The following is a 266,961-nucleotide window of genomic DNA, read 5'->3' as shown; positions in this document are numbered from 1 at the left end:
GATACTGGAGAAAGCACATTCCGGGTGCAAATAGCAAGTACAAAGGCCCTGTGGTAGGAATATTCCTGGTGGGTCCTAGTCAGAGTGGTGAGGTCTTTGAGGCTAAAACAGAATGTACATAGTAGAAAGTAGTGGAACATTAAGTCCTAGAAGTTTGGTGCCTTGGGAGCCACTTGTCAAGATTTTACCATATCTTCTGACTAAGATGAGAAGCCAGTGGAATATTTTCAATAGAAGGGCAGCATAATCTAGTTTAGAAAGATCATTCTGAACTACAGAAGCAGGGAGACTAATTAGAAGGTGTATTAGTCTGTTCTCATGCTGCTAATAAAGACATACCCAAGACTGGGTAATGTATAAAGGAAAAAGGTTTAATTGACTCACAGTTCCACAGGACTGGGGAGGCCTCACAATCATGGCAGAAGGCAAAGGCATGTCTTACATGGTGGCAGAACTGAGAGAAAGAACCAAATGAAAGGGTTTTCCTGTTATAAAACCATCAGACCTTGTGAGACTTATTTACTACCACAAGAACAGTATGGGGTACACTGTCCCCATGATTCAATCATCTCCCACCGGCTCCCTCCCACAACACATAGGAACTATGGGAGCTAAAATTCAAGATGAGATTTGGGTGGGGACACAACCAAACCATATCATTCTGCCCCTGGCAACTCCCAAATCTCATGTCCTCACATTTCGAAAACCAATCATGCCACCCCAATAGTCCCCCCAAGTCTTAACTCATTTCAGCATTAACTCAAAAGTCCACAGTCCTAAGTCTAATGTGAGACAAGGCAAGTCCCTTCTACCTATTAGCCTGTAAAATCAAAAGCAAGTTAGTTGCTTCTTAGATACAATGGGGGTACTGGCATGGGATAAATACACCCATTTCAAATGGGAGAAACTGGCCAAAATGAAGGATCTAAAAACTCCATGCAAGTCCAGATCCATCAAGGCAGTCAATTCTTAAAGCTGCAAAATGATCTCCTTTGACTCTATGTCTCACATCCAGGTCACACTGATGCAAGAGGTAGGTTTCCATGGTCTTGGGCAGCTCTGCCCCTGTGGCTTTGCAGGGACAACCCTTCCTCCTGGCTGCTTTTACAGGCTGGTGTTGAGTGTCTGCAGCTTTCCCAGGTGCACAGAGCAAGCTGTCAGTGGATCTACCATTCTGGGGTCTGGAGGACAGTGGTCCTCTTCTCACAGCTCCACTAGGCAGTGCCCTAGTGGGGACTCTGTGTGGGGCCTCCAATCCCACATTTCCCTTCCACACTGCCCTAGCCCAGGTTCTCATTAAGGGACACACCCCTGCAGCAAACTTCTGCCTGGACATCCAGGCATTTCCATACACTCTCTGAAATACAGGTGGAGGTTCTCAAACCTCAATTCTTGACTTCTGTGCACCCACAGGCTCAACACTACATGGAAACTGCCAAGGCTTAGGGATTGTACCCTCTGAAGTCATGGGCTGAGCTGTACTTTAACCCCTTTTAGCCATGGCTAGAGCGGCTGGGACACAAGTCCCTAGGCTGCACATAGCAGGGAGGACCTGAGCCAACCCAGGAAACTATTTATCCTCCTAGGCCTCCGGGCCTGTGATGAGAGGGGCTACCTCAAAGGTCTCTGACATGCCCTGGAGACATTTTCCCCATTGTCTTGGCAATTAACATCTGGCTCCTCGTTACTTATGCAAATGTCTGCAGCCAGCTTGAATTTCTCCTCAGAAAATGGGTTTTTCTTTTCTATCATGTTGTCAGGCTGCAAATTTTCTGAACTTGTATGTTTTGTTTCCCTTTTAAAACTAAATTCTTTTAACAGCACCCAAGTCACCATCTCAATGTTTTACTGCTTAGAAATTTCTTCCCCCAGATACCCTAAATCATCTCCCTCAAGTTCAAAGTTTCACAAATCTCTAGGGCAGAGACAAAATGCCCCCAGTATCTTTGCTAAAACAGAGCAAGAGTCACCTTTACTAGAGTTCCCAACATGTTCCTCCTCTCCATCTGAGACCATCTCAGCCTGAATTTCATTGTCCATATCATTATCAGCATTTTGGTCAAAGTCATTCAACAGTTCTCTAAGAAGTTCCAAACTTTCCCACGTCTTCCTGTCTTCTTCTGAGCCCTCCAAACAAACTGTTCCAACCTCTGCCTGTTACCCAGTTCCAAAGCCACTTCCACATTTTCAGGTATCTTTACAATAGCACCCCACTCTACTGGAATCAATTTACTGTGTCAGTCAGTTCTTGTTTTTTGTTTTTTGTTTTTTGTTTTGAGATGGAGTCTTGCTCTGTCACCCAGGCTGGTGTGCAGTGGCGTGATCTTGGCTCACTGCAGTCAGTTCTTATGCTACTAATAAAAACATACCCAAGACTAGGCAATTTATAAAGGAAAGAGATTTAATTGACTCACAGTTCCACATGGCTGGGGTAGCCTCACAATCATGGCAGAAGGCAAAAGTCATGTCTTACATGGCAGCAGACATGAGAAGATATGAGAACAAAGTGAAAGGGGTTTCCCCTTATAAACTCATCGGATCTCATGAGACCTCGTCACTACCATGAGAAAGGTATGGGGAAAACTGCCCCCAGGATTTAATTATCTCCCACTGGGTCCCTCCCACAACATGTGGGCATTATGGGAACTACAATTCAAGATAATGATTTGGGTGGAGACACAGCCAAACCATATCAGAAGGCTACCACGATAGTCCAAGTGAGAGTTAATAATGACTTGGACTAGGATGGTGATAGCAGTGAAAGTGGAGAAAAATAGCCAACTCTAGGTATGTTTATAACGTCAAACCAACAGGACTTGCTGGTGGATTGAATACAGGTATGAGAGGGACAGTAGCATCAAGTATGGCACTAATGGAGTTGCCATGAATTTGAATGGACAAAGTACCAGGAAGAGCAACTTGAGAGGGAAATGAGGAGTTTGTTCTAGATTTGTTGGTTTTGAGATGCCTGTTAGAGACCCGTATCAACTCAAGCCACATCAGGAAGAAGAAGCCACTCTAGGCATTGCAAACAGAGGACATGGTTACACAGGTGACGGCATTGCTGAGAAGACAACCAGGGTTCGGGTGGCACCACAGAAATTATTAACAACAGTGGGAAGAGCTGGAGTATCATTGGATGAAGGAAGTATCATACCATAGACCAGAAGTTGAGCAGCAGCCTCCGTCAGAGACACTACCCCTTGCCAAGAAAGAAAGGAGCTAGAAATAGCTGGACCTTCCCTTCCTTCTTCCTTCAGTCTTCCACAAGTCCCTTCTGAGGATCCTAGACAGGCTAAAGCTGGCTGACACAAGAGCCTGCAGAGGTCAGACCACTCCACCCTCCACAAGACAGAGCAGAGCAGGGGTAGGACAGGGAATGGATTTGGAGACAAAAAGGAGAAGATTGGCAAAATATCCACATGGAGATGTTGAATAGGGACTAGGAAATATAGATGCTGTATTCAAGCTCCTGGCTAGAGATATGATTTGTGACTAATCATATTAGAAACAGTATTTAAAGACATGAGGCTGGATGAGATCCCCTGTAAAGTAAGCATAAGTAGCAAAGAACACACATAGAGATTCAGAAGACATAAAAGCTGAGAAGACAATGAGGTTGGAGGAGAACTGAGTGTGTTGTACTTGACATGAAGTGAAGAAAGAAATTTCATGAAAGAGGAAATGATCAGCCCAGGCAAGTGCCAATGATAGCTTAAGTGAAGTGAGTACTGAGAAATGAGCAACAGATTGAGCAGCATTTCTGTGTGTCAGACATTGGGCAATATAGTTAACCTTTCTAAGCCTCAGTTTCTTCACTTGTAAAATGGGGTTATAAAGGTAGTTTTGAGGATTGAATGAAACACTCTATGTAGAGGGCTTAGCACAATTTCGCAAAAGTAAAAAGTGATGCAGCCCAAAATACAACCCAGGCAAACTGAATCCAGGTTTTCATCTGTGAGTGAATGAATGAAAATATAACCACAAAGTTCCTTCACCCAGGTAGGGGAAGATTTCTCCTACTTCCTGCTTTGGGCCATTGTGATCCACAATGACTGGTGGATGACGCATACCTTTTCCATGTTAAACTTAATGAAAGAGAAAAGGAGACTCTACAGAAGAAAATGACATTGATTCAGGTTTGCAATGGGAATAAGTGTACCATATTATACTATGTGCATATTTAAAGAGGTTAAGACAAGGGGAAGTTTTTAAAGGCAAAATGAGAAAGAACAAATAAGTTGTTTTGAATCAATTGTCCTTGGCTACAAGGATCAATAACAAGGGTGGCATTGGTCCAAGGTCTGACAGACAGTTGCTGAATAGACGTCCTTGCGGAAGTATTTTCTGTGCAAGGCTGCATTTTTGGCAGTCTTTTGTGATAGTTCTGATTTTCAGGCATGTGTGTGAGAACACTCGCTTTATGACCTTCCATGGGTCCATTTGCCAGTTCTTTAATATAAAGGACTTCATTTTGATTTTGACAATTTTCACAACTATAAAAAGAAAGTTTTACAGAAAACAGGAGGTAGCAGTGGTGTGTGTGTGTGTCCATATATGCACATGTGTGTTTGGGATGGTCACTTTATATAATAAGCCAGACTGGTGAATTAAAGACAGAAACAATACTAATAGCAGTTCTGCTTCCAGCAAAGATAGAGTAACAATGACCTGATTTACTCTCCTACTTTAAACAGCTAAGGTGGAAAAAATATGAAACAATAGTTTCAGATGTTGGACAACAAATAGTGCAAAAGAAAGAGCAATCCTTGAGAAGAGGAAAACAAGTGAAATGATCCCTGCACTGCCTCAGATAATTGCCTGGAGAGATTTTCCAGGCTGTACTTTAGGGAGGCCAAATCCAAGCAAAATCCAGCCGTTGATCTGAATAGAGGAGAAACATGAGAATTCAGAAGGCATTCTCATCTGGCAGTAGGAATTCTCATAAGGCAGCAGAGTTGCAGAGCAGAGTACTGGAGCAGAGAGAGCTGAAGAGAGGGAGGCTGTGGCAAGCTGCAGATGGGTTCCTTCAGGTCTTTAACTAACAGTTTGCATGTGAAGAGACTATGCTAGATCATAGTTTACCGGAAGGAACCACCTGCAAACAGTAAGATCCCCAAGACTCACACAGAACTTGGAATGGTTTCAGTTACAATCAGCCAGAGTGGGAAAACATTGTAATACACAACGCACTCAATAAAAAATTCTTAACACTATTGTCTCAGTATTGGAGCAAGATAAGCCCTAAATTAAGGCTGCCTTTTAAAAATAAGAATAGGAATGGTTTCAGTTACAATCAGCCAGAGTGGGAAAACATTGTAATACACAACGCACTCAATAAAAAATTCTTAACACTATTGTCTCAGTATTGGAGCAAGATAAGCCCTAAATTAAGGCTGCCTTTTAAAAATAAGAATACTGAATAAGAATAAGAATACTGGGCCGGGCGCGGTGGCTCAAGCCTGTAATCCCAGCACTTTGGGAGGCCGAGACGGGCGGATCACGAGGTCAGGAGATCGAGACCATCCTGGCTAACACGGTGAAACCCCGTCTCTATTAAAAAATACAAAAAAACTAGCCGGGCGAGGTGGCGGCGCCTGTAGTCCCAGCTACTCGGGAGGCTGAGGCAGGAGAATGGCGGGAACCCGGGAGGCGGAGCTTGCAGTGAGCTGAGATCCGGCCACTGCACTCCAGCACGGGCGGCAGAGCGAGACTCCGTCTCAAAAAAAAAAAAAAAAAAAAAAAAAAAAAAGAATACTGAATACTGGGAAGTAGACCCCCAACTGATTTTTATCAAGGTTCCATGACAATTCAATGGGGAAAGAATAATCTTTTTAACAATGGTGCTAGAACACTTAAATAGCTATATGCAAAACAATGAACCTAGACCCTTAAGTCATAGAAAATTTAACTGAAAATGGACTGTACACATACATTTGAAAGTTAAAACTACAGGAGTTCCCGGAAAGAAAATAAGAAAATCTTAAGGAATTTGTGTTTTGTCAAAGATTGTTTAAACACAACACAAAGAGCACAACCTATAAAAGAAAAAATATCAACAAATTGGACCCCTTCAAAGTAAAATAACTTTTTTCTCTAAAAAAAGACACATTATAACCATGATGAGATACCACTTCATACCCACTAGGATGGCTATAAGAAAAAATACAGGTAATAACAAGTGTTGATGAGGATGTGGAGAAATGTGAACCCTTGCACACTGCTACTGGAAATGTGAAATGGTGTGGCCACTTTGGAAAACAGTCTGTCTGGAAGTTCCGCGAAAGGGTAAACATAGAGTTATCATATGACCCATCAACTGCACTTTTAAGTATATACCCAATAGAAATAAGAACTGATGTTTACATAAAAACTTGTACATGAATGTTCGTAGGAGCATCGCTCAGAATAGCCAAAAATTGGAAACAACTGTATGTTCATCAACTGATGAATAAATGAATAAATAAAATTGGATATGTTCATACAATGGAATATTCTTCCATAATTTAAAAATGAAGTACTTATACAAACTACAACATGGATGAATCTTGAAAACATTATGTCAGATTTAAAAAGCCACTCACAAAAGACCATTCCACTTGCATGAAATGTCCAGAATAGTCAAATCTCTGCAGACAGAAAGTAGGTTAGCAGTTGCCTAGGGATGATGGTGGGTTGACGGCTAAAAGATGGGGAGGAGAGGGTGTTAGGGTAATGAAAATGTTTTAAAGTTAATTGTGATGTTAGTTGCACAGCTCTGCAAATATATTGAATGCCATTTTTCCCTTTAAATGGTGAATTGAATGGTATGCTGATTGTATCTCAGTAAGTATTTTTTAACTTTATAAAATGATTTGGTCTGCTTCTTAAAAACTAAAACTCCAATCAAAAATGAGCAAAATATTTGGACAGACATTTCATTAAAGAAGATATATGGATGATGAATAAACATGTGAAAAGATGCTCAACACTGTTAATCATTAGGAAAATGCAAATGAAAGCCACGATGAGATAACACTATTCTACCCACCAGGATGGCTAAAATTAAAAAGTGTTGGCAAGGATGTGAAGCAACCAGGAATCTCTTTCATTGCCGATGGGAATGTAAAATGGGACAATCACTTTAGATAAAAGATTATAAGTAAATCTATCATATGACCCAGCTATTCTACTCTTAAGTATTTACTCAAGAGAAATGAAAGTGTTTGTGCACAAATGATCATAGCAGCTTTATTTGTAATAGCCATAAACTGGAAACAACACAAATGCCCATCAACAGGTAAATGGATAAACAAATTGTTGTGTATCTATACAATGGAATATTACTCTGCAATAAAAGAATTGTGATCTTCTGATGCACACAGCGACATGAATGACTCAAAATAATTATGCTAAGAGAAAGAAGACAGACAAAAGCAGTACATGTCTCATTTCATTTTCATAAAAATATAGAAATTGTAAATTAATCTACAGTGGTAGAAAATTAATGGTTTCCTGGAGAGGGGATATTTTTCTTTGGAGAGGAGAGGAGGCTGGATGACAGAGAGGCATGGGGAAACTTGGAGGAAATAAATATATTTGCTGTCTTCACTGTTGTGATGGTTTCACAGGTATATACACATATGAAAACTCATCAAAATGTACAATTTAAATATGTGCCGTTTAATCTTCATCTGTCATACTTGGATAAGCCTATTTTAAAAAATACTAATAGTCACTATTTATTGAGCCCTCGCTATATGACAGATAGAATCCTAATACTTTACATTCATTATCTTGTTGAATCAGTAACCACCCAACAGAGGTGTTTTCCCTTTCTTCAGGTGATGATATAGAGACTCAAGCCATGAGATGATATTTAAACTCAAGTAGCTTAACCCCAAAGATCCAGCTCTTCTTCACTATCAAGAATTTAACCCATTTTCATTCAGCAGTTCTTTGAGTGACAGGCCACTCTCCTGAGGGTTGGAGATTCAGAGCTGAACAAGGATACCTGGCTCCTACCCTCAGTGCCTAGTGGAGGAAGCAAGAAGATGGGGAACCTGAGGCTCAAAACAGGAAGGCCCAGCTCACCTGGCTTGTGGATGAGAGGTTGGGTAGCTGCGGAGATTGGCTGAGCCAATTAGAACTGAATGTTGTCTCACCCTTCATTGCCAGCAGGGGGCAGAAGTTCCCCAGGAAGACCGAGTCTGGACCTATGCAGGCTTGGGCCTCCTCCTGGGAGGTGCCGACACATTTTGGTACTGGGGCCTCAGAGTCTCACAGGCCTTTGGCTATGTTTTCCCCACCTCCACACACATTTCAGTACTTAGTAATTCAAGGTCCTCCCTCTCCATATGTTCAGTAAAGGGAAAGAGGCTTTACAGAGCACATACAGGGCAGACTGCCCTGCCTCCCAAAGGGAGGCAATTTAAACATGTCCCACTGTGTTTTGTTTCCTTTGGAAGCGCTGATAAAAGGTTTACTAACATGCACTTAAAGATGGAGTTCAGGTATCCAGGACACTCCAGGCTTTGACCCGCGATGGTGAGCAAGGGTTCCTCTTCCTTTTCCTATGCTGGGCTTCTCAGTCAGTTTCATGACAAAAGGTGAAAGGTAGCTAGTAGTGACACATTCCAGCACCAGAAGAATTTCTAGAAATTATTGTCTAAGGGTCTTTAATTTCCAGCCCATCGTTGCCTTTGATTCCTATTAACAACATGTATGGACACCTACTAAAGAACTAGCCTGGAGCTGAGGACACAGAAATGACTAAGTCCAAGCTTTCAGTGTCCTCCCACATAATGTGAGGAATTGGATGTGATGCCTAGTCCAGAAGTCATAGCCAGAGGCCTTCAGATATGCATCCTTTGCCAAAATAGCTGGACCCTCTGGGTGTTCTAGAAATTTGAATTAGTAGTCAACAGTTAAAAATCAGAAGAGCTCAAGACCAGACTGGCCAACATGGCAAAACCCCATCTCTACTAAAAATGCAAAAATTAGCCGGGTGTGATGGCGGACTCCTGTAATCCCAGCTACTCGGGAGGCTGAGGCAGTAGAATTGCTTGAACCCAGGAGGCAGAGGTTGCAGTGAGCTGAGATCGTGCCATTGCACTCCAGCCGGGGTGACAGAGCGAGACTCTTTCTCAATAAATAAATAAATAAATAAATAAAAATTAAAATTTAAAAAATCAGAAGAGCTCACATAAAAATATATAATCCTGGCTTCTCTTGAAAAACAGAGAGAATGCTGGCTCTTGATTACAAGATGAAATAAATGTCTTAGAATTGTGGGAAAATTCATTGGCATAGGTCAAGTCCAGCCGCCTGTCAGTGCAAAGGAAAATAGAACTCGTCTCATTCTGTACCTTCTGTGGTTTATTATTCTTCTTCCTTGTTCCGACCTGTGCATCTAACACTAGTTTATATTGAATGGGCTGAACTTGCTGGGATACATTAAGAAATTCTGTCTCTCTATGATTGCCCTGCAATGTGCTGTTTCTGAGCTCCCCTCCCTATCACTTAACAGCCCGGTTGATTTTTTGCCGTAACCAATCCAATTCCAATCTCATTTTTCAGTTCAAAGTGCTCCCCCTTTTTTACTTCAGACCTGCTTAAGATGAAGTCCAGCCATGGGAAATAGTATGTGATCTGCTCTTTCCCTTTTCCCAGGTCTTTCCTTACCCACCTACCCAATGCTTACTGCTGGCTTCTTCAAGCTAGAATCAGGGAAAGATGAGACAATAGAAAAGGAGATTTTTCTTGTTACCTGACTGGTGCTGAGGACTTGTAAACTCCTGGTATTCCCTATGGGAAAGGATACGATTGCTAGTTCTCTCATTTAGCACACACAAATGGACTGAACTTTCCAAAATGAAAAATCAGAATATAACATCTGACAGTGGCAAGTTACTATGCAGGCAATGAGGCATGAATTAAACAGCATTGAGTGTCTAGTAAGTCTTCCCTCAGTGGCCACAGGTCATCCCTGGAGTCTGTTTACAAGCCATTCTCTTTGCCTCTGCATTCTCCATTCAGCACTTGTTGGCATCTCTCTTTTCCTTTTCTCTCTATACCTACAGCCTAAGGCTCCTAAATGACACCACAATGAGCACAGGGTCATGGAAACTCAGTATCTTTCTTCCTGTCTGAATCACAGCTTTGCAAAGCAAACCTTGACATTTTTATATCTTCACTCTGCAGATGTCCTCAGACTATCCCAGCCTTTTTACAACCTTGCTATACAAAGAATGGTCCCTGGCCCAGCACCTTGAGATCATCTGGGAAGATGTAAGAAATGCCAAAATTCCGGCCTCACCTCCAAACTATTGAATCAGAGTCTGCATATTTATCAGATCCCGGGGTGATTCCCATGAGGAATGTTTGAGAAGCACTCTTTACAAGATTCTAATTCTATATGTTAAACGTATTTTTCATATTTGTAGTAAATTTCATCAAAACAATTCCAAACCCTTTCCTCACGTTTCCTCAGAAATCCTAGTGGGCCCTTATCTAGGATTCCTCGCAGTTGACAATCACTTTTTGTGAAGCGAACAGTAAAAACTGCCAAGCCCAATCACATGTGCAGTTGTTGGAGTTATGAAAACATACTAACATGTTGCTGTTGGCAGCTGATGCAGAATAAAGAGGAGCGGCAACTAGAGATTCCATCAAGTCTTCATGCATTCCTTACTCCTTTCTTCCCGGAACTTCTCTTCACATACAAAATAGATATCAGGGTATCAGGGCCAATTTGGCTTTGACTTTCACTTCTCTTCCTCCTAATTGCCCTTCACCACCTCCAAGACTCCCTCAGTGAACTTTCTTAAATGAAGTGCAAGCCTATTGGTCCATGAATAGATCCTGAATTCCTGCTGGATGACAACAGGTTTGGTTTTGCTCCAGGGTTGGTGACCTTATTCTGACTTTAGAAAGATTATAAAAACAATAGAAGGTCGTGTTAGTGGTATTGGATTTTACTTACTAAGTGCTCCATTTTGTGGGAAATTACCAGATATCTTTTGGTGGATTGCTACCAAAAACTACAAATAACACTTTTGATGTGCTTGCATCTTTGGTTGGTTTTATGTTCAGGAAAACAACTTCATCTCTGTGATCCTTTCTATTTGCCATGGTAAAAACTCTCCTGTCCTCTAACTCTACCAAACGTGTCATGCCAAAGCAATACAAAACCTACACAGAAAGTTATGATTAATCAAAAGTTGCTTGAGAAGCATAGATTTAGTTCAAAGAAGTTCTGATAGCATATGGAACTGTCATAACATACTTAGGGTGTCACTTTTCCAGCCAGAAGTCTTTGTGGCTATTGGCACCTTTGCCTGAGCTTTACTCAGGCCTGCTGGGCTTGTTTTGCCCACTCGGCCTGGCAGGCTGTGCTTGGCTCATGCTAACTGACCAGATCCCATGCCTTCCAAGGGCAAGCCAGGTGTACAGTGGCAAGGGGTGCATGAGCAAGTGAGTGTGGGGTCCAGCCACTGCGGAGAGTCAGGCAAGCCAGTTGCTCTAGTGGGGTGGGCAGCTGCAGGCACCAGTACAGAAGCCAGCTCTGTGCCAGCCTACTGCTGGATAAGATGCACCACAAGCAGCTTCTGCTGTGGGCACCCAAGTCTAGATGAGGGGAATGTGCTGGCCTTCAGAGACTTGGAGATGCCAGAAACCACAAAATCCCAAAGAAGGTGTCACAGCCCTGGCTTGGGGAGCCCCTAGATTTGGGCTCCTGGAAGGGCCTCTGCTCTTCTCTGCTGCCCTTCTCTCCTTCTCATCACCGGCAACATGGCAAGCAGGCAGGGTGGTGGGGGCATATTTCAGCCCTATTTGTGTTACAGCTCTTTCAGTCCCACCATTCAGGGGATCCTGAGTTCTTGTCCCACATCCAGGAAGACTGAGGTATGCAGACGACTGGAGGGTGAGCAAGGTGAAGAGGTCCTTTACTGAGCAACAGTACAGCTCTCGGAGACCCAAAGTGGGTAGCTCCTTTCCACAGGCAGGTCATCCCAACAAGTGATCAGCTCTCAGTGGAGAGGAGATCCCCCATGGGCAGCTCCTATCTTCAGGCAGGTTGTCCCAATGACTGTGCAGCTCTCAGTGGAGAGGAGACCCGGAGTGGGTAGCTCCTATCCACAAGCAGGTAATCCCAAGTGTGTAGCCCTCCGCAGGGAGGAAACCTGGAGTGGGTAGCTCCTATTCACAGGCAGGTTGTCCTGACAAGTGGGCAGAAGCCCTCAGCAGAGAGGACACCCAGAGTGGGTAGCTCCTATCCCTAGGCAGGTCATCCTGACATCTATCTGAGTCTGCTGAGTCCTGAGTTTTTATGGGCTCAGAAGGGAGGAAGTGCATGCTGATTGGTCCATGAGCGGCCATGGGTGGGCCCAGAAAAAGCACCATAAGTTCTAACTCTGGGCTGTGGACACCACCTGGAACTGACAGGTCGGCGCCCAGGCTTCAGGCCCTTCCTGGCTTCAAGGTGGTGCTTCACTGGGACTGCCCCTTTCTGCCCAGGGGCCTATCTGCTTCCTGCTGCCATCTGCATGTCATCCACGGCACCTGGGTTGTTTGTGCTGAGGGAAACCTGCAGGCCTATGCTAAGCAACCCTCAGCACCATCCTCCTCAGCCTCCCTCCCATGCTCATTGGCACCCAAATTCTGGAGGAGGCCCAGGCAGCAGGGAACTGGCATGTTGGTGCCACCCTGAGCACATCCACATCTAACCAGGTCACAACAGCACCCAGGCTTGGCCACAGCTTTGCTCTGGAGTGGGTGCCAGGAGCAGGGAGGGGCCAGGCAGTAGGAGCAGGCACTTCTGAGCCTGCAGGGGCAAGGGGCAAGGGGCAAGGGGTGGGATGCAGGAGGGTTGGGGAAGTGGGGGCCATGGGGTCCTGGGCCCCCAAACTGCAGGAATGACCAGGTCTGCAGCTACAGCTAGGCAGCTGTAGCTGTGCCTGGGAGGGTGGGGCTCCTGACCTGCCAACTCAGAAGGAGACAGGGCTCCCGCCAGCTCCATGGAGTACACAGTCCTGGTCACACCTCTCCTGGTGCAGCTGGCATCTTCACAGAGGCCACTCCAGATGGGCCACTGCTGCCGTCAGAATCAGTAAACATATCCTTTTGTGGAAAATCATTTTTGAACAGTGTATAAGTAGCTTTCAACTACATAAAACAAGTGATACAGAAAAGATGCTTTTGTTCTTTGGGATTTGAATTGGAATTATTTTACTTTTCTTTTACATTTTTAAACGTTGCTCATAGGGTCAATTAATATCTAGTGAGTGTTGATAATGTGCAGTCTAGTGTCTAACACTGGGAAAGATTGGAAACTCATAGAAGATGTTGTCCATGGTGCTTGACTATAGACAAACCTTTTTTTGGCTCCTCCTAACTTGCAAGTTCTCCAATCTTCGCTGTGTTCAGACTTGTAAGATAGCTCACTAGTTAATGAGAGAGACCTCAACATTAGAGGACTAAAAACCAAAGAAAATGCTATGTTATTATTACAGTTGGGGCATTCATTATCTGAAAATCCAAAATCCAAAATGCTCTGGCGTTCAAAGCATTTTTGGGCCAACATGAAAAATTCCTTTCTGACCTCATGTGACAGGTTGCAGTCAAAATGCATGTGTACAACACACAGTTTATTCAGCGTCCCTAAGAAAGAACCTCCCAGCCCACTTCAGCTGTGATATATGTTTTCTACACATCCCCAGATTCTCACATTAAAAAATACCTTGTACAGTAACTTTTTAATCAAAACACAGCATCATAGGTGGAGACTGAAAGCCTGCTGTTGTTCGTTGTTGCTGTCATTTAACAGCTGACACAGATATGCCAGTGATGCTACGGTGCTGTGTAGTTACCCTAGACACATTCTTTCTCACTGTATTAATGATATACCCTTTTTTACTGTAAAATTCTTATGTGTGAATTAATGTAAGAAAATGACTGTGTATTGGTAGCATATAAATTCAGAGTCAAGAGTGATGGTGATGCCAAACAACCACAGATTGTCCACATGTGTGGCTGAGAGAGTGACACTGTACTTTCTGATGATGGCTCACTGTACACAAACTTTGTTTTATGCACAAAGTTATCTAAAATCTTATATAAAATTACTTTCAGGCTATGTGTATAAGCTGTATATGGATCCCATGCCTGAAATATTATGTATATGCAAATAGTCCAAAATCTGAAACACTTCTAGTCCCAAGCATTTTGGATAAGGGATACTCAATCTATACTTTATGTTATCTTGAGTAGAACATAAATGGACTTTATAAAAAAATGTTTTACTCATGTCTGACTATTTTCTATTTCCCAGTTTCTAATTAAAGAGGGTCAATATGTTCCAGAGCAAGAATGGTCTATAAAATGCTCTGTGACTTAATGTCTGTGTTTGCCAGAAGCTCTGTATATTGCCCTGAGAAGTGCAGAGAGAATTGCTTTTGTGTAATTATTCTGAGATAGCAGCATCTGTAAAACTGTAGAGTGCATCCAGATTACCATGCAACATGCTTTACAAACATTCCTAAAGTGTATCTAGCCTATCTAGCACGGAGAAATCAGGAATGGGGAATAAGGTGTGGGTGGCTATGAATGTCAAATAAAATGTCTTTGTTTATAACCATCAAGTTTACTCCCACACATTATCTATTTTTATATTGTCTTCAACCCTCCTGTTCATGTGATGTGTTTCCAAAATACTCAATGTCAGCTTTGTGAACGCAGGGATCACAACTTGTATGTCAGGATCCTAACAAGGCATTCAAAATGGAAGGATTCAAAGACAGCTGATTTGCAAACAGACTATTTAACAGTTGTTGGGCAGGGGAACCATAAGATAGTGCAGTAGCCCCAGGTAAGTAACAGTTCAGCTGTTAACCACCCTTAGGCTCAAAGAGATGAGGTTGTTACTGGAAAATGGAAGGAGAAAGTCTCATAGAAGCTTCCTTGAAAGGAAAAGTATTCCTCAGTAGACTGACACAGCCTGCTCCAGGCAGTCCCAGCAGGGAGAGAACCAAAGAAATAAATACTCTACCATCACTTTTTCCTTCTTTTCAATCTCCTGCAGGTGCCACCTTTCAACAAAACCCAACCAGTAGCTGGAGGACACTGGAACCTGCAAGTATAGTCTGCTGTAAGCCTCCCACTTTACAGGGTAGAGTGGAGAATGATGGAAAGCTGAACTCAGGGGACATAAGAAATGGGGAATAAGCTGTGGGTGGCTATGAATATGAAACTTAAAATATCTTTGTTTATGACCATCAAGTCTACTCCCACAAATTATCTATTTTTAAATTATCTTCAACCCTCCTGTTCATGTAATGTGTGCCCCAAATACTCCATGTCAGCTGCATGTGAGAGATCCTTCACATGATCTTTATTCACTCTCCTTTGGAAGAGGAAAATGGGAGGTCTAGGATTGTAGTTAGGAGTGCAGACTCAGGGGTCAGGCTGCCCACGTTCAAGACAACATCTATAATTTGCTGGCTGTGCAAACTAGTGTAAGAATTTTAACTTCTTCTTGAGTCAGATTTCTCATCTGTAAAATAGAATTAATATTGTCTAGGGACATCTCAAAGTTTGGACAAGATAGTATGTGTTAAGTGCCTAGAATAGCACCTTGCACTCCATCGATGTTAGTTGATTGTGTATTTTAAAATATTTTTTCCTGACAGTAATTTTTTTATGAATCCAAATTATTTGCTGATTATTAATGGATTCTAGTTACTATGTAGGTTCAATATAGTTACCATTTTGGTATGTACTTTCAAACTTGTTTTCCTCTGATACATAATTTCACAAAAATGGGCTCATGCTATATATATTATTTCATTATCCACTTTTATTCCCACTCAATAATAGCAATCTAAATATGTCATTCAGCATTTTTTGAAATCATTTTTAATGGTTGCATATATTATTTTGTCATTTGGAGTTACAATGATTTACTTTATGTAAAAATATTTTAAATGATTTACTTTATTTAAAAATACTTAGGGTCAGGGATGGTGGCTTACACCTCTAATCCCGGCACTTTGGGAGGCCGAGGCAGTTGGATCACCTGAGGTCAAAAGATCAAGACCATCCTGGTCAACACGGTGAAACCCCTTCTCTACTAAAAAATACAAAAAAAGTAGGTGGCACATGCCTGTAGTCCCAGCTACTCGGGAGGCTGAAGCAGGAGAATCGCTTGAACCCAGGAAGCAGAGGTTGCAGTGAACCAAGATCACACCGCTGCACTCCAGCCTGGCAACAGAGCGAGACTCCATCTCAAAAAAAAAAAAAAAAAAAAAAAAAAAGAATTCTTTAAGAAGTTTGGTTTACTTCTATTTTTTTAAGCCAGGATAAGCTCTATAGGCATGGTAATTTCACTGGGATCATGCCCTAGAAACAAAACTTGTAATGTAGGTATATCTTCAAAGATTTTTTTTTTGCTCTAATTAATATTTTATTCTTCTCTTCAACATTGTGTAAAGGCTCCAAAGTATTTGACAAATAAAACTTTGATGACATAATCATTACTTTTCTCTGAAGTCAGCCATATAATCCTTTAAGATGACATGAAAGTTTGTACATGAGAGGCTGGAGTTTCTGAAGCTTACGTGCTCCTCTTTTGGGGAAATGTAAAGTGATGCATTGGCAATACAGCAATGCAGTTGTAGCTTCAAAAATATTAATTTCCTTACCAAAGGTTAATGTCCTATAACTGACCCTCCATACTTTTCTGTATTTAAAATTTGGGGGAGGATGAGGTTTTTTAAAAACTTTATTCTTTACTAAAAATTGAGACTAATTTTTAACCATGAATCTACAGGTACGGATTTGTAGGTGACAACTTGATGAGATTACAGAGCCACTAAGGTCTTAAGTTGTGGGTATGTGGGCTTAGACTTTGGAGACAGAGTGCTTTGAATTCTGGTCAGACATAAGTTGTGTGACCTTTACTCCAATTTCTTCCTCTTTGAAGGATTGTTCAGTTATGTCTGTGCAAAGTGCAGATGGATCTTGGTAAATAGCTGTGGATTATTATTAACTGAATCAGGTGGTCACTCCAATGTAGCTACTATTCTAAATGTCTTTTTCTTGGAGATAATTGACACATTCCCTAGCATGTGGTGTGCCACAATATATTTGACAAATGTTATGTTGTCTATTTGTGTTGGTAAAGATCAGGTGAAGCAGTTTGCTTCCACCAGTCAGGGCCAGAAATCCACCTTCATTGTCCTGTTTTAGGGATATGTAATTCTCTAGAACTGCAAAGATTTTTACCAGCAAAAACTTATACTTCTCCATTTCACAATACATCATGTGGTCCAATGTGATACTGATAGTATTTGCTGATTTAGACCAAGTAAGCAGGAAATAGCACGCATTCTGGACACGTTGGCAAGACACAAGTGGGAGGGAAATAAACCCCTTATAAATTCAGAGGACTGCCACCTTATCGCGATTTCCAGAAGTCCATTGTCTGGAGCATGTTGATATGTCCTTTCCAATGTGAAGGATATGTTTCTGTATCTGTTTTCTTCTACCACTGAAAAGGAGGCACTAATGCTAGTGGACCTCTTTGGAGGTCAACATATACCTCATTTGGGCCTGCTCCTCTAGCCCACTTCCTGAATAACCGCAAAGGCTCCCAGCTTTGAGTAGAGCCCAGAGCAAGAGAATGCAACAGCTGTAAGCTAAAGGCAAGCTGCTCTGCTACTCATATCATATGACCCAACAGATTTGATGGTGCTCAAAGTGTCTGTGACGGATAGGGATGCTCTGTGGCATCTTTAGCAGGTAAATCACAGAAGATACCCTTAGGATCTTGGAGAACAGCTATGTCATCCCCTGCAGATAACTATTCTTTTGATGAACAGTGTTGACTTACTTTGGGGCTCTAGTAGAGACTGAATGTTTAACAATGGCCCAAGACCTGAGCTATGAATTGGATGTTATCAAACTTTAAAGTTGAGTGTGCACAGCAGCATTCCATCATACGGAAGTGGTAAATGAAGTTAGACTTACATAGGTCCTGAAGGCACAAGTCACATGAGCAAGATTCCCATGACCCCTACGCATACTACATTGCCCCTTCTCTCTCATCTGTCTTCTCATGGGGAGTTCCATGTAACCAGTTGACTGAGGAAGAGACTATTTGGTACACTTTATAGATGGTTCTGCACAATACACTGGCATTACCCAAAAATGGCCAATGCAGTATTCCTGTCACATTTAGGGACGATTCTGAAGACAGTGGTTATGGGAGATTCCCCCAGTGGAAAGAGCTTTGAATGGTTCACCTGGATATTCATTGTTCCTAGAAGGAGAGATGACCAGAGTGATGAATTTACATTGATTTGTGGCTCCATTAATCTGGAAGGTAAAACTGTCCCCAGCCACTTTGTACTCCCTATGCTAATTAACCAACAGGTTTAGAAAAGGTGATTATTGTTCTGATGGGTGATTTATCCTGGCTATGAAGGGAAAATGGGGTTGCTACCACACAGTGTGGGTAAGGAGTGTGGTGGCTTGCAGGAGCTCTTCTGGGGTGCCTCTTTGTATTCCCATATCCTGAAATCAATATTAAAATGAAAACAATTCAATGCAGTGAGGACTGCTAATGGCACTGACCCTTTAAGAATGAGGTCTGGGACAGCTTACCAGATAAGGAGTCATGACAAGAACCGGTGTTTGCCAAGGGCAAGTGTAATATGGAATAGGTAGTAAAAGAAGGAAGTTATAGGCTGGGCGCAGTGGCTTACGCTTCTAATCCCAGCAGTTTGGGAGGCCAAAGCAGGCAGATCATTTGAACCTCAGGGGTTCAAGACCAGCCTGGGCAACATATCGAAGCTCCAGCTCTACAAACAAACAAACAAACAAAACCCACAAAAACTAACCAGATATACTGGCATGCACCTGTAGTCTCAGCTACTCAAGAGGTTGGAGTGGGAGGATCACTTGTGCCCGGTAGGTTGAGGCTTCAGTGAGCCAAAATTGCACCACTGCACTCCAGCCTGGGCACACAGAGTGAGACTCTGTCTTAAAAAAGAAAATTAAAAAAAAAAAAAACAACTTGTTTTAAGTTCAGGGGCACATGTGCACGATGTTCAGGTTTGTTACATAAGTAAATGTGTGTCATGGGGGTTAGTTGTACAGATTATTTCATCACCCAGGTATTAAGCCTAGTACCCATTAGTTATTGTTCCTGATCCTCTCCCTCCTCCCACTGCCTGCCCTCCAGTAGCTCCAATGTGCATTGTTCCCCTCTATGCGTCCATGTGTTCTCATCATTTAGCTCCCACTTATAAGTGAGAACATGTGGTATTTGGTTTTCTATTCCTGTGTTAGTTTGCTAAGGATAATGGCCTCCAGCTCCATCCTTGTCCCTGCAAAAGACATAATCACATTCCTTTTTATCGCTGCGTAGTATTCTATAGTGTATGTGTACCACATTTTCTTTATCTAATCTATGATAGATGGGCATTTAGGTTGATTCCATGTCTTTTCTATTGTGAATAGTGCTGCAATGAACATATATGCGCATGTGTCTTTATAATAGAATGATTTATATTCCTCTGGGTACATACCTGGTAATGGGAATGTTGGGTTGAATGGTATTTCTGTGTTTAAGTCTTTGAGGAATCACCACACTGTCTGTCTTCCACAATGGCTAAACTAATTTACTCTCCCACCAACAGTGTAAAAGTGTTCCTTTTTCTCTACAACCTCCCTAGCATCTATTATTTTTTGACTTTTTATTAACAGCCATTCTGACTGGTGTGAGACGATATTTCATTGTGGTTTTAATTTGCATTTCTCTAATGAACAGTAATGTTGAACTTTTTTCATTTGATTGTTGTCTGCATGTATGTCTTCTTTTGAGAAGTGTTTGTTCATGTCCTTTGCCCACTTTTTAATGGAGTTGTTTTCTCTTATAAATTTGTTTAAGTTCCTTACAGATGCTGGATATTAGGCCTTTGTCAGATGCATAGATTGCAAAATGTTTCTCCCATTCTGTAGGTTGTCTGGTCACTCTGAAGACAGGTAAAAGAAAGAAGTTATAAACACTAGCTACAACCTTGTGCCCTATCACAGAAATGAAGACTAAACAGCTAACATCAGAATTCCTCTTTTGGTGGAGGGGAGGGAAGCATAAAGAATTCTTTTTTTATTTTTCTTTTTGTTTATAAAAGAAATTAACTTGATACATTTTCTAGAGTCAGAGTGGAACATTTTGTCCCTCATTGTAGGAGGAAGATGAGAGGAGGAGCTGGGTGTCCTCTGGAAAAATGGAGTTAGAGGTAGGGGGAGCTGGATGAGAAAGAGGAAGCATTTGTGGCACTATGTGTGACTATTTTGGGGGTACTGGGAAGTTAATTTCACATCTGGATCAACACAAGCAGCATAAACACAGTGTCAGGGAAGCAGGAGCTCAGGAGACCATGAGACTGGAACCCAATTTACCTAGGCTTCTGTAAAGCATCAACAAAGGCTCTGAGGAAACAGAGCTGATGGTTAAGAACATTTTTGACACCCTGAAAAGTGTTGTGCTGAAAAAAATATTGTGAAGTGGGGAACTGTGAGGAGCCTGCTAGGGAAAGAAGAAAGCCACAACTGACAGGACATTACTCATAATCTGGTCAAAGGACTTAGCCAATGTAAAGACAGACAGCATATGTGGGTATTCATTGAGATATTCTTGAGCTATTGGTCATTTATAGCAAGAAGGCAGATTAGAAATAAAACCAGGTATTTTACTGGGCCTCATTTCTTCAAGATGCTCTGTGAGCATGAAGAATTCACAGGGCCAGAGAGCAAAGGTAAACACACTACAGCTCATGGGCCTAAACCAGTCTGCCACCTGTTTTTGTAAATAAAGTTTTACAAAAAATAAAGCTATCTTTATTTTTACTTGCATTATATGCAGAACATTAGAGGCATGGAACAGTGTCTGACACATGGTTGAAATTCAATATATACTGAGTGAATTAATGAATGAATAAAGATGGATCCATAAAGATAAATGGATGGCTGGATGGACAAAGTATGTTTTCTGAGTTCAACTTCCCTAAATTTTTCCTCAGTCATTCAGAAAAATACAGAGAACACAGAGAGAACAACCACTGAAAAATTATTGGCAATTATCTCTATATTGGAGGAAACAATTTAGAACAACCTCTGCTGGTCATGATTGGGTTTAGAGATATGACTGGATTGGAGGCAGTAAGGTGCCTTCTTTCAATCATCTTCCAAGAAAACAAAGTACTACTATATTTGAACTTATCTAGTGACTTTTACTCTACGTTGTTGTTGTTGTTTTTAAAAAAAAGAAAAAAAAAAAAGAAAACAAGAAACCCTCTAAACTCTTTCCTTATGTAAATATGCTTCTCTTGTTTTTGTTTGTATTTTTTTTAAGTGTCTCATGCTCACTTACCTATATTACAAAAATAACTTGGAAACACAGAGGGCTACATAAATGCGAGGTGTAAGGGATTATATACTGCCATTTTGAGAACCCCTCATATAATCCTGCCTCTTTTCTTCAGTTTCCCTCTTTTTGATCAGATTATGCTCCTGGTATAAATCAGGCTCAGGACCAAGAACCCTGGTGGGACCAACAAGAGGGTCACAGCAAGAGAAAGAAGAACAATTTCTACCAAAACATGTTACTCAGTTTCTTTCTCTCAGGAAGTAATAACAGGAATGTTTTCATTGTCTCAGTTCTAATGATTTCATACTGAAAGAGAAAAAATAAGTCACAAGACCAGTGATCTCCATGGCTGGATTGACTCCAAGAGATAAAACCTGTGGCAAGAATAGATAGGAGTTGAGTCATTGTGCCCAGAAGGTCTGTAAACATGATTCAGGAGATAATTCTCTCTGCTTTAGTGCGGCAGGGAGGTGTGGAGAAGGGTCCAGTAACACGTATTAACAGCGTGCAGTTTGGGGCTTTTCTTGGTTTAGCTGATTTAATCCTTACAGTAAACATCTGTGATAGGGAGCAGAGGCAAAGAGAGGTTAAGCAATTTCCCCAGGGCCACACAACTAAAACGCTGCTGTATTTTGCTTCAGACCTGGAAGACCTGGCAATGGTATATGAGTTTGGAATATTAACCAAAAATATAAAATTACAAAGACAGGCTCCAAATAGTTCTTTATGCTTTGGAAAAGTAAGAAGTCTCATAAAATATAATCGAATTGTGAAAAATGTAAAATCTTCACTCTAGGTTAAAAAAAGGAATAATGAAGAACACAAAATATATGCTACTTACATATGTGTTATAGTAATTTTATTTACATATATTTATATTTTAAAATATAGAATATAAAATTACTTTTATATATAGTATAATTAAAAGAATGTACATGGTCTAAATATATTTTGATAAAAAGAATATATAGTCTTCTTTCATATGTACACACACACAGAGACATATATATAATGGCAACATACAGAATGATAAGAGGTTTTTACCAACAATTGCTTATAGCTAATGTATAACATACTTGATAAAATGGCTTCTGTGAAAGACCAGTTAGTACCAAATGATCTGCCCCCAGAAAAACAGCCACCATTCTTGACTACATTAATAGAAATAGAATAACCCCTAAAGGGAGATGAGAAGCATTCTAAGCTGCACTGATCATGAGTTCCTATGTGATGCTTTGTGTCCATTTGGAGCTCCAGTGCTTTAAAGCTGAAATGAACCCTGGCCTTTCCACCACCCTCCCTGCCCATAGTATGGTATATCCTCTTATTCCTACTCTCTCACCTTATTGAGAGTTTAATTTCCAACCAGTTCAGCCAAAGAGGACTATTCTCTAGAAAATGAGAGAGAGAATGAATTAGCAGATAAATGAAGAGTGTGAGGGAGGCCTTGGGTGGTCCTAGGGCTGGAAGAGAGTTTTGGAGATGCATTCAGGGATTTGCTTTCTACCAGGTGGCAGAAAATAGGGAAAGATAAGAGTGTAAGGGGTTTGCATCTATGGAAGGATTCCAGATTTCCAAATGTATTGGCAGGAACAAAGTTCTTGTCATGACCCTTGATTGGAGAGCAGGGCTTTGAGCCAAGCCACAAGGGATGATAGAGAACAATTGATAGAAAACTCCATTCATTTCCTGAGAAAGTAATAGGAAAATATAAACCCACAAACAAAAAAAGTGACCTTCCCATGCTCCCAGAGAGGTAACAGAATTGACAGTGCAAAGAGGAATTTTCTAGCCTAAATCTGGGCTATAAGCACCGTACTTCAGTAAGGAAGTGGGAAATGGTAGCCATGTGTGAATTAAATAGCAACTCAACACCATTTTGGACAAAAAATGGGGCCAGGATTTAAGACATGGTGTGAAGCATCTGGTCAATTTCTTTGACCTGGAAATTCTAATTTCTGGAATGCATCATATTGAAAAACCCAGACAATTGTACAAAGATGGACGTACAGTGATATTCATTTCAGCATTGTTTGTAATAGTGATAATCTGAACATAACTTAAATGTCCAGCAAAAATAGGTTAATTAAACACTAAAATATGCCTATTAAATGTTGTCCTTGAAAAAAATAGCAAGATTATAAGTACTGACTGGGAGAGATATCCAAGATTTATCATTGAATTGAAAACCACAGCTACAAAACAACATGGGTGGGGAGTGATGAAAGGATATTATGATCGAAGTTTAACTTCAGACTTTTATTTTGTTTATATTGATGAGTTTATAATATATAGATTTTTATTTTTATAATTAGAAAACATATGCCAAAAATTTAAGGGTATCAATGTGTAGCAAAAAAAAAAAAGCAAAAGGAAGAATCTCTCTCCCCAGTCGTTGCCTGAACATGCTCTCAGGCAAACAGGAAATGAAGCAGGAAAAGGTTCCTTGAGACACTAGAAGGCAGGGAGGGGTCTCCTGGGTACATTCTCCCTTCGCCTCCCACTACCTCGCCTGGTGTTAAACACAGCTGGAAAACTGTTTCATCAAGCATTAGTTAGATTTTCATAAGGAGTGCACAACCTACATCCCTCACATGGGCAGTTCACAATAGGGTTTGCACTCCTGTGAGAACCTGATGCTGCCACTGATCTGACAGGAGGCGGAGCTCAGATGGTAATGCTCAGTTACTGGCCACTCACCACCTTCTGTGCGGCCCAGTTCCTAAGAGGACACAGACAGGTACTGGTCCATGACTAGGGGGTTGGTATATATAATATAGTCAAACAAAGTAAGCAGCAAAACAAAATTGGAAGCAAAGATGGTTAGATCAGAATGTTTGTGAACACCTTAGTGTCCATTCCACAAACTTCCTACTGTGTATAAAGCCACACTAATCAATGTACATCATTGACTAATGTTTATTTCCAGGTGTCTCCCCTGGAAAGTCTCTACCACCAGCCATCCACTCCCCCTCTTCACACACACACAAAATGCCCTCCAACTCTTTTTGCTCATCCATAATTGCATCCATCTCAAAAGAGTATTTCTGAAAAATTAGTCTCCTCCAGAAGATTGCTCTGACCACTGTCCTCTGTCTATCATACTCTGCTCTAGTTCGTTTGTTTTGTTTTGCTATCACTGTTAGGGAATTTACTTTCTGTGCAAAAAACCTTTATTGGACTCCCAGTGTTTGTCAAGTAATGTGATAAACAAGAGTGTAGCAAATGAAAAGGCGCATGCCTAACTATAGCAGTTCACACTACAATACCATGCTATCGTGCTCCAGTTGATAGCAGTTCGCATGACAATATTGAGCTATTGTGCTCCGGTTGAGAACACACACCCCCTTCCATTGTCTCATTTACCAATAAAGCAGGAGTAGCTCCAACCATTCCATATGCTCTTCAGTTTTGAAGGGCTTTCCTCTCTCCATCTCTTTAGATGTATGTAAATTTAATTTTGCAATCAGATTACAAACTCCAGAAAGACAGGGACCAGGGCTTTTATCTCATAATAATACTTATCTTCCCTGTCATTGTGGGGGAATTTTAGCCTGTGGTGCTTGGCCTTGAGTGAGTAAGTGGTGGGGGCAAGGAGAGTCTCTGCCTGCATCCTTTTACTAGGCACAAAAGGAGTCTACAGGAGGGTGCAGCATCTGATGGAAAACTGAAACACCCTAGAAGCTTGGTTTGTAAGGACCTGGTGAAGCAGCTGATGAGAGAAGTGGAGCTGTCCCTCCTGTTGATTTCAAAAATATCAGAAAGTCATATACTTGCAGATAACACTTAAACATTTCCACATATTTTCTCTGACTACCCTTACCATCCTTTATATGACCTTTTTCATCTCCCTTTTACTCACCAATGTTTTCATGATAAACTATTTTTTAATTTTTTATTCTCAGAATCAAACATTGAAAAATATTTGAGGCATTCTTTGCAATGTTTTGAATAAATACTGTCTTTGAAGAAATGTTTTAAATAAAATCTATTTTTGAATAAATGCTCTCTTTTAAGGTATACTATTGACAATGTTTCCATTTGAATACAGCAGGTTCTGGGATAAACAAAGTAAAAACAAAACCCCTATCCCTTAGTGGCAGGGATGAGTATAAAAGACTAAATGTCAAAAAGAACCTCCCCAGAGGATGGAGCCAGGTGAATGAACAGCAATGACTCAGACCAGGTGTGGTGGCTGACACTTGTAATCTCAGCAATTTGGGAGGTCAAGGCAGGCAGATCACTTGAGGTCAGGAGTTCAAGACCAGCCTGGCCAACATGACAAAATCCTGCCTCTACTAAAAACACAAAAATTAGCCGGGCATGATAGTGCGCACCTGTAGTCTCAGCTACTCAGGAGGTAGAGGCAGGAGAGTAGCTTGAACCCAGGAAGCAGAGGTTGCAGTGAGCTGAGATTGTGTCACTGCCCTCCAGCCTGGGTGACAGAGCAAGATTCTGTCTCAAAAAAAATAAAAAAAATAAAAAATAACAATGGCTGGATAGTTCTTATCAGATAGCAAAATCAGGGTCTAATTAAGAAACTTCTGCCATTAGCAGGGAAGGGGATCTTCAAAATGTCTATCCAGCAGAATTTCATCATTGCTATAGATTCCTGACCTCTGAGATTCTTCCATTTCTTTTTTCAATTGAAAGTATTTATTATAGTTAACCTACCACAATACACATGATACCATGATACACATGAGTTATCTAGTCTTAACTAGCCTTTTGATTTTTTTTTTAAGCACCAGACCACAAGGAGTCACATACACACCTTTAGGTAGGACAGTGCTTTACTCAGAAATCCCTGACCATGAGCTGAGTGCAATGATTCCTTGACTGTGGGTTGGCTCCCCTGGGAAAGGTCTGATTATGTTCTATGTTTGGGAAGAAGGGTATACATGGTTATTTAGGGCCAGAGTAGGATACTGTGGTGGAAACAACTCATGATCCTTCCAAATTAGTGTTTCCCCTTTAATATGAAGTTGTCACCAGGAAGCGGGCTTCCTATTTCACAGCTACATGAACTAACCTTCACTTCTCCCCAGGTGGGCTGTGAACTAGTTCTTCCAAATGGAATATGAGTGAATGTGATGTATGTCATTTCCAGGTGAAGATGGTTAAGAATCAGGTGTACCCTCTTTACTCTCAATTTCCAGGCTCTCGGGGATGGTAGAGTCACAGGATGGAAGAACTCTGTGTCCTTGGATCATTGCATGGAAGAGAACTGCCAGGTGCCCAGGAACAGCAGCCTTGGACAGTTATGTGAACAAGAAATAAACTTCTTTTACAGTGTCATTTATGTTTTTGAACTTCTTTGTTATAGCAGCTAGGCATATACTAATTCAGGGATTCCATGATAGCAATATTTCTTCTCTTTTGAGTAGGTTTCCAAACCTTGCTTTTCCACAATTCTGAAATATTTTGGTTCTGGGATAAACTTTTCTACTCTTTTGGCAGCACAAAGATCCCTTTGTACAGAGGCACTAATTCTTCTTCTTCTGGAGTAGCTTCCCAGTTTCTCACTGTGGCCAACAAAGAGAATAAAAGGAAAAAGAGGATCTGAAATAGCAACCCAGCTGCAGTTACCAATACCTGATAATACTATAGTCAAAGCTCCACATTAGAGAACAGACCACTTTCAGTAGCGTGACCTCTGGTCTTAGAAGTAAGTGGTATTCAAATATGGTAAAAGGTAGTGGTGGCAGTAGTACGTAGTAATAACTAACACTTATTTGGCATTTACCATGTGCCAAGCACTGTTCTCAGAGCTTTATACACAGTAGTCCACTTAATCTCCATAAAACCCTATGTGGTAAGTACTAACATAATTCCTTTTTCTTTTTTTAGAGACCTAGTCACATTCTGTCACCCAGGCTGGAGAACAATGGTGCAATCTTGGTTCACTGCAGCCTCGAACTCTGGGCTAAAGCAATCCTCCTGGGTAGCTAGAAGGACAGGCTCATGACACCATGCTTGGCTATTTTTTAAAAAAATTTTGTAGAGATAGGGTCTTGCTATATTGCCCAGGCTGGTTTCAAACTCCTGGCCTCAAGCAATTCTCCTGCCTCTGCCTCTCAAAGTGCTGAGATTACAGACATGAGCCACTGTACCTGGGCACAATTCCCATTTTAAAAATGAAGAAATTGAGGCACAGAAAGGTTTCTAATACGGTTTGGCTTTGTGTCCCCACCCAAATCTCATCTCAAATTATAATTCCCATAATCCCCACATGTCAAGGGCTGGAACTAGTGGGAGAATTGAATCATGGGGGTGGTTTCCCCTATGCTATTCTCATGATAGTGAGTGAGTTATCATGAGATCTGATGGTTTTATAAGCCTCTGACATTTCCCCTTCTTACATTCACTCCCTCCTGCCGCCTTGTAAAGAAGCGGCCTTGCTTCCCCTTTGCCTTCTGCCATGATTGCAAGTTTCCCAATCCCTCTCCAGCTATGGGGTACTGTGAGTCAGTTAAACTTCTTTCCCTCATAAATTACCCAGTCTCGGGTAATATCTTTCTAGCAGTATGAGAACAGACTAACACAGTTTCCACCTCTATTACTTAGCAGCAGCTGTCAGATCCTGACCCCTTTTCTCTAACCATATGTAATTCCTCTTACTGCCCCCACTTACTCTTTTTTTCCCATTCACTTACCCCATATTGTCTAACTTATTTATTATTGTATTAGTCTGCATTGGCTGCCATAATGAAAAATCACAGACGAGGTGGCTTAAGCAACAGAAATCTATTTTCTCACAGTTCTAGATGCTAGAAGTCCAACTTGGTTTCTGGTGAGGCCTCTCTTCCCGGCCTGGAGACGGCAGCCTTTTCTCTGTCTTCACATGGCCTTTCCTCTGTGTGCGCTGAGAGAGAAAGAGAGAGAGATCTGAGGTCTCTTCTTTTTCTTCTTTGTATGAAGACATCAGTGTTATCAGATTAGGGGCCCCACCCTTAAGACCTCATTTAACCTTAATTACCTCCTCACAGGCCCTATTTCCAAAGTTATGTCGAGGGTTAGGGTTTCGATGATGAATTTTGGGAAAGGAGTGGGGAAGTCAATTCAGTCCATAGCAGTTGAGCTTATTGCCATCTCTCTCCTAATAGAATATAAGCTCCATGAGGACAGAGATCTTTGTGTACTGATGTATCTTAAGTGCCTAGAATGGTGTCTAGCACATAGTAGATTCTCAGTAAGTATTGACTTGATGAATGAATGGTGAATGAATGAATGAAACAAGCACTCCTAGTGTTCTAACAGAGATAAGGGTACAAATTGTCCCAGCAGAAGTTTATTTAGGGGAGTCTTATTTCTGAATAGGACTATGGAAAAGTAAAGTCATTTACCCACATCAAGTTTCCACTCAAAGACTGCCCAACTGCAGTCTGAATAATTAATGTTGAAAAATGTCTTAGTCCATTTTGTTCTGCTGTAACAGAATACCACAGATTGGTAGATTGGGAGATTGGGTAATGTATAATGAACAGACATTTATTGACTCATGGTTCTGGAAGCTGGAAAGTTCAAAATCAAGGAGGCACATGTGGCCAGGGCCCTCTCACTGGTCATCCCATGATGGAAGGGTAAAAAGGGGGTGAGGGTGAGCAAGAGAAGGTTGAAGTCATCCTTTTATATGGAACTCAGTCCCTCAATAATGTCATTAATCTATTCAAGAGGACAACGCCCCTATAACCCAAATACCTCCCATTAGGTCCCACCTCCCAAAACTGCCACACTGGGGATCAAGTTTCCAAACACATTAACTTTGGGGAACATATTCAAACCACAGCAAGAAGAAACGGTGTGTAATTAATTTTTGAAAAAGAATAAGAATGGGGAGCTGGCCAAGTGCTGTGGCTTACGCCTGTAATCCTAGCACTTTGGGAGGCTGAAGCAGGAAGATCAGTTGAGCCCAGGAGTTTGAGAGCAGCCTGGGGAACATATTGAGACCCTATCTCGACAAGAAATAAAAAATTACCTGGGTGTAGTGGTACTCACCTGTGATCCCAGCTACTCAGGAGACTGAGATGGGAAGATCACTTGAGCCTGGGAGGGAGGTGAAGGCTACAGCGAGCTCTGATTGTGCCACCGCACTCCAGTCTGGGTGACAGAGCAAGACTCTGTCTGAAAAGAAAGAAAAAGGAAGAAAGGAAAGGAAAGGAAAGGAAAGGAAAGGAAAGGAAAGGAAAGGAAAGGAAAGGAAAGGAAAGGAAAGGGAAAAAGAATGGGGAGCTATTTTATTAACCATATCAATATTTTTGAAGTTCACTTGGAAGATCATTTTAAACATGTATATTTGTGAATGAGTACAGAAGAGAATGTTATATAGGTGGGAACACACTGTTTCCAAATTATAGCCCATTGTGGTGATCAAGAGAACCCACTGTCTACCTAAGTATTCCTCTAATAAGTGTGAATACTATTGAACTAGTCACCACCTCTTCTAGGTGGACAAAACTACAGTTAAACATAGACTCGAAACAACAAGAGGGTCAATTTTTACAAAAAATCTCAAGGAAAAAGCATAGAGTTTCATTTTATAGAAGTAAAAGTATTTTTGCCTACATTCAATATATTATTTGGTTCTCAGACTTTAGCATGCATTATAATTATCTGGAAGGCATATCAACACCTAGATTTCTGGGTCCCACACTGGAATTTCTGATTTTATCAGTCTACAATGGGGCCTAAGAATTTGCACTTCTAACAAGTTTCTAGGTGATGCTGATACGGCTGGTGGCCAGTTGCAATATGAGAATTATTGTGTTATACCATCTGTAGTTGATGTAACCCATTCCAGAAACAGGAAGCAAATCTATATTATATATAAACGAAACCTATTGTCCTAGGAAATATGAACAGGGCCTAGATTCCAGGAAAAAGACACATATATATATTTGTAGCAACCAGGGAAATCAGAACTCTTTCTAGTAAGTTTCATTTTCTCATAATAGAAATAACACCAGGAGAAAGTTGGTTTTCTTTTTCAGTTGCTATTTTGCAATCACATTGCATGCAGTCTCACACTAGCCCAGCTACTAAATCAGCTGATGCATGCTGTGGTAACATTATATACAGGCACTAGCCATACAAATTTCTGAAGTGTGAATCAGTATCTCAACTATTTCAAAGCACAGTGGTAAAAACCTTTCTCTATGCTTCTCCCCAACCAGTACCTTTGTTCATAAGATTTTTAAATTCCTGTCCAAATTCCTGTCTTGAATACTGAGTCCAAAAAATAAATCAAACCAAACCCACAGCATTTCTACTTTCCTATTTCAGCATTTCTTAAAAACCTAACATATATTTCTATAAGTACCTAATAGAACTTGTAAATAGAAGCCAGGTGCTGTGGCTCGTGCCTATAATCCCAGCACTTTGGGAGTACTTCCCAAGGCGAGCAGATCCCTTAAGGCTAGGAGTTCAAGACCAGCCAGGTCAACATGGCAATACTCCATCTCTATTAAAAATACAAAAATTAGCTGGGCCTGGTAGCTGTAGTGCCAGCTACTCAAGAGGGTGAAGCACGAGAACTGCTTGAACCCGGTAGGCAGAGGTTGCAGTGAGCCAAGATCTTACCACTGTAGTCCAGCCTTGGCAACAGAGCAAGACTGTCAAAAGAAGAAGAAGAAGAAGAAGAAGAAGAAGAAGAAGAAGAAGAAGAAGAAGAAGAAGAAGAAGAAGAAGAAGAAGCAGCAGCAGCAGCGAAGGAGGAGGAGCAGCGGAGGAGGAGGAACTTGTAAATAGAAAAGGAACTTGAAGCTCTTGAGTAAGACACAAAAGTAAGGGTTTCCAACTGGGGCAGGCTTAGCTGTGCATCCTAATCAAGGGTAGAGACTTTTTAGGAAGGACAATTTCTTTTTCCTCCCTGCCCTAGGCGGAAAAAAAATATGATAAATAACCTTTCCCAAGACTGAATAACCTACTTAACAACCTCAGTTTTGCTGGAGAAAGTGTTCTATCTGTGCTTTGTGTAATTTTCTGACCTCAATCTTTGAGGTACTATTATTTTCTTTTGGGTCTATATACATGATTACTCCCTTTGTGACTAAGGGTATGAATAAGGAAAAATCAAGGAAAATACATTTCTTCTATCATTCCAAAACACTACAGCTGTACATTGTGATTTGGGGATGCCAAATACCAGGTCAACAAGCAGGGATTTAAAATATGGTGGGGATTCTGGTTCAGGATGACTGACTAGAGACATCAGACACCCACCCTCTTTAGAAAGAAGAACCAAAATTATGAATAGATAATTATACCTCAAATAGAACATCTAGGAGAGAACACTAGAATTCAACAGAGAAGTCATGGGAAACACCTGAGGCATAGAAGCAGCAGGAATCAAGTGACCAGCTTGGCTGAGATTGGCCAGGAGACCAGAGGGCCTTGGCATTTCAGGGAAAGGGCAAATGAGAGAACTTCAGCAGTCCACATCCCTCCTGCCAACTGCGGCAATCTGAAACATGAGAGAGTTTCTCTACCCATACAAACTCTGGCACCAGTATGGGTGGTGATTTGGAGACCCCACAAGGGTATTTCATGAGACAGGAAACTCACGCTGGGTCTCTCAGGTCCCCAAGACCTAAGCGGCACCATTGTGAGACTATAGTCATGGAATTGTGTCCTATCCTGGGAACCACAGCCCCTGTATCTCCATATCCCAGGAGTCCCCAGTGATATTTCCCAGTGTCCACCCAGTGAGCTGCAGTGACATAGCACTGGCTAGACCCAAAGGTAATACAGGGTCCGCAGCACCCCAGCCCACAGGGAGTACTACTCCCCAGGGAAAGAATGGTGCAATGTGCCAAAAAGACAGCCCCTGATACAAAGGAAACCAAAACATGTCCTTTCCAGAGTCCCCTGTTTGGGGCTGTGAGAAGTGACCCTACACTTAGCAGCACCACAAACTCTGTACTCGGCCTCACAAGTGGATAGTAAGATACCCTCCCACTGGTGCTTGGGCTTACATGTAGAGAGCGGAACCCCTTCTTGCCCTCCACACACTGCTGCAGGCACAGCCACTGATGCTACTACCAGAGAGGCTGGGGCAGGGAAACCAGAGGGCTGCCTGTCTGGTGCTGTGAGTGGTGACTGCACCCCCACTGGACGCATGGCCTCTGTGCCTAGGCTCACACATAAAGAACAGGGTCTCTCCTCTCTCTGTACAGTGCTGCGGGGTTGCTGTTATAGAGAATGAAAGAGCCTGAGAGCTGTGTGTCTGGGGCTATAGGTGGCAACCCTGCACCACAGCCACTGCCAACATCAGTGTGCACTTATCAGAACCCAAGGGGTTGTCCCACCGTTGGCTCTGCCATTGTCTAGATCACATCAGTTGCCCAGGGACTTGAGAACCCAGTCACCCACCTAGCCCACTGCTGCAACTACCAGCATCTGAGCAAGCTATCTGGGGGCCCAGGAATTAGCCTACTTGGTCCCACTAACACCAGTGCCAGTGTATGTTGTTCTGGGGCCCAAGTTCAGACATCCTCAACCCACTGCTGCCACCACTGGGGACTGAAGACTGGCCCACATGGCAACCATGTTCCCAGTAAAACATCACGATAGCCTCCACTGATAACCCCACCCTAAACCATCAAGGAAATAACATATATCACTGATCACAGCCAAATAAATTTTACAGAGACTACACTACCATGTACATTCAGAATCAAAGTCAAAGTGCCTTACTCAACCAATATTGTTGATATATCTTCAGGAAAAAGTCCTCCCCTACAAAAGCAAATTCAAAAACTGAAAGAAGTGACTATTATACTAGATGCTCAGACATCAGTGAAAGGACACAGGAAGCATGTAAAAGCAAGGAAATATTATACCTTCAAAGGAATACAATTCCCCAGCAACAGATCCCAATCAAAAAGAAACCTAGGAAACCCAGGAAAAACAATTCAAAATTATGATACTAAGTACGGTGGCTCACACCTGTAATCCCAGCACTTTGGGAGGCTGAGGTGGGCATATCACCTGAGGTCAGGAGTTCGAGACCAGCCTGGCCAACACGGTGAATCCCCGTCTCTACTAAAATTACAAAAATTAGCTAGGCATGGTGGCACATGCCTGTAATCCCAGCTTGGGAGGCTGAGGAAGGAGAATCACTTGAACCTGGGAGTCAGAGGTTGCAGTGAGCAGAGATTGCACCACTGCACTCCAGCCTGGGCGACAGAGTGAGACTTCATCTCAAAAAAAAAAAAAAAAAAAATATATATATATATACACACACACACACACACACACACACACACACATATACACATGTATATGTGTGTGTGTGTGTGTGTATATATATATATAATACTAAAGAAGCTCAGCAAGATACAAGAGAATTCCAAATCCAATACAATTCAAACAATACACAGATATCAGAGAAACAATTCAGGATATGAATGAGAAATGTGCCAAAGAAGTAGATATCACAAAAATAACCAGACTGAAATTCTGAAACTGAAGAATTTGAATGAAATACAAAATATACAAAAAGTTTCAACAATAGACTAGACCAAGCAGAAGAGAGAACATCAGAACTTGAAGAAAGGTCTTTTGAAATAACCCAATAAGACAAAAATAAAGAAAAAATAATAATTAAAAAGTATGAACAAAGTCTTCATGATCTATGGGACACTGTAAGGTGACCAAATATATGAATTATCAGTATCCCAAAAGACAAAGAGAAACTGAAAGGGTTTGAAAACCTATATAATGAAATAATAGATGAGAACTTCCCAAGTCTAGTAAGAGATTTAGACATCCAGATACAGGAGGTCCAGCAATCCCCAATCAGATACAGTGCAAAAAGGTCTTCTCCATGGCACATTATAATCAGACTATCTAAATTCAGTGACAAAAAGAAAATGTTAAAGACGGCAAAGGAAAAGCATCTCGTCACCTACAAAGGAGCTCTGGTATACGTGACCAACAGGCATATAAAAAAATACTCAACATCACTCAACTCCAAGGAAATGCAAAAAATCACAACGAGATATCATCTAATCCCGGTTAGTATGGCTATTATTAAAAAAATAATAATAACAAATGCTGGCAATGATGCGGGGAAAGGGAACTCTTACACACCGTTGGTAGGAATGTAAATTAGTATAGTCATTATGGAAAACAGTATGGAAAGCTGTCAAAAAACTAAAAATAGAATTTTCATGAGACCCAGCAATCACACTAGTGGGTATCTATCCAAAGGAAAAAAAATGAGTAAATCAGTAAATCAAAAGGATACCTGCACTCACATGTTCATCACACCACTATTCATAATAGCAAAATATAAAATCAACATAGGTGCTCATCAGTGAACAAATGGATAAAGAAAATATTATTTATACACACAATGGAATATTATTCAGCCATTAAAGAGGAATGAAATCATGTAATTTGCAATGCAGTTGGAACTGGAGACCATTACATTAAATGCAGTAAGCCAGGCACAAAATGACAAAATACTGCACGTTCTCACTCAAATGTGGGAGCTGAAAAACTTTATCTCATGGACACTGAGAATAGAACAATGTCCCCCCTAGGAAGGGGAGTGGTGGGAAGATGAGAGTGAGGTTATGGGTACAAACATATCGTTAAATAGAAAAAATGAGTTCTACTGTTTGATAGCAGACTAGGGTGACTATACTTAACAACAATATTACGTATATTTTAAAGTAACTAGAAGAGAGGACTTGAAATGATACCAACACATAAAAATGATGAAGACTGAAGGTGATGCATACCCCAATTACCCTGACTTGATCATTAAACATTCTTTGCATGTAACAAACAGTCACATGCAACCCATAAATATGTAAATTATTATACATCAATAAAAAGGGGGAAAATATTGTGCGGCTTGGGGAAGCCAAGAACATAAGGAGATGTTAGGAATTGTTTGGCTTAGGTCAGTGATCATGACGGATTGTTGAATGTCAGGGGAGATAAAGTTCTGGAAAAAGCAAACATTGAAATTTCCTCTGGCTGGGTGTAGTAGCTCACGCCTGTAATCCCAGCACTTTGGCAGGCCAAGACAGGCAGATCAACTGAGGTCAGGCGTTCGAGACCAGCCTGGCCAACATGGTGGAACTCCGTCTCTACTAAAAATACAAAAATCAGCCAGGCATGGTGGTGCGTGCCTGTAATCCCAGCTACTCGAGTGGCTGAGACAGGAGAATCACTTGAACTAGGGAAGTGGAGGTTGTAGTAAGTCAGGATCTTTCCACCGCACTCCAGCCTGAAAAAAAGAAAGTTTCCCCTCTGATCACTTTGGTTAACGATTTTAGATAATAATTATAATAGAAACTAACATTTACTTGTTACTGCCAGGCATTATTCTAAGGACATTTCATGTATTCTCTTATTTCATCCTCCTAACACCACAATGAACCAGTAGTGGTACTATTCCCAATTTACAAAACCAAAGCAGAGACGTTCAATAATTTTCCCCAGAGTTTCATAGCATAAAAGTGGGGGCTGATTTCAAATCCAGATAGACAGACATCACCACCCATGCTTCTAATCATGTATTCATTTATTCAACGACTACTTTTGGAATGCTTGTCACACCATGCAATGTGCAGGTAGTTTTGCAGGGACTGGAGATTCAGCAATGATTCAGACTAAAATCCCCTGACCTGTCGAGGCTAGATAACTGCTCCTTACAGTGGCCTGTGGATCATATTGGTATAAAGCAGAGCAAAGATGTGTTAATATGGTAATCACAAGGCAGAGTACTTTGTAAATATGTCCTTCTCCGAGTTGTGCTCCCGTGATGTCATCAACACATTCCACAAAGAGGAAGTTCTTCTAACTCACTACCCAGCGGGGCTTGGCTCTTACTCAAGAGCATTTTGGGGTGAAAATATCTAAGTTTACCAGACCTTGTGCAAATCTGAGATGAAGGACTACATTAAAAGTGAAATTCACCTTAGCAGGAAATGGGGTTTGCTATTCTGTGTATATCTTTAACAGTATCTGCTGAAAAGAACCCTTTTGTTAAATAATTGTATTACGAGTCCCCAACTTAGTCCTTTCGAATATGAAATAAGAGAGGGACCGTGCACAAGAGCAATGCCCCCAGACCCATCTTTAAGTGAAGCGCCAGGCGGATAAAACATCCCTCTTCTGCTGCCTTCTTTCTCTGATCGCAACTCAGCTCCCGAGGAAAAAGAGTGCTCATTTCCCTGTAAAGAGTCCTGCCAATTTCACTTTCTAGTTTCACTTTCCCTTTTGCAACGTCAGCTGAAGGGAAACAAGCAGAAAGGAACCAGAGGCCAGTTGTATATATAGGTTTCTTCAGCATTTATTGGTGGCAGAAGAGGAAGATTTCTGAAGAGTGCAGCTGCCTGAACCACAGCCCTGCCGAACAGCTGAGAATTGCACGGCAACCATGAGGTAAAGATTTTCCCTTCGTATCCGATAGTGCTGTTGAGTCATCTTGTCCAATGCAAATCCTGAGTAGCTATGCTTCCAGAGGGCCAGCTCCATTTTAATGTTTGTTTATGGCCTTACTATGCCTTTACCTCTGTCGGTTGTAAATCTGTCTTACCAATGCTGGTTTGTTCCCTCCTAAACAATCTTCTGCTTCACGCTGGCAAGCTTCCTAAATTCATCTCTGGAACTGCTCGCCTGGGGAGCTGAGTTGCAATCAGAGAAAGAAGGCAGCAGAGAGGGATGTTTCATCCCCCCGGCGCTTCACTTAAAGATGGGTCTGGGGGCATTGCTCTTGTGCACGGTCCCTCTCTTATTTCATATTGGAAAGGACTAAGTTGGGGGCTCATAATACAATTATTTAACAAAAGGTTTCTTTTCAACAGATACTGTTAAAGATATACACAGAATAGCAAACCCCACTTCCTGCTAAGGTGAATTTTACTTTTAATGTAGTCTTTCATCTCAGATTTGCACAAAGGCTGGTAAGCTTAAATATTTTCACCCCAAAATGCTACTGATTGGTTAGAGTCCTCCTGAGTATGAATTAGAGATGGAGTGCTTAGAGAAAATAGTTTTCACCTCTAACATTCCCTTCTATCCCCAAAACATGAGACTGCCCTGGAGAGGAAGTGTTAGCTCATTGAGTAGGAAGGGAACTATTTTCTCCAGTTTGAGGGTGGGGTGGCCGGACCTGGTTGCCTCACCCTCATTCTGGGAGCTCTGGAATCCCGTGTTACCAACCCCAGTGCTTACTTCCTATGAGACACCTTGCCCTACTTCTGTGAGGTCCCTGATTTCTCTTCTTGAAACAATATTATTTCCTGCTAGTTTAAATGTTCTGCCTGATTTAAAAAAAAGAAAAAAGAAAAAAAAGATTTGTGATATTTACAGATTTTTTTGTTTGTAGTCACCCAGAATCTATAGAACCCTTTTCTTATTTGTTAGAATTTTAGCATGGTCTTAGAATTCTTCCCATTATGATACAGACCCATCCCTCCTTCTTGCTTTCCTTATTCTTTATCTATTGTGACTTTCACTGGGCATTGCTCTTGTGCTCTAAGACAGTGGTTCTCAAAATTGAGCATGCATAAAAATTGCCTGGCCAGCTTATTAAGGACAGAGTTCTAGGGTCAATTCCCCAGAGATTCTCATTAAGTGGGAGGGGGTGGAGTCTGAGGATGTGTGTTTCTAAAAGGTTCCTCCGTGATTCTAAGACGGCCCCAAGAAACTGTGGTGGTAGCGTTAGTTCTGAGCCTGGTTGATAATGTCACTGCTGCTTTTATCCAGATAAGAGGCAATGGAAGAAATTGTTGTTGTTGTGTATACAACTGGAACTTCTATAGGAATCAGGAGAATAGGTCCTCAGAAGCCAGAGCCCAGGAAGCAAGTGTCTGAGACCGACTTCTCTAACTTAACAGTGAAAATAAGAACCCAAAATCAAGCAGTGAAGTTGGATGCCTTTTAAATGGCTGCTCAAAGGGATTTTACATAAGTGTGTATATTAAATGTCTCTATCCTGCAAATGCACAATGGACTTTATGTTTTCTATGGTGGAGATAATCTCAATTCTATTTACTTTCTCTGTTTCTTTTGTAAAATGAGAAAGGAGCTAAGGAGTGTATGTGTTACACTCAATGTCAAACTCAAATGGAAGTTGGAAATGGAATTGAGAGGGAGCAAGGAAGCTAGAGTGAGTCTTCAGGTGTTAGGATGCGTGCTGCACATGCTTGGGATCTGAGAGTGGCCGTATTCTGTAGGACTCACCATATTCTGTAATGAATGCAGTACAGTAGAGAGTATGACACGGATGCACATGGAGAAAACACAGGGTCTGAGCCTTCCGAGCTCCCCAGTGTCCTGTTCTGATCCTCCTGGGGTCACTGCAGTTCTACCAATGGTCCTGCGAGGCACTCTAGGAACTTTAAATCAGTTCCTGCTCATCTCTGTTTCTTGGAACAAGTGGAGACTTAACTATCCCAAGCAGAATAAACAAACAAACAAACAAACAAAAATAGGATGGAAAATACGCAGGAGTTTGTAGGAAGGACCCGCCTTTCATTCAAAGCTCCAAATAGGTCTTAGCAAAGAGTCAGGTTGTCTAAGCCTCTTAATGTAACTAACCCCAGGGGCGGGAGCCCTGGGGAGTGCTTGACTTGGTATCAGGCATCCTAATGGCAGCAGCATTCCGGTTGAAAAGCTCATGTCCAAACAGATCTGTTTTTATTCTTAGTGAGGTTACAGGAAGATTCCCAATCAAAATGGGAGTGGGAAGGACTGGTATAAAAAGTAGGAGAGAGAGGGGCAGTTAGAAAGAGGGGTCACATAGGCTGGGTGCGGTGGCTCAAGCCTGTAATCCCAGCACTTTGGGAGGCCGAGACGGGCGGATCACGAGGTCAGGAGATCGAGACCATCCTGGTTAACACGGTGAAACCCCGTCTCTACTACAAAATACAAAAAACTAGCCGGGCGCGGTGGCAGGCGCCTGTAGTCCCAGCGGCTCCGGAGGCAGGAGAATGGTGTGAACCCGGGAGGCGGAGCTTGCAGTGAGCCGAGATCCGGCCACTGCACTGCAGCCTGCGCGACAGAGCGAGACTCCGTCTCAAAAAAAAAAAAGAAAGAGAGGTCACATAATCTTCTATCTAGACATATATTTCAAAAGTGATCCTGCCACATTGCATGACATTCCAGATATCTATTGGTTGTATAAGAAGCCATACTATTTAGAAATATAGCATACTATTTAGAAATATATACAAGGGTTGCTGTACAGATACCACGAAAAAAAATTTAAGTAAGAAAAAGCAACATTACAGAGACTCCAATACACAGACAGTGTTGAGAAACAATTGGGGCGTGGAATGTTATTCATCTCCAAAGTAATTCGAAGTACAGGCTTTTGTTCATTTTTCTGTTTGCTGGTTTTTTTCGCTTGTTTTTTGTTGTTGTTTTGTTTTGTTTGTTTTGTTTTGTTTTTTGGTTTGGCTGGTTTTGGTTTATTTATTTCTTTTGAGGACCAACACTGAAAGGAATGGAAAATCTTTCCAGGAGAGTCCTAAGGGTACCCTAAAGGAAAAAGAGCCCTTTCTATAAGAAAAGGGGCTAGTGGCCTTATGAGCCTTCCCTGTAGCTGCACTTCTTGCCCTTTGTTATAAAAGCAAAACGCAGAAGAGAAAAATAACATTTCAAAAAAATTAAAACAATCAAGTACAAAATTACTAATAGAGCAACTCAATGAGATGTATTAAGAACAGAAATCACCACTTTAAGAAGTAGAGGTATGGGGGTGGGGGAAAGGGAAAAAAATTACATTTTATTCCAAAATAAATGTTTAAGATATTGCTAACATAAATGATACTTGAAATTAAATGAGAGAATAATACAAAAGCAGATAAAATGAGTAAAAATTCAGAATGGTTGAAAATAAGATTCAAACGGTTAAAATGGAAAAATTCAACAGAAAAAAATGAAAATGTAGCATCGTAAAGTAATAAACCAATACAAAATAAAACCAATCTGATAAAAGCTCAGAAAGTTTGAATAGACAAAATAAATGAAGGATCTATTAAAAGCTGAAATAGAAAATCGAAAGTGGTCAAGATTTCTTTAAAGGCAAATGAAGGAAAACTAAGGAATTAAGAATATCAAAGAAAATGAAGCTGCATTTCAGAGGGATGAGAAATTAAAATCAGTATGGCAAAACATCAAAAGACTAAAAAATTATAAAGCTGAAATTTTCAAAGTACAAAAGTAAAGCTAGGGAAGAATGAAGAACAGAAACAAAAAGCAATGAAAACCACTTACTTCTTTAAAACTACATAAATAAAACCAAGCCTCCACAGAGGCCTTCAAAAGCAGAGGGCAGAGCGATTTAACAAAAACTGTCTTATTCATGAAAATCTAGCCACAGACTCAGAGAATAACCCACTGCCCTTGCCCTAATTCTTCTGCTGCTCACAGTCTCTAAACTCCTGCTACAACATGCAGGAATTAACAATATGGCAAAACATATTATAGAAAGAAAAGAAGGAGACTTTCTTTGATTTGTGTTAACAGTCTTTAGGAGGAGGAGAATGTTATTTGCCTTGCTCCCATTTCTTGACATATAAATCTGTTTCTCAAAGTGTCCATCTTTCTGTTTTCCCCTACAGTGAGAACGCTAAGAATTCCTTGGAGAGCAGCCTACGGCAACTAAAATGCCATTTCACCTGGAACTTGATGGAGGGAGAAAATTCCTTGGATGATTTTGAAGACAAAGTATTTTACCGGACTGAGTTTCAGAATCGTGAATTCAAAGCCACAATGTGCAACCTACTGGCCTATCTAAAGCACCTCAAAGGCCAAAACGAGGAAGCCCTGGAATGCTTATGTAAAGCTGAAGAGTTAATCCAGCAAGAGCATGCTGACCAAGCAGAAATCAGAAGTCTAGTCACCTGGGGAAACTATGCCTGGGTCTACTATCACATGGGCCGACTCTCAGATGCTCAGATTTATGTAGACAAGGTGAAGCACATCTGTGAGAAGTTTTCCAGTCCCTACAGAATTGAGAGTCCGGAGCTTGACTGTGAGGAAGGGTGGACACGGTTAAAGTGTGGAGGAAACCAAAATGAAAGAGCGAAGGTATGCTTTGAGAAGGCTCTGGAAAAGAAACCAAAGAACCCAGAATTCACCTCTGGACTGGCAATAGCAAGCTACCGTCTGGACAACTGGCCACCATCTCAGAACGCCATTGACCCTCTGAGGCAAGCCATTCGGCTGAATCCTGACAACCAGTACCTTAAAGTCCTCCTGGCTCTGAAGCTTCATAAGATGCGTGAAGAAGGCGAAGAGGAAGGTGAAGGAGAGAAATTAGTTCAAGAAGCCTTGGAGAAAGCCCCAGGTGTAACAGATGTACTTCGCAGCGCAGCAAAGTTTTATCGAAGAAAAGATGAGCCAGACAAAGCTATTGAACTGCTTAAAAAGGCTTTAGAATATCTACCGAACAATGCCTACCTGCATTGCCAAATTGGGTGTTGCTATAGGGCAAAAGTCCTCCAAGTAATGAATCTAAGAGAGAATGGAATATATGGGAAAAGAAAGTTACTGGAACTAATAGGACACGCTGTGGCTCATCTGAAGAAAGCTGATGAGGCAAATGATAATCTCTTCCGTGTCTGTTCCATTCTTGCCAGCCTCCATGCTCTAGCAGATCAGTATGAAGAAGCAGAGTATTACTTCCAAAAGGAATTCAGTAAAGAGCTTACTCCTGTAGCGAAACAACTGCTCCATCTGCGGTATGGCAACTTTCAGCTGTATCAAATGAAGTGTGAAGACAAGGCCATCCACCACTTTATAGAGGGAGTAAAAATAAACCAGAAATCAAGGGAGAAAGAAAAGATGAAAGACAAACTGCAAAAAATTGCCAAAATGCGACTTTCTAAAAATGGAGCAGATTCTGAGGCTTTGCATGTCTTGGCATTCCTTCAGGAGCTGAATAAAAAAATGCAACAAGCAGATGAAGACTCTGAGAGGGGTTTGGAGTCTGGAAGCCTCATCCCTTCAGCATCAAGCTGGAATGGGGAATGAAGAATAGAGATGTGGTGCCCACTAGGCTACTGCTGAAAGGGAGCTGAAATTCCTCCACCAAGTTGGTATTCAAAATATGTAATGACTGGTATGGCAAAAGATTGGACTAAGACACTGGCCATACCACTGGACAGGACTATGTTAATTGCTGGGTCTTCAGAAAGCCCAAGGAGTTCTGGGAGAGGGACCAGATTGGGGGGTAGGTCCAAGGGCTTGGTGATAGAATTATTTCTCAATTGACTTCTTGAGTGCAGTTTGAACTGTAACATTTGCTTAGTCACCTTTAGTGGAGTAGTCCACTGGGCTTGTTTCTATGTTTATATAAAGCAGCCAAATCCTTCATGTAATATTGAAGTCCATTTTTGCAATGTTGTTCCGCATTTGGAGCCATTTTGCATCCCATAGAGGTTAGTCCTGCATAGCCAGTAATGTGCTCAGTTCATCCAAAAGCTGGGGGCCAAAGTCTAAATAGGGCTCGGTATCCCCCATCTCTTACCTCTGCCTCCTTCCTCCTCCTTCCCAGCCTATCATCAATCTTGAGTATTCTACACAACGTGAATTCAAGTGCCTGATTAATTGAGGTGGCAACATAGTTGAGAAGAGAGCAGAGAACAGGAAGAGACATAGCTAGAAGCAATGGGTGCAAAAAGCAATGTGTACAAGACTTTCAGCAAGCATAGAGAGAGTTCACCTCTACTCTGCCCTCCTCATAGTCATAATGTAACATGTAAAGAATGAAAATGGATTCTGTACAATACGCTAAAAACCAACATAATGTATTTCTTTAAAACCTGTGTGGAAAAAATAAATGTTCCATCTGTAGGGATAGGGAAAAAGTAACCAAAAGAGAGAAAGAGAAGGGAATGCTGGTTTATCTTTGTAGATTGTAATCAAATGGAGAAATTTTCAATATTTTAGCCATTGTTAGGAATTTTTTTTTGGTAAAAGGAAGACTGACTTTGTTCAAATGCTTTCATGAACCTGGTTTGAGATGATAGGAAAGCAACAAAATGGGGAACCTGGTGACTAAGGGCCTGGTGCAAGGTCTTGGGAAATGTCATTGACAATAGATGGTGGGGTTTTCCCCCCTTTAGAAATGTTGGATATTAAGTGATATAAACACTTCTAACTCTGAAAATCTTCTGAGAAATCCCAAAATTCATGGTATTCTTGGACAACTGGGATTTTCTAGGAAGATACTGAATGGCCTAGACATCAAAGTTGGTGTGAACCAAAATAGAGTCAGCTGACCCAGCATGAGACCATCAGTCATGCTCTGGGTTGGAAAATGTTTGCCTGTTGGAATTAATTTAAGCTTAAGTATATATCAACATTATTTTATTGTGCAATTAAAACAATAAAAATTCAAGGTTTTTTAAAGTTAAAAATTCTAACCACTGTAACAACAATTTTTGTGTTATTTTCTGTATTAAAAATCTTGTTGCATGCATTTGAGGTCATCAGGATGCAAAATTTGTATTCCTGAAAATGCCATATATTTTCATTAATAAATAGCCTAAATATGATAAAACATAAAGCAGTGTTCTGATTCATCTGGAATTTTGCTGTACTTTAAACCTTTCAGACTCAGCTACTGATAAATGAAATGTTACACAAGTATGAACCAAATCCAAATAACCTAGGCTGGTCTACTATCATAATCACCTGAACAGAACAAAACTTTTTCCTCAGCTTTAAGAGTCCAGGGCTTCGGATAACAGCTGCCTTCTGCCACCTACTACCATTGACCTACATGAACACAGACATTCTGTCTCCACCTTGATGGTGGGTGGGCTAATGCCCTTTTCTTTGTTAAATTTTGTGCTTTTATCACATTTTCTCTATTCTGACCTCTATTATGAGAAATAAATGTCACTGATTCCATTTTATACCCCATCCTGGACTCAATCCAAATGCGTGTTAGAGAGTCTTCCCTATTAAGTAAAGAATAGGAAGAGACAAGAAATCTCCGTTATTTTTCAAGAGGCCTCTAATGGAAAATGCAAATCATGCCAACTGCAAAGGTAAACTCATTTCACTGGATCAAAATGGACAAGTGTATGTTTCAGGGGTAGATCTAGCTCACCTTGCCTGAGTAAATTAAGACTACATCTGGTTCCTGGGAAGGAACACCACACATATTCTGAGTGGAAGGTTAAAATGGAAAGGCATGCCGACTTTGAGAGAGGACCATTGGTACCTGTGTGTACTAAAGACAGATGTATGTAATCTTGTCCTTGCACGTCATGCCACCAGTCCCTTGCTGGAACAGGACCCTTAGTGGGAAAACAGAAAGAAAGGTAGGAAAGGGAAACATAACATCTTACACTTAATATTTGTTTGGGGACTTAAAGTTAACAAATGATTGGAAAACAATAAAGAAAATTACGTACATAGCTCCTGTTTCCTGAAATTTCACCATCCAGGAATAACAAATAGAGTCACATTAATTGGGCTTGACTTGTAATTCCCTGCCTTTTAACCACATTTCCCAGGGCAGGACATTTGACTCCCTCCATATATTCACCCAACACAGCAAGCCCCTAGTAGATGTCTCCTACGTGCTGATGAACATGTCTATCAGAGTTATCTGATCACATTTGCTACTTGTGTAGCTTCAACACCCATATCCATCAATGACCATTGCCCCTAAAACTGCCTTCAATACATTTCACATTCTCCGTATTTGATTGCTACCTTAATATCTCTGCCAACAATGTTTTCAAGTGTGTTAGTGTCAGTGAAAGAGTGAGAAGAATTCCTCTTTTCTCTGTGTTGCTTCCAAGTAGTTGTTATTTATTTCTCTGCCTCAGAGTCCTCAGTGAAAAAGATTCATTGACTTCTGCTTGTCTTTCTCCACAGAGCTCAGACACAGTCCCTGGGGACAGCTGACCTTGAGTCATGCTGCAATTTCACCTTCCTTCATCCCCTATGTCAACTGACACATCAAATACAACTGGATCCAGTGCAACTGGAAGACTGCATGTATTAGAATCCTGATTATAACACAAGTAGGCCTTGTGTTAGGATCCCTACCATACATGCAATCAACCTTGGATGCCAATCTGAGGGTTGTAGTTTCCAACCTGAGATCATACATGCCCATTTCCTCGTTTCCTCCATTTCCCCCATTGCTGATTTTGGAAAAGGGACTAACTTAGACTAATATGTAAGAAATTTTCCCCATGATTAATAGTGCAGCTATCTCATTGCTGATTATCTACACCTTCTAGGGAGGCTGCAAAGAGGGAAACCGACTAAAATCCTTAGATGTACCTAGGTGCATGCACTTGTAAGACAGACATTCTCAGCTCTACATGGGGCCTCCCTTCAGCTGCTTTACATACAGGACTTAAGACTAGAGAAGAGACCAGAGGCAGGATTTGTTGGAAGCCTGTGGAAACAAATCCCAAACAGTTCTTCTCCTCTGGTTCTCTGCAGGCTGCTATTGAAAAGGAGGCTACCAAACAGGTAAATGATACATATTGACCCCAGAGCCTTGATTTATGTCTCGTTTGTTTTGGAAACATAATGAGTCAAAGTTTGTGTTATTTCTGAATTGGGTAACATGTAAAAATATGTAGTAAATTCTGCCCTTAACCTGGAAATTTCTGAAACCCTTCTAGAGACCTGGAAATTGGCCCCAGTGTGTTTATATATATATAATCTAATTAAAATATTTGAAAAGTCTTTCTTTACCTTTCCAGCATCCTGGATATCCCAAGTCAATGAGCCTATTTATATTCTGCTTTTGATTTACAGATATTACGCAGCAGAGATACTGTGATATAAAACCACTGAGCACACATTTTCCTTTCTCATTTTTAAATTAAACTTACTAATTTGTCATCAAGCACTACATTTAAAAACTCAAACCTGGCCAGGCACAGTGGCTGAAGCCTAAAATACCAGCACTTTGGGAGGCCGAGGAGGGAGAATCACCTGAGGCCAGGAGTTCCAGACCAGACTGACAAATATGGTGAAACCCCGTCTCTACTAAAAAAAAAATACAAAAAAAAAAAAAAAAAATTAACCGGGCGTGGTGGCGTGTGCCTGTAATTCCAGCTACTCAGGAGGTTGAGGTGGGAGAATCTCATGAACCTGGGAGGTGGTAGTTGCAGTGAGATGGTGCCACTGCACTTGGTGACAGAGGGAGACCCTGTCTCAAAAAAAAAAAAAAAAAAAAAAAAAAAAAAAAACTCAAACCTACTTGTACATTTTTTGCATTTAGTGAAAAAGCCTACATAAGTTGGAGCTTTAAAATATATGTATAAAACTATGTAATATATCTTCTAATTGTTGATTAAGAAAAACTAGAGTTTACTAGAATATTTTAAAATATGGAAACATTTTAAATAATGAGTAAGGCTTTTAGGTCATGGAAAAGAGTTGATTTGTCTAGGTGTTAAAAAGGAAATTATTATTTCCACTAGCAATGTATGAGAAATATTATTTCCAACATCTTCACCAATACTGAATATTACCAGTCTTTAATTTTTGTCAATCTGATGAGTGCATGCATATATTTCCAAAAAAGATGCTGGCATATAGATCACAGATAAATAAAATGTTCAAGTGTGGAATCTGTATGACGGAAATCCTCTTCAAACCCAGAATGCTAGTTTTCTCTCCTCTCTCTCTCTCCCCCCGCCACTTCTCTCTTCCTTTTGCTCTCTTTCTTTCTCACTTTCATCTTCCCTTTATGTCTTCTTCCTTCAAGTTTCTCTTTCTAGAGATGACTTTGAGTCTCTGTGCATGAAGTGGAAAACATCCCTACCAGTTTACTTATCTCTTCTCCTAATAATTCAGCAGAGGCCAGGTGCAGTGGTTCACACCTGTAATTGCCACACTTTGGGAGGCGGAGGTGAGCTGATTGTTTGAGCCCAGGAGTTCAAGATCAGCCTGGACAGCATGGTGAAACCCTATCTCTACAAAAAATACAAAACTTAGCTGGGCTTAGTGGCATGCACCTGTAGTCCCATCTACTTGGGATGTTGAGGTAGGAGGGTCGCTTGAGCCCAGGAGGTGGGGGCTTCAGTGAGCTGAGATCATGTCACTGCACTCCAGCCTAGGCAACACAGTGGGATGAGACCCTGTCTCAAAAAATAAATAACAATAATTCAATAATGACTTTCTAGAATCACTTTCTTCTGATCAAAATTCCAAAGAAAAATCTGTTTGTCTCATTTCAAGTCAATATCCATTACCAATAGAATCCAGTTGACCAAGAGAATGAGACCATAAGCCAGACAAAGCAGGAGCTTTGAGTGCAGGCTTTCTGCAGGAATGAGAGCAAATTATCCAAGAAGGAGACATAAGAGGAGAGAAGAAATGACTGGCAGAGGACATGGCTTGCATACCTAGAATACACTCTAGTTTTCCATCACACGAGCACAAAATTTTGTGTGTAGTCCAGCGCTGTCTTACATGTTATTACCTGTAGAATATCTAGAATTCTAACTCTTCCAGTATTTCTCAAACTTTAATGTGCAGTGCCCACTTTCATGTGCACAATCACCTGAGGATCTTGTTAAAATGTAGACTATGATTTAGTAGATCTGGGTGGAGCCTGAGACTCTATATTTCTCTCAAGCTCTCAGGTCAAATCAATGCCAGTAGTCTGTAAACTACACCTTGAATAGCAGAGATATAGACTGAACTGCAACCAATTCAATCTGGTTCCATTTTTCAGCACATCCTTTAGTCAGAAATGAAGATGAATCATACCAGCACATTGTCCTTCCTACAGCCTTCTCTCTCTTTCAGTAACTCATCTCTTAAGAGCTCAGATAAGAAAATCTGTATTACCTCGAAAATAAGTATGTTTAATGTAAAATGGTGTAGCCACTTTAGAAAATAGTTGGGCAGTTCTTCAAATGGTTAAACATAGTTACCATATGACCCAGCAATTCCATTCCTAGATACGTATGTAAGAAAAAGGAAAACATGAAAACATGTTCACACAAAACTTATGCATGAATGTTCATAGCTGTATTCATAGTTGCATTATTCATGATGGCCAAAAGGTGGACCCATCAACTGATGAAGTGATAAATGAAATATGGTATATACACATAATGGAATATTATTTGGAAACAAAAATAAATGAAGTAATTACTGATACATGATACAACACAGATGAACCTTGAAAACATGCAAAATGACAAAAGGCAATTTAAAAAGGTCACATATTGTATGATTCTGTTTATATGAAATGCTCAACAGAGGCAAATTTGTAGAGACAGAAAGTAAATTAGCAGTTGCCAAGGGTAGGGGAGGGGGTTGGGACGATGGGAGATGACAGCTTGAGAATGTTCTATAATTGATTGTGGTGCTGGTTGCATAACTGTGAATAGAATGAAAGCTATTGAATTGTATACTTTAAATGGGTGAATTGTATGATATGTGAATTATATTTTATTATAGCTGTTAAAAAATGGGACTCTTGTTCCAAATATAATAAGGAAATTTTTTCTTTTGTTATCTACTTTTACTTCAAAGTTTGTTTTCATTGTGTTGTACCCTTATTAGTAGCATTTTGAATACTATTGTTGCTTTCACATTCAGTAGATATGTTAAATAAGTTACGTATTCTATTTTCTGAGTTGGGTATGCTACAAAAATCTAATCCCATCTGATTTTATATTTAAATACTCATATGCAGGAACCTTCCTGATTGGCAAATTGGCGCAAAGAAAGAGTCCAAATACAGAAGAGAATTTGACTCCATAGGTAAGTTCACATCTGCATGTATATAAGTTTAAGAATAATGTGAATTTAGGTCAGGCGCAGTGGCTCTTGCCTCTAATCCCAACACTTTGGGAAGCCAAGGCAGGTGGATCATGAGGTTTAGAGATCGAGACCATCCTGGCCAATGTGGTGAAATCCCGTCTCTACTAAAAATACAAAAATCAGCTGGGTGTGGTGGTGGGTGCCTGTAGTCCCAACTTTTTGGGAGGCTGAGGCAGGAGAATTTCTTGAACCCAGGAGGTGGAGGTTGCAGTGAGCTGAGATTGTGCCACTGCACTCCAGCCGGGCTACAGAGCAAGACTCTGTCAAAAAGAAAAAAAAAAAGAATAATATGAATTTCTTAATGATGCAGATTGTTATTCAGTCACCATGTGCAACTGTTGCAAATACTGTGCTAATTCATGAGTACTTTTTGAGCCAGGAATTAGAACAAAAAGAAAAGCAAAAAAATGGACAATAGGTGCTACTGTACTGGAAATATAATTCTTCATTACATAAGAATCTATTGCATTCTGGTGAAAGAAAGGCTTTGAGTAGTTTGTTGAATTTGTCTTTTCTCTGATCTTTATTGCTACAATCCTCTCTGAACTCCGCAGCAGAATCCGTGTCTAAAAATCAGCTCCCTCACAATGCACAAACATGCATAAGATCTCCATTCATTGTGAGCAAAGAAGAGAAGATAGACAACTTTTCCCTGGGCTGGATGTTTGGGGTTTCAAATCGGATTCTACCAGAATAAAGCACTGGATTCTGAGTAACAGAGGGGCTATTTGTTCTTTTAAATTTTTGTATGTTTTTATCTGTGATATGTGGGACCCTCTAAAGCATGAGGCCAAAGGCACCTCTTAACTGAGTGTAGGGATGGTATTTATACCTTTTATGATATCACAAATATTTGTACCTTTTATAAAGATATGTCACTTTATTATGACTAGGATAACAAATTGTTAAGTTAAACAACCAATCAGAATTAGACTTTTCCAAATTGCAGGTTACTTTCATAGAATATAACAACCTCTGAACTCAAAGTATCTCATGAGACTCTGTTGTTGGAAACACCATATGTCACGTCAATTTTGCTACAAAAGAATCTCTGCAATTACAAGATAGAGGGAATGCTTCTAGTTAATTCCTTCATCATCATATTAGTCATTACAACTATACTTCCTAGGTTTTTATGAATATTTATAGCATGGTTGGGAAGTATTATAAAATGAAAAAAAAAAAAAACCTCTCAGGGTAGTATCAACTCCTTCAGAGCTCAAAGCATAAATATATAATCCATCCATTAAACAATAATATGTGTATTACTTTTGCCCATTTTATAGCTGGGTAAACTAACTTATTATCCAGACCTTGGAGAGCTAAACAGCTCAGAGATCTCTCCAGGGCCTGGCTCCATATGTTTAGTGTGAAGCAAAAAGGAAATTCTGGCTCAATGATTTGGCCCCTGGAAAATTCAAGAGCTAGTAAGGTAAACAGAGATAATTAAATCTAGGTCTTCAGGTCTAAATTTACTTCTGGGAGATAATTTACTGGACAAAACTACTATTTAAAAAAAAAAAAAAAAACATTTTGAAAGTCTTTCATATAACTGGGTCCCAGAAACCCCTACATCAGAATCTCCTTGAGACATTATTAAAAATGCAGTTTTGGAGGAGGTTCCAAGATGGCCAAATAGGAACAGCTCCAGTCTACAGCTCCCAGCGTGAGCTACACAGAAGATGGGTGATTTCTGCATTTCCAACTGAGGTACCAGGTTCATCTCACTGGGGCTTGTCAAACAGTGAGTGCAGCCCACGGAACGTGAACTGAAGCAGGGCAGGGCATTGCCTCACTCGGGAAGTACAAGGGGTCAGGGAATTCCCTTTCCTAGCCAAGGGAAGCTGTGACAGACAGTACCAGGAAAATCGGGACACTCCCACCCTAATACTGCATTTTTACAATGGTCTTAGCAAATGGCACACCACGAGATTATATCCCGCACCTGGCTTAGAGGGCCCCACGCCCACAGAGCCTAGCTCACTGCTAGTATAGCAGTCTGAGATTGAACTGTAAGGTGGCAGCAAGGCTTGGGGAGGGGCACCCGCCATTCCTGAGGCTTAAGTAGGTAAGCAAAGCAGCCAGGAAGCTCGAACTGGGTGGAGCCCACCACAGCTCAAGGAGGCCTGCCTGCCTTTATAGACTCCACCTCTGGGGGCAGGGCATAGCTGAACAAAAGGCAGCAGAAACTTCTGCAGACTTAAGCATCCCTGTCTGACAGCTTTGAAGAGAGTAGTGGCTCTCCTAGCATGGAGTTTGAGATCAGAGAATGGACAGACTCCCTCCTCAAGTGGGTCCCTGACCCCTGAGTAGCCTAACTGGGATGGACCTCCCAGTAGGAGCCAACTGACACCTCATACAGCAGGGTACCCCTCTGAGATGAAGCTTCCAGAGGAAGGATCAGGCAGTAACATTTGCCATTCTGCAGCTTCCACTGGTGATACCCAGGCAAACAGGGTCTGGAGTGGACCTCCAGCAAACTGCAACAGCCCTGCCACAGAGGGTCCTGACTGTTAGAGGGAAAATTAACAAACAGAAAGGACATCCACACCAAAACCCCATCTGTACGTCACCATAATCAAAGCCAAAGGTAGATAAAACCACAAAGATGGGGAGAAACCAGAGCAGAAAAGCTGAACATTCTAAAAATCAGAGCACCTCTTCTCCTCTAAAGGAATGCAGCTCCTCGCCAGCAATGGAACAAAGTTGGACGGAGATTGACTTTGACGAGTTGAGACAGGAAGGCTTCAGACAATTGGTAATAACAAACCTCTCCGAGCTAAGGGAGGATGCTTCAACTCGTCACAAAGAAGCTAAAAACCTTGAAAAACAGATTAGATGAATGGCTAACTAGAAAAAACAGCATAGAGAAGACCTTAAATGACCAGATGGAGCAGAAAACCATGGCATGAGAACTGCGTGATGCATGCACAAGCTTCAGTAGCCAATTGGATCAAGTGGCAGAAAGGGTATCAGCGATTGAAGATCAAATGAATGAAATGAAACAAGAAGAGAAGTTTAGAGAAAAAAAGAGTAAAAAGAAATGAACAAAACCTCCAAGAAATATGGGACTATGTGAAAAGACCAAATCTACGTCTGATTGGTGTACCTGAAAGTGACAGGGAGAATGAAACCAAGTTGGAAAACACTCTGCAGGATATTATCCAGGAGAACTTCCCCAACCTAGCAAGGCAGGCCAACATTCAAATTCAGAAAATACAGAGAATGCCACAAAGATATTCCTCAAGAAGAGCAACTCCAAAACAAATAATTGTCAGATTCACCAAAGTTGAAATGAAGGAAAAAATGTTAAGGGCAGCCAGAGAGAAAGGTTGGGTTACCCACAAAGGGAAGCACATCAGACTAATAGTGGATCTCTCAGCAGAAACTGTTCAAGCCAGAAGAGAGTGGGGGCCAATATTCAACATTCTTAAAGAAAAGAATTTTCAACCCAGAATTTCATATCCAGCCAAACTAAGTTTCATAAGTGAAGGAGAAATAAAATCCTTTACAAACAAGAAAATGCTGAGAGAGTTTGTCACCACCAGGCCTACCTTACGAGAGCTCCTGAAGGAAGCACTAAACTTGGAAAGGAACAACTGGTACCAGCCACTGCAAAAACATGCCAAATCATAAAGACCATTGATGCCAGGAAGAAACTGCATCAACTAACGAGCAAAATAACCAGCTAACATCATAAGGACAGGATCAAATTCACACATAACAATATTAACCTTAAATGTAAATGGGCTAACTGCTCCAATTAAAAGACATAGACTGGCAAATTGGATAAAGAGTCAAGACCCATTGGTGTGCTGTATTCAGGAGACCTATCTCACATACAGTGACACACATAGGCTCAAAATAAAGGGATGGAGGAAGATGTACCAAGCAAACGGAAAACAAAAAAAGCAGGGGTTACAATCCTAGTCTCTGATAAAACAGACTTTAAACCAACAAAGATCAAGAGACAAAGAAGGCCATTACATAATGGTAAAGGGATCAATTCAACAAGAAGAGCTAACTATCCTAAATATATATGCATGCAATAAAGGAGCACCAAGATTCATAAAGAAGTCCTGAGAGACCTACAAAGAGAGTTAGACTCCCACACAATAATAATGGGAGACTTTAACACCCCACTGTCAACATTAGACAGATCAATGAGACAGAAAGTTAACAAGGATATCTAGGAATTGAACTCAGCTCTCCACCAAGCAGCACTAATAGACATCTATAGAACTCTCCACCCCAAATCAACAGAATATACATTCTTCTCAGCACCACACTGCACTTTTCCCAAAATTGACCACATAGTTGGAAGTAAAGCACTCCTTAGCAAATGTAAAAGAACAGAAATTACAACAAACTGTCTCTCAGACCACAGTGCAATCAAACTAGAACTCAGGATTAAGAAACTCACTCAAAACTGCTCAACTACGTGGAAACTGAACAACCTAGTTCTAAATGACTACTGGGTACTTAACAAAATGAAGGCAGAGATAAAGATGTTTTTGGAACCAATGAGAACAAAGATATAACACACCAGAATCTCTAGGACACATTTAAAGCAGTGTGTAGAGGGAAATTTATAGCACTAAATGCCCACAAGAGAAAGCAGGAAAGATCTAAAATTGACACCCTGACATCACAATTAAAAGAACTAGACAAGCAAGAGCAAACACATTCAAAAGCTAGCAGAAGGGAATAAATAACTAAGATCAGAGCAGAACTGAAGGAGGTAGAGACACAAAAAACCCTTCAAAAAATCAATGATTCAAGGAGCTGATTTTTTGAAAAGATCAACAAAATTGATAGACCCCTAGCAAGAATAATAAAGAAGAAAAGAGAGAAGAATAAAATAGATGCAATAAAAATATGATAAAGGGGATATCGCCACCAATCCCACAGAAATACAAACTACCGTCAGAGAATACTATAAACTCCTCTGTGCAAGTAAACTAGAAAATCTAGAAGAAATAGATAAATACATGGGCACATACACTGTCCCAAGACTAAACCAGGAAGAAGCTGAATCTCTGAATAGACCAATAACATGCTGTGAAATTGAGGCAATAATTAATAGCCTACCAACCAAAAAATGTCCAGGACCAGATGAATTCACAGCCAAATTCTACCAGAGCTACAAAGAGGAGTTGGTACCATTCTTTCTGAAACTATTCCAATCAATAGAAAAACAGGGAATCCTCCCTAACTCATTTTATGAGGCCAGCATCATCCTGATACCAAAGCCTGGCAAAGACAAAATTTAAAAAAAGAGAATTTCAGGCCAATATCCCTGATGAACTTTGATGCAAAAATCCTTAATAAAATACTGGCAAACCAAATCCAGCAGCACATCAAAAAGCTTATCTGCCATGATCAAGTGGGCTTCATCCCTGGGATGGAAGACTGGGTCAACATACTCAAATCAATAAATATAATCCATCATATAAACAGAACCAAAGAAAAAAACCACATGATTATCTCAATAGATGCAGAAAAGGCCTTCAACAAAATTCAACAGACCTTCATGCTAAAAACTACCAATAAACTAGGTATTGATGGGACATACCTCAAAATAATAAGAGCTATTTATGACAAACGCACAGCCAAGATCATGCTGAATGGGCAAAAACTGGAAGCATTCCCTTTGAATACTGCCACAAGACAGGGATGCCCTCTCTCACCACTCCTATGCAACACAGTGTTGGAAATTCTGGCCAGGGCAATCAGGCAGGAGAAAGAAATAAAGGGTATTTAATTAGGAAAAGAGGAAGTCAAATTGTCCCTGTTTGCAGATGACATGATTGTATATTTAGAAAACCCCATCATCTCAGCCCAAAAGCTCCTTAAGCTGATAAGCAACTTCAGCAAAGTCTCAGGATACAAAATCAATGTGCAAAAATCACGAGCATTCCTGTACGCTAGTAACAGACAAACAGAGAGCCAAATCATGAGTGAGCTCCCATTCACAATTACTACAAAGAGAATAAAATACCTAGGAATCCAACTTACAAGGGATGTGAAGGACCTCTTCAAGGAGAACTACAAACCACTGCTCAGCAAAATAAAAGAGGACACAAACAAATGGAAGAACATTCCATGCTCATGGATAGGAAGAATCAATATCTTGAAAATGACCATACTGTCCAAGGTAATTTATAGATTCAATGCCATCCCCATCAAGCTACCAATCACTTTCTTCACAGAATTGGAAAAAACTACTTAAAGTTCATATGGAACCAAAAAAGAGCCTGCATTGCCAAGACAATCATAAGCCAAAAGAACAAAGCTGGAGGCATCACGCTACCTGACTTCAAACTATACTACAAGGCTACAGTAACCAAAACAGCATGGTACTGGTACCAAAACAGAGATATAGACCAATGGAACAGAACAGAGGCCTCAGAAATAACACCACACATCTACAACCATCTGATCTTTAAAAAACCTGACAAAAACGAGAAATGGGGAAATTATTCCCTATTTAATAAATGGTGCTGGGAAAACTGGCTAGCCATATGTAGAAAGCTGAAACTGGATCCCTTCCTTAAACCCCATACAAAAATTAATTCAAGATGGATTAAAGACTTAAATGTTAGACCTAAAATCATAAGAACCCTAGAAGAAAACCTAGGCAATACCATTCAGGACATAGGCATGGGCAAGGACTTCATGACTAAAGCACCAAAAGTGATGGCAACAAAAGCCAAAATTGACAAATATAATCTAATTAAAGTAAAGAGCCTCTGAACTGCAAAATAAAGTACTGTTAGAGTGAACAGGAAAGCTACAAAATGGGAGAAAATTTTTACAATCTACCCATCTGACGAAAGGCTAATATCCAGAATCTAGAAAGAACTTAAACAAATTTACAAGAAAAAAAAATCAAACAACCCCATCAAAAAGTGGGCAAAGGATATGAGCAGACACTTCCCAAAAGAAGACATTTATACAGCCAATAGACACATAAAAAGAAGCTCATCATCACTGGTCATCAGAGAAATGCAAATCAAAACTACAATGAGATACAATCTCACACCAGTTAGAATGGTGATCATTGAAAAGTCAGGAAACAACAGGTGCTGGAGAGGATGTGGAGAAAAAAGAACACTTTTACATTGTTGGTGGGACTGTAAACTAGTTCAACCATTGTGGAAGACAGTGTGGCAATTCCTCAAGGATCTAGAACTAGAAATACCATTTGACCCAGCCATCCCATTACTGGGTATATACCCAAAGGATTATAAATCATGCTGCTATAAAGACACATGCACATGTATGTTTATTGTGGCACTATTCACAATAGCAAAGACTTGGAACTAACCCAAATGTCCATCAATGATAGACTGGATTAAGAAAATGTGGCACATATACACCATGGAATACTATGCAGCCACAAAAAAGGATGAGTTCATGTCCTTTGTAAGGACATGGATGCAGCTGGAAACCATAATTCTCAGCAAACTATCACAAGGACAGAAAACCAAATACCACATATTCTCACTCATAGGTGTGAATTGAACAATGAGAACACTTGGACACATGATGGGGAATATCACATACCGGAACCTGTTGTGGGGCAGGGAGAGGGAGGAGGGATAGCATTAGGAGATATACGTAATGTAAATGATGAGTTAATGGATGCAGTACACCAAGATGGCACATGTATACATATGTAACAAACCTGCATGTTGTGCACATGTACCCTAAAACTTAAAGTATAATATAATAAAACAAAATGCAGTTTCGAGCTTGGGGTTAAGATGGTGGACTAGAAGCAACTCCTGTGCCAGGCTATCATGGAAAGGAAACAAAAGTGCTAGTGAGCATTGACCCTTCGGGCCAATCATCTGAGAAATCATGTCGGGGATTTGGGATCCTACAAGGCGTAAGGGGATCGCACAGAGCAGAAAGGGGTGAAGCTAGCTACCAGCCTGTCTGGGCTCAGTATGGAGCCAGGAGAACTTCTCCAAGACTGGAAAGGGTGAGTGAGTGAGAACCCCTTAGGGGATTTACACTCTTGAGAGGGACCTGTCCAAGACTGGAAACGGGAGAATTCCCCTGAAACTCCTGCCCACCGCCCCCACCCCACCACCGTGCTTCTAGACTGAGGCAGAAAGCCACCCAGATATTTTGCAGGGCAACTCTCTAGTCCAAGGAGACTTCTGCAAGCCCTGTGCCCCTAAGAAGACCAGCACCAGCGCCACAGCCCAATAGAGGCTGCAGTCACAGTGCCCAGTAGCAGTAAGATTGCCCCACCTCAACCCCTCTCTGGATGGGACTTGGTGCCAGCTTCCAGCCTAGTGGTCCTACTTCTCTGTCTGAACTCAGCCAGTGGCCATAGCCTCCTGTTTTCCCAGGAAGTACCTGGAGGGCAAGACAGGTGACTGCATCCACCCCTGCCACTGGTAGCCAGGCAGGCAACACTTGCTGCTACATTCTTTGCAGACAATATGATTGCATACCTAGAAAACCCTGATGTCTCTACTGAAAAGCTCCTAGGTCTAATAAACAGCTTCAGCAAAGTTCCAGGATACCAAATCAACATACAAAAATGAGTAGCATTCCTATACACTAACAAAATCCAAGCCAAGAGCCAAATCAGGAAGGCAATGCATTCACAATAGTCACAAAAAGAATGAAATACCTAGAAATACAGCTAACCCAGGAGGTGAAAGATCTCTACAATGAGAATTACAAAACATACTTAAAAGAAATCAGAGATGACACAAACGAACGGAAATGCTCATGGATAGGAAGGATCAATATTGCTAAAATGGCCATACTACCCAAAGCAATTTACAAATTCAATGCTGTTTCTAACAAGCTACCAATTTCAGTCTTCATAGAATTAGAAAAAATCTATTTTAAAATTCTTAAAGAACAAAAGTGCTCAAATACCCAAAGCAATCCTAAGCAAAAAGAACAAAGCTGGAGGCATCATGTTACCTGACTTTGAACTATACTACAAGGCTATAGTAACCAAAATAGCATGGTACTGGTACAAAAACAGACACATAGACCAATGGAACAGAATAGAGAGCCCAGACATAAGGGTACACACCTACAACCATCTGATCTTCAACAAAGGTGACAAAAACAAGCAATGGGAAAATGACTCCCTATTCAATAAAGGGTGCTGGGATAACTGGCTAGCTGTATACAGAAGATTGAAATTGGACCCCTTCCTTACATCATATATGGAAATCAACTCAAGATGGATTAAATGTAAAACCTAAAACTATTAAAACCCTGGAAGATAACCTAGGCAATACCATTCTTGACATAGAACCTGGTGAAGATTTCATGATGAAGACACCAAAAGCAATTGCAACAAAACCAAAAATTAACAAATGGACCTAATTAAACGAAAGAGCTTCTGCATAGCAAAAGAAACTATCAACAGAGTAAACAGGCAACTGACAGAATGGGAGAAAATATCTGCAAACTATACATAACCAAAGGTCTAATATTGAGAATCTATAAGAAACTTAAGCAAATTAACAAGCAAAAAAGCAAAAACTCCATTAAAAAGTGGGCAAAGGACATGAACAGATACTTTTTAAAAGAAGACATGCATGCAGCCAACAAAAAAATGAAAAAATATGTGGTGTTCGGTTTCTGTCCTTGTGATATTTTGCTGAGAATGATGGTTTCCAGCTTCATCCATGTCCCTGCAAAGGACGCAACTCATCCTTTTTTATGGCTGCATTGTATTCCATGGTGTATATGTGCCACGTTTTCTTTATCCAGTCTATTGGGTTGCTTCCAAGTCTTTGCTATTGTGAATAGTGCTGCAATAAACATACAAACCAACACAGCATGCGTATGCCTATGTAACAAACTTGCACATCATGCACATGTACCCAAGAAATTAAAGTGTAGTAATAAAAAAAGAAAAGAAATTTCTTCCTTCAGATACCCTAAAAAAAAAGAATCTGAAAAAATACTCAATATTACTAATCATTAGAAGAATGAAAATCAAAACCACAATGAGATATCATGTCATACCAGTCAGAATGACTATTATTAAAAAGTCAACAAAAATAACAGATACTGGTGAGGTTACAGAGAAAAGGGAACCCTTATAAACTGCTGGTGAGAATGTAAATTAGTTCAGCCATTATGGAAAGCAATGTGGCAATTTCTCAAAGAACTTAAAACAGAAGTACCATTCAACCCAGCAATCCCATTACTGGGTCCACACCCAAAGGAATATAAATCATTCTGCCATAAAGACACATGCACGAATCCCTGATAGGGGGCGGAGCAAGATGGCCGAATAGGAACAGCTCCAGTCTCCAACTCCCAGCACGAGGGACACAGAAGACCGGTGATTTCTGCATTTCCAACTGAGGTACTGGGTTCATCTCACTGGGGAGTGCCGGACGATCAGTGCTGGTCAGCTGCTGCAGCCCGACCAGCGAGAGCTGAAGCAGGGCGAGGCATCGCCTCACCTGGGAAGCGCAAGGGGGAAGGGAATCCCTTTTCCTAGCCAGGGGAACTGAGACACACAACACCTGGAAAATCGGGTAACTCCCACCCCAATACTGCGCTTTAAGCAATCAGGCACACCAGGAGACCATATCCCACACCTGGCCAGGAGGGTCCCACGCCCACGGAGCCTCCCTCATTGCTAGCACAGCAGTCTGCAATATCGCGGCAAGGCAGCAACGAGGCTGGGGGAGGGGCGCGTGCCATTGCTGAGGCTTAAGTAGGTAAACAAAGCTGCTGGGAAGCTCGAACTGGGTGGAGCTCACAGCAGCTCAAGGAAACCTGCCTGTCTCTGTAGACTCCACCTCTGGGGACAGGGCACAGTAAAAATAACAAAAACAGCAGAAACCTCTGCAGACGCAAACGACTCTGTCTGACAGCTTTGAAGAGAACAGTGGATCTCCCAACACGGAGGTTGAGATCTGAGAAGGGACAGACTCCCTGCTCAAGTGGGTCCCTGACCCCTGAGTAGCCTAACTGGGAGACATCCCCCACTAGGGGCAGTCTGACACCCCACACCTCACAGGGTGGAGTACACCCCTGAGAGGAAGCTTCCAAAGCAAGAATCAGACAGGTACACTCGCTGTTCAGAAATATTCTATCTTCTGCAGCCTCTGCTTCTGATACCCAGGCAAACAGGGTCTGGAGTGGACCTCAAGCAATCTCCAACAGACCTACGGCTGAGGGTCCTGACTGTTAGAAGGAAAACTATCAAACAGGAAGGACACCTACACCAAAACCCCATCAGTACATCACCATCATCAAAGACCAGAGGCAGATAAAACCACAAAGATGGGGAAAAAGCAGGGCAGAAAAGCTGGAAATTCAAAAAATAAGAGCGCATCTCCCCTGGCAAAGGAGCGCAGCTCATCGCCAGCAACGGATCAAAGCTGGACGGAGAATGACTTTGACGAGATGAGAGAAGAAGGCTTCAGTCCATCAAACTTCTCAGAGCTAAAGGAGGAATTATGTACCCAGCGCAAAGAAACTAAAAATCTTGAAAAAAAAGTGGAAGAATTGATGGCTAGAGTAATTAATGCAGAGAAGGTCATAAACGAAATGAAAGAGATGAAAACCATGACACGAGAAATACGTGACAAATGCACAAGCTTCAGTAACCAACTTGATCAACTGGAAGAAAGAGTATCAGCGATTGAGGATCAAATGAATGAAATGAAGCGAGAAGAGAAACCAAAAGAAAAAAGAAGAAAAAGAAATGAACAAAGCCTGCAAGAAGTATGGGATTATGTAAAAAGACCAAATCTACGTCTGATTGGGGTGCCTGAAAGTGAGGGGGAAGATGGAACCAAGTTGGAAAACACTCTTCAGGATATCATCCAGGAGAACTTCCCCAACCTAGTAGGGCAGGCCAACATTCAAATCCAGGAAATACAGAGAACGCCACAAAGATACTCCTCGAGAAGAGCAACTCCAAGACACATAATTGCCAGATTCACCAAAGTTGAAATGAAGGAAAAAATGTTAAGGGCAGCCAGAGAGAAAGGTCGGGTTACCCACAAAGGGAAGCCCATCAGACTAACAGCAGATCTCTCAGCAGAAACTCTACAAGCCAGAAGAGAGTGGGGGCCAATATTCAACATTCTTAAAGAAAAGAATTTTAAACCCAGAATTTCATATCCAGCCAAACTAAGTTTCGTAAGTGAAGGAGAAATAAAATCCTTTACAGATAAGCAAATGCTTAGAGATTTTGTCACCACTAGGCCTGCCTTACAAGAGACCCTGAAGGAAGCACTAAACATGGAAAGGAACAACCGGTACCAGCCATTGCAAAAACATGCCAAAATGTAAAGACCATCGAGGCTAGGAAGAAACTGCATCAACTAACAAGCAAAATAACCAGTTAATATCATAATGGCAGGATCAAGTTCACACATAACAATATTAACCTTAAATGTAAATGGACTAAATGCTCCAATTAAAAGACATAGACTGGCAAACTGGATAAAGAGTCAAGACCCATCAGTCTGCTGTATTCAGGAGACCCATCTCACACGCAGAGACATACATAGGCTCAAAATAAAGGGATGGAGGAAGATTTACCAAGCAAATGGAGACCAAAAAAAAGCAGGGGTTGCAATACTAGTCTCTGATAAAACAGACTTTAAACCATCAAAGATCAAAAGAGACAAAGAAGGCCATTACATAATGGTAAAGGGATCAATTCAACAGGAAGAGCTAACTATCCTAAATATATATGCACCCAATACAGGAGCACCCAGATTCATAAAGCAAGTCCTTAGAGACTTACAAAGAGACTTAGACTCCCATACAATAATAATGGGACTCCACTGTCAACATTAGACAGATCAACGAGACAGAAAGTTAACAAGGATATCCAGGAATTGAACTCATCTCTGCAGCAAGCAGACCTAATAGACATCTATAGAACTCTCCACCCCAAATCAACAGAATATACATTCTTCTCAGCACCACATCGTACTTACTCCAAAATCGACCACGTAATTGGAAGTAAAGCACTCCTCAGCAAATGTACAAGAACAGAAATTATAACAAACTGTCTCTCAGACCACAGTGCAATCAAACTAGAACTCAGGACTAAGAAACTCAATCAAAACCGCTCAACTACATGGAAACTGAACAACCTGCTCCTGAATGACTACTGGGTACATAACGAAATGAAGGCAGAAATAAAGATGTTCTTTGAAACCCATGAGAACAAAGATACAACATACCAGAATCTCTGGGACACATTTAAAGCAGTGTGTAGAGGGAAATTTATAGCACTAAATGCCCACAAGAGAAAGCAGGAAAGATCTAAAATTGACACTCTAACATCGCAATTAAAAGAACTAGACAAGCAAGAGCAAACACATTCGAAAGCTAGCAGAAGGCAAGAAATAACTAAGATCAGAGCAGAACTGAAGGAGATAGAGACACAAAAAACCCTCCAAAAAATCAATGAATCCAGGAGTTGGTTTTTTGAAAAGATCAACAAAATTGACAGACCACTAGCAAGACTAATAAAGAAGAAAAGAGAGAAGAATCAAATTGACGCAATTAAAAATGATAAAGGGGATATCACCACCAACCCCACAGAAATACAAACTACCATCAGAGAATACTATAAACACCTCTACGCAAATAAACTGGAAAATCTAGAAGAAATGGATAATTTCCTGGACACTTACACTCTTCCAAGACTAAACCAGGAAGAAGTTGAATCCCTGAATAGACCAATAGCAGGCTCTGAAATTGAGGCAATAATTAATAGCCTACCAACCAAAAAAAGTCCAGGACCAGATGGATTCACAGCTGAATTCTACCAGAGGTACAAGGAGGAGTTGGTACCATTCCTTCTGAAACTATTCCAATCAATAGAAAAAGAGGGAATCCTCCCTAACTCATTTTATGAAGCCAAAATCATCCTGATACCAAAGCCTGGCAGAGACACAACAAAAAAAGAGAATTTTAGACCAATATCCCTGATGAACATCGATGCAAAAATCCTCAATAAAATACTGGCAAACCGGATTCAGCAACACATCAAAAAGCTTATCCACCATGATCAAGTGGGCTTCATCCCTGGGATGCAAGGCTGGTTCAACATTCGCAAATCAATAAACATAATCCAGCATATAAACAGAACCAAAGACAAGAACCACATGATTATCTCAATAGATGCAGAAAAGGCTTTTGACAAAATTCAACAGCCCTTCATGCTAAAAACGCTCAATAAATTCGGTATTGATGGAACGTACCTCAAAATAATAAGAGCTATTTATGACAAACCCACAGCCAATATCATACTGAATGGGCAAAAACTGGAAAAATTCCCTTTGAAAACTGGCACAAGACAGGGATGCCCTCTCTCACCACTCCTATTCAACATAGTGTTGGAAGTTCTGGCTAGGGCAATTAGGCAAGAGAAAGAAATCAAGGGTATTCAGTTAGGAAAAGAAGAAGTCAAATTGTCCCTCTTTGCAGATGACATGATTGTATATTTAGAAAACCCCATTGTCTCAGCCCAAAATCTCCTCAAGCTGATAAGCAACTTCAGCAAAGTCTCAGGATACAAAATTAATGTGCAAAAATCACAAGCATTCTTATACACCAGTAACAGACAAACAGAGAGCCAAATCAGGAATGAACTTCCATTCACAATTGCTTCAAAGAGAATAAAATACCTAGGAATCCAACTTACAAGGGATGTAAAGGACCTCTTCAAGGAGAACTACAAACCACTGCTCAGTGAAATAAAAGAGGACACAAACAAATGGAAGAACATACCATGCTCATGGATAGGAAGAATCAATATCGTGAAAATGGCCATACTGCCCAAGGTAATTTATAGATTCAATGCCATCCCCATCAAGCTACCAATGAGTTTCTTCACAGAATTGGAAAAAACTGCTTTAAAGTTCATATGGAACCAAAAAAGAGCCCGCATCTCCAAGACAATCCTAAGTCAAAAGAACAAAGCTGGAGGCATCACGCTACCTGACTTCAAACTATACTACAAGGCTACAGTAACCAAAACAGCATGGTACTGGTACCAAAACAGAGATATAGACCAATGGAACAGTACAGAGTCCTCAGAAATAATACCACACATCTACAGCCATCTGATCTTTGACAAACCTGAGAGAAACAAGAAATGGGGAAAGGATTCCCTATTTAATAAATGGTGCTGGGAAAATTGGCTAGCCATTAGTAGAAAGCTGAAACTGGATCCTTTCCTTACTCCTTATACGAAAATTAATTCAAGATGGATTAGAGACTTAAATGTTAGACCTAATACCATAAAAATCCTAGAGGAAAACCTAGGTAGTACCATTCAGGACATAGGCATGGGCAAAGACTTCATGTCTAAAACACCAAAAGCAACGGCAGCAAAAGCCAAAATTGACAAATGGGATCTCATTAAACTAAAGAGCTTCTGCACAGCAAAAGAAACTACCATCAGAGTGAACAGGCAACCTACAGAATGGGAGAAAATTTTTGCAATCTACTCATCTGACAAAGGGCTAATATCCAGAACCTACAAAGAACTCAAACAAATTTACAAGAAAAAAACAAACAACCCCATCAAAAAGTGGGCAAAGGATATGAACAGACATTTCTCAAAAGAAGACATTCATACAGCCAACAGACACATGAAAAAATGCTCATCATCACTGGCCATCAGAGAAATGCAAATCAAAACCACAATGAGATACCATCTCACACCAGTTAGAATGGTGATCATTAAAAAGTCAGGAAACAACAGGTGCTGGAGAGGATGTGGAGAAATAGGAACACTTTTACACTGTTGGTGGGATTGTAAACTAGTTCAACCATTATGGAAAACAGTATGGCGATTCCTCAAGGATCTAGAACTAGATGTACCATATGACCCAGCCATCCCATTACTGGGTATATACCCAAAGGATTATAAATTATGCTGCTATAAAGACACATGCACACGTATGTTTATTGCGGCACTATTCACAATAGCAAAGACTTGGAACCAACCCAAATGTCCATCAGTGACAGATTGGATTAAGAAAATGTGGCACATATACACCATGGAATACTATGCAGCCATAAAAAAGGATGAGTTTGTGTCCTTTGTAGGGACATGGATGCAGCTGGAAACCATCATTCTTAGCAAACTATCACAAGAACAGAAAACCAATCACCGCATGTTCTCACTCATAGGTGGGAACTGAACAATGAGATCACTTGGACTCGGGAAGGGGAACATCACACACCGGGGCCTATCATGGGGAGGGGGGAGGGGGGAGGGATTGCATTGGGAGTTATACCTGATGTAAATGACGAGTTGATGGGTGCTGACGAGTTGATGGGTGCAGCACACCAACATGGCACAACTATACATATGTAACAAACCTGCACGTTATGCACATGTACCCTAGAACTTAAAGTATAATAATAATAAATAAATTAAAAAAAAAATAATAATCCCTGATAATTTATTATTAGGTAAGAGAAACCCAGGGAAGCCCACCAGAATGTCAATGAAATAGTTGAATATGGTATTTAAAGGATCTAAATTTTGTTAGAGAATGAAACACAACACTTCTTCATTAGAATATTCCTATTTAAAAATGACTTTTGTTTGTTGTAATGCAATGTTATGTGTATAATTCTAGAAATAATGTTTTCTAAAGCTGCATGTCAGCCTGACACCACAAAAATTGTTGGCATGTTTGAAAAACTAGTATACATAAAATTAATTATGTAAAAACATTGGATTTCATGGAATTGGATCTAGTTTGTAAGTGGGCTCCATGTCTCCTGTGTGGAGAAGAAAGATAAATAAATAAAAAATAAAAATATTAATTTAAGAGACACCAAAAAAAAAAAAAAAAAAAGACACATGCACAACCATCACAGCACTATTCACAATAGCAAAGACATGGACTCAACCTAAATGCCCATCAACAGAAGACCGGATAAGGAAAATGTGGTACATATACACCATAGAATACTACGCAACCACAAAAAAAAAAAAAAAAAAAAAAAGAATGAGCTCATGTCCTTTGCAGTAACATGAATGGAACTGGAGGCCATTATCCTAAGTAAACTAATGCAGGAAGAGAAAACAAAATACCGCATGTTCTCACTTATAAGTGGGAACTGAACATCATGGACACAAAGAGGGGAACAGACACTGGGGCCTACTTGAGGGTGAAGCATGGGAGAAAGGAGAGGACTGAAAAACTACCTATCATATACTATGCCTATTACCTGGGTGACTAAATAATCTGTACACTAAACCCTCATGACATGCAATTTACCTAAATAACAAACCTATACATGTACACCTGAACATAAAATAAAAGTTAAAAAAAAAAACCTGCAATGAGATATGATCTCACCCTTGTTAAAATTGCTTATATCCAAAAGACAGGCAATAACAAATGCTGGCAAGGATGTGGAGAAAAGGGAACCCTTGTACACTGTTGGCGGGAATGTAAACTATTGTAACTACTATGGATAACAGTTTGGAGGTTCCTCAAAAAACTAAAAAAAGAACTACCATATGATCTAGTAATCCCACTGCCAGGAATATATCAAAAAGAAAGGAAATCAGTACATCAAAGAGATACCTGCACTCCCATGTTTATTGCAGCACTATTCACAATAGCCAAGATTTGGAAGCAACCTGAGTGTCCATCAACAGAAGAACGGATAAAGAAAATGTGATACATTTACACAATGGAGTACTCTTCAGCCACAAAAAGAATGAGATCCTGTCATTTGCAACAACATGGATAGAACTGGAAGTCATTATAAGTGAATTATGCCAGGCGCAGAAAGACAAATTTTACATATTCTCACTTGTTTGTGGAAGCTAAAAATATTAAGACAATTGAACACATGGAGATAGAGATTAGAATGATGATTACTACAGGCTGGGAAGACTAGTAGTGGGGGAAGTGGGGATGCTTAATGGGTACAAAAATATACCTAGATAGAATTAATAAGATCTAGTGTTTGTTAGAACAAGAAGATGACTATAGTCAACAATAATTTATTGCATATTTCAAAATAACTAAAAGAGTATAATTGGGGCCGGGCGCGGTGGCTCAAGTCTGTGATCCCAGCACTTTGGGAGGCCGAGACGGGCGGATCACGAGGTCAGGAGATCGAGACCATCCTGGCTAACACGGTGAAACCCCGTCTCTACTAAAAATACAAAAAAAACTAGCCGGGCGAGGTGGCGGGCGCCTGTAGTCCCAGCTACTCAGGAGGCTGAGGCAGGAGAATGGCGCAAACCCGGGAGGCGGAGCTTGCAGTGAGCTGAGATCCGGCCACTGCACTCCAGCCCGGGCTACAGAGCAAGACTCCGCCTCAAAAAAAAAAAAAAAAAAAAAGAGTATAATTGGATTGTTTGTAATACAAAGAATAAATGCTTGAGGTCATTTACCCTGATGTGATTATTACTCATTGTATGCTGTATCAAATATTTCATGTACCCCATAAATATATATACCTTCTATGTGGCCACAAAAATTTTTTTAAATAAGAATTGGCTTAAAAAATGCAGTTTCCTATGGTCAGATACCTAATATCGACAAAAAAAGTCAAACTCTGTAAAACATTTGAAGAGATTTATTCTAAGCCAAATATGAGTGACCTGTGGCCTATGACACAGCCCTCAGGAGATCCTGAGAACAAGTGCTAGGCTACGACTTGGTTTTTATACATTTTAGGGAGACATAAGACATCAATCAATACATGTAAGGTGTACATTGGCTAGGTCCAGAAAGGTGGGACGATTGGAAACAGGGAAGCAGGGCAGCTTCCAAGTCATAGGCAGATTCAAAGATTTTCTGATTGATGATTGGTTGAAAGAGTTATTATCAATAGAAAGGAATGTCTGGAGACATTCAGTAGAAATTCAATAGACAATCAATAGAAAGGAATGTCCGGGTTGTGGAGACCAAGATTTTATTATGCAGATGAAGCCTGCAGGTAGCAGACTTCAGAGAGAATAGGATGTAAATGTTTCTTGTAACACTTGAAAAGAGCATGTTGTGGCTGGGTGCAGTGGCTCATGCCTGTAATCCCAGCACTTTTGGAGGCCGAGGTGGGTGGATCACCTGAGGTCAGGAGTTCAAGACCAGCCTGACCAACATGGTGAAACACCATCTCTACTGAAAATACAAAAATTAGCTGGGCGTGGTGGTGGGCGCCTCTAATCCCAGCTACTCGGGAGGCTGAGGCAAAAGAATCACTTGAACCCAGAAGGCAGAGGTTGCAGTAAGCTGAGATCATGCCACTGCATTCCAGCCTGGGCAACAAAGTAAGACCCTGTCTCAAAAAAAAAAAAAAAAAAAAAAGAGTGTGTTCTATTAGTAATTCTAAAAGGAAAAAGGGTGTAATGAGGTATATCCAGCTTCCCCTTCCCATCAATTTTCAGGTTAACTTTGGAATGCCGTTGGCCAAAAGCAGGGGTCCAGTCACGTGGTTGGTGAGTATGGCCTTAGAATTTAATTTTTTGATTTACATCAGGAATACTTCCACATTCTCTCAAACAAATTTTAGTCATGGTTTTGAACAATGTACTCTGGCTAACCCGTTGCAGGTCTCAAGCTGTTAGGTTTCATTTTCCTCCTTAGTTTCACTTTCCAGTTTCCTCTTCCTTCCCCTAAGAGCAATTACTCAAAACATCAGCTGATGCGTGCCCTACTCTCCCACCCCTTTATGTAGTTCCTTCAGTATTTACTTGAGGCAGACAGGAAGATTTCTGAAGAACAAATCAGCCTGGTTACCAGCTTTTTGGAACAGCAGAGACGCAGAGAGCAGTCATGAGGTCAGTGAAATAAAAATGCAGAATCATGCTTGTTATTGAGTGCAAATTGTAAGTTGAGCTTCTTACTGTGCAGGCACATTCCTGAATTGTCCTGATGTTTATAGATTCAATATGTCTTTATCAGTCTGAGCATTTATAAGATGTTTGAGGGTTTTTTCCCTGTGGCTTTTTTTGGTGTATACACAGGCTCCTTAAGTTTCTGGAACTGTTCCCTATAGAACTATATATGGGGGAGGCAGAGTGGGGAATGCATCAGCTCATGTTTCCTCCCTGCGTGCAGCTATTCCCTGTGATGAGAGGAAGGCTTGGCAGGAGCAGTGTATTTCACTCAGCCACAAACTTTGCTGATTCAAGGGTAGACCTAAGGGAATTACTCTTCTGGGGCTTTTCTGTTACTGTCATTTTGCTTGAAAAGATTAAGTCACAGGCGTTTTTTCTTGTAATTTTAAAAGGAGGAATTTATTTTCAACAGATACTGTGAAAGATATAATCAATACCGCAGACCCACTCATGAAGAGGGCAATTTTGCCCTGAAACGTTGCATTACTTTAAGGTGGGAAGTGCAAGAAACAATTCTTACAAAGGAGCGTTTTTGTCATTTCTTATATAAAAACAAACCCAAAGTTTAGCACTTATTTTTATTGATGTAGTGAATGCTGGTCAGCAGCAGAAAAGAATTTCTCCTCAAAAGTGTAATGACCTAATCTCTTATCTAAAACTGTTCTAATCTCTAATGATGGAAAGCAAATCAGTGGTTGCCTGGAGATGGGGGGGATTGAGTAGGAAGGCTCCCAAAAGAATCTTTTGGAATCATAGGAATAGTCTATAGGGAGGTAGTGGTGGTGGCTACATAAGCATAAACATTTATCAAAACTCATCAGACTATACACTGAAAATGGGTGCATCTTATTGTATATAAAGTATAATCTCAGTAAACTTGATTTTTAAATATATATGTTGACCTCCTGGAGTTCTTCAGGGGATAGCACGTCAGGGAGAACTAAGAGAAAAGGATGCCTTTCCCACCAAGCATCTCCAGGGAAGGAGTGAGGAAGTGATTGCCAGGGAGGGAAGACCCCATCAACCATTTAGGGGGACAGAAAAGGAAAACTGGATTCCCTACCCTCTGCCCCAAGGACTTGAAGATGCTCTGCAATGTCATGTTTGGGGATGAAATGGGTAAGAGGAATTCACTGCCAAATACCTCAGGCTAACCCTTTTATATAGAATAAGTTCCTGGTCAAGAGCGATGTCAATTGTGTCTGTGTGAGTGGGGTTGACCAGAAGCCAGGCACTACCCAGCATCTTAGTAAGCAGCTTGCAGGAAAGGTTTTGCAGGGTCCTGTCTTTAGGTGTGTCTATAGCCACTAACCTGAGGAGGTCTGAGGGGGACTCTCTGAACTATGCTGGACTCAGGTTCACATCAAGGTGCTCCTATTTCCAGAGGCTGTAGGAACAGGAAGAGGTTGGGCTGCTCCTCTCCAGCAGTGCTAAAAATTTCCAAATGGGAAAATCACCTGGAGAACTCGCTGGCACATGCCAGCTGATGGGCATCCTCCTCTGCCCCATCCACCGAGGAACTCTGTTGCCCCCTTTACACACTCACAAATTCACTTAAAATTATAACACAAATATATTAATACCAGCAATCATGGTGGTAACATTTCTTTGTGATCTGTAGTTAGTGGGCACTGTGTTAAACGTTTTTTATGCATGACCTCATATCACCCTTCCAACAGCCCTAGAAGTAAGAGCTATTATTTCCATTATTAGCCTCATTTTCTAGATGACCAAAATGGGGCTTAGAAGGGCAAATTACTTGCCCAAGACATCAGGTAGAGAGCAGGTGTCAGAGCAGAGTCATTAATGGAGGCGCCAAACTCTAATGCTGATCATCTGACTCTATGCCCCATGGTCAAAAGGTGAAAGATCATAATGCTTTCAACTATGCTCACTTTAAAGAGGGGGCCAGGGATGGGCCTCCTATCTGGAGAGATTGGGCCAGTCTTTGATGGTTACCCACCCCTTAGAGTGGTCAAAGCCATAAGAGCTGAACCCAGATCTTGGAGAAGGGTGAAAGTGGTTCTCCCCAGGGCATAATTTTCTATCAATTGGATGGAGGGAAAAAGGAAATTCATCCCAGGGCGTTTTAAGGATAAAAGAATGAGGTTCAGTGATGTGACTCAAGAAATATCCCAGAACTAAGTAAAGAGGTCACTGAAATCCAGGTGTCCTGTGGTTTTTTTCCCTTCACTCAAGCTTGTCTGATAATGCTTCTTAATTCACCACATTAGCTCCACAAATAAAGGGGAAAGCTGCTTTTAAAAATACGTCTACAGCAGCACTTCTCAGAATGTGGTACAGGAGCTCCTGCCACTGAATTTCCAAGGCACTTGTGAAAACACAGGTTTCTAAGCTCACATCAGATTTATTGCACCAGAATCTCGGGGAGTAGGACCATATAATTAGTACTGTCAACATACAATAATCAGAAGGCTCAGGATCCAGTTAAAAGAGTTTATTCCAGCAAAAAGTTGAGGGCGGCAATCCCAGGAGTAGAGCTACACCCAAGAATGGTGAACCACATTCCCAGTGTAGAGAAAAATGAGGACTGTTTACATAGGCAAAGACAGAGGTGTTGAACAGAATGACAGCTTCTGTTGTTGTTGTTGTTTTTGAGACAGAGTCTTACTCTGTCACCCAGGCTGGAGTGCAGTGGCCCAGTCATGGCTCACTGCAGCCTCAGACTCCTGGGTTCAAGGGATTCTTCCACCCAGCCTCCCAAGTAGCTGGGACTATAGGAGCACACCACTACGCCTGGTTAATTTTTTGTATTTTAGTAGAGATGGGGTTTTGCCATGTTGGTAAGGTTGGTCTTGAATTCCTGACCTTAAGTGATGCACCCACCTTGGCCTCCCAAAATGCTGGGATTACAGGCATGAGCCACCGTGCCTGGCCAACATCTTCCATACAGAGGAAACATACAGATATACAATTTGATTGGCTACTATTGATTACAGTCCAAGGGAATTGCTTAATATTCTTTTGCAAAGAGGTAACATGGCTGGCCACAGTGGCTCACGCCCATAAGTCCAACACTTTGGGAGGAAGAGGAGGGCAGATGCTTGAGCTCAGGAGTTGGAGACCAGCCTGGGCAACATAGTGAGACCCCATTTCTACTAAAAATACAAAAATCAACCAGGCGTGGTGGCATGTGCCTATAGTCTCATCGACTGGAGAGGCTGAGGTGGGAGGATCGCTTGAGCCTGGGAGGCAGAGGTTGCAGTAAGCTGAGATCATACTACTGCACTCCAGCCTGGATGACAGAGTGAGATCCTGTCTCCAAAAAAAAAAAAAAAAAAAAGTAACAATCAGAAGGGTCTCTGTTTCCATAACATGAGGTCTAGGTTTTAATAAAGACTAGGTTGTCTGAGGCCGGGCACGGTGGTGCACGGCTATAATCCCAGCACTTTGGGAGGCTGAGGTGGGCAGGTCACGAGGTCAGGAGTTCGAGACCAGCCTGACCAACATGGTGAAACCCTGCCTCTACTAAAAATACAAAAATTATCCAGGCATGGTGGTGCATGCCTGTAATCCTAGCTACTCAGGAGGCTGAGGCAGGAGAATCACTTGAACCCAAGAGGGAGAAGTTGCAGTAAGACTTGTGAGTCTGGTTAATGTGTAACCTCTCACCACACAGGTCAGGGAGCAACAGTCATGCACCTGAGAAAAAAAACCAGTCACATTACGTGAGTCAGTTTTCAGGGCTTAACTTTGCCTCTTGACATAATACATTTGGAAGCTTTTAAAATTTTATTTTCTTTTTACAGTGCATTTTTACAACTTTCAAACTACAGTTTTCCAAATCTGTCTGGAACATATTCCTGGCACGAGTCAGCTCAGTTCTTACAGATTCTGTTTCAGTTTCCCTTCAAGAAGGATCTTGATAGGGTTCCATCAGTTTCACTTTCCTTTCGCCTTTCATAAAAGCACAGACCTAACAGCAGCCTGGTTAGAAACCTCTTCAGCATTTGCTTGGAATCAATAAGCTAAAAACAAAATCAACTGGGACCCCAGCTTTTCAGAACTGCAGGGAAACAGCCATCATGAGGTAAATAGTCCCTGCTTCTCTGATAGGAAACAGAATTTCTTAGGTACAACTTGCTGACTTAACGCTATTTCAGTGTTTGCTTAGGGATGAAATATGCGTTTATCTAATTCAAGCATAAATCTGCCTTACCCATTTGTGCATTTTTATTTCTGTAGCTTTTTGTGATGTATAGAGTCAGGCAGCCAAAGGACGCAGGGAAAGGGGAGCTGGGAGCTGGGAAGGGACGGGGCATATTGAGAGATCCTAGAGAGCTCGTGCTCATATCCTTTCAGGCAAAATCGGGTCAGTGAAAGTTGAGGCCTGGAAGGAAGTTACTGGAGGTCCGGGTTCATCTTTTGTTTCTTATATTTAGAAAGCCTAAGTCAGAGGTTTGTGGGTTTTGTTGTGATTGTGGTTATTTTAAAACTATGCTTGCTTCTCAGCAAATGTGTCAATGATTAATTCAGCACTGCGAAATTCCAATTTATGTTGAGGTCACTTTTACCTTGAAATGCACTTTTTCATAATTGGGGGATATGTCTACCTGAGTTGTCCTCTAGGAGGTCTAGTGACCTGCTAAGCCTCCCATGTGATCAACGAACAGGGAGGAAGTGTTGCTTGCAGTCTCTCAAACTGTGGTTTGCGAGTGGCATGAATCATATCAACCTGAGTCTTATGATAGAATGCAAATTTCTAGGTACTGCATTCTGAAATCCTGATTGAGTAAAACAGAAATAAGGTCCAGAAACAAACACATATTTAAAGAGGACCACAAGTACTTCATAGGCACACGGAATGGCTTATAGAAGAAATGTCCATCTCCAAATCCTCTCTTCCTTAAATGCATACAAGGCTTCCTGCGTTGTATGTGTGTACATCTGAAGGAGGAAACCCCAAGAGTCAGGAGTGGGGAGGGGTGGGAAGAACGTTGAAATAAAGCAAAGCTTGTGCCTGGGCACAGTGGCTAAGCCTGTAATCCCGGCACTTTGGGAGGCTGAGGCAGGAGGATTGTTTGAGACCAGGAGGTCGAGACCAGTCTTGGCAACAAAGTGAGACCTACAAAAAAACAAAAATAAAAATGAAGCAAAGCTTGCCTGTTTCAGGGGTATTTTAAGTATGGGAAACTGGGGACTGGAAATCACTGCTAAAAACGGAAGTCTTCCCAGAGCCTTGCTGCTCACAGTGTGGTCTGAATCTGAGATCCCCCCGGAAGTTCTAAGACAGGCAACATCCCAGCTTATCTGAATCCAGATCTGCATTTTAAAAAGATTCCCAGGTGTTTGCGTCCATAAGTACATTAAAGGTTGAGAAGCCCAGCTCTGGAGAGTTCCTTCACTTGCTTTCTAAAGTGAGGGACTCCTTGGATAGGGCCTGTTCTGACCAACCAACTGAGCATAGGTCTGCTGGGGTTCCTTCACGTAGTCAGTTGGAGCATAACCAGCACATGTGCGGGACAAGCTGCACATGTGCAGACAAGAGTGGGGAAATCCCCACTCTTACCACTTCAAGACGGCCACTTTCTGAAAATTTCAAGATTCTACTCTAGTAATGGCTTTGACTGGGAAGGAGATGTGGTATCTACCCTGGAGTCTGTGAGCAAGACAGGCGATCACGATCTGGGTTAGGTGAGAGACTGTAACTATGTTGATTCTGGGGATTTCCTGAGGACTAGCAGCACTAACTATAACTGCTTTAGTAAGCGAAATTTCATGTCTGCAATCCGGTGTCATGGGAAATCTCTTTCTGCACCCGAGGGAATCCTATCTCCCTAAGGTCTTCTACTAGATGCAGACCATCCAGGTAGGACTGGCATTTTACTCCCCACATTTCATCTGAACCTAGATTTTTTTTTTTTTTTTTTTTTTTTTTTTTTTTTTTTGAGACGGAGTTTTGCTCTTTCGCCCAGGCTGGAGTGCAGTGGCCCGATCTCGGCTCACTGCAACCTCTGCCTTCCGGTTTCAAGCAATTTTCCTGCCTCAGCTTCCTGAGTACTGGGATTACAGGCGCCCGCCACCACGCCCGGCTAATTTTTGTATTTTTAATAGAGACGGGGTTTCATCATGTTAGCCAGACTGGTCTCGAACTCCTGACCTCATGATCCAACCCCCTCCCAGCCTCTCAAAATGTTGGGATTACAAGCGTGAGCCACTGCACCCGGCCACCTAGCTTTCTTTACCAAGTGACTGTAGTCATCATCCCACCTGCCTGCTTGTATTTCTTTAAATATCTGCATTAATTACTATTAACTAACTTATTTATACATATAAGAAGTATTCAGAATAACTTTCAAAAACGCATATGAGAAATTATTAAGTGAGGAAACCTTGGCAAATGGAGTATTTGTTTTAAGAGGGCAATAGTATTATAATGCAAACCTCCTGACCTCTGGCTCTAGGGTTCATGTTTCTTCTTATCAAGGTCTTAGGGCTTCCAGTCCAATATATTTTGCTCCAAATTTTACTTCAAGGAGAGAGCAGGTATCAAATACCTCATCAAATTGGAAACTTTAGGGAGTAAGGTTTAGGAAAAATCAAGAGAATCAAGGGACCTGAATTCCAATTTTCAGTGCGTTTTATAATCATAAAGTCATATGAGTGGTTGGCTATCTTCCTGAATAAATAGCTCCATGTTATCATTAAATGTCTCAGCCTGGCCAACTCTGGCATTGGTAAAGCATTGGTGGGGATGGAATATCCCTGAGAGATCCATATTCAGAGCTCTTTCACAAGTCCAGAAATGTTCAGTGTGCTTTTCGGCTTGTCCAACACTTTCTTGAGCAATTGATACCTTCTGAAGCTGATACATGACAGGGTGGAAATATATTTCATCTTAGAGGGAGAATCTTGAGCTATAAGTGCTTAAAATTTAGTTTAGTAAGATCCCTGTTGCATTGATATGTCGAAGCCCTCTGCCCTCCAAAAAAAAAAAAAGAGAGAGAGAGAGAGAGATAGTGTCATCAGAGTTGCAAGGTGATTTCTGGTTTCGTTGAGGTAAACACAACCAATGTCTCTTGTCATTCTGCAGGTCCACTGTATACTCTCTATTAATCACTAGAGTGTTCAGCTATTATTTTCAGGCACCTATATGTACCTACAAATTTGCAGATACATTCTATTGATCTGAGACTCACCCTTTCTCTCCTTTCTCCTTCTAACCTTCCTAATTCACCCATCTGCAAAGTTAACTCTTGTTTCCATGACTTTATTATGATTTAGTGGCATAACAGACATAAGCAGAGTTGTTCAATTATCATCATTATAACTTACTCTTGGTATTCATTTTTTAAATAATTGCTAACTTGACTTTTGACTTGTAGTCCTTCATACAGGGTAGTTAGAATCCCCAGGTGAAGCCAAATTGAAAACCCCTAGGGCCAGGTGTGGTGGCTCACACCTGTAATCCCAACACTTTGGGATGTCAAGGCAGAAGGATTGCTTGAGACCAGAAGTTTGAGACCACTCTGGGCAATATAGTGAGACCCTGTCTCTACAAGAAAAGGAAGGAAGCAAGGAAAGAAGGAAATGCATCTTTTTACTTACAATGTTTTCAATTTATGATGAGTTTATCAGGATGTAACCCCATCATAAGTCAAGGAACATCTGTATATAAAGAGATTTATTATGAGGAATTGGTTCACCTGATTATGGAGACTGGTAAATCCCATAATCTGTTGTCTGCAAGCTGGAGACCAAGGAAAGTTGATAGTGTAGTCCCAGTCCAAGTCTAAAAGCCTGAGAACCAGGCAAGCCAATGGTGAAAGTTCTAGTCCAAGTCTAGTCCAAGGGCAGAAAAAGATCAATGTCCTAGCTCAAGTATCAGGAGAACCCACTCCCGATGTTTAACATGGGTTCTTTTCTATTTCCTAAGTGTCTCGGCTGGGTTGAGAAATAAAGGGAAAGAGAGAAATTTAAGGCTGGGTGTCTGGGGGAGACATCACATGTCGGCAGGATCCGTGATGTTCCCTGAGTCGTAAAACCAGCAAGTTTTTATTGGCGATTTTCAAAAGGGGAGGGAGTTCACGAATGGGGTATGGGTCACAGAGATCACATACTTCACAAGGTAATAAAATATCACAAAGCAAATGGAGGCAGGACGAGATCACAGGACCACCGGATGAGGTGAAATTAGAATTACTAATGAAGTTTCGGGCATGCATTGTCATTGATAACATCTTATCAGGAAACAGGGTTTGAGAGCTGGTAACCTGTCTGACCAGAATTTATTAGGTAGGAATTTTCCCATCCTAGGAGACCGGGGCTTATTTCATCCCATTGGCTTCAACCATAAAAGACAGGACACCTTAAAAAGGGGTCGTCTCTAGGCCTACTTTCAGGGTACATTCTCTTTATTGGGGATGTTCCTTGCTGAGAAAAAGAATTCAGGGATATTTCTCCTATTTGCTTATAAAAGAGGAGGAATATAGCTCTGTTCCGTCCGGATCACCGGCGGCCAGTTCAAAGTTACCTCTCTTGTTCCCTGAACATCGCTGTTATCCTGTTCTTTTTTAAAGACGCCCACATTTCATATTCAAACACATGCTCTTCAAACAATTTGTGCAGTTGACACAATCACAGGGTCCTGAGGCGACATTCATCCTCCTCAGCTTACAAAGAAGATGACGGGATTAAGAGATAAGTGACAGGTATAGGAAATCACAAGGATATTCATTGGGGAAGTGATAAGTGTCCATGAAATCTTCACAATTTATGTTCAGAGATTACAGTAAAGACAGGTGTAAGAAATTATAAAAGTATTAATTTGGGGAACTAATAAATGTCCATGAAATCTTCACAATTTATGTTCTTCTGCCGCGGCTTCAGCTGGTCCCTCCGTTCGGGGTTCCTGACTTCCCGCAACACTCAAGCAGTCGGGCAGAGGGAGAATTCTCCCTTCCTCTGCCTTTTTGTTCTATTAACGCCCACAACAGAATGGAGACGCCCACCCATCCTGGGGAGAGCAATCTGCTCTACTCAGTCCACTAATTCACAGGTTCATGTCTTCCAGAAACAACATCACATACACACCTAGAAATAATGTTGGACCACATATCTGGGCATCCTGTGGCCCAGTTCAATTGCCATATAAAATTAATGATCACAGGGTGCAGTGCTTGCCAGTGTACATCACAGTGACCATGTTTATTTTCTCCACAGTGAGGTCACCAAGAATTCCCTGGAGCAAATCCTTCCACAACTGAAATGCCATTTCACCTGGAACTTATTCAAGGAAGAAAGTGTCTCAAGGGATCTGGAAGACAGAGTGTGTAACCAGATTGAATTTTTAAATACTGAGTTCAAAGCTACAATGTACAACTTGTTGGCCTACATAAAACACCTAGATGGTAAAAACGAGGCAGCCCTGGAATGCTTACGGCAAGCTGAAGAGTTAATCCAGCAAGAGCATGCTGACCAAGCAGAAATCAGAAGTCTAGTCACTTGGGGAAACTACGCCTGGGTCTACTATCACTTGGGCAGACTCTCAGATGCTCAGATTTATGTAGACAAGGTAAAACAAACCTGCAAGAAATTTTCAAATCCATACAGTATTGAGTATCCTGAACTTGACTGTGAGGAAGGGTGGACACAACTGAAGTGTGGAAGAAATGAAAGGGCGAAGGTGTGTTTTGAGAAGGCTCTGGAAGAAAAACCTAACAACCCAGAATTCTCCTCTGGACTGGCAATTGCGATGTACCATCTGGATAATAACCCAGAGAAACAGTTCTCTACTGATGTTTTGAAACAGGCCATTGAGCTGAGTCCTGATAACCAGTATGTCAAGGTTCTCTTGGGCCTCAAACTGCAGAAGATGAATAAAGAAGCCGAAGGAGAGCAGTTGGTTGAAGAAGCCTTGGAAAAGGCTCCTTGCCAAACAGATGTCCTCCGCAGTGCAGCCAAATTTTACAGAAGAAAAGGTGACCTAGACAAAGCTATTGAACTGTTTCAACGGGCATTGGAATCCACACCAAACAATGGCTACCTCTATCACCAGATTGGGTGCTGCTACAAGGCAAAAGTAAGGCAAATGCAGAATACAGGAGAATCTGAAGCTAGTGGAAATAAAGAGAAAATTGAAGCACTAAAGCAATATGCTATGGACTATTCGAATAAAGCTCTTGAGAAGGGACTGAATCCTCTGGATGCGTACTCCGATCTTGCTGAGTTCCTGGAGGCAGAATGTTATCAGACACCATTCAGTAAGGAAGACCCTGATGCTGAGAAGCGACAATCCCATCAGCACTATTGCAACCTTCAGAAATATAACGGGAAGTCTGAAGACACTGCTCTCCAACGTGGTTTAGAGGGTTTGTCCATAAGCAAAAAATCAACTGAGAAGGAAGAGATCAAAGACCAACCACAGAATGTATCTGAAAATCTGCTTCCACAAAATGCACCGAATTATTGGTATCATCAAGGATTAATTCATAAGCAGAATGGAGATCTGCTGCAAGCAGTCAAATGTTATGAGAAGGAACTGGGCCGCCTGCTAAGGAACGCCCCTTCAGGCATAGGCAGTTTTTTCCTGTCAGCATCTGAGCTTGAGGATGGCAGTGAGGAAATGGGCCAGGACGCAGTCAGCTCCAATCCTAGAGAGCTCGTCTCTAACTCAGAGTAACTGAATTGAGACAGAGGAGGAAAACAGAGCATCAGAAGCCTAAAATGATGGTTGTGAAGGGTAGGAAGATAGGAAGACAGGGGGCCCCAGCTTGGGGTTGCTGAGCAGGGAAGTACATTTTTAAAGAATTGTTTCGCATGTTCATTATAGTTAATTAAAGTTATGTAGTCAGAAGGTCTGATAACTAATCACTGGTAGCAATAAATGCTTCAGGCCCACATGTTGCTGATTAGTTCTGAGTTTTCATTCAGTTCACCATATAACCCTCATTCCAGCCCTTCCTGCCAAGAGTCATAATTGGTGACTGCCTAACAACAAAATTTGCAGTCTCATCTCATTTTCATCTAGCCTTCTGGACCTCAAAGATTAACTTTTGACTAACCCTGGAGTATCTCTTGTCTCACTTATGGCTTCAGCCTTGTATTTATATGTATTCTTGATAGCAATACTGTAATCAATGTGTATTCTTGATAGTAATGCTACAATAAATCCATACATTTCAACTCTGTTAGAATAGAAGTAATTGTGTGGTTTGTGTATGGGACTATGACAGTAACATTAATTCCCAAAGTTTCTCCTACTAGGAACAGTGGGTAATTGCTAAGCCACACTGTACAATTCTCAACATGTCCATTTGAGCCCCTCCCTCAGAATGAACACCCTCCCCGTGCAGCCAGCTTATCCTTACATTGTAGGAACTATGATTCTCTTTCCAGCCTAGGAGCCCCAGCTAAGCCCCGTGCCCAGTTAGCAGCTGCTGCTGTTGACAGGGTTGCTATGAGCCCAGGAATACCTGGGCAAATGGCTCCCTGACAGAGTGTGAGGGACACCACTATGAGGCTGGCCAAAAGGGCAGAGATCCATCCAGGTCTACAGCAGTCCCTTTCAAACTGCCAGCGTGTGACATGGTGAGCTCCATTTTGTTCAGGTTAAAGTCAGACCTGTACAGCAAGGGTCTCTTAAACACATGGGTATAGTCTCCCTGCACTTTTAAGATTTTCATCTGCAGTTCATTTTTAATTCATTCATGAATGTAATATCTAGTGACAAGGGTGTCAACAGAAAGGTAAAAGTGTATAAATGTGTAAGATGATAATTTGAACACTTTCCTTTTAAATTCCTTATCCCCTAGGAATTAATGTAATATTTGAAATAAATTCTGAAATGATTCCCTAGATGATTTAACATCCAGAAACTTGCTTGTAGGTTCATAAGTGGCAGAAAGACTGTGGCCCCAAAGGAGTTCATCTCTCTGAATTTAGAATTTAGACCCTACACCAGGAACCCACAAACAGTTGCCCTCTGGTATTCACAGACATACTATATACACCTTGGACCATTTCCAAACTCAAAGATCCAGACCTGCTAGGGATTTTGAGTTTTGCCAAAGCATTATACCATATTAAGAGGCTAACATAGTACATCATGGTGACTATAGTTAATAATGATATGTTGCATACTTGAAAATTGCTGAGAGAGTAGATTTTGTGTTCTCACTACAAAAAGAAAGGTAAGTAGCTGAGGTAATGCATATGCTAAATAATTTGATTTAACCATTCTACAATGTATACAGATATTAAAACATGCTGTACACCATAAATATGTACAATTTTTACATGTCAACTAAATTTTTACTTTTTATTAAAAAAAGCTAATGTGCGGTGACTGCAGCTAATGAGTAAACATCCAATAGGTCCAGCATTCCCATGTCAAGGGTCCTCTGCCTGTCATCATTTATACAATAATTCTTTTGAAATGCTAGATGGAATGGGATATATCACTCAAGAATACCACAGATGATCACCCTTAAGATATTATAAGATGGGCAGAGAGCACAGACTTCCACTCTTAACTCTTGCCTGGCTGATCACAAATCGTATCCCAGCTCAGGTCCAGGGACCTACTTGCTTCCTTACAAACGAGGAGACCCTGGTTCTAAGACTTTTGCTGAGAGCAGAAATAATCTCCCCTATCCTCCTGCTCCTTAAACAAGAGAAGATTTAGGGCAATTGTCTAAAAGGAAACAGCATACTGGAAACACAATTCCTGGGTTAAAGCAAGCAAAGCTGCTTTCCTAATGACTCCCATTTTCTATGCATACCCTGGGTCCAGCATCCCATCTTCCAGGTGTGGTTAGAAAAGAGATCAGACCTTAGTTAGCGACTGCTGGTGAAGTGAATTGCATGCTGCAGTCCCTCATCAGCATCTTTGTACAGCTCAGTTTCAGGTTTTCTGCAGAATCAGGAGCTGACAATCAAAATGGCCCCTCACTCACACTCATTGGTCAGACTGGGCTTGTGATAACAATTTAGACTAATCACTGACAAGCAGGGATGGGGAGCACTGAAGTCGGCTATTGGCTGTGTCCAGGAGCAGTCAGGCATTCTGCCACTGGATGCTGCTTTTGTAATCTTGTCATATAAAGCACTATGATGTTCTTTTGTTTTCCTTGGATTGGCTTAAGGGCTGGTGAGAAGCAGGAAGTATTCTGCCATGGGAAGTCTAGTGACCTGCAAAAATTTATCAAAATACACAGAAGCAGGAATGGAAGGTAGAAAAATTACAAACTGTGATGATCAGCTCCAAGAGCATGTAGGGGTAAAGGAGGTAATACCTCTCATCACTCATTGTAAGACTCATGGCTGACACTCCTATAACAAAAGATAAGTTAACAAGAGAAAAGCGAAACAAATTTACTTAATCAAAGTTTTATGTGATATGAGAGCCTTCAGAAATGAAGACCCAAAGATCCAAGGAAAACTGGTTTTGTGCTTAGGTTCCATGAAGAACCTAAGGGCAGCTGTGTAGATATGTGTTTGGACAAGAGTATGATCTTATGGTTATAGACTGGGGGTGAAGGAGGGAGTGTGTTCAAATTCTTCTTGGACTCTCTGTGTAGCATTTCTTCCTTGCAAGTATGGAGCAGGATTCCTCTGGAATACGGGACTTCAAATGAGAAGGGAGAAGGGGGAGAGTGACCTTCCTAAGTTTTATGGCTTGCTTTGGGGAGAGGGCTTCTAGTTTCTATGATCTGTCTTGCGGAAGAGGAATTCTAATTTCCACGGTTCACTCCAGGGGAGAAAGAAGCATGAAAGACAGGAGGGCAGGAGGAGGTCAAAGAGATCTTTCTTCGGAGGCCCTTCCAATGTCTTTCAGTTCAAAGTACTCAGCACGCCAAGGCGCTATACTTTGGGTATCATGTTCTGAGAGCCAACAGCTACAATGAAGTATGAGAGCAGTCACTGAGGGAGGGAGTTTTCAACTAACTTAGAGGAGCAGGGCCTGACCCTAGCAAGCATTCCTGGGGCTTCCCGATTGCCGTATAGGGCAGTACTTATGTGTGGGACAGTGACATGAGGAGCTACACTCAGGAAACTTCCTGATCTCAATTTTTATTATGATTTGTTTCTGATTTGGGATCTTCCTAACTGAATTAAAGAACTTATATCAATTTCTAGCTTAATTCAGACAGGAGTTAGTCCAAGTATCATTTGACAAATTTTATTAATCTTTTGAAGGTGTCCTGGCCTTGGGTTTAGACCTATTTCAACCTCATCTTCATCACTTAGGATCTCTACAGTGTTGGGAAAAATCACTTAAACTCTGTGACCCTAAGACATTCCTATAGAAAACCTGGGAATAATAAATTATACCTCACAGAAGATTAAATGTGTTTCCTTACAAGCATTATGGTAGACCAGATACACACAGAACAAAAAGGCTGTGTATCACAATGAAAAATGCTATATAATCTGCAAAACATATTTTTTAAATGCATAACTGCATTTAAAAGAGAGTAAGGAATTCCCTGAAGTCCAGAAATGTCAGGAAAGTGAAAATCCACCAGAATAAGCGTGTGTGCATTTGTGTTGGTGATCTACATCACTTTCTGGTGGCCTACCTTACATTATGAAGGAGATAGAAGACAAAGTCTGGGGCCTGCACATGGTACATTGTATCATAGAAGTCACATAAAATCAGGACCCATTCAGAGGTTAAACTGGAGAACAAACTCCTTGCAGACCTAAATGATGGCACTACACATGCCTGTTTTTGGCTTTGGCCCTAAGTAAAGCAGGGAGGAAAAAAGTCATTGATAATTTCTAATCTTAAGCAGAGAAGCATGATTGTTTCAGTCTGAAATTCTCACTATGTGGCAAAAAAAAAAAAAAACCTCAGGTAGAAAATTTCATTTTAAGCAATTCTGGCTTGGTAATGCTCCCATGCACCTAACAAAAGCAAAGAAAAACACCCCTCAAAAGGAAATATTTCTTACATAGCTCCCAAAGAATTTTCAAGTTTGATAAAGTTCCAAGGAATATTAGGTCATAATACAAAATCAAAGAATACACACAAATAAATAAGCCACAATGTGCAAAAGTTACCAGATAGTAAACTATAAGCCAGAGCAACAAAACTGCAGATATTGCAATTGAATATAGAATATAAAAGAATGTATTTAGTACATTTTGGGAGGCCGAGGCAGGTGTATCACTGAGGTCAGGAGTTAGACACCAGCCTGGCCAGATGGTAGAATCCAGTTTCTACTAAAAATACAAAAATTAGCCAGGCGTGGTGGCATGCATCTGTAATCCCAGTCACTTGGGAAGCTAAGGCAGAAGAATGTCTTAAATCTAGGAGATGGAGGTTGCAGCGAACTGAGATCTCACCACTGTACTCCAGCCTGGGCAACAGAGTAACTCTATCTCAAAAAAAAAAAAAAAAAAAAAGAATGTATTAATGTATTTAGTAAATTTCAAGATATTGAAAGAAAAAATTAAGTTTTAACAAAGGAAAAGGCCAGGCGTGGTGGCTCACGCCTGTAATCCCAGCACTTTGGGAAGCCGAGGTGAGCAGATTGCCCGAGGTCAGGAGTTCAAGACCAGCCTGGCCAACATGGTGAAAACCCATCTCCACTAAAAATACAAAATTATCCAGGTGTGGTGATGGGTGCTTGTAATCCCAGCTACTTGAGAGGCTGAGGCAGGAGAGTCTCTTGAACACAGAAGACAAAAGTTGCAGTGAGCTGAGATCGTGCCACTGCACTCCAGCCTGGGTGACAGGTCGAGACTCTGTCTCAAAAAAATAAATAAATAAATAAAGGAGCAATAGTGTATTAAATTTGATTAGGCATATTTGCAGAAGAACCAAACAAAACTTGGAAATAAAAAAACTAACATAATAGAAATTAAAAACTCAAAGGATTTGTTGAAAAGTAGTTTATACATAGCTGAAAAGCATTTATTGATTTAGAAGACAGATTTGAAGAAACTACTCAGAATGCAGCATAGAAAAACAATGAGATGGAAAATCGACAGAGATATTCAGGGATGTGGACAACAAAGTGAGGAAGTTAAAATACACGTGATCTGAGTTGCAGAAGGACAAATAAAAGAGAATGGAGCAAAGGCAATAGTTGAAGAGACGATGACCGAAATTTTTGGAATTAATGAAAAATGCTAATCCTCAAATACATGAATTCCAAAAAGATCACCCAAGCAGATGTCATCTAAAAACATAGTGGTACCGTTTAAGTGCCTTTGAGGCAGAAAGATTTTTAAAACCACAAAAAAACAAAAGAAATATCTCTGAAGGAATTGGTATTAGGTTAAGCTTGGACTTCTCAATAGCAACCAAAACACAGTGGGAAACAGTTTCAAAAGGCCAAGAGAAAATAATTGTCAGCCTAGAATTTGACTTTTTAATGCCTTTTTATTTGAAATGATTTTAGACTTAAAGTTGTAAAAATGGTGCCCAGAGTTCCCATATACCCTTTATGCAGCTTCCCATCATGTTAACACCTTACATAACCATAGAAAAATCTTTTAGACAGGAAATTAACATTGACAATATATAATCAATTAATCTACAAGTCCTGTTCAAATTTTACCAACTGTACCACTAATATTTTTCTTCTAGTTCAACATCCAACCTGGGATCTTCCCCAAAATGACCTTTGTTCACAATGTCATAATTCACCTTGCAACACAAGCTCTGCTCAACCAGAGTTTGATGAATAAAATGATTTTCTCTTTGCCAGTGTCCCCTTATATGAATATCTCATAAAGCATAAAGGTTGGGGTGGTTCCTGTTAGAATATTCTCTTCCCTTGATTCCCTGACAAATATCATTACACAACCCTCCTGAGCTCCCTCACGATTATAAAGGGAAAGACATTGACTCCAGTCTGATGTAATAAACAGAAGAGTTTTTGATGACCTTGTACCTCTTTTCTTCTGATTTCTGTGGAACATACTGGCAACAAAATCCTGAACCAAGATCCACCAGGGGATGGACAGTTGTCCTAGGTATGCCCAAGAATTATGCAACATCCCCAGCCACGTGCAGGATGGTTGAGGAATCTGGGGGCAGCTATTGTGTGGAAGGAAAGTCTTACTAAGGGAAATCCTCATAGGAAATTGCGTAGGTTGGAGAAAGAGTCACACTCAGTCAACCTTAGCCTGTCTTTTCTCTCCTTTGGTCTAATCAGAGGGAGCTGTTATCTTCTAATAGACTGCTGCTTTGTCTTTTTTCTAATGAGAATTCTTGGAAGTTGACATCAGGGTCTCCAAGACTACCCCTAGATTTGATGACCAGAAAGATGAGCAGGATTCAACATATGGTCATACTCACAGCTAAGACTTGTTGTAACAAAAGTATACAGAGCAAAATTAGCACAGACAAAAAGTGTATGGGGCCAAGTCCAAAGAAAATCAGGTATAGGTTTCCAAGAGTGCTGGTAGAGTCATCAGGTTGTGCTTAATTCCTCCAGCATCAAACTGTGACAACACATGTGAAGCCAGTTAGACTGTGTGCCCAAGGGTTTTACTGGGGACTGATCATGTACACACCCTCTGCCTAGCATGTACCAAAATTCCAGGCTTCGAGAAGGGAAGCAAGTGTTAGCATAAACTCCATCATTTGCATAAACAGTCTTAGCATAGTAAGCCAACCATATCAGCTATAGAATAGCTAGAAAACTCCAAAAATCCAAGTTCCCTGATGTTAGCCAAGGGCCAGCCTTTCAAGCAAGTCTTTCTAAAGATAACAGTCTCAAACTTGCCCTGCTAACTCTGCATGGTCCATTCCCTTAGTCCTTAGCAAGGCAAAATATAGTAAAAGTATTATTTGTAGGATCTCTGTCAGGATTGATCCCAGTTTTTTCCAATACACTCAGTATTTACCCTCTTTTAAGGATCCTGAATTTAGCCAGCTTCAACAAATCTGCTTAATTATAAAGGTCTATCTTAGAAGTCCAGGTAGCTTCCTCTGTACATGTCTGTATTAAACTTTTTACCTGGTGGCACATCACAACTCAGGCCAGGAAAGTAAAGTGGACCTGAACATCTTCCTGGGCTGAGACAGTGTCATGATAATCAGGTACACACAGACACAAAGCACAATCCCAGAGGACATGCATGGCAGCCCAAGCAGGACATGCCTTAGGCAGTACAGGTTAACAACCCCCACCAAGCGGCCTTCCATGCCGCGGCCTTCCACGGTGGGGCCTAGCACCATAAGGTTTCCATTCCAGTCCAAAAAATTCACTGAAGTCCTTGGTTTCAGAGGAACTGCCTTCAAGCTATCAGTTCCCAACACAGGAGTGAGGATGACACCTGAGGTTTTCTGGATGGGAAGTTCCGGAGTGGATCCCCACCTCCACCCCCAGTGTTGTCTGGTGTGCTCAGAGACTCAGCAGTCTGAATTCAAAGCATTAAGTAGGAGTTTGGAAAGACAGCGTGGGAAGATTTCTGTCAGACAGAAGGGAAAGCTTCCAGGAACAGTTCTGAAAAACAAAAAGATTGTTAATGACTTCCTCTCCTTTATGCCTCCCTGGGGGTCTGGGGGTCTGAGTTTCTATTTTTTTCATTGCTATGAAAAAGTCAAAGGTCCTATTCAGCAATCATATCATATTTTTAAAAATTATATCTCATTCTCATGCAGATTTTTCAACTGGAAAAAGTGTATACAAAAAGGACAAAAGGACTTTCACCAAAAAACATTTGCATGCAATTTAAGCATAAAGAGATATCATGCTCATATTGTCTGTTACTGAACCAAACTGGGGTCCACTTGCCCAGCCCAGCAAAGCTAAACACCCACACTGGGGTTTTGCAACAAGAGAAAGGAGGGCATTTGTTTGCAGGTTCCCACACAAGGAGAATCATGCAACTCACACTGAAGACCCTATTTTTAGTTTCTATAGAGAACCAAACATCACCTGACTCTAACTTCCTTGGCTATTGTTTTAAGCTATTATTACCTTCTTGTTTATCAGCTTGCAAACTTACTTCTTAGGGCCAGCTAGTGCCTGGAATTTCCCTTGAAGGAACTTCAGATGTTCCTTTATTTCCATGCTTGCGTGGGGGTTCTGGCAGGCCACTAAGAAGGAGTCCCTGCTCCGTCTTATGTCCAGAATGAAATCCTGAATTTTCAAAAACTTAAAAAATTGGCTAGCATAAACTCCCACCTCTTTCATCCAAATTATACAGTGAGCCTAGAAATTAATAATCCTTTTCTGGGATCAATTGCATTTAATAATCAAACTTCTGAAGGTCAGGAAATGCCATCCCAAAATATACCGCTTTGGACTTAAAACTGAAGGTGCTTGAGAAACAGCAAATGCAAGACAGGACTTTCTCTGAGCTCCCTTTATCTGCATAAAGATAGACCCTCCAAAAGGAACTCAGATGTCATGAATCCCTTCCCAGGGAATCTTATCAAACAGGGAAGATTAAATTGGGATCACTGGAGAGGATACTGGAGGCTGACCCCATGTCCAGACAGACTTTGTCACAGGCTGTCACATATTCTTCTGAGGGCTCATTCATTTTTCACCAAAACAATTTACTCCCGCTAAGTTGCCTACATCTCCCCTCCCCTCTCCTTTAAGAAGAGGGTACATAGCTTCTAGATCTCCCTGGGTTTGGGGCGTTAACTTTCCTTTCGTATCATGCCCCATGCACATAATGAGTTTGTATACCTTTTGTCCTGTTAATCTGCCAGTTTTCAGTTTATTTCATAGATTCAATTATCAAGCCCTCAAAAGGTATAGGGGAAAATGTGTCCTTCCCCTACCTTACTAAGGTGTGTGTGTGTTAAAACAAAGGTGAAAGATGCAGATTCAGGCTGTCAGTCTATTTTCACAGATTGAAACTAATTGGGAAAGTTGAAAACAGCAAGTCAACAGCAATGAGATAGTCTCAAGATGGGAAGAGTCCAATCTGTCAGGAGTGGGTGGAGGGGTCACACTCCCTGTGATGTGTCCTCCTCCAACTTACAGCTTTCAACGGGGATTATAAATCAGAAATGCAGTTAGCCTCTGTATCATGAAGGGGCTCAGACTATGCCACCCCAAAACATGCCATTTTGACATAAGAATTATTTTGAGCTAAAGGGAATTGAATGTTCCCTTTAGACAGGATGAGCTGTCTGCCCTACTTCTATCTGCCTGAAAGCAGAACATAAATGTCTCTTGCGATGGTATCCCCAACCCCTACTTCCATTCAAGAAAGGGGATAACAACCTTATCACTGGACAAAGTCTACACAAACAAATCTTAATAACTAGCCCTCATCTACCATTAGTTCCCCCAAATATTTGTCTTTGCGCAATTTGACACCCTCAGACTCAAAGCTCCTTCTTTTTTATCTGGCCACTTCTCTAAAAATGTATGTTAAGATGCTCAATAAGCCCCAATTTCTAGCCACTTCTTCCACTTGCTCATTGAGTTCTCCAGTGTGTATGCACTATGTATGTGTTAATAAACATCTGCCTGTTTTTCTCTTGTTAATCTGTCTCATGTCAGTCTAATTTGCAGTGTTGTGGAATCTTTAAGGAATTAGAAAGAACGATGGGGTTCAGGAGGATATGATATTTATTAATTATTTAGGTGCACCAGCCCAGTCGGATTAATATCTAAAGGACTGAGCCCCGAACAAAGAGTGAAGTTACCTTTTAAGCATTTCTTGGGTGGGGGGGAGATCTGTGCAGGGGGAAGCATACTACAGAAGAGAGAAACAAAGGCAGTTATTCAATTGAGACATGCATTATATCATTTCTTACTTTTTAAGGAAAAGCATGTTTTGCGACTTGAGTTTATCTGTCTAGTGACCTTGCTGCTGCACAGCTAAGGAAACAGGGTCTTCACAATGCCTGGGAAGGGAGGAGAGATAAGGCTCACTAGCCACAGAAAAACAGGCAGTTAATTTTTTAAAGGACTCCAGTTCTTTCTGTTTCTCAGGGGGATTTTCTTACATACAACGGAGTTGTTGCTTACACACTCTTTAATTTCTTTTAATTCCTGTTTCAATAGGGCCCCAACCTATGAATGTAAGATAGGAAGAGGAAATCATGTTTGCTGAGCCAGGCACAGTGGCTCACGCCTGTAATCCCAGAACTTTGGGAGGCTGAGGTGGGCGGATCACTTGAGCCCAGGAGTTTGAGACCAGCCTGGGCACCATGACAAAACCATGTCTCTATAAAAAATACAAAAATTAGCGAGGTGTAGTGGCACATGCCTGTAGTCCCAGCTACTCAGGAGGCTGAGGTAGGAAGATGGCTTGAGCCCAGGAAGTCGAGGCTACAGTCAGCTGTGATCGTGCCACTGCACTCCAGCCTGGGGAACAGAGCAGAAATCCTGTCTCAATAAAAATCTTTAATGCACAGAATGTGTTTTCCTCTTCTACAATCACAAATATGCAATCAGCAACTGGATTTCAGATGGCCTAATCAGAGAGAAATCCAAATAGTCCAGAAAAATCCAAAAAGTATCCATGATGATTTGATAAATTAGGGCTCCACAGAGCAGTGATTTGCAAGGATCCCAGAATTGGAGTTCTGTCCACTGAGCCTATGTCTGCTTTCGGTTCAGCACAGCACAAACTAAGGCTGAAACGACCTAACAGCAGGCAGCCACAGGTTTCAGCTTAAAGTCAGAACAGGCAATTAGAATATGTGAATTCTGGATTTCAAAGGAGCCAGCTGCTTTTCTTCCTACAGCAACAAAACCGAGATACTTTAGGGTCAGAGAGCCACGGTCCAAGTCCAAGGGACAAGAAATGCTTTCCCAGGCCCTTTTTATTTTGTCAGGCTTAGAGTTTTAATTGACCTACTCAAAAAATATGCACATCAGCCTGGAAAATCATCAGCCTTAAAGAGTCCGACATCTGACATCACAAGGTCTCTCTAGCAACTAAAAGTTAATTTTTCAAACTCAGTGTGTCTCCATCTGGAGACAACCTCTGAGAAATAAAAATAAAATCCTAAGCCCCATGAGGGCTTAGGATTTTTCCATATCCCCTCTTGGCCACGGGGATCCCAGTGAAACCTTAAGAACTGAGTGCCCGATCATGATGGGATGAAAAGTCAGACACATCCCTTCCTTATTAATCTTTAATCAGAATTCTTTCCTAAGGAGTAAGCAGAAAGCTTCTTTGGAAAACAAGAAACAGAGGACACATTCCTTTATTGCCTTTAGCCAATCATCTGAGGCCACCACTCAACTCCCCCTCCCTCTTTGCAGTTTCAACGTGACAGCTGGCCAGTTTCACAACGCAACCCTTTCTAAAAACTGATCTCTATTCCCAGACCAGTTTTGGCCCAATCACAGAGGAAGGGCAATGTGGGTTTTCATGTCCTGTACTTCACCTTTTGATAAGAGAAGGCCAAAAACTCCATCCATGGATCACGCTAACACCACCGTCTTTTGTACATACGATTCATGAAAAGGCACAAGGCTAAATTGCACATGGCTCAATTGCACATGTGCATATTTTCCCTTTCATGAATATTCATGACTCCTCCTATAGTTTATCAAATATGTATATTTGGACACCTCTTTCAGCAAAAATTTTTGTCTTAGTGTTCCCTCCCACAAAGTGCCTGTGGCTTCTGGTTGGAGGCTATGCTTTCCAGCTTATCAGAATGGCTAGCTTTGTAACTGCCTGAGGGTTTTTTCCCGCCCACTGCACAAAGACCATAGCATTGTGGTAGAGAAAATTTTAATAGACACGTGAAAGGAAAATAAATCTTGGGACCCCTAAACCACTAAGCCAAAGGGAAAAGTCAAGCTGGGAACTGCATCAGGCAAACCTGCTCCCATTTTATTCCTAAATAACATAGCTACAAAGATTTAAAAAAAAAAAAAAGAAAAAGCTACATACCTCCTTCACAATTTGCCCACAAGGAAATTCCTTGTGGGCCTCAAGATCTTTACCCTAAAAACAGTTCTGTTGAATTTTACCCTAGCAACATAAACTGATAGCTTGTCTTTACCAGCATGGGACAGAAAGTCATAACTCTGCTTGCCTGAGACAAATGCCTATCTGGTTGCTTCCTCTGCCCTGTGGTTCACGTAAAACTGCAGATTCACTGAGACAGACTAAGGCATAAATTGTTAGAGTAGGTAGTTAGTCAGACATGAACAGGGCAGGAGAGGAGACCCCTCTCCTACCAGGCGACCATCAGGTGATGGTCAGGCAGTTGTTAAACTGTCCCCAAAATGATCATTGGTTGAAGCCAATGCCAGGCAAGGGCCATCTCCCAGTAGAAATACCTGAAATTGGTAATCAGCAATTTCCAAGTAAGATCTCAGGAGTTGGGCAAGTGGGCTCAAGCATGTGCACTAAGAGGCAAAATGGCAGAGTTGAACTGGTATATGAACTTCCTCTAGGAACACTCAACTGGTAGGGAAACAATGCCTCAAGTGAGCATGTGCACAATTTCAGTAAAGACGCTGAGCATGCAGCCCCTCCCAAGTGCTGGCAGACCACTGCACACATGGACTGCCCAACCCAAGGGAAGAAACAGGAGAGAAATAACAAAAGACCCCAGAAGCATGCCAACTTGCAAACCCCAAGTCAAAGGTTAAACCATGCACTTGAATCTCTTCAGTTACCCTCTTCGGCCTCTTTCAAGGTCAAAAATATAAAGTACATTGAGAGGCCAAGGTGGGCAGATCACGAGGTCAAGAGATCAAGACCATTCTGGCTAACACGGTGAAACCCTGTCTTTACTAAAAATACAAAAAAATTAGCTGGGTGTGGCGGCATGCACCTGTAGTCCCAGCTGCTGCGGAGGCTGAGGCAGGAGAATGGTGTGAACCAGGGAGGCAGAGCTTGCAGTGAGCTGAGATTGTGCCACAGCACTCCAGCCTAGGTGACAGAGCAAGACTCGGTCTCAAAAAAAAAAAAAAAAAAAGAATATAAAGTACATTTAAGTACTTCACTTCCCCTTGTTCCTGCTCTAAAACTTTTTAATAAACTTTCTCTCCTGCTCTGAAACTTGCCTCAATCTCTCTATTTGCCTTTTCCCCTCAGTTGAATTCTTTCTTCTAAGGAGGCAAAAATTAAGGTTGCTGCAAACCTGTATGGATTTGCTGCTGCTAACCAAATGACTATTCCTCTACCCCACCACCATATATAAATTATGTATTCAGTGAACGGCTGATCAAAGACCCAAAAGAATGCAACCTTTTGTCTCTTATCCACCTATGACCTGGAAGCTCCCACTTTGAGTTGTGCCACCTTTCTGAACCAAACCAATGTACATCTTACATGCATTGATTGATGTCTCATGTCTTCCTAAAATGTATAAAACCAAGCTGTGCCCTGATTACCTTGGGCACATGTCCTCAGGATCTCCTAAGGGCAATGACATGGGCCATTGGTCACTCATATTTGGCTCAGAATAAATCTTTTCAAATATTTTAGAGTTTGACTCTCTTCATTGACAGACACAAAACTAGTCATGCCATGTAGGAGATGGAGTTCGTATTCAAGTCATTCTCCTTCAAAGCTCATAAGTTAGAAGTTTTGTTTTTGTTTTTTCTGAGATAGAGTCTCACTCTGTCGCCCAAGCTGGAGTGCAATGGTGCAATCTCGGCTCACTGCAACCTCTGCCTCTTGGGTTCAATCGATTCTACTGCCTTAGCTTCCCAAGTGGCTGGGATTACAGGCGCCCACCACCATGCCCAGCTAAGTTTTGTATTTTTAGTAGAGGTGGAGTTTCACCATCTTGGCCAGGTTGGTCTTGAACTCCTGACCTCATGATCCACCCGCCTTGGACTCCCAAAGTGCTGGATTGCAGGTGTGCACCACCGTGCCCAGCATAAGTTAGAAGTTTTTCAAAGCATGGAGGTGGCTAGGCTTGCTGCTGACTGGTTGGGCAAGACAAAATCATAGACTGTTGAAGCTGTCCTACTGCATGCTGAATTGCTTCTGGGTGGGGCCACAGGAGGAGGATTGGTAGGTTCAGGTGGGTCCAGGTGGAGCCATGGGTGTCAGACATGCATAAAATCTGAAAAGATGTGTCAAAAGGCCAATCTTAGGGTCCTACAATAGTGGTGTTATTTGCAGTAGTAATTGGGGAAGTTGTGTGTTGTTTAACCTCAGGAATAATGGCTGTCAATCATTTATGTCTGCCCCCTAGTAGGATTCAAGTTTCGCTCCTCCACGCAGCCTGAGGGACTCTCCTTAGCTTTACAAAAGTGGTTGAGTTTGGGGGACAGCCTATTACCATTTAAACCTATGTCTTCTGAAGTTAGCTCAACCCAATAATCCAGAAATAATTATGGGAAAGGTAAGATGGGGGTTGGTGAGTTAGCTCAGATCTCATTCCTTGTCATAATTTTCTCACTGATACAATTTTTGCAAAGATGGTTTCAGCCTGAAGGCTGCAATCGCCTTATGAGAAATAAAGCTCTCCTTTCAAAATTAATGAACTTTGTTATTCTTCAGTTGAAATTATAAAGGATACAACTATTAGAGATATTTGAACCAGAGAAACTCCATCTTGAATAGGGGCTGGGTGAAAAAAGGCTGAGACCTACTGGGCTGCACTCCCAAGAGCTTAGGCATTCTAGTCCCAGCTGATGAAACAGGATGCAGTAAAGAAGCCAGCCAAAACCAAGATGGCAATGAAAGTGACCTCTGGTCATCCTCACTGCTCGTTATATGCTAATTATAATGCTAAATTTAGCATTATAATTTAGCATTAGCATGCTAAAATACACTCCCATCAGCACCATGGCAGTTTATAAATGCCATGGCAGCATTCAGAAGTTACCCTATATGGTCTAAAAGTGGGAGGAATCCTCGGTTCCGGGAATTGCCTGCCCTTTTCCCAGAACATTCATGAATAATCCATCCCTTGTTTAGCATGTAATCAAGAAATAACTTTAAATGTACACAGTTGAACAGCCCATGCTGCTGCTCTGCCTATGGAGTAGCCATTCTTTATTCCTTTACTTTCTTAATAAACTTGCTTTCACTTTACTCTGTGGACTTGCCCTGAATTGTTTCTTGTGTGAGATCCAAGAATCCCCTTTTAGACTCTGGATTGGGACCACTTTCCTGTAACACAACTAAGGAACAACCAACTAGAAAAGTTGTATAGGGCAAGGTATGGGGTGAATAGGGGGAGGAAGGGTGGGCATGGAGCTTCCTTACTTTTGCTTGGGATGCTACTCTTCCAGCACCTCAATGTGTTCACCAACTCAAAAGCTCTCAGAACTCCATCCTTTAGAGCAGGTGTCCCCAATCCCTGGGCTACAGACTGGTACTGGTCTGAGGCCTGTTAGGAACTGGGCTGTAGAGCAGGAGATGAGTGGCAGGCGAGCAATCAAAGCTTGGTCTGTATTAACAGTTGCTCCCCATTGCTCGCATTACTGCCTGAGCTCCACCTCCTGTCAGATTAGCAGCAGCATTAGATTCTCACAGGAGTGTGAACCCTCTTGTGAACTGTGCTTGTGAGGAATCTAGATTGCGCACTCCTTATGAAAATCTAATGCCTGATGATCTGTCACTGTCTCCCATCACCCCCAGATGGGACCGTCTAGTTGCAGGAAAACAAGCTCAGGACTCCCACTGATTCTACATTATGGTGAGTTGCATAATTATTTCATTTATATTATAATGTAATGATAATAGAAATAAAGTGCACAATAAATGTAATGTGCTTGAATCATCCCAAAACCATCCCTGCCCTTGTCTGTGGAAAAATTGACTTCCAAGAAACCAGTCCCTGGTGCCAAAAAAGTTGGGGATTGCTGCTTGAGGGGTTTTTATGGAGGATCACAATATATAGGTAAGAATTTGGTGACTGATTGAATCCTTGGCCACTAGTGATTGAACTCAATTTCCAGCTCTTCTTCCCTCTCCAGAGGTTGGGGGATGGGGCTGAACGTTCTAACCGTCTAATCATGCCTTGGTCTTTCTGGCAACCAACCTCCGTAATGAACTATCTAGGGGCCCCCAAAAGTGTGACTTCATTAACAGAAACTCAGGCATGGTTGAAAGGGGCCTGTTATGAATAAGAAAACATGCTTCATATCACTCTTGGAAATTCCAAGGATTTTAGAAGCTCTGTGACAGGAACCAGGGGCAAAGGCTAAAAAGATATTTTGTATTATACCATAGCAGTCATATTTACATGGGAAACAAGATCACCAGGCAATCCTCCTTGAATGTAAACCACTCAATTGCCTAAGAAGCACCAAAAGACACAGGACAAACCCGAGGAGCCTCTCAGCTGGAACCAAGCACTACGTAGTAACTGTATCTGTCACAGAAACCATGAGATCAACCTCTTGGTGCTCCTGGACTTTTGTTTCTAGCATATTTTTAAATTCTTGTATTTTTCTTGAAGGCAAATTCCCTGCAGACTCCTCCTAAGAAAGGCAAATTTTTTAACTCTTCTATTATGCTTTCTTATTAGTTAACAGACCCAGACCCAGAAAGAAAATAAAGTGGTGTTAACAGTAAAAGTCATTGCATTTGTGTCATAATTCTGACTGAATGAAGACATCACAAGAGATACAAGAGATGCTCATAGAATTGCAAACCAGACAAAACTGACCTGAGGTATGAGAGGAGTTGAGTAGGACAGGATGATGGGAGGAGTGAGTTTTAATCTATTCAGGCTAAGATGGATCACTCAAAGGTAGGTAGTAAAATACAAGAATTTTAAAGGTAGCTATGTTCGGTTTTTATTTGAAAGCATCAATGCTTGGGGTTTTATTGTGATGATAACCATTAAAATAAGATTTATCTTTTCAACGAATGTTAGGAAATCTAAAACCTAACCAAAATTAAGGTATATCTTATTCAAAAGATACACATTCCTCTCTTCCCTGTTTGGTTTTTTGCTGGTAAATTGAGGAAAGTATTTTCTTCTCAACATTATACTGACAGGCTTGCTAGAATCTTTCCATCTGATATAGTGTCGGGAGAAGGAGAACTGAGAAAAAAAAAAAAAGAGGACCCTATTCTCAGATGCATTTTCCACCATTTAAATACCTGTAACTGCCTGCTGCGAAGAGTTCTGCAGGAAGGACGGAGACCACTTCCTATTAGCTCCTCCATACGGTGAGAAGATAATCTGGCCACCTAAACCACAAGTCCCGGGAGTTCCCATTAAATGCCCTGCAGAATCAAAATCACAGTAAGATAGCATCTCATCCTAGTTAGAATGCCTACTATCAAAAAAACAAAAATAACGAATGCTGGTAAGGATGCAGCGAATAGCGAACGTCATATACTGTTGGTGGGAACGTGAATTAGTACAACCACTATGGAAAACAGTATGACATTTCCCCTCAAAACTGAAAATGGATTTATTATACAATCCAGCAATCCCACTGCTGGATATATATTTTTAAAAATTGATATCAAATTATCAAAGAGATACCTGTATTCTCACGTTCATTGGAGCACTATTCACAATAGCCAAGATATAAAAACAACCTAAGTGTCCATCAGTGAATGAATAAAGAAAATGTGGCTTATATACACAGTGGAATATTATTCAACTGCAAAAAATGAAATCCTGTCATTTGCAACAACATGGATAGAATTGGAGGTCATTATGTTAAGTGAAATAAGCTAGGCACAGAAAGGCAAATATTGCACATTCTTGATCATATGTGGGAACTAAGAACAAAGTGGATTTCATGGACATAGAGCGTGGAATGTTGTTTACCAAAGGCTGGGAAGGGTACAGGGGAGGGAAGATAAAGAGGGGTTTGTTAATGGGCACAAAAATATCACTAAATCGAAGGAATAATTTCCAGTGTTCGATAGTACAGTAGGGTGGCTATAAGTTATTGTATATTTCAAAATAGCTAGAAGAATTGGAATTTCTCAACACACAGAAAAAAAAAATTATTGAGATGATGGACATCCCAATAACCCTGATTTGGTCATTACGCACTGTATACATGTATCAAAATATCAGTTCTTTCAGTGAATGGGGCAGAGGAGGATGCCCCTCAGCCAGCAGGTGCCAGGGGTTTTCTCAGGTGAGCTGCCCTTTTGTCCATTTTTGGCACTGCTGGGGAGGAGCAGCCCAACCTGTCCGTGGTCTTGGGCCTCTGAGAATAGAGGAAGCTTGATGTGGGCTTCAGTCCAACATAATCTGGAGAGTTTGCCTTAGGCATATTTTAGAGATGGAGGACACATTTTGGGGCACATATGTTTTATATTTTTGTACCCCAAAATATATAAAACTATTATGCCTCAATAAAATAAGTAAATTGATGAATTAGTTAATTAAAAATAAAAATAAATGCCCTGCATGGCAGTATTTGAGGAATAGGATATTGGTGAGAGAGATTCAGTACTAAGAGGTTTCCTGGTCATGAAATCATGTTAATCCTAGTGCTACACATGGGATTGACCAGGAAACCAGGTTGACCTGCCCAGGGCCTTAACAGCCAGCCTGCTTGTCAGCAAAATGCTTGAGTGTGTCCAGAGCTCTCTGATCTGAAGGGCCTCAGGGAGAACTTCTAGGTTATGCTGGACTGAAGCCTTCATCAAGCTGCCCCTATTCCCAGAGGCTCAAGACCATGCCAAGGTGGGCTGCTCCTCCCAGAAATGCCAAACATTGACAAAAGGGGAGCTCACATGGGAAAACACTTGTCACTTACTTGTTGATGGGCATCTTCCTCTGACCCATCCCCACCGAGGGCCTGGATCTCCTCTCTCTCTCTCTCTCTCTCTCTCACACACACACACACACACACAATGATAATGTCAACCCTAATGCTATTGACTAATTTCTATATTCTGCTTGATAATTAGCTCACTCTGCCTTGATCTCTTATTGCGTTGCTTCAGCATTCTCACTATAGTTCTATAACTAGGAATGATTATAACTATTACTGGGTCATTTTGCAAATGAAGTATTTGGAAATTGAAGTTAATTACTTCAAATCACACATGTACTAATTGGGGCAGAATTGTGTTGTTAACCAGCTTCCCTGACTCTCTGCTTCCTAATCATAAAACATATGAGAATGAACTGTCTTACTGCCCTTTATTTGCTCAGTTTTTAAAAGAAATGGGAACTTGGAGGATTTTGTGTGCCTAGCATCTATTGAGAGAGTAACAACTACTGTTTAATAACATTTCACTCCAGAATGTGCCTGTGGCTTACAGTCTAGAGAGGAAAATGTGGGGAAAAGAAAGATCAGCCTGTTACTATGTCTATATAGAAAGAAGTAGACATAAGAGAGTTCATTTTGTTCTGTATTTGAGATGCTGTTAATCTGTGACCCTACCCCTAACCTTGTCCTTGCAAGAGACATGTGCTGTGGTAACTCAAGGTTTAATGGATTTTGGGCGTGCAGGGTGTGTCTTTGTTCCTAGAAAAAGCTAGGTATTGTCCAAGATTTATCCCCATGTGATAGGATGAAACAATGCCGCTAAAAGGTTTATCTCAAGGCACAGTATTTTCCTTTAAACTTATTCATGTCACAAAGATCCTTGTTCTTATGTCTTACTGCTGATTTCCTCCCTAAAAATGATCCTATTGTCCTGCCACTCCCTTATCTTTAAGATGGTAAAGATAATTATCTATAAATACTAAGGGAACTCAGAGACCAGTGCGGCGTGGGTCCTCTGTAAGCTGAGCGCCGGTCCCCTGGGCCCCCGCTTTTCTTTCTCTATACTTTGTCTCTGTGTCTTATTTCTTTTCTCAAGTCTCTCGTTCCACCTAACGAGAAACACCCACAGTTGTGGAGGGGCAGGCCACCCCTTCAGAAAAGATGGCCCATGTCAGGGAGGACAAACCCATAATCAACACAAAAGAAAAATGTCTCCTGCTTGTCGCCAAGGCATTATTGTTCAGATTATTCATTAGCCAAAAGGACAAGGGAGGAGAATGAAACCGAGTCTACATTTGGCTCACCAAGATAAGCGTCCTGGCAAGGGACACATATACTCACAGAAAAGGGCACTCTTTCCTAATTTGCACAAGCACCACAGAGACTAGAGGTGGTGCATGTGAGGCTAAGAGTGATAGTTTAAAAAGAACTGGATTTTTAGTAGAGACCAGTTTTCTCCATGTTGGTCAGGCTGGGCTCGAACTCCCAACCTCAGGTGATCCACCTGCCTCGTCCTCCCAAAGCGCTAGGATTACAGGCATGAGCCACCGAACCTGGCTCATTCCCCATCAAACATGGGGATTCCCTAAGGTCACAGCAGTCAATCCAAATGATCTTTCCTACTTCAATGTTTTCTCTGTGTATTAATTTCCTAGGGCTGCCATAACATAGTACCACAAATTGGGTGGCTTAAAACAACAGAAATTTGTTCTCTCTCAGTTTTGGAGCCCAGAAGTCTAAAATCAAGGTATCAGCAGAGCCACACTCCCTTTGAAACTCCCCATAGAATCCTTCCTTGCCTCCTCTTAGGTGCCATGCTCTCTCTTAACATGGCATCCTTCCTTGTGTTTGTATATCTTCCCTCTGTGTGTGTCTGACTCTGTGTCTCATTTCCTCTCCTTATAAGGACATCGGTCACATTGGGTTAACCTCCTCCCAATGCGCTCATCTTAACTTGATTATATCTGCAAAGACCCTGTTTCCAAATAAGGTCACATTCACAGCTACTGAGGGCCAGGACTTCAGAGCATCTTTTTGGTGGACACAGTTCAACCGAAAAGACCCTCGAAAATGTCATAGATAGGACTGAGCATAAAGGAGTAGTTGGCTCAAAAGCTGCTCCTAACCAATTCTCTTTTGGCATGTTGATGACTCTAAGAAATAATTCTTTGTAAGAAAAAGGAGAAGACCATGCCTGATACTGAGTTTATTCAGAAAAGTCACTTCGCCCCGTCCCACCGTCTTGTTTTAGGGGAAAGAATAAAACTAGAAATATTTATTTCACTATTTCAGCCTTGGGGAAAGAAGCAGTTGTTTTCATATTTTAATGGACCAAGTTGGAAACCTAGAGAAAAGTGAGAAAGAGCTTCTCCTTGCCCCAGTTCATTTCTCCTGACAGCATTATTGCTTTTTGATACATGTGATCTGCTATGAAATCCTGAGAAACATAAGTGTCATATAGCATTGAGGAATTCAAAACTGCATTAGTTTTCAAACTAATCTAAGTCACTGGCAGATTTAATCCCTTTCAGCTGATATTCAAGCAGACAAAATGCATTTGCTGATATCACAATGTTGATAATTTTTAACTAAGGCTTCCCAGCCTAGTATGGCTTCTCCTTAGGATGTTGTAGGGGCAACACCAAACACCTGGCAATATGGAATGACGCTGACAATGTTAAACTTTATCTAAGCCCTATGCTCCTGGAAAATAACTATGGGGAAAAAAAAAATCCACCCCCCACCCTGCACCTGTCTTTTTTTTTTTTTTTTTTTTTTTTGAGACAGGATCTCACTGTGTCACTCTGGTTGGAGGGCAGTGATATGATCATAGCTCACACTGCAGCCTCAACATCCTGGGCTCAAGCAATCCTCCCACCTCAGCCTCCCTGGGTAGCTGGGACTACAGGTGTGTGCCACCATGCCCAGATAAATTTTTTTTCATTTTTTGTAGAGCTAGAGTTTTGCCATGTTGCCCAGGCAGATCTTGAACTCCTAAGCTCAAGCTATCCGCCCACCTTGGCCTCCCAAAGTACTAGGATTACAGGTATGAGCCACTGTGTCCAACTATTTAACAATGTTTCTACCTATCTTTTCATTAGATAGCATTCCATTTCCATCAGAAAATCACGCAAATACTTCCTGCTTATTTTCACAGTAGAAATGCTGATTATCATGGAGTCAAGAATAGGCTTGAGCAGTTGAGATGTCATTTTACATGGGGGCTGCTAATTGAAGCCCCTGAAATTCCTGATTTAGAAAACAGGGTCTTGAAAGATATTCAGTTCGTGGACACAAAATACAGTGTGGGAATACACAACCTACTTCTCATTCTTGTAAACAAGATGGCTATAGTTTTCCATTACTGGCTCATCTAGGCATATAGAAACCAAAGGACATATTGTTCTTTCTTGGTTAAAAGTTACATAGAAAATTTACTACAAGTTAGATTGCATTATTTACAGAAGTTGACTAACAGGCAAGTTCATTTGCATAAATCTGATGGGGAGATATTGAATCTCATTGTGCTCCTTCACACCTTCCCCTGGTGCTGGAAACCAAAGCTGGTTTCCCTAGTTACCAGCACCTATTATGTATGAGAGAACTGTGAATGTGAGTTTTGAGTGTTTGTGTGTGTATTTGGGTAATTACTGCTAACTGAGGTTTTCAATACAGCATGAATTTTACTTGTGCCAGAAACAGAAACTTTTTTTTTTCAGAGACAGGGCCTTGCTGTGTCACCAAAGCTGGACTGCAGTGGCATGATCATAGCTCAATGGAGCCTCAAACTCTTTGGCTCAAGGAATCGTTCCAGCTAGGACTACAGGTGTGCACCACCATGCCTGCCTGATTTTTCTTTTATTTTTTGTAGAGTTAGGTCTCACTATGTTGCCCAGGCTAGTCTCAAACTCCTGATCTCAAGCAATCCTCCTGCCTTGGCCTGTCAAAGCTCTGGGAAGAAACTATTAAACAAAGTTGATTTTGAAGTGTCGTCAATTGACTCTCTTGATGTTGGGCTGCATATGAGTGCTTTCTATGGGGCACAAGACCTGGAGGAAAAGAGGGAAGAATGAAAATAGTGTGGTGAACTTGTGAATTCATATTCCACTAGCACGGAGCTATTAAGAAATCTTCCCCAGTGATCCTATCGTAAACTCTGGCTACACTTCTATCTATAATCCATATGCACCACATCTCACAAGCCTTTGGTTACATTCCATTTGTGTGTTAGGCCTAAATTATGACAGCTTTAGCCCAAACAGATCAGAATACCAGAAAGGGTCCCCAGCTCTCTCAAACATTCCAAAGAGGACTTCCACAAACATGCTCAGCCGATATTCATCACCTTCTTCCTCTCCAGCCCCTCCGGACACCAACTCCACTCACTGTTCTGCTGATGGATTTCATGGGCTTACTGCTCTCTTGGGACCATTGTCTTAAGTGGGTTATAGAAAATATACACATATTTAATATTTGTTTTAAAATGTACTTATTGAGCTCTCAATGTGTGTAAGATATAAACATGGTAAAAAAAAGAAAATTAAAATTAAGATGGTGAGAGAAAAAAGGAATAGCCAGGTCTAACACATCAGGTAAGTTGTCCACTTTTCCTGCTCTGGCCCTGGCTTGGTGCTAATTATAACTCAGGTTCAAGTTGCTAAGGATGGAGAAAAAAATTTGGAGGAATCCAAAGCAGATAGAGAAAGATATGCCCCCCAGAGCATCACTTTAACTACCCACAAACATATAAACTTACACACACATACAAACTCACACACTCACAAACACAAACACAAAACTCACACACACACATACACACATGGTTAGAAGGCATCTGAATCTGCTTTTCCCAGCTCTGGAATTCTTTGGAGCTGCCAGGTGTCTACCACAGGGATTGGATTATATTCCTTAAGCTCAATGTCAGTCTTTATCCATGGGCAGTGCTGACTCCACAGCCTTCTCCACAGCCTACGGCAAAGGAAATAACTCCTTAGAATGACACGTACATACAACAGAAGCATTTTACTTGTACATTCTTCTTGTACATACAAAAGAAGCATTCACTCCAAGCTCAGGGAAGAGAAACTCATCTCCTGCCTTTCTGGGGCCCCAGAATGTCTCTTAAGTGCCCTTCCAACTAGTGCTTGGTAAACAGGACACTGGGCTGAGGAAACCACTGACCACAGGCCACGTCTTCCCTCTGCAAGCTTCTAGATTCAATTGCCAGGCTGGGCTCCTGGACTGTGCCTATTCTACTGGACAATGATTAAGAGTCATCTCTGTGCCGTTTCACTTCAGGCAGCTAAGGAGGGGATGGCAGTGAGCAGCCAAGAAGTGGTTTCTCTCAATCCTGGGAACCAAGCCATTGAGCTAAGTTCTGAAAACTGGTATGTTGGAGTTATCTTTATCAAGAAACTTCAAAAAGTTCATGAAAAAGCTGAAGAAGAGAGATTAATGAGGAGAGTCATAAAGGAATATTCTATGGACAACAGACAATGTTTTTCAATGAGTTTTTCCTAAATAGAACCATTTCCTATATGGAGGTATCTGCACCCTCTACTACCTTCAGCTGCTACTTCTCAGCAAATTATCCCCTGAATATAAAGTCTTCCTTAGATATAGCACACAAATCTTTTGAGTTTTTTAAAAAGGAGATTCATCAGGATATATGGATGGAAGGAAAGGCAGAGAGAATGGCATTCCTAGTCTCCTCTGAAGCAGGGATGCATACTATATTCCTCACATATAGCCAAAGATCACTGTGCCCAGAACATGTAGGAAGTTTCTTAATGAACTACATTAAAGCTGTAAAAGCTGCAGCTCAAGAAACTGGTATGTGCTGCCTAAGGCATGTGCTGCTTCCATCAGGTGTTGTATCAAGCATCTGATACTGCAGGCTTTTATGTAGAGCTGGGAGGTCTGATATGAAGCCACTATGCAGTTATTTCAATTTCTATTTAAATTAATTAAAATAAAATCTAAAACCCAATTCTTCAGTTACACCTGTAGTGCTCAATAGTAACATACAGCTAGTGGTGGCACAGATTTAGAATGTTTTCTTTTTTTTTTCTTTTTGAGGCAGGATCTGTCTCTGTTGCCCAGACTGGAGTGCGGCAACACAGTCATGGCTCACTGCAACCTCAAACTCCTGAGCTCAAGCAATCCTCCTGCCTCAGCCTTCCAACTAACTAGGACTACAGGCTCACACTACCACACCGGGCTAAGATTTTTTTTTTTTTTTTTTTTTTTTGTAGAGACAGGGTCTCTCCATGTTGCCCAGGCTGGTCTGAAACTGCCACGCTCAAGTGATCTTCCCAACGTGGCATTGCAAAGTGCTGGGATTACAGGTGTGAGCCACCCAACCTGGCCTAGAACATTTTTAACATTGCAGAAAGTCCTTTTGGAACTAATGTAGGGTTTTTCAGTCTAAGCACTATTGTCATTTGGGGCCAGATAACTCTTTGCTGTGAGGGGCTGTTCTGTACATTATAGGATGTTTGGCATCAGCAATGACCTCTACCCAGTGGATGTCAGTAGCACCCACATCTCCAGTTGTGATAATCCAAAGTGTCTCCAGGAGCCAGGTGTGGTGGCTCATGCCTGTAATCCAGCACTTTGGGAAGCTGAGGCAGGCAGGTCACCAGAAGTCAGGAGTTCAAAACCAGCCTGGCCAATATGGTGAAACCCCATTTCTACGCAAAAAGCACAAAAATTAGCTGGGCATGCTGGCGGGCATCTGTACTCCCAGCTGCTTGGGAGGCTGAGACAGGAGAATTGCTTGAATCCAGGAGGCAGAGACTGCAGGGAGCCGAGATCGTACCACTGCACTCCAGCCTGGGTGACAGAGCGAGATTCTGTCTAAAAAAAAAAAAGTATCTCCAGGTACTCCAGGTATTACCAATGCCCCCAGGGGCAAAATTGCCCCCATTTGAGAACACTTCATTTAAAGCAATAATCAGTTCAAGTACGGATTGGTCAGATCCCACCAAAAGGAGATATCACAGAACTCACACAGACAGCCTGGTTAAGTTGGTGGGTAAGAGTATCTAATGAAAGACCAGGCACTCCTACATCATGTTCCACTGTCACTTAATGCATACGGCTTAAGACATATGGGTGAATAAGGCTAAGCTTGTGGCCTGCTTACAGATTGGGAATCTTGATAATTCCATGACTCTCCATGTTAGTTCACATCAGAACTATAACTATTTACCTTAAGGTTGGAGATCAATAACATGATCCAAAATGTCTTCTATGAGCCTCACAAAGTAGTGTTTCTTTTCTCTGTGCTTACACAGCATCAGAACTGTACATGTTTTAGTACAATAAAATCAAATATGTTCTAATCTGTCTCTGTCTCCCACAAGATAGCAAACCACTGTCGATGGAGGGGAAGAAGGGGCATCTCCATCATTTTCCCAACTGGTGTTCTCAGAATGCCAGGCATGCCACAGGTGAGCATTACTGGTTTGCTGAACATTTGAACTGACGAGAAGCCCCTAACAATGGATGCTGCCTTGGAGGCTTGTGAGTACTACTTGTGAAGATCGCCTACCACCTGAACAATTATTTTTACTGTTGGAACCTTAAACATCTTTGGAATTCTCAGAGCTATAAGAATAACATGGGTGTTGATCTATGTTCTTTTTAGCCCATCTAATTTCGGATTCTAAATTTTGGTTGCACGGAGTACTATGCAGTCAAAGAAAAAGATCATGTCCTTTGCGCAACATGGATAGAGCTGAAGGCCATTATCCTAAGCGAACTAGCACAGGAACAGAAAACAAAATACTGCATGTTCTCACTTACCAGTGGGAGCTAAACACTGAGTACATATGGACACAAAGAAGGGAACAACACAAATATGGGACCTACCTGAGGGTAGATGATAGGAGGAAGCCCCTCTAAGAGGCCCCTATCACACAAAACTTCCTGTCTCCAGTGTACCAATTTGTGTAGTCAGCAGGCAGTTTCACTGTTGCACATTCCTTCTTATCTGCTTTTGCAGGATTACCATGACTTGACATACCAGAACAGTTTTATGGTCCTGGACCAAAGCCTTTCCCCTAGTGTGTGCAGCCAGCATCGTTGCACACTGCAAGAGTAGCCACGGGGCCCCTTTGGGGTCAGGCCTGCTCACAGACTAGACAGTCTTGGGATTATTCTCCCAGTAGGGGAGACAACAGGATTAGGATTTTGCCAAACACTTCAGGTTGAAGACCAAAAGTTAACCAAGGAAGTTTTTCATGAACCTCAGGAAGAGATAAATATTCAATTCTCTGTTATTTCAAAGCAACCAATGTGTACTGCTTTTATTAAAAGGAAATTAAGTGCTTATCAATCTGTCTCCTGCTACAAGACAGGTCACTTGAGAAGAGGAAACATGTCCTGTGGGTCCCAACAGAGTACCTGGCCTGTACCTAATGATAATTCATAGCTTGCTGATTTTGGAAATCGACAAGGAGCTTAGAGCAATGAAGGCTGCCTTGACCATGCTAACGGTATGTTTGGATCACAGGTTCCTTAAACCTTTTTGGTTTTCCCAGAACCACGGGAATGGCACAACTGTTAGAACTTGTTTGTTCAGCTCAATTTATAATCCTAAATTTCAGTTACATGTAGAAAACATCTTCACCTCTTCTCATTTCCTTTATAGGCATGGACTTTTCAAGTCCCAAGATACTTCAGACAGTCTAAAAACAACTTGCTTTCCAGGCAACTGAGGACTTCTCCAACAGACATTATAGGATCTATGAAATATCTTGAGTTTAGTTCAGTGATGTAAATGTTTCCTACAATTTATATAGACAACTCCAAGTGAATGAATGTTTGACATGTAAAATAATGAAAGCACAGAAATTCGGTTAGAACTGGAACACGTGGGAGTCAGCCAGAAAAGTAAATCAGAGTAGCCCAAAGATAGCCATCAAGACCCCTGAGGTGGTATGAAGATTACCAGGACTTTCAGAGCAGAGAAGTTCCTAGTAGCTGAGCATTGTCTCAGTGGATACGATTGGTGCAAGTTTGTAAACATGAGTAGTCTCAAAAGCAAACATCAGACACTCTCTGTAGAGGTCAATGCACTTTGACCTACATCGTTTCTGGTATTGCATGGATTATCAAGGTACACATGGGGAAACCAAAGCATAGAAGAATAAAGTTCTAGACTCAGAGTCTCATAGAAAGATAGGTATTTATTAGGAATAAGTCCCTGATCCAAAGCATTTGGACCTGAAAGGGATCCAGGGATCATTTGGAAAAGTATCTATCAAACTTTAATGTACCAGCAAATCATCTGGCCATGCTAAAAGGCAAGTTCTCATTCAGGAGATCTGTGGAGGGGCCTGATGTTCTGCATTTCTAGGCTTTTAGTAGATGATGATGCCACTGTAACAAACCATATCCTGAGTGGCAAAAATCTAGTCTAGTGGTTTTAAACCACGCACAAAAAAATCACTTTGGGATTACTTTTTTCAGAAAACTTACTGATAATACTCACACCTGGGCTTCACTTCCAGAGATTCTGATTGATTGGGCTGGAGACTGGCTCAGGCATCTGCGTTTTTAAAAGATTTCCAAGGAATTTTCTAGTTTGCAGCAAAGGTTGTAAAACACTGTTCAAGGCCAACCTTTTTCTATACCTGATGAGGAAACTCAGTGTTTAGGTGAAATCAAATTCACTCAGCTAGTTAGTCGAACACAGAACTGGTCCTGGAATGTTGATAGTGGTTAAGTTTTATTTCTTCCAGTGCTTAAGTTTCACTTCTACAAGTAGGCATCCTGCCCATGAGAAATGAGTTTCCCGCTCTAGTTTCTATTGTTTTTTCCTATTTGTAGACTCTCTCTCTCTCTCTCTTACACAATGTGTTGGCTGTTTCCTTATTGTTGCTCTGTCCTGTGTGGTTCATGGCTGTGTTTATCCAAGGACACACTGGGCCAGATCCTGAATACCTAATCAGTTGAGCCAGAGCCTCACAGAACCAGGACTGCTGCCAAATTCAGTGACCACATGACAAACACTCACTCTGTTTCTCTGACACGCTGTTAGTAAGCAATAATTTTATGCATGAAAATTCCAAAGTCATACTACTCTCAGTGTAAGCAGCTCTCCTAATGTTCATTTCAGTATTTGCTTATGTTTCTATCCCTTTTAGAGTTGAGTCAGGGCTAGTGCCTTACAGAAGATATTTGTATCTAAAAACACGATTGGCCTCCTAGAAGCTTCCCATATGATACAGAACTGGAGAGAGAGAGAGAGCGGAGAGGAAATGAGTCCCATTCCAAAATCTATTCTCCCCCTACACAGGTCCATCCTCACTAGGGAGGGGTTGAATGCCTGCTGCCCAAGAGGTACTGCTGGGCTCTATGTGTAGATATGGCCAGGGTTCCCTGACCCGAGCCTGAGATGGGAAGATCTAGATTGTCCTGGCCTGAAGCTCAGAACAGGACACTCCTGTCTCAGCGGCTGCACAGTCAGACACGACATGAGACATCTCTCTCTCAGTGCCCACTGGGAAAAACTGTAGTGGGGGAAGGGCTCCAGCTGATGGTCAGCACAGACTGCACAGATAAAGGGACTTATCCCACACTGTGAAAGCAACACTCATAGTTACTGAATGCTGTTAAATGAGACATGCTTTCCATGCAATATCCCACTTCATCTCAACATAACCCCACGACAAAAGTCCTAGTGCTGTTCTGATTATATGGGTAAGTAAATGTGGCTTAGAAATGTGAACCAACTATCCCAAGATCACACATCCAGTAAGCAGCAAAGTCCGTTAATGACCCCAGGCGGTCTGATTCCAGGTGGCCTTCACTACTGAGCAACACCATCTTGTGTGCACAAGGACAAGTAAAGATAAAGGGTTTTAATATTTCTCATTATGCTCAAGCTGCAGAGCAAGAAAGGAAACCTCAGAAGAAAACATCCCATTGGCCCCAAGTATAGAATAATGGCTGTTCTATGATGGCGCGCTACTGTCTTGTACTCAGAGCACACAGCCCCAAAATAAACAAGATGGCAAATATCTGCGGGAAACTCCCTCCATCCGGTGATTCTGTCACCTGACAGGTGTAGAATGTAATGCCCTAGGTTTGCTGAACCCCAGATGAAACAATATTTGACTAACAATCATTCTTGCCTTTCAGCAAACTTGGTCTTCCACAGCAGGGCTATGTGGGCCTATTTTCTTTTACCTCATTCCCCTGAGTGGTTCTAACCTCCATTTCTGTGCTGTCATTATGCTTAGAGAAGTTTTCTTCCTACTTTTCTTACTAGAGTATACTCAAAGAATAAAATGGGAGTTCTCACTATTTAAGTAATGTTGAGATTTGGTGGGTTTATGGAAGAATACATGGATCTAAATGATATCCTGTGCTTGTAAGATGTCAAGACGGGCCAGGTGCAGTGGCTCACACCTGTAATCCCAGAACTTTGGGAGGCCAACACACGTGCGTCACCTGAGGTCAGGAGTTCAAAACCAGGATGGACAACATGGTGAAACCCCGTCTCTACTAAAAATACAAAAAATTAGCTGGGTGTGGTGGTGCATGCCTGTAATGCCAGCTACTCTGGAGGCTGAGGCACAAGAATCGCTTGAACCTGGGAGGCAGAGGTTGCAGTGAGCAGAGATAGCACCACTGTACTCCAGCCTGGGTGATACAGCGAGACCCCATCTTTAAAAAAAAAAAAAAAAAAAAAAAAAAAAAAAAAAGATGTCAAGAGGTCCAGCACATTCTTCTAAGAACTTGTCTCATGTGAATGGGGAGATGTGGTCTATCTCTCAAGTTGCCTAAATCCTTACTTGAATAGACATGGGGAAGGGTTTTTAATTCACATAGACAGATTATATACTATACTTTTTCTTAAGCATATTCTTTTCCTAAGATATCTGCTCTCATTTGAACTGTGAATGCATAAAATCTTATTTGATGCTCCTTTTCTGGGCAGTCCTTCTTGTCTATATAATTTTTGGCTTTAGAAAGGTCAGGAGCAGTAACTGGAGCAGTAACTCAGAAGATGCTGGAGCAGTAACTCAGAAGTTCCCTGAAAAGAAAGAGAAGAGCTGCCCCAGACATCTGAGAGCTGGCCTGGTGTTCTGTGCATGTAAACAATTTCAAAGAACATTATCAACATCAAACAAGGTCACCCTGTGACCATGATGGGTCAAGACAAAATACAAGGCCATTCTGTAATCATGTCTGAGTGCAGACAAAAATATGAATATTTTCCAACTGGATTCAAAAATAATCAAGCAGCCCCTTAAACTGGCCAATATGAGTGACTGCTGCTTCCTTTCAAATTACATCTGTAGCCTTGGTCTAGTCTTCTCTTTTTCCAGATACAATTTAAGATACCCAATTATAGAATCATTTCTGCTTCTTGACAGCCTCCCATCCCATGCCCATGACCACACCTTACCACATGGGATCCTGGGAAATATAGTCTAGTTACAGGCCCAGGACAAAGAAAAAACAGCACAGCCAGGCTACAGTTTCATTTGGCAATTATGAGAAGACAGTAATGAAGTTAATAACCCTACCTTGAAATATTCACTCAAAGGGAAATCGCTCTCAGTCTTTGCCCTTTTGTTTATCTTGGTGCACTACCCCTTACAAAACCAAGATCCAGAAACTTACAGGATGATGTTGTAACAATTCACAAGAGGAATTCAGAATAGCAGCTTGCAAAATTTTCCTTTTCCCCTGCTAATTGTGTGGGTAATTACATCAGCCTTGGTATCATATAAATTTTTCATTTAACATGTGAATATTGTTTGATTGACTCTCTGATGGTTGTTGCTTTGTAACAGATAATCTTCAAAGCAGTAGAAACAGAAGAAACATAAGGACAACTCAGAAGAACTATGTGAATTTGGATTTAGATTTTTAACCCCCATGACCCAATCACATTCTCTGACTGCATTACGTATGTTTCTCTACTGATCAGCTAAAATATTGTTTAAATCACTGATGGTGAACAGTAAAGATCATCAAAACAGTCAATACACTTGAGTAGGTTCCACTATAGTCAGGGTTTGCAGTAATGCAAATGCTACTGGAGGATGTAACCAGTATGGGACCTTTCTTACAGACCAATATCTCAAAATTGAGAAGGGGTTGTTTTGCCTAACACAGCCCCACAGAAGAAGACCTAACCATCTGCAACCTCATTCTTCCACAAATTGACAATGACTTTCTACAGTATTCTTTTAGGCACAAACCACTGACTCTGGTCTAAGGAGCTTCCATTGTAGAAGTCCCTGGAACCACCTGGCTGGATACATGTGATAGTAACAAGTTTGACAACAGAGTCTGACATGATTCACAAAAGTATACGTTCCTGTCTGCCACTGGTTTTTCCACAACACTGAATGTCATCATAAGGTCCAGTTATTCTCTATCTCCTACACCACATTGACCCCAGCAAGGGAATTTGCATATCAAAACTGTTTCTCACACACACATCCTCTTAGCTGCCAAAACTCAGCATGTATTTTGTAATCAAAGCAGAGACACTCCTCTCTCTCTGTGTCATTTCACCCTGCCAATTCACTGGGCATCAAGGGTGTAAAAAACTGCCTGGATATACCTCCCATATATAAGCACCCAGCTTATCTGAGGAGCCCTAAAACTCTGTGGACAAACCTTGAAGGAGCCTCCAAGCCTGAACCAAAGCACTACTGTCTTCACAGCATCATGAGGTAAAGGCTTTCTCTGCTTCGCTGACCTTATTTCTGCACACTTTGAAATTCTAAAACTTTCCTTAAGGGCCAGTTTTTTGACAGGCCTTCTCCTAAGGGAGTTGTCTCGCTGGTGGTTCTGACCCTGACCATGATAACTGAGAAGAGTTTAATAAGGGGGCTATTTAAGACAATATGGGCAAAGTTTAGGGAAATCATCAGGAGATGGTGCTTGTTGGTTGCAGGAGAGAGGGAGGAGGCGTGTTGTTTTACAACAGTGGTAACATGATAATCCTGGGCCTACAGGAGCAAGAGGAGAGAACCAGACCCAAGGAGACTCTAAGCTATGGCTGTAGGGGAGGGGCTTCTCAAGAGGTCTTTGGTGAAAAAATCACTGACAACCTCAAGCAGAGCACAGTGGGAGCTTAAGAATTAATACCATGACCTTCACCTCCTCCTGCAATTGAATATCTGGCTGGTGCTCCCCAGTGGGTCAACCCCAGAAGAAAGTAAAAAATAAAAGAGTTTTGGAGTTAATAAAGTCCAGAGTCAGCTTCCCAAGCACAGAGCATGGCGAAGAATGTAGGAAAGTAGATCCAGAGGGGCAAGATGAGAATATACGTACAGAGGCAAGTTTCCTAACTCCTGTTACAGAGCTCGCTTAGTAAGGGCAACTGACTTAATAAGAGCAGCAATGCTCTTAAGGAAATGAACGAGAAAGAGTTTGGATATCTTATTTCCAAAGATGTCATTTCTGTAGCACTTTCTAATAGAGGGACAATTACCCAGGCAACACTTAAAGACTGTTCACCAGGGAACAGAGGCCTGAGTCTAGAGAGGAGACTGGCATGGGGACCAGTCAGGGCAAGAGCATTGAAATCCTTTTAGGCATCCAGGTGAGAAGAAGCAGCTATTTTTCTTTTTATTTGATAATTTGGTTAAATTCTGGTGGGAAAAAGAAGCTACTTTCAGAGATGGCTGTTTTTCTGTTGTTTGTTTGTTTTTGAACCAAGTCAAATTTTGTGATTACTGTGAAACTATGAAACTGTGATTACTATGAAATTTACTTTTCACTGAATTAACTGTTCTCAAAGTGTGGTCCCCTGACTAGCAGCATCAGCATCACCTGGGAAGGTAGTAGAAATGCAGATTCTCAGGTCCTACCCTAAACTTGCTGACTCAAAAACTCTAGGGTGGGGCCCATCAATCTGTGTGTTCTAAGTTTTCCAGGTGATCATGTTGCCTGCTAAAATTTGAAAAACCACTATACTAGATGTTAGAAAATAAGAAATTTTGTAGGCGTTGTGATATGTTTGTTCCACAAAATACATATTTCTTTTTTTCCTGCTGTATTTAGAACTAGTGACCTGCAGAAAATGTTTTCACTCAAAAGTATTCTGACCTGCTAGAGTTCTCCCATCTGATGCTGCAGTCAGTGGGAGAGGAAGAACTTACAGAAAAAGGGACTCTTCTTTTGAGATTCCTTTCTAGCAAACACATAGACCTGTCTTGAGAAGAAATTATAAGTGAAGGATTGCAAAAAAATTCACCACAAGAGTACCCAAGTCTCTCTTTTTAATATAATGGGCCCCTGGTCATAAGATGTTAGTTGTGACTGGGCATGGTGGCTCACACCTGTAATCCCAGGACTTTGGGAGGCCGAGGGGGGCAGATCACGAGGTCAGGAGATCAAGACCATCCTGACTAACATGGTGAAACCTCGCCTCTACTAAAAAATACAAAAAATTAGCCGGGTGTGGTGGCAGGCGCCTATAGTCCCAGTTACTCGGGAGGCTAAGGCGGGAGAATGGTGTGAACCTGGGAGGCAGAGCTTGAAGTGAGCCGAGATTGTGCCACTGCACTCCAGCCTGGGCAACAGAGTGAGACTCTGTCTCAAAAAAAAAAAAAAAGGTGTTAGTTGTGTCTGCATCTGTGGAGTTGACAGAAAACAAGCCTTTCATTCCCCGCTGCTTTGGTAGCTAGTCTGTGTGAAAGGTTTTGCAATGGCCTGTGCCTATGTTTCTAGAAGCCACTGACCTGAGGTGGCCTAAGGGGAATCTGGACTATCCCAGACTGAATAATGCCCACATCAGAATACTCCTGATCCCACTGGTTCAGGGATAAAGGAGCAGATTGAGCTCCTCCTTCCATTCATGCTTATTGATCAAGACAGCTTAAGTGGAGCTTAAGTGGACAAGATCCAGGGAAATGCCTGACAAAATATGGTGATGAGTCCCTGTCTGCCACAGGCATACAGGGATTAGGTCACTACATACATGCACGAACTCATTTTTTTTTTTTTTTTTTTCAGATAGGGCCTCCCTCTGTCACTCAGTCTCGAGTGCAGTGGCATGATCACAGCTCACTGCAACCTCCACCTCCCCAGGCTCAGGTGATGCTCTCACCTCAGCCCAAGTCGCTGGGACTACTGGTGTGAATCACCAGGCCTGGCTAATTTTTGTATTTTTTTGAGAGACAGGGTTTCGTTGTGTTTGTTGCCCATGCTGGTCATGAACTTCTGGGCTTAAGCAATTCACCTCCCTTGAACTCTCAAAGTGTTGGGATTACAGGCATTAGCCACCACGCTGGGGCCTAATTTGATGATAATATGTATACTACTAATAACAGCACTTTCTGAATGCTCACCAGGTAAAAGGAGGACTTTAGGCTCTCAGCATTTCTATTTTAGAGAGTGAGGACACCTCTAGGGTGATAGTCTACTCCGTAGTCTTCCCAGGGCCTAAGTCAAGAAAATACCTGTTGATGAACAACCACCTATAAGAAAGAGCAATAATTCTCTTCTGGAATTTGGCAGGGCAGCCTTATAAGGTTGTGTAAGTTGTGCACTTGAAATTCTACAATCTCAGTGAAAGACAAAAATCTAGTATACTTTTTTCCATCTATCAATGCATGGCCATGATTAGATCACTCAGAGGAAGACTGATATCTTTCTACTGCTCACAAATGTGCTGGGTGGGCCAGCAGCTGAGATGCTGAGATTGGGTACATATTTAGAAAGCCTGGAATGGCTTATCTTCAAATATTCCAGAAGCTCTAGAGTAATGGAAGCATGTGTGGATTATTTTCCCTGGGTAGTGTCTGTTCTCATCATAGCACAGGCCACAGTGGGCATGAGTGGAGGATTTGGGTCAAAAACTCCTGCTGATTCCATCTTCTATATGGGTGGTGACTATTTTCAGTGAGGATTCTTAAGCAGAATATTGATTTTACCTACTCCTGACCCCACCTCACCCAGCATATGTCCCACACACACACTTTCACACACAAGTTTCATTGGGTAATCTTCCTGGGCCACAGGTGGAAGGAAGATTTCTGAAACTCCTCATCTCAGCAGTCAACTACACAATGCTATCATAAAGCAAGAAGAGACAGTGCCAGGACTCTCATATTCCACAGACTCAAGGATGGAGAAGATGGCTTGGGATTGTGGGCAGGAATGCTCTCAAGGAAGGTCTAAGCATAGTAGGGAGTTTTTTAGGGGGAGACTCTGAGGGAAAAGCAAGGGCTTTATTGAGCTGCCAGCTGTGCTCGAAGCGGCAGTCATAAGCCTGAGTATCCTCTGCCCAACTTTGTGGTGCTATTCATTATCTTGTGAATCCTTTCCTTTCTTCCTTTCTTTCCTTTCCTTTCTTTTCTTCATTATTAATTTTTTTTCCGAGACAGAGTCTGGCTCTATTGCCCAGCCTGGAGTGCAGTGGCATGATCTCAGCTCACTGTAACCTCCACTTTCCAGATTCAAGCAATTCTTGTGCTTCAGTCTCCAGAGTAGCTGGGACTACAGACATGTGCCATGACGCTGGCTAATTTTTTGTACTTTTAGTAGAGATGTAGAGATGAGTTTTCACCATGTTGCCCAGGCTAGTTTTGAACTCCTGAGCTCAGGCAATCCACCTACCTCAGCCTCCCAAAATGCTAGGATTACAGGTGTGAGCCACCACACCCGGCCATGAACTTTTTCTTTCCCTTTATTTTCAAAAAAGAATGTTTCATAGGTTGTTTATTTGGGATTAGATTGTGGTTATATTATATTATGGTTATATTGAGTCGGGATTCATATAAAAATAGTTTTTGCTATATGTTGCTATATAGAGAGTAAAAGAAAATTTCATAATGGTCCTCTCTGGGATCATTCCTTGGGCCTAATGGATAGAAAATACGTCAAGTATAGACTATAAGGTAGGTAATTAGTTGAGAACACTATCGCTTAGAAAAGGGATGTTTAGTTTGGGAGGAAAAATACGTATGTAAGATATTTTGTTAAGTAAAAAAATCCAATGTACCTGAGTTTGTAAGATTCATGATATATTTTATTTTCAAAATATATACACAGCATCCATGTCATTTTCCTGGTTTTAATATTGTACTACAGTTATATAAGATGTCACTATTTGGGGAAGTTGGATGAAAAGTACACAGGATCTTTTCTGAAACTTCTTGTGTCTATAGTTGTTTCAAAATATGCCTGAAATTTAAAAAAAAAAAAAAAAAAAAAAAAAAAAGAGCTGATAAAAATTCTAGTAGTACTTGAATAGGCTGCAGTAAACCCAACTGTGGGTCAAGGTGGGCTGAGTGCTCTTGTGGGCTGAGAGGTCTCTTGAAGTTTCATGAGAAGATATGTAAGTCATCAAATCATTTACAACGAAGAATTTCTGGAGTCCGAGTCCTCTCTCCATGGATGCAATTGGAAGCAGTTTAGGAAAAATCTCAGAAGCCAACAAAATAGTTTTCATACAGTGGTCAGAACACTGAGAATTACATTTCTCAGAAAATAGGCTATAGCTAAAAATATCTTTCTGATTGAATACATTCAAAAGAGTATATAACATGTAATTAGCAGAGATATTCCCATTGTTAAATGTTAAATTATAATTTAAAAAAAGAAATATCTAGAAACTTGACTTTTATGATTACCTGAAAAAATCTAAGGAAAATCAAAGACGCAGGAAAATGGAAATGGATTGATGACTTCAGTTAAGGCTTTGGTTTTTATGATCCTAGCATGAAAGCATCTTGTATGTCTTTCATGTCACTACAGTGCCTTCATTTAACTATGATTACCAAAAAACAAGTACAGTAGCAACTTCTGCAGTACAAACTGACGGAAAGGACGACTGAGGAGACAGAGAAGCCCAAGGAAGTAGTACCACCTAGGGGCTGAATTTGTTTCTAACAAGAAATCAGCTTTTCACTAGGTAACCAGGTCACTAGATACTATTCTACCTGGTCATTAGCAAGCTGACAAGAGATTTTAGACTACAAGAGATGATCTTGGAAAAGACAGGGGCAACTTCTATGGAGCCCGTTCCTTAATAAGCTGTGATTGGATATTTCAGACCTTTCAACAGAATTGGCTTAGCATCTGTCCATATTATAATTTAAAAAAAAGTACACTCAGAATAACATTCTTTTTCCATATCATCCTGTGAATGAAGAGGAGACTGAGGAGCTCATTACCCATTGTGTAGGTGAGGAAACAAGGCATGGAGTAGTAAAATACTGAATCTGGGCCTCACAGAACAGGAAGTGGATTCAGGGATTGAGTCCCATCTCTCTCAGTCAGAGAATTTCAGACATACAATAGACATTAGGGATAATCGAGGCCCTGGTTCCCGGCGCAGATCTGCATCAAAATCACCTGAAGATTTCTTTCTTTTCTTTTTTTGAGATGGAGTTTCGCTCTTGTTGTCCAAGCTGGGAGTGCAGTGAAATGGCACGATCTTGGCTCACCACAACCTCCACCTCCCAGGTTCAAGCGATTCTCCTGCTCAGCCTCCCAAGTAGCTGGGATTACAGGCTTGTGCACCATGCCTGGCTAATTATGTATTTTTAGTAGAGACGGGTTTCTCCATGTTAGTCAGGCTGGTCTCGAACTCTCGAACTCAGGTGATCCGCCCGTCTTGGCCTCCCACAGTTCTGGGATTACAGGTGTGAGCCACTGTACCCAGGCTGAAGATTTGTTTTTAATACTGAGCTGGGGGCCTGTACCTAAGGACATGTTCAGATTGGTCTGGGATGGGGCGTAGTTAGCATTATTTTTGAAATTTACCTGACTGATTCTAATGTGCAGTGAGGGTTGAGATCTGTCAACCTATTCCAAATGACTTATCAGCTGAGGAAATTGAGATTCATAGAGGTGAAGCAGTTTGTCATAACTGGTCAGTCCCTTGCAGAGCCCAGCTTAGACTCCTGGGAATGAACACACAACCGAGTGCTGAAATTTCGTTTTCTAAAAGTTTTATTCTCTCTGGTTCCCATTTTCTTTTTTATCTGTAAACACACACACACATGCACACACACACACGATTAGCTTTTCTTTGTTAATGTTGTTCTATCCTGTTTCCCTCTTGGGTTTGTTTGTCCCAAAGAGACACTAAGCAAGATTCTGAATACGTAATCAGCCCGGGCCAGAGTCCCATAGAACCAAGACTGCTGCCAAATTCACAGCAATGGCAAGATAAACTTTTTGCTCATATCTCTGCATGCTATCTAGTGCATTGGCAAATTGAAAACCCATTTTTTTCCCCTTAAGAATTCCAAAGACATCTTGCTCCCCAAAAGGAGATGTTTTCTAACTCATCTATTTCAACATTTGCTTATGGCCCGATCATGTATCTGAGCGCATGACGAAACCTGTCCTATTAGTTCAGAAATTCTTATTTGTGTAGAACTTTCTAACTAGTTGTTGAACTCTCTGGGGAAGCTTACAGAACTGGTGAGAGCTGACGTGGGAGATGAGTCTGGCAGGGAGTTGAGGAGAAATTGTTTAGATCTGGCAGTGTGCCCAGTTAAGTGTTTCCAAAAGGAAAACACTCTTGTACCTGCTCCTCTTCTGCTTCTTATTTTAAAAGAAAAAGTAGGTAGCTTTATTTTAAGAAGCATTGTTTTTATTTATTGTTGTTGTTGTTGTTATGATTATTTGAGACAGGGGCTCACTCTGTTGCCCAGGCTGGAGTGCAGTGGTGTGACCACGGCTCACTGCAGCCTCTACCTCCTGGGCTCAAGTGAGCCTCCCACCTCAGCTTCCTGAGTAGCTGGGACCACAGACACACACCACCACACCCAGCCTTTTTGTTTGTTTATTTGTTTGGTTTTTGTAGAGTTGGGGGTCTCACTATGTTGTCCAGGCTGGTCTACAATTCCTGGGCTCAAGTGATCCTCCCACCTTGTCTTCCAAAATGCTGGGACTTACAGGCCTGAGCCAATGCACCTGGACAAAAATCTTTTTTTTTTTCTTTTGAGACAGAGTCTTGCTCTGTCACCAGACTGGGGTGCAGTGGTGTGATCTCGGCTCATTGCAACCTCCACCTCCTGGGTTCAAGCAATTCCCCTTCCTCAGCCTCCCGAGTAGGTGGGACTATAGGCATGCACCACCATGCCGGGCTAATTGTTTGTATTTTAGTAGAGACAGGGTTTCACCATGTTGGCCAGGATGGTCTCCATCTCCTGACCTCGTCATCTGCTCACCTCGGCCTCCCAAAGTGCTGGGATTACAGGCATGAGCCACCGTGCCCAGCCAAGAATCATTTTTTACTTGATGACTGAAAATAATAAGAATAATCATCACCACTTACTTGCATGCTTCTATGTGCCAAGTAGTTGCTAACTATTTAAACTCAAATTCCATGAACTGTAGTTGAGGTTGTACTGGAATTTGATTCAGAAGACAGTGTCCATGCTGCAGGAATAGAGGGCTCCCTATTCCAAACCATAGCTCCTTGCTTTTACCTCCTGCCTAAGTCATCAGGGGTTAGAAGGCTTTCTAGGTATTGTCCTCTTTCCTTCATTCCTAAACCAGATTGGTTACTTATTTCCATCAAGCTGAAACCAAAAGTAGCAACCAAAAGCCTTATTACTCAATTAAGAGTAGGTTTTTAGATTTGATAGTAGATTCCTTCTAAATATAGAAACTGAAAATAGAGCTACCTCCTTCAATTCCCATTTTTCTGTGTAGTCATCCAGAATCCAGCCACCAGCTGCCACAATAGGCAACAACGGACTGATGTTCTTTAGCGACGATGCGAATCTGGATCCAAATGCTGGCCAGTGATGGGGTTTCTGCAGCACTAGAAACATCTATGGTTGTAGGTCTGCAGTTTATCTGTTTTATCAAAATAGAAACAAAGTTTCATTTTCCCCCAAGCAGGAATTCAGCTAGCTTTACTTTCACTTTCCTAGGTTTCCAACTTGCAAGGACACACCCACAGCTTACACCATTGGCTGCTGTTTAGCTCCCTTATATAACCCTGTCTTGGGGTTTAAAGGTAACTGAAAATCCACAAGACAGAATAGCCAGATCTCAAAGGAGCCTGGCTAAGCAAAACCCTGCAGAACAGCTGCCTAATTCACAGCAACCATGAGGTAAGGATTTCTTTGCTTCTCTGCCATAATATCTAAAATTTTTGAAAAAAATGATAATTAAATACTATTTCAACAGGTTAGATCTCAGTGAGGTCAAGTTTTCTAATTCCTCAATTTGAGTATCTGCTTATGGACTGAATGTGTGCATGCATATGTGTGCACATTCGCACATACATAAATTGTTTAATTAATGCATTTTTAGTTTGTTAGTGTGAACTTGAGGAAGCTTACCTCATGCTGTAGCCCAAAGAAGGGGGACGGGGCGGAAATGGGAAAAGAGTTTTGCAAGAAGGGAGAAAATGATCCCAATCTGAGAGATTCCTTCCCATCAGATTCACTTCTGTCTGATCTGGGGAAGGAATGGACAGCTTGTCTGGGTAGAGGCATTGCTTTCTACTGGTTTCTTACCACAGAGAAAAAGCAGGACTCACAAGACTTTGAAAGCCTCAGTCTTGCAGCCTCTCTGATGTCTTGTGGGTAATACAGTGGAGATGTGTTAGGAAAAGCTCACAGCCTTCCTCCGTAGGCTTCTGGTCTCACTTTCTGCACTGCTGGCCTCTTACAACAGGTTTTCTTAATCAGACTGAGCTTAAGATAAACAGATTGCCTCTTCCCTGGAAAATCCAGGCTCTTGGTATATCCTTGACTGAAGATGATCCACATCTGCTTGGGAAGATCCATATCTTCCTTACCTAAAGGGCTTAATGTGGGAATTCCTCAGCTGATTTAAAAACTGTTACTTAGGCCAGGCGAGGTGACTCATGCCTGTAATTCCAGCACTTTGGGAGGCCAAGGTGAGCAGATCACCTGAGGTCAGGAGCTCGAGACCAACCTGGCCAACATGGTGAAACCCTGTCTCTACTAAAAATACAAAAAATTGGGCATGGTGGTACTCAGGAGGCTGAGGCAGGAGAATCGCTTGAACCCGACAGGCGGAAGTTGCAGTGAGCTGAGGTTGCACCACTGCACTCCAGCCTGGGCAACAGAGTGAGACTCCGTCTCAACAAAACAAAACAAAACAAAACAAAACAAAACACCATTACTTAATACTGATTTGTAAATTTTCCCCTCAATGCTCCAGTGGTCAAAATTTTGAAGGGGTAAAAATTCCAGAAAATGCACATTACGGGCGTATGATGAACCCTCCTCTGTAAACAGATGGAGTTGCTACTGATAATTAAATCATAATAATATGAAATGTTATAAAGGTAGTTATCACTTTCTGAATTGTTATTAAGTGCCAGCCTGGCTTCTAAAAGTGTTATGTAAATTATTCCATTTAATTCTCAAAAGATACTTATGAGGCAGGTACTTCCACAGTCATGCATCATGTAACAATGAGGATACACTCTGAGAAATTTAGCTGTTAGGCAATTTCATCATTGTGCAAACATCAAACCTAGATGGTATAGCCTACTGCACGCCTAGGCTATAAACCTGTGCAGCATGTTACTGTACTGAATACTGTAGGCAACTGCAACACAATGGCAAGTATTTGTTTATCTAAACATATTTAAACATAGAAATGGTACAGCAAAAGTGTGGCATTAAAATCTTATAGGACCACCACCAAATATGTGGTCCTTTGTGGACTAAAATATCATTATGCAGTGCATGGCTGTATGATCCTGATTTTACAATAAGGAATCTTAGATTTAGAAATGTTAAGATCACATAGACAATAAGTGGTAGCTTTGAGATATGGACCAGGATCTCTACATTCAATGATATTTCATTAAACCTTTAAATCAGTGTTTCCCAAAGGGTGCCAATGGGGGCTCATGAGATTTTTTCAGATGGCAAACTCGTTTGCTTTTATGTTTTCCTGCTTTTATGTTTATGTCAACATGTACTACAGAAAAATATATATATGTGAGTGTGTATATAATTCGTAGAATTTTATTCAGTTTAGCAATGTAATTTTTTATTGTGATAAAATATATGTAAAATAAAATTTATCATTTTAATTACTTTAAAGTATACAATTTAGTAGTATTTAGTATATTCATGATACTACTGTTCAATCATCATCACTATCTAGTTCAAGAACATTTTTCTCACTATGTGGAGAAACTCCATAGCCATTAAGCAGTCACTCCCTACTTGCCCCTTTCCCCAGGCCCCAGCAACTGTTAATCTGCTTTCTGTCTCTATGGATTTGCCTACTGTGGATATTTCATATAAATGGAAACACATGCTATGTGGCTATATTGAATTTTTATAATTTTATATTTCCTAAGCATCCCTTTTTGAATTTTAAGTTGGACTTTCTCATTCCAGAAGCAGGACTCAGTCACCCTTGACACAGTTTCTAGTTCTTCACCTTTTTCCAGTTCCTCAATGTGATTGATCCAGATATCTGCTTTATAGAACTACCTCCTGGTGACCACTTTCCTATAGCATAGCAGGGTATGACCTATTTGACTTGCCCCCACTGACCTCACCCCCCGATATGGACCAGGTAGATGTGCTGCAGTGACCACCTCTCAGTCACAGCATGACCCCTTGGCAAAACTTGCACCTGCTTGCTCTAAACCCACCAAATAGAACTTTCCGCAGGAAACCCACCTAGGTAACACCCTGGCCTCCCATAAAGGCTTGGGCCCACATTCCCCACTCGCTGGTTGAGCATGCATGTCCTCAGTGGTTCCCCCTTTCCCATTGGCCCTGCAAGGCATATTGCTCTCTTCTTTCTGGATCTGTAAGTAATAAGCTGCTTCTGTTATTTCACATACTTTTTTTTTCAACTGCCTCCTTTGTATCTCACCTGACCAACACACTCAAACCCAACTTCTTCACTGATCATGGCTTTCCGAGAGAGTGGCTATCTCGGCAGAAATAAACTAAACACATGTCAGGCAAGAACCACAAGGGCATCTGCCCAGTATAAACAAGTTTCCTATAAAAGGGGACACCTAGACATAGATCAGACACTTAGACATTAAGCTATTCATCAAAATAAAGAAATACCCCAAGAAAGTCACATTGTAAATATCCATGACCAAATACCCTGGAGCTCTTTCAAGTCAGGGCTATAGATTGTAGCCACTCTCATGAGAGAGACCTCAAGACCAAATTAGGAAAAGAAAATACAACAGTGGCCTTTTGGATCAGTTTTTTTCATTTAGTGTAGTGCTGTCAAGGTTTATCCCTGTTGTGTCATGTATCAGTACTTCATTCCTTTTTGTGGCTACATAACATTCCACTTTAGGGATATATTAACATTTTTCTATCCATCAGTTGGTGAACATGTGGGTTGTTTCCATTTTTTGGCCATTATGTATAGTGCTGCTATGGATATCTGTGTGCAAGTTTTTATTTGAACACCTGTTTTTAATTATCTTAAGTATATATCCAGATGTGGAACATCCAGGAATGTTTACCCAGGAATGTGTCATATGGTAAATATTATGTTTAACTTATTGAGGTACTACCACATTGTTTTCCATGGCAGCTGCATCATTTTACATTTCCACCAGCAATGTATGAGGGTTTCAATTTCTCCACATCCTTATTGTCTTAGTCCTTTTTGTGTTGCTATGGAAGAATACCTGAGGCTGGGCAATTTCTAAAGAAAAAAGGTTTATTTAGCTTACAGTTCCACAGGTTGTACAAGAAATATGGTGCTGGCATCTTCTCAGCTTCTGGTGAGGGCTTTGGTGCTGTGTCAAAACACACTGGAGAAGGTCAAATGGGAAGCACATACAAAGAGGGTCTAAACCCAGGGGGCATCCTGACATTATAACAACCCATTCTCAGAGGACTAATTTACTCCCTTAAGAACCAATCCAGTCTCATGAGAATGAGAATTCACTTACTGCTACTAGAATGGCACCAGGTCATTCATGAGAGACCTACCTCTATGATCCGAACACATCCCACTAGGCCCTACCTCCAAAACTGTGACACTAGAGATCAAATGTCAGTAGAAGATTTGGTGGGGACAGTCAAACTGTATCAAAACCTTAGCACTTGTCAACACTTGTTCACAATTGTTTGTACTTTTAGTAGAGATGTAGAGATGAGTTTTCACCATGTTGCCCAGGCTAGTTTTGAACTCCTGAGCTCAGGCAATCCACCTACCTCAGCCTCCCAAAATGCTAGGATTACAGGTGTGAGCCACCACACCTGGCCATGAACTTTTTATTTCCCCTTATTTTCAAAAAAGAATGTTTCATAGTCTATTTTTTTGTGATTAGATTGTGGTTATATTATATTATGGTTATATTGAGTCGGGATTCATATAAAAATAGTTTTTGCTATACGTTGCTATATAGAGAGCAAAAGAAAATTTCATAATGGTCCTCTCTGGGATCATTCCTTGGGCCTAATGGGTAGAAAATACGTCAAGTATAGACTATAAGGTAGGTAATTAGTTGAGAACACAGAAGCAAATATACTTACACGGGATGTGAGGACCACTTTTTCAACTATTAAGGACGAATGTCTTTTTCTTCCTTCATGTTCTTATAGGGAGACTAGGACTTCAGTTCCACTTCAGAGGAGCGTGAACTATTGGGGAAAAAAACCCTTCTGGTCCCACTGACCTCATATCATTCTCTCTTCCTCATGGGTGGCTGATGGATTACTCTAATTGTTGAGATTTTGGTAGCCTGTACTCCACTAGGCTTCAGGGTTACCTGCCATCAGGAACACTGACTTACAAAAATGGGACATGCCACTTCTTCAAAGACACACATCTTCCCTATGTAATGTTCATTCATGCCTCTCCTTTTGTCCCCATCAGTAAGGCTGCCATTGTGAGGTGGTTCCACCCATTTAACCCCTCCATTTAGGATTGGTTGAGTAAGTTCACACAGGCAAAGGAGATAGGAAACACTACCACGTTCTCCAGCCTGGCTTGAGCATTCATGAAGTCCAGCATTTGAAACCGTATTCAGCTCTCATATTTTACTCAGAACACTTCATGGGAGGAGAGAAAACCAAAATGTGTTTACGTGTTGAGAACATGAAAAAGATGAGTAAGGAACCCACCTTTCTGTGAACCCTCTCTCTACATTTCTTCTGACAGCATTAGTCATGCACTGCAAAGTCGGGAGGAAGCAGAAAGAAGATGGGTTTTGCAATGTTGAGGGTGGTGCTGAGATTATTTTGATGTTAGCAGAATTAACTTCTTTTGAGTTGACTTTTCGACTTCACGTAACCTATCTGTTGGCACTATGAGATGATTAGCGTTTCCCCATGGTTTTTATGTCAACCTGTTCTCTTTCCTAATGACATGACCGTAGAACCCAGAGAGGCACCTGATAATGGAGGCAGGGATACTAGGACGGAGAATATTTGACTATTTGAAGTGCTGGCTTCATTTTCAGTGGACTGAACACTTTCCCAAAATGTAATTAATTCCGGCATATTTTTACAGTGAAGAATCTGAGGGAAAGCTTATCGAAGACAGCCTGATTCAGCTGAGATGTCACTTTACATGGAAGTTGTTAATTGAAGCCCCTGAAATTCCTGATTTAGAAAACAGGATCTGGGAAGAGATTCAGTTCCTGGATACCAAATACAATGGGGGAATACACAACCTACTAGCCTATGTGAAACACCTGAAAGGCCAGAATGAGGAAGCCCTGGTGACCTTGAAAAAGGCTGAAGACTTAATCCAGAAAGAACATGCCAACCAAGCAGATATGAGAAGTCTGGTGACCTGGGGCAACTTTGCCTGGGTGTATTACTACATGGGCAGACTGGCAGAAGCCCAGACTTACCTGGACAAGGTGGAGAACACTTGCAAGAAGTTTGCAAATCCTTCCTGCTATAGAATGGAGTGTCCAGAGATGGACTGTGAGGAAGGATGGGCCTTGGCGAAGTGTGGAGGGAAGAATTATGAACGGGCCAAGGCCTGCTTTGAAAAGGCTCTGGAAGGGGACCCTGAAAACCCTGAATTCAATACCGGGTATGCGATCACTGTCTATCGCCTGGATAACTTTAACATAGCAGCAGAGAGGAATGAGACATTTTCTCTGCACGTCCTAAAACGAGCTGTCAGGCTAAATCCAGATGATGTATATATTAGGGTTCTCCTTGCCCTGAAGCTTCAGGATGGAGGACAGGAAGCTGAAGGAGAAAAGTACATTGAAGAAGCTCTGACCAGTATGTCTTCACAGACCTACGTCTTTCGATATGCAGCCAAGTTTTATCGAAGAAAAGGGTCTGTGGATAAAGCTCTTGAGCTCTTAAAAATGGCCTTGGAGACAACACCCACTTCTGCCTTCCTGCATCACCAAATGGGGCTTTGCTACAAGACACAAATGATCCAAATCAAGGAAGCTACAAACTGGCAGCCTAGAGGGCAAGATAGGGAAACTGTGAACAGATTGGTTCAACTGGCTATATGCAAATTTGAAAAGACTATAATGTTAAAGCCCACATTTGAGATGGCCTATGTTGAGCTGGCTGAAATGTATGCAGAAATAGGCCACCACAGAAAGGCTGAGGAACATTTTCAGAAAGTGTTACACATGAAGATCTTTGAAGATCAGCTAAAGCAAGAGATTCATTACCGCTACGGCTCTTTCCAAGAACACCATGGGAAATCTGAAGATAAAGCAATCACCCACTATTTAAAAGGTTTGAAAATAGAAAAAATGTCCCTTTCCAGGGAAAAACTTCTCAATGCTTTAGAGAAATTGGCTAAAAGATGTGTTCACCGGAATGTACGGGTTGTGGAAAGTGTCAGCCTCCTTGGGCTCATCCACAAATTGAAAGGAGAAGTAAGTGATGCCTTGCTGTGCTATGAGAGGGCTCTGAGGCTGGCTACTGACCTGAACCCTATGTTTTAACACAGAGGTCACCACTATCCGTTTAATGGTCTTATAACTAAATAGAACAACTATGAAATTAAATAATGCAAACTTAAAGCTGTTGGAACTTTACCTTATTTTGAGCCTTGAGAGGAATGTGGCTGTGTGGCCTGAGTTATGTAGCATGCAACTGCAACTTCTGCTTTTTCCTGTAAATGATCAAGAAAGGCCTTGTGGCACCAGACACAAGACCCCTTGAAAGTATCATTCCTCCTGATGGAATGGTAAAGCAATCTTTCTTGGAATGTAGCAAGTAATAACTGATCAAATAGCTACAATGTATGTACCGACCTTATATGGAAAATGCTGCAACCCTGTTTACTGCCTGTGTAAGTTAAACCTTAACTTCCCCACTTTGGAATGCTAACTCCAACCATTAGGTGTCTGTGTTTCCTGAGTGATTACCCTCAAGTTTGTGCTCAAATAAACTCTATACTTAATCATAGTTTCTTAATCCCATTATTTGAGATTTAGACAACAGTCTTTCCCAATTGCTGTCTTCAAAAATATATAACCTGATGACATACAAAATACTTTGGTATAACACATACTCTATTGCCTGGCCACCCCCGTCATTCTTTTCTCTTCAATCCATGTGTCTGTGGCAGGAGCATTTATTCTTCCACAACACATCCCTGCATTCATTCACCAAGGCTTATTAATGCTGTTTTAGGCAACTACATCTGCTGGGACAATAAGAATCATTTTCCTTAAAATTTTACCTTTGGAATGAGCAGTTTTCATCCTCAGTCTCCCAATCAAAGGAGACCTAAACATGGAAGGTTTCTATTCCATGTGGCCAGGGTCACTGACCTGCAACAAAACCTAAGAGCAAAACAAATGAGCAAAGACAAGAATTAGAAAGGAGGGAATTTCAGGAGTTCTACAGCATTCTAGCTGGACTTCTATTTCCCAAGGCCCTACTGTAGCCAAGACCTGCTGGTCAGTGAGCCAAGCCTAAAATCTTACAATAAACTCAAATGTTTGTTTACATGTGTCCAGTTGCTGGTAATCACAAGGGATCTACGTGATCCAAACACATTACTGGACATTTATTCACACCTGAGATCATACCTAAAATCACACATCTAAGATCACACCTGAGAGCTTTGCTAAGATCACAAATTCTTGGAGTGTATTTTATTGGTCATATTCAAAAGCATGTGTATTTTAGGTTTGGTTTCAAATAGAAAAATGCAGAACCAACTACACAGCATTAGAAGTCCTGAAGCAGAGGAAGTGATGGGAATAGAAACCTGACCGAGAATTTTTATAATTTTTATTCATTTATTAGAGTCAGGGTCTTGTGATGTTGCTCAGGCTAGAGTGCAGTGGCTATTTACAAGCACAGTCATAACACGCTTTGGCCTTAAACTCCTGACCTCAAGAGATCTTCCCTCCTCAGCCACCTGAGTAGCCAAAACCATAAGTGCATGCCACCATGTACCACTTCCTACCAAGAATTTTTAAAAATACTAGGGAGGCATTTACTACTATAGGCCATGGGATTGGAAGATTGAGTTACATTAATTGGATCCTTGAGAGCTGGGATTGACCAATGATGGAGACTTGGGAGAGTGGGGAGACATGGCAGGGGAGTGGAGTCATTTAGATGACATGTGGAAAGCATAGGAGTAACACCTTTTTCAACTTTGTTGATACTAAACAAAGAATATACTTATTAAATTTAACCAGAGGAAACTGCTATTGACTTTTTCCTGTAAACAAGGTGTGATTCGGGCTCACCTGGCCTCTGAATTCCTTACCTGTAACTGCCACAGAGCTTCTTGTAGGGAGGATTTGCCTCTACTCATGGAATTAATCTAAATGAGAAATCTGAAGACATAGCTCTACTAATTAGAAAACACAGAGACAATGTTCTTCTAACTGGACAACTTTAAGCTTTTGTTTGGCTTAGTTCTGTAATTGTTAGTAAACCGACAGCTATTTGCTCCTTAGCTGCTGCTTACTCTTGGCAAAAAGAAGTAGCAAGAGAGTTATAGTCCTCTTGGCTGAATTCATCACAAATGAAGTAAAATTACTCAGCTAGTTAGTAAGTTGTGAGGAAATTAGGTTGTATTGAATCAAATTCACTCATTAATTAATATTGAAACCTTCCCACCACTCCAGGTACTGGAGCCAAAACCTTTTCCCTTAGCAACTGAGGCTACTTAATAGAGTTTATGAGTCTGTGGGTATATGAGAGAGTGTGTGTGTGTGTGTGTGTGTGTGTGTGTGTGTGTGAGAGAGAGAGAGAGAGAGTGTGTGTGTGTGTGTGGGGGGTGGTGTATGTGTTTGGATGAGCACCAGGTAAGTCTTAAAACTATTTTAGGCTAGGCACGGTGGCTCACGCCTGTAATCCCAGCTCTTTGGGAGGCCAAGGCGGGCAGATCATGAGGTCAGGAAATCAAGACGATCCTGGCTAACACGGTGAAACCCCGTCTCTACTAAAAATATAAAAAATTAGCCGGGCGTGGTGGCGGGTGCCTGTAGTCCCAGCTACTTGGGAGGCTGAGGCAGGAGAATGGCATGAACCCAGAGGCGGAGCTTGCAGTGAGCCAAGATCGTGCCGCTGTACTCCAGTCTGGGCAACAGAGCGACACTCTGTCTCAAAAAATAAATAAATAAATAAAACAAATAAATAAAAATAAAAATAAACTATTTTAACAACATCAATTCACCATACCCTGGGAACGTAAGAGGGACTCAATAAACAATTATGGATTGGTTGGCTGAATATCATCTAAAGTGCTGCTTTTATCAGTGGCTTCTACATGCAATATGGACCAGCGAAGAAGAGAGAAAAAATTGGAGGGTATATAAAACTTATATCTACCTGCTTACATTAAAATGAAAACAGTGGACGGATAAATGAAATTTTGTAATGGTTACCAATAAGAAAAAGAGGAAAAAGGAAAGGGACAGCAATAGGAGCCAGACTTCTCTGTGTTTGTTTTTGCAACCATGTCAGTATATTGCCTAATTATAAAACCAAATTTATATTTAGAAAAGCAATTCACATATGTATGCTAAATGTTTTATCAATTAATTGTACTGAAGGCCCTTTTATGCAAAAGAAAGTATAAAATAAATGGATGGGTGATAGAGAAATGAGTGGATGAATAGATATGTAATAAAGTAAATATAGTAATATGTTAACTGTATAATCTAGTTATACAAGTGTTCATTGTAAAATACTCTCAACTTTTCTCTCTGCTTGACCATGTATAATAATAAAATGTTTGGATAAAAAGGGCAAATAGCAGTATCTAAAAAGTACAGCAAACTGAGACAAATGATCCAAAATATGCAGGCAATAGTGGATAAAATCACATAGGGAGGAAGGATTCCAAGTGATTTTAAAATGTGCTATAATTTGACTCTACATGTTTAATAGGATATAGCTTATTAAAGAAAACATGCAAAAAAATTCCTTTTTTTTTTTTTTTTTTTTTGAGACAGCGTCTCGCTCTGTCACCTAGGCTGGAGTGCAGTGGCGTGATCTCAACTCACTGCAATCTCTGCCTCCTCGGTTCAAGTGATTCTCTTGCCTCCACCTCCTGAGTAGCTGGGATTACAGGTGGGTGCCACCACCCCAGCTAATTTTTCTATTTTTGGTAGAGACGGGTTTCGCCATGTTGGACAACCTGGTCTCAAACCCCTGACCTCAGGTGATCCACCCGTCTTGACCTCCCACAGTGCTGGGATTACAGGTGTGGGTCACCACACCTGGCCCCCCAAAAAATTCTTACACTCCACTTAGCACCATTCTGGAGGTGTTTTGTTAATTTTATTATTCAGAGATGGTTGTTGGTGTATTATGTAAGAGATCACGTGAAAAATAACGTTGGTATCGCTTCGAAAAGGAATGTTTAGTTTGGGAGGAAAAATATGTATGTAAGATTTTTTATGTTAAGTAAAAAAATCCAATGTACCTGAGTTTGTAAGATTCATGATATATTTTATATTCAAAATATATACACAGCATCCATGTCATTTTCCTGGTTTTAATATTGTACTACAGTTATATAAGATGTCACTATTTGGGGAAGTTGGATGAAAAGTACACAGGATCTTTTCTGAAACTTCTTGTGTCTATAGTTGTTTCAAAATATGCCTGAAATGTAAAAAAAAAAAAAAAGAGCTGATAAAAATTCTAGTAGTACTTGAATAGGCCGCAGTAAACCCAACTGTGGGTCAAGGTGGGCTGAGTGCTCTCGTGGGCTGAGAGGTCTCTTGAAGTTTCATGAGAAGATATGTAAGTCATCAAATCATTTACAACGAAGAATTTCTGGAGTCCGAGTCCTCTCTCCATGGATGCAATTGGAAGCAGTTTAGGAAAAATCTCAGAAGCCAACAAAATAGTTTTCATACAGTGGTCAGAACACTGAGAATTACATTTCTCAGAAAATAGGCTATAGCTAAAAATATCTTTCTGATTGAATACATTCAAAAGAGCATATAACATGTAATTAGCAGAGATATTCCCATTGTTAAATGTTAAATTATAATTTAAAAAAAGAAATATCTAGAAACTTGACTTTTATGATTATCTGAAAAAATCTAAGGAAAATCAAAGACGCAGGAAAATGGAAATGGATTGATGACTTCAGTTAAGGCTTTGGTTTTTATGATCCTAGCATGAAGCATCTTGTATGTCTTTCATGTCACTACAGTGCCTTCATTTAACTATGATTACCAAAAAACAAGTACAGTAGCAACTTCTGCAGTACAAACTGACGGAAAGGACGACTGAGGAGACAGAGAAGCCCAAGGAAGTAGTACCACCTAGGGGCTGAATTTGTTTCTAACAAAAAATCAGCTTTTCATTAGGTAACCAGGTCACTAGATACTATTCTACCTGGTCATTAGCAAGCTGACAAGAGATTTTAGACTACAAGAGATGATCTTGGAAAAGACAGGGGCAACTTCTATGGAGCCCGTTCCTTAATAAGCTGTGATTGGTTATTTCAGACCCTTCAACAGAAATGGCTTAGCATCTCTCCATATTATAATTAAAAAAAAATACACTCAGAATAACATTCTTTTTCCATATCATCCTGTGAATGAAGAGGAGACTGAGGAGCTCATTACCCATTGTGTAGGTGAGGAAACAAGGCATGGAGTAGTAAAATACTGAATCTGGGCCTCACAGAACAGGAAGTGGGTACAGGGATTGAGTCCCATCTCTCTCAGTCAGAGAATTTCAGACATACAATAGACATTAGGGATAATCGAGGCCCTGGTTCCCGGCACAGATCTGCATCAAAATCACCTGAAGATTTCTTTCTTTTCTTTTTTTGAGATGGAGTTTCGCTCTTGTTGTCCAAGCTGGGAGTGCAGTGAAATGGCACGATCTTGGCTCACCACAACCTCCACCTCCCAGGTTCAAGCGATTCTCCTGCTCAGCCTCCCAAGTAGCTGGGATTACAGGCTTGTGCCACCATGCCCGGCTAATTATGTATTTTTAGTAGAGACGGGTTTCTCCATGTTAGTCAGGCTGGTCTCGAACTCTCGACCTCAAGTGATCGGCCCGTCTTGGCCCCCCCAAAGTTCTGGGATTACAGGTGTGAGCCACTGTGCCCAGGCTGCAGATTTGTTTTTAATACTGAGCTGGGGGCCTGTACCTAAGGACATGTTCAGATTGGTCTGGGATGGGGCGTAGTTAGCATTATTTTTGAAATTTACCTGACTGATTCTAATGTGCAGTGAGGGTTGAGATCTGTCAACCTATTCCAAATGACTTATCAGCTGAGGAAATTGAGATTCATAGAGGTGAAGCAGTTTATCATAACTGGTCAGTCCCTTGCAGAGCCCAGCTTAGACTCCTGGGAATGAACACACAACCGAGTGCTGAAATTTCCTTTTCTAAAAGTTTTATTCTCCCTGGTTTCCATTTTCTTTTTTATCTGTAAACACACACACACATACACACACGCACACGATTAGCTTTTCTTTGTTAATGTTCTATCCTGTTTCCCTCTTGGGTTTGTTTGTCCCAAAGAGACACTAAGCAAGATTCTGAATACGTAATCAGCCCGGGCCAGAGTCCCATAGAACCAAGACTGTTGCCAAATTCACAGCAATGGCAAGATAAACTTTTTGCTCATATCTCTGCATGCTATCTAGTGCATTGGCAAATTGAAAACCCATTTTTTTCCCATAAGAATTCCAAAGACACCTTGCTCCCCAAAAGGAGATGTTTTCTAACTCATCTATCAACATTTGCTTGTGGCCTGATCATGTATCTGAGCACATGACAAAACCTGTCCTATTACTTCAGAAATTCTTATTTGTGTAGCACTTTCTAACTAGTTGTTGAACTCTCTGTGGAAGCTTACAGAACTGGTGAGAGCTGACGTGGGAGATGAGTCTGGCAGAGTTGAGCAGAAATTGTTTAGATCTGGCAGTGTGCCCAGTTAAGTGTTTCCAAAAGGAAAACACTCTTGTACCTGCTCCTCTTCTGCTTCTTATTTTAAAAGACAAAGTAGGTAGCTTTATTTTAAGGAAGCATTGTTTTTATTTATTGTTGTTGTTGTTGTTATGATTATTTGAGACAGGGGCTCACTCTGTTGCCCAGGCTGGAGTGCAGTGGTGTGACCATGGCTCACTGCAGCCTCTACCTCCTGGGCTCAAGTGAGCCTCCCACCTCAGCTTCCTGTGTAGCTGGGACCACAGACACACACCACCACACCCAGCCTTTTTGTTTGTTTGTTTGTTTTTTGTAGAGTTGGGGGTCTCACTATGTTGTCCAGGCTGGTCTACAATTCCTGGGCTCAAGTGATCCTCCCACCTTGTCTTCCAAAATGCTGGGACTTACAGACCTGAGCCAATGCACCTGGACAAAAATCTTTTTTTTTTTTTTTTTTTTTTTGAGACAGAGTCTTGCTCTGTCACCAGACTGGGGTGCAGTGGTGTGATCTCGGCTCATTGCAACCTCCACCTCCTGGGTTCAAGCAATTCCCCTTCCTCAGCCTCCCGAGTAGGTGGGACTATAGGCGTGCACCACCATGCCGGGCTAATTGTTTGTATTTTAGTAGAGACAGGGTTTCACCATGTTGGCCAGGATGGTCTCCATCTCCTGACCTCGTCATCTGCTCACCTCGGCCTCCCAAAGTGCTGGGATTACAGGCATGAGCCACCGTGCCCAGCCAAGAATCATTATTTTTAACTTAATGACAGAAAATTATAATAATAATAATAATAATAATAATAATCACTACTTACTCGCATGCTTCTATGTGCCAAGTAGTTGCTAGCTATTTAAACTCAAATTCCATGAACTGTAGTTGAGGTTGTACTGGAATTTGATTCAGAAGACAGTGTCCATGCTGCAGGAATAGAGGGCTCTCTATTCCAAACCATAGCTCCTTGCTTTTACCTCCTGCCTAAGTCATCAGGGGTTAGAAGGCTTTCTAGGTATTGCCCTCTTTCCTTCATTCCTAAACCAGATTGGTTACTTATTTCCATCAAGCTGAAACCAAAAGTAGCAACCAAAAGCCTTATTACTCAATTAAGAGTAGGTTTTTAGATTTGATAGTAGATTCCTTCTAAATATAGAAACTGAAAATGGAGCTACCTCCTTCAATTCTCATTTTTCTGTGTAGTCATCCAGAATCCAGCCACCAGCTGCCACAATAGGCAACAACGGACTGATGTTCTTTAGGGAGGATGCGAATCTGGATCCAAATGCTGGCCAGTGATGGGGTTTCTGCAGCACTAGAAACATCTATGGTTGCAGGTCTGCAGTTCATCTGTTTTATCAAAATAGAAACAAAGTTTCATTTTCCCCCAAGCAGGAATTCAGCTAGCTTTACTTTCACTTTCTCGTTTCGGTTTCCGAGGTTTCCAACTTGCAAGGACACACCCACAGCGTACACCATTGGCTGCTGTTTAGCTCCCTTATATAACCCTGTCTTGGGGTTTAAAGGTAACTGAAAATCCACAAGACAGAATAGCCAGATCTCAAAGGAGCCTGGCTAAGCAAAACCCTGCAGAACAGCTGCCTAATTCACAGCAACCATGAGGTAAGGATTTCTTTGCTTCTCTGCCATAATATCTAAAATTTTTGAAAAAATGATAATTAAATACTATTTCAACAGGTTAGATCTCAGTGAGGTCAAGTTTTCTAATTCCTCAATTTGAGTATTTGCTTATGGACTGAGTGTGTGCATGCATGTGTGTGCACATTCGCACATATATAAATTGTTTAATTAATGCATTTTTAGTTTGTTAGTGTGAACTTGAGGAAGCTTACCTCATGCTGTAGCCCAAAGAAGGGGGACGGGGGGGAAATGGGAAAAGAGTTTTGCAAGAAGGGAGAAAATGATCCCAATCTGAGAGATTCCTTCCCATCAGATTCACTTCTGTCTGATCTGGGGAAGGAATGGACAGCTTGTCTGGGTAGAGGCATTGCTTTCTGCTGGTTTCTTACCACAGAGAAAAAGCAGGACCCACAAGACTTTGAAAGCCTCAGTCTTGCAGCCTCTCTGATGTCTTGTGGGTAATACAGTGGAGATGTGTTAGGAAAAGCTCACAGCCTTCCTCCGGAGGCTTCTGGTCTCACTTTCTGCACTGCTGGCCTCTTACAACAGATTTTCTTAATCAGACTGAGCTTAAGATAAACAGATTGCCTCTTCCCTGGAAAATCCGTGCTCTTGGTATATCCTTGACTGAAGATGATCCACATCTGCTTGGGAAGATCCATATCTTCCTTACCTAAAGGGCTTAATGTGGGAATTCCTCAGCTGATTTAAAAACTGTTACTTAGGCCAGGCGAGGTGACTCATGCCTGTAATTCCAGCACTTTGGGAGGCCAAGGTGAGCAGATCACCTGAGGTCAGGAGCTCGAGACCAACCTGGCCAACATGGTGAAACCCTGTCTCTACTAAAAATACAAAAAATTGGGCATGGTGGTACTCAGGAGACTGAGGCAGGAGAATCGCTTGAACCCGAGAGGCGGAAGTTGCAGTGAGCTGAGGTTGCACCACTGCACTCCAGCCTGGGCAACAGAGTGAGACTCCGTCTCAACAAAACAAAACAAAACAAAACAAAACAAAACAAAACAAAACACCATTACTTAATACTGATTTGTAAATTTTCCCCTCAATGCTCCAGTGGTCAAAATTTTGAAGGGGTAAAAATTCCAGAAAATGCACATTACGGGCCTATGATGAACCCTCCTCTGTAAACAGATGGAGTTGCTACTGATAATTAAATCATAATAATATGAAATGTTATAAAGGTAGTTATCACTTTCTGAATTCTTATTAAGTGCCAGCCTGGCTTCTAAAGGTGTTATGTAAATTATTCCATTTAATTCTCAAAAGATACTTATGAGGCAGGTACTTCCACAGTCATGCATCATGTAACAATGAGGATACACTCTGAGAAATTTAGCTGTTAGGCAATTTCATCATTGTGCAAACATCAAACCTAGATGGTATAGCCTACTGCACGCCTAGGCTATAAACCTGTGCAGCATGTTACTGTACTGAATACTGTAGGCAACTGCAACACAATGGCAAGTATTTGTTTATCTAAACATATTTAAACATAGAAATGGTACAGCAAAAGTGTGGCATTAAAATCTTTTAGGACCACCACCAAATATGTGGTCCTTTGTGGACTAAAATATCATTATGCAGTGCATGGCTGTATGATCCTGATTTTACAATAAGGAATCTTAGATTTAGAAATGTTAAGATCACATAGACAATAAGTGGTAGCTTTGAGATACGGATCAGGATCTCTACATTCAATGATATTTCATTAAACCTTTAAATCAGTGTTTCCCAAAGGGTGCCAGTGGGGGCTCATGAGATTTTTTCAGATGGCAAACTCGTTTGCTTTTATGTTTTCCTGCTTTTATGTTTATGTCAACATGTACTACAGAAAAATATATATATGTGAGTGTGTATATAATTTGTAGAATTTTATTCAGTTTAGCAATGTAATTTTTTATTGTGATAAAATATATGTAAAATAAAATTTATCATTTTAATTACTTTAAAGTATACAATTTAGTACTATTTAGTATATTCATGATACTACTGTTCAATCATCATCACTATCTAGTTCAAGAACATTTTTCTCACTATGTGGAGAAACTCCATAGCCATTAAGCAGTCACTCCCTACTTGCCCCTTTCCCCAGGCCCCAGCAACTGTTAATCTGCTTTCTGTCTCTATGGATTTGCCTACTGTGGATATTTCATATAAATGGAAACACATGCTATGTGGCTGTATTGAATTTTTATAATTTTATATTTCCTAAGCATCCCTTTTTGAATTTTAAGTTGGACTTTCTCATTCCAGAAGCAGGACTCAGTCACCCTTGACACAGTTTCTAGTTCTTCACCTTTTTCCAGTTCCTCAATGTGATTGATCCAGATATCTGCTTTATAGAACTACCTCCTGGTGACCACTTTCCTATAGCATAGCAGGGTATGACCTATTTGACTTGCCCCCACTGACCTCACCCCCCGATATGGACCAGGTAGATGTGCTGCAGTGACCACCTCTCAGTCACAGCATGACCCCTTGGCAAAACTTGCACCTGCTTGCTCTAAACCCACCAAATAGAACTTTCCGCAGGAAACCCACCTAGGTAACACCCTGGCCTCCCATAAAGGCTTGGGCCCACATTCCCCACTCGCTGGTTGAGCATGCATGTCCTCAGTGGTTCCCCCTTTCCCATTGGCCCTGCAAGGCATATTGCTCTCTTCTTTCTGGATCTGTAAGTAATAAGCTGCTTCTGTTATTTCACATACTTTTTTTTTCAATTGCCTCCTTTGTATCTCACCTGACCAACACACTCAAACCCAACTTCTTCACTGATCATGGCTTTCCGAGAGAGTGGCTATCTCGGCAGAAATAAACTAAACACATGTCAGGCAAGAACCACAAGGGCATCTGCCCAGTATAAACAAGTTTCCTATAAAAGGGGACACCTAGACATAGATCAGACACTTAGACATTAAGCTATTCATCAAAATAAAGAAATACCCCAAGAAAGTCACATTGTAAATATCCATGACCAAATACCCTGGAGCTCTTTCAAGTCAGGGCTATAGATTGTAGCCACTCTCATGAGAGAGACCTCAAGACCAAATTAGGAAAAGAAAATACAACAGTGGCCTTTTGGATCAGTTTTTTCATTTAGTGTAGTGCTGTCAAGGTTTATCCCTGTTGTGTCATGTATCAGTACTTCATTCCTTTTTGTGGCTACATAACATTCCACTTTAGGGATATATTAACATTTTTCTATCCATCAGTTGGTGAACATGTGGGTTGTTTCCATTTTTTGGCCATTATGTATAGTGCTGCTATGGATATCTGTGTGCAAGTTTTTATTTGAACACCTGTTTTTAATTATCTTAAGTATATATCCAGATGTGGAACATCCAGGAATGTTTACCCAGGAATGTGTCATATGGTAAATATTATGTTTAACTTATTGAGGTACTACCACATTGTTTTCTATGGCAGCTGCATCATTTTACATTTCCACCAGCAATGTATGAGGGTTTCAATTTCTCCACATCCTTATTGTCTTAGTCCTTTTTGTGTTGCTATGGAAGAATACCTGAGGCTGGGCAATTTCTAAAGAAAAAAGGTTTATTTAGCTTACAGTTCCACAAGTTGTACAAGAAATATGGTGCTGGCATCTTCTCAGCTTCTGGTGAGGGCTTTGGTGCTGTGTCAAAACACACTGGAGAAGGTCAAAGGGGAAGCACATACAAAGAGGGTCTAAACCCAGGGGACATCCTGACATTATAACAACCCATTCTCAAAGGACTAATCCATTCCCCTAAGAACCAATCCAGTCTCATGAGAATGAGAATTCACTCACTGCTACTAGAATGGCACCAGGTCATTCATGAGAGACCTACCTCTATGATCTGAACACATCCCACTAGGCCCTACCTCCAAAATTGTGACACTAGAGATCAAATGTCAGTAGAAGATTTGGTGGGGACAGTCAAACTGTATCAAAACCATAGCACTTGTCAATACTTGTTCATCTATTCTCCTTTTTAAAAATTATTATTGTAGCCAACTTAGTGGGTGAGAAGTGATATCTCATGGTTTTGGTTAGCATTTTTTTAGTGGCTAATGATGTCGAGCATCTTTTCATGTGTTTGCTAGTCCTTTGTGATTATTCTTTGGAGAATTGTCTACTCAAGTCCTTTGCTCATTTTTAAATTGGGTTGCTTGTCTTCTTGTTGATGAGCTATAAGTATACTTACATATATTTCTCCATACATGAGTAATCACACACAAACAAATATATAAGGATTTGGTTCTTTATAAAACAAAAAATAGAGTAGTGTTTTGGACACTTCTTTACAATTCACTTTTCTTGGTTTACTGTATATTATGAAAGTCCATCAAACTCAACTAGTTTTGGTCTAATTCATGTAGTCTAGTGGCTACATAATATTCTATGGTATAGATATACTTAATTTATTTAACCATTCCCTGTTAATATTTCCAGTTTGTTGCTAATAAATACAGTGTTGTTGGTAATGAATATTCTTGAGCATACATCCTTATGTACTGGGGATTTTTTTCTGGGAGATAGATTCTGAGGAGTGGAATTACTTTGTTGAAGGAAATGTAATTTTACTATCATTAATTTTAATTTTGATTTTAAAATTAAATTTTTAATTTTAATTACTTTAAATTTTCATGACTATCATCCGATTGATCTTGAAGGCCATAATAATTCATGGCTTCAGAAATTGTGTCCTCATCCATTTAAACTCTTGCCAATCTGAGTGGAATAAAGTTATAAATTATTGCTTCTTTAATTTGCATTTCTCTAATGACTAGAGGCTAAGGCATCTTTTTTCTTTTTATAGAGACAGGGTCTTACTGTGTTGCCCAGACTGATCTGAAACTTCTGACCTCAAGCAAATCTCCTGCCTTGGCCTCCCAAAGTGCTAGGATTATAGGCATGAGTCATTGTCCTGATCCAGAGCATTTTTTTTTCATATTTATTGGCCATTTATATTTGCTCTTCTACAAATTATCTATTCATATAGATTTGCAGTGGTCTGTTGAACTATACCAATTTGCAAAACACTTTATATATTACAAATGAGAATCTTCTCCATATTAAAAACATTTTCCATATTTTTATTATTTTTCTATTTCCTTTGTTTAGAGCACCTTTGCCATAAATAAATCATAAATTGTTTCATTATGGCAAAACATATATAACATAAAATTCATAATTTTAACTGTTTTTAAGTGCACAGTTCTATGACATTAAATACATTCACTTTATTGTGCAGCCATGACCACCATCCATCTCCAGAAAATTTTCATCTTCCTAAATTGAAACTCTGTACTCATTAAACAATAATTTCCTATTCCCTCCTCCCCCAGTGTGGAGGATCAGTCAGAGTGATGGGAAAAACTATAGGGAAAGAATGCAAACCTTCTGAAAGGTCAGAAGGTTCTGCAGAGCCCTGGAGGAGAATAGCTGAAGGCAGCTGTTCTATAACCCTGAGGCAGAGGGCAAGGAGTAGGTACAAGGCAGTGTGGGGGAATTTATCTTAAACAGGCTTGTTTACTTATAAATGTTAATTACCTACAGGTTGTGTTGGCTCCAGGTTTTCGGCATTGTGCCTGCACTGAATAAAAGTAAGCATCTCCAGCTTCTCGGAGATGTTCTCTGGCCATTAGAGCCAGGCAGTCACCTCGCTGCTTTTACACTGCATACCTGTGTCTGAGTACTCATTCCATCCGTCAGCCAGCGTCTGCGGGACAGACCCGGCACCCCAGTCCCTGTTAATCACTGTTCTACTTTCTGTCTTTATGAATGTGGCTACTCTAGGTACCTTATATAAATTGAATCATACAATATTGTCCTTTTGTGACTGGCTTATTTCACTTAACACAATACCTTCAAAGTTTATCCATGTTGTAACATGTATCAGAATGTCTTTTCTTTTTTAAGGCTGAATATTCCATTGTATGTATATACCACATTTTGTTTATCCATTCATCCATCAATGGACACTTAAGTTGCTCCTGCCTTTTGCTGTGTGAATAATGCTGCTATGAATATGGACAAAAAAATATCTGCTTGAGTCCCTGCTTTCACTTCTTTTTGGGTATAAAACCAAAAGTGGAATTGCTGGATCAAATGGTAATTCTATGGCTAATTTTTTTGAGGAATTACCATAACATTTTTCACAGCACTTGCCCCCTTTTACATTCCTACTAGCAGTGCACAAATGTTTCCATTTCTCTAGATTCTCACCGATATTTGTTATTTCCTGTTTTTTTTTTGGTTTTTTTTTTTTTTTTTTTTTTTAAATAATAGCTAACCTAACAGACATGAAGTGGTATCTCATTGTGGTTTTTATTTGCATTTCACTAATGATTAGTGATATTGAGCACCTTTGCATATGCTTATTGGCCATTTCTATATTTTCTTTGGGGAAATGTCTATTTAAGTCCTTTGCCCATTTTTTTAATCATTGTTTTTTGTTGCTAAGTTGTAGAGTTTCTTTATCTATTCTGTATATTAATCCCTTATCAGACACATGATTTGCAAATATTTTATTTCATTCTGTGATTTGTCTTACCACTCTGTTGATAGTATCCTTCCATGCATAAAAGTTTTTAATTTTGGTGAAGTCCAGCTTAACTATATTTACTGTTATTGCCTGTGATTTTGGTATCATATCTAACGAATCATTGCCAATTGCCAAATACAATGTTGTGAAGATTTTTCCTTCAGTTTTCTTCTGAGTTTTATAATTTTAGGTCTTACATTTAGGTCTTTCATCCATTTTGAGTTAATTGTTATATATGGCATAAAGTAAGGGTCCAATTTTACCCTTTTTCATCTGTATATCCAGCTTTCCCACATTGTTTATTGAAAAAACCATCCTTTCCCCATTAGATGGTCTTGACATTCTTACTGAAAATCATTCCTCCATTGTTATGGACTGAATTGTGCACTCCCAACCCACCCCTACCCAAATTCTTACGTTAAAGCCTTAACCCTCTTATGTTGAACTGTTATTTGGAGATAGAATCTAAAAAGAGGTAATAAAGGTTAAATAAAATCACAAGAGCAAGGCCTTAATCCAACAGAGCTGGTATCCTTAGACACCAAAACTCACACTCTTTCTCTCTCTGCCACCGAGGAAAGGCCACTTTAGGATGCAGCAAGAAGGAGCCATCTGCAATCCAGAAAGATATTCCTTGCCAGCAACCAAATTGGTTGTCACCTTCATCTAGGACTTCTAGCCTCCAGAACTATAAGAAAATTAATTTCTGTTGTTTAAGACATCCACTCTGTTATATTGAGTTATGACATTCTGAGCTAACTAATACAGCCAGATAAGTAAGGGGTTTTTTTCAGGGCTTTCTATTCTATTTCACTGGTCTATACATCTGTCTTTATGTCAATGCTGTAATGTTATGATTACTGTAGCTTTGTAGTAAGTTTTGAAATCAGAAATTGTGAGACATCTAACTTTGTTCTTCTTTTTCAAGATTGCTTTGGCTATTTGAGATCCCCTGAGATTTCATATGAATTTTATGTTGAATTTTTCTATTTCTGCAAAAAATGTCATTGGGATTTTTATAAAGATTGCATTGAATTTGTAGATCACTTTGAGTAGTATTGGATAGTATTGACATCTTAATATTATGTCTTCTAATCCACTAAATGTCTTCTAATCTTCTAAAGAACAGAGGTTGTCTTTCCATTTATTTATAGCTTCTTTAACTTCTTTTAGCAGTCTTATAGTTTCCAGTGTACGAGTCTTTTGCCTCCTTGGTTAAGTTTATTGCTAAGTATTATATTCTTTTTGATGCTATTGTAAATGGGATTGTTTTCTTAATTTCCTTCTGGGATTTTTTAATTGTTACTGTATAGAAATATGACTGATTTTTCATGTAGATTTTGTATCCTGCAGTTTTGCTGAATTTATTTGTTAATGTGTAGAATCCTTAGAATTTTCTATATATAAAATTATGCCATTTGTGAACAGAAATAATCTTACTTCTTCCTTCCTTTCCAACTTGGATGTCTTGTATTTCCTTTTCATTCCTAATTGCTCTGACTAGAACTTCCAATACTATGTTGAATAGAAGTGGTGAAAGCAGCATCTTCCCTCATTCCTGATGGTGGAGGAAAAGCTTTCATTTCCTCACCATTGAATATGATACTAACTGTAGGTTTTTCATATATAGCTTTAATTGTGCTGAGATCATTCCCCTCTATTAGTAGTCTGTAGTCTGTCGAGTGTTTTTTTTCATAAAGGATGTTGAATTTTGTCAAATGCTTTTTCTGCGTCACTTGAGATGGTCATGTATTTTTTCCCTTCATTCTGTTAATGCGATATATTACATTGATTAATTTTTGTATATTGAACTATCCTTTTATATAAAAGTCTCCATTTAGATGACTTTTTTTTTTTTTTTTTTTTTTTTTTTTTTTTTTTTTTTGAGACTGAGTTTCACTGTGTTACCTAGGCTGGAGTGCAGTGGTGCAATCTCAGCTCACTGCAACCTCTGCCTCTCAGGCTCAAGCGATTCTCCTGCCTCAGCCTCCCAAGTAGCTGGGACTACAGGCATGCACCACCATGCCCAGCTAATTTTTTTTTTTTTTTTTTTAGTATTTTGAGTAGAGACCGGGTTTCACCATGCTGGTCAGCTGGTCTCAAACTCCTGACCTCAAATGATCTGCCTGCCTTGGCCTCCCAAAGTGTTGAGATTACAGGCATGAGCCACTGCAACCAGCCTATATGACATTCTTGAAATGACAAAATTACAGAGATGAAGAACAAATTAGTGGTTACCAAGGATTAGGGGAGTAAAGGTGAAGAGGTGACAGATGTGACCATAAAGGGGTAATATGAAGGAAATGTGATAATGAAGACTAGTTTCTTTTCATTATCAAAGTGGTGGTCTCATAGGTTTACTCACGTGAAAAAAATGACATAGCACAATACAAAAGCATTGTTGTACCAATGTCAATTTTCTAGTTTTGAACTATTGTATTATAGTTGTATAAGATAGAATCACTGGAGAAATTGGGTGAGGGATACACTGGATCTCTGTACTATCTTTGCAACTTTCTGTGAATCTATAATTATTTCCAAGTAAAAAAATGAAAAAAAATTAAAACCCTGGTCAAATATTCTCTCTTTCATGTGGTCTTAATTTGTTGCATTCCATGCAGAGTAAGGTCCTAAAGTCAATGTTTCCTAAGGTTCTGCATTTCTAACTGACCTCTATCCTAATTATCTTAATATTAAAATAAGAAACTCTTATATAGCATATAATATGCTCTCAGTGCTTTACACATATAAGTTTACTAATCCTCACCAAACCCAGTGTGATAAATACCATCATTATCTCCATTCTACAAATAGGACTCAAGCACAGAATAGTTACTTGGCTGGCAATTGCTCTAGCTAGCCTATGAAGCCAAGCAAACAATATCAACAGTCCATGAATAACTTAAAAATACATTAACTTTAATGAAATCTAAGTAAGTGTGATCCTTTCAAGGATAAGTACTAAAATACAAGGTGTCTTATCTGATGTTTTTCTTCTGGCTGTTCCTCACCTAACAAAGAAAATCTGTTTTTGTTTTTACAGTACAAATGGTGATAATCATCAGGTCAAGGATAGTCTGGAGCAATTGAGATGTCACTTTACATGGGAGTTATTCATTGAAGATGATGAAATGCCTGATTTAGAAAATAGAGTCTTGGACCAGATTGAATTCCTAGACACCAAATACAATGTGGGAATACACAACCTACTAGCCTATGTGAAACACCTGAAAGGCCAGAATGAGGAAGCCCTGAAGAGCTTAAAAGAAGCTGAAGACTTAATGCAGAAAGAACATGCCAACCAAGCAAGTGTGAGGAGTCTGGTGACTTGGAGCAACTTTGCCTGGGTGTATTACCACATGGGCAGACTGGCAGAAGCCCAGGCTTACCTGGACAAGGTGGAGAACATTTGCAAGAAGCCTTCAAATCCTTTCCGCTATAGAATGGAGTGTCCAGAAATAGACTGTGAAGAAGGATGGGCCTTGCTGAAGTGTGGAGGAAAGAATTATGAGCGGGCCAAAGCCTGCTTTGAAAAGGCGCTTGAAGGGGACCATGAAAACCCTGAATTCAGCACTGGGTATGCGATCTCTGCCTATCGCCTGGACGGCTTTAAATTAGCCACAAAGGGTTACAGGCAGTTTTCTTTGCTTCCCCTAAGGCAGGCTGTCAGTCTAAATCCAGACAATGGATATCTTAAGGTTCTCCTTGCCCTGAAGCTTCAGGATAATGGACAGGAAGCTGAAGGAGAAAAGTACCTTGAAGAAGCTCTGGCCAACATGTCCTCACAGACCTACGTCTTTCGATATGCAGCCAAGTTTTACCGAAGAAAAGGCTCTGTGGATAAAGCTCTTGAGTTATTAAAAAAGGCCTTGCAGGAAACACCCACTTCGGTCTTACTGCATCACCAGATAGGGCTTTGCTACAAGGCACAAATGATTCAAATCAAGGAGGCTACAAAAGGGCAGCCTAGAGGGCAGAATAGAGAAAAGATAGACAAAATGATAAGATTAGCCATATTTCATTTTGAATCTGCAGTGGAAAATAAGCCCACATTTGAGGTGGCTCATCTAGACCTGGCAAGAATGTATATAGAAGCAGGCAATCACAGAAAAGCTGAAGAAACTTTTCAAAAACTGTTATGCATGAAACCAGTGGTAGAAGAAACAATGCAAGACATACATTTGCAGTATGCTCGGTTTCAGGAATTTCAAAAGAAATCAGAAATCAATGCAATTATCCATTATTTAAAAGCCATAAAAATAGAACAGACATCATTCATAAGGGATAAAAGTATCAATTCTTTGAAGAAATTGGTTTTAAAGAAACTTCAGAGAAATGCATTAGATCTGGAAAGCTTGAGCCTCCTTGGATTTGTCTACAAATTGAAAGGAAATATGAATGAAGCCCTGGAGTACTATGAGCGGGCCCTGAGACTGGCTGGTGACTTTGAGAACTCTGTGAGACAAGGTCCTTAGGCACCCAGATATCAGCCACTTTCACATTTCATTTCATTTTATGCTAACATGTACTAATCATCTTTTCTGCTTACTGTTTTCAGAAACATTATAATTCACTGTAATGATGTCATTCTTGAATAATTACATCTGATAAAATATTAGTTGCAGTCAACAATTAGTGAAACAATGTGTGTGTGCATGTAAGAAAGAGAGAAATCATTTGTATGAGTGCTATGTAGTCGAGAAAAAATGTTAGGTAACTTTGTAGGAAATAAAATATTGGACTTACACTAAATGTTTAATTCATTCATTTTATTGTGAAATAAAAATAAAATCCTTAGCTCCTCCATCAACTGAACAGACCCTTTTGGCCAAGGAGACCCCAGAAACCTTAAAAACTAAGTTTCCCAACCATGACGAGATGAGAGATCATTCACACCTCATTATATTCCCTCCCTTGCTAACTGCCATTGGACTTTTTCCACTGAGTTAAACAGAAACCCATGGAAAACAAAGAACAGAAAACTCACTCCTTGGCTGACTTCACCTAGCTCACTCCACCTAGCACCACGGCCAGACTCCCTTCCCCTCTTGCGGGTTCCACATGACAACTGATCAGCCTTCCCTCCTGATAAGTGACCACCGCCCACAGACTGGTTCTGGCCAGTCCATGGAGGCTGCACACAGGGTGCCTCAATGTCCTTTGTTTCACCTTTTGACATATGAAGCCTAATTTTGCTGCATTTTAATGTTAAGTCTCCACCATAAAGTGAACACAGAATGCTAGTAACATACATGCTTGTGTACCACTCTTCTGTGACTGCTCCTCATGAACATTCATAGCCCCCCATAACCTGTTAAATATGTGTGTCCAGCCAACCTACCAAGCATAAAACTTCTGTAATACCCTCCCTCACTCCAAGAGCCTGCTTTTGGTTGCTGTGGTAGGCTCTGTTTCCCAGGCTGCAGGTTGTGGGAGAGGAGGCTGCAGTGGCTCATGCCTGTAATCCCAGCACTTTGGGGGGATGAGGCAGGAGATCACCTGAACCCACGAATTCAGGAGCGGCCTGGGCAACGGCAAAACCAACCATCTCTACAAAAAATGCAAAAACTTAGCTGGGTGTGGTGGCGTGCAACTGTAACTGCAGTTCCAGCTACTCAGGAGGCTAAGGTGAGTGGATTGCTGGAGCCGGGGAGTTTGAGGCTGCAGTGAGTCTTGCCACTGCACTCCATTCTGGGTGATAGAACGAGACCCTGTCTCAAAAAAAAAAACACAAAAAAAGTTTTCTCCAAATGTACACTGCTTGTGATTTTATGTCAACATCATCAACAAATAGCTTTCAGTGCAAGAAACCAAAAGTACTGTAATACACAGGCAAATATTCTTCCCAAACCTCATGCTGTTTACAATCTAGTGAGAAACACAGATAGCAGTACACAGTCAATTAAAGGTCAGCTTTCTCCATGAAGATGTTTCAGGTTTAATTCAACGTGAAAGTGTTCCAAGGAGTTTATCTTGTTTTATGCCATTTTATTTGAAGCACTATTTACTAAGTCATTTGCTGATATTAATCTAGTTAAATCAAGAAATATTACATGAAAGGTTGCTAAATAATCAGAGATCATTGGTAACAATCACCTTTGATTATAAATAATCACATTTTATTGAAAGGCAATGCACAACACATAATATTATAAGAAGGAAAAAATAAAGAAGCAATGTTTTTGAGCTTTCGTTCTTGTATATGTTTTAGGGGAGAATATATTAGCTTCCTGTAGTGGCTGTGATAAATTACCACAAATTTGGTGACTTAAAATTTCACAGATTTATTATCTTACAGTTCTGGAGGTCAGAAGCCTGAAATGGGTTTCAATGAGCCAAAGTCAAGGTATTGACACAGCTACACTCCTCCAGAGGCTCTAGGCCTTTTCCAACTTCCAGAGGCTGCCTGAATTATTTCACCCACCTTCAAAACCTACAGTGTAGTAGCTTCACATCTCTCTCTCTCTGCTTCCTTCTTCACATCGCCTTCTCTCCTCTGACTCTTTTGCCTCTTTCTTCTAAGGACCCACCAGGTCCACCTGGACAATCCAGGACTACAGAGCACCCCAAGAAAATCTCCAAATTTTGGGCTTCCAATCCATTTTGCTTCAATTATTTAATATTGTTACTCCTTCCAGTAGATACTGATTTCATCCATTGTCCTGACAGAGATTATGGCACATCTCAAATTAAATGCTAAATTTTCACTGGAAGTACATTTTTTGCTTCAACTTTTATTTTAAATTCAGGGGTACATGTTCAGGAGGCTCAGGTTTGTTACATAGGTAAACATGTGCCATGGTGGTTTGCTGAACAGATCATCCCATCACCAACATATCATCCCATCACCTAGATATTAAGCCCAGCATCCCTTAGCTGTACTTCCTGATGTTCTCCCTCCCACCAACCCCACCTCCAACAGGCCCCAGTGTGTGTTGTTCCCCCCTGTGTCCATGTGTTCTCATCATTCAGCTCCCACTTATAAGTGAGAACATGCAATGTTTGATTTTCTGTTCCTGCATTAGTTTGCTGAGGATAATCATGGGAAATACTTGCTCTGTATTTAGATTTCATAAAATTTGCAACTTAAAAAGTAGATTCGTGTACCTAAGTTTTTCCAAATATTCTTTAAAGTTTTCTATTAACTTATCAGTTTTTAAATTTATATTAAATTAAAAATCAGGTCTTTAATAGCCACATGTGACCAGCAGTTTCTGTATAAGACAGTACAACTGTTAGAAGTGATTGCCTTAAATGAGGCACTAGCTTCAGGCACTAAGTCTTAGGGGGTGTGGTGCCAAGAAGCTCAGTGATCAAGGTAGACAATATTTCAATGCAATATGTTTTTAAAAATTCAAAATCAGGCCAGGGATGGTGGCTCATGCCTGTAATCCCAGCACTTTGGGAGGCCAAGGTGGGTGGAACAATGTTTAAGGATTAGAAAAATGTTTGAGCCCAGGTGGTGGAGACCAGCGTGGGCAACATGGCAAAACCCCACCTCTACAAAAAATAAAGTAATGAGCCCGACATGGTGGTGGACACCTGCAGTCCCAGCCACTCAGGAGGCTGAGATGGGAGGATCGCATAAGCCCTGGAGGTTGAGGCTGCAGTGAGCTGTGATCTCACCATTGCACTCCAACCTGAGCGACAGAGTGAGACCCTGTCTCAAAAAAAAAAAAAAAAAAAAAAAAAAAAAAAAAATCAAAATCAATGCAAAAGGTGAATTACGGACAGGATATTGAGATTTTGAATACAGACATTAACTCAATAAGGGTAAGGCCCGAGTCTGTTTTCTTTATTGTTATATTGACAGTACTTTGAACAAAGTCTGGCTCTTACAGTTGTTTGTCAACATCTGCCGAATGAATTCAGAGGGGACAAAATGTTTAAGGTATGGGTGGGTGTTTGACATTTTCTGCCTAGATCCCAATACCACTCTTGTCTTTATTGGGTACTCATTACACAAAGCACCATTGGCGAAGGTTGGAAGAGAAGCACTCTCCTACGATTGTGGGTAGGAGTGGATTTTTAAAGCTATTTGGCAATATCCGTCAAAACTTAAAATGTATATAGATTTTAACTCCAAATTTCTCTAGCTTACACCCAACAGAAATAACAGCATAGATGTATAGCATTGCCGTGTTTCTTGTTGAATCAAAAGACTGGAGTGGAAGCAGGGACTTCAGTTTCCGCCTGTAATCCCAGCACCTTGGGAGGCAGAGGCGGGTGCATCGCTTGAGATCACGACTGAGTGACACAGTGAGACCCTGTCTCAAATAAACAAAGAGTTAAACGGGCAGCACGCGAACTCAGCGGACTCAGAGAGGCAGATAAGAGCCGAGACCGAAGTGCAGGAGCCCAGCTGCAAATTCAACTCCGAAAAACCCTGGACTCCGCAAACGTCTGGCCGCGGCTCTTGAGCTCTTCTATTAAGTTTCGGATTCTGAAGCTTCGTTAAGTTTCCATTTCTTAAGTTTCGTTTTCTGAGAGCTCGGGCATCACATTCAATTTCCAGTTTCCTCTTCTAGCTGGGGCTGGGGTACCTCCTTTAACAAAGACTGGCCGCGCGGCCGACTCCCAGGGCTGCCGCGGCCTGGCGGGCGCGCGCGCGCACGCGCACGCGCACCCGCCCTCCCACTGCGCGGCTGCCCTCGGTCCCAGGTGCTGAGGAGAGAGAGAGCGCGCGAGGGACTGCGCCGCCCTGACTGCCTGCAGAGCGTTGCCATCATGAGGTAAGAGTTTTCCTCTGCCTCTCCTCCCAAGCCCCGGGTTGGCCTTTGTTTCAAACCGGGCATCTTTTATTCATTTCCAGCGCAATTCTGCGGCCTTTTCAGGAGCCAAGCCCCTCGCGCCCGGCAGCCAGGCATCTGCGTTGGGGACCCTCCCCAGGCGCTCTGTCCCGGCGCACGGCGTCTGAAGTCGGGCCTATCGGGGAGGGTGGCCGAGTGGACGCTTCTCCGGAGTCCGGTCCCTCTCGAGCGCCTGAGGAGGCCAGTCAGGGAGGAGGAACAGGAGATGCTCCCCGGCAGCCTGCCCCATCCCTGGCGTCTGCGGTCGGGACTGTCAGGGCGTGTGCCGGGCGACGCTCCCCCAGGAGACCTGTCCACCCCGCGCGACCCGACGGCTTTTCTCGGAAGCGGCGACGGTGACCGTGCGGGGCACGCGGACGCCTTCTCCGGGAAACTGGTCAGAGCCTGCAGAGCCCCCCGGGGCCGTTCCGGGGGCAGCTGCTACATGCAGAGTCTCCTTAGGCCCTATCGCGTGCCTCTCTTTCCAGCTGCCATTCCCTCGGTGTGGCATACGCGGTTTCGCCGCAGCCCTCCAGGTGTCACATTCGCCTGCCACTGCCATTTTGCCTTTCTGATTTCTGGGTCTGAGTTCTTCCCTTCCGGGGAGCTACCTCTGTACCAAGCACAGATTGTTATCATCCCACCCAATCCGCTATTTTATGAGGATTTCTTTATCTGACTCCTTTACTGATTCAGTATGTTGGCGTCCTTTTCTTAATCATTTTGTATCCCCAGGGGCTAGTACCCTGCCCTGCACGTGGTTAGTGAACCTTCCGCATTTAATGAGTTGAGGAATAAGAGGTTAAGGTTAAGGTCTTGGGCTCTAAAAGCAGATAGTCCCTTGTTCTAAATCCTGACTGAGCTCCTACTAGTTGAGTGACCCCAAAGTTTCTCAAACTCTGTGAGTCTGTTCCTTATCTGTAAAAATTAATGGTGACCATCTCTTAGGACTGTGGAAAAGGACAATAATAAATCCTAGCAATTGACTGCTTAGCACATAATTCTTGCACAATAAATGTTAACTATTCTCATTATTATAAGTTAAAAAAAAGTTTAAGTGCCACCCACACATCTAACTTTTTTTTGAGATGGAGTCTCGCCCTGTCACCCAGGCTGGAGTGCAATGGCTCAATCTCGGCTCACTGCAACCTCCGCCTCCCGGGTTCAAGCGATCCTCCTGCCTCAGTTTCCCTTGTAGCTGGGATTACAGGCGTGCGCCACCACTCATGGATAATTTTTTGTCTCTTTAGTAGAGACGGGGGTTTCACCATGTTGACCAGGCTGGTCTCGAATTCCTGACCTCGTGATCTGCCGGTCTCAGCCTCCCAAAGTGTTGGGATTATAGGCGTGAGCCACTGTGCCTGGCCACATGTAACATTTTTAAGAAAGGAGAGTGCTATCAGGATGGGGCTTAAAAAAAAAAAAAAAAAAAAAAAAAAAGAGGGTGGTGTGCACCGTACATATGCAGGATGGGGAGGAAAAGGGCTGGGCCCCACTGGGGACTGTCCCCCAAGGACAATGAAAGACTGCTTCTTCCTAGCAGAAGAACAGAATTACTGAAAGATACCCTCTTCTGATGCAATAGCTTCTCTCTTATCAGCTTCCCAGAGACAGAGTTACAAAATTAAGTAGACAAAGTTTAAACAGTAAAAATTCTCATGGTGTCCAGTTGTGCATAAATTCCAGAGCCTGGACAAACCACTTCAGTACCTGATTGAATGTCCCTTTGAGATCTTACAACCACATTCATAATACCTGAGCAGCCCTCCTCATCCTCCTTGGGCTGGGCTGGGCTGGTAGAGACCTTCAAAACAAGCATTTGTTTTAGGCAGAGGGCTGGTAAAGCAATATTGTGGATTTGAGCAGACTGTAAGGACATGGCATGTCTTGCCCATGTTTTTGGTACAGTTATACTAGAGAAAGGAACAATTACCAAGGAACAATTTTACCAGGTTTCCTAGTCAGAATCAGTACTCAATACAGAAATGGAATTTTCATATTAATTATTGAATATGTATATCTTTATTCCTAATTTTCAGTGGTTTAGTGATTGCCAAAAGGAAATAGATGCATGTAATACAGAAAGCTCTGTCATCTCTCCAGAACTGTTTTTGCAATAAATAGTGAGAATTTAAATGAAATATTTCTAGGACATAACTGTACATAGAAGAAACTCTAAAGTTATGGGAACCTAATGCTTTAACTGTAAGATCGAATAGGGATAAAATTAGTTGTTATGCAAAGAACAATATTTAAGGTTTAGAAAATTATTTCTTGTATTTCTTCAAAAATTAAAAAGTATTTTATCTTTGACAGTGAAATTCCTAAGGACTCCTTGAAGGCCATTCTGTTGGAGTTAGAATGTCATTTTACATGGAATTTACTTAAGGAAGACATTGATCTGTTTGAGGTGGAAGATACAATTGGGCAACAGCTTGAATTTCTTACCACAAAATCTAGACTTGCACTTTATAACCTATTGGCCTATGTGAAACACCTAAAAGGCCAAAATAAAGACGCCCTTGAGTGCTTGGAAGAAGCAGAAGAAATAATCCAGAGAGAACACTCAGACAAAGAAGAAGTACGAAGCCTGGTCACTTGGGGAAACTATGCCTGGGTGCATTATCACATGAACCAGCTTGAGGAAGCTCAGAAGTATACAGGTAAGATAGGGAACGTCTGCAAGAAATTGTCCAGTCCTTCTAACTACAAGTTGGAGTGTCCTGAGATTGACTGTGAGAAAGGGTGGGCACTCTTGAAATTTGGAGGAAAGTATTATCAAAAGGCTAAAGCGGCTTTTGAGAAGGCTCTGGAAGTGGAACCTGACAATCCAGAATTTAACATCGGCTATGCTATCACAGTGTATCGGCTGGATGATTCTGATAGAGAGGGGTCTGTAAAGAGCTTTTCTCTGGGGCCTTTGAGAAAGGCTGTTACCCTGAACCCAGATAACAGCTACATTAAGGTTTTTCTGGCACTGAAGCTTCAAGATGTACATGCAGAAGCTGAAGGGGAAAAGTATATTGAAGAAATCCTGGACCAAATATCATCCCAGCCTTATGTCCTTCGTTATGCAGCCAAATTCTACAGGAGAAAAAATTCCTGGAACAAAGCTCTCGAACTTTTAAAAAAGGCCTTGGAGGTGACACCAACTTCTTCTTTCCTGCATCACCAGATGGGACTTTGCTACAGGGCACAAATGATCCAAATCAAGAAGGCCACACACAACAGACCTAAAGGAAAGGATAAACTAAAGGTTGATGAGCTGATTTCATCTGCTATATTTCATTTCAAAGCAGCCATGGAACGAGACTCTATGTTTGCATTTGCCTACACAGACCTGGCCAACATGTATGCTGAAGGAGGCCAGTATAGCAATGCTGAGGACATTTTCCGGAAAGCTCTTCGTCTGGAGAACATAACCGATGATCACAAACATCAGATCCATTACCACTATGGCCGCTTTCAGGAATTTCACCGTAAATCAGAAAATACTGCCATCCATCATTATTTAGAAGCCTTAAAGGTCAAAGACAGATCACCCCTTCGCACCAAACTGACAAGTGCTCTGAAGAAATTGGCTACCAAGAGGCTTTGTCACAATGCTTTGGATGTGCAGAGTTTAAGTGCCCTAGGATTTGTTTACAAGCTGGAAGGAGAAAAGAGGCAAGCTGCTGAGTACTATGAGAAGGCACAAAAGATAGATCCAGAAAATGCAGAATTCCTTACTGCGCTCTGTGATCTCCGACTTTCCATTTAAATACACACTCTAGGAAATTAGCTCTAAGTTTTTCCCTCCGTTTTGGGTTCTTCTGGTTTTTTTTTTGTTTGTTTTTTTGTTTTAATCCATTGTTTATTATAGAACTAATATTTATTGAATAGTTATTGTGTACCAAGCATTGTGCTAAATACTTTATATGCATTATGATGAATCTTGTGTAGTTTTCTTTTTCTTTTTAATTAAAATACTATAATCCGTTGAGAAATAGCAATATTCTAGCTATTGTAACTTAATGGTATGGCCATTAGATCTGAGCTTTTTATCTCTGCTCTTTGTAACACTTTGCAGATTACATTTTGGCAAATTTCTCATATTATGTAGTAAATATATTCCTATGTAAACCTTTGATACCTAGATCAGGAATACTCTTCCAGGAGTGCAAAATTACATTATTCATAGTTAAGCTCTTAACTATGTAGTCTGCCAAAGACAGCACTTTTTAGTTACAGATGTTTTGACTTTGATGAGGATATTTAGCTATCAATCTAATAGTCACCTAAAATATCTTTTTTGTTGGAAAAAAGTTTATAATAAAAAAGTTTGTCATCTCTAGTGACTTCAATAAAATGGAAAAACTAGAAGAGAAGAAAGAAGATTTCCTCAAATTTTAAATATGTAACTTCAGGGATTCAATCCCCAAATGTTTATTAAGTAGTTAGAAATAATTATGTGGGAAAACAATAAATAATGGAAAATAGTGAGTCTCAAATTGTTGTGTTTTTTTTTTTTTTACTAAAAAAAATCTGCAATGAATCTATATGCAATTAATTTTATTCCTTCCAGCCAAGATTACAATATTTTTAGGTTAAAATTATTGAGATATAAAGCAGCCATTGGGAAATTGGGAGAAATGATAAACAAATGGAAAAAGAAGATGTCCCTAACCTACCCCCATAGATGACCAATATTTCAGTGTACTAATTTGGAATCTGTTCTGAATAGCGTTTTTATACCCTCAATTTCTGGCCTTTGGCTATTTTAGCATTTCAAAGTGACTTCTATGAAGCTTTTTTTTTTAATGTGAAATTTTCAGAGTGTTGTTTTTTTCATGTAGATACTCCAGGAAGAGTTAAGCATGGCTTTCAGTTTTAATATCCACTTTTAGGGGTTACTGCTTGAGGGCTTTTATCCCAGGGGACTTTTTAATTTGGATGTTACTTAATGTGGCTTATCTAATGTAGTTTCTTTGATTATAGACTACACAATTATGTACCATCACAGTATTAGTGGAAACATACCATGTGATTTAATTCTCCATTCCTCCAATGTAACTCTTAAAATTATTATGTAAGTGTGTATTTTACTTTTTGTTTTTTATTATCTTTAAAATTTCTATTATGGTTTGATTGTTATAAAAATAATGAATTCTCATTGTAAATTTCCAAAAAAAATTACAAAAATATGTAAATTTAAAAATGAGAGCAGTCCCTTTACCCTACCACAGTTTCACACCCTCAAGGTAAACTTATAACAATTTGATATGTATCCTTCCAGATCTTTTTTCTATACGTAGTCAGACATACATATATACTGCAGTGTATCTCATGTATTAATTTTTTTAATCTTTTGTTTTACTTAATTCTGTTTATTATTATTATGTTTGAGCTATTAAGGAAGAACAAGGAAGGGAATGATCTTTTCTCAATAATTTCAGAAAGTCAGCACTGAAGTCCTGACCTATCAGTAGACACATTTGTCCCTTTGAAATATTTTAGGACATTCTAGCAAAGCAGGCCATTTCTCCCACCTGAAAGTACATAACTTCCATCGCTTGCTACGTAATTCAAAAAACTCACATTCAGGGATTACTCAGACAGTTAATCATAGAAAAGATTATTTGCTTCATCATTTAACTTGTTTTTATAAATCAGAGCTGTGTTCATACACAGAAGGGGCCTGAGATTTCTGCCCTTTAAACAAACTAACAGGTGAGGATGCTGCTGCTGTTCTAATTACATTTTGAGTAGTAATGTCTACAATATTGTTCCTCAAACTTGGCTACATATTGGAATCACCTAAAAAGTTAAAACAAAACATGGATGTCTGGGTCCCACCCCATAGAGAATGACTCACTTGGCATGGGGTGCAGTCCAGGCATCATGATTTTTAGATTTTCCAGTTGGAACTTGTGCAGCAAAGTTTGGGAGCTACTGATCTACAATGTGAAAAGTAAGTATAAATGGAATAAAATTAATTAGGCTAATAGGCTTAAACCAGGAAATCCTAAGTTCCTTGAATATCCGGTTTGCATTTGGACTCCTCATCTTGTACTTGGTATATAATACTCTAATAAAAGCTGCCTGAGTTGAATTGTATATTGTCCTACACCTACCTCTGAAAGCTGCCCTTACCAACTGACTCAAAGTCTCTGAAATGGGTCCAAATCCTACTTAGTTAGATGAACTCATCCTGTCAAGCCTGATAAGAATCCTATGATTCCAGGCCCAAGTTATTTTCTTGCCTATTAGACAAACTTATAAATATGCCCAGAAAAGTGGCTGTGATTGCTATTCAGGGTAATTTGGCCCTTCCGGAAAAGAAGTGCCTCCTCTCCAAATCTTGAAGGTGCTCTTGGAAACTATTTCATTCAGCACTAAAGGTACTCTCCCTGACTCATAAAAGCTGAGAAAAGTCCTTTCAACAAATGACAAATCAGCTGGCAGAAAAACTGGCTTCCCGTCATGGAGCTCTTAAAGATATTTGCTGTCCTCTCTGGGTGCCCAAATAGTCTTAGCAGTTGATCACATGCTATCAGCCAGAGTTTCAAAAGCAATATAAACTGTCACTGTTTCTTTCTAGGTTGAGTCAACGATGCAGATTACTTCAGTTCAGGAACAACCTTGTAGACAACACAGAACTTTAAAATCAGGAGAACCTTGAGAAAATCCCTACTCCAACCAACTTTATTGATATGAAAATTGACACCAGAACTGGTGATATGACTTAAGATATCACAACTAATTTGTGGACCATAATTTCTTTCTCCTGGCTGCTGGTTCAGTAGCACTTACGCCCATTTTATAGTTTCTACCGGGAATCATTTGTTGTAGGCTAAACATCAATTGACAGAGTTTATCTGGCCGTGATATGACTATGCTTATGTGACATCAACTATAACACAGGCAGGCCCAAGGAGAGTCCTTTTATGGAATATGTTCATTACTGAGATTAAAGAACATGACGGAACTATAAAACAATGTGGCAAGTTTTTATATAATTGGCAAATTACAAGAAGTGAAAATCCATTTGGCCTTGACAATTGGAACAGTCTCCTTTGAGTAGTTCAAGTGTAATAACATTGTAACCCTAATGTGGTAGCAATGAGAAGCACCTCTCAGATCTCTAGCTACAGGGATTATAATTGTCTGGAGGTCCCATCTCTACACATTGAAATCTATCACTACATTTACACTGAGGCCATGCTTCCCAGTGTGGCAAGGATACTAAGTCATGCCCTCTCCTGAGAGATGCAGTACTCCTCTGATGAGCAATTTCAGCTCAAGGACTCCCCACCAGCCTTGCCAAATGTTCCTTAAAACAATACTGTAATCTAAGAGGTTTTTACCCAACTTTTCTTCCTTCTCTCTCCCCTACATATGGGGTCAGACCTGCATCACAGTTGGATGGCTCTCCCAGCCTCTGTCTGCTCTCTTCCCATTTTTTCTCAGAGGTGTTTCCCCAAATACATTTCTTGCACGTTCAACATCCCATCTTAGATCAAACTGACACATCTAGTGAAAGAAATGTAATTAGAGGACTCTAATTGGCTGGGTGTGTAAAAAATGTAATTAGAGGACTCTAATTGGCTAATATGTAAATAATGTTTACATAATATAAATGTCATTTATTGTTCTTCAACTTTTTGGATCAGTAATTATGATTAAAGAACAAAACATGGCTGGGTGTGGTGACTCATGCCTATAATCCCAGCACTTTGTGAGGCTAAGGCAGACAGGTTGCTTAAGGCCAGGAGTTCGAGACTAGTCTGGCCAACATGGCAAAACCCCATCTCTACTAAAATTACAAAAATTAGCTGGGCATGGTGGCACATACCTGTAACCCCAGCTACTTGGGAGGCTGAGGCACAAGAATCACTTGAACCCAAGAGGCAGAGGTTGCAGTGAGCCAAGATCACATCATTGCGCTCCTCCAGCCTGGGCGACAGAGGGAGACTCTGTCTAATAAATAAATAAATAAATCTTTCCAATGTTATAATATTTGATTTGGAAAAGAGAAGGGGGAAGAGAGGTAAGGGAAATAGTCTTAGTTTCTGTTGTGCTGCTATAATAGAATACCTGAGACTGAGTAATTTTAACAATCAGAAATTTATTTCTCACAGTTCTGGAGACTGGAAGTTCAAGATCAAGGAGCTGGCAGGTTTGGTGTCTGGTGAGGGCCTGGTCTGTGCTTCCAAGATGTCACCTTGAATGCTGCATCCTCTGGAAGGGAGGAACTCTGTTCCTCACACGGCAGAAAAGCAGAAGAGAGCAAGAACCCACTCCTGCAAGCCCTTTTGATAAGGGCATTAGTCTAGTCATGTGGACCAAGCCCTCAGGAACATCTCTCCTTAGGTCTCACCTCTTAATACTGTTGCATTGGAGATTAAGCTTCCAATCCATGAATCGGGAGGAGACAAAAACATTCAAACCATAGCAGAAAAATAGAGACTGAAAAGATACAGATCTAAGCGATGTTTTGTTTCTAGAACTGGATTTTGGAATTCAAAGATTTGGAATAAATTCCTCACAAAAGGAAGCTGTGTATTTTGGAAGATTGAAGAACCAGTAAACAATTAGAAGCCAGAATACATACCCAGTCCTTCATCCTTGGAAGGAAGGATATATCCCTTGTGCAAAGACCAACCAGCATCAGACCCTCACCCAGTGTGGAGAGCAAAATAAGAAGGCAAGGAGACAGTTGGATTTGGCCATTCCACAATGTATACATATTTTAAAACATGTTGTACATGATAAATATATGTGATTTTTATTTGTCAGTTTAAAAAGGAAAGGGAAGGGGTGGGGGATGAGGAGGGGTGGAGGGCGCTGGAACACATGTAACAACTAGGGCTAGGGTCACCTGCGCTTTAACATCCCCTGAGTTTGCCTTGAGCCTCCAGGCCATGGACTTTGGAACATGGCTGTGAGTCCCTAATTCTATTAAATATTAATTTGGTTCAAGAGTAACTTCATCTCTCTTCACGTGCTTTTCCTTTCCATACCACATCAACTCCAGCAAATCTCACCAAAGCAAACAAACAACAACAAATATCAAAACTGAACAAACACCAAAACCCAAATCACTTACAGGTCATTTCTATATAAAAACCCTTTATTGAGAAGATCTGAGGAGACAGAAAAATCTACAACTTTAAAGTTAATATTAGGTAATCTCTGTTTTTCAGGAAGAAAAAGGGAGAGAAGTGAGAGGGTGGAATATTGGGAGAGGGGAGACAGAAAGGAAACAAAAAAGAATGGAGGGAGCAAAGAAAGAAGAAAAGAAGGAAAGATCCCCAACCATTTATTGATATTCCTGCCTCTTTCCATTATTCTGAGCTTTGCCTCTTTCCCTGTGTCTCCTCTTCTCCCTCAAAACCATTCTTCCATTTTTCTTAAACAGAGCAACTCTGTTCTCTTATCCTCATACTCAGTCACAAACCCACCGATGAGTAACCAAATTCATTGAGTTGCTTAGTTCTACATAAGAACTTTCATTTTAACATGATCCATTCTCCTTTGAAAGCAATTTCAGTTATAAATAAATAGCATCCCCACATAATTTCACATGCACTACACATTTAAAGTAAATTTAATCACTAACTTTGTCATTATTGCTGTACAGTATAATCTGATATTTGATGTTTTCAAATCCACATGGAATCCATCCTTCTATATCATTCGGTTTCAACATTTTCTTTTTTTTTTTTTTTTTTTTTTTTTTTTTTGAGACGGAGTCTTGCTCTGTAGCCCGGGCTGGAGTGCAGTGGCCGGATCTCAGCTCACTGCAAGCTCCGCCTCCCGGGTTTACGCCATTCTCTTGCCTCAGCCTCCGGAGTAGCTGGGACTACAGGCGCCCACCACCTCGCCCGGCTAGTTTTTTGTATTTTTAGTAGAGACGGGGTTTCACGGTGTTAGCCAGGATGGTCTCGATCTCCTGACCTCGTGATCCGCCCGTCTCGGCCTCCCAGAGTGCTGGGATTACAGGCTTGAGCCACCGCGCCCGGCCGGTTTCAACATTTTCTAACATTTGGCTTCTGATATATGTTTGAGATTCTGTGTCTCACACTTTAACTCCTTTATCAACTCACAACAAATAAATTAACACATTAGTAGGGGTCACAGTGGGAACAAGAATGGGAGAAGGCTGACAATCTGGGTTCCTGAGAAAGGCAGAGGACTCCAAATTTTTTTAACATTATGTTTTACCAATGACTATCCCTAGTCAAGCCAGTCAAAATCGTCATTCATATTAACTTTGATACTCCATGTTGCAGAACTGATATAGGTAACCAAAAGCTGAAAACTGCAACACAGCATCTTTATCCCAGTATTTATACTTGCAAGAGGAACAGGATAAATGTGGGATGGGTAACCAGCAAGGGGGAGTTGGAAGAGGAGGAAACAATAACAAACTTGAATGTCTGTGCTAAGGCAGGCCTTGGGGAGTTGAACAACTGGAGATCCCCTACTCCTGGGAAGTGTGCTTGCTAATTCCAGCAGATGGCAGCGCTGCATAAGATGTCAATTTTAAAATGCTTTTCCTGCTGTTCAAACTTTGGATCCTTGAGAATGACACTCTACAGTTGAGAGATGAATATTGAATTATAACCCCATACCCTGAAAATCCCTGCTTTGTACTTAAAGAAGGCAACTTCAATCCCCAAAAGTCCCAGACATCTTTATGGACCCATCATCAGAACATTAACGTCCACGTGTGCTTGGTTCTGCACTGGCTTGAGATGCCTGCTGAAACCTTAAGGAGCCACACAAAGCAGCTGTCTCACATCTCTTTCCCTCACTCCCAGCCTCTTGCCCTGAAAAAAGTAAGGGCTGATTCCAATCTGTTCAATCCTGTCTTCAGATTCCCCAGAATCCAATTTCTTCACCCATTGTGAATTCTTCCTCTCCTAACCCTCAAAGTACTTACACATGCCCTTAGCCTCAGGTCAATATTTAGTAACTTCTTGGTGTTATTCTAACCTGAGTTGGTTTCAATTTACCAATTAGGCAGTAAACTTGAGATCATGAAGGGGGTGCCATATGTATTTTTAATTCTCCACCATATATATAACATGGTTCCAGATTCCAAAGAGGTGCTTGATAAATAGTCGGTTGCTTAACTCCTTTCACCATCTCTTAAAAAAGTCTGCCAGCATACTGTCTAATTTTCAACAATGCCCTATGAGTTAGGGGCAGCCATACATCTGGTCAGGACAAATATTTCAGTCAGAAACATCTCCTGCACCTGGCAAAACCCTGGCATAAAGATTTCGTGTAAAAGCAGTTTGTGTGGTGCCTGTAACTGAAACCCCATCTTTTCATGTTTGAGGCATGTGCAATCTACCTTTTCCCAACGTTCCAGGGCTCCCTTGTGTGAACAGTTCCTCTTCCCTGGGGTTTCCATTCATTTGTGCACAATAGCTATTTAATTAAGCCTGTCTGGGTTGAACACAGTAGTATCATTTTTTACATTCAGGCCTCAATCAAAAGTTTGTTATTTAGTATCTTTTGATCAACTCTTCTCTTTGCCACTTTTATTCCCTTTCCAAAACCTGCTCCATAATGGTCAATGTTCCACAGCTTCTAGTGTTTATGTGACACTTCTAACAAGGTGTCCTATTTAGACACACCAAATCTAATGTATCCTATCTGTTCTGGGTACAAGAGCAATTTGTACCCAAACAAACCTGCACCCCAACCCTTCAATCCGCCCCACCCTCGCTAATGTTACAATTCTCCTTAGCAGTTTTTTCATTTATTTGTTCTTTACACTCATTTATTCATTCACCAAGTATTCATCGAATGCCTACTCTGGGTCAGGCACAGCTCTAAATAGTGAATGAGTGAGTATGATCCCTGTCCTCAGAAAGCTTGTGGTTTTGTGGAGCAGACGAAATTTAAAAATAAAAACACACATCAATATATATGATTGTAACTAAAAGATGTTCTTTGGAGGAAAATAACAGAATGCTATGAGCATGTAGAATGTGGGTGGTACTGGCGGGGGAGGAATGTATAATTTAGATAAGGGCAGTGGTTAAAGATGGACTCTCTAGGGCAGTGACATTTAAACTGAGGCCCAAAATATGAGAAGAGAGTGATCACAGGGATCAACATATGCAAAATGCCCCAAGGTCGGGGGTAGAAAGGGGAGGCTTGGTGCTTGGAGGAACTGATAGAAAAACTGGGCACTAGAGTGTAGTAGAGGATGGGGGATGTAGCCTAAGGACAGGAACCACACCCTGTGTGACCTCGTAGGTCCAGTGTGGGCACTGAATGCTCACATTGACCCATACCCACACCTTGCTCTGCCCCCAATTGCAAAAATAAGCTATCCAAGAATGAGCACAGGTCTTCATCTTTCATAGTACAAGGTCCTTGAGAACTCTTCTATCATTACACTGGTCAGTGGGAAAAGGTCTAACTTGTCATCACAAAAGAAACATTTATGGAAAAACTTGAAAAGAGCTACATTTGAAATGCTAATTCTAAAGCCTTTTAATGCCAACTCAACCCTCAAAAATAAACTGCTTTTTATTTAATTCTAGACCAATCTTAGTTCCCAGATCCCTCAAAAAGACCTCTGACCCTTAAACAATTAAGAGCAATAATGAGAGTAATAATGATCACTCTCAACTAAACCTCTAAATCCCTTTTTATTGGTTTGACTCTCTTGGGTCACGAGAGAGAGAGAAAAGAAAAATAAAAGGCCCTTTTAACTTATTTAATACAGCCCTGGGCCTCAGGTAGATAGACCCGTTAGTGTGCTAGGGTGAGAAGGAGAAAATTTTAATCTTCAATTGATACTCAAAGCCCATAGCAAGAAAAGGGCCCGAATCAGCTTTGTAAGTAATGATGTGGCTCATTAATAGGTGATACTAACCACATGTGTCCCCGTTAGCATGAACAAATTATTCTTGCCAAGTTCAGGTATTCCCTGGCAGCTGAAGGAAACATGAGCTGTGCACATGTTAATATATTTCAAATTGCTTCATCAAGGGAGAGGATAATGGGTAGATAATTGTAGATGTGGGGGAATAGGTACCTCAAGTTCTTTACACTATTCATTCTACTTTTGTATATGTTTGAAAAGTACCATAACGTCTTATCTTAAGTGTCAGTCCTTTTATCATTATTTAGTATCGTCCCACTCCCCCAACCAAATAGTTTTCTGTGCTATGGGACAAAACCTCAGTCATCTGTCATTGGTAGCTGTGCTGGTAACAGATATGAAAATCTATTCTTTGACAGAGTTAAAACATTTTTTACGTTTTTTAAAATGTTTTTTAAAAAACATTTTTTTAACTCAAACTTTCAAGTGTGAGGAAAGAAACTCAGATATCTACCCTGAATTTGTACTATTTCTTTTTTTCTTTTCTTTTTTTTTTTTTGAGACGGAGTCTCGCTCTGTCGCCCAGGCTGGAGTACAGTGGCCAATCTCGGCTCACTGCAAGCTCTGCCTCCCGGGTTCACGCCATTCTCCTGCCTCAGCCTCCCGAGTATCTGAAACTACATGCGCCCACCACCACGCCCAGCTAATTTTTTGTATTTTTAGTAGAGATGGAGTTTCACCGTGTTAGCCAGGATGGTCTCGATCTCCTGACCTGGTGATCCACCCGCCTTGGCCTCCCAAAGTGTTGGGATTACAGGCGTGAGCCACTGCGCCCAGCCGAATTTGTACTATTTCATTTCAGTAAACAATTTCAGAATTAGACCTACTGGGACCAGGAAGGGGAGTGCCTAACAGACATTACCATTTTCATTATCACTGGCAATGGTGAAGGCACTTCAAGAAGAACTCAACTCCTGAGAAAGCCTGACTTTGGTAATGTGGAAGGCAAACAGTGGAACTAGCTCACTTTTGGGACAAAGTATGCTCCCCAATTCACCCCCTCAACCCTAAATGCTCCCCAAAAGAAGCCTGGATCAATCGGCAGCAAATTAAACCACTGAGCCTGGAAGTAGTGGTTTTGAGAGATCCTCTTGGGAAAACTCTTGCAAATCTCCAATCTAGAATCTTCCTTCAATATTGATTAGACGATTGAAGCATAATCCAAAGGATTTTATCTGTCCAAGGGAGCATCTGTTTCCCAACATCTTCTTGAACCCACATAAGATGATTCAAGTAGGCACAGGGGAAGGACACAGGGCTTCAGAATCAGCAGCATCCCAGTTTTACAGGATTTCACACTAGAGGAGTGCAGTGGATACTGAGCTCTGGGAACTGGTGCTTCATTTTCCACACCTCCAAAACAATAATGATAGAAGTCACTATGGGGATTAAATGAGACAATGCATAGGAAGTAGCTGGCATAATAGCTCACACGTTGGAAAAACTTAATAAAGACTTTTGGTTTTTCTAAATCATTTGATTACTTAACATATCTTAAAATGCTGACCACATCTTACCATGATCCAGACAGGCCCACTCACCATCCAATCCAAACCTCTTGTCCAAGGGAAAAATGTCTTTCCAAACACAGGACAATAAACTCATTTTATTTTGCTTTTGAAATAAGAAAATATTAGCATAAATATTTCATCTATTAATGAAATTACAATCTGAACAAAGAGCCCAATCATACAGTGTATCTATAAAGTTAGATAATGTCTTCTGATTTTCTACTCAGATAATCCCAAAGTAGAGCTTACAGTAGTAGAAAGAAATATTTAAGATGTAAAATTATCCCACTATAATTTTGTTCTTGATTCCACAAAATACATCATTCCCATGAATTTCTCAGTTTTGAAATAAACAGTATAGACACATGGAACATTAACACCAAAATTCTGTGTAGAAATGTAAAATAGTAGACCTTAAGATGTACATTTTTCTTACGAATTTTCTAAAAATGCTGCTTCAAAAGGGAAAGTAAAATGCAAATCTATGCACGTATAAAGTCAAATCTCCGAAATGTTTTTACACAAAATCTTTAAAAGTTCTGATCACTATGCTCATTTTGCATACTTACAATACTTCACAGAAATTATATTGCAGAACCACATAAACAAAATTTTGTTGTGATCACGATGAAAAAATATGTATAAGAATATTTGTAACTATTCATATTTTTAAAAATCTTTAGGCTTGAAATTCAAAAAAATGATATTTAGGGCAAAGTGCTATTCCAAACAGATATAACGTCGTTTTAACTTTGACGTTTTACAGATATCTTTCAAATATAAATATATATATATATACACACACACACACATATATATATATATATATTTTTTTTTTTGAGATGGAGTCTCTCTCTGTTGCCCAGGCTGGAGTACAGTGGCATGATTTTGGCTCACTGTACCCTCCGCCTCCCAGGTTCAAGTGATTCTCTGGCCTCAGCCTCCCGAGTAGCTGGGACTACAGGCGCCCACCACCATGCCCAAGCAATTTTTTGCATTTTTAGTGGAGACGGGGTTTCACGATGTTAGCCAGGATGGTCTCGATCTCCTGACCTCATGATCCGCCCGCCTTAGCCTCCCAAAGTGCTGGGATTACAGGCGTAAGCCACCATGCCCAGCTCCAAATATTTTTAAAATTGCAAATAACAAAGTCAATGAAAAGTAAATTCTTTTCAGTCCAGTGTGGGCTTCAAAACCAAATTATTAAACTATGTAAGGAGATAACAGATAACATTTACATTTCTCTTTGGAAAACAACATGAAATATTACCATTTTCTCCTATCAAATCAAGTCAGTATTTCATTCTGAAAGCAATGTACTAACATGTGATTTTATGAAATAATCAAGGTATAGGCAAACTCTCTTGCTGAGCATACACAGTAACCCAGGATCCTCCTCACTGCTGGTTGGTTTTTTTTTTTTTTTTTTCCTCAGCACTTGTGAGGCCTTGTAGGGGACAGTGGATTAAATGGGCTTCAGGGTCAAAACAGTTCCTTAACATTTGGATTTTAAACTCCTGATAATTAAAGGTGATTGCATAATTTGCCCCTATATACAGGTGTGACATGATGTGAGATTCAGGATTATAATCCTTTGGATTTAAAATGGTTGGAGACAAGCTGGGGGATCTGGACTTTTTCTTCCCTCCATGCCTTCCCTCTTCAATCTGAAGACTCAGAAATTATCCCAAACCATAGAAAAGTGGAGTATTTGAGAATGAATCAACTTCTAATCCAATGAGTAGATTTCTAATTATTATCCACAAAGAGATGAAGAGCAGTGGACAGTGGAACAAGAATTAACACAAGGAGAAAGGAATCTCACTTTCAGAATATCTCTAGCATAATATTTGTTCAGATAACTGACCCCCTCCTATCCTCTTTTGGGTAATGATAAAACTAAATGTCTGATCTGCAAAGAAAACTCTCACCAGAGACCTGCTGATTCAAGAATTCATTTCCTGCCCAACTGGAATACTGCCAACATTTTTTCATCCTAACAGGAATGCGTCTGCAGTTTAAATAAGAGCTTTTTCTCTGAAGGTAAAAAATGAGAAGTTTTGGTGTTAACATTTCAGGTAAGATTGAGAGGTTGTCCTTGTGACTAAGCGTGTTCTGCTAAATTTAGAGTAAGTATTATGTGTGATGGTAACAAAGGTGAGAGCCTGGAACCCGGTCTTAGGAAAAGAGCTTTCAGTTTCCAGTGGACAATTTCAAATAGATCTTACCAGCCACCCTTTGAGATCTATTCCAACCATGGCACTCCATGATTATTTGGATTCTCATAGTGGTGCCTACCCTTGGGCAGAGGCAAGGGCTGGCTGCAAGACTAAGAGAGAAAAAAATAAGAGTTTCTTTCTATATTAATCACCACCTTTTGAAGAATCTCAAGTATTCTTTTAACAACCCCAGGTAAAACCCTAATGAGAAACTCCACCATGAAAAAGGTATGGCATCTTCACTCTTCACCACCACACCCAAGCTGACCTCCTTTCTCTAATCAGAACAAGGTTAGCAAAGCTACATGTTAATGCTTCCATTTTCTTTCTGAGGAGGGAACATGAAGGGGCTGAGACTGGGACAAAGCTGCTGCCCAGTGTCATCTGCTTTGGTTATGCGTTGAAATTATCCCTAATTACAGCTAATTATATCAGCTGTGTCCTTACATTTCTCACAGAGCTATGCCCATTGACCAAAAGATATGAGTTCAGTTATGAGTACAAATCCCAAATGAGAAGCCTCTGGGCTAGTCCAGCTTTCCTTATTATGTGCTATTTTCCCTTATAAATATTAATATGTTAACAAAACAATAATAATAGTTTCCTTGGAAGGCAATACTTCTGCCAAAATAAAAAGTTTCAGAAACACGAAGAATCTGCTGGCCCCACACCTCTCTCAAATCTGAAGATTCTGGGGCTCAAGGCCATTGGTCATGTGAGACTGTAGCCAGGCACTGCTGTAGTCACAGGCTCCCCATGTTTCTGATCTAATTCTCTCTCCACAGAATAAGCCACTGATCCATTGGTCCATAGCTGCAGCTTGGGATCGGATTCTTTGGCAATGAACTGCAGCTGGGTTTTTCTCATTCTCTTTACAAGTCTACCAAAGCCAAGCAACACAGAACTAAATATCATTGAAAATCCACAGAGGAGGAATGCTGCAGTGTAGCTGCCAGTGGTATCTACCAGCCATCCTGTAACAAACAACAGCAAAATGATATTGTTAAGTTGAAAATTCAATTGCTTACCCACTCTCAAATTCTAATACTTTGCAAGGGTAATTATAGATCAACAGCGCCACCATTGTAATTTTGTGCAGCAACTGAAAAACACATTCTGTGTTCCAGGAAAACTTCTAGAGTGAATTGATCGTTGTTATGTGAAGTGCTTGGAAGAGCATCATGTACTTAGTAGTCACAACGTAAATATTAGTTATTATTAACCCCGTGAAATCTGGTAAAAAGATAAAAATAGCATCATTTAAATTATTGGAATAATTCACCTAGGGTGTTAAAAGAACGTATTTGTAAAAAATGCTAGTAGTATTCACAGCACCCACACACTACTTTGAGTAACATGACATGCTTCAAAGCAGTATCACATTTTCAATTGGATTCAGTCATTATACTCTATCCAGTTTGAAAAATCAGGACTTTGGACCATTTGAGAAATCACAAATGCAAACTAGCTTTTTTTTTCTTTATCTCTTGTTGCAACAAATTAATCTCAATATCTATCTCAGCTCTACATTTTGAGGAAAACTGGGCATATGATATGCAAAATAGGGGCCACGATGACAGAAAACCAGAGGGGTTACATTATACTTCATCAGGCAATTATTTTATAATTAACCAAGGTTTTAAAAATTCCTTCAAACTTTCTTATCTGCCAAGAAAACCCATCAGAGAAGTATATGATTTCTTCTTTACCCACTTCAAATCCATTAGTTGAAAATGGCATGTAGAAGTTGTTATAAGTCCCACAAAATTTCCTGAATTTAAACTGCTCTCAGATATTTTAGTTATTGTTTGATTTACTTGTGCATTTCTATAGCACCAAACAAAAAAGATCGAGTAGAGAGTTGTTATTTGAAAGGTAAATAAGTAAGAAAATGATACAATAAGAATTAATCCTCGAATTCCCAGTAATGAGTATCGTGTCTGATTTGCCAATGAAGGCCACGAACTGAAAAAAAGATTCATGAATCCCAATTTCATTTGTGTCCTGTGACCTTTGATAGGATGACACTGTTTCTAAAGGTTGGTGAGCACTAAAATAGGCTATGGAAGGAGGACGTGGGAACATTTTGGGAGCAGTTTTCAAAAATGGAGCATTAAACATAAAGATCATCATGGAGTTTAAACTGAACAGGATTTTTTCATCTGCACCACTGAAGCGGCCACAATTTCCCCTAGTTTGCTGTTTTTATTCCACCCCAATTGCTGGATTTGGAAATAGCCTGAAACTGTCTATTCACAATAATAGCTAATAGCAGAAACCGTGTCTTCCTCAAAAAAATTCCTGCCTTCTTTCTGGGCAAAGTTTTGGGTTATTTCTCTTTTGCCTGTCTTCAGAGACCTTGTTCACTCTCTCAGTTTTAATTTAGGCAGATAATAATATGGAACAGTAATTCTCAATATTTACCGTGCATGAGCATCAAAACAAAGCTGCTTGAAAATATAGATTTCTGGAACTCATCCTCAACATTCAGATCTAGGTGGGAGTGTCAAGGAATCTGCATTTTTAATAAGGTCCCTAGGAGACTCTGATGCAGGTGGTGTAAGACCACATGCTTTAGGAAGGAGAAACAAGTTCCAACCTGTTTACTCCGGTCTCTCCAGCATGATAAACACAATGCTAGTTACACACACAATATATACTTGTTGAATTACTTGTTTAATGCATACAATAAATATTTGTCAAATTATTTGTTTAATCATGCTTTACTCTATAGCATTTTAGAGTTTATAAAACATTCTGGGTGCTTTATATGATGACTCCCAAATCTCTATATAAATCAGGCCATCCATTAAAGCCCATATTTCATCTTTAAACAGCTCTATTGAGCATTTCTACCTGTATATTTCAGAAATCTCAACATATCTAAAAACCATATTCATTATTTTTCAGGCAAAGCCACTTTCTCTAATTTCTTTATTTTCTCAACCATGACATTATTTTCTAAGTCATCCTTGACTTATATCTCTCATTCACCTCTGTATGCTAAATTCTACTGAATTTTGTTTTGAAAACTTCCTCCTTGCCCCCAGAGCTCATCTTTATTTCTGCTGCAGCAGCCCTAGCTAGGCCTTTATCAGCTGCCTCCTAAACCATTAGAATGGAATCTTAGCTACCTCTCTCTTAAGTTACTAGATCAATTGCTAGATCACATTTTCTAACATATACACTTTACCATATTATCCTTTTACATAAAGACTTTAATACTATCCATAGTCTCTGAAGAATAGAGCCCAGTTCCTTTGTCAGGCACCCAAAACACTCCACTATGACACTGGCATTTATAATTTCAGCCTCATCACCCACTGCCCCCTGTTGGAATCCTGTTCTCCCCTGAGACTTCCCTCTGAATGCACCCTACTTATTTATAAAGCTAAACAACTGCTCCATCCCCCTGCTCCCATCATTAATATGGAAAGCAATCAAGACCCTAATTTGGGACTTACTCTTTCCAGGTAGGCTAAGATTCTTACTTGGTTGGAAGAAGATTATAAAACAAGGATGTAGGTGGGACCAAGATAGTTTTGAGGGCTCATATGTTCCTTTTCTCTTTCACTCTTCCCCAACTCTCTTGACAATTCTTCTCATTGACTGCATGTGAGTTTGCTGTTTTCACATCAATATGCCAAAGAGAAAAGGTGGTTGGGGTTTCTCTCTGGAAACTTACCTGCGATGGGTGGGCTCACCAAGTATGGCACTGCGTGAAGGAAGTATACCACACCAAGCGCTGATGACAAAGAGGTGGTCCCCACTATCTCTGTGGTCACTACTGGGATCAAAGTCACGTAGGCACCATCAAAGTAGCCAAAGGTACAAGAGAAAGGCACGAGCAGAGGGAGACTTTGAAGCATTGGAAGGCAGAGATAGCAGAGCCCATCCATTCCCACAGCAAAGAGGTAGCAAACGTACTGGTAATTCTTCAGACACCTGTTGATATGAAGAACAAGAATGAGTGCAGGATGTACACATTCTGTAAAAGAGCTTTAGAGCCACGGCTATGTAGCAGTAAGCACTGCAGTTATTTACAGAGATGGCTTTCCCATTGTGTGTTATCTATGTTGTCTTCCTATCTTTCCTTTTTGCAAATGCAAGAATTCATCTCCCCAGTAAGCATGGTGTGGTAGAAAGAATATATGCTTCAAAATTAGAAAGGTAGAATATTAAAAGTATTTCTGCCACTCACTGCCTGCCTAACTCAATTTCTTTAGCTATAAAATGGAAAGGTTACTTATCTCATAGGGTTACTCTGAAAGTAGTCGTGAAATAAAATGTAGAGCAGGGGTCTCCAATCTTTTGGCTTCCCTGGGCCACATTGGAAGAAGAATAATTGTCTTGGGCCACACATAAAATAAACTAACACTAATGATAGCTGATGAAAAAAAAAGAAAGAAAGGAAAGAGGAAAGGAAAGGAAAGAAAGGAAGGAAGGAAGAAAGAAAGAAAAAGAAAGAAAGAAAGAAAGAAAGAAAGAAAGAAAGAAAGAAAGAAAGAAAGAAAGAAAGAAAGAAAGAAAGAAAGAGAAAGAAAAAGAAAGAAAAAGAAAGAAAAAGAAAGAAAGAAAGAAAGAAAGAAAGAAAGAAAGAAAGAAAGAAAGAAAGAAAGAAATAAAGAAAGAGTGTGTGCATAAATCTCAAAATGTTGTAAGAAAGTTTACAAATTTGTATTGGACCACATTCAAAGCCATCCCAGGCCGCAGGCAGCCCATGGGCTGCAGGTTGGACAAGCTTGACGTAAAGGGTCAAGAGGGTAATTTTCCTAGCAGTCTACCTTATTAGATGCTTTTAGATATGTTATCCATTGGTATATAAATACGCAATAACCCAAGTGGTTACACAAAGGGGAAACTGTAATACAAAGACATTAAAATGGTTTGCCAGAGATGATGGAGGTCTTGGACTAGGACAAAGTCTTAGTGGTATTCCCATTAATTTTCCTGATAACTCCAAACCCATCTATGATATGAATTATTTCAAAGACTCTGTATAATGTCAGCTCCAACAGCTTATGCTTTACAAACATTTTTCTACTCACAGCCTCATTTGAACCTCACAAAATAGTAATAAGGTCAACAGGCAAATATTGCACTGGCTCATTTTACAGAGAGAGATCAATGTGGATCTGAGGATTAGGTGACTTTCTGTAGGTTACAGGGTTAATAAGGAGCAGAGCCAGTGCAAGAACTTAGGTCTAGTATGCCTCAGACTAGAGATGCCTCCATTAGACCTACACCTGGCTCCTTCTTGCTGAGTTATTTGATTGTGAAAATAGGTACTCTTTGCTCTTCTCCTTCTTCTTTAACCATTACAAATGTCCAATTAATACTAAATATCATATTCATAACACTGGAGAATGGCAGTTGGATCCTGATTAATTGCCAAAAACATAATTTGTGAGAAGCTACATGATGGTATTAGCTCTGCAAGTCACCTCTCAAGTGTGAATGGTTCACCATTTAGGAGAATATAAGTAGCCTGCATTCTTCAGTCCAAACAGATGAGCATTTGCTGAAGAAATTACTTCGTAGATTTCTTATAACTTTGGTTTCTAAGCCTACAATTACAAGGAAATTATTTGCAATTTGCATTGTCAAACATAAATATGTGGCTACAGATAATGTGTTATCATTGCACCTGGCCCTCCTGCCTGAATTGGATTCTGCTCCTTTTTCCATTGCCAGTCAGGAGTGGTTCAAAATAAACTAACACCACCACACCCAGCCAGAAGTTGCCTTGCTTGAGGACTGACTCATCTTAGGATGGAATTAAATCTTAAATCTACCACCAGAACCTGTAGTTACCCTAGGCTCCTGCAATTTAGACACATCTGGCCCACGACCTCTTTTTGTACTACCTGTGAATTAAGAATGGTTTTTCCGTTTAAAAATGGTTGGAAAAAATCAAAAGAACAATATTTTGTGACACATGAAAATTATAAGAGAAATTCACATTTCAGTTTGCATAAAGTCTTATTGGAACATAGCCACTCTCTTTTGTTTACATATTGTCTGTGGCTGTTTTGTACTATAATAGCAGAGTTGGATAGCTGTGATGAAGAACACTTGGCCTACAAAGCCAAAAATGTTTACTATCTGTCCCTTTACAGAAAATTTTGCCAACCTCTGATCTAGAAGAACCAGCAAGGGAGATGCCTTCAGATACTGCAGACTTATTAACATTATTCAGACCTAGGTATTCTACAGGGTAAGGAGCTGAGGAGAAACTCAAGGCTTAAAGTCCCCTGGTGGGGAACCAATTGTAGTTTCATGAATTTTACCTTCTGTCGGTCAGCCATCCAAATGTAATATTGCCAATAATGTCAATCACTCCAAGTATGGACATAAGAAAAGCAGCTTGCTGATGACTCACTCCAACACTCAAAGCATAAGGCACTAAGTACACAAAGAGAGGGCTGCAGCCATAAGCCATAAACAGAACGGAGATGGCTAACACAACAAAGTCTGACATCAGTAAAAAACTGTACTCTTGCTGCAAACAGCAACAGAGGCAAGTCTGTGCCCATTCTTTGGTCAAAGATGAATAGGGAGACACCCGCTTAAAGTCTTCTTTCTGAGTTCTACAGACATGGTTCTGCTCTGGAGTTGTGTGATCCTCTTTAAGAGTAATTGGCCTCATCAAGGCACCACAAACACAGAGATTCAAGACAAAGCCCCCAAGAATGAGTAAGGCTCCCCGCCAGGAAAACTGTTCAATAAGGAGCTGAACCACAGGAGCCAGGATGAAGGTGCCAATGCCACTTCCTGACATGGCAATACCATAAGCAAGGGCTTTCCGTCTGCTGAAGTACTTGCCAACCATGGCAATAGCTGGAGAGTAACAAAGTGCAAATCCCAGACCTGAGGATAAAGAGAACTCTATGAGTGCTGATGTACCATAAACAGCCAACGATATCTCAGAATACAATGATTTAAAGAGAATCTGACCTCTCATTAAACGCTTTTAAATCTGCTTTTTACACCAAGCTTAAAATGAGTCTCCCCTCACCAGTCATTCACAATTTGGCAAATGTAGAATATACATGACTTTCTTCTTAGGGAGAACACCCTTAAGGAAATGTGACTTCATAAACAAAGTTAAATGAAGAACACAAAAAGCATTATATGAACTATATTGGAATTCACTAGAAAATCTGGATAATGTCAACCAAAGAAACTCATCACCTCCTCCATTTTTTAACTTAAATAATCCAGACAATTGCCTCAACTCTTCACTGCCTATGAAGACACAACACTGATAATCTGTACCACGCTGGAATTTGGATTCAAATAGCATATACAACTATTAAAATTCCAGGGTAATTTTACATAGTTGGGAAACATTATGCCAGTTTTATATGTGAACATAGCAATGTATATTTTCACATATGTGAAAACATCTCTTAAGGTCAGGAGACAAATGTTGACGCTTTAGAGAAGGCTTTCTAGAGACCTTCAACTTTTGGGCTGGGTGCAGTGGCTTATGCCTGTAATCCCAGCGCTGTGGGAGGCTGAGGCAGGCAGACCACTTGAGCTCAGGAGTGAGACTAGCCTGGGCAATATGGCAAAACCCCATCTCTGAAAAAAAAAAAAAATTAGCCAGGTGTGGTGGCATGCGCCTGTAGTCTCAGCTACTCAGGAGGCTGAAGGGGGAGGATGGCTTGAGCGCAGGAGACAGGTTGCAGCTGAGATTGTGCCACTGCACTCCAGCCTGAGGACAGAGTCAGATAGATCCTGTCTCAAAAAAATAAAAAAGGATCAACTTCTATGACTTCTTAAGTAAAGAAAATCTGAGGGGCTTTGAGCCTGGATTTTATGGCAACTAGAATGTCAGAGAAGGAAAAAGAGAATCACCTTCTGAAGCTCCTGCTTTCATCTGCAGTGTAGGGTAGCCAGCAACCCAGAGTTGCCTGGACTCAGGGGTTTCTGGATGTGGGACTTTCAGTGTTAAAACCAGGACAGTGCCTGGTAAACTGGGATCCACTGGTCACCATAGCAGCAGTCAGGTTCTTTGGGTTATTAGGGGTGGATGTACCTTCTTTAGCTAACACAGCCAAATTTATAGCCTCACTATGAGGTTACATCCTTTATTGACCTTATTCACGCCACACCAATGGCACAATGCCCAGACAGCAGTTGGCACTACTCTCCACACCCCTTTGAGTGATGGGCAAACTCCTACTGCAGTCCCACAGCCAACTCATCTTGATCCTATGCCGTCTCTGTAAGTGTGATTTATTGACTGTACATATTGTTTTTTACCCGTGGGATTTATTATAATTTGCTAAAGTTATAGCATTGAGAAAGAATGTGTAATATAAGAATATTCACAATAAAGGGCTTTTTTAAAATTAGAAACTCCCGTTTATTAGACAGCAATATTCATTACAAAGCAGGAGCAACTCAGATTGACTGTCAATAGTATTTTAATGTCTTGGCAATGGTTGGAAGAATGACCATTGCTGAAAATTCACGTTGCCCTGGGTAATATCTTGTTTCTTCTGAGTACAGAATCTCAGCCATACACTAATTCCAAAGAGAAAGCTGCAGTTGCTTTTACCATCTGGCTGAATTAAAGTGGAGATGCATTTTCATTAGGGTAATATAATCTCATTTCCAGCTCTGTTTAACTGCTAGGTAGGTAAACATAAGCTAGGTCAACTAAATTATACATCTAACAAAATGAATATTTTATGAGTTACTTCTCTGTTGATGTGCTTGGAACCCCCTGGATGGAGTGGCATGAGACAGGTGGTACCAAGTGCCCTTACCTGTAAGAACTCCCAGAGTGAGGTAGAGATGCTTCAGACTCGTGGCAAATGAGCTCAGGATGAGTCCGGTAGATGCAAGCAAGCCACCCAGCATGATTCCCACTTGACAGGATAAATGGTTACTGACAACACTCCCAAGTGGAGCTTCAAAAACAATAAGAAATAGGTTCAACAGAAAGACCTTGAGGGCACTGTGAAAAGGCTGTGATGTGGCATTGACAGAGCAGAGAACCTTTAAAGCATTGGGCCCACCCTATTAATTCTGCAGCTTTGCAAACTGAGGCCCAGAGAAAGGAAGTGATTGTCCACGGTCCCACAGACAATAAGCAGCAGGGCTGGAATAGAACTCAAGTCTCCTGACCTGCATTTCAAGGCTCATTCCTCTTCATTCTATTATAGTCATACTGGCAGGACTGTAAGGTGCTTTTTAAACAGTGGATCAACTTTCTCTAAATTACATGTCACTTGCACAGGGATGCTTACTATAGTGTTGATCATATATCATTAGCAATAATGGTGACAATTAATTGGTGAAGAAAGAAAGTGGATAACACCATGTGACCAGCAGTGTTATGCAGTAAAAGACCAGGGAGAGAGATCATAGACAAGTTTCACAATCTGGCCCTGTTTTCAGGCTTCAGCAGGCCCTGTAGTTGAGATATCAAAGCCCAGAAAATCTAAGCAAAATGCTTCATGCACATGGTGACATTCTGGTTGGTCTCACTCGATTTGTGGCTTACCAGCCAGTGTATCAGAATTATGTTGACCTCAAGGCTCATAGAACATTAAGTAAAGCCAGAAGAGGCCAAAAAGGAACTGAAGTTCAGGGGTATATGGCATGGCCCAAGGTCACCAACAAGAGCACCTAACACTGATTGTGAGGTTATTTCTGCCCCTTACTCTTTGGGTCTCTCTGACTAATGGCAGGAGTGATGGGTGAGGAAGGCATGTGAGTTTCCTTCTAAGGAAAAATTCATGCTGACATCAGTAACTCTTAGTAGCAAGATCAGAAGAGCTGATTTTCTAGGTGTTTGAAGAGTATGATCATTTTCGTATCGATCAGACTGAAACTGGGGGCCAACTCAACTGGTAGCTTCTCTGTTCATCACAGAGCAGATCCGTTCCCAATGGGTGTCCCACATGTGATTCTGCAGACTCTCATCCATACTCTGAACTTTAATGTTCTAATATTATGTTACAAGGTGAGGAGGTAGGTATATGGTAATTGCTTACAACAGGCCTCTTGATCTTGCATAGAATTTAAATATGTTGCTTCTGACATAACCCTACTCAAAGCTTCACACAGTCATTGGGACCATATTGGTCACCTAAGGTCATTTCTCCCTATTTGGGAGATTATGAATATCCTCCAAAAGATAGAAATGAGGGAAATGAGTCACCTTTATCCTCTGAGAAGACAAGCATGGCTTCTTTGGTGTGCTGATGCAAATGCTGTGACTAATAATGAGACCCTGAAAATCAAGTGGTTTAAAAAAAAAAGACAGGCTCTAAAACTCAAATATATGATTTTTTGATCCCTTAAGACCTTCTTATTAGTTGAAAGAGTAGAGTTGATTTAGCCTTCTCATGAAATCTACTTTTAGTCTTAGAACTGCTCTCAGCTTCCCCCCAACTAAACAAATATTATACATTTCAGTTACAATTTAACTGATTCCTGAGTATGTGTATTTTTTTCCAAAAAGAAATATGAGTCAGTACTAGAATGGAATAAAATGGTACTATGAGTTACTGAATACAGGTATTATTTCCCTTTTGCCACTAAGACATGGCTTGAAGAGATGAACATTTCCTAAAATACTCAGAACTCATTTAAATGAATGGATTAAATGGGTCTAAGCTAAAAACAATTTGATTTAATCTTAGAAACTCTCTAAGACATCAGTTTAATAATGTGAGTGTGAAATTTATTTTAAACAAATGCCAAGTCTGTTGTCCTCTACTACACAGATGGAATGTTAATTCCATACGTTTCTAGAACACCCTATATGCCTTATATAACACGTTTGGAGTTTCTTGAATGAAATTACACCCATAATGAATATGTTTATCTCATGATGACATAATCCTATCCTTCCCCAATACTTCTGTAAGCATGAAGATTTATACATGATAAAGATGAAATCCATGAGCCAAATGTCAAGTCCTTGGGAAAGGAACAGAATGCAATCCAAGACTTGAGATGTGATACAACACTGTTGGCACTCATTACTGTATAGAAATGGCTCATGGTACTATCGATAACCATTTACATAACTGGAGAATGAGAAGGCCATAGCATTTGGAAGAGAGAAGCCAAGCATATACTGTAAATTGCTTCCAAAATCAGTACAGGTTCTAGAATGTTCAGCATCCTATCACTATATGGAAGAACCAAATCTTATGGGTTCTTTTGAGTGTATTATCTAACAGTTCTACCTGACATCAGCGAAGACCATTAATTACAAGAGCAAGTCTGGTTGGTTTTGGCTGAAGGTAGGATTGATCTTTTCTTTATATTATATAGTCCTGGCCAGTTTTTAATGTAGCCCTTCTACTTGGAAAAACTGGTAATCAAAGTCAGTGGAACGTCATTGTCATATGCAGTTCAACAGTGGCCAGTAATTCCCTATCCTAGCAAGTGATACTCACCACAGAGCATGGTTACACAATCTACAATGGAATGGATCCATGCCGTTTGTGCATAATCCTGAGTGAAGTATGTCTGGAACTCCACAAAAAAAATTGAGATACATCTGAAAAATACAATGCAGGCATTTTATACAAAAAGTGAATGAGCATGCATTTGAGCCAGAACTTAAAATGCCTGGTTCAATTAGCTGGTCCTGTCTCCAAGGGTTTTAATTGCTAGACTATAATAAGTGGGAAATCAGAAGTTGACCATTTGGGCCATGCTGGAGAACAAGAAGAACAAGTGTTCAACCACCACATGGGCTATACTAAAGCCAAGTAGATGTGAAGACCACTGCTCTAAAGAAGGTTTTATGGAAACAAAAGCAGGTCAAGAACATGGATTCTTATTTGTTTTTGTATTTTGCTAACTTCTTCTAAGAGGTTATTATACAAATTAAGATTTGACAATAAAGAATTATATATCACCAGCATTGTCATTTCTAGGATTTATATAAAGGAAATAATCAGGTGATATTGATGATTGATTCATAGATAGATAGATAGATAGATAGATAGATAGATAGATAGATAAAAGGATATATTCTGGAGAACTAGGTTAGTCTATAAAATTATATATATGTATATAAAATGATAAATTCTGAGGGATAGAATAATAATAGATATATAAGAGGATATATTCTGGAGAATAGCCAAATATCATAACTAATGTGACTGTTCATCAATAAAGGACTGGTTAAATAAATTATGGCATATCAATAAAATAAAATAGTACATCTTAAAAATCATGATGTTGATCTGTATGTATTGATTTGGAAATAAATTTGCAATATAGTGTTAAGTAAAAAATAAGTTAGTTACCAAACAGTCCATACAGTAAGAACTTATTTTGTAAAAACAGTCTATGTAAATAGAAAATTTCCTGGATGGCCGAATAGGAACAGCTCTGGTCTGCAGCTCCCAGTGTGATTGATGCAGAAGATGGGTGATTTCTGCATTTCCAACTGAGATACCTGGTTCATCTCACTGGGACTGGTTGGACAGTGGGTGCAGCCCATGGAGGGTGAGCTGAACCGGGTGGGGCACTGCTTCACCTGGGAAGCACAAGGGGTCAGGGGATTTCCCTTTCCTAGGCAAGGGAAGCCGTGACAGATTGTACCGGGAAAACTGGGACACTGCCACCTAAATACTACGCTTTCCAATGGTCTTAGCAAACAGCACACCGGGAGATTATATCCCATGCCAAACTCAGAAGGTCCCACGCCCATGAGGCCTTGCTCCCTGCTAGTGCAGCAGTCCAAGATCAGACTGTGAGACTGCAGCCTGGCTGAGGGAGGGGCGCCTGCCATTGCTGAGGCTTGAGTAGGTAAACAAAATGGCTGAAAGCTCGAACTGGGTGGAGCCCACCGCAGCTCAATGAGGCCTGCTTGCCTCTATAGACTCCACTTCTGGAGGCAGGGCATAGCTGAACAAAAGGGAGCAGAAATTTCTGCAGACTTAAACGTCCCTGTCTTACAGCTCTGAAGAGAGCAGTGGTTCTCCCAGCACAGTGTTTGAGCTCTGAGAATGGACAGACTGTTTCCTTAAGTGGGTCCCTGACCCCCATGTAGCCTAACTGGGAGACACCTCCCAGTATGGGCCGACTGACGCCTCATACAGCCGGATGCCCCTCTCAGACGAAGCTTCCAGAGGAAGGATAAGGCAGCAATATTTGCTGTTCTGCAATATTTGCTGTTTTGCAGCCTCTGCTGGTGATACCCAGGCAAAGAGGGTCTGGAGTGGACCTCCAGCAAACTCCGACAGACCTGCAGCTGAGGAAACTGACTATTAGAAGGAAAACTAACAAACTGAAAGGAATAGCATCAACATAAACAAAAAGGACATCCACACCAAAACCCCATCTGTAGGTCACCATCATCAAAGACCAAAGGTAGATAAAACCGCAAAGATGGGCAGAAACCAGAGAAGAAAAGCTGAAAATTTGAAAAACCAGAGAACTTTTTCTCCTCCAAAGGATCACAGCTTCTCATCAGCAATGGAACAAAACTGGATGGAGAATGACTTTGACGAGTTGACAGAAGTAGGCTTCAGTAATAATGAACTTCTCCAAGCTAAAGGAGGATGTTCAAACCCACTGCAAGGAAGCTAAAAACCTTGAAAAAAGATGAGACGAATGGCTAACTAGAATAAATAGCATAGAGAAGACCTTAAATGACCTGATGGAGCTGAAAACCATGGCATGAAAACTATGTGACGTATGCACAAGCTTCAGTAGCTGATTTGATCAAGTGGAAGAAAGGGTATCAGCGATTGAAGATCAAATTAATGAAATGAAATGAGAAGAGAAGTTTAGAGAAAAAAGAGTAAAAAGAAACGAACAAAGGCTCCAAGAAATATGGGACTATGTGAAAAGACCAAATCTATGTTTGATTGGTGGCCCTCAAAGTGATGGGGAGAATGGAACCAAGCTGGAAAACACTCTTCAGGATATTATCCAGGAGAACTTCCCCAAGCTAGCAAGGCAGGCCAATATTCATATTCAGGAAATACAGAGAACACCACAAAGATACTCCTCAAGAAGAGCAACCCCAAGACACCTAATTGTCAGATTCACCAAGGTTAAAATGAAGGAAAAAATGCTAAGGGCAGCCAGAGAGAAAGGTCGGGTTATCCACAAAGGGAAGCCTATCAGACTAACACGGATCTCTTGGCAGAAACCCTGCAAGTCAGAAGAGACTGGGGGCCAATATTCAACGTTCTTAAAGAAAAGAATTTTCAACCCAGAATTTCATATCTAGCCAAACTAAGCTTCATAAATGAAGAAGAAATAAAATCTTTCACAGACAAGCAAAAGGTGAGAGATTTTGTCACCACCAGGCCTGCCCTACAAGAGATCCTGAAGGAAGCACTAAACATGGAAAGGAACAATCAGTACCAGCCACTGCAAAAACATGCCAAATTGTAAAGACCATCGATGCTAGGAAGGAACTGCATCAACTAATGGGCAAACTAACCAGCTAACATCATAATGACAGGATCAAATTCACACATAACAATATGAACCTTAAATGTAAATAGGATAAATGTCCCAATTAAAAGACACAGACTGGCCCACTGAATAAAGACTCAAGAGTCATCAGTGTGTTGTATTCAGGACACCCATCTCACATGCAGAGACACATGCAGGCTCACAATAAAGGGATGGAGAAGATCTACCAAGCAAATGGAAAGAAAAAAAAAAGGAAGGGGTTTCAATCCTAGTCTCTGATAAAACAGACTTTAAAGCAACAAAGATCAAAAGACACAAAGAAGGCCAATACATAATGGTAAAGGGATCAATTCAACAAGAAGAGCTAACTATCCTAAATATATATGCACTCAATACAGGAGCACCCAGATTCATAAAGCAAGTCCTTAGAAACCTACAAAGAGACTTAGACTCCCACACAATAATAATGGGAGACTTTAACACCCCACTGTCAATATGAGACAGATCAACAAGACAGAAGGTTAATAAGGATATCCAGGACTTGAACTCAGCTCTGCATCAAGCAGACCTAATAGACATCTACAGAGCTCTCCACCCCAAATCAACAGAATATATATTCTTCTCAGCACCACATTGCACTTATTCCAAAATTGGCCACATAGTTGGAAGTAAACCACTCCTCAGCAAATGTAAAAGAACAGAAATCACAATAAACTGTCTCTCAGACTACAGTGCAATCAAATTAGCACTCAGGATTAAGAAATTCACTCAAAACCGCATAACTACATGGAAACTGAACAACCTGCTCCTGAATGACTACTGGATAAATAACAAAATGAAGGCAGAAATAAAGATGTTATTTGAAACCAATGAGAACAAAGACACAACACACCAGAATCTCTGGGACACATTTAAAGCAGTGTGTAGAGGGAAATTTATGGCACTAAATGCCCACAAGAGAAAGCAGGAGAGATCAAAATTGACACCCTAACATCACAATTGAAAGAACTAGAGAAGCAAGAGCAAACAAATTCAAAAGCTAGCAGAAGGCAAGAAATAACTAAAATAGAGCAGAACTGAAGGAGACAGAGACAAGAAAAACTCCTCAAAAAAATCAATGAATCCAGGAGCTGGTGTTTTGAAAAGATCAACAAATAGATAGACCACTAGCAAGACTAATAAAGAAGAAAAGAGAGAAGAAACAAATAGACATGATAAAAAAAATGACAAAGGGGAAATCACCACAGACCCCACAGAAATACAAACTACTATAGAATACAAACTACCATCAGAGAATACTATAAACACCTCTATGCAAATAAACTAGAAAATCTAGAAGAAATGGATAAATTCATGGACACATATTCCCAAGACTAAATCAGGAAGAAGTTGGATCCCTGACTAGACCGATAACAGGCTCTGAAATTGAGGCAATAATTAATAGCCTACCAACCAAAAAAAGTCCAGGACCAGACGAATTCACAGCCTAATTCTATCAGAGGTACAAAGAGGAGCTGGTACCATTCCTACTGAAACTATTCCAATCAATAGAAAAAGAGGGAATCCTCTCTAACTCATTTTATGAGGTGAGCATCATTCTGATACCAAAGCCTGGCAGAAACACAACAACAAAAAAAGGGAATTTTAGACCAATATCCCTGATGAACATCGATGCAAAAATCCTCAATAAAATACTGGTAAACCGAATCCAGCAGCACATCAAAAAACTTTATCCACCAAGAACAAGTTGGCTTCATCCCTGGGATGCAAGACTGGTTCAACATACACAAATCAATAAATGTAATCCATCATATAAACAGAATCAAAGACAAAAACCACATGATTATCTCAACAGATGGAGAAAAGGCCTTCAACAAAATTCAACATTCCCTTCATGCTAAAAACTCACAATAAACTAAGTATTGATGGAACGTATCTCAAAATAATAAGAGCTATTTATGACAAACCCACAGCCAATATCATTCTGAATGGGCAAAAACTGGAAGCATTCCCTTTGAAAACTGCCACAAGACAGGGATGCCCTCACTCACCACTCCTATTCAACATAGTGTTGGAAGTTCTGGCCAGGGCAATCAGGGAAGTGAAAGAAATAAAGGGTATTCAATTAGGAAAAGAGGAAGTCAAATTGTCCTTGTTTGCAGATGACATGATTGTATATTTAGAAAACCCCATCATCTCAGCCCAAAAGCTCCTAGAGCTGATAAGCAACTTCAGCAAAGTGTCAGGATACAAAATCAATGTGCAAAAATCTCAAGCATTCCTATACGCCAATAACAGACAGAGAGTCAAATTATGAGTGAACTCCCATTCACAATTGCTTCAAAGAGAATAAAATACCTAGGAATCCAACTTACAAGGGATGTGAAGGACCTCTTCAAGGAGAACTACAAACCACTGCTCAATGAAATAAAAGAGGACACAAACAAATGAAAGAACATTCCATGCTCATGGATAGGAAGAATCAGTATCTTGAAAATGGCCATACTGCCCAAGGTAATTTATAGCTTCAATGCCATCCCCATCAAGCTACCAATGCCTTTCTTCACAGAATTGGAAGAAACTACTTTAAAGTTCGTATGGAACCAAAAAAGAGCCTGCATTGCCAAGACAATCCTAAGCAAAAAGAACAAAGCTGGCAGCATCACCCTACCTGATTTCAAACTATACTACAAGGCTACAGTAACCCAAACAGCCTGGTACTGGTACCAAAACAGAGATATAGACCAATGGAACAGAACAGAAGCCTCAGAAATAACACCACACATCTATAACCATCTGATCTTTAACAAACCTGACAAAAATAACAAACGGGGAAAGGATTCCCTATTTAATAAATGGTGCTGGGAAAACTGGCTAGCCATATGGGGAAAGTTGAAACTGGATCCCTTCCTTATACCTTATACAAGAATTAATTCAAGACAGATTAAAGACTTAAATATTAGACCTAAAACCAAAAAAATCCTAGAAGAAAACCTAGACAATACCATTCAGGACATAGGCATGAGTTAGGACTTCATGATTAAACACCAAAAGCAATGGCAACAAAAGTCAAAATAGACAAATGGGATCTAATCAAATTAAAGAGCTTCTGCACAGCAAAAGAAACTACCATCAGAGTGAACGGGCAACCTGCAGAATGCGAGAAAATTTTTATAATCCACTCATCTGACAAAGGGCTAATATCCAGAATCTAGAAAGAACTTAAACAAATTTACAAGAAAAAAATTAAACCACCCCATCAAAAAGGTGGCAAAGGATATGAACAGACACTTCTCAAAAGAAGACATTTATGCAGCCAACAGACACATGAAAAAATGCTCATCATCACTTGTCATCAGAGAAATGCAAATCAAAACCACAATGAGATGCCATCTCACACCAGTTAGAATGGCCATCATTAAAAAGTCAGGAAACAACAGGCGCTGGAGAGGTTGTGGAGAAACAGGAACACTTTTACACTGTTGGTGGGACTGCAAACTAGTTCAACCATTGTGGAAGACAGTGTGGCAATTCCTTAAGGATCTAGAACTAGAAATACCATTTGACCCAGCAATCCCATTACTGGGTATATACTCAAAGGATTATAAATCATTCTACTATGAAGACACAAGCACACATATGTTTATTGTGGCACTATTCACAATAGCAAAGACTTGGAACGAACCCAAATGTCCATCAATGATCAACTGGATTAAGAAAATGTGGCACATATACACCATGGAATACTATGCAGCCATAAAAAAAGATGAGTTCAAGTCCTTTGTAAGGACATGGATGAAGCTGGAAACCATAATTCTGAGCAAACTATCGCAAGAACAGAAAAACCAAACACCGCATGTTCTCATTCATAGGTGGGAAGCGAACAATGAGAACACTTGGACACAGGGCAGGGAACATCACACACTGGTGCCTGTCGTCGGGTGGAGGGATGGGGGAGGGATAGCATTAGGAGAAATACCTAATGTAAATGACAAGTTAATGGGTGTAGCAAACCAACATGGCACATGTATACATATGTAACAAACCTGCACATTGTGCACATGTACCCTAGAACTTAAAGTATAATAAAAAAAAAAAAAGAAAATTTCCTGAAAGCGTATACACTAAAATGTACCTAATCATTATATGTAAATAGTGAGATTAGAAATAATTATTTTAATCTTTATTCAGCATTTTGAATTACTTTACAATAAACATGATTTCTTATGTAACCAGAAATATGTATATATGTGTGTGTATGTGTGTATGTGCAGAGGAAGAGAAAGAAATGTTTACATTGAAAAATAGTTAATTACTTAGAGAAAGACATGTGAACAAGAAGCAATAGTTTGCATCACTGTGCAACTTGGAAGAGCCTTATATGGATTAGCATGGTGTCCTCATTCAGGTAGGAAGCTTTTATAGCCTGGTGATAACAGGGGAAGAAATCAGGCCTGTGGCTTGGGGATGAGATAAGAGGTTATTAATCTCTTTGGAGCTAAGTTCCAATTAATCGTGCTTTAACAATCCATAGTAACCTGTTATGTTCACTCTCCCTCTCCTCTCCAGTTGCTGCTGGGTGTGAAAGTAGGTGGTGAAGAGCTTGGAGAAGAAGGGAGAGAAACAGGTATAAACAAGACTGCCGTGTTAGGCAGGGCCAGCTTCATGGGAGTGCAGCCTACACAGTCACATAGAGCCTGGCACTTAGAAGTATGAAACTTGATTTAATGCTTGGCTGTCACTGACTGAATTTTTTTTTTTTTTTGAAACAGAGTTTCACTCTTGTTGCCCAGGCTGGAGTGCAATGACCTGATCTCGGGTCACTGCAACCTCCGCCTCCCAGGTTCAAGTGATTCTCCTGTCTCAGCCTCCTGAGTAGCTGGGATTACAGATGCGTGCCACCATGCCCGGCTACTTTTTGTATTTTTAGTAGAGACGGGGTTTCATCGTATTGGTCAGGTTGGTCTCACACTCCTGACCTCAGGTGATCCGCCTGCCTTGGTCTCCCACAGTGCTGGGATTACAAGCTTAATAATTTAATATTTGAATTTGTGTTTCATATGTGCAGTGCAATGGAACAATGGAGACTTCATGTAAGCCGAGGAGATACATGCAATATGTGTTTCTGCAGTTCTGTGATCCACCATTCACACATAGTGTTAGAGATGTCCCATAAGCACAGTATTCTGCTAGGCCCACGATTCGAGAGAGTTCAGTTAAGACTCAAAGCCAGTATGAGGAAAGTGTGTTACATCTACAACTTGGCAGGGGATAGGGAATGAAGTGTCTACCAGCCCCAAGAGGCTATGCTTTCCTTTTGAACCAAAACCTGCTTCAAATGCAGAAAGAAGGCAGTGGTGTTCTAAGAATCACAAAGGACCAAGGATTCCTATCACACCGTTTTTCATTCATATCACTTCCCTGTATTAGCGAACCACTAATGCTGAGGGTGATGGCATAGAAGGAAAGAGAAAGATCGGCCAATGCTATTTCCATTTCCTTTCAGTCCTTCCTTACTCATCAATAAGCTGAAGGTAGGAGAATGTCGATAGGATGTGTAAGTCTCAGGAAGTCAAAGGAAAACAGTTGAGTTAGTTTTGTGCAGGGTTTCTATTGTTCTGATGGAAAATGAAGTAAGTATGTATGAGCTACAAAATAAGAGTTGTGTGACTTCAGTGATTCCATATATGAGTTCAAGACTCATATTTGCATTTAAAGCTGACATTGCATAACATAAAGATGTATGGTCAATTCATTCTAATTATTTCACACTCTCATTTACTTTACTTAGAATAACACTAAATAGCAAATTTAAACATCATGAAAAATGTAAAGAGACCACTGAAGAAAGGAAAAAGCTTTCTATTTTAGTACATTTAACAGCATTTCCCCCTGCTTTTTGAGCAAGGGTCCCTGCATTTTCATTTTGCACTGGGCCCTATAATTTTTTTGTTGATCCTAGTGGTAGGAAAGCGAAAATGGACCAGTGTGGTGAGCTAAATTCTAAGTCCCAGCAAAAGGTGGGATGGAGTTTGGCATGCAGGGCATATAGTAAGGATCAACACTTGTAGAAGGAAAGCAAAGGATGCAGGATTAGGCAGAGAGGTCAAACTGCAATGCAGGCCTAACAAATTCTCAGCCAATTCCAGATGAAATGGTCCAGCCCTGATGCACATCCTCAATCAGTCATTGGTGGTGAGTACCCCCTCTACGCCCAAGGGTGTGCTCTTGGGAGAGGCAGCTTTCTGCAGGTGAGGAGGACCTAAGAATTGACAGCTGCAGGCTCTGCTGACTGTACATCCTGCAGCTAAGGCCAAGTGAGTGGCGCATCTCTGTGTTCACCACAGTCCCATTCTTGTATGCCACACTGAATGCTATATGTAATCTCTGTCAAAAGGGTATAAAAAGTGGTCCTTCTCTATCCAGTGATTTAAGAAACCACATATGCTGTAGCAGATCTGATGCTAGATTAATAATTATGTCAGAACTTGGAGTACTAAATAGTCACACCCAACGACAGAGAGAATGGTAACATGAACTGCTTGGCATTGATTAACTGCAACAGTCAAACTAGCTTTAATTCAGTGTAAACAATAACAAAAACCTTATGATGGTTCTTAACATTCTAAAGATTGCTAGTCTAATACTAAAAAGGTTATTTTCTCCTAAACACTAGGACTTCAATTTAAGTGAACAATGTTTCATTGGATTTACCCTCATTATAAAATGCAGACATGTACCACATAATGACATTTTGATCAACAATAGACTACATATACAATGGTGACCTCATAAGATTATAGTATCATATTTTTACTGTACCTTTTCTATGTTTATATACCCAAGCACTTACCATTGTGTTACAATTGCCTACAGTATTCAGTATCATACAGTAACATGCTGTACAGGTTTATAGCTTAGGAGCAATAGGTTATATGATATAGTCTAGTACACACTACTTTCTAGGCTTGTGTGGGATAAGAGGTTATTAATCTCTTTGGAGCTAAGTTCCTGATGCTCTCCCTTTTCCCACTCCCCCACCCAGACAGGCCCCGGTGTGTGTTGTTCCCCTTCCTGTGTCCACGTGTTTTCACTGTTCAGCTTCCACTTATGATTGAGATGATGGAGTGTTTGGTTTTCTGTTCCTGTGTTAGCTTCCCGAAGATAATGGCTTCCAGCTCCATTCATGTCCCTGCAAAGGACATGATCTTATTCCTTTTTATGGCTGCATAGTACATACATAGTGGTGCATATGTACCACATTTTCTTTATCCAGTCTATCACTGATGGGCATTTGGGTTGATTCCATGTCTTTGCTATTGTGAAGAGGGTTGCACTGAACATATGTGTGCACATATCTTTATATTATAATAGTATGATTTATATTCCTTTGGGTATATACCCGGTAATGGGATTGCTGGGTCAAGTGGTATTTCTATGCAAAAATTGAAAAATAGGATCTAATTAAACTAAAGAGTTTCTGCACAGCAAAAGAAACTATCATCAGAGTGGACAGACAACCTACAGAATGGGAGAAAATTTTTGCAACCTATCCATCTGACAAAGGTCTAATATCCAGAATCTACAAGGAACTTAAACTTACAAGAAAAAAACAAACAACCCCATTAAAAAGTGGGCAAAGGACATGAACAGATACTTCTGAAAAGAAGACACTTATGTGGACAATAAACATATGAAAAAAGCTCAACATCACTGATCATTAGAAAAATGCAAATCAAAACTACAATGAGATACAATCTCACACCAGTCAGAATGGTGATTATTAAAAAGTCAAGAAACAACAGATGCTGGCAGGGCGGCAGAGAGATAGCAACACTTTTACACTATTCACAGGAATATAAATTAGTTCAACCATTGTAGAAGACAGTATGGTGATTCCTCAAAGACCTAGACAGAAATACCATGAAGTGTGATTCTTTTTTTTCAATCTTTATTGAATATTTTTATGTACAACCAGTTACTACATTTTTTTTTAAGGCAGAGAACACATGTACTTAATTTTACACAGAACACTGAATTAGCCAGAATGTTCTGAACTGAGCACCCTTTATTCCATCCTGCTTTAGCTACCATTTCTTTTGGGAGCAAAGATCTCTCCCCCTATGCCTTTTTCAAAAATATTCAGACTGTAATGTTATTGTAATTTGCTTAGTGGAAACTGAGAGCAGCAGTATAAACATATTTACCCCAAGTCTGATTGTGATTGTGGTGTCCTAAGTTATATTCTAAAGATAGAGAAGGGCCTGGAAAACTCTGTAGAACATCCACTGTGTCCCTGAGGATCAATAATGAAAGATGTTAGCATGTGTGGATGACCTGGGTTCCGCCTGGGAGGTTTGTTTATTTACTTGTACATAGGAGCATACCATAGAAGTTCTTTTTCAGACAGAGGGATTAGCAAATTTTTTCTTCTTTAAAGAACCAGCATCCATTTGCTGTTGATAAAGATAAAATTGTTTATAGTGCTGCCAAATCTAAGCAGCTGTTATTAGAATCTCCTCCAGTTTCATCACCAATTGAATCCAATATGCATTAGCCCATATACCTCTGGTCAAACGAGGCAGGAGTTTTCAAACATGTTAGATTGGGCAAGTGATAACACAAAATTGGGCGTCTATGAGCTTCATTCTCTTCATGGTTCTTCTACAGACAGAAGTATGACAATTTGACCTTTGGGTCTATTTACCTGTCTGAAAAATAACAGTAATAGGCACTTTGGAACCATCTACTTACTTCTTTTTTGGTGTACAGAGGATTTAAGAGTTAAGCTCCCTTAGTTATCCAATTGAAAGATTTGGCATAAGCACACCAACTATGATTAAGGAAACGACTAAAGTGACAGGCATTCTACCACCGGAAGATATTTCTGGAGTGAACTGATTTTGCCTTTCGATTCATCATCAAATTCATACTTGGATACAGCTTAATATTAAGCAGATAGAATAAATTGCCTTTACTGTTCACATACTGAAGAGCTTTGCTTAATTAGGATTTGGTTGGGAACAAGGTGGTAAAGAGGCATTATTAGTGATTATTCCTGACACTTTTAAACAGTTTTTAAGTTCTTAAAATACATCCAATCCTGAATTTCAAAGAAGAGAAAGAATCATGGGGTGATGGTAAATCAGGATGGATTATCCCCTTCCTATAAATTGCAATGTAGGGTGAGTTAACAAACCACTTTAGGCTCCTGAGTTAACTTTTGATCTTACTGGAAAAAAATTGTGCAAGTAAGATGTGTTTAACTTTTTCCTATTTGTCTGTGGTATGTCAGAGGAGGGGCAAGCCTAAGAAGTTTACACTAAAGTAAAACACTGTGGAAAGTAAGGAGAAAATTTGAGGAACACTCAGGAATACCTGTTTCTCTGCAATTTTTCCTATGGAGAAATTTTGCACTAAGATATACATTTTATGAGAAGAAAAGATAATTCCTTGGTTCCTAGGTTCCTTAGTCTGAAGTGTGATTCTTTTTTTTTTTTTTTTTTTTTTTTGAGACGGAGTCGCGCTCTGCCGCCCAGGCTGGGGTGCAGTGGCCGGATCTCAGCTCACTGCAAGCTCCGCCTCCCAGGTTTACGCCATTCTCCTGCCTCAGCCTCCCGAGTAGCTGGGACTACAGGCGCCCGCCACCTCACCCGGCTACTTTTTTGTATTTTTTAGTAGAGACGGGGTTTCACCGTGTTAGCCAGGATGGTCTCGATCTCCTGACCTCGTGATCCGCCCGTCTCGGCCTCCCAAAGTGCTGGGATTACAGGCTTGAGCCACCGCGCCCGGCCTGAAGTGTGATTCTTAAGAGGGTCTCTGTAAGAGGAATTTGGAGACATTTATTCCCTTGGTACTATGACTTCTCATCGCTGATATGACAGCTCACTGGGTATTAAGAAGTTGCCCATGTTAAGACAATGACTCCCATAACCATTTTAAAAAAACAAAAAACAAAAAACAAAAACCCATGTCTTGTAATACACAGTTGTTCCAAAGGATAAGCTGCAGAGTTTGCATGTTTGTGTGTGTATGTGTATGTTTGTGTGTTTGTAGTGTGTATGCAGGGGCAGTTAGAAGTGAGGTGTACGTATGAGAATAGTTTAGGAAGCTATTGAATTATGTATTGGAAAGACCATAGTGGTTTCTGTGTTACTTTTTGTATTTTGTTTAGTAGAGACAGGGTTTCACCGTGTTAGCCAGGATGGTCTTGATTTCCTGACCTCGTGATCCACCCACCTCAGCCTCCCAAAGTGCTGATATTACAGGTGTGAGCCACCACGCCTGGCCTATAGATGAGTTTTATAGACTCATATTATAGACTCATAATCTAGACTTCTTAATGTCCAGGGAGCTGTCATATCAGTGATGAGAAGTCACAATGCCAAAGGGATAATTGTATCCCAATTCCTCTTACAGACGTCTTCTTAAGAATCACACTTCAGCCCGGCGCAGTGGCTCACACCTGTAATCCCAGCACTTTGGGAGGCTGAGGCGGGTGGATCACCTGAGTCAAGTTCGAGACCAGCCTGACCAACATGGTGAAACCCTGTCTCTACTAAAAATACAAAAATTAGCCTGGCGTGGTGGTAGATACCTATAATCCTAGCTGCTTGAGAGGCTGAGGCAGGAGAATTGCTTGAATCTGGGAGGAGGAAGTTACAGTGAGTGGAGATTGCACCATTGCACTCCAGCCTGGGCAACAGAGGGAGACTCCGTCTCAAAAAAAAAAAAAAAAAAAAAAACCCAAACAAACAACAATAACAAAAAAAACACACTTCATAGTATTTCTGGTTCTAGGTCAGGGAGGAATCACCACACTGTCTTCCACAATAGCTGGACTAATTTATATTCCCATCAATAGCATAAAATCACTCAGCATCAATTATATTATTTTGAACAAATCTGTAGTTTATCATGACACACAATCAACCAACCTTACTGTAGCAAAGATAAACATCTTATTCTATCCTGCATTGTATCTGTGCTATGGGAGGGACATTGATGCCTCTACTGATGATGCCATCAAATAATTAGTCCAAATTACTTTCTTGTAAGGGTCTGCTGCCAGAGGAGAGAAATAAAGATTTCCATTTGAATGAAAGCACCTGTAGAGGAAAGAGCTAACACATGTAGACTTCAAATGCATATTTACTCCAAATATAAATGAGATGGATGAGTCCTAACATACATGCATCTAACTTAAGCATATTCAACACTGTGACCTTGGAGAAAAGTAAGAGGGAGAAGAGAGCAGGCAAGAATGAGAGAATCCCTGTATCTATGTTTGTGCTCTCCTTCAACCTAGAAGTCAGCCTTCACTACAAGAGCCAAAATGCAAAATAAAGCAAAATAATTTAAATTCTAGGTTTTAAGATTTCAGGGACTTAATGAGCCCTAGGGAGCAAAGGAGTTTTCCAGGATTATTTTGGCCTTACAAGTTTTATCCTTTCTGGGATGAATATAGACCCTAACCCTGTGTAAGATTAACTCTGTGTGACACATTCACACATCCACTACAAACTTTATAATCATACTCTTGTCACCTGGCACCCGTTTTCCTCACCGCTAGACTTAAAGCCACATCACACCATCATGATTATGATCTCTTGTCATCAGTTTGCCCATAGTGTTTTTTTTTAAATTCATGAATTGTAGATCACACATCCTATTAGCTTTGTAAAACTTTAATGAATAAGATCTATCTTAATTTAGATTTATCATTACGATGAAAGAGTTAAAAATTCTGGAGAAACACATTCGTAGAAATGATCTTACCCTCCCCTGGAGCTATGCCGGCTTAAGCTAACTTACCTTCTCAGGTGTGCATTTACCAATTCTTTAAAATCCCCAGAAAAGTGATTTCATTATGAAAATACTGTAGGATATTTCCCATGCTATTTCATATGTGATGAGTTTTCACTATTTCATATTAATAAAGAGTGGAAGACGAAGAGTGAAAAGAAATAAATGTTTCCTTCCACATCTTCTAGAGCTGCTTATGAAAATGAACGACTGGAATAGTCACAGCATTGGCCTAAAACTGTCCTAAGACTCCAGGTTTAAATATCAGATATGATAGAAAAGACCACTATCTGGGACTCATAAGTGTCAGAGAATCACATACTTTGCAAAGGAAACAATACCTGAGTAGTCAATGGAAATACACACACACCACATGCACACACACATATCTTCACAATGATGGGTTCAGAAACAGAATGAAGCAGATTTAAAAGAAAAGACAGGCCAGGTCATCTTAATAAGTCAAGAAGGAAATCCTACCTACCTTGTGACTGCCCGGGTACAGATGGTAACAAGGAAACAGCCAGCCACAATCATCCAGCCCCAGCCTCCATCTGGAGGGGAGGTAGACCGAGCTCTATTTACTTTTGCCATCGTTTTTCTTTTTTCTTCTTTTCCAGGTTGCTCCAACAGCCAAGTTATGATCTTGGAAGAGTTTGCTGTCCAGTGACTTCCTGTTGGCATTCAAGGTTGGCATAGAACGCTACCTGGCACATGGGTTACTCGCCATCTAAAACCAAAAATCAGGACATATTTATATCTTATTGCTATGTCCAAAGGTTAATTTTTCTTCACTTGGTAAAACATGATTATTACTTTCCTATTAAATATGAGTATTTGTAACTATGAATACTAGACTGGGGCAGACTATTTGCTGTCCTTGGTACATACTTTCTTTTTAAAAAATATAATAGACCCTCTCAAATTGTAGTCAAATGCATGTCTACTCTATTTGATACCATTTTTCCCTAGCCTCTCTTGAAGGTAGTTGTGGCAATAAAGTGTAGTCTCCATTAAAGGGATGTGAGCAGAAGTCATGTGTGCCACTTCTGGTTCATCAACTCAAAGGCAACGGTACTTTTTCAAGGACTTCCAGCACCCTCTTCCAACTGACTGGAAGATGGATGTGGATATGAAATCACTTCAACCACACAGACCAGGACATCAGTCTAGGGGCTGGCAGAGCTACAAGACAGAAGAAGCCTGGGTCCCCAGATGACTCTGGGGAGACCTGCCCTCCTACTCTGGACTCTGCACATCTCTACACTGTTACACAAAAGATAAATAAGCTTCCATTTTATTTGTGTCTCTGTATTTTGGAGTCTCTCTGTTACAACAGCTTATAACATAGCCTAATTATTATACAGAATGAGTCTGACAGCAACTTCTTGGCATATTTTAAAATGCTATAAATTTTTAAGTGTGTAATTGAAGTAAGAAGAGAATGACAAATAAATGAGACAAAGTAGAGAGCCCAGAAACTAGCATATAATATTTTAATACAATCCAAATAAGGTAAAAAAAGATTAGTGAAGAAAAAAGTATTATTTACCACATTTTGTTCAACTCTCCATTTAGCTCTTGACCTTCCAGATAAATCAATAAATGTAAAAAAAAAAATAAGTAGTTAAAAACCTAGGTGAAAATATTGGCAAATATTTATCTGTTCTCTAGATAGGAAAACTCCCTGAGATGTAAAGTAATAAAACAAACCAAGATAAAAAAAAATTTGTTAATTTGTCTAAATTAGAATTTAACATTTCTGTATTAAAACATGTGATTAATAAACAAAACCAAAAGGTAAGCCACAGGCTTGGGGAAAAAACATTAGCAATACATACTTCAAAGAAGTAATATCTGCATTCATTCATTCATTCATTCAACTGTAAGTATTTATTGAATCCCTAGCATGTGTCAGGCACTATTTTAGGGCACTAAGGATTCAGTAGTGGTCACAATACACAAAGCTCCTTGTGGTGGGCAGGCTCTAAGGTACCCCTATGGTCCTGGCTCTGGTCATTCACATCTTTATGTAATCCCTTCCCTTGAGCGTGGGAGGGACCTGTGACTTGCTTCTACCCAACAGAATATGGCATCTGTGAGGGAACCTGACTCTCACAATTATGTCATGTTATATATGATTCAGGCCTGCTAGCCACTCTCGCTCTCCCACTGTCCTTGAAGAAGCAAACTGCCATGCTGCACACCTAGGAGAAAGCCATTTGGCAGGGAACCATGGGCAGGCTGTAGATGCTGAGGGCAGCCTCCAACAGACAGCAAGAAACATGAAGATCTCAGGGTCTTTTGTTTTTTGCTTTTTCACAAACATCCCAAGTGAGCCTGGATGCAGAATTTCCCCTAAATTGAACCTCCAGTTAAGGACGGTCTCATTGACAACCTGACAGCAGCTTTGTGATATTCTTACCCTAGGACCCAGCTAAGCTATTTCTGGATTCTGACCCCATAGAAACTGTGAGATAAGGTGCTTCTTAAGGTATTCCAGGGCTTGTCAAACAGGCTTCTTAATTACAGTCAGGGATGAATTTTTTGAGAGGAAGAATAAGAGTTTCAACATCTACTTCTTCTACAGAATTGAGCAAATTACCCAGTTGCTTTTATAATTTTATTGTGATCACTGGAAGAAATCCTAACATTAATTAAATGAAATGTCATTTCAACTATGGCAATGTGTGGATTATTTGATGAACAAAGACTATGTACCACCTGGTAAATTACGGGCAAAACAAATTGCCTAATAAAAAGCATTTACTTTAAGAACACAACTTTCTCAAGAAAATGGCTCATAACAGAAATTTGTAAGTGTGCATCTTTGAAGATGGAACAAATTGGTGGCTGATTATTTCAGAGAGTGCATACAGAGCAGGGTAGTGAGGCTAAGGCAACAAGAATAATTCCCACATACATCACTTAGGTTTGCTCCTTTTGAAGCCTCAGGTCTTCATCGTCATGCTGTTAACCATCTGGTGACTTTGGGGAGACTGACAAAGGTGATTAAGTGTACAACTGAAATTATAAATCTATCAAAAGTATCGGGAGACCAATACTGGCATAAATACTAAACCTATTGATAAAGAAAAAAGTTATTACTGGAAATTATAATATTGCGAAACACTGGCCTGGGGATTGTGTAATAGCCAAAATACTGGTGTTGGCGCTAAGTGAAAATAACAGTGATACAGAGCTGCTGTTTACAAAGCACTTGCCACAGGCCAAGCTTCTAGCAAGCATCACTACAGACAGTATCCCACTTAATCCTTACAAGAACCATAAAGAGTAGATACTATTATCCTTATCTTATAGGTAAAGAAACTCAAGTTAAAGAGATTAAGTAATTTGCCTTATTATTCTTTAGATAATGAAGCAGCAGAAATGGGTTATGAACCTTGGTCTGATTCCAAGGCCAGTCTTCCTAACCAATGCCTTGCACTGCTTCTACTACGCTTCCTTATTCCTTGGTATAAATTCATAAACATTTTTGTCTAATTATACACATAATTCTTGCTGATGACACACCAGTAGGATGATGTGAATTGCAGCCTGACGTAGCTATAAATGCAGTTCTTTAAATGGTACCCTTGGTATTTCCCTGAAACATTCTTGTAGGTCACTGACTTGACCAGCTGTGAAATTTCAGAGCAAAACCAACCCTCTAAAGGTGTCTCTAACACTCTGGAGCTTCAGAATAAGTTTTTCCAAAACATAACTTTGTGTCATGAATAAGTAGCTTTAACAGTCATCTACTTTCTTCCCCAAAATGAAATGCTCAAGGAAAAACTCTTATTTTAAAAGATCTACCATACCTGTATTTTTGCTTTCACACACAGCCTGCTGCAGCAGAGCCGGTAGTCCATCCCTTCCTCTATTCCATCATAACCCTGGCTTTGTTAGGAGTCACCTCTTAGCTGCTCTCTCCAGCGGCCATCTGGGCCCAGTCCCTTGGTTCAGGGACTGGTTTTGCATTGGTCTCCCGTTTCCATGTCAGTGAGTGATGAGGCACAGAATGTGAAGTATCTAGCCAATGACCTATGGAGAGAAGCCTCTGGGAAATGTTTCTCTGTTCTTAAGAAAAGATACGAGGAAGAAACAAGCCCCTCTTCTTCCTGTAGATTCTGAATTAATAACTGGATCTATAGCAGCCACCTCTTAACCATGAAAGAAGCTAGTTTGAGGACAAAGTCAATGAGCCAAGACCCAGTTGGAAGATCTGGGTTCTGACTCTGCATCTTAAGAGTTATACGAGTTCAAGCAAATTACTTTATGTCTTTGAGCCTCAGTTTACTTACCCATAAAACGGAGGTAATAATTTTACTTTCACAAAATGTTGTATATATTAAAATGAGAAAAAACATGAGGAATACCTGGCACATAAATGTAGATATTATTTGCCATGTGATTTAACCTCTTTTCATTTGTTCATCACTCATTAATTCAATATTTATTGAGTGTCCAATATGCACCAGAAACTATTCTAGGAGCTGGGCTATGAGCATTGCAGAAAAGAGACAATAGCCCTGCTTTCATGAAGCTCACATCCTAGTGGGACAGGCACGGTTCATGAACTGTTGAACAATAACTTCTAAGCCTTCCTTGTTTGTATAAAAAATTACCTTTGGCCTACTTCACAGGATCATAGCTATAGTCAAATGAGAGCAGAGCACCCACAAACTGGCAGCAACGAGCCAATCAAGCTTCAGGACAGTTTCATTATGCCTACAGTGTTTTTTAAATGTTTACATTAGTTGGCACTTGTAAAGATCAGATACTATCCAAATTTTCAAATTCTTTTGAAAAACTGCAAGCTCTAAAAATACGTTGGGCTGCATTCCCTTGTGGCAGCCATGAGATGGGGCCAAGCAGCAGTGCCCCCTTTCAGACAAGGCCTGCACTTCCGCTTTACCCTATCCCTGACACCCTGTCCTGCACACATTTGTGTGCAGTTCCTGTGTGCTTTACCTGCCAGGCCCCTGGAGGCAGTAAGATTTTCAACTTCTGCCCATACTGTGCTAACATAAATCAAAGCTTTTTAAACAGCCATGTGAGTCACGTTTATGGTACGTTTTATGCCTAGCACCCTCTCTTTCTCTCAATTCCACTAGAACCAGCATTCAAGAGTCTACCTACACCTGTGACAAACACACACAATGGAATAACTCACCAGTTGGACACAATTAGCTGCCAAGTGTTATGACGTGATACCATCAGTTGTACCAGTAAAAAAGGGCACAACTTAGAAACTTCTGCCTTGGTATAGTCCTAGCTTCTTCTTAGGCTTTTCCATTTAAATAAACCCCAAGGTTAAGTTGTTTTCCAGTGTCAGACTATAAATCCACCTGTCCATAAACATCTGGTATAAGGACCATCCTTAGTGCCGCCCTATGCTATGAAAGAAGACTGAAACAGCCAGAGCTGTGCAACAGCCCTTTTAAAAAGAAACATAATGTGATGGATCATGAATTAGAAAGGTATCCACATTCTTTCAACAGTGATTCTATTTCTGGGAGGCTATCCTAAGGAAACAATGTAAGAGAAGCCACTGTGGGCAAAAAATAATAGCTGCATTAACAATAATACATAAAACAGAAACAACCTAAATGTTTAACAACCAGGAAGTGTCTGGAGAATTATGACATGTTCAACAAATGGAAGAGTGCAATTCATTACAATTAGAAACAGGAAGATAATATTGTAATACGGAAAACCATCATGATGCAACGTTAAAGCCAAGAAAAGACCCTCATATACTTTGTGAGGGAAGCTATGTAAAGCTTCTGTAAAAGTTGTATGCCTGTAATTGTCACAAAAAGTAGGAAGAATATGCAAAAAGGAATACAATTGAGCTGGCATGATTATTATTCATTTCCAAAACTGTGTTAAATATCATTTTACATATAATTTTCTTAAATAGATATTTCAGGTCTATTCCTTCGGTGAGCACAAAAGTCTCTTTTGCACAGTTTCTCAAGGACTGAAAATAGCTATCATTTATTGATATGGCACATTGAAAATGAGGTGATTATTCAGTAGCGGACACACTGTAGGCAACAAGCCCCTGGCAAAATAAAATGTTCTGTTTCTTTACAAAAATATTAAGCATCATTAATTTTTACTTTGCCGCTGCTAAACTCACTTGATTCCCTTTTCATTTGTTTTAGGTGAGCATCCTCTGTTTGGCATTTCCACATGTAATAAGTTAAGAACTGATTTGATAAGATATCCCAAAAATCCAATTGTATAAATCCAAATAAAAATTTTAAATAATCATCCCAAGATAGCTGTGGTGATAGCATGATGAACAAAGGTCTGTTGTAAGTCACAGAGTCAACCTGGGTAAAACCACGGGACAAGGAACATCCTCACGGGACACCAGGGTGGGGAGAAAGAGCCTCTCTGCAACCATTTGTATGCAATACTATTAGTGACAATTTCTCATGAGTAAGCGCATTTGATCTTCACCATCCTCAGAGATAAATGCTGCCTTTCCCTCTTCCTCAGTGGTGAAACTGAAGCTCAGAGAAGTGAAAGGACTCCCCTGACAACACTGCATGTGACCGTAAATGGAGGCAAGTAGCTTTGGCTGACTGGATGGTGCACTTGTCCATCCGCTCTGAGATTTCAAAATTGTTACTGGCGTTTCTGTCAACAAGATGTCCAAGCAATGCTAACGCTTAAGCACCATTCATGTGAGTGACCACAACAAAAGGAAGGGGGGAGAAGCCGACAAGGTTATCACAAGGGTATATGGCTGTTCACAAAACAACGCATGTGAGTTTCTTTCAAAACAGGTCATTTAATAGATTTATACATATCCAGAAGAAATGTGCAGGTTAGACAGGGCAAACCTCGTTTCCTGGAGACTTTGAAGCAGTCTGAAGTTCTCCCACAACATTAACCTCAGCATTCTTGTAAATAATTAACCCACTTGATAATAGACAAATATAATGGCCAGGTCTTTTATTAAGTTAATAGTATTGCAGCCGGGCACGGTGGCTCACACCTGTAATTCCAGCACTTCGGGAGGCCGAGATGGGAGGATCACTTGAGGTCAGGGGTTTGAGACCAGCCTGGCCAACATGGTGAAACCCCATTTCTATAAAAAGTACAAAAATTAGCTGAGCGCGGTGGCGCATGCCGTAATCCCAGCTACTTGTGGGGCTGAGGCATGAGAATTGCTTGAACCCCAGAAGATGGAGGTTGCAGTGAGCCGAAATCACGCCACTGCACCCCAGGCCAAAACTATAAGCAAGGGAAGTATTTACCATCTCGCAACTCTTCGTTTTACTAATCAGCCTCCAATTCATATTATTTTGACATCAACCACTGATGAATTCTACTCATCAAATGGAACAGTATTCTGTATCCCATTCTGGCTTCAGAAAAATTTTCTGAGATGAAAGAAGTACTATATGATGATGTTCTTCTAAGATTACTCCTCACAGTGTAAGTTGGGATGTATTCTCAATTTCACTTTATCCTCTTTGCTTTTTAAAAAAAAATCATTTGCAAAAAATTCTTGCTAACATTCAGTAACATTGCAGTAAAGCACTCCATTTGTGAGGCAACTCTTCCATGTTGCCTACAGTAAAGTTTTCTGAAGAGATTCCTTTTATCACTAGAAAACCTACAAATTTCTTATAGTCAGTAAGCAACTAGAATAAAGGGAAGAGTATTCTTAGAAGCACTTGTTTTGGAAGGCCTCCAACATTGACTTTCCCTTGTTCTTTCCTTCCTTGACTCTTCCTATTTCTAGCACCTTCACCTTTAGCTGTATTCTTACCTTATAAATTGGTCTGTAGCCACAAAAGAGATAGAGTATGATGGAAAAATACCAACGGTGGGCATTTGGGCTGAGTCCCAGTGACCCTGTATGAATCACTTCCTTTCTGCTGCTATTTCCTCTTTAATAAAATCAGGATATTCAATTACTGATGCCTGTCTTCTAAACCAGATGACTAGTAACTACATCTTCCCTAATATGTAAGTTAACTGGTACAGATAAGCACTCTCAGTAAAATTCTAATTAACTTTGCTTTTTGTTTACTTAATAACTCAAGGTAGAGACAATTCCTCTTTGTTATTGCTTAAGAATCATGAAATTTGCCAGTCTCCTTTTTTTTAGGCATTTCTAAAATATTCCTATACTACAGGTAATTTTTTAAAAAAATTCTTCTGATGTATTACCCCTTTCTGGTAAGCCAGGTTCCTTTAAATGTTCCCTTATGTCATTAAGGCTAAGTCAAGAAGCCTATTGCTATAGGGAATGAGACATAAGCCCCATGCAGAATAAATGCATCCACAGACAAGGAATCATGGGATTGTGTTATAGGGGACATTCCCACCACACAGAAAGGGAAAGTACAAGCCTACCCTGAGAGGAAAGAGAAACGGATTTTAAAGGAAAGGTGATGAGCTGCCCAGGTTTCTTAGGGACTATGTCTCCCACTCCCTAAGTCTTGGCCCAGACAGGTATGTGGTATGGTGAAGAGAGAGTTTTCCCTTAACCTAGGTAGCTGAGGGAGAAGTGCTAATAAGGAGGCCTGTGCTATGTGTGCCGTGTATAACTGTGGGAAGACACAACTTCACCAGTCCCCTCTGTCTAAGCAGAGAGAAACAGAGTGCCCACTGACAGTCCTTCACCTCCTAGGTGGCACAGAAGTGATGGGGGGATTCTCCCATGTTCTCAATGGAGACATAGAAGATAGCTGAGATGAGAGCCAGGGCCATAGCAAACGGAAGAGGGATTCCATGGCAAATGTGCTGAGCCAAATGGAAACCATAGGTGACCCTTAAGAACTACAACAAGAAAGGTGGGGAATTCCTCCAGGCCCTGGCCATATGGAGAATACAAAACATAAGTTTCCAGCAGCAAAGTACACAAGGAGGACAGAAGCCATCACCTGGAGAGCACCAAGATGAGTTTCAATTTATATGCACATTCAGGAGGCCAGGAGGATGCCCAGTAACCAATACTAGGAAAATCTCTGCATGGGCCAGTGAGAACTTAGAAAACAACCAGAGAGCCTGGATGCTAACCACCTCCCCCACCACTACCACAAGGACACATGCGCTCTCCCCTAGACCAGACACACTCATGAAGAAGGAGGAATAAACACAAGAGAGGGGAGAAACAACCCTAATAATCACAGTAACCTCAGATTTGGTTGAATAATATGCAAAGAAAGCTGATCTTAGATGAAAAATACTAAATTTGAAAGACTGTTAAACAATTTTAAATTGAGGTATAACTTACATACAATAAAACATGCCCATTTTAAGCCTACATTTCAGAGTTTCGACAAACGCATCACTCATGTAATCACAACCACCACAATCAAGACACAGGACATTTTTATCATCCCCAAACATTCCCCATGCTCCCTTGCAATCAATCTTCACCAGCCCTAGCACCAGAATACCACTGATTTGCTTTCTGTCAATACAGATTAGTTGTCAATGTAGATTGCTTTCTATCAAGATAGAATTCTGTCAAGAATTTCATAAAAATAGAACCAAACAACATGGATTACTTTGCTTCTGGCCTCTTTCACTCAGGATAATGTTTTGAAATCATTCAGTTTGTTGTGTGTATCTGCAGTTGATTTTTTTATTGTTGAATATTAGCGAGTGTTACAGATATACCACAATGAGTTTATTCATTTGTTTGTTGATAATTGTTACAGTTGTTTCCAGTTTTACATTATGAATAAAACTTCTATGAACATGAGTGTACAAGTCTTTTTGTGGATGTATGTTTTCATTCTCTTGAGTAAACCCCTAGGAAAGAAATTGCCCAATCATAGGGTAAATGTATATGTTAACTTTAGAAGAAGGTGCCAAACTGTTTTTAAAGGTGGTCGTGTGATATTTCCAGTACTAAATTAGAGTTCCAATTGCTTCACAACTTCGGCAATACTTGGTATTGATAGTGTGATTAATTTAGTCATTCTAGTGATATCAAATGGTATCTCATTGTACTTTTAATTTGTACTTCCCCAACGACTAATTATATTAACCAGTTTCCCAATAATTATTAACTATTCATATATCTTTTTTGTGAAGTGTCTATTCAAGTATTATGCCCATATTTTACTAGGAGGTCTGTCTTTTATTATTGGGATACAGCAATACTTTATATATTCTAGATACAAGTTATTTGTGGATATACGTGTTAGAAATATTTTCTCCCACTCTGTGGCTTACCTATTCATTTATTAGTGGTATGTTTTGAAGAGCAGAAGCCATTACTTTTGATGAGTTGAAATTTATTATTTTTTCTTCTGTAGTTGATTGCATTTCTCTATATTAGTGAATAATTAGAAATTAAAAAGTTTTAAATACCACTTTACAGTAGCTTCAAAAAAATGAAATGCCAAGAAATAGATTCAACATAACATGTGCATTATTTTTACACTAAAACTATGAAACAGCACTAAGAAAAATTTACAAAGTCCTAAAAAAGAAAGAGAGATATCCTGTTCATAGATTGGAAGACTTGGAAGATGTCATATCTACCCAAGTTAGTTGATAGTTTCAATGAAATCGCAAACAAAATTCCAGCAGCATTATTTCTTTTTTTTCTTTTTCTTTTTTTTTTTCCTTTTGAGATGGCGTATCGCTCTGTTGCCCAGGCTGGAGTGCAGTGGCGCGATCTCAGCTCACTGTAACTTTCACTGCTTAGGTTCAAGCGATTCTCCTGCCTTAGCCTCTCGAGTAGCTGGGAGTGCAAGCGCCCACAACCATGCCTGGCTAATTTTTATATTTTTAGTAGAGATGGAATTTCACCATGATGGCCAGGCTGGTCTCGAACTCCTGACCTCAAGGGATCCACCTGCCTTGGCCTCCCAGAGTGCTGGGATTACAGGTGTGAGCCACCATACCTGGCCGGTATTTTTTCTTTTAAATTTCTTTCTTTTTTATTATTTTCTTGAAACAGGGTCTCACTCTGTCACCTGGGCCAGAGTGCAGTGGCGCTATCATGGCTCACTGCAGGTTTGACCTCCTGGGCTCAAGTGATTCTCCCACCTCAGCCTCCCAAACAGCTGGGACTACAGGCACATACCACCACACCTAATCAATTTTTGTATTTTTTTGTAGAGATGAGGTTTCACTATGTTTCTCAGGCTGGTCTCAAACTTTTGGGCTCAAGCGATCCTTCTGCCTCAGCCTCCCACAGTGCTGGGATTACAGGCATAAGTCACTACACCTGGCCTCAGCAGTCTTTTTTTTAATAGAAACTGACAAGCTGATTCTAAAATTTATATGGAACTGAAAATGACCTAGAAAAGCCAAAATATTTTTAAAAGAAAGAACAAAGATTGAAGACTTGTTCTAAAACCAGAGTAATCAAAACAGTGTGATATTGGCACATTATATTAGTGGAACAGAATAGAGAGTTCAGATAAAGACCTACACATTTATTCAAATGGGGAAAAATGAATCTTGAGTCTTATTGTCACTCTATATACAAAACCTATAGATAGAAGATGTAAACGTAAAAGAAAACTATAAAATTTACAGAAGAAAACACAGAGGGAAAAGATCTTTATAACTTGGGAATAGGCAAAGGTTTTTTAGAGAGGACAAAAGCAGCAAAATAAACTCCCCACTCTTGCCTTCATTTAAAATAGAGGCTTACGAAGAAGTTTAAATTTATTACAGCAACAAATAAGTTGTAATGTTTTCCATATCTATATTGCTTTATGAGTAAGTTTCAACACTACCACAACTCACTAGAGAAGATTTCTAAATCTCTAAATAAACTGTACTGTCGTCTCTGCAGTGGGGAGGTACTCTTTTAGGGTACATTTGTAGCCTTTAATGTGTCCCATTTGAAGCTCTTTGATCTACACACTCACTCCTGTCTCTGTAGAGAAACAAGAGGGGAACACACAGATAATATTTCTAATCGTGGAAACTCAGTGTCCTCAGCCATAATCTGTTGGCCTGAGGATTGGCTGGTCCTTGAAGTCCTCAGCAGAAGCCACATTCGGCCCATAAATATGACCATCTCCTAAGCCAAATATCAGCCTCACTCCTAGCCCATCACTACCACACCCACCTAACCTACACTATAAATTTCTTACAACTCACTGAAAAACTCAGGCTTCATATCTTTTTACATGCTATTCCCTTTACCTTCAAATTCCTTTCTTCCACACTTTCAAACACACTGCCTGGTTCAGAATAAGAGCTCACTCAATGCCTAATAAATGAATGAAATAAGTTCTGCTTCACCAGGGAGAACCCCCTCAAGTCACAAGAAATAAAAGCATAAATAACTGTCACTAGCTTTTAAATGGCCATTCAGCTGAAACAAACATGGAAAGCAGTTTATCTTCATCAGAGAGGTCTAACCTTCACAAAGCAAGAAAATCAACCATTATAACCAGAAAAGGAAGAATATTTAACACAACCAGCTTCTCTCTGAACAGCGCACACCAGAGCATGGCATTCATGTCATGGAGGTACCAGCCAGCACTTAGAGCTCAAGGGTCTGACTCTTGGAACACAGAATAAGCCACAAAGTAATAACAGTAACGATGATTATTACTATAGGGGCACTGAATCCACCAGGCCCTGAATTCAGTGCTATATATATGTTATTCCATGTTATCTTCATCTCGACCCTGTGAGGTAGGTATTATAATCTCCATTTTATGGACAAAGTAAGGTATGCTGTATCCAGGATTCTACCTCAGGTCTGACTTCAAAGCTTGTGCTCTTGTTCACTGCAAACCATCATCTCTCCTCGGCCTTTAAGCTGTGTCTTGGTAGAAGCCATAACTGTCATGTGGGATGCTGTGTCCCCAGCAACTCAACAGCGCCTGGCATGTGTTTGCTAAATGTTGTTGCTAAATGTAAGCCTCTTGTGGATATTCAGGAAACGACAGTTTGGCTCCCTATCACTTCACATGTTATTACTCCCTCTTAACAAGAATTAAATGTCTGCCTCCACCCCGCCCCAGTTAACATCCTGGCCTATGGCTGGGAAACAGAGAGGAGACCACGTGTATTAAAGGGCAATTTTCCAAGTATGAGAGAATTCCAACATTTTTTTCTGCACAGCCTTTACAGCAGTGTAGCAAAGGGTTCCAGCTGGTAGCCTTACAGACTTCTATCCTAGGGGCAAACTCGAGTTCCAAAGGGACTGAACGTGGGAGGGAAGTTAAAGGAACCCCTCTCTCTCTGCTTAGGCTTGCACAGTCTCTGGCCCAAGCACCCAATTGTTTTCATCCACTTAGAGCCTCTGGATCCTGGAGATGCCTTCAACTGGAAATAGATTTATTGATTTTTATTGTTCAGTGACATTACACATGTGCCATGAGACAATACATATATATTGTTCTAGGTGAAGAGAGACTAAGCCTGCTTTTTTTGATGTGCTTATTTTTCCTTTCTGCTTCTCTCTGCTTAGTCCTCAAACAGATCCTGGTAACGGGAGTAAATAATTACTGACTTCAACCAGAAATTTTTGGATGTTTGTCAGAGACCTTTGGGCACTAAACTGAAACACTGACCTTTGCTGAAGAAACTGCCAAAGCTTCTACATTGTGTGTGATGCTTTGAGGACAGGAACACTTTACATAAGACTTAGAATAAACAGCAGAGTGATTTATATGGTATTTGGTCTACAGAAAGGAAGAAAACTGTACAACTTGTGATTCACATACAAGGCAGACAGTAGAAAGCAAAATTCTTTCCCACCCTTTCAGCTCCTAATCCACAGAGCCACTGATTCTAGGCAACATCAGAAAAATGCTTACTTCTGAGTTGCTGAATGTGCAATTCATAACCAGGAGCTTGCCTCCAACTACATTTTCTGCAGTAATAGGATTCTGGTATAAAGTTGGGTATAGTGTCTGGCATAAAGTTGGTGCTCAATCCTTGTGTAGTTCCATGAATAAATTTTTGTGTCCAACTCAGTGCCTTGGAGAACTCTTTTATTCTAATTTTGTACTTTTACAGAGTATGGCATTATTAAGTCAGATTATATCAGAGGCATCTTGGCTGCAAAGGAGAACCTGGGAGTTCGAGATGCATTTCAGAGTCTTTTTGTTCATCATTAGAGAGCCTGTTATTGAGAACAGTGCTGCTGTCCATACCACAATATTTCCCTCACTCGGTAATCACTGCCACCCGCCATGCTGTTGAAATGGGAGGGGAAATGAGTCCATTATTTCAGTCAGCTAGAAATTAACCCCTCACGTCATGGAGTACTATGGAGAACTGGTGTTTGTAAGAGTGCAGGCAGAACAGCACAGTTCTGCACTCAGAGTGTCAGATCCCTAAGAGCAGGGATCGTGGAGGCTCCCACTCCCCACTGTATCTCTAGCGCCTAGGATCATGCCTGGGAGAGAACAGGGACTCAATAAGCAGTTAGTGAACAAACTTCCCCCCAGTTCTCTAGTTCAGGATAATTTCTCAAATTACATGAGGAAGTGGTACAGGGAGCTTGAGGAATGGGAGCAAGAAACCCTTTCTTTGATCTTTTTATCCGCCATACCCAGCCTTCCCAGCACTGGAGTCAGAGAATCCTAACTGAATCTATCTCACTGGGCACACAGGGGCATGCCTAGGCCCTGACCCCAGACCAGGCCAAAGTTGGAAACAGAAATTCACTGGCAGGTTTGCCCCTTCTTTCTGCTTTTGCAGAGTGGGCCGCAGGAGGGCTCACCTACAGGGCCTGGCACTCGGCCCACAGTCTGCCCCACATTACGCCGCCCATCAAATTCCACAGGCCTGTAGAGATGTTTATTTTTGTGTTCTGTAGACTCTGCTCACGGCTTGAGCCACAGCAGGTCACACAAAGGACAAGGTGTTGCCAAGGTTGAGAATGTGGTGTACTCTTTTTGTAAGACTGGGGACTTGAATTTCTGCTGTGAAATGAAAGAGTTAGAAATGATTTTACAAAAATTCCTTCAAGATACGGATGATTGTTTTTGTTCCTATCCTGATAGAAGTAGTTATTGTTGAACCAGTTCATTCCACCTCCCTCTAGTTTAGAACCAAAGAAAGTTTGATGAACTTTTAACAAAGTCCTTGGAAGTAATTCCCTGATTCTTTGCATGTTAGTACAATCTGTTCATTTAAAAAGATGTCCAGGCCAGGCACAGTGGCTCACGCCTGTAATCCCAACACTTTGGTAGGCCAAGGCGGGCGGATCACCTGAGGTCAAGAGATTGAGACCAGCCTGACCAGCAGAGATGGAGGAACCCCATCTCTACTAAAAATACAAAATTAGCCGGGTGTGGTGGTGCATGCCTGTAATCCCCAGCTACTTGGGAGGCTGAGGCAGGGGAATCACTTGAACCCAGGAGGCGGAGGTTGCTGTGAGCCGAGATTGTGCCATTGCACTCCAGCCTGGGCAACAAGAGCAAAACTCTGTGAAAAAAAAAGATGTCCTCAGCCAAACAAAGCAATAGTTATATTCTTAATATAAGCCATAAGCCATTTGTTCATTAAGAATCTGTATAAAGACAATAGGCAAAATAAATTTGATGACATTTTCAAATAAATTTTCTTACAAATCACTAAGGCACTTACACATTCGAAGAATCTTGTAACTGTGTAAGATATTCTGTCCACCAATATTACATGTACATATGGATGTACAATCCTTGTACTAAGTCTATTGTTCCCTTCCAGTTCTGAGATCAGCTCCCATGCGCTGCTCCCCCAACCCCCGATGAAGTCCCTCTGTTTATTAAGAGTAGGACTTGTGCCTTGGAGAACATGAGTTCTTTCTGGTTTACTGGGTATATTATTTAAGGAACTGGGAAGGGAAGATTTCAACAAAGACATTGTTTATAAAGGTATGAGCAGTGTTAATAAAATCTGACAGCACTATATCATGATAGTGTTGGAGAATAACAGTTACATCAGGTAGAACTTAATAAAGGAAGTGGAGTCCCTTGGGCCTAGTAACAGTGGGAAACTATTACCGCCTCTAGACTTAAGGGGGCAGAGGGGAAGAGCAGTTACTGGAATCGTGGAGAGTTGATGTAGAAAGTCCCTGTTAAAGGGAAGCAGTCAGTCCACAGGATCTGACAGTCAAAGAGCCAAGGAGATAAACACATCAGCCACACCTCCTCCTGCATTCCAAGTCTCAGAGGTGATTCAACCCAATGGGAGTCCAACTGAAGCAGCCCATAAATGTTTTCAGCCTCCCAGGTCAGAGAACAGGGTGGAAGTGGGATGAACAGTGAACCTGCAGGGGGCAAACAAACTGTGTTGCATACCAGTGTGACCCATAAGCTCGCCCTGCAGCATTCTAGGGCTATGTAAAAAGGTGAGGTCAAGTCCTGAGCTCACGCTGGGCTTTGTCTTTAAACTAGATCAGTTGCTGATGTCTACCAACTCAAATCTTTGAGCATATTTCAAAGAGGAAACTCATCTGTGAAACCAACCTCCTCTTTCACTGCTCAGACTTAAGCACTCCCTTAGTTTCAGCCACCTATCACCTTTAAATGGACAACTATAAAACCTGCATCTCTGCTTCCGATCTTTCTCCCAAGTTACAGACTCAAATTTCCAATAATCTGCATGAGAGTGAAACTCTCATGCCCAAAAAAGCACTGGCTAATCACTCCCGGAAACATTGTTTTCTTAATGCTCTCATCGTTTCCAACTAGAAATGCTAAAAGTTTTGAGTCATTTTGACTTCACCCCAACTCTCATTACAAGTGAATCCAACTCTTATCACTTATTTTTTGTAATTCCTCTCACATCTGCCCTCCCATCTTTATTTTCCATTGCCTTGTTCCTAAACTGAGCCCATCCTAGCCTGGCTTGTTCAGCCCTGACTCTACCTCTTACTTATGGACTGACTTTATTTACACTTCTCTGCCACTTACTAATAGTGAGCTGTCAGTGCCCCATTCCTTATCTGCAGGATAGGCCCATGTTTAGTACCTACAGCTGGGGACAAAGACCTCCTTTTCCATGATTCTGTGGGGTGGGGACTCCAGTAGAGTTAACACTCCTGGCTCTTCTCCTTCTCCTCACTTTTCTCCATAAGAGGGGTTGCTTATCTGTTTCCTTGGGAGAAATCGCTACATACACTCACCTCACACTCTTTCTCTTTTTTTTTTTTTTTCATGTGGGATCTGCCTATTTGTAGACAGGCTCATCTTCCTCTGCAATTCTGTGCTATAAATAAAATAGGGGACGATGCCCTTGCAAGGAGGCCTGTGGTTGTTTAAGAGCTGCCAGTGACCACAACTTGGCTCTTTTTCATGAGCAAAGTATTGCAACCCTACTTGGCTAGTTGTCCTAAGCTTCATTCCTTAATTATCGGTATTATTAGCCTTTAGGGTGGCATTTTGATCTTCATCCGTTTAATACCTGTTTCTACCTCTAAATTGGCTTACAACTTAGGGAAAATATGAATGTTTAGTATTGGTCCTTTCAAATCCCAATTCCTACCACACAGAGTTGTTGAGAAAATGAAATGAGGTAGGCCGGACGCGGTGGCTCAAGCCTGTAATCCCAGCACTTTGGGAGGCCGAGACGGGAGGATCACGAGGTCAGGAGATCGAGACCATCCTGGCTAACACAGTGAAACCCCGTCTCTACTAAAAAATACAAAAATCTAGCCGGGCGAGGTGGTGGGCGCCTGTAGTCCCAGCTACTCAGGAGGCTGAGGCAGGAGAATGGTGTAAACCCGGGAGGCGGAGCTTGCAGTGAGCTGAGATCCGGCCACTGCACTCCAGCCTGGGCGACAGAGTAAGACTCCGTCTCAAAAAAAAAAAAAAAAAAAAAAAAGAAAATGAAATGAGGTAACCCATATTATATCACACAGCATAGGTCCTGTCCATAGTAAGCATTCAAATAAATGTTAGCTATTACTACTGTTGTTGTTATAGACTGCCTCCATGAGCCTCACATAAGGGATAAAGAATTTAAAATTTCAATATCCTATGATTATGATTTTTATGTCATGATACTGTTGGAGAATAATAGTTACATCAAGTAGAACTGCATAAACTGCAAAAGAAGCTCTATCACCATTCCCTATCCAAAGACTTTATGTAGAGGCATTTACATGTGTTCTGAGGCTGGGTGTGAAAAATGTTCTGAAAGAGAATTCATCTGAGAAGGAGGCTTATAAGAGGCCCTTTAAGTCATGATGCAGCTGTAAATAGTAACACAACATGGCTCAGAAAGATTTTTAAAAATAAAAAAGAAACCCACATTCCTCTGACAGGACACCCCTCTCTCAGTAATTCCAGGGTTGTTTTGCCATCCTACTCCACCCCCAGTTATAATACTACTCTTTGAGGCCATTAAAACTGTTGCAAGTATGAATACCACATTACATTTTGAAGCCCATGGAACAGTGCCCTTGGCATGAGGTCAGACATATCTAGCTTGGAAACTCTACTCTGATAATTACTAGCTCAACGATTTTGACATGCAACTTAGCTTTCTGAATCTCTCCTGCTGTATACATTGCAGTGAATATTTCCTTTTAAATAGGGCTTTAATGAGGGTTAAATAGCAAAATACATGTAAAAGCATCTGATACCTATTAAATATTCACATACTAACAAATACTAATTTTCTTCCTTATAATACCAGCAAATACATTTTTCATCTTCATTTATTTCTTTCAATAATTTTCCAAACTAAAAAGTAAAAGACTGTTCACTACAGTAGCTATACAGGAGCATACAGTAGGTACAAAAAATGCTTAACTAAGTTATCACATCTACCAGTTACTAGATCAAATAGTGACATGATTAGAAAATTAGTAAATAGATATCTTCATCATCACTGAAAGTACACATATTTCTTTTATGGGAGTATCAAAAGGAAAACAGACCCAGTGTCTTCATCCTTCCAAGTCAATTTTCCCTTATGCTATGCAGACAACACTAAAGAGTTAAATGGAGTGAGGGAGACTGGCAAAACAAAAATAAGAGGCAGAACCATAAATCCAAGAAATGCCATGTTTCTTGAACATTTAAACTAATTTTCACTTCTTTGCAGTATTTAGTTGATTCTTTATTTTGAACTTCCACTGAAATTCTTTACAGACAAATATCTGTATACTAAATATCTGTGTCTATGTTCTTTCCTTTTTAATGATTTTTCCTAAGTTGTACACAAATGCTATGTCCAATCCCTGAACTATTAAAAGCCTCTATAAATGACAGCTCTGAGGACTGTGGCAGCACACAAAAATGCCCATCTATGTTGGGGTATTAACTCTAAATCAGAACACAAAATGTACATGCTATGAGTACAACTGTAGAAATACATATGCATAAGGACAAAATAAGAAATGAATGCACCAAAATAGAAAATAGCTGTGTGAGGAAAGTGAGATCATGAATGAGCTCTTCCTGTATTTTCTGAATTTCCTGGAATACGCATGCTCTTTTTATACAAAGTAATAAAATCACTTGTACATAGAGGCAACTAAGTGTGTACATTTTATTTCTTTTCCAGTTAACATCAGTTCACATCAGCTTGTCTATATAGTTGGCATAGCTGACATTTGTCTATATATATATATGTTTAGGTTTGCTCTCTTTATTTAAACTTATTGAGATTTTATCATTCCACTAATACCTGAGAGTTTTGCTTTGGGGACTACTCTTTCATACATGGATTAAGTTTCCCCCTCACTTTTTATCTGCCCAAAAAGCTAAAATCAAGAATCTATTGGTGGATAGATAAACTGTATAACTATTTTTTCAAGGTTGGCTACTATCTAATTGACACTTTGTTTTTTTTTTTTTTTTTTTTTTTTTTTTTTTGTGTGTGTGTGTGTGTGAGAGAGAGAGAGAGAGAGAGAGAGAGAGTGTGTGTGTGTGTGTGTGTAAAACAAAAAAAATGTATTCCAGTATGGTTTTTCACTATAATTTTCAAAAATTGTTTTCCTTTTACAAAGTGATGCAACATTTGATGAGTAAATAACATGGAACGAAAAAGTCCACTTTAGGACAACTGCACTAGACAGAATGAGAATGCAATGTTCTTTCTCATGGCATTTCAGGCTCGCATGAGGAAATCATTCTCTTTTTCTTTCATAAACTTCTTGAGAGAATGCTGACAATGATAAAATTGTCTTCACCAGGAGCTAGGAGAAAAACAAGTTAATATTTTCAGGATAAAAATAAGTAAAGGCTTGAGCTACGCTGAATAGTTTTAGAATCTTTCAATGAAATAGCCCAAACAGAGAAAATAAATGTTTTGAATTTCTGAAAAATAATTAATCATCTATAAGATTGAAAAGTACAATTTAGTCTGTACTTGATGATTTGTGTCTTAAATCCATACTCCACACTTAGAATAGAGTGTCAAATAGTACAAATTCAGTTTACTTTGGATTCTCATTTCTCCAGAACACAGAAAAAAAAAAAATGCCTAAAGTATAGCTACAGACTATAGTACAAAGTTAATATATATTCTTAGAAGCATTCCAAAGGCCAGTGTAGTCAATGTATTTTTACTATGTACTCTATACTAACAAGTGTGATGTTATGGGTTTTAGATCCATCAATAATAAATTTTAATCACAGTGTGGTGGAAAATAGTATCACGGTCAATGTATAATCAAGGATGAGAAGTCATAGTTAAGAGTCTAATAGAGGCCAGGTGTGATGGTTCACACCTATAATCCCAGCACTTTGGGAGGCTGAGGTGGGCAAACTGCTTGAACCAAGGAGTTTGAGAACAGCCTGGGCAACATAGCAAGACCCTGTCTCTACAAAAAATACCCAAAAAATTACCCAGGTGCAGTGGCATGGGCCTGTAGTTCCAGCTACTAGGGAAGCTGGGGTGGGAGGATCCTTGAGCCTGTGAGGTAGAGGTTGCAATGAGATGAGATCACACCACTGAACTACAGTCTGGGTGACAAGTGTGAGACCCTGTCTTAAATTAAAAATAAATAAATAAATAAATAAATAAATAAAAAAATAAATAAAAATAAAAAAATAGAATAGACCAAGAAAAAAGAAGAAAAAAACAAAATTTAGCAGAGCGAAATCATTTTGTGTAGAAGGAAACACATCAATACACCTTCTTAATCCAGAGCTTCCCAATTGCTGAGCCGGGCTCCAGCATGACATGAATCTGTATTAGTCTACTCCAGTTGCTATAACAAAATACCAGACACTGGATGGCTAAAACAGAAATTTACTTTCTCAATTCTGGAAGCGAGAAGTCCATGATTAAGGTGCCAGCAAATTCAGTTTCTGGGGACAGCTCCCTTCCTGGCTTGAAGATGGCCACCTTTTTTTTTTTTTTTTTTTTTTTTTTGCAATGTGCTCACATGGCCTTTCTTGAGTGCATGTGCATGTGCTGGAGGAGAGGGGGTGTGAGTTCTCTGGCCTCTTTTCTAAGGACACTAATCCTATCATGGCCTACCCTTATGGGCCTCCTTCAACCTTAATTACTTCCTTTGAGGGCCCATCTCCAGATACATCACATCGAGGGTTAGGGTTTCAACATATGAATTTGGTGGGAACACAAACATTGAGTCCATAACAGGACCCTCAGCTCATGAGGCAGCTGGGCAGAGCTTCTGGTGGCCATACTGCAGAGTCGCCAGGGCCAGTAACAGCGTCATGGTTTACTCCAATGTGGTTTAGAAAGATTATGATTTTTGAGGTCTGCCTCCCCAAGAAAGGTTTGGAAGCACTGCCTTATCAAATTGAATACATCACTGCCTGCCAACCATTATAATAATAAATTACAATAACCCTCTAAAATGAACAAAACCAGCTGGGTACAGTGGCACATGTCTGTAGTCCCACCTACTTAGGAGGCTAAGGCAGGAGTATAGCTTCAGTACATGACTTTGAGGCTGTAGTGCGTTATAATCGTGCCTGTGAACAGCCACTGCACTCTAGCCTGGGCAACATAGCGAGATGCTGCCTCTTTAAAAAAAAAAACAAGAAGAAGAAAATCTTGGTAATAATTAATGCTTAAATAGCATTCACTGTGTATTATGCCTGTTCTTAGTGCTTTTTACACATGTCACTCATTTAATTCTCACAAAAACCCTCTGATACATGAAGTAGTATAACACTGTGGTCAAGTGCATAGTCTTTTGGCATCCAAATGCCTAAGTTCAAATGCCTCAGCTTCTCCATTTCTAGCTGTATAAACTCGGTCATGTTACTAAGTCTCAGAACCCAGGTGTGGTGGCACACGCGTGTAATCCCAGCCACCTACTCAGGAAGCTGACGTGGGGTGCTCTCTTGAGGCCAGGAATTTGAGACCAGCCTGGGCAACATAGCAAGATACTGTCTCAAAAGAAAAAAGTTACTAAGTCTTTTTGAACTTCAGTTTTCCTCATCTGTAAAATGAAGATAAATATACAAATGTATAATTCCAAAAATGTTCTAAAAACAAACCCACAGTTTTCCCAGATATCGGCAGTGTAAACATTTGGTGACAAGACCTAAACTACTTATATGTCTCTTTTAGTAGAATATTCTTATGTTCTATTATAGAATATCTTATGGTTGATTACCAGGTACTCCCTCAGATCCTGCTAGAGGGTTATAAATATCTGCTCTCCATACCACAACAAAAAAATCTGGTCCTAAGATTTCTGAAAAGAGTTTAAATTCACAGTTGTGGATATGTAGTAAATTAATTTAACACACTTAAAACAGTACCTGGCATATCCAGTGAGTAATACACAATTGATCATTATTATTATTACTGCTGTTATTATTACTGCCATTGTGTAGGTGAGGAAATGAGACAAAGAGAGATCCAATAGTCTGTCCAAGCCACAGCTGTCATGCAGTATGATGAATGTGAACCTAGACAGTCTAACTCCAAAGCCTGTGCTCTTAACCACTGCACTGCCCCATCTCCACAAGTCGCATACGTTTTATCTATGTGCAATATAATCTAAGAAGGCATTGCTTCCTTAAAATATTTTTAGAATTTTTCCTATGTAAATTGGAAATACTAGGTACTTAATGGAGTACGCACTCAGTTACAAGGGAAATTCCGCTTCCCAGCACGATCTAGGGCAGGTGAGCTACAGCCATGTTTGTGCTACCTGTTCTGCACCTCCCTGGCCCTGCCGATTGTACCGGGAGTCTACATATCATCCCAAGGAACCAATTCAAAGGCCGAATCAAATTCTGAGATTCTACATCTTTGGAGTGGGCAATTGAGTCAGGCTGGAGCTGGGAGGTGCAGCACAGCAAGGCTGAGGAGCCACCTTCTGCCTGTACACAGAGCAGCCAAGAACCAGGGGAAAAAGGAAGCAGTTTCTTATGGATCAGTCATTGTCAACCATGGCCAATTTGGCTCCCCAGACGACATCTGGCAATGTCTACAGAGGCATATTTGGTTGTCACAATCAGGGTGTGCTACTGGCATCTAGGGGGCAGAGGCCAGGGATACTGCTGAACATTCCACAGGACATCCTGAAAAACAAAAGCAATGATCTTGCCCAAAATGTCAACAGTGACAAAGTTGAGAAAGTCTGATAGAGACTTAGAGCAAGAAACTATGTGGCTTCAACAAGAGGGTGAAATGGAGAAATGAGTTGCATTGACTCCAATGCCTCCCCAGGTCCCGAACTCAGCTGCTCGTGACATCTATTGGCTCATCCTGCTCCAGGTGCCCTGAGGTCCTTTATGGCCAATGTTCTTCATGCCCACTTACCATTCCACAGAAGTTCTCCATTTCCTAACAGCAGTTTAATGAGTTTATGCTACCTGCAACCAAAGATATCTGAGATAGGCTTGGGGGAGAACAACTCAGGATGGCAGGAAGAGGGATTCTGGCAGAGGGACGAGTATATTAAACACAGAGACTGAGAGGACATGTGGAGAAAAGCCCAGGGAAAGGAGAAGAACAATGCAGGTGAAAGAAGAAATGAGTCAGGGCAAAGAAGCCCCAATAAGCATAGCGTGTTTGTGTGCAGAAAGGAGAGCGGCCTGCGTGGATCAGTAGGTGCAAACTGAGGAAGTTAAAGAAATTAATTTAAGAGGTAACAGTTTTGAAAGATGCATCAGGACATACAATTGTAATAAAGACTCACATATCTGTCACTGTACCAAGCCTAATTCATCCTTATAAAAATTCATGCATATAAGAAAAGTACTTTGGGAATATAAATTTTCTTGGTAAGCCATCACAACAGAGTGCAAACTTTATCCTATCAGTAAAATCCATGATCAGGTACATTCAACAAGCGGCATTTTCTGAAGATGTAAAATGACCAAAGAAGAGGCAGAAATCCCTGGCATTTATGGCAATCAGACAAAATAATTTTTAATCAATAAGCTCCTTAGTTCCCTATTCTATACTCTGGGGGAGATGACCTGTGTCTTGCAGGGTTGGAAGGCAGCGAGCTCGCTGCCTGGTACTGAGGATGATCTGGGTTGAACATAAAAGCTCCGTATGGTTCACTTACTTTCTTATCTAAAAAAAGAAAGAAAAATACCACAAAGACTGAGAATTGGCCTTCCTGCTCCATCACTCAGGAGATTTATGATTCATAAAAATATCACTGAATTTAGAGAGTCAAATACATAAGTAAACTATGTGACTCTGACATGTGATAGAACCTTCTCTACAAAATATAGAAAAAAGTGAATCAGAGACAGCAGCATGTGCCTGTAGTCTCTGCTACTCAGGAGACTGAGATCGGAGGATCTCTTGAATCCAGGAATTCAAAATTACAATGAGCTATTATCAAGCCACTGTACTCCAGCCTAGGTGACAGAGTGAAACCTTGTCTCAAAAAAAAAAAGAAAAGAAAAATGAAAGAAAAAGAAAGAAAGAAAGAAAGAAAGAAAGAAAGAAAGAAAGAAAGAAAGAAAGAAAGAAAGAAAGAGAAAGAGAAAGAAAGAAAAGAAGAGAAAAAAAGAAATAAGTAGAAATAAGTATAGAAACAGAGACTCGGAAATGAGTATCACAGAAAAAGGGATGTCCTGGATACCTTATTTTTCTTTTTCTCTCCTTTGTTTTCCAATAAAGAGAACCGTGACTCTTTGAGGAAAATGTTGCTTTTCTGCTTAGTAAATTAAAGGTTTTAGATCAAAAAGCAACAGATACAGTGTTCAGAGAGAGATGTGTGTGGGCTGGTACCAAATCAACACCTGAAGTCAAAAGACACTCCAGGACAACATTTGGAACTATGGGATGAAACATATACCCTTTCACTTCCAATAGGCAGTGCTTCAAAAGGCTAGTGGATGATCCTGAACAATGCCTTTTACAGCTGACTGAGAAGAAAGCTGTGGGCTCTACAGACTCCACACAAAGGGTCAGATTCCTCTGAATGAACACAACCACCCTGAGGCAAGGCAACAAGCCTTCTCTAAGGGGAAATCACATCTAACTCATTAATTGGGTGTTTAAAGGAAATGCCCAGAATGGTGTGGCAAAAAGAGAACTCAAAATTTTAATTCTGAAGATTAATATCATCATAGTGTACCATCTCACACCTGTCAGAATGGCTATTACTAAAAAGTCAAAAAACAACAGATGTTGGCAAGGATGTGGAGAAAAGGGAACGCTTATACATTGTCGGTGGGAATGTAAGTTAATAAAACCTCTATGGAAAACAGTATGGAGATTTCTCAAAGAACTAAAAATAGAACTACCATTCAACCCACCAATCACACTACTGAGTATTTACCCAAAGGAAAAGAAACTGTTGGCCAAGCATGGTGGCTCACACCTGTAATCCCAACACTTTGGAAGTCTGAGGCTGGTGGATCACCTGAGGTCAGGAGTTCGAGACCAGCCTGGCCAACATGGAGAAATCCCCGCCTCGACTAAAAACACACACACACACACACACACACACACACACACACACACACACAAATTAGCTGGGCATGGTGGCACGTGCCTGTAGTCCCAGCTACTCGGAAGGCTTAGGCATGAGAATGGCTTGAACCTGGGAGGCAGAGGTTGCTGTGAGCTGAGATCACAACACTGCACTCCAACCTGGGCAACAGAGTGATTCTGTTTCAAAAAAGAAATTGTTATTTCTCTGTCAAAAAGACACCTGCACTTGTATGTTTGTTGCAGCACCATTCATAATAGTAAAGTCACAGAATCAATCCAAGTGTTCATCAACAGATGACTGGATAAAGAAAATGTGGTGTGTGTGTGTGTGTGTGTGTGTGTGTGTGTGTATATAATTGATTATACCATATTAATAAATATATGACATTTATTATACCATATTAATAAATATATATTAAATATATACATGTATGTATAATAAATACATATTATTTATCTACATATACACATATATAAAACCATGGAATACTGCACAGCCAGAAAAAACAACGAAATCATGTTTTCTGCAGCAACAAGGATGGGACACACTAGAAGCCCAAACCTTACCATTACTCAATATATCCATATAAAAAACCTGCATATGTATTGCCTGAGTGTACAGAAATTTCTTTAACAGATTCATCAAAAGAATCCTTTAATCATAAGGAGGGCTTTTTAATGAATCTTTTAAAGAATGAATAGCAGCTACTATTTTTTCAGCACTGATTTGTGGGTCAGTGCTAAGGAAGTCACACGCATTACGGTCATTTGGAAGAGGATGTGGGTGCCAGCTCTTTGTTGGTGGAACTCAGCAGCATGGTACCACACCTTGCACAGCAGAATTTCATTTTCCTTTCTGAATTAATTCCATGCCTATAGCAGTGCTAATAAGGACTTAGGAACCGAAATCCCTCGCTCTCAAATGATAGGCAATGGGAGAGGCTCTGTGAACCTCAAATAAGTTAGCTTTAATGCATTGGGTCATTCCAATGCCTATGCCTAGGATAAAAGCAGCAAGAGCAATGACTAACTGATAATAGTAACAGTTTCCCACCAAATGATGCCTTAGAAATCTGTAGATGGCTCCCCTCTGAGCAGTTTGGAGGATTCCTGAAGGACCACCCCCTAACCTTGTAAAAGATGTTAGGAAGAAGGATAGAACCTAGGATGCAGAGAGTTCACTGTAAACTAGACAGATGCTATGCACACAGATATCGAGATCTGGTTAGGATGATTCTGCGTAATATCAGGATAAGTCCAGGATGTAGTGTGACAAGAGTCAAAAGGAAAACTGACGTATCAGGAAAGTGACTGGGGAGTGGCTTTATCAGAGCTAGCCAGTATACAGCTTCAGGGAGGGTTCTTTCATGATGAAAGAAAGGGTGATCATATATTTTGTACTTGTACATTTTACTTTTAAGTAATCAGCTCTAGAAATGTGGGCATATTATAACACATAAACATCGTGAAAAATCTTTGAAATTACTGCTGGTATTGTTTTCACGGCCCAATCATTTAAATAAAGAAACCACGCTCACCATTTTATAGACATATTAATGCTATTTTGACCCCAACATTACTGCCCGATTTGGTCATGAATATCACAGATTAGACCTAGTTCACAATGGCTTTTTGATGTTTCCAAAAATCATTTTCACCTTCTTGGAGATTGGCCACTGCTGAGGATTATTCTTTATATACTAAAGACTTAAAGTAATTTTATTTTATTTTATTTTATTTTATTTATTTTTGAGACAAGATCTCACTCTGTCGCCCAGGCTGGAGTGCAATAGCAAGATCTAGGCCCACTGCAACCTCCGTCTCCTGGGCTCAAGGATCCTTCCACCTCAACCTCCCGATTACCTGGGACTACAGACTAATGCCACTGCACTTGGCTAACTTTTTTTGTGCTTTTTGTAGAGACGGGCTCTCCCCATGTTACCCAGGCTGGTCTTCAACTCCTGGACTCAAGCGATCCACCTGCCTTTGCTTCCCAAAGTGCTGGGATTATAGGCATGAGCTGCCGTGCCAGTTCTTAAAGTAATTTTTTTAAATGAGATCTTAAAAATTGTGAACTATGACAGCTTGACCTTAAAAACCTAAGGTGAATACTTTTAAGGCGATAATATCATTTGGAATATATTTTACACTATATTTTTGAGTCCATATTTTATTACATGTGTTTATACCTGTAAACACAGAATAAGGTCTGTTATTTCAAATATGATGAAAAAAGGTGTAAAAATTAATGCTGACTAGTTCCTAAAGATATGTCTACTGTCCTTTGAGGACCAAAAAAGTCATTATAGGCCCTAGTCATCAAGGGGAAACAGGACCAAACTAAACAATGTATTTCTCCTGTGCAAAACATTAGCATCCATAATGCTACATAAACTCTGTTCACTTGAAAATCAAAAAAACTATAACAATTTCTGAAGGGTCAAAGATAGATAACTATAGTGACTCAAGATATGAAGGGTCTTTATATGAAGAGGAATGTAAAAGTAGGGCTTTTCTTCAATAGGCAAAGAAATGAATCAAAGATGGATGGGCTTGAAGATGATAAAATAATCATGAGCAGATAACGGTGAACCTGGACTTGCAATCAAATCTCAGAACTTACTGGCAACTTCTGGAGGAGGTCATGTCAAGTTACATGTAAAATAGTATTCTGTGATTTTCAAACCCTCCGATACCAACTCCATGTCTAACAATTCAACTCAACTCTGATGCTATCTGCCTGAGTTAGTGTCAGATCCCACAAGTTAACAGGCTCGGTCTCACAAGACTGCCCCCACTTCAGACACCAGTTACAAGTCTGGACCTCCCTTCTCACTTCTAATGGACCAGCTATAAATCAAGGGTTCCCACAACCCCCAATAACTCACAGAACTCAGGGAAAAATCTTTACTTATGTTTACTGGTATATTACAAAGGATACAGCTCAGGAACAACCAAATGGAAGAGATGCACAGGGCAAGGTATGGGGGGCCAAGATGGGGAACGCAGAGCTTCTGTGCATTCCACCCTGCTAGCAACTCCATGTGTTCACCAACCCAAAGGCTCTCTGAATCCCTTCAGTTAGGGTTTTTACGGCAGCTTCATTAAGTAAGCATGATTGGTTAAATCACTGACCATTTCAGATAAACCCAACTTTCGGCCCCTCTGTACTCCTGGAGGTAGTGGGAACAGTTGCTGAAAGTTCAACCCTTTAGTCACGGAGCTACCAGTCTCCCATCTTTAGGGCCTTTTCAAAAATCGTCTCATTAACAAAAGCTCAGGTTGGATGAAATTAGCTTGTTATGAATAACAAAAGACAGTTACCTCACTCCAGAGCTATTTTAAGAACTGGAGACAAAAACCAATACGATAACAAAAGATGCCCCTATCATTCGTATTAACACTTAGGAAATTCCAAAGGTTTTAGGGAGCCAAATACATATTTCTTATTTTATTACATGACTCCTCCCATGAATAGCAACTATACTACCACCCCCACTCTCCCTAAGGGAAAAGATGTGTGAGTTTCTCATGGGCCAGTTACAGAGCTTTCTGGGGAAAGAGCTGCCTGGAGCCATTATAATCCTGCCCAAGAGGGCCTGCTGGCAGAGGCGATGGTTTTCTAACAGCAAGGGTCCATAACCACAAGAGAACCAGGAGCTGAGCTGCAACCAGGCAAAAGAGATATACTACATGCCTCACAGGTGTGTGCCTAGAAGGACAAGCAGGGAGCCTCCATAAAAAAATCAAAATAAAATGAAACATAAAATCACCTACTACATAAAAAGTTAACAAGTGCGCATACCAAGTAAGATTGTGCCCTATTTTCCTAATCTCTTCTCCTACTGAGCCAGACCCTAGAGGAGGTTTTTTTTTTTTTTTTTTTTTTTTTTTTAATTAATTCCAGAAAGCTGGGAAAGAAGAAACATTAAGCTGGAAAGAGGAAAGGATCATTCCTCCTTCTCCCACTACAGACAATTTTATAGTGGCCCTGCCTGGGGGAGGAGGTAAGAATTGATATTAAATTAAATTCTAAGTTTTTATCATGTGTGTGAATTAGATATTTTAATTTCTAAATTGAGACTGTGTTTGTGACTTAAAATGACCCAGAGGACGGTCTGTTACCTAACAATGAGCAGAAAGCCATGGGACCTGTCCAAGTGTTCATCCAGGGATGGGGAAAGGCTGTTCCCACTGAATAAATTTTAAAGGGAAAGTAGGAGTCGAAAAATAAAGTTGCAGTTTTACTATACTCTGCAAATGATGCTTGTTCACCATACCATATACACAAAAGGGAGAAAAACATATAGACAGGAGCTACAAAAAAAAAGTATGCAAGTCATCCCAGAGGCAATACCAACTTAAGTATAAATAAATTATGGAAAAGTTTAGATCAATTCATGGATAATATCAAAATAAGTTATGACAAGGAGAAAATATTCAGAAGATGTTGTCACCTCTGAAGCTGACATGGTATCAATGTTCTCCTACTGGCTTCATTTGTTTATGATGTCATACTTACAAACAAAAGATCAATTTCAATATTTTAAAGCTGTGCATGTGTTAATTGATCACAACCAATAGATACCAAGATAAAATAATCTGCCATGATTATTACTTCATTGGCCAAAGCATTTTAAACATGACACTACAAGGATGATGATAAATGTACATAATTATCCACTAAAGGTTATTATTGATCTTCCCTTTTGTACATGGCCCGAGATAAGAGCAGTTTTTTAGGAACAAGAATGGGGACAACTCACCTATGCTTAAAAGGACTATAAGTGAATATAAGTGGCTGGGCGCAGTGGCTTACGCCTGTAATCCCAACACTTTGGGAGGCCGAGGCAGGCGTATCACCTGAGGCACCTGAGGTCAGGAGTTCGAGACCAGCCTGACCAACATGGAGAAACCCCGTTTCTACTTAAAATACAAGAGTATTTTTAGTCTCTACAGGATGGCACCACTGCACTCCAGCCTGGGCAACAAGAGCAAAACTCTGTCTGAAAAAAAAAAAAATAGCTATAAGTAATTTATTTGGGCAAGTCTGTACTAAGTCATAATTAAGTATTCATAAGATAAAAACGACAACCTACATTTGTTGTATAGCACCATGGAGTTTATATTCACAAATATTACTCTTTCTAAGTCTCAAACTAATCTAGTATGGAAGGTAGAGAAGGTTAACAGTCATCTCCTGCCTTTGTCTGCCCAACATCTATGCCCTTTCCTTTAGGAAACAACACCTCAGTATTCCCATTCTCAGTTCAAGCACCTTGAACCTATCTCCTCCCGGGGAGGCCTGGCCAATCAGAGACATGATTAATTCAGAGACTTATGAACCAAGCTTGACCAATAAGAGTCAGCAAATAAGACATTCGCTAGAACAACAAGGAAGATGTGGCTTCTTTTCATGGGGTTCCCAAGTCACAGCATGCCAACAGTGAGCTGCAGGTGGCCATTTTTGTCTTTACTAAGCCAGCCTAGGAAAGAGTTCAAGAAATATGTGTTGCTGAAATTGTTTAAACATTTGAACTCAGCTATATCTAAATCCCACCCTTGAGGTTCTCTGTTAAGTAAATAAATGAATTCACTTTTTTATTTTTTATTTTTTTTGATACAGAGTTTCACTCTTGTTGCCCAGGCTGGAGTGCAATGGCCTTATCTCGGTTCACTGCAACCTCTGCCTCCTGGGTGCTAGTGAGTCTCATGCTTCAGCCTCCCAAGTAGCTGGGATTACAGGCATGTGCCACCATGCCCAGCTAATTTTTGTATTATTAGTAGAGACGGGGTTTCTCCATGTTTGTGAGGCTGGTCTCGAACTCCTGACCTCAGGTAATCCACCAACTTTGGCCTCCCAAATGAATTCACTTTTTACTTTTTCTCACCCTGAGTTTAATGTCTGTCACTTGCACCCTAAAGTCCTAATTTTTAAAGTCACTGTTATTCTTGTCTATAAATACAGTCAGGGTTTATGTGATTGTCCGAGATTGCACAGAAATATGCGGCTGAGCCAGAATGTAAGCTTAGAGAGCTGTCAAACTCCCAGTCCACGGCTCCTCTTCCTTCCTCAGATTGGCTCCCCTTTCCACACAGTTATACTACCAGTGTTTTACAGGCCTAAACAAATGCATTTTTCTCTCTTTTTGCCCAAATACCTAAACAAGCAAATGGGCCAGGAGCCGTGTCAGAAGCAGGGTGATAAAGAGAATGACTGTGTACCATCAAGCAGATAAATGAAAGGTTCCTACCAAAGTAATTTTGTCAAAGCAAACTATAAAAAAAAAAAAAAATTAGCCATTGGTTCCTCTAATGTTAAAAGTTCTAGAAGCCTGTGAAATTGAAAGATTGTGAGCCACAATAATCTATTAGAAATAAAGAAAGTTGAAGTAATCATATTGGCCCCATTCCTGTTGGTAAACTAATTTAAACCCCCGCACTATATTTTTTCTTGAAGAACTATAATACAGTAATATTTAGTATTGAGTTTTTTAATGATCTAACATGAAAGTGTCTGCCAAGATTATTAAATAGAGGAAATGTTTTAAATCAAGCAAAGAAAGCCATTGGTCCAGCATCGAAAAGGACATGTAGCTAGTTCATTAATAAAAACATGTGCTCTATTTCATCCACACTGTTGACAGCAGTATTAATCGGTTCAGTTGTTCTGGAGTGACATTTGGCAGTAAGTTTCAAGTGTACTCAACTTCTGACCCAATGCTTCTACATTTAGGAATCTGTCATATAGTTAACACTCCCCAAATGCTCAAATATGGTCATATAAGAATGCATTAGCATTATTTGTAACTACAAAACATTGGAATACGTTTCCATTAGCAGGGAATCAGCTGTGGTACTTTCAGTTTCCAATTTTATATAGCAGATTGAGCACACATGTTTATCTCTCCTCCTAAAACACTGCTGGTAGTAAAGGAATCAAAGGAAATAAACCACAAGGATAAAGAGAACAGGAGAGAACATAATAGCAAACAAAAGATGTCAACCACATTTTGGAAGCCGGAAAGTGAATGAACCGATGGGTTCTGATTTAGCAAAACAGAGAACACTGAAACCTAATCCAACAGGGAAGGGAGATGGTAAGAAGGAAGCCAAACTGCAGAACCCCAGAAAGACTCAGGAATGAAGGAACAGAAGATTTCTAAAGACAGCAAGTGTGGGAATGAAGCTAAAAATAGGACTGATGGAAAGTTTGTAGAAGTTCCCACCCCTCAGACAATCAGCCTTCCCCTCCCTGGAAGAAAACTGGTATTTACTCTGTGGAAACGCTATATACTGTTCTTGGAGATCGCAGATACAGCGGGAGTAGCGAGGGAAGGCAGAGCACCACACAAAAACAAGAGGATTAAATGAGTATCATACTGAATGGTGAAATGCCCTGTCCCACAACTCTGGCCTATATTACTCTAAAAACACTAGGAACTGGCCGGGCATAGTGGCTCATGCCCCTGTAATCCCAGCACTTTGGGAGGCCAAGGTGGGCAGATCACTTGAGGTCGGGAGTTCGAGATCAGCCTGGCCAACATATAGTGTCTACTAAAAATACAAAAATTACCTGGGCGCGGTGGCATGCTGTAGTCCCAGCTACTTAGGAAGCTGAGACAGGAGAATCGCTTGCGTCTGGGAGGTGAAGGTTGCAGTGAGCCGAGATTCGCCACTGCACTCCAGCCTGGGCCACAGAGCAAGACTCCGTCTCTCGAAAAACAAACAGAAAAACAAACAAACAAACAAACAAAAATCACACTAGGAACCAGGTTTCTAGCGTCCAGGTAAACTACTGACAACTGTCTTTGGAGAAACTAACCAAGCCAAGAGAAATTCTAGGTGTTAACCCTTGGGGGTGTTACTTAGAAACTACAAATGCTCCCAGACTTATGATGGGGTTAAATCTTGACACATCTATCAAAAACTGAAAATATCCCAAGTTAAAATGCATTTAATACACCTAACCCACTGAACATCCTAACTTAGCCTAGCCTACTTTAAATGTGCTCGGAAACTTAAATTAGCCTATAGTTGGGCAAACTCATTTAACACAGACCCTATTTTATAATTAAGTGTGGAATATCTCATAATGTATTGAATACAGGACACTTCAGAGTACAGTACCAGTTGTTTACCATCATGATTACGGGGCTGACGGAGCTGTGGCTTGCTGCCTCTGACCAGCATCATGAGAAAGTTATCTTACTATATATCACCAGCTCAAAAAAAGATCAAAAGTCAAAATGTGAAAAACAGTTTCCACTCAATGTGCATGTCTTTGGCACCATTGTAAAACCAAAAATTTGTAAGTTGAACCAGAGTTGCTCATTCTACATGCAACTGGCCAATCCACAAATCCTTCCTTCTAATCAGCTTCTTAATGTCTCACTCTGAAATAAATGAACAATCAAAGATCATCAAATAGTTAAGAAATTACCAAATAATTAGGAAATTATTAATATAATTAATAAGTATTTTAACAATTAACATAAGAAGTGGGATGGGGGCTTTAGGAAGGGAAAGAAATAAATTCAGAGGAAACACAGACAATTCAGGGCATGAAAAGACATACAACGACACGAAAGAAAAATTCAAAGAAAAAAACTACAGTAAATATCTTCAGAGGTCAAGAAAACATAATGCATAAATAAAACAAGAACAGGAGGCTATAAAGAAACATTTGGAAACTAAAAAAAATGCTTGGAATTAAAATATAATTGTGAAAATTGAAAATTTAATGGAAGGATCAGAAGAGAAACGTGAAGAAATATCCCATAAAGTAAACAAAATCACAAAGATGTAGAATATTAGAAGGAACAGGAAAATTAGTGAATTAGTTCAGAAGAGTTAATATTCAATTAATAGGAGTCCCACAAATAAAGAAAACAAGGGGAAGTAAATGATAAAAGAACTGCTGTAAAAACATATCCTACATTTGAGCATCCAATGAAATTACTCAAAAAACCCAGAGCCCTCAGTCTTGCACCATTCACAAAAGTTGATTTCAGGTGTATTATACAACTGCATATGAAAGGCAAAATAATTAAGCTTTAAGGAGCTAATATCCTCATGATTTGGAGGTATGGAAAGAATTCTAAAACAGGGTTCAAAGAGTTCCAATTATAAAGGAGAAGAACACTTTCACATTTGACTACATTAAAATTAATAATTTCAAAAGATGCTATTAAGACAATAAAAAAGCAAGACAGAGAGTGGAAGAATATACCTGCAACATATATAACCAACAAAGGATTCCTATCAAGAATATAAAAGGAACTCCTATTAATCAATATGAAAAAGACACTCCAATAGAAAAAGGACTTTGAGAGGCAATCCACACAAAAGGAAACCCAATGGCCAATGAATACATGAAAAGATGGTCATTTTTAATCAGAGAAATACAGTTTTAAAATACAATGAGAAAAGTGTGAACCCGAATGTAAATTATAGGCTTTAGTTAATAATAATGTATCATTATTCATTCATCAGTTGTAATATGTGTACGACACCAATGTAAGATGTTAATGACAGGGAAAACTGGAGAGTTAGGGATGGAGGCAGACACAGTATACGGGACTTCTGTGCTTTCTGTTTGTAAACTTAAAACTGCTCTAAGAAATAAAGTCTATTAATTAAACACATACACACACATGAGATATACAAACACATCAGATTGATTTAAAAAGCAAGTTTCTTTTGGTTTTTATTTATTCTTAAAAACCATAGGTAGAAACAAAGAAATTCAGAGGTTAACGTATACTATTTATACAAACAAAAATGTATATATTTTAAAAACTGAACTACTGTGATTATATATTTTTTGGACCAAATTGCTGAGAACTCAAAGACCAGGTCTTTTCAAATGAAAAATAAAAGCACAGTGGTACAACAGGATAACTAGAAAGCACAGAGGAAGAATTCTAAATGGTGTGGGGGAACGGAGCACTGAATTAGGGCCTCTGGAACTCAAATCTTCCTAAACATACACAGCAGGTTAGAGGCAGAACAGAATTAAACTGAAGTCTCCTGACTTCTAGTCTAGCATACATCATCATCATGCTATTGCTATCCTCTGTGCAGTTACTGATTAAAGAATTAATAGGGGTAGAGATCACAAAGAGGAAAAAAAAAACCCCAAGGTGATTTCATTAAGGCCATGTTGATCTTTATTAAAGAGGATTCTTTCTAATAAGATATAAACCAACATTTCCTATTGAGATCTCAGAGCTATATTTTATGGTGTATGTTACTATGTAGTTATACTTCCAATATCTTAAATCATAAGGGCACACAAACTACATGAGATAAAGTTACAAGTAGGTATAATTATTTTATCTACGTCTGTACTATTTAAAAACTTAACAAGAAACAATTCTTATTTTTATAACTAGTAAAAATAAAGATAGTAGGGGCCACGCGCAGTGGCTCATACCTGTAATCCCAACACTTTAGAAGGCCAGGGCAGGCAGAACCCACAAGTTCAAGACCAGTCTGGGCAATATGGCGAAACCCAAACTCTACTAAAAATACAAATACAAAAAATTAGCCGGGCGTGGTGGTGCACGCCTGTAGTCCCAGCTACTCGGGAGGCTGAGGCAGGAGAATGGCGTGAACCCACGAGGCGGAGCTTGCAGTGAGCCAAGATCGCGCCACTGCACTCCAGCCTGGGCGACAAAGCTAGACTCCGTCTCAAAAAAAAAAAAAAAAATACAAAAAAATACAAAAATCTAGCCGAGTGTAGTGGTGTGTGCCTGTAGTCCCAGCTACTCAGAGGTGGGTAGGCTAGGTGGGGGGCAGGGGTGAGGTGGGAAGACGGCTTGAGCCCAGAAGGTCAAGGCTGTAATGAGCCCTGATCATGTCACTGCACTCCAGCCTGGTTAACAAAAAGAGACCATGTCAAAAGAGGGGAGGGGAGGAAACATTTCTAGTTCAATTGATTGAGATTAACTACATTAACAATGATTTCCTGTTTATGTACAATTGGCTGAAATATAGATACTGGCAAGGGAATGTGTTCCAAAAACTATATGAACAAATGAAGTTGAAAAACAACATATGGTTGACCTCATTTTTATCAAGTATGTAAAATATTTATAAAACACCTGGAACATTATATTTTAAAACATTAAGAGATAGAAAGGGCAGTCATGATCAGAGTTCCTGCAGCTCTGACTCGTATAGACAGAACAGCTTGAAGGGCCTCACATTATGAAGTTCTGTTCCAGAACGACTGCAGGAATAACTCAGGAAATCCGAGAGGACCCACAGACCCTCTGAAGGAGATGAATTGCTCCTGTAGGACCTGGGAGACACCCCAAATACTGTGCTGGTATCCATGTCTGAGAGACCCACAGACAGTCCACATCACAGGCCTCTGTGCAGACAACCCCCTGTAGCAGCTCACAGCCTGGTAGACTTGCTGGGTGGCTAGATCCAGAAGACAGATAACAATCACTACAGCTTGGCTCTCAGGAAGCCACATCTATAAGAAAAAGGGAGAGTACTACATCAAAGGAACACCCCATGGGACAAAAGAATCTGAACAGCCTTCAGCCCTAGATCTTCCCTCTGACAGAGCCTACCCAAATGAGACGGAACCCGAAAACCAACTCTGGTAATATGACAAAACAAGGCTCTTTAACATCCCGCCAAAAATCACACTAGCTTGCCAGCAATGGATCCAAACCAAGAAGAAATCCCCGATTTACCTGGAAAATAATTCAGAAGGTTAGTTATTAAGCTAATCAGAGAGGCACCAGAGAAAGGCAAAGCCCAATTTAAGGAAATAAAAAAAAAGATACCAAAGAAATAGATATTTTTATTTATTAAAGACAATCAAGCTGGGTGTGGTGGCTCATGCCTGTAATCCCAGGACTTTGGGAGGCCAAGGCAGGCAGATCACCTGAGGTCAGGAGTTCGAGACTAGACTGACCAACATGGAGAAACCTCACCTCTACTAAAAATACAAAATTAGCTGAGCGTGGTGGTGTGCACCTGTAAACCCAGCTACTTGGGAGGCTGAGGCAGGAAAATCACTTGAACCCAGGAGGCAGAGGTTGCAGTGAGCCGAGATCATGCTATTGCACTCCAGCCTGGGCAACAAGAGTGAAACTCCGTCTCAAAAAGAAAAAAAAAAAAGCAAAACTTCAGGAAACAATTGACACATGTACAGAAATGCAAAATGCTCTGGAAAGTCTCAGCAATAGAATCAAACAAGTAGAAGAAAGAAATTCAGAGCTCGAAGGCAAGGTCTTTGAGTTAACCCAATCCCACAAAGACAAAGAAAAATTAATAAGAAAATATGAACAAAGCCTCCAAGAAGTCTGGGATTATGTTAAATGACCAAACCTAAGAATAATTGGCATTCCTGAGGAAGAAAAGAAATATAAAAGTTTGGAAAACATATTTGGGGAAATAATTGAGGAAAACTTCCCCAGTCTTGCTAGAGAGCCAGACATCCAAATACAAGAAGCACAAAGAATACCTGGGAAATTCATCACAAAAAGATCATCACCTGGGCACATTGTCATCAGGTTATCTAAAGTTAAGATGAAGGAAAGAATCTTAAGAGCTGTGAGGCAAAAGCACCAGGTAACCTATAAAGGAAAACCTATCAGGTTAACAGATTTCTCAGCAGAAACCTTACAAGCTAGAAGGGACTGGGGCCCTCTCTTCACCCTCCTGAAATAAAACAATTATCAACCAAGAATTTTGTATCCAGTGAAACTAAGCTTCATTATATGAAGGAAAGATACAGACTTTTTCAGACAAATAAATGCTGAGAGAATTCACCACTACCAAGCCACCATTACAAGAACTGCTAAAAGGAACTCTAAACCTTGAAACAAATCCTGGAAACACATCAAAACAGAACCTCTTTAAAGCATAAATCTCATATGACCTATTAAGCAAAAATACCATTTAAAAAACAAAACCAAAAATCAAAAAACCAAGGTATACAGACAACAAATAGCATGATGAATGGAATACTACCTCACATCTCAATACTAACATTGAATGTAAATGGCCTCAATGCTCCACTTAAAAGATCCAGAATTGCAGAATGGATAAGAATTCAGCAACCAATCATCTGCTGCCTTCAAGAGACTTACCTAACACATAAGGACTCACATAAACTTAAGGTAAAGGGGTGGAAAAAGATATTTCATGAAAATAGACACCAAAAGTGAGCAGGAATACCTATTCTTATACAAGACAAAACAAACTTTAAAGCAACAGCAGTTAAAAAAGACAAAAAGGGACATTATATAATGATAAAAGGCCTTTTCTAACAGGAAAATAATTACAATCCTAAACATATATGCACCTAACACTGGAGCTTCCAAATTTATAAAACAATTACTAATAGACCTAAGAAATGAGACAGACAGCAAAGCAATAATAGTGGGGGACTTCAATACTCCACTGACAGCTCTAGACAGGTCATCAAGACAGAAAGTCAACAAAGAAACAATAGATTTAAACTATGCCCTGGAACAAATGAACTTAATAGATATATACAGAACATTCCACCCAACAATCACAGAATATACATTCTATTCAACAGCACATGGAACTTTCTCCAAGACAGACCATATGATAGGCCACAAAATGAGCCTTAATAAATTTAAGAGAACTGAAATTATATCAAGCACTATTTCAGACTACAGTGGAATAAAACTGGAAATCAACTCCAAAAGGAACCTTCAAAACCATGCAAATACAAGGAAATTAAATAATCTGCTCCTGAATGATCATTCGGTAAAAATGAAATCAAGATAGAAATCAAAAAGTTATTTGAACTGAATGACAATAGTGACACAACCTATCAAAACCTCTGGGATACAGCAAAGTCAGTGCAAAGAGGAAAGTTCATAGCCCTAAATGCCTACATCAAAAAGTCTAAAAGAGCACGAACAATCTGAGGTCACACCTCAAGGAACCAGAGAAACAAGAACAAACCAAACCCAAACCCAGCAGAAGAAAAGAAATAACCAAGATCAGAGCAGAACTAAATGAAGTTGAAACAAAAAAAATGCAAAAGATAAATAAAACAAAAAGCTGGTTCTCTGAAAAGATAAATGAAATTGATAGACCATTACCAAGATTAACCAAGAAGAGAGAAAATCCAAATAAGCTCAATAAGAAACAAAATGGGAAGTATTACAACTGACACTACAGAAATACAAAAGATCATTCAAGGCTATTATGAATACCTTTACAGGCATAAACTAGAAAATCTAGAGGAGATGGATAAATTCCTGGAAAGATACAACCCTCCTAGCTTAAAGCAGGAAGAATTAGAAATCCACCAATAACAAGCAGCAAGATTGAAATGGTAATTTTAAAAATACCAACAAAAAAATGTCCAGGACCAGAGGGATTCACAGCAGGATTCTACCATACATTCAAAGAAGACTTGGTACCAATCCTACTGATGCTATTACACAAGACAGAGAAATAGGGAGCCCTCCCTAAATCATTCTATGAAGATAGTATCACCCTAATACCAAAACCAGGAAAGGACATAACAAAAAAAAGAAAACTACAGACTAATATCCCTGATGAACATAGATGCTAAAATCCTTAACAAAATACCAACTAACTGAATCCAACAACCTATCAAGAAGATAATCCACCATGATCAAGTGGGTTTCATAGCTGGAATGTGAATGTAGGGATGGTTTAACATATGCAAGCCAGTAAATGTGATACGCCACATAAACAGAATTAAAAACAAAAATCACATGGTCATCTCAATAGATGGAAAAAAAAAAAAAAGCATTCGACAAAATCCAGCATCCTTTTATTATTAAAACCCCCAGCAAAATCGGCATACAAGGGACATTCCTCAATGTAATAAAATCCATCTATGACAAACCCACAGCCAACATTATACTAAATGGGGAAAAGTTGAAAGCATTCCTGCTGAGAACTGGAATAAGGATGTCCACTCTCACCACTCCTCTTTAACATAGTACTGGAAGTCCTAGCCAGAGCAATCAGACAAGAGAAAGAAATAAAGCACATCCAAATTGGTGAAGAGGAAGTCATACTGTCACTGTTTGCCGATGATATGATTGCCTCGAAAACCTTAAAGACTCCTTCAGAAAGCTCCTAGAACTGACAAAAGAACTCAGCAAAGTTTCCAGACACAAAATTAATACACACAAATCAGTAGTAGCTCTTCTGTACACCAACAGCTACCAATTTGAGAATCAAATCAAGAACTCAACCCCTTTTACAATAGCTGCAAAACAAAAGAAAACAAAACAAACAAAAAAAAAAAACAACAACTTAGGAATATACCTAACCAAGGAAGTGAAAGACCACTACAAGGAAAACTACAAAACACTGCTCAGAGAAATCATAGATGACACAAAGAAATGGAAACACATCCCATGCTCATGGATGGGTAGACTCAATATTGTGAAAATGACCATACTGCCAAAAGCAATCTACAAATTCAATGCAATTCCCATCAAAATACCACCACCATTCTTCACAGAATTAGAAAAAACAATTCTAAACTTCATATGGAACCAAAAAAGAGTCTGTATAGCCAAAGCAAGACTAAACAAAAAGAACAAATCTGGAGGAATCACATTACCTGATTTCAAACTATACCATAAGGCCATAGTCACCAAAACAGTAAGTATAAAAATAGACACATAGACCAATGGAACAAAATAGAGAAACCAGAAATAAACCCAAATACTTACAGCCAACTGATCTTTGACAAAGCAAACAAAAACATAAAGTGGGGAAAGGCCAATATGGCAAAACCCCATCTATACTAAAAATACAAAAATTAGCTGAATGTGGCAGCACATGCCTGTAATCCCAGCTACTCAGGAGGCTGAGGCATGAGAATCACTCGAAACCAGGAGATGAAGGTTGCAGTAAGCCAAGATCACACCACTACACTCCAACCTAGGCGACAGAGCAAGACTTCATCTCAAAAAAATAATTAATTAGGCTGTTTTATTTTCTTCCTAGCGTATTTATCACTATTTAAAGTTGTCTCATTTGTTCATTTGTTTACTATTTGTCTTCACTACCAAAGTGTAAGCTCCATGCAGGAGGGACACTTGCCTATCTTATTTCATGGCTGGATTTCCAGTACCTAGAACATGCCTAACATACATTTTTTAAATTCCCCAATAAATACCTGTACCTGTCAAAACTGGAAAATGAATTGTCTCATGAATTGAAGATAATTTGATCCTTACTGTGTTGCTTTTAAGTTATCTAGGTTGGCTGCTGACACAGCCCAGATTGAAAACTGTCACTGTCTCAGTTAGGGGAGGATGTAGGGTAGTATACAGCAGAATGACCATTTGATGCTGGAATTTAGGCAAAAGTGATGCCCAGCCGGCTGTGGGGGCTCATGCCAATAATCCCAGCACTTTGGGAAGCTGAGATGGGCAGATCACGAGGTCAGGAGTTTGAGACAAGCCTGTCCAACATGGTGAAACCCTGTCACTACTAAAAATACAAAAAATTAGCCAGGCATGATGGTGGGAGCCTGTAATCCCAGCTACTTGGGAGGCTGAGACAGGAGAATCACTTGAACCCAGGAGGCAGAGGTTGCAGTGAGCTGAGATCGCGTCATTACAGCCTGGGCGACAGTACGAGACTCCATCTCAAAAAAAAAAAGTGATGCCCACAGAAATTCCTGGTACAAGTGAGAATCAGATCTTGCATGCATTCACCTGCTTATGGGTAAAGCTTCTGAGCAGAACTCAGCAGCTTGCCCAGGAGTTTGCAGCATTTCAGAGCCACACACTGGAGATCTATCAAAACTGTGTCATGTGCCTTGAGCCCTGAAGACTATAGAAGCAAATAAACACCAGTGATCTTGGCTGCACACGTGTCAGACACTGCTAAAGTCAACACCCCTTCCATAAGGAGTGTGCATTTCAGTTTCCAGCTGCCAAATCATATTGGCGTTATAAATCATGAGGCCAACATGATTCATAAATGTTAATTTGGCAGAGGATCAGGAATTCCCCAACTTCATGTCAACTAGGCTTCCATCTGTTCAAGGAAGCCAACAGTCTGCTTTCTCCTATCTCTTAATCAAAGACTGAAAAGATGAGCAATGGTGATCGGCAAAGCTTGTAGGAAATGTGCTCTATCTACAATCAAAACTACAACCTATGATCAGGATCAGCGGGTTCCAATCTGGTAATAAGGATCTTGTCAAAGCAGATGAGCACTTAGTTCATCTCCCTCCAGTGAATGTTCTCAAAAGCAGCCCCAAGTCACTAGAAACAATAGGATGAGAGAGAACAAGGCAACATTCTCTTTGCATAAGAAATCTTAGTAAATTATAAACACATCAGAGTGACTTATTCCTCACATAATTGACTCCTACCTTTTCTTTTTTACATTATTTTTCTTTTACATTAAAGATGCCTTACTAAAGTGGTGGGTCCTTAATTAGCAACCTTATGTAAACACAGGCCTTGTTTTATTTGAAAAAGATTAAAAAGGTGGTGACTCACTTTGTTAAATAGGAAAACCCACAAACAATGAATGCAATGCCCTTTAATCCGTAGTTGCTGTTCCAATCCCACTTAGAATTACAAAAGTTCCCCATAAAATCCCATTAACCTGCTCAAGACCTCTCTCTTAATGGCTCTCTGCCTCTTCCATGCAGATGCACAGCATGATTGAAGTAGACGAAATATGAAGTGATTTCACACCATGGGGTTAGAGAAAGAAGGCAAAGTCCAGTAAGGACATGGAGCATATGGATTTCTAGATGCACCCAAATAAAGAAGAGATGTGGACAAGTGAGTCAGAAGCAGTGGCCTGAAAAGACCATGGGGCCAGGTGGGTCAAGAAGGGTGAGTGTGTTCAGAGTCACTGGAGAAGGCAAGTCCACAATAAGACCGAGAAGAGACTGGAAAGAAAGATGCTTGTGGTGGAGTATGCAATTGTTCCCATACAATTTGGGCCACAGAGGCCACTGTAGCCAGCTGGGGCCACAGTAACGGGAAGGAATGGGAGGCCTGAACAGAGGCTGTGGAGGAAGACAAGTCTATCGCCAGAGGCTGGAAGTGAAGGAGGAAGTCAAGAGCAAGCCAAAACCCCAGGGGATCAAATGCTTCTCATTTGAGAAGTCTGCAAGAAAACAGCACGAGGAAGACATGTTGAGAGGAAATGAACAGCAATGTCTTGTTCAATTACAAAGTAATTAAGAAATGGAATTTTACTCTTGTGCGTCCCCAGTACACAGTTTTCTCAGCTTCAGCTCCCATCTCCATGAGGCCTCAAAATTAGTCATCAGATTTTACCACTCTTTCCCGTATCTACACAAAATAGTTCAAGTTCAAACAGCTCTGAAATTCTCCTTTCTGTTGCTTCAAATTCTTGGCCCTGAAACTAAGCAGCCAGAATCATCCTGTCAAAACAAAACAAAAAAGGCTCCCTGAAAAGGTCACTGATCATTGATTAAAACAGTTGATCTCATGTAAAGAGTCCATTAACTAGTTGAAAAGAGGCTCTTAACTAATGCCTTTCCTTATCACCTGTTCCCTGGTTCATCAAGCTGTCTAACCCTAAAACACAAACATACTTTCCAACCCACCCTTTCAGCTGGGGGAAATTTATAGCACTAAATGCCCACAAGAGAAAGCAGGAAAGATCTAAAATCAACACCCTAACATCACAATTAAAAGAACTAGAGAAGGCTGGGTGTGGTGGCTCACACCTGTAATCTCAGCACTTTGGGAGGCCAAGGCGGGCGGATCACAAGGTCAGGAGATCGAGATCATCCTAGCTAAGATGGTGAAACCCCATCTCTACCAAAAATACAAAAATTAGCCGGGTGTGGTGGTGGGCGCCTGTAGTCCCAGTTACTCGGGAGGCTGAGACAGGAGACTGGCGTGAACCTGGGAGACGGAGCTTGCAGTGAGCTGAGTTTGTACCACTGCACTCCAGCCTGGGCAACAGAGCAAGACTCCATCTGGGGGAAAAAAAAAAAAGAACTAGAGAAGAGCAAACAAATTTAAAAGCTGGCAGAAGGCAAGAAATAACTAAAATCAGAGCAGAACTGAAAGAGACAGAGACACAAAAAAACCCTTTAAAAAAATCAATGAATGCAGGAGCTGGTTTTTTGAAAACATCAACAAATAGATAGACTGCTAGCCAGACTAATAAAGAAGAAAAGAGAGAAGAATCAAATAGACACAATAAAAAATGATAAAGGTGGTATCACCACCGATCCCACAGAAATACAAACTACCATCAGAGAATACTATAAACACCTCTACACAAATAAACTAGAAAATCTAGAAGAAATGGACAAATTCCTGGAAACATACACCCTCCCAAGGCTAAACCAGGAAGAAGTCAAATCTCTCAATAGATCAATAACAGGTTCTGAATTTAAGGCAATAATTAATAGCCTACCAACCAAAAAAATCCAAGACCAGATGGATTCACAGCTGAATTCTACCAGAGGTACAAAGAGGAGCTGGTACCATTCCTTCTGAAACTATTCCAATCAATAGAAAAAGAGGGAATCCTCCCTAACTCATTTTATGAGGCCAGCATCATCCTGATACCAAAATCTGGTAGACACAACAAAAAAATAGAATTTTAGACCATAAAATAGAATTTTAGTTCATCCCTGATGAACACAGACGTGAAAAATGTCAATAAAATACTGGCAAACCAAATCCAGCAGCACATCAAAAAGCCTATCCACCATGATCAAGTTGGCTTCATCCCTGGGATGCAAGGCTGGTTCAACACATGCAAATCAATAAATGTAATCCATCACATAAACAGAACCAACAACAAAAACCACATGACTATCTCGATATATGCAAAAAAAGGCCTTTGACAAAATTCAACAGCCCTTCATGCTAAAAACACTCAATAAACTAGGTATTGATGGAACGTATCTCAAAATAATAAGAGCTATTTATGACAAACCTACAACCAGTATCATATTGAATGAGCAAAAACTGGAAGCATTCCCTTTGAAAACCAGCACAAGACAAGGATGCCCTCCCTCACCACTCCTATTCAACATATATTGGAAGTTCTGCCCACGGCAATCAGGCAAAAGAAAGAAATAAAAGGTATTCAGTTAGGAAAAGAGGAAGGTCAAATTGTCTCCATTTGCAGATGACATAATTGTATATTTAGAAAACCCCATCGTCTCAGCCCAAAATCTCCTTAAACTGATAAGCAACTTCAGCAAAGTCTCAGGATACAAAATCAATGTGCAAAAATCACAAGCATTCCCATACACCAATAACAGACAAACAGAGAGCCAAATCATGAATGAACTTCCATTCACAATTGCTACAAAGAGAATAAAATACGTAGGAATCCAACTTACAAGCGGTGTGAAGGACCTCTTCAAGGAGAACTACAAACCAATGAAATAAAGGAGGACACAAACAAATGGAAGAACATTCCATGCTCATGGATAGGAAGAATCAATATCATTAAAATGGCCATACTGCCCAAAGTAATTTATAGATTTAATGCTATCCCCCTCAAGCTACCACTGACTTTCTTCACAGAATTGGAAAAATTACTTTAAATTGCATATGGAACCATAAAAGAGCCCGCATAGCCAAGACAATCCTAAGCAAAAAGAACAAAGCTGGAGGCATCATGCTACCTGACTTCAAACCACACTACAAGGCTACAGTAACCAAAACAGCATAGTACTGGCACCAAAACAGATATACAGACCAATGGAACAGAACAGAGGCCTCAGAAATAACACCACAAATCTACAAGCATCTGATCTTTGACAAACCTGACAAAAACAAGCAATGGGGAAAGCATTCCCTGTTTAATAAGTGGTGCTGGGAAAACTGGCTAGCCATAAGTACAAAGCTGAAACTGGATCCCTTCCTTATACCTTATACAAAAATTAACTCAAGATGGATTAAAGACTTAAATGTAAGACTTAAAACCATAAAAACCCTAGAAGAAAACCTAGGCAATACCATTCAGACATAGGCATGGGCAAAGACTTCATGACTAAAACACCAAAAGCAATGGCAACAAAAGCCAAAATAGACAAATGAGATCTAATTAGACTAAGGAGCTTCTGCACAGCAAAAGAAACTATCAGCAGAGTGAACAGGAAAGCTACAGAATGGGAGAAAATTTTTGCAATCTATCCATCTGACAAAGGGCTAATATCCAGAATCTACAAATAATTTATACAAATTTACAAGAAAAAAACAATCCCATCAAAATGGGCCAAGGATATGAACAGACATTTCTCAAAAGAAGACATTTATGCAGCCAACAAACTTATAAAAAAGAAAACTCATCATCACTGGTCATTAGAGAAATGCAAATCAAAACCACAATGAGATACCATCTCACGCCAGTTAGAATGGTGATCATTAAAAAGTCAGCAAACAACAGGCCGGGCACAGTGGCTCATGCCTGTAATCCCAACATTTTGGGAGGCCGAGGCAGGCAGATCCCGAGGTCAGGAGATTGAGACTATCCTGGCTAACACGGTGAAACCACGTCTCTACTAAAAATACAAAAAATTAGCCAGGCATGGTGGCGGGCGCCTGTGGTCCCAGCTACTTGGGAGACTGAGGCAGGAGAATGGCATGCACCTGAGAGGCAGAGGTTGCAGTGAGCTGAGATTGTGCCACTGCACTCCAGCCTGGGTGACAGAGCAAGACTCCATTTAAAAAAAAAAAAAAAAAAAAAGATACAACAGATGCTGGAGAGGATGTAGAGAAATAGGAACGCTTTTACACTGCACTGTTGGTGAGAGTGTAAATTAGTTTGACCATTGTGGAAGACAGTGTGGCAACCCCTCAAGGATCTAGAACTAGAAATACCATTTATCCCAGCAATCTCATTACTGGGTATATACCCAAAGGATTATAAATCATTCCACTGTAAAGGCACATGCACACATATGTTTATTGCAGCACTATTCACAATAGCAAAGTTTTGGAACCAACCCAAATGCCCATCAATGATAGACTGGATAAAGAAAATGTGGCACATACACACCATGGAATACTATGCAGCCATAAAGAAGGATGAGTTCATGTCCTTTGCAGGGACATGGATGAAACTGGAAACCCTCATTCTCAACAAAGTAACACAAGAAAACTAAACACCACATGTTCTCACTCATAAGTGGGAGTTGAGCAATGAGAACACATGGACACACGGAGGTGAACATCACACACCAGGGCCTGTCGGAAGGTGGAGGGGTTGCGGGAGGAATAGCATTAGGAGAAATACCTAATGTAAATGACTAGCTGATGGGTGCAGCAAACCAACACGGCACATGTATACCTCTGTAACAAACCTGCACGTTGTGCACATGTACCCCAGAACTTAAAGTATAATAATAAAAAACAAATAAATAAAATTTAAAAACAAACAACAATAAAAAACAGAATTACCATACAATCCAGCAATTCCACTTTCAGATATATACCCAAAAGAATTAAAAGCAGGGACTCAAACAAATGTTTGTACACCCATGTTCATAGACACATTATTCACAATAGCCCCAAAGTGGAAGCAACCCAAATGTTCATTAATGGATGAATGGATAGACAAAAGGTGGTACATAATGGATTATGCAGCCTTATAAAGGAAGGACATTCTGATATATACTACACAATGAATGAAGCCTGAAGATATTATGCTAAGTGAAAAAAACTAGTCACAAAAGGACAAACATCGTATGATTCCACTTACGTGAGGTCCTTAGGGTAGTCAAACTCATAGACACAAAAAGTAGAATGGTGGTTGCCAGGGCTCGAGGGAGAGAAGAATGGGGTGTTAGTATTTAATGGGCACAGTTTCAGTCTGGGAAGATGAAAAAGTTCTGGAGATGGATGGTGGTGATTAATGCACAACAATGCGAATGGTGAACATACTTCTGACATAGTGAGAAATATTTGGTCTCTGCACTCCCCATCATAAGGAATTTTAAGAAAACTTCAAACCTTGTAAGTGATGTTTCTTTTTGCACACTAATGAGATGACTAGTGGCTGGGGGTTCCTGGGCAGCCTCAGGTTGGGGGCTGGTTGCAGAGAAGCCAAACTTCTGATTAGAGGGTTGGAACTTTCCGCCCCAACCCCAGCCACCTTTGACCTTAGGGGAGGGAATAGGGCCTGAAGATTGACTTAATCACCAATGGTTAATGATTATTGCCTATGCAATTATGCCTCCATTGAAACCCAAAAGAACAGTGTTCAGAGAGCCTCCAAGCTGGTGAACAAGAATGCATCCACAAGCCAAAAGTCCAGTAGGAGAGAAGCTTGGGAATCTCCCAGACCTTACCCTATGTACCTCTTCATCTGGCTGTTCATTTGTATCTTTCAATATATCCTTTGCAATAAACTGCTAATCTAGAAAGTAGATTGTTTTCCTGAGTTCTGTGAGCCATTCTAGCAAATGATCAAACCCAAGTGAGGGTTGGAACCTCTGATTTATAGCAGGTTGGGTCAAAGTATGGGTGCCAACCAGGACGTGGAATTGGCATCTGAAGTGGGGGCTGTCTTATGGGACAGAGCCCTTAATCTGTGGGATCTGCTATCTCCAGGTAGATAGTTTCAGAACTAAGTTAAATTGCAGGACACCCAGGTGGTATCTGTAGAGAACTGGAGGACTACTCAGTGTGGAAAACCCCATACCTCTGATGTCAAAGTTTTCTCAAGTATTGAGAATAGACTAGAGAGGAAAACAGTTTGTTTTTCCTATTGAGTACTTAATGACACAGAATTGTACCCTTTATAATGATTAAAATGGTAAATGTTATGTACACTTACCATAATTAAAACGAAACTGTGATCATTTAATCTATATTGCTCTTTTCACACAATGATACCATGGATGTATACTTATGTTAATAAATGTACTCTGTCCAATCCTTTTAATGGTTGCAAAGTATTTGATTGTTTGAACGCACTGTAACTGACTTCACCAATTCCCTATTGTTGGACAGTTACATTATCTCTGATTTCTCTCTCCCAAAAAGATGTGTGATTCAATCATGTGACATATCAGGTCACACTGCATTCCTGGCGGTTCTTCCTTTGGATTCACTGTGGTCATTCACAAATATTTTGAAAATCTGACACTAAAATGAGAGAATATCATATTTTCTCACCATTAAAAATATTAATTTACCACTTGCATCTGTAATGAATTAATAACAAATATAACTGTTAATACTTAATATATTTATAAAATGTACACCTGGAAACATCACAGAGGATAAAAAGTTAGACTTGTTACTAATCAAATGTGACTCGATGGGTAAAATTCAAAATATTTAGCAAGAGACTGATAACACTGAGAAATCAGAGATCAGATCAAGGCAATAGCCAGACCAGTGCCCACCAACTGGCAATCAGCCCTGACCCCAAAGAAACCACTTAACCCAGGAGTATGTGGTTAAATGGGCATTCTTAAGTAAAACTTTCTGGAAAGGTCCCATATTTTGTGGGTTGCTCAAAGAAGGAGGGGCATATTTGGGAAAAAAGAAGTCAGATTCTGGATGGATAAAAGTGTGATATCCCTGTAGGACCTCTAAGTGGTTAGATGAACTGGTCAAGAGCCTAGGAGAGAGATCTAGTGTTCAGATGTATACTTGGAGGTCAGACCATTCAGTTGGTAACTGAAATCCTAAAGAGCAGGGTTTCTCAGATTTTCCTAGGTACCACCTGTTAAATGGCAGATTCAGATTCAGCAGATTTGGATGGAATCTGAAATTCACATTCTGACACGCTCACAAGTGACACCTTCGCTGGTCTACAGACCATAAGAGTAGCAAGGTGCCTTGCAGGTAGGTGGAAGAAAAGAGAGATTAGGAAGGGTTAGGAAAAGAGGCGGTTGCAAGGAAGTTGAGAAAGTGTGGCCAGAAAGATAAAGAGAAGTCCAGGAGAGCTTGGTGTCACTGAAGTCAGAGAAGAAAGAAATGATACTATCAGAGGATTGTGAGTGTCTTAGCTCAGGCTGCTAAAACAAAATACCATAGGCTGGTGGCTTAAGCAACAGACATTTATTTTTCTTACAGTTCTGGAGGTTGGATGTCTGAGAACACGGTGCCAGCATGCTTGGGTTCTGGTGAAGGCACTCTTCCTGGCCTGTAGACAATGGCCCTCTGGCTGTGTGCTTGCTTACATGGCCCTTCTCAGAGCATGTATGGGGAGAGACAGATTTTTCTCTCTTCCTCTTCTCATCAGGACACTAATTTCATCATGAGGACTCCATCCTTGTGACCTCATCTAAACCTAATCACTTCTCAAAGGCCCCACCTCCAAATACCATCACACTGGGGGTGACAATGTTTCCTCAATGTTTATAGGTCTTAAACATAAATCTGGGTTGACACGAACCATCAATCCACAATAGTGCCCACTGTACTTTGTAGAGATGAAAAGGGGCAGGCCGGGTGCGGTGGTTCATGCCTGTAATCCCAGCACTTGGGGAGGCCAAGGCAGGCGGATCACCTGAGGTCAGGCGTTCGAGACCAGCCTGGCCAATATGGTGAAACCTCGTCTCTACTAAAAATACAAAAAATCAGCCAGGCGTGGTGGCATGCACCTATAATCCCAGCTACTTGGTAAGCTGAGGCAGGAGAATTGCTTGAACTCAGGAGGCAGAGGTCACAGTGCGCCAAGACTGCACCACTGCACTTTAGCCTGGGCAACAGAGCGAGACTTCATCTCAAAAAAAAGAAACAAAAGAAAAAGAAAAGAAAAGAAAAGAAAAGGGGCCTGTTAGGTGCTGGACAGCAATTTCAATGGATGATGTGATTACATGAGGGCACATGGATTTCCCAAGACTACTTCTGTAATACGTACAGCCTGTCAGAACTCTCAAATCCCTCCAATGGAAAATCCCCCGCATTGGGAATGTTAAGACCCTTGTTTGGCAGAATTAATGCGCTCCTAGGTTCACATGCAAAGAGGCTCCTGAAGCAGGAATCCATGCCACAGATATTCATATCCTCGGTATTCATTCATTTGCTAAAACACATCCACCCAGGGTATTGAAGTCAGTGTCGGAGGGCTCTATTTCCCTCCAGCCGCCTACTTTTTCTCTCTCAACAAAGACCCGTTTTGCCTCACTTTACAGGCACAGCAGAAGTTCCACTTGTTGAAACTTAAGATAAGTGCAGTTCCAGATGCTTCTTATCCCTGTTTTCCCACAAGAAGCTCAAGAAAAGGCATATGGTTTCCCAGGTCCAAGCTCCCAGGCTTGTTATTATAGTGATCTCATCAGAGTCACAGTGCAGAAAGCCCTGCTTGGGTTGCCCAAAGAAAACCAGGCTTGCAAGAGCACCCCTGTACTCTCCAGCCCGGAGCCATGGAATTCATGACTGTGGCCGTGGTAAATCACTAACTCACCGTGAATTAACCACAGAAAGTCATCACAATCAGTACCATAACAGGAGAGAGAAATGGGATTTTTCACAATGAGCTTTTCATTTTCAATTAAACAGCAAAACTAGAATTAAATAAACCAGGTACCGCCTTGCAGAGCCAATAATATCTTATAATTACGGTCATTTGGCAAGTTATATCATCAGACCAAGCAGAATGCCAAAAACAAACTAACTCTACTTATATTATATAGTAAATCGTAGCTGTGAGAAAAAGGCCTAAGAGCGAACAAAATCTAAATCCATACAATTTACTCACAGGAACACACCAGTGTGTCTGACTCATTTACTCTTACTAGTTGTTTTCTAAGGCAGCAGCAGGTTAGAATGTAAACTCTGAGAGAGAGGAATTTTCTGTTGAATTTGTTCACTGATGTATCCCTATCACCAAGAGCAGAACTTAAGTATCTGTCGAATGATGAGAGAATGAGCCCTGACGTGTCCCCTCCGATTTGGCTATGGTCCAGCCCCTCCCGATGATGTCACCACTCAACTACTTCACACTGGAGGCCCCCAAAATGTCTGTCTTTGCAACCTCTGGTTTAAATGCTGTAATAGACTATTAACCTGAAAGTAGAAACTCTAAATGACTGATGAGATTTCTTTTAGGAATGTAAATACTCTCTGTGATCTTGTTTCCACTGGTGATTTGGTTAGCACCGTGTTTTTAACTGGCAAGGTAAATTGTTTCCTACTAGATTGTAAACTCCTTCAGACTTGGTATTAGGGCAAATTGGCCAAATGAAGCCGGAAAGTGAAATTTTAGCTCAGTTCCTAGGCTTTGCAACCTTTGCTCCCTCCAAACTGAACTCTATCTGGACAGGAATAGTGTCTGAGTAATTGTTTTTGATCCCCTGATGTTACCTGGCAGATTGTAGGCATTCAATGGCTTCCTTGTTTTCAGTTTGAATCCCAACACTTCTTTTTGGACTAACATTCTGTTTAAGAGTTTTGTGGCCCTAATGATATTTCCAGTAAGGGCCAGGAATCCACTAAATCCATGGTAAGCAATTGATTCTTGCTAAGGCCTAATTTAAGAAAAGTTCAGATGTTTAAAAGTCATGTTTGCTTGTTTGTTTGTTTCACTTGAAATAAAAATAGTATCAGCCATGATGGCTCATACCTATAATCCCAGCACTTTGGGAGGCTGAGGCAGGAGGATTGCTTGAGGCCAGGAGTTTGAGATTAGCCTGGGCAACACAGCAAGACTCCATCTCTACAAAAAGTTTTAAAAACTAGCCAGGTGCAGTGGCATGTGCCTGTAATCCCACCTACTTAAGAGGATAAGACAGGAGGATCCCTTGAACCCAGGAGTTCAAGGCTGCAGTGAGCTATAATTGTGCAATGGTACTCCAGTCTGGGTGACAAGGTAAAACATCATCTCAAAAAAATAAAAAATACAAATAAAATAGCTTATTGAGTTCAATGGGGCAGGGCGATGGGACAGAATAGAAATGTACCTAGAATACTACCTTTTCTTTTTTTTTTTTTAGAGACAGGGTCTCACTCTGACATCCAGGCTGGAATGCAGTAGCACAATCATAGCTCACTGTAACCTCTCCTGCGCTCCGGCAATCCTCCTGCCCCAGTCTCCCAAGTAGGTAGGACTATAACTGCATGCCACTTGCCCAGGTAAAAATATTTTTTTTTGTAGAGACTGGGGCCTCACTATGCTGCCCAGGCTAGTCTCAACCCCTATCCTTAAGCAGTCCTCCCGCCTTGGCCTCCCAAATCCCTGGGGTTATAAGCATGAGCCACTGCACCTGGCTCCAACTTTATCGAATAGAGGAATGTCATTACTTTTTAAGTCAAGAAGTTACTGTCTGGGCATCTCTGAGAAATAATGACACAGGGGCGGTTAGGCAGTAACAACACAGCTGGGTAGTTTTCTGATTCTTGATATTTATATAAAACTTCACAGTTCATAGGAGGTAGCCACTATCCCAACAATCCTTCAGGAAAATGATTGCCATATTCCCACAGTCCTAGAATAACATAAATTGTGAGTTATCCCACTATTACAACTTTTCAAGAAAAAGGAAAAATTAAGAAACACTACTATATTAAATATATACACCTACGATGCCAATCCCATCTTATTTCAGAAACATTAAAATAAGGAGGGAAAAAAGGGCACCATAGACTTGGGGAAAACAGACTAGGCCTCTAATCTTGAAGTGACCTGCTCAAAGTCGCTCAAAGTCACTCAAATGATTTACCAGCAGAACTAGGGTTAGGGCATCTTCAATCCTTTCATGCAACAACAGCTGGGCACCAATAAATGCAGACACAGGAAAAACAGAGATAAACAACAGGCAGTCCCTGGGCCTCCATGAAGCCCTCCACTGGTAACAGACTCTGTTTTCTGCTTGGGAAGTCAGAACAGTGCAGGCAGAAAGCCAGAGAGCACAAATAGCTCTCCTTTCCCAAAAGGCTGGCTGCCAGGGCACTCTGGCTTCTCTCTGTTGCTGTTAAATTACTTCAGTGTGACCTGGTCCCCAGAGCCCAACATGCCACAAGCCTCACCCAGGTAGGTCCTGGAGAAGACAAGTCACTCCCTACCCCCAGCAGCTGTTCTGTCTGGCTGGAAACAGGCATAGCTGGTTTCCTTAGGCAATTTGTACATGCAAGGAAGGTGGCCTGGGAGCACACCAAACTGTTCACAGTGCAAGCCTAAGGTATGAGAGGCGGTGGAGGGAGCAGTATCTGCTTTATTCCCTTCTCTAGAGTCTGGATTATTTTAAAGGTAATTAAAAAAAATTCAAATCTGGAAAAAGAAACCAAGAAAGGCAAGAACATGCAAGTTGGATTTAGGAAGATTAGGATTGAAATCGAGGCTTTCCATTGACTTGCTGTGTGATCTGGAACCAGTGACCTCCTGGGCCTCCATTTTCTACCTACTCATAGGGTTACTCTGAGGTGCACTCTGCAAAGAGCACTCTCTTTCCACCTCCCCAACAATCCTGGCCACACTTGGTCACTGCCGGTGGACCCTTATATGGCAGGGGTGGTCCCACTTTTTGCTTTTTCCTGTTATCATATCTAACCCATTAGGTGTTTAAAATTACCTGGGGAAAAGTACAGGCAGAAAACAAAATATAAACCCTCAATATATATTATATACTAAATATACACTATGATCACAACTATGATATTTTAAAAATCTATTTAAGAAAAGTGGTGGTTGCTACCTAGCTTCAGCATTAGCATATCTTAGGGCAGGTAAGAATAGTTGGGGAGAAGTATTTTAGGAATTGTTGAAATAATTATATGGGACATTCAGTCATATGAATGAAAGTCTTGTCACTTTCACCACAACTCCAAAACACATATCCCATATTGATACTGTACCACAAAAATGGGAACAAAAGACACTGGGAACTACTTGAAGGGGCATGGTGGGAGAATGGTGAGGGTCAAAAAACTACACGTCAGGTACTATCCTCACTACCTGGGTGAAGAAATCCTTTGTACACCAAACTCCACCAACACACAATTTACACATGGAACAAACCTGCACATGTATCCCCTAAACCTAAAACAAAAGTTGAGAGAAGAAAAAAAAAAATACCCTATCAGCAAAAACTGGTGTCTCCCACTTCTTTTTCCCCATCAATTTACTCATAAATTGTTTGAGAGTATAGCAGGGATCCCAGCGTGAGAACCGGAAGTATGAATAAAAAGCAGATGTGTCTGTAATATAGGCCCTCAGGGAGTATATGTGCACACAGGATCAGGAAGCCTCTTGAGAAGGAACTCACACCAGGGCGAGGATGAATTCAGATGCACAAGTTTAGTTTCCCCCCGAGACTTTATGAACTAATAGGCAGGAATTGATGTAGGCTGGATTTCCTCAAGATCTAGTACAGGCTGAACAATGGAAACACCGTTTTCATTGTCATTGCAGGGGGTGGAGGGTCCGAGGAAAAGAATGTTACATGGCAAGGGAACGACTCAGATTTTCTGGAAATCTTTTATAATCCCATACATATAAAACATCATACAAAGGCCAGAAGCAGTGGCTCATGCCTGTAATCCCAGTACTTTGGGAGGCCGAGGCGGGTGGATCGCAAGGTCAGGAGTTCAAGACCAGCCTGGCCAATATGGTGAAACCCCGTCTCTACTAAAAATACAAAAATTAGCTGGGTGTGGTGGTGGGTGCCTGTAATCCCAGCTACCTGGGAGGCTGAGGCAGGAGAATTGCTTGAACCTGGGAGGTAGAGGATGCAGTGAGCCGAGACAGTGCCACTACACTCCAGTCTCGGTTACAGAGCAAGACTCCGTCTAAAAAAGAAAAGAAAAGAAAAAAAAAACATGCAGAGAGAAAAATGCATATTTCTAAAATAGCACTACAAGTATGTCATTGTCACCATCCAAAAAGCTTCCACAAACCAATCAGGCAATCTATATAAAAAGAAGTTCAAACCCTTTGACCCACCTACCAAGGCTGCTTCAGGAAAACTCTCATAACAATATAAACCAAAAATATGGAAAAACTTCATCTCACACTGTGCTCAAAGCAAGGCAATTTGCAACATCAAAAAATTATGTCCCCTACCTTCTAACTTCAAACCTCACTGACAGGTGTCATGATCACTAAGCCTCAATACAATACAAATTCATGCTTGACTTCTTCATGAGGTTCAAATTAGCCAATACATAGACAAGAACTCAATAAGCATTTGTAAATCCCTCAACTATTTCAAAAGCTTAAAAATGCAAAAAGCTCATATTTCAGAAAATAAAGGAACAGTAGAAACAAAAGCATCAAGTGTTTTAAAAGCACACATACACTTGTGTTTTGGAAATCACCTGTGCAGTGAGCCCTGAACTAGTTGGCAAACAACAATCCCTGCCAGATAGAAAAGTAACTGTCCAAGGCCCCATGTCCAGCTGCCACTAATGGGTCACACAGGCCAAAAAAAGAAAAAAGAAAAGAAAAGAAAATGGAACTCTGGGCGAAACTGAACCCATATCTGTTCTCTGCCCCTGCCCTTGAGCCTTAATGTTTCAGATCTCAGCTTAACTGATTTTGGAAATAAAGTACTTATTAGAGTACCTAGATATCATCATTGCTTGTTATGGATTTAGTGGGTAATAAAGAGAATGCAGTTAAGCCTCCAGCCAGTGCCTGGAACACATACATGCTCAGTAAATGTAAGTATTCTTGTTATTGTCATTATTTTTACTATTAAATGAGTAAGTCACATTTGTATAGCTACTAAGAATTTATGTAAAGTGCTTTCAATCCCTGCAATGGTCTTGTAAGAGAAAACTGAGGCTCACGGAAGGTGATAATCTGTCCAAGTTCACACTGCAATCAAATGGTGAAGTTGGGGACTTGATTGCCAGCCAAGGCTCCTTCCCCTTACCAAGGCTGTCTGAATCTGACAATAATGCCTTGTCTCTGTCATGGACATTGTAGCTGATCCCATTGTAACTGATCCCAGTCCCAGCAAAGCCAGTCCAAGTCGAGGTTTCTGTTTCTTACACCCCAAAACATCCTACCAACTACATTTTCTAGTCATGGCACTTACGGATCAGACCTAGTACACATATTCTATCAGGGAGCAATAGCTCCATATCTTCATATGTGGGGCTTTCTAAGCTTACATTAGATCTAACTTTGATTTCCTAGAATCCTGCATGGGCAGAGGAGAAAAAGAAACAATGATATGTACAGCTGTACAAAGGAAACACATATTGCTGGTTTCCCATCACGTGGCTAACTACAGAAGCAGAGGACACCACACTGAGTCCCACTGAAGCTTCTGGCCCCTCTCCCATGACCCCCACCCCCACATGTCATAACAAAGCTCCACATCTGGAAGCCTGATGATCTTCAGCTGCCTCTCTCTGTCCAGAGAGTGTCACATTGCACATTGCCAGGAGAAAAGAAAGAGGGAGAGGAGGTTTCATCAGGGCATGTAGTCTTTTCTTCCAATTGTAATATGGCTGAAGCATCCAAAGTTACCTGTGATGTGTGTTGTTTTGCTAACTCATACTTCAAGTTAGTTTTCAAAAACTGCCATGCAAAATGTAAGCTATGCAACTGTCCTTTGACAATGTTCTATTGAGATCATCAAGTGGTCTTTATTGTATGCCAGAAACCAGCTATCCTTTTGTATCTTTCCCTATTACTGCCCATACTTGGGTTGTGTCCTTCTGAAGTCCAGACCATCCTTAGGACTACCAGGAACCATCCTCCAATGAGAGGCAGGGCCCAGTCAACATCTATCCAGCAGTTTTGCCATTCTCAGCCTCAAGCTTGACCACCTCATGTCCCATAGCATTCACCTCCAATCCATTTCAGCCATGCACTCCCAAAGCCACACTATCTACATATCATCACAAGGTGAAGCCAGCCCTCACTTCTGAAATCTAGAGATGTATTGGGAATTAAGTAGCCTTCTTGAATCCCAACTTTCTATCCTCCAACCATCTCCAACACCCTAACTCTTATTGCACCTGGTTTTCAACCCCCTTGAGCCCTTGGGCCCCTTGCTGCTCCGCTTTCTCCCATTCCATTAACTGGTCCTGCTCTCTTTTCCCTCTTCTTGGCTGCTAGACCTCATGATCCATCACTTTAATTGCTCTCTTGCTAGAAGCACCTCTGTTTCAAACTACTAATCCCCAATTCTGCATCAATCCAAATACCCAAACATTTCCACTCCTGTAACTGGTAAATCAAGTTTTACTGGAGGAAATCTCTCAATCTTGGAGATTAATGGCAAAACATAATTATGAATTCCAACAGAAACGAAGTGCTTGGTGTGACTCAGCAAAAATATATTGCACCTGTTCCTTACACACACTGGTTATTTGAAATCTTAAGTACTCCATGTGCCCCTCATTTTCAGCAGTACAGCATGATGGTACACAGCTTTGCATCCTGGTTCTGCCTCTTAGTCACTGTACAACCTTAGACAAGTAACTTAACCTCTCTGGACTTCAGTTACCTCAATCGTAAATTAGGACAGTTCCATCTTCACAAGGTTGTGGAAAGAATTTAGTGAGTTATCTAGGTAAGGTATTTTAACAATGCTTGCGATATAGAAAGTGCCCAAAACATGTTAGTTACTATTTTGTAGACAGAATTGAGGCCTTAGGTGGGATTTTCCTCCATTTCCTTTCCTTTCTTTCAGTTTATTATTTTCCTCCATTTCCTATTTCTCCAATTTATTTATATCCACACACATCCTTATCTTTTTTCTTCCTCTTTCGAAGAAAGACTTGTCACTCTATAGTCTTGCCAGCTAGTATCCCATCTTACTTTTTTCTGTATTTTGAACCTAGACCTTTCCACTGGGTTCTCCTTAGCCTATAAATTTACTCATGTGTCTCTTTTTTTGAAAGCAGGAAGGGAGAATGCGAAGGAGAAAAGAAGGGAAGAGAAGGAAAAAGCAGGGAAGAAAACTCCCCTTCAGCCTTACCACCCTTTCTGGCTCTCACTGATTAGTCTCCTCCCTTCACAAACCCAGCCTCTAAGATCCTGTCTATACTGACAATTGCCTCACTTCTCTTCTCATTCCCACCTCAATGGAAGGGAATTTGCCTCCTGTGTCCTCCACACACCACTCGGGCTGTTTTTGACATTATCACCAATGACTCCTAATTGCCAGTGGTTACTCTGGCATCCTTAATTGGCCAATCTCTGTAGAATGTGGCACTGTTGACCTCTCTGTCATGACTAAAACTTGTTTTTCCCTGAGTTTCCATGATAGGAATCTCTACTATTTATCTCTATTTATCTTTCTTCCCCACTGACCTCTGCTTCTTAGTTTCTTTCACTAGATTCTCTTCCTCTGACAACTCATTATATGTTGTGTCATCATTCATTCATTCATTCATTCAACAAGCATATTAAACTCTTACCATATGTCAGGTACCATGACAGCTGCTAGGACCACTTAAGCAGAGGCAGCTGAAGCACCACTCCAGGCACTATTCACAGTGCAGACACGCTACAGAGGCAAACGAAGGACCCCATCCAAAGTTGTGCAATGGCAGTGATGCTATAAAGAAGACACAGTCCTTGCCCTCTTGTTGGACCAGTGAAAAAGACCAAAACACAGCTAGATAATTAGAGAATATAACGAAAGGTGCAGTGACCAAGAGATGCCCTGGGTATCGTGTGAGCACAGCCTAGTTATTCCCCCAAGTTCTTTGACCTGTTTCATACCTCACTCTTTCCCTTTTCCTCAGGAAAAGACATCCAGACAAGTGATTTCAACTGAGCTTCTTAGCTGATGATATGATTTTGAATTTCTTGCCCAGAATATCAAACTTTCTACTACACATTTCTACCACATGCCTTATAGGGCACCAAGCACCAGGAATATAAAAATAATAAATAAAAGTCTTACGATAAGGCATGATTCTTATTTTCCATCTGCACCACTTTAACAGACCCTCTGGGGCCTTTCTGCAAACCCCATTCAGAGTTATCTATTCGAAACACAAGCTAATTTTATCACCAAATCCCCACTCCCACCCACTCCCTTGTTCAAAAACTGCCAAAGCAAAATCAAAACCCCTTGGTGGTGTGATGTACCAGACCCTGATGCTCTCACTCCAGCCTGCTCCTCTAGTCTTCTCCAGCCCCCTGGCCACACACATTCCCGTCAGCCACGCCACACCACCCAAAGATGAACAGTGCTTTCAATTCCAAGGCAATTCCCACCTCAGCGCTTTTGCATCTGTTGCTCCTACTGCCTAGAAGGTTCGCCCCATGAATTTCTACATTTATTTAATGGTTTGACCAACCTCAGCAATGCTAAGAGCCTCTGGCTCTGCACGCCCATAGCAGGTGATCGCTTATGGGACTCATTCCAATGCTGTAATACTTTGTATGTGTACAAAGGCCCTTCCTCAAAGGCTTTCCATCTCATGGGAAGTGTCTTCCCCAGAAAAAGGTAAGCCTTTGAAGAATAACCCTCACACATGGCAGGGCCTCGTGCGTGTTTGCCTGGGAAGAGGTAAATTCATGAAGTTATTTTTAGCATTGTTTAATCACAATATTTTTTGTTAGAAACTTTAAAGGTAATTAATTATATTTCATCTAAATCAAATGTCTCTTCTACAGATTCTGCTTAAAGATGTTAAAAGCTAAACTGAGGCCAGGAGCAGTGGCTCACACCTGTAATCCCAGCACTTTGGGAGGCCAAGGCGGGTGGATTGCCTGAACTCAGGAGTTTGCAACCAGTCTGGGCAACACGGTGAAACTCTGTCTCTATTGAAATACAAAAAAATTACCCGGGCGTGGCGCCGTGTGCCTGTAGTCCCAGCTACTCGGGAGGCTGAGGCAGAATTTGTTTGAACCCGGGAGGCGGAGGTTGCCGTGGGCCAAGATCATGCCACTGCACTCCAGCCTGGGTGACAGAACAAAACATCATCTCAAAAAAAAAAAAAGCTAAACTGAAATTCAACCTTAACAGAGCCTACATTAGCAGTCAATTAGGTATACTATCATGCAAGAATTGACAAAGAGAGCAGAATATGCCAGGAACATTCTGAGATGCCAATTTGGGTCCATCAATTACTGAGCAATACTTGAAATTTTAGTTAGACCTTCATCTGTAATAAAATCAGGATATATGGTTGTTTACATTTTATCTTTTTTTGAATGTGGAAGACAATGAAAGAAGTCAATTTCAGGAAGTAAGAAAGGAATGAAAAAAATGCATGGGGCTTAATTTTGATAAAATGAAGAGTCCCTTAATCACTGGAACACCTTAATTATCAAGTAAAATAATTTTAACAAGTATCTTATTTATAAGTATTTATTTGTTCTTTATCTAAGTACTCTGCCTTTTTCTAAGAGTGTTTTTGAATTTTTTAATTAAGTTAATAGCTGTTGCCAGGTGATCCTTGTGACTAAATTTGCCAAAGAGCTGGCTGGCATGGAGGGCGGAGTCTGTGTCAATAAAACACAATAAGCTACAGACCCATGTGGAATGGGGATTGGCCCTAAACCTCCACAGGATCACACCCAAAACCTGGCAGTCACTATTCAAGTTCCACAAGGGAGAACTAAGATACGGGGGAAATGTCTGGATTTTTAAATTTAAGAAACCATGATATTTCTTAACAAATAATTTTATGTCAAAAAATGCCACAACGGCTGTCTGCATTGCCAAACCACTAGGTAACCACTCAAGTTTATCCTCTCATTGTGCACTTCAACCTGCATGTAGAAGGGGCCCCAGTGATTTGTGCATGATGCAGGGTTTTCAAAGAAAGGATAAGCATCCTTGGCTGGTTTCCAAGCCCTGTCCTCTGACCCCATCACGCTACCTCCCACTCCCACACATGTATACCCATGCATCAACTCTTTTGGCAGTTATGTACAACTGTACGTAGGGGAATTATAAGATTAAAATAAGAAATGCAAACTTCATTAACCAAAATGTGCATTTGGTTAACATGAGTACAGAGAAGGGCACTTAGCCCAGTATGGCTATTCCCCAGAATTTTATCTTTGACCCATCTCACCTCTCTCTAGAAACACTCTCCCAGGAGACATCTGACTTGAACTGAGTCCCTATACTGATAACTCCCAAGCTATAGTTCTTGCCCTAAATATCTAACTGCTCACTTGGTTATCTCTATCCACAGGCACCTAAGTTATAAAGTTAGTAAAACCAAAAATTTCCCAGGCTTTTCAACACAGATGCACAGTAGTAGCTTGAAACAATTAGGAGCTGGTAGAATATAAAACAAGTATGGCAAGGAAAAGGAAGCAGAAACTTAGAAACATGTGGCCCAGTGACTTACAAACTTATTTTGGCCAAGAAATCCTTTGTTCAAATAAAATCTTACTTGGAAACCAAATATGTGAAATCAAGAACAGGACACCTGCTCAGATAGCAGAAGGGGCCACCAGAAAGGAGCCCAAAGTTTGAAGCTGGACATCAGTCTGCCACCCATCACCCTCATGCCCTGTAAAACAGCTCCAGAGGTGCTCCTTGATACTCCCAGGAATTTACAAGATACAGTTTAAAATCTACTAGTCAAAATCCATTAAGATTTTTATTTGTGGATAAGAATTTATTTATTTTTATTACAAAACCAACAGTTAAAGCATAATTTGGGGAAGCTAACTGGTAACAGTGGGTGAGAATCTCCATGAGCATTAAAACCAAATAAGAACAAATTAAAAAAATAAGTGGCTGAGCTGAGCGTGGTAGCTCACGCCTGAAATCCCAGCATTTTGGGAGGCCAAGGCAGGCAGATCACTTGAGGTCAGAAGTTTGAGACCAGCCTGACCAACATAGTGAAACCCCATCTCTACCAAAAATACAAAAATTAGCTGGGCATGGGGGCAGGTGCCTGTAATCCCAGCTACTCAGGAGACTGAGGCAGGACAATCGCTTGAACCCAGGAGGCAGAGGTTGCAGTGAGCCAAGATCATGCCATTGCACTCCAGTCTGGGTGAAAGAGTGAGACTCCACCTCAAAAAAACAAAAATAAAAAAACTAAAAAATAAGGGGCTGGCATGGTAGCTAACATCTATAATCTCAGCACTTTGAGATGCTGAGGCGAGAGGATTGCTTGAGCCCAGGAGTTTAAGTCCAGCCTGGAAAAACATAGTAAGACCCCATTTCTGCTGGGCATGGTGGTGCACACCTGTAGTTCCAGCTACTTTGGAAGCTCAAGCGGGAGGATTGCTTGAGCCTAGTAGTTCAAGGCTGCACTGAGCCATCATTGCACCACTGCACTCCAGCCTGGGTGACAGTGAGACCCCATCTCTTTAAAAAAAAGAGAGAGAGAGAGAGAGAGAGGGAGAGAGAGAAAAGATAAAAAGAAAAAAAGAGGTGAATTCTAAGTAGAAGCAGTCCACTAGATCCATCTTCAGAATCTGTATCAGTCACCTCACCACATTTTCTCAAAAACAATAAATCTTAACGACAAGGAAAACTCGAAAATTAATCGTACTTTGTTGAAGTCACATAGGGCAAGGTTTAAACTTCTATCTTTCTTACATAAGAGTCCTATATAATATCTTTCTTATATAAAAGTCTGGCCAGGCATGGTGGCTCATGCCTGTAGTCCTAGCTACTCGGGAGGTTGAGATGGGAGAAATGCTTGAGCCTGGGAGGTCGAGGCTGCAGTGGGCCCTGATAAGGCCACTGCACTCCAGCCTGGGTGACAAAGTGAGACCCTGTCCCAAGAAAACCCTTTTTATGCAATTTGACACAATAGAATAAAAAGAGAAAGTTTTCAGACAAAGTTCGAGCATTAAGGTTGACAACTCAATCAATTTAAAGAAACACATAATAAAGGACACATCTGTAAGTATTTTAGAGGAAACAGATTATTGTTGTAGAGTAAAAGGCCAAATTATTGTCCTAAACAAAAATACGCATATGGTACCACAATCATCAAAAACTTGAAACTAGCTGGTTAGTTAATTTATTGGTTGACAGTAATTATACCAATTGGGTTGATTTGGTTGTTTTCACATCTTATAAACATAAGCTTAGTAAATTCCACAGAGAAGGAAAAAAAAATTACTGAACATTCATTCAACCATTGGGAAAAGCTTTCCATATAATGAACGGGCCCTCTATAGAGAAAATGCCCACACAAAAAATTTCCATTATATGTTAAGAAGATACCACAACATGAAATTTTGTGTTTCAATAAAATTTTTTTCTAAGGAAGCATAAAATTAATATTATATATATCCATAGTTTCTCAACCCTGGTTGTACATGAGATTCACCAGAGAGATTTAAAAACTACCGATACCCTAGCCCTGTATCTCAGACCTACTGAATCAGAATTTTTCAGAGTAGGACATTAGTACCAGTTTTTTTCCTTCCTCAGGTGATTCTAATGTGTAGGTGGGGTTGAGAACCATTGATACAGAGTCTTCAATCAACTGATTATGGATACTAGGTTGTCAGGTGTCAACCTGAACAGACCATTTATTTTTTATATCATTTATGCCTGTGAGTTTGGGCTACCACTATTCATAACTATTTAACAATGATGGTTAAGGCTGGTTTTTGATAGTTGTCTGGTTGAACTATCGCTGCCTGAAGAAGCAGCACTCTGTTCTCCCTTATGAGATTTAATTTTGTTGCGAGTTTTTATTTTTTTGGTGGTTCCTTCAAATGAATGTGGTTGCTTTGAAGTTACAGGTTCAGAGAGCTGAAATTGCTGTTTCAAGAAATACATCTGGTTTCAGTAGATAAATACAAACTCACTCCCATGGAAAGTATTCCATCAAGCAAAGTGGAATTACAAAAATAATACCAGTTGGTCCCAAAATAAGTAATTATGACCCTAATTTATAACATGTCAAATAAACCACAAAATGATTACTTGTGCTCAGAAATATTTTGAAAAAAAAAAAAACATAGTCTACAAATGTTTTGGGTGATAAATTTTAAGTATTGGTGTAGTAACATTTTATGTAGCTACTTTATTTACATATATGAACCACGGAGCCAGAAGACGGTGTTAGGGGGAAACAGTTGCTGATTTTTATGGTGATTTGGAAGTTTGGAAACTGAGTCCCAATTTCCTTTACAGTCTTTTTTTTTTTTTTTTTTTTGAGACAAGAGTCTCGCTCTGTTGCCCAGGCCGATCTCGACTCACTGCAACCTCTGCCTCCCCAGTTCAAGTGATCCTCCTGCCTCAGCCCCACTAGTAGCTGGGATTACAGGCACGCGCCACCACGCCCAGCTAATTTTTGTATTTTTAGTAGAGACGGGGTTTCGCCATATTGGCGAGGCTAGTCTTGAATTCCTGACATCAGGTGATCCACCCGCCTTGGCCTCCCAAAGTGCTGGGATTACAGGCGTGAACCACCACGCCTGGCCTCCTTTACAGTCTTAAGTGACTAATGCTATATCTATAAGAGGCTTATAGACATGGAATTTCTCTCTACATAGGGAGATGAGTTATTTTCAAAATATACAGGGTACCCTCAGAAATGGAAACATTAGAAGCTCTCAGCAGTAATCAGAAGTCAGGAAAAGCAGAGTCAAAAAGTTGATACAACATATTTCGAACATTTTGTTTCAATTTGTATCATAAACAAAAAATTCATTCACTAATCTTTGGATATTGGGTCATGATTGGAGTTCTATGTTATTTTTCTTGGTTAATCCACATCCAGATTTCCTGCTTCCATTTCTTAAAGAAGAGCAGGGCCTTATTAGAGCCTGTGAAAAAACCTGAATGCAAAATCATCCTAGAAATTTTTACTGTACTCTTCAAATCTCTTATCACTATGCCACACCTAAGTACTCATCCCTCTTTCTTTTGTAATTTGCTTGTTCATGTTGCTTTTTTAAAAGCTTTACAGTATTTTTATAAATTGAGATAAAATTCACGTAAACTTCACTATTTTAACACTTTTAAAGTGTACAATTTGGTGGTTTGTATATATTTACAATGCTGTGCATTCACCACCTCATTATCTAATTCCAGAACATAGCCCTCACCCCAAAAAAGAAACCCTTCATCCATCATCAATCACTATCTATTTCCCCTACCCCACTTCCCTGGCAATCACTAATCCACTTTTTGTTGATATGCATTTGCCTATTATGGACATTTCATATAAATCATACAACATGTGGTCTTTTTATCTCACTTCTTTCACTTAGCATAATGTTTTCAAGGTTCATCCATGTTGCAGCATGTGTTGATATATTTTTTTTAACATTACTTACTTTTATGGGCCCATATAGTAATCAACTTAGTTCGCACAGAAATATCATTCTTTGTTTAGCACTCATATTACATCAGTTTATGCAATATTTCATTAAATCACAAAATTACAATACAAATCACAAAAGTACAATGGTACTTTGGGAGGCCAAAGCGGGTAGATCACCTGAGGTCAGGAGTTCGAGACCAGCCTGGCCAATATGGTGATACCCTGTCTCTACTAAAAAAAAGAGTGGCCAGGCGCGGTGGCTCAAGCCTGTAATCCCAGCACTTTGGGAGGCCGGGACGGGCGGATCACGAGGTCAGGAGATCCAGACCATCCTGGCTAACACGGTGAAACCCCGTCTCTACTAAAAAAATACAAAAAACTAGCCGGGCGAGGTGGCGGGCGCCTATAGTCCCAGCTACTCGGGAGGCTGAGGCAGGAGAATGGCGAAAACCCGGGAGGCGGAGCTTGCAGTGAGCGGAGATGCGGCCACGGCACTCCAGCCTGGGCGACAGAGCGAGACTCCGTCTCAAAAAAAAAAAAAAAAAAAAGTACAAAAATTAGCCAGGCATGGTGGTAGATGCCTGTAATCCCAGCTACTCAGGAGGCTGAGGTGGGAAAATCGCGTGAACCAGGGAGGCGGACGTTGCAGGGAGTCGAAATAGCACCACTGCACTCTAGCCTGCGTTTCAGAGCAAGACTCTGTCTGAAAGAAAAAATAATAATACAATAGCAAAGTACTACTGGCATAAACTGGACTGTAACCAAACACGACTGTAAGCATGCACCTGACCTAGTAACAGCCAAGTATACAAATTTATTAAGATGACAGCTATTTCCCACAGCGGTCTCTGTGTCTGAGCCACAACCAGGATGTGTTTCAGAGAAGGAGAGCACTGGTTAACCCAATGAGTTGTTTCAGTGTTGGGCAGTATTTCATTAGGCAGAACAGAGTCAGATGCATGCAGAGGGGCAGAGAGGTGATAAGTGTCTATTATACAACCTAACACAGCCTCAACTTGTTCCCAAGAGGAAGTTTTCTAGTGTCTTCAAAAAGAGGCAAGGATGTGCTCCCGTAAAGACAGGTATATCCTCTGCCTCTATAAAAGCTTTACCATGCTTTACTATCTTTCGAGAAGCAACTCCAATGTGCCCTTCTCTACAAAGTCTTCCCTAACCCTCAAATCTTCACAGTGCCTGCCTGCCTGCTCTCTCTTCTGTTTAATTCCCCAAGTACTTATGCATCTCTTACGGTAGTTAGAATTGGTATGACAGCCAGCCATACAATGTCCTCTCTTCCATACCAGGATGTCAGCTGCATCACAGGCATGTTCTGTGTCTTTACACGTCCTGCTGTCACCAGCACCAGAAAAGAGATGCTCAAAACACAATCTTCACACAAATCCTTACACAAATCTTTTAAAAAGGAGTAGAAGTTCAGTCAATATTCATTAAATTAATAAATGAATGAGCACATGAGTTAAATAATTAATTAATTTCATGCAACGTCTTACCTGGCTACAGCAATTCCCCCTACTCGTCAATGTGCGGTAAATGAAGGAAGGATGTGTATGTGATGGGGCACAGTGGTGGGTGAATGAAGAAAAAAAAATCAGCTATTCCATGTGCCTAGCATGCATCAGAAATTGTGACTCTTCTCCAGATGTTCAACAGACACCACCTTCAAACAGGACATTGTTAGATAATGACACTTTCTGATGTCCTTTGATGTAGAGCACATTAAAAATATTATCAGAGAGAGAATCTTTCTGTTCAAAATCCCCCAACATCTTCAACTGTGCATTTAGTTTTCGTCAATTAAATTATTATACCATTTCAAGGGGTGACTTTTTATATACACTGGAAAGGTACCCATAAGAAAATAGCTTCCAAATTGGCAATTTTTAAAAGCAAAGCAACTGGTTAGGTGAGGAATGCATAAACAACCCCAAAAGCAGCACTGAATACTTTTCTTTGGCTGTATACGACTGAAAAACTGCCAAGTTCATTTTGATAAGCCTTTGTTAAAAACAATAAACATGCCTGAGCTTGCAAACCATGCTGTTTTGAAGAAAAAGCAATTGAGGGAATTAGAAAATGCTTAAAACTGGAATGTCTGATTAAAAAGAAAAACTATTGTGGAAACGGATTTACCAATAAGTTGTAACACTGTGCAGTCTATAAACGTGGAGGAAAGTGGGGGACAAAATGTAAAGTGAGACAAAACAACAACAGAACACCATCTTCATAAATAAATAAAAAGCTACATCTTATAAACTGATTTAATTAGTCTCCAATACTAACACGGTACCATTAACAGTCTTAAGAAAACAAATCATCCCGTGCTTCAAGTTTAGTCACCACGGTGATGTCCCTGCAATAAAGGAAATGTAATTTCATTGACTCCAAATGAACATATATTAAATAACCAAATGTGGGAACTGCAATTCACTTACAGTAAAATGTCAGCTCATAAAAGTCAAAGTAACTTCACCTGAATTTGTTTTTTGTTGTTGTTGTTTTGTTTTTGTTTTTCCATGATTATAAGATTCTCAGAATCGTAGGATTGGAAGGAAGATAGTTTGGATCACTTATGTTTATTTTCCTGCTTAGGTAAAACTGAAATTCTCTTGTATCTGTCTAAGAAATCCTGGAAAAATTCTAATGAATAAATTGTAACTTGATCTCCATAGGATCAAAGTTCTTTGTTTTGTTCATTGACACATCCCAAATGCCCAGAACAGCACTAGGCATACAGCAGGCACTCAATAAATATCTGCTAAATTGAAATAAATTGAAAAATATGCAGTGCAATGCAATGTTAAATAAGTCAGTTTGAAATTCCTTTCTTAGCTTTGTTTTGGTCATAGTATTAATCACAACAAACAAACAGTCCTCATATAAACCACTTCAACACTATAATTCATGTTTTTACTTCTGATCAATCATTACCATAGAGGGTGCTGAGAATCAGAAAAGACTCCAAGGAAAGATGGGAGTAGAGTTACTCCCGTCTATTTGGACTAATTTTCTTCTTCTGGGCATTCACCTGAGATATATGTGCATATCCATAATATAAATAATTTAAAATATCACTTAAAATTAAAGGTTTGCATCTTTAAAAACTGTGCCACAAAAGCAATTTGATTAAATCAACTTCTCATCTATTTCAGAATCCCATCAGTTAAAAAAACAAACATAAAAAATAAGAACAGGAAAATGATATGATTAGGTGATGCTAGTCATATTATTTTTGCTCAAAACGCCTAGAGGCAATATGCCTTGGAAAACTGAGTTAGGTTGGAATGAGATCTGGATTCTAGTGTTGATTTCATCACCAGTTAACAATATGAATTCAGCCAACCCTTGCCAACCTGGATCTGAGCTTCCGGGGCTGTAAGGTGAAGGGTTTGAATTTAGTAGATGGTCTCCAAAGCCTTTCAGTTTCAAAGTTTCTCTAAACCCTGTAATTATAAGTGACCAAATCCAGTTCACCTAATTACTACCACTACTCTTTTACATCCTTCATTTCTTCAACAAACATCCGGTCACCTTGGGGACGCGGGGGTGGGGGGGATGTCAAACACCATTAGCCATAGTTTGGCATGACATTTATGGAGGGGGAGCGACAAAGTATGCAAGGGCAGCTAGCTGATGATTGTAAATGTTAGTGAGCTTGGACACCTGTGGAGTGAATGTGTTTCTGAATTTGAAAGGCTGGAAGATTTTCCCCCTGGGCTAAGCTGGTGGCGCCGTGGGAGTGCCTAGCTCTGAGCAAAGAAACAGGTAGCATGAACTAATTAGAGGCTCTTCAAAATGAGAGTGTTTAACCAGTGTCCTGGCAGGACCCGTCTGACTCGACATTTTAAAAAATTATGGCCAGGCACGGTGGCTCACGCCTGTAATCCCATCACTTTGGGAGGCTAAAGCGGGCAGATCACTTGAGCCCAGGAGCTCGAGAGCAAACCGGGCGACATGGCGAAACTCTGTATCTGAAAAAAAAAAAAAAAAAAAAAAAAAAATTAGCCGGGAGTGGTGGCGCGCACCTTTAGTCCCAGCTACTCCAGAGGCTGGGGAGGGAGGATCGTTGGAGCCGGGGAGGCGGAGGTTGCAATGAGCTGAGATCGCACCACTACACTTCAGCCCGGGCGACAGAGCGAGACCTTGTCTCTAAATAAATAAATAGTATGAGAGGTTTAGAATGCTGATGTGTGAAAACAAAAGACTAACCAAATAGCCCCAGGACTTACTGGAATTGTGCTTCAAATGTTGTTAGGAACGGTTTTCCGAGTCCACAATACAGGTATCACAGGTTTCTTTGTGGACAAGAAGCAACTGAGAAATTGAGTTCAATCCACTGAAGGTCAGTGTGTTTGTAATATAAAACACAGGGGAAATAAATATTATTGTCTGAGGTGGGGAACAGGGGAGATATTTTTAAAATGTACTATAAACATAAAATCCAGAATGAAATCCAGAAGAAAGACGGTCTCTATTCCACCGAGAAGTCTGCATTTGAAAACCACAAGAGATGGAGATCAAAGCCGCTCGTTCTCCAGCCACCTGCCCAAAAACTCGGACGCAGCGCAGACCCAACCCAGAGAGGGCAAGTGGGCACGTGTCTCCCTCCCAACCCAAGCTGCGCGCCGACGCACCCAAGTTAGGGTCCCAGGCTCCCGGCGAGGGATGGGCGCTAGGGCAGCGGAGAATGGAGCGTCCCCGTCCTCCTCCAGCTCCAAGGGCAGCCCCAGCGCCCCGCCGTCCCGCCGCCCTTCCTTGAGGGATGCCCGTGTCACCTGAGCCACCGCGCCCTCTGCACAACCGAGTCAGGGAGAGGGAAGAGGAGGAGCCGAGGAAGCTTCTTGACCCGGTCGCTGGGGATCTGGGAGCCGGGGCCGCCGGCGAGACTGAGCCCGGGACAGCCCAGCGCTCCAGCGCTCCGCAGCCCGCCCAGAGCGCACAGACCACCCCCATGCCCCGCCCGCCCTCCTGCCACACCCGCCCCCAGCCCGGCCCCGCCGCCTCCTCACCTCGCCGGGACCACTGCAGCCCCGGCAGTAGTGGGCCGACATGCCCCCGGGGCGCACCCGCCGAGCCGCGTCCCTGCGCGGTGGCCCCTTCCCGGGCCCCAGGCGGCGCGATCCGCGCTTCGGTGGGGCGGGGAGCGGACTGGGCGGAGGCGCCGGCGAGGCTGGGGCAGGGGGCCCAGCTGGCAACGCCGGGGGAGGGAAGTGTGGCGCGGAAAATCCCAGTGCTCGGCCTTTGAAATGCACCGGCTCATTCAGCCCCGCCAGCTCGGCGGGGCAGTGGGCCTGGCGGGCGAAGAGGATTTAGCGCGGGGATCCGGTCTAAGTGCTGCGGCTTGACTAGGGGCGAGGGGCGCAGCGGAGAGGAACGTCTGGCGGTTATGTAATGCACTGGCTTTCTGTGTCACCAGCCAGACCGCTCTAGGCCTGCCGGACCCTCCCCGGGAAGAGCCATGACCCCTGACTTCGGCAAGCCGAGGGGAACTCGGTGTTCCCAAAAAGAACTTTTCCTCGCAGGGTCAAAGAGCAAGATCTCGAGAAAAAATACAAGGCCTCCTTTAGGTGTATCTGGCAGGGATCTGGACCCTGCTAGCCAATCCTTCCCATTTCACAGCACAGGAAACTGAAGCTCCAGAATGCTAATGAAAAGCGTTATCTCTTGGAGTCAAAAAGACCTGGGTTCAACGCATCTGAAAATCTCCTAACCTTGGGCAACTTAACTCTCTGAGCCCCACTTTTCCCTGTAAAACAAAGGATAAATAGCGCCCACTTCATGTTGTTTGCTGAGAATGGAATGAGTGAAGTGTAATACAATTCCCCAAACGTTGACTCAAAGCCTGAAAAGGGAGCTGCCAGGACGTACCCGACATAGGACAGGTTCCAGGCCAACTTTCTGTAAAGTCCTTTCCTTGTCAAAAGTAAGCCCTCTGAGCTGACAAGGTCTGGTTCCAATATCTTGGAGCCTACGGCCTCGCTTCTCCAAGAGTGGCCCGTAGACCAACAGCCAGGTCATCACCTGGGTGCTTGCTAAAAATGCGGAATCGCAGGCCCAACCGCGGATCAGAATCTGCATTTTTTTGCAAGATTCCCTGGTGATTTCGCTGTGTGTCAAAATTTCAAAATGAATTAGACTTTTTGGAATTTTTCTTTTCTTTTCTTTTTTGAGAAGGAGTCTCCCTCTGTCGCCCAAGCTGGAGTGCAATGGCGCGATCCTGGCTCACTGCAACCTCCACCTCCCTGGTTCAAACGATTCTCCTGCCTCAGCCTCCCGAGTAGCTGGCATTACGGTCGCGCGCCACCACGCCCGACTAATTTTTTG

The 266,961-nt window shown here is 40.7% G+C and overlaps 6 protein-coding genes and 1 long non-coding RNA gene across 15 annotated transcripts; 5 read left to right on the top strand and 2 right to left on the bottom strand.

Annotated features, from left to right (window-relative positions):
- Positions 1–22,356: 22,356 nt before the first annotated feature.
- Positions 22,357–81,988, bottom strand: LOC112426525 (uncharacterized). 2 transcript variants are annotated; one of them, XR_003017894.2, is made up of 4 exons: positions 81,865–81,988; positions 29,411–29,536; positions 28,172–28,277; positions 22,357–26,937 (listed from the first exon to the last, which is right to left on the bottom strand). It is a non-coding gene; the product is annotated as an uncharacterized lncRNA (long non-coding RNA). The 2 variants fall into 2 exon arrangements; XR_011607754.1 differs by having other exon boundaries at positions 22,357–28,277.
- LOC105480675 (interferon induced protein with tetratricopeptide repeats 2) lies at positions 36,310–44,306 on the top strand. The gene is made up of 2 exons (XM_011739786.3): positions 36,310–36,814; positions 41,002–44,306. Exons 1-2 carry the CDS (start codon positions 36,810–36,812, stop codon positions 42,413–42,415), a joined length of 1,419 nt encoding a protein of 472 aa, XP_011738088.1. The 5' UTR covers positions 36,310–36,809; the 3' UTR covers positions 42,416–44,306.
- LOC105480659 (interferon induced protein with tetratricopeptide repeats 3) lies at positions 68,858–80,221 on the top strand. Its single transcript, XM_011739747.2, has 2 exons — positions 68,858–69,011; positions 78,255–80,221. Exons 1-2 carry the CDS (start codon positions 69,007–69,009, stop codon positions 79,711–79,713), a joined length of 1,464 nt encoding a protein of 487 aa, XP_011738049.2. The 5' UTR covers positions 68,858–69,006; the 3' UTR covers positions 79,714–80,221.
- Positions 81,989–112,216: 30,228 nt separating the features above from the next.
- On the top strand, positions 112,217–127,924 carry LOC105481199 (interferon induced protein with tetratricopeptide repeats 1B). Of its 2 annotated transcripts, XM_071069528.1 has the most exons (3): positions 112,217–112,302; positions 120,478–120,660; positions 126,044–127,924. In XM_071069528.1, exons 2-3 carry the CDS (start codon positions 120,656–120,658, stop codon positions 127,461–127,463), a joined length of 1,425 nt encoding a protein of 474 aa, XP_070925629.1. In that variant the 5' UTR covers positions 112,217–112,302; positions 120,478–120,655; the 3' UTR covers positions 127,464–127,924. The 2 variants fall into 2 exon arrangements, with proteins under 2 accessions (XP_070925629.1, XP_070925630.1); XM_071069529.1 differs by lacking the exon at positions 120,478–120,660 and having other exon boundaries at positions 112,219–112,302.
- On the top strand, positions 112,218–146,824 carry LOC105480652 (interferon induced protein with tetratricopeptide repeats 1). 3 transcript variants are annotated; one of them, XM_071069527.1, is made up of 3 exons: positions 135,008–135,225; positions 135,329–135,511; positions 145,121–146,824. In XM_071069527.1, the coding sequence occupies exons 2-3, from the start codon at positions 135,507–135,509 to the stop codon at positions 146,550–146,552; spliced, it is 1,437 nt and encodes a 478-aa protein (XP_070925628.1). In that variant the 5' UTR covers positions 135,008–135,225; positions 135,329–135,506; the 3' UTR covers positions 146,553–146,824. The 3 variants fall into 3 exon arrangements, with proteins under 3 accessions (XP_011738037.2, XP_070925628.1, XP_070925627.1); XM_011739735.3 differs by lacking the exons at positions 135,008–135,225; positions 135,329–135,511 and adding an exon at positions 112,218–112,302; XM_071069526.1 differs by having other exon boundaries at positions 135,008–135,511.
- Positions 146,825–150,617: 3,793 nt separating this feature from the next.
- Positions 150,618–156,962, top strand: LOC105480644 (interferon induced protein with tetratricopeptide repeats 5). Its single transcript, XM_011739724.2, has 2 exons — positions 150,618–150,809; positions 153,183–156,962. Exons 1-2 carry the CDS (start codon positions 150,805–150,807, stop codon positions 154,624–154,626), a joined length of 1,449 nt encoding a protein of 482 aa, XP_011738026.2. The 5' UTR covers positions 150,618–150,804; the 3' UTR covers positions 154,627–156,962.
- Positions 156,963–164,964: 8,002 nt separating this feature from the next.
- On the bottom strand, positions 164,965–266,029 carry LOC105480594 (solute carrier family 16 member 12). Of its 5 annotated transcripts, none has more exons than XM_011739707.3 (8): positions 265,647–266,029; positions 195,264–195,297; positions 194,196–194,441; positions 178,918–179,021; positions 176,269–176,412; positions 173,779–174,358; positions 171,174–171,433; positions 164,965–168,462 (listed from the first exon to the last, which is right to left on the bottom strand). In XM_011739707.3, exons 3-8 carry the CDS (start codon positions 194,393–194,395, stop codon positions 168,200–168,202), a joined length of 1,551 nt encoding a protein of 516 aa, XP_011738009.2. In that variant the 5' UTR covers positions 194,396–194,441; positions 195,264–195,297; positions 265,647–266,029; the 3' UTR covers positions 164,965–168,199. The 5 variants fall into 5 exon arrangements, with proteins under 5 accessions (XP_011738009.2, XP_070925625.1, XP_011737995.2 ...); XM_071069524.1 differs by lacking the exon at positions 265,647–266,029 and adding an exon at positions 264,663–265,356; XM_011739693.3 differs by lacking the exon at positions 195,264–195,297 and having other exon boundaries at positions 265,647–266,028.
- Positions 266,030–266,961: the final 932 nt, after the last annotated feature.

This window comes from Macaca nemestrina, chromosome 9 (assembly GCF_043159975.1).
Source record: "Macaca nemestrina isolate mMacNem1 chromosome 9, mMacNem.hap1, whole genome shotgun sequence".
In the NCBI taxonomy this organism is placed as follows: Eukaryota; Metazoa; Chordata; class Mammalia; order Primates; family Cercopithecidae; genus Macaca; species Macaca nemestrina.
Note: the sequence above shows the minus strand (reverse complement) of the source record. Positions and strands in the feature narration are given on the sequence as shown.

What these genes read in the sequence shown, in the direction of transcription:
- LOC105480594 (XM_011739707.3), bottom strand. Translation starts at nt 194,395, where the DNA reads ATGCCAACAGGAAGTCACTGGACAGCAAACTCTTCCAAGATCATAACT. An exon ending in TTGTGTAACCATGCTCTGTG is followed by an intron (nt 176,413 to 178,917) that starts GTGAGTATCACT and finishes TTGTTTTTGAAG; the next exon opens with CTCCACTTGGGAGTGTTGTC. An exon ending in CACTCTGGGAGTTCTTACAG is followed by an intron (nt 174,359 to 176,268) that starts GTAAGGGCACTT and finishes CTTTATCCTCAG; the next exon opens with GTCTGGGATTTGCACTTTGT.